We start from the raw sequence: 288,358 nt of genomic DNA, 5'->3' as shown, positions 1-288,358 counted from the left end.
CTTTCTTTTTCCTAAAACAGAAAATATATACATTTATTGCCTTTGTTTTTACACACTTCAACAAAAACTTAGAAATTTCTTACTTCCGTGTCCTCGCCTCTTCTACTTTTTTAGTGTTTCGCAGCAAGTAATAGTTAAAAATGAAAAAAAAATTTGGAGCATGAAATTCTTGCTAAAATGTCTTTTTTGGGGAAATGAAGGGTGTTTCGCTTTTCCAACCCTTAACGTAGAAATATTTTCGTCCGAAATCCCCAAAACATGCAGATTTTTAAATTAAGGGGCCGTAGGGATCCCTATAGTCAGAGAATATGGAATGCTAATACCTGTTTGAATTCAACGATGCAACTGAGAACTGTCCACTATGTTTTTATTTTTTCGCAAAGGATTTGAATGATTTCAATAAAATACTTTTTTGTTTGTTATCATATTAGTTTGTGATGTGTTTATTTATTTATTTATTTATTTATTTTTTATAAAGATTCTAATTATAAAAAGGGGGCAATACAGAAAACTCTTTTTTTTCCATATCTTCTCAAATAGAGTAAATATTCCAAAGCATTCAAAATGGGAGGGAATTTCCGTTAAAATAATTATTATTTTCGAAGAGTAGATAAAAATCATTGTAAATGAATTGTGTTCAAAACAGCTGCCAACTGAAATGGTACTTAAGAAGGGATATCGGATCATGTAAAAACCTTTCCTCACTGAATTATCTTGTTGTTGTCGTGGAAAATTATGACAAGTGCTGCGATTGTTCTTGTTTTCCGGTGGCGCCATCTAAGGTCAAGAATTAGACTTCACCCACAAACATACGTCACACGCTTTTATAGGGCGAATACATTCATCCATCCACGGATCGTAATTTTGACCTGAACCATAGAACGACCAATCTCCTATTCATTATCCCTCAAAGGTATAATTTGTTATGGGAACATGGAGGCCTTTGTGATCCGACAGATTTAACGTGCACCAGTCACCACTTACTACACGGGGAGTCTTCGGGAGCCTGGATTCCCAAAGTGCCCGATAAAATGTATATGCATAGTTTTCAAAAGTAAATAAAGGTTTGCCAAACAAAAACTGGACGCGTGTGTAAGCGCCAGAAATGCAGTAACCTCTGTGCAACCCGCAACATCCTTTCTTTAAGATCATGTATGGTGGTCGCCATGGCTATTGTCACGACACTATATCCATCGAATTCACTTTCCATTATGCAATAATACTTTGGATACAAATTTTAGCCAGCTCAAATAACATCCAAATATTACTTTGTTTGGTATTTACTTTTCTATAAGGACTAGTTTTAGGCATTATTATTTTATAACCTGTGTTGAACAGTCGGCTTACGTCTATCAATATTTATTTCGTAATTTTGAATCCAAACCAGAATATAAGGGAGCTCTTGGGTAGAACAATTGGGTCAGACTAGCCTTCGTGCAGAACTTTTTGATGGAAATTGCCCATATTTGGAAAGGAAGACCCCCAATTCTAATTCGTGATCCGACCAGTCATCGCAGGGATTTGACTTTGTGCCGTCGTATTAGAAAAATATTGCTCATTTTAGCTCAAAGGAAATGTGGGGATAGTACTTGAGAATTGTAATAGTATTTTTGTTGTGGTATATGCACTTTAGTGCTCCCCGACCAGAATTTTATCTATGATAGAATTCGATGAATGGGATATTACTTGTTGATTCATTGCTGTTTTGTGCGAAGCTGGGAGAGCTGTATTAAGATAACGGTCGGGGTCACTCCTGTGTTGCCATTAGCAGTCGAGTGTATACAGGCCGTAGTTGTGTGATCGAGACTGAGTAGCAACAGTGCGAGGAGGTGAATGTCTCAGTCACAAATAGCAACTCAACTGTTCAATGTGGACTATCCATCTAAGTAGGCGTGTTCAAATCGAAGTGGGAGTTTCTGTCAAGGAAGGCGTATTCACATCACGTCACGGCCAGGTCACCAATGAAAGTAGATATCAACAATGTCAAATATGAAAAGGTACCCCAACTTAGAATCGGATTAACATGTCACATATATACTAGTGAATTGGAATCGTATTTTTGTAGTGGTAGATACACTGCAGAAAAGACATTACAGAAAAAAGTTCTAAGACTGCGTTAATTTGGTCACAGAATGCAGTAAACGTACTTACAAAATATCTACTGGTAAATTTTTTCTTATATAATATTTTTTTTTCTTATAGATCTTTCTAAGAAATATTCTGCGCATTCTATCAAAGAGAAAAGGAAATGCTTACTCTTAAAAGGAAGGAGATTACTTTCTGATCCGTGAATTACGAAAAGTTTCCTGTCGATAATTTTAGCGTCGCTTCTTTCAATTTAGAAACATTCAACTATCCAATTATAGAGGCTCTTTACTTGAAGTCATTTCTTTCTTTTTTTTCGAGTAAAAAGAAGAAATCGTCTTATGCAATATATTTCTTTAATTTTCAAACATTTTACGCTCCATTTTCTTCTAAAACGTATCTATAATGACTCCATTCAAACTCGACGAACTTCTCTTTTATGAGAGACTTTTAAACATTGTGACTCTCTTTTAAAATTCTTAAGTTACTCACTTCATTAAATGTTTATTATTTAGCACATTTATTTCTTTTTTGCCTCCAATTTCAATTCATGCGTTTGGATTTTATCATAGACATTTACATAGTGTGAGTCATTCTTTTAGAAAAGAAAACCATAGCCAACACTTTTCATACTCACTGCAGTATTTAATATTTTAAGCGGCAAGTAGAGCACAATTTTTGAATTCCTATTATTAGTTCATACTCTCCCTATATCTTGTTCAAATTTTCAATCGTTAAATAAAATACTTTTAATTCATCCACTCAAAGTTCAAATACATTTTTTTTAAACTTGTAGTGGCTGACCACTTGATGTTAGCACAGTTTTGTTTCGAATATTAATTCATTCATTAAATTTAATTAATTTTAGTTTTACATGAAAGAATACAGTTCCACCGGCCGGTATTCCAAGACTGAAAGGGACTCATTGATTATCTGGAAAGAAAAATAACGGTCACTGGACTGATTTAAGTGACCATTTTAATGAAGGTCATATTAATCCAAGAAAGAAAAGTGCTTTTCATCAAGATAATGAACCAGCTCACTCGCCTGCAATCGCAACTGCTAATTAGATGAATTATGCTACGCCCGGTGGCTGAGCGGTAGCACTTCGCGCTGTCGTGCCACAGGTCCCTGGTTCGATCCTCGGGCCGGGCAAGGTTGACTCAGCCTTTCATCCCTTCAGTGGGTGGATAAATGAGTACCAAGCATGCTTGGGAACTAAACACTGGGGGTTCCGCGTTCGGCTGACCACCTGGCCGGAACATCTGCTCCTACATCCCAGAGCCCACGGTCAAGAAAACTGAGATGGGCACAGTAGGCCTTGACCCTCTCTGAGCTGTCGTGCCGATGAGTTTAGTTTTTATGCTACGAATCAACCCGACTATCCTGATTTGGCCCCCAATAATTTTTATTATTTTTCTATATTTCAAAAAAACATTTCTTAGGGGAAAGAGATTTTCTGCGAATTCTGAGAGTGCCATAAATGATAATTTTAATGCATCAAAATAATTGGGAAGCATTAAAAAAATATTTCAATATGAAAGGATATCATGTATTAAAAAAAAAGTTGTGATCGCATTATGACTATCACTGATTAACCATGGGTCAAATGTTTTTTCTTTCTCGATTGACTCCGTTAAACGCCACATCATTTCAAACCATGGGTTGCAAAAACTGTCTCCAATGATGTTTGTCGTCGGATTGGTTTTCGAATTCAGCCTTATGTACGTGTTTCAAGACTTTTCCTTCTTCAGCATTCATATTTATATTGAAATCACCGTCCAGCCAGTCATTATAAGTTAATAATAAAGAAGAATATAAAAATACTTTAAATTATTATGTAAACACATTAAAAATGCCTGCTAGTGAAAAGAAAAAGCAGCAGTGGTCGCCATAGCGATGCATGCAATGACGACGCATGCGCACTGCTTCCTATTACTTTTGAACACAGCTGAAAAGTGAGGGGACGCCATCAGTTCCAAACCAAGACCCATTTTGCCAATGAGTAAAATATGAAAGGTCAAAAAAATAATATGCCTTTCGGTATGTTTTCTCATTTCAGACACGTATGAAACAACTTGTGTTTGCATGCGTGTCATCAGAAAATGATTAAAAGACATCATTAAAAAAACAAATATTTTATTTCATTCCATTTCCTGAAATCCTAACTTTAACCGTAACAAATCGGCATCCAAAAGATGTCGGATAACTCGACGACTCTATCAAATTTTATAATTATGTTTTTTTTCTTTCTCTTAATTTATTCGAAAACTTTGAAAACTCTATCGCCCTTGTGATATATTATACTTTTTGAAAACAAAAGACTTAACAAATCCTTTATTACGGCCATTAATCTAAAAGAATCAAAACGCTCAGAAGAATTTTCGAAACACGCGAAGGAAACAAAAAGGGAAAAGTGAGAGATGTCACCCCCGGGAAAAGGATTGACGTTAATTTCTCTTTTTTAGTTGGCAACGGAGAAATTTACAATCAGAAAGATTAAGAATAAAACTAAAAATGAAGCGACATTAATATCAGTTCCGAAAATTGAGATAGTTGCCTCATTTTAAATTAAAATTCTTCGTCACTTGTTCGATGCTTCCAAGTTTTTGTCGTATGTGTTAAATATGTATTTTATTATCGCGTAAATTGTCTAAGGAGTTTGTAATTGGAGAATATTTAAGGGAGGTTTAGTTTTGGTATTCGAGTCAATTTTCATGGATTAAAAAAGGATGGATCTCAATTTTACCTCAATTTTTGATTTGAAAAGAAAATGTAAAGGTGCGTTTAAAATATAATTCGACTCTTACTACCTGAAATGATGTGCAATAAGACTTTCATTAAGGCTTAAATGAATGCCTCAATAAATCCCCAATATTTTTTTTATGTGTCAGAGTTTCTCTATCTCGGAGAGCTGAGCCTCGATGGCTCAGAGGATAAAGCGTTCGCCTTCCCATAAGGTGGACCGGGTTCGAATCCCAGCGATGGCAGATCGATACGAATCCGCATCCTGTTTGCACCGACCACAATGCTGACGTGAAATATCCTCAGTGGAAGACGTATCATGGGTTAGAGCCAATTTGCTGTCAGGCTAACCGTGGGAGGTCCTCGCCGTCTTCCTCTCCATGTAACGCAAATGCGGCTTAGTTCCATCAAAAAGTCCTCCACGAAGACAAATTTCTCCCAATACTCGATCCACGAGTTCCTTTGTCTTCTGCATTGGGTTACAAGATTACTAGGCTCTGACGTTGAACTTTAGTAGTCGTAAACCCGAAAATTGCGTGAGCTGTTCAACAACGGGTATAAAATAAAAAATTAAATCTCCGGAAACTGGTAAAATATTTCATTGTTTCATCGTGAACCGGTAAAATTTATAATTCGAACTATTGGAATATTTCTTACTTATCTAAAATTGTTACTCCTGATCAATTTTTTTTTACCAGTTTGTTCTTGATCATTTACTCTCTTCAAATGTTTGAGCTTAAATTTATTTAATGTAAATAATATTTATATTAATTCTTATAGAAATATTCATTTTGCTATTTAAATAACAAAATAGCAGATTATGTAAACATGTAACAAAAGAATACGAAATGAAAAAAAAACATTCGAAAAATGAATTTAATGTGACTGTTGTTTGATGCTCCCTCACATGTCAATAAACCAATTACAGCAACATATAAAGAAAGATGCTTTGTTCTAAAAACACCAGAGCTCGTGAAATGCGGACGCCATAGGCGATGTTGAATATATTCTTAGCTTTTTAATTACGATCTGACATTTTTTATTAATTGATTTAATGCCTCACGTTTCTAGCAGTTCTTTATTAATTGATTCAATACCGTAAATTTCAAGCAGTTCTTTGTTAATTGATTTAATGCCTCGGGTTTATTGCAGTCCTCTATTAAAGGATTTAATGCCTTAAGTTTCGAGCAGTTATTTACTAATTGATTCAATGCATTAAATTTCTATCAGATCTTTATTAATTGATTTAATGCCTCAAGTTTCTAGCAGTTCTTTATTAATTGATTCAATGCCTTAAATTTCAAGCAGTTCTTTGTAAATTGGTTTAAGACCTTAAGTTTCTAGCAGTCCTTTATTAATTGATTCAATACCTTAAATTTCCATCAGATATTTATTAATTGATTTAATGCCTTAAGTTTCTAGCAGTTCTTTATTAATGGATTCAATGCCTTAAGTCTCTAGCAGTTTTTTTTTATTGGATTAAAGACCTCAATGAAGAATTCCAGGGAAGTATTTCTATTCTTACTCAAGTTTTGATGAGAGTTTTCTTCACGATAGCGTAATACAAAAACTTAGACTGAAAGATAACTTTAAGGTAAACTGCAAAGAAACGAAGCAAAATACGAAATGTCAAACGACATTAGAAAAAGAAGAATGTTGCAGCATTGGAGTCTCTTCCAAATACAAAAAAAAATTGCATCGAATGCAGGTAGAATTTATTCTTGACTTTACAGAAGCATATTTAAATATCAAAAGAATGTTTTTTTCTACTGGAACAAATAAAATTTCTCTTCAGTTTTTGTTTCATGAAACAATACTAGAAAAAAATGTGTTCTTTGTTTAAATTGCTTGTTGAAAACTCGTAAGAAATTTTTTTAAAAAAACTATGAGTTGTATTTGTTGGATGTAAAAGAAGGAATAAAACTTCGCAATTCCATAAGCTTGTGTTAATATCAAAGAAAAACATGAGTTTGAGGCAAATATTTTAAAGGAAAAAAATCAAACAATGTATGTCTTAAAAATATGCGACGTTTTTTTTCTTCAAGCTTCTATCTTAAAACTAGTAGCTTGACATGTTCAGGACAGCAACTACAAAGACTTAATCACGCCATTCCTTCACGGTCGTTGGTATCATATATGAGACGAGCCTTTTTGACTCCAGCGGCCCAAAATCACACGGACGTAATGACAATTTATACGCAATTATCTGTGTACTCTTGTATTACATCTCGTATTAGTACATATATATAAAGTCTCTAGTCAAATTATTAGACTCTATGTAAAATCTTAATTATCAGGTGATACACTATACAGCTTTATTGTTTTTACGCGGCTGAAACCGGTTTGCACTTGTTTACATTTATGTATCAATTGGTTAACACTGTAACGCAATACGTTAAAAATAAATACAAATAGAAAGTGCATCAAAAATCTCCTGAATAAAAACCCATGTATGTTTAAATATAAAAGTATTGCATCTAAACTCGTGCAAAACATGCTAATTATTATAATATACTAATATTATAACTGATATAAGGAATATTTTATATTTATATAATATATCGTCTAATTTAACTGATTGATACACTAACGTAAACAAGTGCAATCCGTTTTCAGTCACGTGAAAACAATAAAGCTGTATAGTAGTATCACGTGATAATTAAGATTTCACATAGAATCTTATAGTGCGTCTAATAATTTGGACAGTGGACTGTATTCTATAAGTATACATACGAAAGAGTAATGGTACGTATGTTTATTAAAGAGTACGTAGGTAAATAGTACATGTACGTAATAGTATAATTAGTGCGTATCGGTGCTTGCTGAACGGTATAAGACAGCGCTACTCAGGTAAAAATTGCGATATTACATTATTTCCAACAAAACAATACGGTATTGCCGACACTCTCTTTTTAACCACGTTTTAGATTTATTTGCTAAATTGACAAATAGTATATGTATTTAATTTATTTTATATATTTATTTTTACTTTTACAATAATAAATAATGGAAGTTGATATGTCACCTAATTATAAATGCAATTCTCGAAAATAGCACTTAATCTTTAACAGCAACTTTTGACAAGCTCTATTTCGCAATATTAAAAAATTATCTTCATAGTATACATCTTCTATTCTTTTTTTCGTTATTTTTGCATTTTTTGTGCCTTTACCAGAATAAAAACGAACACAGTTTAAAATCTTAACTTTCCAAAGGAAAGGTTAAATAATCATATTATTTAACCTGTGATAGTAAAATCTTTCCTATATTTTCCAAATGAACTGGCATTGTAACTTCAATTCATTATTTATTTATTATTATTATTGATCAATTTCTTATAATTACTTATTATTGATCAATTTATTATAATTATTTATTATTATTGTTATTATTATTATTGATCAATTTTTTTTTTATCAGGAATTTCGTTTACATCATCATGATTTAAATTAATTTTAACTTGAACAAAATTATAGATGCCGGGAAAATCTTTGACATAATCAATAAATAATGGGGAGTTAACAATCACATTTTTATCCTGTAAGTATTTCCGTAGTTCATCAACTTTTAGATTTTCTTTTCATTCTATTAAAATGTAGGCCAAAGTAGTATTATTCCCGCGAACGTATGTTCCAGAAACCATTTTTTTCGGGAGCATCATCTCCAAATATAATAACATAGCTTCAAGTTTGGCCAAAAGGAAACACAATATAAAAAATTTGCCAGGCCTTTTGTTCATTCCCGAACGAAGAAAGCACCTGGCAAATCGAGGACAATCAATTTTTTGGTTAGGGGGGGACAAATTTAAATTCTGATTGGTATTTACCTCTGATCCGTGGTCGATAGATCTATCCAATTGAGTATCCATTTTGAAATAAAATAAAATTAAATCACAAAATAAAATAAGAAGTTTATATTTAAATGAACAGAATATATCAACCGGAGATCCAACTGAGTGCACAAAAAGTATAGAAATGGTGCAACGAAATTAAATATATAGGCAAAGTGAATAAATTAATCCGTTAAAATAAAAAAATAAAAAATGAAAGCTTTTCAAAGAATGAATTCATCCGTTCGAATAATCAGTGCTTTTCTATTTTCAAATTTTCCTCCCATCCGCAGCCCAATCAGAAAAAGCTGAGAATCGTGACGTCAAATTTGAATTTACTCTTACTTTTATAAAAATGTTTAACGACTGTCGTTGTTAAACTCGAAGAGAGAAAAAGAGCTTTTTTTCTCCGTTTGACGTCACTAGCCAAAAAATATTTCTGCAGTTGAGAGCAAAAAGTATTTTTGTTTTGTTTATTAGTCTCGGCGACGCCGAAGCATTCGGATGACTAGTAGAAGGAAGTGACACGTGATCAACTTCGAATCGAGAGAAATCTTCGAGAAATCGAAGATTATTATTATTATTTATTATTATTATTATTATTACTGATTTCTAGACTATTTAGGTTTAGAGAAATCATTTTTGAAAAATGTAAGTATTGCGTGGTTTCATGCAACTTTAAAAATACTAAATTGTTGACATCTTCCTCGCACGTCTTGAAATTAGCCATGTTAAATTTGCTCTTGTATACTTAACACTAAAGACGAAGATAAATAAATAAAACGACATGCAATAAATTCAAATCTGCTGTTGCCATTCTCCAGATTGTAGATCGTCTTGCAAATTTTTCTGAACCAAGTTTAACAATTCATAGTTTTCTAATTCAGTAGTTCCCAAATGGTGTTCCCGCGTAACATCAGGATTCCTAGGAAGAGTTTTAACTTTTTTATAATAAAATTGTATTATATAAATTATAAAAAGACATGCATTTATAAAAATCACTATCCTTAAAATCGAAACAAAGTAACTAAATTCATTAACCGAAAATAGCAAGTTGTAATACAGAATATTAACATAGCAAGATCGTTCCTATTAAAACTGAAGAAATGAACTGGATTTTAGGGAATGGTTAGTCAGAGTTTGAAAACATTTTATACTTTCGAATTGTCTGAAGATAAAAACCAAAATGCTTTGAAAAGATTGAGAAATGTTTATGTTTCTAATATACAGACCCGACAATATTATCGAAATGTTTGGGTACTTATTTGAATACCACTTCATTGAAATAGAATCGAAATCCTCGTGACCCGGGTTGATCAAATCGTTATATCATGAGTACACTGTAGTTTGTCTAAAGTAAGAGCTCCCCTAGCCATTCGTCTGGACACGTGGTGGTGACGAGGTATGGTAATGAGGTATAACTATTTCAAGTAGGGGTGTGGGGTCACTGTTCAGGGACAGGTGATTGTCTCTGGTCGGCGAGAGAAAGGGAATCTTTTTCTTCGGTCTATTGTGTTTGCCCTTGAATGAAGAGAAGCTACCCTCCCCGCAGACGGCCCCAGACTTAGTGGCGGGGAGTTTTTACCATAGACAAACCATAAAATACCGTATACCTAGCAAAAACACTTTACCAATTTGAACAAAACAATGATTTACTTTAATAAAAATTTGGTAAATAAATTAATTTTTCTCTAATTCTATTTTTTTTTCTAATTCTTTTTTCAAAGTACTCTTTAAAATAATACGTCATAGTCGAAAAACGCATTAAAAGTAATCTGCAAGCTGGTATTTTCATCAAGGTTACCTCTCGTGTTAACTCAGGGAGAAAAATAAACCGTTTAAAAAAAAAAGGTGAATACAATTTTCAATCAAAGTTTGATCCTTTGAAAAGAAAGTTTATGAAAAGGAAAGTATAAAAATAGTCCTGTAATGAGAATAAACTTCATTCATTACATAACTTGTCTAAATCAAGCGACCACTATTTCGGTTGCTATATTAGGACATTAAATCGGTTGTACTAACGAACATAAACAGTATAAATAGTTCGTTAATCTTTCTGAAAATTTTTGTGAATGGGTGAATGAAAGAATAATTTACTCTTTTCAAAATAAATAGTCACGTTTTAGAATATTCTTTTTAAATCAGAGTAATAAGAAAGGGTGGAACGAGGCTTAAATTGAACGAAATCGATTATCAAGAAGAAAGGACATTTTCAGGATCAGTTTAAAGACATTTCTTTTAAAGATATTTCTGAGAGGAAATTTCCCGATAAATTATTTTTTTAAAAAAAGTAACAACTGACCTTTTCACATAAATCTCCACAGAACATTTTCTTTTCCCTTTTAGTATTTCTTTCGTGATATCTTGGGATAAACTGGGCTACAATTCATAATTTTATGATGCTACATAAATTTGTAGCTCTTACTAGTAAATTCGAACTAAAAATTTACAAGAATTATGATACTAAATATTTAGATAGTAAATAGATACTAAAAAGATACTAAAAATTTAGAAGAATTATGTTAATTTTGATACATCATACACGTTTAAAGGAAAGTAGTATAAACAAATTATGCTAATAGTTTGTAGGAATTATACTGTTTTAGAGAAATTATACTATTTTAGAGAAATTATACTAGTTGTTTAGAAGTAAATAAAAAACTTCCAAATACCATGTTAGCTAATCTTCTGCTCTAATAAACTATTTTTTTTGTTCTAATAGAGCTGTAAGTTAGAAATGATCACTGACGTTATTTTTAAAATTTCTGAAGAGCTGAATCGCCTATAGTAAAATTTAAAACAATGACTATCGTTCAACTGATCAGGAAAATCCATTTCTTTTTCCGCTCATCCCGATTTAGTTAATGAATTACTATTTGAAAAAACTGTTTTAACATCAAGTTTTAAAAAAAGGTATTTTAGCTTGAGTAGATGAATAAAAAAAATAGTGCGTGGAGTCCATCCGCGCGGAAGAAGTTAAACTTCGTAACCTGTGACGTTAATTGTAGAAGAATCAGCAGTCATAGAAGGATCACTAGTTCTATTCAACGACTCTTTTTCCTGCTCCGCTCGCTTCCGTGCTCTGTAATAACGGTAATATTGTGCATTTTTCCCTCGTGGACCTCTTGAACCAGTGGAAGTGCTTGTGGTTGCCTCATCGTCTCGCCCTGGAAAATGTATTTGTATTAATAATGTATGTGAATGCGTCATAATGTAATTTCAGAAGAGAAAACCTAACAATCAATTGATATTCACAAGAGACGTACCTTGACATAACCTTATAAAGCCGTCGCATTCTCCGTGGGATTGTTTTCACTCATTTTTTACAATTGTTATCCAATAAATTTGAAAATAAAAAATACTATCCTATTAAATTGTATGTGTATCAAATCAAACTAAAAAAGTATTTATCGAAAAACAATACTTTTATTATTTTTATACTAGTGAGAACCAAAACAATATGGAAATGAATGAGGGAAAACTGGATCCTACCACGTGATTTGCCGGCCAATTGAAATGTAGCGTTAAACGTTTAACTCAACCTTGTTGGAAGTCGCTTAAGAAGTATAGCTTCAAAAAGTATTTTTTTAACGATTTAAAATGTGAACAAGATATAGGGAGACTGTGAACTAATAGAAGGAATTGAATAAGTAAATAATAAATGAGAAAAAGAGATTAGATCTTAATATCTAATTATGAATACTATGGGGGCAAATATGAATACTATGGGGATCGATTTTCTAGTAGCGAAGGAACAATTTACTTGTGCTTTTTTTTTTTTTAAATTTTGTCTCTAGTGAATTTCATTTTAATTTTTAAGGAATAATTTTTTTTTCTTTTAAATTCTGTTGGAGGCATGACGACAAAAATATATCTCGATAAATTGTTCTTTTTACTATTTTTTTTTAAGTTCAAAGCGGAAAAAAATAGGTAATTTAATTATATGCTCATATATATTTATTTATTTCAGAATTTGCGATGAAGTTATAAAGGTAAACAAACGCTCGTAAACTAGGAGTTTTTCGAAAGTAAAACTGCGAAGCTAATTAATTGAATAAAGCAGCAACTTTCAAGAAAAGGACGCATCAGTGAAGAATAAAGTTGGAAAAACAAACAAATATTCTTTATACATCATTTTATTTTGGAACATTTTTGCTTTAGAAGAGAATTCTCCTTAATTTCAGAATAAAACGATGTATTTTTTTCCTGCATTTAAAAAATGAATGAAATCGAACCTTTTGAGGAGAGGCGTCGCGTCGAGTGGTCACGTGCCCCTTCCATAAATTTTTAAAACTTTGGAATGTTAAGATGATTACTTTAAAAAAACACCGACAAACTATTTTTAATTTAATAAAAAATTTTAAAAAGTAGCATAGTTTTTTAGTAATTTAGAGAAAGAATCTATATTTATCACTTGTCGCCATTAGTGGTACTTTAAAAACAATTTAATAAATTGTTTAAAATTGTTTGAAATTATTTTTAATATTACTAAACAATTTTTATGTTGGAATCAAATACTAATAATTATTAATGCCTAATTATTAATTTATAATAACTATTAATTCCTGATTATTAATTACATATTAATAATAACTAGTGAGCTGCGCCCCCTGCTCGCTAACGCTCGCCAACCCCCGAAAATTGCTACGCAATCTTGTATGGTTTGCTTCGCAAACCAATCTCGCTTCGCTCGCTACTAATTTAGAAGCATTGCAAATGCACAAAATTCTAAGAATTCCAAACAATCAATCGTGAAAAAAGCGCTTTCGACAAAATACTAAAATAGAGATCTATCGACAAAGACTACTCACTTTTGCCTAGCTTAATAGTATGAGATTGCAGCAGCTGATACTCTCTGGTTATTTCAGTTTCCGTTTTTAAAAGCGCTATATGTTGAGCCACCTAAGCTAGATTTGGCATGTGACATTTTTAGCTGCAATCATTGGTCGATTCGCCGTGTAAGAGAAATAGTAACGTAAACAAAACAAAGCAAACGTTGCCAACGGCGGAAAAGAAATACAGCCAAAATTTGGGAGCCACGTAAGAGAATTATGCATATTAGATTATAAATATGAATATTATTAATAATAATTTTTAAAATCTATAATTATTAATATAGCTTATAATGGTGATTATTAGTGAATTAGTTTAATTTATGCACAATATAATTTGTTTTGATTACAATTATTTTCTTTTATTATGTGATAAGTTTTAAAGACATCATTTACTTTTCACGGCAGGCGAGAGAGATTTTAGTATCGTTTTAAGTTATTTTTATCCTATCCGTAAAAACAAATATCCTTTTCACAGATTAACTTTAAATGTAACGTAGGGGAGAGTTGGATAAAACGGGATAGTCGGACAAAACGGGATACGTCGCCTAGTGACCAGACTATTGCAGCTATCTAGTGGACAACGACAGAAACGTGTTATTCGACCGTGATTATATCATTCTCGGTGCGTCCCGCCTCGAGATCACTATTTGATAGAAAGTTATAAGTCTCAGAACTTTTTTACTCTATTTTTTTGCCATTTTCTACATTTACGTGCCTTGTTTTTTACGTTGTACTGCCTACATATAAGGGAATAAAATTCCGGTGAGTATTAAATTTAATTAACCATTTATTTACCAATATTTTTATGTGCAGTCTATCTAATTTTCTTTTCACATTTAGGCTGCAGCCATGTTTGCTTCAAAAAGTGTCGGAGTCGGACAAAACGGGACACTTGTGAGTTGGATAAAACGGGATAGAGTTTTTCATGTCCCGTTTTATCCACCTATTTATTTGTTGGATTATTACATTTTAAAATAACCATATATTAATGTAGGCCTTGGCTTTTTAAACAACTTATTTATATTAGCTATATATATTTTTGAAAAATTTAGTCTCTTTATATAGTAATGCAAAATTTGTTTATTAACGTTCATTATTAAGCATTTTATTTTCGACTCTAGAATTTCACATCTTTCTTTGGAACTAATTGTAATGTATTTGACGTTGTAATGATTGATGTTGTGATGAAGACTTTAGCTTTTTTATATATAAACAATATTATTTATATATTTGCATTATTTATTATTTTATATTTATATATTTGCAAAAAATTAAGCATTGTAAACCCTATCCCGTTTTATCCAACCCAGGTATGCTAAAACGGGATAGGTAAGAGTTTGGAAAGGAATTTTTTTTTCTATTTCACAGTCATTAAAATTAGTTTAAAATATGTTTTTTGCGTGCTTCAATAAATGTTGTAACTACAAAAAAAAATAATGTATGGTTTTCCTTAACAGATATTCCGTAGTAAATAAAAACAATAATGGTATCCCGTTTTATCCAACTCTCCCCTACCAATTTTCGATATGTTTCAGACGATAACTGCTTTTTAAACTATTTTATTTGCATATCACCTAACTATTAAGAACACCGGAACCCAACCTGTTCACCGGAACTGAAATACTGGTTTGCTCTAAATGCATAAAAATATAGAAAAGTGGCATATTATTGCATATAATAAAAACGTTATTCTTTTACAGCTAAAGGTAATTTCATAACAAGGAATTCAAATGTTAAATAATAAATAATGTACATTATGATGGATCTGATTTTCTCGTGATCTTCCGGGGTATAGTTAAAAATGAATTAAATCTGTAAAAACTTGTTCGCGCTTTGGGCACTGTGGGCAAAGCGATCATATCACTAATTACATGCCTAGACTAATTTTACTCCAGATACTCTTTTATTAAAGATATATTTCATGAAAGTTACACCATTAGTATTTGCATTATTTTTCTCGCTCGTAGGGCACTGGGCCCATGTTCATGAGGTCGAGAGTTCGATCCCCTCCGGCCGAAGACTCCCAGTGTAGTAAATGGTGACTGGTGCACGCTAAATCTGTCGAGTCACATAGTCCTTCAAATTCCCATAACAAATCAATACCTCCGGGGGTACTTATCCAGAAGTTTCCTTGTCTTCTGGATTGGGCTCAAAATTACAAGGCTGCGGAGTTGAACATTAGTAATCGTAAACCCAAAATTGGGTCGGCTGTTCGACGACGGATATAAAATAAAAATAAAATCACAACTTTAAGTTTTAATATAAAAGTGAAACATATTCCCACCAAAACAATTTCTTAACATTTACTTAAAGATGTAAATGTTAGTATATATTAGAAAAACATAGGAATAAAAAGTTTAAAAAATATCAATATCTCGAATTTTTTTTTATAATTTATTGTTTAAATATACACTCACAAACTGAGAAAAATCAAATTTTTATATTTACATTCCCTGAAATAGGATTGTAGAGTGAGCAAAAAATAAATGAGTAAACAAATAAATAAATAAATTCATAAATAAATAATAACGGACCACCCTGAATGACTTTGAAATTTTATCACAAAATTTTATCTTCATATTCTGGGACACATTCTTAATTGTTTGAAGACGTCACCCCAAATATGCTAATTAAATTAATTTATTAATTAATTTAATTTAATTTCTTTCAAAATTTCAATGAAAAAATTTCTTTTACTCTACGCCTATGCCTTTGAGCAATGCATGATTACATAACTATTTTTTGTGAGCTCCTTAAAATAAACGACACAGATGACAGACTAAATGTACTATGTTTATAATAAAGTAATTGTAATTCTTAATGAAGACCACTTTTGATTAAAATCAAGGACGGTTTTTTGCTCTCTTCAAGGAATAAGTTAAGAATTTATTTTAGGATTATTAAGTCAAGAATGTGTCGAAATGTTTTAAAGAGATCTTCAAAAGATGGCACCACTAACTAAGAACAAACATGAAACAATGGCAGTAGCAAATGAGGCAGTTGGAATGGTAACCAAATATTTGTTGTTGATATCCTTAAAAAAAGACACTTGTATCCATATAGACACTTGTATCTGGAAACTGCAATCGCCAAAAGGATTTTTAATTTGCAAAAATTTGCCCTGGAGGCACTTTTCTATATCAGATATTATGTAAATCTCTAATTTAATACAACGCGTACTTTTTTGACATCAGCAGACATATCTCGCCAAAAATGGAATCTGAATAAATTTAAAGTGAACGGATACTTTTTAATTGTCTACTTTGACGTCACAGTGGACAAATGTTTTTAATTAAGTGGTTGTTAAGTGGTCAATTAATGAAATCGAACACACAGAAAATCACACTGAAACGAACATAAACCATCAAAATGTTTTGATGTGACCATCAAAAATTTTGACTTGGGTATCGACATCTTTTTATTTGCCTCCACTACACAGTTTATGTTCGTTACGTCGGATTAATAAATTGATCCGTGCTGAGGCCTTCTCCCTTCAAGGAGAGGCTCTAACTAGCCGGAAAGGGGTCGAAATTTTGATTGCAGAGTTTCACACACACGAAAGATAATTAATTTAACTGTAAAAAATATTGAAGAGTAAATACTATTTTTATCAATAATATTTCAACAATCATTTATATTGTCATGCGATTGTCGGTAAATATTAATGCTCAAATTCATAAACTCTATATCGAATACTATGACTTTATATTTGCCCTTTTTATATTTCTCGTTAATGTTTCCTTGTTAACAAAAAATTGTTTTTGTGTTGTAACATGACATTGTAGGTTTATAGCGTGGTTCAAAAATTCTAAGAGGATTTATTTCTCCTTTCATCTGTCAAAGAAAACTTTTTTTACATCAGCGGAGGAAGAAAAAAAAGTCGAAGTATTAAAACGTTCTATTTACGAAAACTATTTCATCTTAAATTTATTTTACGTTACTCAAACAATAAGAACGTCATTTTTAATCCGATTTGTCAGTTTGTATTAAGACAGAATTCTTAGAAGGAATTTGGCGAAAAAGAATGATTTTTTTAATTTTTTTTTTTACTTTAAACGTGTCTTATACAATGACAGACTTTATTTGATATGCGTAAAAATGCGTTTCTTCTGTTATTTACTGCATTAAAGTTTTCTTCCACATTGTTTAGTAAAACACCGATGCCTTATTTAATTTGTGAAAAAGGCACTTTGAGTAGAACTTTCCATTTTAATTAAATGGCATGCATAAAAATATTTTTCAGATAGAAAAAAAAAGAATTTTATTCCTATATTCTTTAAAGTGAATTATATTTTAAGATATTTCCTTTGTGTATCAAATTAAGCAGAAGTAAGATTTGTGTCTGAATTTATTTGAATGGTAGAAAGAAGAGAAAAAAAAAGTAGATTCTAAATTATTATTCGAGTGTTATTAAAATAAGGTTTGTAAGAGTAAATTTTATGAAACAGACTGTAAAGAAAATTTTAACACAATAAAAATGGCGGCTTTACACAGAAGCAGTATTCTTAAGAATTCCTTTTTTACCAGCGTAACTATTTCGCTAAAAAGTGAATTGCATCAAATTTTGCAATTGTCAATTTGGCATAACACGAAAGTTTCGAAATCGGAGACCGAAATTCCGGAGGTATGATTTTATTTTATTTTTACAACCGTCATTGTACAGCCGACCCAATTTTTGGAAGGGGTTTACGACTACGAATGTTCAACTCCGTAGCCTCATAATTTTGAACCCAATCCAGAAGACAAGAGAACTCCTGGATTAAGTATTGGTAGAAATTTGCCTTCGTAGAGGACATTTTGATGGAACTAACGCAGAGGAAAACCCCGAAAACCTCCCACGGTTAGCTCGATGACAAGGGGACTGTAACCCATGATCCGTCTATCACTGAGGATATTTCACCAGGAGTTCCCTTGCACTGTCATTGGTTCAAGGCTGATGCCGAATTCGAAATCTCCCCCATGTCGGTAAATCTCCAAGCTAGATATCTTATAGTGAATCCGATTAGGGAGAATAAGCTATATGGTAATTTAACATAATATGTAATAAGAAAACACCTCCTAGAAACCATTAACTTTCTGAGTGATATAAGCAAAAAATTGAATTTATGGCTAGGCAGTATTACGCGAAGAAGGATCACTAAGTTGCAGGGCCGTCTTAATAGCATGCAGGGCCCCTGGTCACAAAAATGTTCTAGAACCCTATGACATGTCATATTGTTTAAAAAACTAAATAAAAGCACTTCACATACATGAAATAAATCAATTTTAAGATATGATGCAATAATTTTATCAAATTTAAATGCATCTTGATTGCCCCAAAAACTTAAAGCATTTTTAAACTATGCCTATTTTTTTTTTTTAAATTGTGATTCTAGCCAGTTGTAATTCTCAAATAATAAAAGAATTTTCAAAACCGTGGAAGTTAATTGAAATAATTAAATTAAATAAATGTCAAAAGTAAACAGTTATTAAAGCATCTTGCAATTCCCAAGTCCCTAAAATGTTCACTGGAACGAAGAAAAATAGATTTCGGTTGCCTTTTTAAGTTTTCTTGGTGATAAACTATTCAAATTATTGATGTTTGTATTAATAATCAGTCACTAGTTGTAATTGAATATACATCAGTTTTATGTGCACTTGATTTCATAAATTAGCCAGATATTTAAAAAAAGCGATGTTAGCTATAAAAAGTCATCAAACATCTGGAGAAAAAAAACAGCTTATACTTTTGTACTGAGCATCTTTTAAAAACTGTAAATTTTTCTTCAAATATTTAGCAGATTATTTCATGTTTATAAAATTTAAAATTTCTAGATTTACTCTAAGAGTTATTTGATGCGGAATATTGTATTCCAATGAAACTTGATCTATGAAACTAGAGAAACCATTTCAAGATCGTTGCTTGCTACAGGCAAATTAAAAACTTAAGGACTTTTTCCCCCTGATCAAGAAAAACTGTCTTTTGTGCTTATTTAAATGCACAACGAGTGACGCCGATAGAGGCATTTTAAAACTGGAGTAAATTTCAACTTTTTTTTAATGATTCTGATGGTCTTACGTATATACGTACATTACAATGGGTATGGTACAAGCCCAGATCTGACATTGATTTGTTCTGATATTACAGACAGGGCAATCAGAGAAATACACTAAGAAATTAAAAGAATTTGTAGACTCGGTCGATTATCTCTAAAACTACCGGACCGATTTTATTGAAATTTGATACATACATTGATACAATACAAAACAGATTCAACCATCCAACAATTTCAATACACACGCATGATCGTGCGTATCACTCGTTGGAGTCGGAAAGTATGAATTTAGCCACAGGACAATTCAGGTCAATTGCCACGGGAAAAAGATAAACTGCCTTATTTCAAGTATGAAATCACGCTGTAAGACCTGTATCTCTGTAAGAGGGGATCATACCCCCTATAAACTACTTTTTTTTGTTTATTCTACAACCGCTGTTTCATACCTTCCGACTCCAACGAGTGTTACACGCACGATCATGCGTGTGTATTGAAATTGTTGGATGGTTGAATCTGTTTTGTATTGTATCAATGTATGTATCAAATTTCAATAAAATCGGTCCGGTAGTTTTAGAGATAATCGACCGAGTCTACAAATTCTCTTAATCACCAGTGTACCTTATGATCCTAGATCTGGACATCGTCTCTAGGATCCCACTCAAAACATTTTAGATACTAAACTCAGATGGAATTTTAAAAAGGGAGAGCATTGACACAAGAACTAGAGCCTACTTTTAAATCTCCGAGTGTTTTTTTTTTTAATTTCAACCAAAAATATTGATTTTGCATTCTCCATATTTAAAACAATTAATTCTTCTAGTGCTAAGAAATGGATTTCCAGGGATCAGCTATTTAATTTTAAACCTTTCCGGAATGAAGCGCTTTTTGTGCAAGAGATCATTCGATCAAAATCGCCGACCAATCCACAAAACCTGAGAACATTCAAAATTGAAGAAAATCTGTTGCTCGGAAATGTTTCGATGAATTTATTGCGAAAATCGACTACAGGAAAGATGTTAACAATATCCATAGATTTGTAAAAAAAATTTAAAGAAACAAACCAAACGTGAATGAAAGTTTTTTAAAAAAAGGGCTCTTAACTGACGGTATCTGTAACGCCATTAATCGTTTTTATTCTAAAAGGCAGAAATCTGAGAGTTATCTTTAGAAGAGACAAAAAAAAATTGTGAGAAGGGATATCAGAAAATCTTGCTCCGACTCTTCGTCTACCAATTACGTCACAGAAATGTTTTACGGAAATTTTGACATGCTGGAACTTAAAAAGGCTGTCATTTAAATTAGGACTGGAAAGACCTCTGGCATCCATCATTTTTATCCCGAATCACTCCATTTTATAAAGACTGTTGCTGTTTACTGATCTTTAGTAGCTTTCTGTTTGCTGAGTCTTGCTGTTTTACTGATTTTATTCAAAAATAGCTAGGCCCTTGACGTGGTTCCCTCTATTTGGAAGAAAAATCTTCGTCGTACCAATACATAAAAGGAACAAACATGCGAGTGAGTTTCCTTGGCAAGCATAACCGCATAGGTCATGGAGAGCCTAAATTGGCTCATTGAATCAAACAGTTTACTTTTACCTGCCTTCAAAAAATTCCTCTGTAGTAGCCGACAGGTTGCCTTCCTGAGTCAGTTTATTAAAGATCGTCGATATTCTGTATTTTGTGGAAGCTGCTTTTGATAAACGCCCTGTTCAGAAGTTACAAAACATGGGTAGTGGATCAAAGAACTTCTTAGAGCGGCTGTTTGATACTACCAGATTTGAAAACTGTCTCTCGAATTTTATACGGAAACTGGGTTACCACTGTATTAAGCCTACTTTTATTTAATGATCTTAATAAAATTTTACTGTCTGATGGCTCAATTTTGCATTTTACGAATGCATTTTAATCCTTAAGTAACTTTATTATTATTAAGTAGTATTATCCTTAAGTAACTTTAATTAACTTTATGTTGTATCATAAAAACAACTGTACTGACTCTTTTGTGTATCACAACAGGTAGGTACTTTACGAACGTCACACTAGAGTTGCACAATGGGCTACTGGTGACGGTCTGGAAAACATCCTTGAGGATGATCTAAAGACCGTGTCATAGCAATTTTCATGCTATTCAGAGAGGTTGGCTCCCCTACTTTGGTAGTCCGACGACCTTGGAATTGGAACGAACTTGGCGAATTGGAGCACTTTACGGTAGAATAGTTTAACGAGGATCGATACCGCGCACCCTTGATTCCTACGCAGACTGGTCACCCACCCGCACACTGACAGCAGCCAGTGATGCTTGACTTCGGTGATCTGCTGGAAACCGTGTCTTTACGTTCAGTCCACTGCAGGACGTATCATAACAGACTGAAATGATAATTTTTAATACTACTTAATAACAAAAATGATTACACTAAAAGAACAATCCTTGGTGATACTTTGGTGCATATGAAAAGTATTACTATTGACAGTTCATAAAGCTACTTCTGAGAGTGAGATTTGTACATTTTCCGAATAAAATCACTTGGCATTATTAACTTTATTGAACGACAAAGAATAAAATGGGTAGGTCACGTTATCAGAATGTGGACTAGAAAAAGACCTTTTGGTCTTAAAAAACTAGAGCTGGAAAACACTAGCAGGAAGAAGGTTAACCTGGAAAAAACTTCTTACGACGGCCAGGGCTCACCCTGGGCTGTCGAACTTTCGATGATGATTACTACTTCCAACAAAAGAAATTACGCTAAGCAAAACTTTTCAGCTCCGTTGCCAATATCTTTGAACTTTGAAGCACTGTAGTAATAGGAAAGGGTTTTCTACAAGGGTTTTACTCCTTAGGTCACGGTATTGTCCCTCTATATTGTTGTGCATCAATATCTTTCAGTATTTATCGAGTTTCGATATCTTTCGTTAATGTATTGTGTGTCGATGTATTTTGATAAGTATCGTGTGCCAATATTTATCACATTCACTATATAAGTATGCATAACGAATGTATTTCAAATATCGTTATCAAGATATTTTAAAATTATCGACATTTTGCTATATGTCGATATATAGCCCTGCTCAGATATATGGCAAAGCACGTACAAAACCGCCTGTCAGATTGAATTGCTATTTTATCTGAGAGCAACAAAGCAATGGTAATATATTTTGCGCAAGAAAAAAAAACAATACAAATTTGATTAATAGATGGCGCTTTACTCGTTATAAGATGCTAATGAATGATTTATAAGACATTGCGGCGTTGTCCTGGCCCTGTAATCTCACCTTTACTTGGTGATGCAAAAAAAAGAACTTTTACTTCAACTTGCAGGAGTCACGTAAAACCAGTTTTTCTACAAGCAACCGAGGATATTCACATTTTAGCTCGTGGCACGGTCGGTGATGCATGGCTGTACAATAATCCTAATTTCATTTTTAACTTTCTGTATTTATTTGTAATTAATTATGTTTAAATTAAATTTATTCTTCAAACTTTAATTGGTAATTTGCTTTAATGCTTATAAAAACTCAATTTACCAAAACATCAAAACTTAAACAAGCAACATTACCTCTGAAACACTTCAAACTAAATTGTTTTGCGCCTTCATTTGTACGGGAAAACAAATAGACAACATTTTAAAAATTTATAAACTGAGTCATCAATATTACCGTTGTCACGCTGTCTTGTCGAGTGGATGAGCATAGAACAAAGACTTCCTCAATTACATGTCGTATCGTTTTCTTTGCATCTTATGTCACGTTTTTTCTTTTATTACGGTGCCCTCTATCGAATTAATGGTTTACTTTTCTGGACTCTGCAAAATGAATTCTTGCTGAACTAAGGTGAAATATCAAGTCATTCTGATCAGTGTTTTTGAAAGTTCAACTTTAATCATAGTCGCCCTGCAGATAAGTGGCAAAATATTGTTTTTAAGAAGTCACGTGAGCAACTTCCATAGCGGCGTTTCAGCACTGAAGAAGGTTTTCCATGAAAAGTAAATATTGCGTTTCGATAACATTTCCAAATTTCTTCCACGCCTGTTTTCATAAAATGCGTTATTAATTGTCGAGTCGATGCAGAAGTCTGAAAAAATTAAAACAAAAAATAAATAAAATGGAAACAAAATAAATAAAAATAATATGCAATATAATACAAAATACTTTTCCTTTTAAAAATAGGGATTCTGTTGCGAAATTTCTTCCGAAAATGAAATCAGTTGAACTAGATGATTTGTCAGGACGCAGTTATATCAGCTTCTTAGTATCTTGATGAGTTAGCGGCACTTCACGAATGATTTCCTCTTTTTTTTCTTTCTTTCCTTATTTCATCACATAAAATTTTGTATTTTGAAATAATCCGAACTTCATTTTGGCCACTGCCTCCAAATAGACACCAGTGCTGATTCCTGTATTGTTTCTAGCTCGCATTGTTTACATGTATAGTTGCAGACAGGGCACCTGAGTAAGAATCTTACTCTTCCATCAAAATAAAACTGATTTTTCACAAAAAAAAAACAAGTAATATTTAAAAAAATATTTAAGTCAATTCGAACTTAGGTCAGCAAATAAAAAAATTTTTTTAGTTACTTTTTATCAAATAATTACAATTTTTTTTCCCATCTGAAACTAAAATTAATTCATTACATTTAATGAATGAATTAATATTCGAATAAAACTGTATTAACATCAAGTGTCAGCCCCTACAAGTTTACAAAAATGTATTTGAACACGAGTGGATGAATAAAAAGTATTTTATTAAGGATTGAAATTTTGAACAAGACATATAAATATATAAGATATATAAAACTAATACAAGACATATAAAACTAATAGTAAGAATTGAGAAAAAAAAGTTTATCATTTTTCAATAAACCTAAATCTTATAATGGGTTTTTTGATAAAGAGGAAAGTAAGGAGTCTCTAACTAAGAACTGCATTATCACTTAAGCCCATTAAAATAATTGAAAACCAAAAGAAAGCATTTTTGTAAATTATTAAAGGAGTATTTATAAGTTTTAACTGTGCCATTAACGCTTTGCGAACAAAAAGACAGTTCAGAGTTACGAAAATGGATTGCTATACAACGCCTTTAATTTTTAAGAAATATTTTGAGTCATTCTCTGATCCAGTTCTGGAGAACATTTCTCTTTTTTGTAAAAGTTTGTTTTTGCTTGTCCATGATACCTTATTTTATTTTATTTTTATAACCGTCGTTGAACAGCCGACCCAATTTCATGGGTTTACGACTACTTACGTTCAACTCCGTAGCCTTGTAATTTTGAACCAATCCAGAAGACAAGGAAGCTCCTGGATCAGTACCCCCAGAGGTATTGATTTGTTGTGGGAACATGGAGGACTTTGAGACTCGACAGAATTAACGTGCATCAGTCACCATTTACTACACGGGGAGTCTTCGGCCGGCGAGGATCGAACCCACGACCTCTTGGATATGGGCCCAGCGCCCTACCGACCAGGCTATCCCGGCCCTGTGATATCTTATAGACAGATCGGGCTATATCGAGAGACAGAGCACTTCAAAAATAAAAAATAAGTTGCTGAAAGCAAAAGATTTGCTTAACGCCATTTAACCGCTATTATATAGCGCCATTAAAGTGTAGAGGGCAAAATAAGGAAATTTTGGAAAGCCCAGCACTTTTAAAAGTGGCCACACTTTTGCAGTGATGATTCTTTCAAAAAAGTAAAAATTGTAAACAATTTTAAAAAAAAATTGAAATTAATAATGTAAATCATTTCTAAAAATCGATAGTTGTGTAAAGTTCGATTTTCAAATGAAGAAATATTTTAAGAAACAAGTGTGAAATAAAGCAATTTACTGAATGCTAAAAAATATTTTCTTTTATTTTATAACCGTCTTTCGACATCCGACCTAATTTTTTGAGTTTACGACAGCTAATATTCAACAACGTAGCCTTGTCATTTTGAACCCAATCCGGAAGTCTAGGGAACTCCTGGATCTTGTATTGGGAGAAATTTGCCTTTGCCGAAGTCTTTTTGATGGAACTAACCCGCATTTGCGTTACGTTGAGAAGAAGACCACGAAAAACTCCCTCGATTAGCCTAACGGCAAATGGACTCTAACCCATGATTCGTCTACCACTGAGGATACTTCACGTCAGCACCGTGGTCGGTGCAAGCCGGATGCGGAATTCGTATCGACCAGCCTCTGCTGGGACTCGAACCGGGGACTCATTGGAAGGAGAACGCTCTATCCCCTGAGTCCTCAAGGCTCGCTATAAAATATTCATTATAATTACTTATTTATTGAGAATACAATAATAAAATGTTTAACTAAGTGAACGGATGGCACATAATTTGTTATATTTTGTCGTCCTGTGGCTAGTGATTTAGCCTACACTTTACGAACCAATTCGCTATTTTAATCGTGTTTTCTGTCAGGAGTGAGACTAAGAAAAGGTTTCTTTGAAGAAGGATTAATGTGCGTTCATGCATATGATATGAGAAGGATGCAGTCGAAATCCTGCTTTTCTACTCACAAATCCATCCTGAAAAGGATGGGATTTTATTCTTTCAATAGATTGCCCTAAATAACTATACTTAATTCCCTTTTTCTTCTTTACACTACAAATATTTGGAACTTTCTTTTTCCTAAAACAGAAAATATATACATTTATTACCTTTGTTTTTACACACTTCAACAAAAACTTAGAAATTTCTTACTTCCGTGTCCTCGCCTCTTCTAGTTTTTTAGTGTTTCACAGCAAGTAATAGTTAAAAATGGAACATGAAATTCTTGCTAAAATGTCTTTTTTTGGGAAATGGAGGGTGTTTCGCTTTTCCAACCCTTAACGTAGAAATATTTTCGTCCGAAATCCCCAAAACATACAGATTTTTAACCCAGAAAGGATAAAGAATCACTATAGTCAGACAATATGGAATACTAATACCTGTTTGAATTCAACGATGCAACTGAGAACTGTCCACTATGTTTTTATTTTTTCGCAAAGGATTTGAATGATTTCAATAAAATACTTTTTTGTTTGTTATCATATTAGTTTGTGATGCGCTTATTTATTTATTTTTTTTGATAAAGATTCTAATTATAAAAAGGGGGCAATACAGAAAACTCTTTTTTTTCCATATCTTCTCAAATAGAGTAAATATTCCAATGCATTCAAAATAGGAGGGAATTTCCGTTAAAATAATTATTATTTTCGAAGAGTAGATCAAAATCATTGTAATTGAATTGTGTTCAAAACAGCTGCAAACTGAAATGGTACTTAAGAAGGGATATCGGTTCATGCAAAAACCTTTCCTCACTGAATTATCTTGTTGTTGTCGTGGGAAATTATGACAAGTGCTGCGATTGCTCTTGTTTTCCGGTGGCGCCATCTATGGCCAAGAATTAGACTTCACCCACAAACATACGTCACACGCTTTTATAGGGCGGACCCATTGATCCATCCATTCATACATCCACAGATAGAAATATTGACCTGAACCAAAGAACGACCCATCTCCAATTCCTCCCAAAGGTATAATATGTTATGGGAACATGGACGACTTTGTGATCCGACAGATTTAACGTGCACCAGACAGGGGAGTCTTCGGGAGGCTGGATTCCCACAGTGTCCGATTAAATGCATATGCATACTTTTCAAAAGTAAAAAAGTAAAGTTGCCAAACAGAGACTGGACGCGTGTGTTAGCGCCAGAAATGCAGTAACCTCTGTGCAACCCACAACATCCTCTCCTTAAGATCATGTATGGTGGTCGCCATGGTTATTGTCACGACACTATATCCATCGAATTCACTTTCCATTATGCAATAATACTTTGGATACAAATTTTAGCCAGCTCAAATAACATCCAAATGTTACTTTGTTTGGTATTTACTTTTCTATAAGGACTAGTTTTAGGCATTATTATTTTATAACCTGTGTTGAACAGTCGGTTTACGTCTATCACTATTTATCTCGTGATTTTAAACCCAAACCAGAATATAAGGGAGCTCTTGGATAGAACAATTGGGTCAGACTAGCCTTCGTGAAAAACTTTTTGATGGAAATAGCCCACATTTGGAAAGGAAAACCCCCAATTCTAATTCGTGATTCGACCAGGGATTTGACTTTGTGGCGTCGCATTAGAAAATATTGCTCATTTTAGCTCAAAGGAAATGTGGGGATAGTACTTGAGAATTGTAATAGTATTTTTGTTGTGGTATATGCACTTTAGTACTCCCCGACCAGAATTTTATCTATGATAGAATTCGATGAATGGGATATTACTTGCTGATTCATTGCTGTTTTGTGCGAAACTGGGAGAGCTGTATTAAGATCACGGTCGGGGTCACTCCTGTGTTGCCATTAGCAGTCGAGTGTATACAGGCCAGCGTTGTGTGTGATCGAGACTGAGTAGCAACAGTGCGAGGAGGTGAATGTCTCAGTCACAAATAGCAACTCAACTGTTCAATGTGGACTATCCATCTAAGTAGGCGTGTTCAAATCGAAGTGGGAGTTTCTGTCAAGGAAGGCGTATTCACATCACGTCACGGCCAGGTCACCAATGAAAGTAGATATCAACAATGTCAAATATGAAAAGGTACCCCAACTTAGAATCGGGTTAACATGTCACATATATACTAGTGAATTGGAATCGTATTTTTGTAGTGGTAGATACACTGCAGCAAAGACATTACAGAAAAAAGTTCCAAGACCGCGTTAATTTGGTCACAGAATGCAGTAAACGTACTTACAAAATATCTACTGGTAAATTTTTTCTTATATAATATTTTTTTTTCTTCTTATAGATCTTTCTAAGAAATATTCTGCGCATTCCATCAAAGAGAAAAGGAAATGTTTACTCTTAAAAGGAAGGAGATTACTTTCTGATCCGTGAATTACGAAAAGTTTCCTGTCGATAATTTTAGCGTCGCTTCTTTCAATTTAGAAACATTCAACTATCCAATTATAGAGGCTCTTTACTTGAAGTAATTTCTTTCTTTTTTTTCGAGTAAAAAGAAGAAATCGTCTTATGCAATATATTTCCTTAATTTTCAAACATTTTACGCTCCATTTTCTTCTAAAACGTATCTATAATGACTCCATTCAAACTCGACGAACTTCTCTTTTATGAGAGACTTTTAAACATTGTGACTCTCTTTGAAAATTCTTAAGTTACTCACTTCATTAAATGTTTATTATTTAGCACATTTATTTTTTTTTGCCTCCAATTTCAATTCATGCGTTTGGATTTTATCATAGGCATTTACATAGTGTGAGTCATTCTTTTAGAAAAGAAAACCATAGTCAACACTTTTCATACTCACTGCAGTATTTAATATTTTTAGCGGCAAGTAGAGCACAATTTTTGAATTCCTATTATTAGTTCACACTCTCCCTATATCTTGTTCAAATTTTCAATCGTTAATAAAATACTTTTTATTCATTCTCTCAAGTTGTAATACATTTTTTTAAACTTGTAGTGGCTGACCACTTGATGTTAGCACAGTTTTGTTTCGAATATTAATTCATTCATTAAATTTACTTAATTTTAGTTTTATATGAGAGAAAACAGTTCCATCGGCCGGTATTCCGAGACTCAAAAGGCCTCATTGATTATCTGAAAAGAAACATAACGGTCACTGGTCTGATTTAAGTGACCATTTTAATGAAAGCCATATTAGTCCAAGAAAGAAAAGTGCTTTTTCATCACGATAATGAACCAGCTCACTCGTCTGCAATCGCAATTGCTAATTGGATGAATCATGCTACGCCCGGTGGCTGAGCGGTAGCGCTGTAGTGCCACGGGTACCTGGTTCGATCCTCGGGCCGGGCAAGGTTGACTCAGCCTTTCATCCCTCTACTGGATCGATAAATGAGTACCAAGCATGCTTGGGAACTAAACACTGGGGGTTCCGCGTTCGACTGACCACCAGACCGGAACATCTCCTGCATCCCAGAGCCCAAGGTCAAGAAAACTGAGATGGGCACAGTAGGCCTTGGCCCTCTCTGAGCTGTCGTGCCGATGAGTTTAGTTTTTATGCTACGAATCAACCCGACTATCCTGATTTGGCCCCCAATAATTTTTATTATTTTTCAAAAAACATTTCTTAGGGGAAAGAGATTTTCTGCGAATTCTGAGAGTGCCATAAATGATAATTTTAATGCATCAAAATAATTGGGAAGCATTAAAAAAATATTTCAATATGAAAGGATATCATGTATTAAAAAAAAATTTGTGATCCCATTATGACGATCACTGATTAACCATTGGTCAAATGTTTTTTCTTTCTCGATTGACTCCGTTAAACGCCACATCATTTCAAATCATGGGTTGCAAAAACTGCCTCCATTGATGTTTGTCGTCTGATTGGTTTTCAAATACTGCCTTATGTACGTGTTTCAAGACTTTTCCTTCTTCAGTATTCATATTTATATTGAAATCACCGTCAAGACAGTCATTATAAGTTAATAATAAAGAAGAATGTAAAAATACTTTAAATTATTATTATGTAAACACATTAAAAATGCCTGCTAGTGAAGATTAAAAGAAAAAGCAGCAGTGGTCGCCATAGCTACGCATGCAATGACGACGCATGCGCACTGCTTCCTATTACTCTTGAACACAGCTGAAAAGTGAGTGAACGCCATCAATTCCAAACCAAGGCCCATTTTGCCAATGAGTAAAATATGAAAGGTCAAAAAAATGATATGCATTTCGGTATGTTTTCTCATTTCAGACACGCATGAAACAACTTGTGTTTGCATGCATGTCATCAGAAAATGATCAAAAGACATCATAAAAAAAAATATATTTTATTTCATTCCATTTCCTGAAAACCTAACTTTAACCGTAACAAATCGGCACCCAAAAGATGTCGGATAACTCGACGACTCTATCAAATTTTATAATTATGTTTTTTTCTTTCTCTTAATTTATTCGAAAACTTTGAAAACTCTATCGCCCTTGTGATATATTATACTTTTTGAAAACAAAAGACTTAAATAACTTTAAGCTCAAAAATTTGAAGAGAGTAAATGATCAATAACAAACTGGTTAAAAAAAATTGATCAAGTGCAGCAATTTTAGATAAGTAAGAAATATTCCAATAGTTCGAATTATAAATTTTACTGGTTCACGATGAAACAATGAAATATTTTATCAGTTTCCGGAGATTTTTTTTAATAATTTATACCCATAGTTGAATAGCTCACGCAATTTTCGGGTTTACGACTACTGAAGTGCAACGCCATGGCTTAGTAATCTTGTAACCCAATCCAGAAGACAAAGGAACTCCTGGATCCGGTATTGGAAGAAATTTGTCTTCGTGGAGGACATATTGATGGAACTGAGCCGCATTTGCGTTACATGGAGAGGAAGATCACGAGGATCTCCCACGGTTAGCCTGACAGCAAAATGGCTCTAACCCAGTGGTTTCCAAACTTGATGTTACTACGCCTCCCTTAAAAATATTTAATAATTTGGCGCCCCCCCCCTGAAGATTTCATAAGACAAAAGCACAAACATTTTTACTCTTATAAAATTTATTCATACAAACTAATGGAAAAAGATATTTTATTATTGTTTTTAATGAGATGGATGTGCTTGTCTATTAGCGCAAAGTTTATCAAATCTTGGTGTTTGTGACGATATAGCTACTCGTAGCTCTTTTTCTACAACTAAACGAGCTCGATATTTGGATTTCATTGCAGCCAAGGTTGAAAATCCCGTTTCGCATAAATATGATATTGCGAACGGCAGCAGTACTTTCAAAGCTTCGTTTGACAAAGTGTTATATTCTGTATGAAGATTCAACCAGAATTGAACCAGAGATACAGTCTGAAATTTATGTTTTAATGTAGAATCACAAGATAATTCAATAAATTTTTCTTTTTCAATACTTGTCAAATTCATCATCTTCTTTGTCGATAAATGGATTTTGTATCCACGTAAACTTTGTAAAATCAAGATCACCAAAATAATTAGAAAATTGAAGCAACAAACCACTCAAGTGTTCCACAAAGAGATTTTTGTGTGCTTCTATGTTATCTCGGGCGCATAAATTTAAACGTGGAAACATGTCAATCTTATTTTTTTGCAAATTTGATTTCCATAGCTCCACTTTTTTAATAAATGCTTCCACTTTGTCTTTTTGTATAAGCAAATGCATTTGAGGTCCTTGCATTAATTTATTAAGAAAATCCAATTTTTCAGAAATGTCAACCAAATATGTAAGTTTAACGATAAAATTATCATCCCTAAACATATTGCCGTCTTCCTTATGATTTTCCTCGAGAAACATAACAATTTCTTCTTTGAGTTCAAGTACACTTTGAATCACTTTTGCACGAGATAGCCAGCGCACTTCACAATAGTACAGAAGTGACGTGTAATTAGCTCGCATATCTTCACACAGTTTTGCGAACAACCTTGCTTTTAATGGACTGTTTTTTATGTAATTTATAACTTTCGTTACTTTTGCAAAAACATTGTTAAGTTCCTCGCTTATAGTTTTTGATACGAGAGCTGCTCTGTGGAGCATGAAGTGCTTCCAAAGAACCTCAGGTGTTTTCATTTTAACTAGTGTTTGAAGACCAGTTTTGTGTCCCGCCATTGATTGTGCACCGTCAGTACAGAGCCCAATGCAATTATTCCACATTAAGTCGTTCTCATTAAAAAATCTGTCTATTATTTCGAAAATTTCATTGGATGTGGCTCTGTCAGGAATTGGTTCGCAAAATAAGATATCTTCAATTATATTAGTATCGTCAACATATCGAACATATGCAATTAAATGTGCGTCTTTAGCTACATCAGTAGCTTCATCAACTTGTATGGCGAATTTTGAAGTACGCATTCGAGAAACTAATTGGTCACAAAGATCTTCAGATATATCATCCATTCTTCTGTCAATTGTATTATCAGCAAGTGGCATTTGTCGCAGCTGATTCGCATAAGATTAGTATTTTATTTTGCAACCGTCGGTGAACAGCCGACCCAGTTTTTTTGGGTTTACGACTACTAATATTCACCTCCGTAGCCTCGTAATTTTGAAACGAATCCAGAAGACAAAGAAACTCCTGGTACAAGTATCGAGAGAAATTTTTCATTCATTTATTTTTTAAGTTTTTTAAAATATTAAAACGTTTAAGTTCTTAGTTTTTAAAAATTTTGATACAATGTTTTTTTGTTTCATTTTCGACTTTTTTTTAATTCATTTTCTGTATTATACTTTTCCTTCAAAAAGAGCACTTTCTTTCAAAAGTACAACTCAACTGAAAAAAATGAGTCACTTTACTGAAAATCAATGATAAAACTAGGAAATTTCTGAACGATTTTTCAAGAATTAATATTTTAAAAAATTTTCATTTAAATCTTCTACTGTTTAATGAAAATCAAGTAATAAATACTTCTTTTTAAATGTAGCAGTTTGTGTCGCGAATCCAATGTTTTGAACTATTTTTAAATGCGATACACGTATTGGAAACTCTCTCAATGGGAAGAATAACTGAAAAGAGAATAAAACTGTTTTAAAGATGTCTCTCACGTTTATTTGTCCTCTCAAAATGCAATTAATTCTAAAAAGAACAAACTTCAAACTAATTGTCCCCCGAAGTCTTCCATTCTCTAAGAAGCTTAGAATTGAATTTAAACTCTCTCCAGAATTTAAATCCTCTGAGATAAAGTCACATCCTGCTTGTCGATAAATCCGAATTCCACCCAAAGTTAAAATTTTTGATGGTTTTCCATTGATGAACCAACTTAATAATTTCACCATGAACCATAATTTCTTCATGAACCATATCTTCAATAATTTCCTCATGAGTCATTATTTAATTTGATGGTAACCAACATAAGTAACCATCGCCTCAATGTAGGAATTCTGACTGATTTATGATGTTCCAACATAAGAATAGCAACTTATTTGGATGGTTTGTTCAAGTTGAACCATCAGAATGTGCTTGTTCAAGTCCCATCACAGATTCTTAAAAATCAAATATTATAACGATCATGAACCACCATCACCCCAATGTGAGAGCTTGGACTGATTTATGATAGGCTAACATTAAAAAACGAAAATTGTTTTGATGGTTCATTCCTGCTGAACCAATTATTCTTAACCATAAGTAATTTCATCATGAACCATTAAATTTTCAGATGATAACCAGTATAAGTAACCCGCACCTCAATGTAGGAATTCGGACAGATTTATGATAAGCTAACATTAAAAAATATTGTTTTGATGGTATATTCCTGCACAAACAACAAGAATTATTTTTAAACCATAATGGAAATACATTGTTGTACCATAGTGGACCATCACGAATTTCAATCGTATTATTTTAGTTTCAATCATCTTCACGAATCCTATTCAATGAACTTAATCCTGTAAAACCAAAACATGATTTTATCCTCTGTCCTCAACTGAAATGGTTCCTGCCCAGGAATTAAATACTAACGAAATTTATCTGTATGTCTTTTTTGAAATGATTCTGTTAAAGACACGAAAAATTTTGGTTGAGTTTCTTTTTCTCACAAGTATTTCGTACTGTTTCTACTTTGTCAAAGACTGGAAAGAAAGGATTGCCTCTAACCATGTGTTTCCATGGAGATTTCTTTTTTTGTGAATTGTTGCTATGGATACGGAATGAAACAATACCATCAATTTAACCATAGGTGACGCGGTTGGTTTGAAGAGGGATCGTATTATCAGAATTTCAAGCTGTATTTATAAATAAAGATATGTTATCGCAAACAACGTGTTGAACAAAAAAAAGAAGATATTTAGACAAACTTGAAACGTTCCAAATCGCATTACGAACTTTTTTTCAAGTGCTGTTTTGTAATTTTTCTTATTCATTCATGCTAGACTACTTTTAATATTTTAGTACGTTTCTAATAGTCGAATTAAAAGATAAAAGGGTAAATGTAGAGAAATTTTCACGTTACATAAAAATGGAATAAAGCATTATTTCTGCAGTAATTCTTGAAAGAACAATACAAATTATTTTAGCTTGTAATTGAAAACAAATCTTTTAAAAATTAAAAATAAATATTCCACAGTTACATTGTTTCATGATTAATAATTGATTGTTTCATAATTACACTATATCCATAATTGATTGTTCCATAATTACACTATATCTTTCGCAAAAAATTTTTTCCTTACTTGTGTGTCAACTATACCAATTGTATGGTATGCGTATGATTTTGAAAATATAAAGGATAAAATGTTCCAAAAGTCTCTAAAAGTGGCCAAAATTAAGTTTTGTTTTATTTCCATATATATTTTTATTTTTGTTGCTAAAAATTATCTTAAACCTAAATCTGCAGCCCTTTTAAAACTATTACCTATTCAACCGATTTTCTCATTTAAAATAACATTGCTTTAGAAGTTGCATAATTTTATCAATTAATAATTTAGATCAAATTAGTTTTTAAATGAAGTGATGAAGAGAAGAAGAAAAAAGAAATTTCTTCTTTTTCCAGCTTTTGGTGTAGAATTGTTATCGGCATTTGCTTCATCAGCTCCACAGATTCGGCGAAATGTACGGAAAATTGATTAAAACATATTAAATCAATCAATTATCGTTCAGTTACTTTTATGACTAAATTATTGGAAACCGAATCTATTTTGAAACTTGAGAGAATCTACAGAAAAATTGAGAGAAATTTGAATTGAGAAAACAATGTATATTTATTTTACGAATTATTTTATGATTCGCAGCAACCTACCTGTTCACATACGTACATACATATATATATATATATATATATATATATATATATATATATATATATATATATATTCTCGTTCTACTCTCTTTATATAAATGATGTTAATTTTATTAATAAACGCAATACATTTGAGTGTTAAAATCTCATTTAAGTAACAAAACTTCTTTACATCATGTTCAATATTATGTATAAGAAAAATCAATATCTGTAAGATACTTCTATTCTGACGAAACCTTTTCCTACCCTCTGTCGTTATTATCAGCGTTTCATTATTCGAGAACTATTTCGAAGGAAAGTTTTGGAACGGGGTCGTTCTAAAATCGAACGTTAGAGAGAGAGAGAGATTGAGTGACGACATTTTAATATCAACTCTGTCAACACTGCTCGTTTTGACCAAACGAAACAAATTTAGAACTAAGAGTTCCCAAGAGTCACTCTCATGCTTTTGGATCGATCTGTTTTGGAAATAAGAGAAATAAGGTCAAATTTAATGCTTCTCCTTATCGAAGGTATTTTGCTTCCATGATAGACAAAAGTATTATTTTGATATCAGTATCGTAAGGTAAAATCTCTGCCAACTGTATTAAATAAGTTAACTGTGCATCTGATTTCGAAGATACTATGATACTATGTTCAAGAACAAACTGCCAAAACAAGTTGCTTTTCTTAAGCTGGACCCTCATAAATCAGTTCGAATTCCTACATAGGGGTGATGGTTAATTATGTCGGTTACCATTAAAAAATATAATGGTTCGTGATGAAATTATTGACGGTTACCATCAGGATTATGTTGGTCCATCGATGGAAAACCATCAAAAATGTTGACTTGGGGAGCAAAAGAAAGTGAAATTATAGAGCTTGCAGTCAAACCTGAGGATACTCGCTTAATCCTTTTCAGTTCTGAATCGGAAAAGAATCATTGCTTTGAGGAAAAGAGAGCATGAGAAGATATTTTTAAAATTGTGCAATCACCCATGTTTATAATTAAACTTAACACCAAAAAATCGAAACAACTTTTATGACATCACCACGAACATTGCAGCTGCAAAGAGGAAAGCTCTTTTCAAAGGTGTTCTTATGACCATTAATTTGCAAGCCTGTGAACAATTAGTTAAAAATATAGATCGATAAAACCCTACGGGTGAAGAGCAAGTTTCAAAATTTTAAGAAAACAAGCCAAATATTAACATACAGTTCCAAATCATTAGACGCACTATAAGATTCTATGTGAAATTTTAATTATCAGGTGATACTATACAGCTTTATCGTTTAGACGCGACTGAAACCGGTTAGCACTTGTTTACGTTCGAGTATCAGTTGGCTAAATTAGACAATATATAATACAAATTCCACGATTGGATAAATTAGACGATATATTATATAAATATAGAATATTTATTATATCAAGTATTATATTAGTATATTATGATAATTAGGCCAAATTATTAGACTCCCTATGTTTCTTTAATAATGACATGTTTTGCACGAGTTTATAGTCAATACTCTTATATTTAAACATACATGTAATGGGTTTTTATTAGGGAGATTTTTTATATACTTTCTATTTGTATTTATTTTTAACGTATTGCATTACAATATTAAACAATTGATACGCGAACGTTAACTAGTGCAAACCGGTTTCAGTCGCGTAAAAACAATAAAGCTGTATAGTATCACGTGATAATTAAGATTTTACATAGAATCTTATAGTGCGCTTAATAATTTAGCCATGGTCTGTATTAGTTACAAAAGCAGGAAAAGCATTCTGAAAACTTTAAATTCAATACCAAAGATTCTAACAATCGATTTTGATATTCTTTGATATAATTCGTTTTTTATTTATTTATTTTTTGAAATAAACATGTCATGCCAGAACACGAACTGGTAAATAATACAACCAAAAAAGAAATAGATCTAAATATATCAATGGTTTTATTTTTTTTTCCTCAATATAAAATTTTAAAGCTTATAATAAACTTGTATCTATTTGAGCCTAGATATTTTTCTACCCAAATATTTCACACCGGATGTCCATATATTAGATATTCGAAAGAAGTTTTTTGGTGCCAGAAAACGAACAATATTCGTATTTTCGGTCACGTTCTTTCTTTTATGGTGGGGGCACGGAAAACCTTTTTCACCTGAAACTAAAAATGGTAGCGAAATAAAGTTACGAAACGTGGCTACCTATAGAAGAAGATAAAAGTTCGAATAGGGTTACATTTTCTGAAAACGAAATTTTCATGAGAGTCGATCTGGAGAAAAAACATATTTTAATAAAAACGTGAGATATGCAAGGGTTAACGAAAATTCATTCGAAATTTCTACGAGACTTGATCCATTTTTTTTAAAAGACGTAATATTATGATACAAAAAGTACGGTACGTACAGTCTCTGGCCAAATTATTAGTCGTACTATAAGTTTTTATGTAAAATCTTAATTATCATGTGATACTCTATACAGCTTTATTGTTTTTACGTGACTGAAACCGGTTTGCACTTGTTTACGTTACTGTATCAATGGGTTAACATGGTGATGCAATACGTTAAAAATAAATACAAATAGGAAGTATATGAAAAATCTCTTGCATAAAAACCCATTACATGTATGTTTAAATATAAAAGTATTGCATAGAAACTCGTGCAAAACATGTCATTATTACAAAAACTACAGTGCGTCTAATCATTTGGTTTAACTATTATATAATAATATAATGCTTGATATAATAATTATTCTATATTTATGTAATATATCGTCTAATTTATCTAATCTTCGAATATATATTATATATCGTCTAATTTAACCCGTTGATATACGAACGTAAACAAGTGCAAACCACGTGAAAACAATAAAGCTGTATAGTATCACCTGATAGTTAAGATATTACATAGAATCTTATAGTTCGTCTAATAATTTGACCATGGACTGTATACTGTTATAAAAAGGTATGCATATATTTAGTTGTAAAATAAAGATAATCATAAGATGATTTTTATAAATCTTTCAACTATATTAAATAATTTAATGATTTCTCTCCACTTTGGTTTTGTTAAGCCTCTTTCGAAATCATATTATGGGTGCGTTTGATTAACGAACCAATTTCATTTTAAGAAATACTTCATGTGCGCATTTTAAAATAATGATTCTTTCTTTAACTTTGTTGACTGTTATTTTTACTGAATAACAGAAATGGTACAAAATAACATTCTAATAACAATACATATGTATCATTACACCATTTTGGTGCAAAATCGCAAGAAAATTGTTTCCAGTGCTGCTATGTTGTTCAAGTGGACGTATTCATGTAGTGTATATGGTCGACTTTGCATAATTTTAAAATAATTTTTAACTCGAATAGGCATTGTGTGAAATTTCAGAAACTAATTTTGACTCGACAAAAATATTACCGTAAATCTCAGAGAAGTTCATTTAATATCATGTTTTATGCCGATTCTGTTTCAGAGTGTAGCGTATCTACCACTACAACTTTTAAATTCCAATTTACAAGTCCATAGTTTGTCTAGAGTAAGAACTCCCCTAACCATTGGTCCATCCGTGGCGATAACTATGGTAACGAGGTATATCTATTCCAAGTAGGGGTGTGGGGTCGGTGATAGAAAAAGGTATCTTTTCCTTCTCCGATGTGAAGAGAAGCTACCCTCCCTGAAATGCGCTATTCTTGTTTCCATAGCAGCAGACAGCCTCAGATTTTGAGGCGAGGAGAGTTTTTATAGTAGACAAACTATACAATACGTTGTTAACTCAATTAGGTATTTTTTGATAGATGACTGTTGGCGCTGGTAGGTAGCCTAGCCCTGAAAGAGGTTCCTGAATTATCAAGAAACGCTCCAAAATATTGAGAGAGAAAATCCGAAACTGCGAGAGCTAATTCAAAATAATTCTAAAAACTGCAGAATGTCTCTGAATATTACAGAAAGAGGTTTTGGAAAACTGCATACACCGAAACAGCCCATATATCCAGAAAAATTTCATTTTATTTTTCACCCATTGTCAAAATGAGTGCTGTTTTGAGTTTAATGACGTGCGCACCTTATTTGGACGTCATCACACTTTCCAACTGAGTTCAAGAGTAATAGTAAATAAGGCGCGTGCGTTTGGCGATCGTTGCTGTTTTTGTTGTTTTGTTTGTTGACTTTTTTATTTTTTTAACAGTATATCATTGACATTTTTAACTTAGACTTAAGATTCAATTTTCTGCAATGCGGTGCATACTTGGCAAGAAATCATGGTCAATACCAAGACTCATGTCGAGTCATTGGTATTTTTTTTTTTTTTGTTTATATTATTCTCATTTTCAATTCTATATATTTTAATTCAAGTTGAAAAGTGGTCGAAATTGTTTTTTTTTTCTCTTTAATATTTGAAAATCTTTTAAGATATGATTGTGGCTTACTATCGGTTCGGCTCGTTTCATGACAAAATTGCTTTTTTTTTAAAAGATGCGTTAGAAATTTGTTTCTTTTAAAACAACTTCAAAAAATTTGGATTCAATAATACTTTTAGTTAAAGAATGTGCACTCTATTTCTACAAAGAGAATAATTGAACCAAAAACTATCGAATCATTCAACTCTAAGACTAAACTGGTTAAAAAAAAAAAAACATTTCTTCCAAATTTGTCTAGAACTCCCTTTTTCAAATAATATTTCACTTCCGACATTTTTTTGTATTCTGAGTATCTTTTATCGAAGTTCAGCTAATCTTTATGTATTAGGTTTGATCTCGAATCACATTTTTTTTTTATTGCAAAAGGAATTCAGTTTTGATTTACCAAAAGTCAACTTTTCTGAAATGGAAACACAGAAAAAAAAACAATATTTCGAAATGAATTTTTAAGCAGAGTTATTTGAAATAGAAGCACTTCAGGATTGGCGAAATGTTTTGAAGATATCTGTGAAAAGACGTATTTAAGCAATTTCTATAGTTCAGAGGAAGTTTACTTAAGTTCTGGGGGATTTTGGAATTGCAGTTAAACCCCGCTATAGCGAACCTTGAAGGGACCGAAATTTCGGTTCACTGTAACCGGGAGTTCACTATATCCGTGTTGCAAACAATTTCTTTAACTCATTTTTCTGAACTGCTCCCTTTTATGACACATTATTTAAATAAATGACCATTAAAAAGAAATACGAAAATGATTAAAAATAAGTATGTAGTCACAAAAAATGTGTTATCTTTTATTTTTTTATTACTCTTCGTCTTGCGTAGAAAAAATTTAGGGATGGTCTTCATTTATGGATGGGAAACTGAGATAGAAGAAGCAAAACAAGAAAAAATGCTTATGACTGCTGCACTCAAAATATGGTTTTAAAAATCGATATATGTATTTCACGTAGAAATTTCAAAATTACCAAAAAATAAAGGGAAAAAAATATGTAGAAGACAGAAAAAAGTTTTTAATATCCGATTTTCTCTTTTCTTTTGGTTCATTATATCCACAAAAAATATTATATGTGTATAGAAAGGCACGTTCACTATATCTGGGAGTTCACTATGAGCCATATTCACTACAGTGGGGTTCGACTGTATTAATATCACTATATATCACCAGAGACTATTCCGAAATATATTAAAATATTTTAAATATAACTGATTTACATATTTTTTTAACACTAAACAATGTAGTCTAGACTAAATGTAGAAAAATAAGTTTTTTTCCTAAAGCACTTTTAACAACCATAAACAACCGAGTGATTATAAAAATTTAACGATCGAGAGATGCATTTAGTATTGTATAAACATTTTCATCGACATTTTTTTTTTTAATAACCCGTACCGGATTCGAATCCCAGTCGATACGAATTCCGCATCCGGCTTCCACCGACCACAGTGCTGACGCGAAATATCCTCACTGGTGGACGGATCATGGGTTAGAGTCCCCTTGCCGTCAGGCTAACCTTGGGAGGTTCTCGTGATCTTGCTCTCCATGTAACGCAAATGAGGGTTAGCTCCATCAAAAAGTCCTCCACGAAAGCAAATTTCTCCCGATATTCGATCCAGGAGTTTCCTTGTCTTCTGGATTACGTTCAAAATGACAAGGCTACGGAGTTGAACAGCCCATAAAATTGGGTTGGCTGTTCAACGACGGTTTAAATATAAAATAAAATTAACTGTCGATAATAAGGTTTTCAACAACTCATATTCAAAGACAGATAATGAAACGAAACTTTTCTTTGTTTTTATTTTAATATTTTTAGAACAGAAGGTATGTAGTAAGATCGGCCAAACTATTTCTTTTATCACCACTTGCAATAAGTTCGAAAATACATACATAAAATCTAATGTAATTCATAGAAAAATAATAGTTTTATTATGTAGATCTCTTTTAAGATCAATTTTAACGTGCGCTTGTGAAACATGGACCCTATCTTGTACGGGTGAGGTTTACGTTGGGTACCTTTGAGAGAAAGGCTTTGAGAAAGTATTTTTGGAGAAATTTAAAAAAAATGGTGTGTGGCTGAGAAGAAAAAATCTAGAGCTTTATCAATCATGTAATGAATTTGGCATTATTAACTTTATTGAACGACAAAGAATAAAATGGGCAGATCACGTTATCAGAATGGACGAAGACCATATCACAAAAAAAAGTTTTCAAAGTCAGACCTGCTGGCACACGAAAAAGAGGCAGGCCGAATTTGGATAGATGGACTAGAAAAAGACCTTTTGATCTTAAAAACTAAAAACTGGAAAACACTAGCAGGAAGAAGGTTAACCTGGAAAAAACTTCTTACGAAGGCCAAGGCCCACCCTGGGTTGTCGAGCTTTTGATGATGATGATGACTACTTCCAGCAAAAGAAATTACCCTAAGCAAAACTCTGCAGCTCCGTTGCCAATATCTTTGAACTTTGAAGCACTGTAGTAATAGGAAAGGATTTTCTACAAGGGTTTTACTCCTTAGGTCACGATATTGTCCCTCGATATTGTTGTGCATCAATATCTTTCAGTATTTATCGAGTTTCGATATCTTTCGTTATTGTATTGTGTGTTGATGTATTTTGATAAGTATCGTGTGCCAATATTTATCGCATTCAGTATATAAGTATGCATAACGAATGTATTTCAAATATCGTAATCAAGATATTTTAAAATTATCAACATTTTTCTATATGTCAATATATAGCCCAGCTCAGATATATGGCATTCAAAACCACCTGTCAGATTGAATTGATATTTTATCTGAGAACAACGAAGCAATGGTAATATATTTTGCGTAAGAAAAAAAAATACAAATTTGATCAATAGATGGCGCTTGCCTCATTATAATATGCTAATGAATGATTTATGAGACATCAAAACTTAAACAAGCAACATTACCTCTGAAACACTTCAAACTAAATTGTTTTGCGCCTTCATTTGTACGGGAAAACAAATAGACAGCATTTTAAAAATTTATAAACTGAGTCATCAATATTACCGTTGTCACGCTGTCTTGTCGAGTGGATGAGCATAGCGCAAAGACTTCCTCAATTACATGTCGTATCGTTTTCTTTGCATCTTATGTCACGTTTTTTTTTTTATTACGATGCCCTCTATCGGATTAATTGTTTACTTTTCTGGACTTTTTTTTTTCTTTCCTCCAAGCCCTGGGCATGTACCTAGGTTATGAAAAACCCTTAACCATCTAGCCCAAGACTTGGCCACTAATCCAGCTCCACTCCAGCCTATATAACATGATATTTAAATTTTTTTTTTTTTTTTACTGAAAGTGTGGAATTTAAAAAGAAATAAGAGGAACAAAAAAAAATATTCATGTGAAATGGGAAATTATTGAAAAGAAATGAATCAAATACATTAATAAGAAAGAAAGAAAAAAAAATAGCGTTAAAAAAAACTAATAGAGATGAAAGTATTACTAGATATAGAGAAATCTTAATAAACAAATATATATATGTCCTTTTAGTAGGGATGTGTATATACTTGATTGGATTGACGTAGCTCTTTTAGTTCGTGCAAGTAAGTTGGGCAGGAAGGTGAGGAGGCTCTGTGATTACAGTCCAGATTTAAATTGGAGTCTTGGTTGGATGAGTGACAGTTTATGCAGAATTCTTCTTTTTCTGTGCAATTTTCGATATTATGACCTTTGTATCCGCACTTCTCACAATAACAGTATGACTCAGTACATGTGTTTTGGTGATGACCTATTGTCTGGCACTTTCTGCATCTTAATAAAACCAGTCTTTTTTTAATTGTGCAACGTTGTAGACCAGCGTAGAAATAATTAAGATTCAAAAGCTTGATGGAGAGTTTTCTGTTAACTCTTATGATGATGTGTCTCTTAGAATTATCTCTTTTATGTGGGATTTCTTTGGTTAGTTTGATGATATCATAGGTAGGGTCGAAATCGCCATTAATTTTTATCAAGTCAATAATCTCAGTTTCTGTGAATGTGACAGGTGTGCTAAGAAGAATTAGAGAGAACAACTTTACGTCTTTGTCGTGATATTGGATGCCTGTCTTTTGTAAGGTTGAGAGGACCGTTTCTTTATGTTGATTGTTATGAAACTTTAGTTCTAGCATCTTGCTGCTTCTATAGACTTTTTTCACGGGCAGTTTAGGTTCTTCATGAATCAGCCTTTCCACAATATCAGTTGTGGAGCAGTCTTCATGTGATTTTACTATTATTGGTTTTGGTGGAATTATTACTCGTGGAACATTAGCATTGATAGAGGTGGCATTTTCTAATTTTTCGAGTCTTGCGTTGATGGTCTTTAGATTCTCTTCAATTTGATTTAGTGGGTTTGAGGAGAATGAAAAGTCATCAAGCTTTATTCGTATGTAGTCAATTTTCTTGTCCAAAGATGTTTGGAAGTTTCTAGAGTTTATCAAGTCATGAGTTTCTTGTTCCGAAGTTATCTTCCTTATTTGTTGAATTGCGTTGATACAAGCAGATCGTGGTTCTTGCGGAAGGAATATTTTCTTATGATTGCTGTAGTTGATGTTTTTCTCTATTATTTGTAGAAGGCGTTCTATATCCGTTTTAGTCTGTGACATGATGGAGGTATTTTTGTTGGTAGAAGTAGGAGTATCACTGATGATGCAGTCGTTGGTTACCGGAGAAGTATGTTCATAGACAGAAGTGAGATCAACGATTACTGAAGGTGATGTATTAGTATCAGGACATTGTATGGTTTTATTATATTTTCGATGAGAATTTTTTGATCTGGAAGGAGTTTCTGTGAGTGAGATATTATAGTCAACTCTTTGAAAGTTTTGTGTAACTTTGCGTTGGGATCTTGTTGATCTTGCAGGATATTGAAAATTGTCTGTAACTTGTGAATTAGCCATGAAAGAAGGTAGTCAATATGTAAGCAGAAAGGGTAAATAGAGGGCTTTAAAAACGCTAGTTAATGTAAAAATACAAATTAAAAGGAGTGGCGATGGTGAGTCAAAACCTGGCCCCTGAGAAAACCTAGAGTAGAAGTTAATTGAGAACCGATGCTCCATTGATAAGGTATGTCACCGCCAGAGAAAAGAGGTGTGGGAGAATAAATGCGTATTAGATGTGCCGAAAACATGATAGAATGCAGGAAACAATGAAGGCAGCGCTAGGCAGAGTGAGGAAACTTGACTGGTTGAAGCAGAATGATCATTCATTAATGGATACACTGGTGATGGCATACAAGTACTAAAAGTTGCCTAATGAAAATTTAACTAGAAACATATATAATAATTTAAGACAGTTAACTAAATATCAAATTTAGTGCTAAATAGATAAGATGCAACAGTAGATAACAACTGGTACTACGCCGGGAAAAGTTATATCAATAAATGTACTAATAAAGAGAGGATAGGCCATTACTATGTTAACAAACAATTTCTAATGGTGAGAGTAAACAAACCGAAGTATTAATAAGTACTACTGTTGATGAGTTGACCTGGGTATTCCATTGGTTGTTAATATCCAAAATCTTCTGGTAGGCTGATGCAAAATATTGCTGGATGTCCTTAAGCTATATATGAGAATGTAAATCTAACTTGAGCTTTGTTATTTGAGAAAAAAACATTGCAAAAATGCAAAGAAAAATCAAAATAAAGCACTCGGAAACGATATTAACAATAATATAATGATACATAATTATTTAAAAAAAAAGAAAAAACACTTAGAGATAAATAAAATTGCCCTAATCTATGTAAAAAGAAATGAAAATGAACTAAGACAGCAAATGTATGATAGAATCAATATAATAATGGTTTGTAAACAATGACTCTGGTATTAACTTAAAAACAGCATGGAATAGGAAAATCTATTAAAATGAATAATGTCGATTATAAATTTAATTGATTAAAGAATTATGGATATGGCGTGATTTAAAGCTCTTAACTGTGTTTGCGATCATAAAGATTGTTTACATTTTGTTATGGAGAATAGAACACCATTAACATGGGAAAGTGATGTCTCTTTGAAATTTTATATAAAGTCAAAAGATGGGTGAAAAATTAAACACAGGGTGGCGGACAATTGAAAACATTTGGGGGAACAACATATAAAAAATTTAGATAGAAATAAAAACGCTAAGATAAAAATTTGAGTGTCCAAAGTCAGAGTTTTCAAAATAATGATTTAACATAGCGATAGCCTATACCTAGGAGCGTCAAAAAATTTAAAGATACTGATAATTAGAGTACCAGACCACAGGAAAATAAAAAGTTAATAAATTTGAAAAGAGAATCGCATGGAGGATTGAAATGAAATGCTTTAAATTTGAAAAAGAGTCGATAAGTTATTGAAAATTTAAGCCAACGATAGCAATGATTATCACTTGCAGTGGATGACATGTTAGAATGGCGATCTGACACTCTAAGCCTAAATCAATGGAACATCGAAAATCTAAAACTTGAAAACGGAAAAAGGGGTCTCCCAGAGGCCGGAAAAGACTCACCAGGGATGCCTTGGGGTGTTACATGCTGTTTTTATTAAGAATTGGATAGAACAAATAGATATTTAAAGCTTTTATTAGCGATTTTTTGGAGCTCCGAATGGAGATGTTGCTTGTGTAGGAACTAGATCAGCTCTTACTTTTCTGGACTGTGAAAAATGAATTCTTGCTGAAGTAAGGTGAAATATCAAGTCATTCTGATCAGTGTTTTTGAAAGTTCAACTTTAATCATAGCAGATCAGTGGCAAAATATTGTTCTTAAGATGTCACGTGAGCAACTTCCATATCGGCGTTTCAGCACTGAAGAAGGTTTTCCATGAAAAGTAAATATTGCATTTCGATAACATTTCCAAACTTCTTCCACGCCTGGTTTCATAAAATGCGTTATTAATTGTCGGGTCGATGCAGAATTCAGAAAAAATTAAAACAAAAAATAAATAAAATGGAAACAAAATAAATAAAAATAATATGCAATATAATACAAAATACTTTTCCTTTTAAAAATAGGGATTCTGTTGCGAAATTTCCTCCGAAAATAAAATGAGTTGGACTCGATGATTTGTCAGGACGCAGTTATATCAATTTCTTAGTATCTTGATGAGTTAGCAGCACTTCATGAATGATTTCCTCTTCTTTTTTCTTTCTTTCCTTATTTCATCGTATAAAATTTTGTATTTTGAAATAATCCGAACTTCATTTTGGTCACTGCCTCCAAATAGACACCAGTGCTGATTCTTGTATTGTTTCTAGCTCGCATTGTTTACATGTATAGTTGCAGACAGGGCACCTGAGTAAGAATCTTACTCTTCCATCAAAATAAAACTGATTTTTCACACAAAAAAAACAAGTAATATTTTTAAAAAAAATTTAAGTCAATTCTAATTTAGGTCAACAAATAAAAATTTTATTTTAGTTACTTTTTATCAAATAATTACAATTTTTTCTTCCATCTGAAACTAAAGTTAATTCATTACATTTAATGAATGAATTACTGTTTGAAAAAACCTGTATTAAAATCAAGTGTCATCCACTACAAGTTTAAAAACAATTTATTTTAACTTAAGAGGATGAATGAAAAGTATTTTATGAAAGATTGAATATTTGAATAAGATATATAAATATATATTCGGGCAGGCTGTGAACTAATAGTAGGCATTGAGAAAAAAAAAGTTTATAATTTTTCAATAAACCTAAATCTTATAATGGTTTTTTTGATAAAGGAAAGTAAGGAGTCTCTAACTAAGAACTGCATTATCACTTAAGCCCATTAAAATAATTGAAAACCAAAAGAAAGCATTTCTGTAAATTATAAAAAGAGTATTTATAAGTTTTAACTGTTCCATATACGCTTTGCGAACAAAAAGACAGTTCAGAGTTACGAAAATGGATTAAAAATGGATTGCTCCACAACGCCTTTAATTTTTAAGAAATATTTTGAGTCATTCTCTGATCCAGCTCTGGAGAGCATTTTTCTTTTTTGTAAAAGATAAGGTTTTTGCTTGTCCATGATACCTTATTTTATTTTATTTTATAACCGTCGTTGAACAGCCGACCCAATTTCATGGGTTTACGACTACTTACGTTCAACTCCGTAGCCTTGTAATTTTGAACCAATCCAGAAGACAAGGAAGCTCCTGGATCAGTACCCCCAGAGGTATTGATTTGTTGTGGGAACATGGAGGACTTTGAGACTCGACAGAATTAACGTGCATCAGTCACCATTTACTACACGGGGAGTCTTCGGCCGGCGAGGATCGAACCCACGACCTTTTGCATATGGGCCCAGCGCCCTACCGACCAGGCTATCCCGGCCTTTATGATACCTTATAGACAGATCGGGTTATATCGAGAGAAAATAATGGTTGCTGAAAGCAAAAGATTTGCTTAACGCCATTTAACCGTTATTATATAACGCCATTAAAGTGTAGAGGGCAAAATAAGGAAATTTTGGAAAGCCCAGCACTTTTAGTAGTGGCCACACTTCTGCCGTGATGATTCTTTCAAAAAAGTAAAAATTGTAAACAATTTTTTAAAAAAAATTTGAAATTAATAATGTAAATCATTTCTAAAAATCAATAGTTGTGAAGTTCGATTTTCAAATGAAGAAATATTTTAAGAAACAAGCGTGAAATAAAGCAATTTACTGAATGCTAAAAAATATTTTATTTTATTTTATAACCGTCTTTGAACAACCGACCTAATTTTTTGAATTTACGACAACTAATATTCAACCGCGTAGCCTTGTCATTTTAAACCCACTCCGGAAGACGAGGGAACTCCTGGATCTAGTATTGGGAGAAATTTGCTTTCGCGGAAGGCATTTTGGTGGAACTAATCCGCATTTGTGTTACATGGAGAAGAAGACCACGAGAAACTCCCTCGGTTAGCCTAATGGCAAAGGGACTCTAACCCATGATCCGTCTACCACTGAGGATATTTCACGTCAGCACCGTGGTCGGTGCAAGCCGGATGCGGAATTCGTATCGACCAGCCATTGCTGGGACTCGAACCGGGGACTCATTGGAAGGAGAACGCTTTATCCCCTGAGCCCTCACGGCTCGCTATAAAATATTCATTATAATTACTTATTTATTAAGAATACAATAATAAAATGTTTGACTAAGTGAACGGATGGCACATAATTTGTTATATTTTATCGTCCTGTGGCTAGTGATTTAGCCGACACTTTACGAACCAATTCGCTATTTTAATCGTGTTTTCTATCAGGATTGAGATTAAGAAAAGAATTCTTTGAAGAGGAATTAATGTGTGTTCATGCATATGATATGAGAAGGATGCAGTCGGAATCCTGCTTTTCTACTCACAAATCCATCTTGAAAAGGATGGGATTTTATTCTTTCAATAGGTTCCCCTAAATAACTATACTTAATTCCCTCTTTCTTCTTTACACTACAAATATTTGGAACTTTCTTTTTCCTAAAACAGAAAATATATACATTTATTGCCTTTGTTTTTACACACTTCAACAAAAACTTAGAAATTTCTTACTTCCGTGTCCTCGCCTCTTCTACTTTTTTAGTGTTTCGCAGCAAGTAATAGTTAAAAATGAAAAAAAAATTTGGAGCATGAAATTCTTGCTAAAATGTCTTTTTTGGGGAAATGAAGGGTGTTTCGCTTTTCCAACCCTTAACGTAGAAATATTTTCGTCCGAAATCCCCAAAACATGCAGATTTTTAAATTAAGGGGCCGTAGGGATCCCTATAGTCAGAGAATATGGAATGCTAATACCTGTTTGAATTCAACGATGCAACTGAGAACTGTCCACTATGTTTTTATTTTTTCGCAAAGGATTTGAATGATTTCAATAAAATACTTTTTTGTTTGTTATCATATTAGTTTGTGATGTGTTTATTTATTTATTTATTTATTTATTTTTTATAAAGATTCTAATTATAAAAAGGGGGCAATACAGAAAACTCTTTTTTTTCCATATCTTCTCAAATAGAGTAAATATTCCAAAGCATTCAAAATGGGAGGGAATTTCCGTTAAAATAATTATTATTTTCGAAGAGTAGATAAAAATCATTGTAAATGAATTGTGTTCAAAACAGCTGCCAACTGAAATGGTACTTAAGAAGGGATATCGGATCATGTAAAAACCTTTCCTCACTGAATTATCTTGTTGTTGTCGTGGAAAATTATGACAAGTGCTGCGATTGTTCTTGTTTTCCGGTGGCGCCATCTAAGGTCAAGAATTAGACTTCACCCACAAACATACGTCACACGCTTTTATAGGGCGAATACATTCATCCATCCACGGATCGTAATTTTGACCTGAACCATAGAACGACCAATCTCCTATTCATTATCCCTCAAAGGTATAATTTGTTATGGGAACATGGAGGCCTTTGTGATCCGACAGATTTAACGTGCACCAGTCACCACTTACTACACGGGGAGTCTTCGGGAGCCTGGATTCCCAAAGTGCCCGATAAAATGTATATGCATAGTTTTCAAAAGTAAATAAAGGTTTGCCAAACAAAAACTGGACGCGTGTGTAAGCGCCAGAAATGCAGTAACCTCTGTGCAACCCGCAACATCCTTTCTTTAAGATCATGTATGGTGGTCGCCATGGCTATTGTCACGACACTATATCCATCGAATTCACTTTCCATTATGCAATAATACTTTGGATACAAATTTTAGCCAGCTCAAATAACATCCAAATATTACTTTGTTTGGTATTTACTTTTCTATAAGGACTAGTTTTAGGCATTATTATTTTATAACCTGTGTTGAACAGTCGGCTTACGTCTATCAATATTTATTTCGTAATTTTGAATCCAAACCAGAATATAAGGGAGCTCTTGGGTAGAACAATTGGGTCAGACTAGCCTTCGTGCAGAACTTTTTGATGGAAATTGCCCATATTTGGAAAGGAAGACCCCCAATTCTAATTCGTGATCCGACCAGTCATCGCAGGGATTTGACTTTGTGCCGTCGTATTAGAAAAATATTGCTCATTTTAGCTCAAAGGAAATGTGGGGATAGTACTTGAGAATTGTAATAGTATTTTTGTTGTGGTATATGCACTTTAGTGCTCCCCGACCAGAATTTTATCTATGATAGAATTCGATGAATGGGATATTACTTGTTGATTCATTGCTGTTTTGTGCGAAGCTGGGAGAGCTGTATTAAGATAACGGTCGGGGTCACTCCTGTGTTGCCATTAGCAGTCGAGTGTATACAGGCCGTAGTTGTGTGATCGAGACTGAGTAGCAACAGTGCGAGGAGGTGAATGTCTCAGTCACAAATAGCAACTCAACTGTTCAATGTGGACTATCCATCTAAGTAGGCGTGTTCAAATCGAAGTGGGAGTTTCTGTCAAGGAAGGCGTATTCACATCACGTCACGGCCAGGTCACCAATGAAAGTAGATATCAACAATGTCAAATATGAAAAGGTACCCCAACTTAGAATCGGATTAACATGTCACATATATACTAGTGAATTGGAATCGTATTTTTGTAGTGGTAGATACACTGCAGAAAAGACATTACAGAAAAAAGTTCTAAGACTGCGTTAATTTGGTCACAGAATGCAGTAAACGTACTTACAAAATATCTACTGGTAAATTTTTTCTTATATAATATTTTTTTTTCTTATAGATCTTTCTAAGAAATATTCTGCGCATTCTATCAAAGAGAAAAGGAAATGCTTACTCTTAAAAGGAAGGAGATTACTTTCTGATCCGTGAATTACGAAAAGTTTCCTGTCGATAATTTTAGCGTCGCTTCTTTCAATTTAGAAACATTCAACTATCCAATTATAGAGGCTCTTTACTTGAAGTCATTTCTTTCTTTTTTTTCGAGTAAAAAGAAGAAATCGTCTTATGCAATATATTTCTTTAATTTTCAAACATTTTACGCTCCATTTTCTTCTAAAACGTATCTATAATGACTCCATTCAAACTCGACGAACTTCTCTTTTATGAGAGACTTTTAAACATTGTGACTCTCTTTTAAAATTCTTAAGTTACTCACTTCATTAAATGTTTATTATTTAGCACATTTATTTCTTTTTTGCCTCCAATTTCAATTCATGCGTTTGGATTTTATCATAGACATTTACATAGTGTGAGTCATTCTTTTAGAAAAGAAAACCATAGCCAACACTTTTCATACTCACTGCAGTATTTAATATTTTAAGCGGCAAGTAGAGCACAATTTTTGAATTCCTATTATTAGTTCATACTCTCCCTATATCTTGTTCAAATTTTCAATCGTTAAATAAAATACTTTTAATTCATCCACTCAAAGTTCAAATACATTTTTTTTAAACTTGTAGTGGCTGACCACTTGATGTTAGCACAGTTTTGTTTCGAATATTAATTCATTCATTAAATTTAATTAATTTTAGTTTTACATGAAAGAATACAGTTCCACCGGCCGGTATTCCAAGACTGAAAGGGACTCATTGATTATCTGGAAAGAAAAATAACGGTCACTGGACTGATTTAAGTGACCATTTTAATGAAGGTCATATTAATCCAAGAAAGAAAAGTGCTTTTCATCAAGATAATGAACCAGCTCACTCGCCTGCAATCGCAACTGCTAATTAGATGAATTATGCTACGCCCGGTGGCTGAGCGGTAGCACTTCGCGCTGTCGTGCCACAGGTCCCTGGTTCGATCCTCGGGCCGGGCAAGGTTGACTCAGCCTTTCATCCCTTCAGTGGGTGGATAAATGAGTACCAAGCATGCTTGGGAACTAAACACTGGGGGTTCCGCGTTCGGCTGACCACCTGGCCGGAACATCTGCTCCTACATCCCAGAGCCCACGGTCAAGAAAACTGAGATGGGCACAGTAGGCCTTGACCCTCTCTGAGCTGTCGTGCCGATGAGTTTAGTTTTTATGCTACGAATCAACCCGACTATCCTGATTTGGCCCCCAATAATTTTTATTATTTTTCTATATTTCAAAAAAACATTTCTTAGGGGAAAGAGATTTTCTGCGAATTCTGAGAGTGCCATAAATGATAATTTTAATGCATCAAAATAATTGGGAAGCATTAAAAAAATATTTCAATATGAAAGGATATCATGTATTAAAAAAAAAGTTGTGATCGCATTATGACTATCACTGATTAACCATGGGTCAAATGTTTTTTCTTTCTCGATTGACTCCGTTAAACGCCACATCATTTCAAACCATGGGTTGCAAAAACTGTCTCCAATGATGTTTGTCGTCGGATTGGTTTTCGAATTCAGCCTTATGTACGTGTTTCAAGACTTTTCCTTCTTCAGCATTCATATTTATATTGAAATCACCGTCCAGCCAGTCATTATAAGTTAATAATAAAGAAGAATATAAAAATACTTTAAATTATTATGTAAACACATTAAAAATGCCTGCTAGTGAAAAGAAAAAGCAGCAGTGGTCGCCATAGCGATGCATGCAATGACGACGCATGCGCACTGCTTCCTATTACTTTTGAACACAGCTGAAAAGTGAGGGGACGCCATCAGTTCCAAACCAAGACCCATTTTGCCAATGAGTAAAATATGAAAGGTCAAAAAAATAATATGCCTTTCGGTATGTTTTCTCATTTCAGACACGTATGAAACAACTTGTGTTTGCATGCGTGTCATCAGAAAATGATTAAAAGACATCATTAAAAAAACAAATATTTTATTTCATTCCATTTCCTGAAATCCTAACTTTAACCGTAACAAATCGGCATCCAAAAGATGTCGGATAACTCGACGACTCTATCAAATTTTATAATTATGTTTTTTTTCTTTCTCTTAATTTATTCGAAAACTTTGAAAACTCTATCGCCCTTGTGATATATTATACTTTTTGAAAACAAAAGACTTAACAAATCCTTTATTACGGCCATTAATCTAAAAGAATCAAAACGCTCAGAAGAATTTTCGAAACACGCGAAGGAAACAAAAAGGGAAAAGTGAGAGATGTCACCCCCGGGAAAAGGATTGACGTTAATTTCTCTTTTTTAGTTGGCAACGGAGAAATTTACAATCAGAAAGATTAAGAATAAAACTAAAAATGAAGCGACATTAATATCAGTTCCGAAAATTGAGATAGTTGCCTCATTTTAAATTAAAATTCTTCGTCACTTGTTCGATGCTTCCAAGTTTTTGTCGTATGTGTTAAATATGTATTTTATTATCGCGTAAATTGTCTAAGGAGTTTGTAATTGGAGAATATTTAAGGGAGGTTTAGTTTTGGTATTCGAGTCAATTTTCATGGATTAAAAAAGGATGGATCTCAATTTTACCTCAATTTTTGATTTGAAAAGAAAATGTAAAGGTGCGTTTAAAATATAATTCGACTCTTACTACCTGAAATGATGTGCAATAAGACTTTCATTAAGGCTTAAATGAATGCCTCAATAAATCCCCAATATTTTTTTTATGTGTCAGAGTTTCTCTATCTCGGAGAGCTGAGCCTCGATGGCTCAGAGGATAAAGCGTTCGCCTTCCCATAAGGTGGACCGGGTTCGAATCCCAGCGATGGCAGATCGATACGAATCCGCATCCTGTTTGCACCGACCACAATGCTGACGTGAAATATCCTCAGTGGAAGACGTATCATGGGTTAGAGCCAATTTGCTGTCAGGCTAACCGTGGGAGGTCCTCGCCGTCTTCCTCTCCATGTAACGCAAATGCGGCTTAGTTCCATCAAAAAGTCCTCCACGAAGACAAATTTCTCCCAATACTCGATCCACGAGTTCCTTTGTCTTCTGCATTGGGTTACAAGATTACTAGGCTCTGACGTTGAACTTTAGTAGTCGTAAACCCGAAAATTGCGTGAGCTGTTCAACAACGGGTATAAAATAAAAAATTAAATCTCCGGAAACTGGTAAAATATTTCATTGTTTCATCGTGAACCGGTAAAATTTATAATTCGAACTATTGGAATATTTCTTACTTATCTAAAATTGTTACTCCTGATCAATTTTTTTTTACCAGTTTGTTCTTGATCATTTACTCTCTTCAAATGTTTGAGCTTAAATTTATTTAATGTAAATAATATTTATATTAATTCTTATAGAAATATTCATTTTGCTATTTAAATAACAAAATAGCAGATTATGTAAACATGTAACAAAAGAATACGAAATGAAAAAAAAACATTCGAAAAATGAATTTAATGTGACTGTTGTTTGATGCTCCCTCACATGTCAATAAACCAATTACAGCAACATATAAAGAAAGATGCTTTGTTCTAAAAACACCAGAGCTCGTGAAATGCGGACGCCATAGGCGATGTTGAATATATTCTTAGCTTTTTAATTACGATCTGACATTTTTTATTAATTGATTTAATGCCTCACGTTTCTAGCAGTTCTTTATTAATTGATTCAATACCGTAAATTTCAAGCAGTTCTTTGTTAATTGATTTAATGCCTCGGGTTTATTGCAGTCCTCTATTAAAGGATTTAATGCCTTAAGTTTCGAGCAGTTATTTACTAATTGATTCAATGCATTAAATTTCTATCAGATCTTTATTAATTGATTTAATGCCTCAAGTTTCTAGCAGTTCTTTATTAATTGATTCAATGCCTTAAATTTCAAGCAGTTCTTTGTAAATTGGTTTAAGACCTTAAGTTTCTAGCAGTCCTTTATTAATTGATTCAATACCTTAAATTTCCATCAGATATTTATTAATTGATTTAATGCCTTAAGTTTCTAGCAGTTCTTTATTAATGGATTCAATGCCTTAAGTCTCTAGCAGTTTTTTTTTATTGGATTAAAGACCTCAATGAAGAATTCCAGGGAAGTATTTCTATTCTTACTCAAGTTTTGATGAGAGTTTTCTTCACGATAGCGTAATACAAAAACTTAGACTGAAAGATAACTTTAAGGTAAACTGCAAAGAAACGAAGCAAAATACGAAATGTCAAACGACATTAGAAAAAGAAGAATGTTGCAGCATTGGAGTCTCTTCCAAATACAAAAAAAAATTGCATCGAATGCAGGTAGAATTTATTCTTGACTTTACAGAAGCATATTTAAATATCAAAAGAATGTTTTTTTCTACTGGAACAAATAAAATTTCTCTTCAGTTTTTGTTTCATGAAACAATACTAGAAAAAAATGTGTTCTTTGTTTAAATTGCTTGTTGAAAACTCGTAAGAAATTTTTTTAAAAAAACTATGAGTTGTATTTGTTGGATGTAAAAGAAGGAATAAAACTTCGCAATTCCATAAGCTTGTGTTAATATCAAAGAAAAACATGAGTTTGAGGCAAATATTTTAAAGGAAAAAAATCAAACAATGTATGTCTTAAAAATATGCGACGTTTTTTTTCTTCAAGCTTCTATCTTAAAACTAGTAGCTTGACATGTTCAGGACAGCAACTACAAAGACTTAATCACGCCATTCCTTCACGGTCGTTGGTATCATATATGAGACGAGCCTTTTTGACTCCAGCGGCCCAAAATCACACGGACGTAATGACAATTTATACGCAATTATCTGTGTACTCTTGTATTACATCTCGTATTAGTACATATATATAAAGTCTCTAGTCAAATTATTAGACTCTATGTAAAATCTTAATTATCAGGTGATACACTATACAGCTTTATTGTTTTTACGCGGCTGAAACCGGTTTGCACTTGTTTACATTTATGTATCAATTGGTTAACACTGTAACGCAATACGTTAAAAATAAATACAAATAGAAAGTGCATCAAAAATCTCCTGAATAAAAACCCATGTATGTTTAAATATAAAAGTATTGCATCTAAACTCGTGCAAAACATGCTAATTATTATAATATACTAATATTATAACTGATATAAGGAATATTTTATATTTATATAATATATCGTCTAATTTAACTGATTGATACACTAACGTAAACAAGTGCAATCCGTTTTCAGTCACGTGAAAACAATAAAGCTGTATAGTAGTATCACGTGATAATTAAGATTTCACATAGAATCTTATAGTGCGTCTAATAATTTGGACAGTGGACTGTATTCTATAAGTATACATACGAAAGAGTAATGGTACGTATGTTTATTAAAGAGTACGTAGGTAAATAGTACATGTACGTAATAGTATAATTAGTGCGTATCGGTGCTTGCTGAACGGTATAAGACAGCGCTACTCAGGTAAAAATTGCGATATTACATTATTTCCAACAAAACAATACGGTATTGCCGACACTCTCTTTTTAACCACGTTTTAGATTTATTTGCTAAATTGACAAATAGTATATGTATTTAATTTATTTTATATATTTATTTTTACTTTTACAATAATAAATAATGGAAGTTGATATGTCACCTAATTATAAATGCAATTCTCGAAAATAGCACTTAATCTTTAACAGCAACTTTTGACAAGCTCTATTTCGCAATATTAAAAAATTATCTTCATAGTATACATCTTCTATTCTTTTTTTCGTTATTTTTGCATTTTTTGTGCCTTTACCAGAATAAAAACGAACACAGTTTAAAATCTTAACTTTCCAAAGGAAAGGTTAAATAATCATATTATTTAACCTGTGATAGTAAAATCTTTCCTATATTTTCCAAATGAACTGGCATTGTAACTTCAATTCATTATTTATTTATTATTATTATTGATCAATTTCTTATAATTACTTATTATTGATCAATTTATTATAATTATTTATTATTATTGTTATTATTATTATTGATCAATTTTTTTTTTATCAGGAATTTCGTTTACATCATCATGATTTAAATTAATTTTAACTTGAACAAAATTATAGATGCCGGGAAAATCTTTGACATAATCAATAAATAATGGGGAGTTAACAATCACATTTTTATCCTGTAAGTATTTCCGTAGTTCATCAACTTTTAGATTTTCTTTTCATTCTATTAAAATGTAGGCCAAAGTAGTATTATTCCCGCGAACGTATGTTCCAGAAACCATTTTTTTCGGGAGCATCATCTCCAAATATAATAACATAGCTTCAAGTTTGGCCAAAAGGAAACACAATATAAAAAATTTGCCAGGCCTTTTGTTCATTCCCGAACGAAGAAAGCACCTGGCAAATCGAGGACAATCAATTTTTTGGTTAGGGGGGGACAAATTTAAATTCTGATTGGTATTTACCTCTGATCCGTGGTCGATAGATCTATCCAATTGAGTATCCATTTTGAAATAAAATAAAATTAAATCACAAAATAAAATAAGAAGTTTATATTTAAATGAACAGAATATATCAACCGGAGATCCAACTGAGTGCACAAAAAGTATAGAAATGGTGCAACGAAATTAAATATATAGGCAAAGTGAATAAATTAATCCGTTAAAATAAAAAAATAAAAAATGAAAGCTTTTCAAAGAATGAATTCATCCGTTCGAATAATCAGTGCTTTTCTATTTTCAAATTTTCCTCCCATCCGCAGCCCAATCAGAAAAAGCTGAGAATCGTGACGTCAAATTTGAATTTACTCTTACTTTTATAAAAATGTTTAACGACTGTCGTTGTTAAACTCGAAGAGAGAAAAAGAGCTTTTTTTCTCCGTTTGACGTCACTAGCCAAAAAATATTTCTGCAGTTGAGAGCAAAAAGTATTTTTGTTTTGTTTATTAGTCTCGGCGACGCCGAAGCATTCGGATGACTAGTAGAAGGAAGTGACACGTGATCAACTTCGAATCGAGAGAAATCTTCGAGAAATCGAAGATTATTATTATTATTTATTATTATTATTATTATTACTGATTTCTAGACTATTTAGGTTTAGAGAAATCATTTTTGAAAAATGTAAGTATTGCGTGGTTTCATGCAACTTTAAAAATACTAAATTGTTGACATCTTCCTCGCACGTCTTGAAATTAGCCATGTTAAATTTGCTCTTGTATACTTAACACTAAAGACGAAGATAAATAAATAAAACGACATGCAATAAATTCAAATCTGCTGTTGCCATTCTCCAGATTGTAGATCGTCTTGCAAATTTTTCTGAACCAAGTTTAACAATTCATAGTTTTCTAATTCAGTAGTTCCCAAATGGTGTTCCCGCGTAACATCAGGATTCCTAGGAAGAGTTTTAACTTTTTTATAATAAAATTGTATTATATAAATTATAAAAAGACATGCATTTATAAAAATCACTATCCTTAAAATCGAAACAAAGTAACTAAATTCATTAACCGAAAATAGCAAGTTGTAATACAGAATATTAACATAGCAAGATCGTTCCTATTAAAACTGAAGAAATGAACTGGATTTTAGGGAATGGTTAGTCAGAGTTTGAAAACATTTTATACTTTCGAATTGTCTGAAGATAAAAACCAAAATGCTTTGAAAAGATTGAGAAATGTTTATGTTTCTAATATACAGACCCGACAATATTATCGAAATGTTTGGGTACTTATTTGAATACCACTTCATTGAAATAGAATCGAAATCCTCGTGACCCGGGTTGATCAAATCGTTATATCATGAGTACACTGTAGTTTGTCTAAAGTAAGAGCTCCCCTAGCCATTCGTCTGGACACGTGGTGGTGACGAGGTATGGTAATGAGGTATAACTATTTCAAGTAGGGGTGTGGGGTCACTGTTCAGGGACAGGTGATTGTCTCTGGTCGGCGAGAGAAAGGGAATCTTTTTCTTCGGTCTATTGTGTTTGCCCTTGAATGAAGAGAAGCTACCCTCCCCGCAGACGGCCCCAGACTTAGTGGCGGGGAGTTTTTACCATAGACAAACCATAAAATACCGTATACCTAGCAAAAACACTTTACCAATTTGAACAAAACAATGATTTACTTTAATAAAAATTTGGTAAATAAATTAATTTTTCTCTAATTCTATTTTTTTTTCTAATTCTTTTTTCAAAGTACTCTTTAAAATAATACGTCATAGTCGAAAAACGCATTAAAAGTAATCTGCAAGCTGGTATTTTCATCAAGGTTACCTCTCGTGTTAACTCAGGGAGAAAAATAAACCGTTTAAAAAAAAAAGGTGAATACAATTTTCAATCAAAGTTTGATCCTTTGAAAAGAAAGTTTATGAAAAGGAAAGTATAAAAATAGTCCTGTAATGAGAATAAACTTCATTCATTACATAACTTGTCTAAATCAAGCGACCACTATTTCGGTTGCTATATTAGGACATTAAATCGGTTGTACTAACGAACATAAACAGTATAAATAGTTCGTTAATCTTTCTGAAAATTTTTGTGAATGGGTGAATGAAAGAATAATTTACTCTTTTCAAAATAAATAGTCACGTTTTAGAATATTCTTTTTAAATCAGAGTAATAAGAAAGGGTGGAACGAGGCTTAAATTGAACGAAATCGATTATCAAGAAGAAAGGACATTTTCAGGATCAGTTTAAAGACATTTCTTTTAAAGATATTTCTGAGAGGAAATTTCCCGATAAATTATTTTTTTAAAAAAAGTAACAACTGACCTTTTCACATAAATCTCCACAGAACATTTTCTTTTCCCTTTTAGTATTTCTTTCGTGATATCTTGGGATAAACTGGGCTACAATTCATAATTTTATGATGCTACATAAATTTGTAGCTCTTACTAGTAAATTCGAACTAAAAATTTACAAGAATTATGATACTAAATATTTAGATAGTAAATAGATACTAAAAAGATACTAAAAATTTAGAAGAATTATGTTAATTTTGATACATCATACACGTTTAAAGGAAAGTAGTATAAACAAATTATGCTAATAGTTTGTAGGAATTATACTGTTTTAGAGAAATTATACTATTTTAGAGAAATTATACTAGTTGTTTAGAAGTAAATAAAAAACTTCCAAATACCATGTTAGCTAATCTTCTGCTCTAATAAACTATTTTTTTTGTTCTAATAGAGCTGTAAGTTAGAAATGATCACTGACGTTATTTTTAAAATTTCTGAAGAGCTGAATCGCCTATAGTAAAATTTAAAACAATGACTATCGTTCAACTGATCAGGAAAATCCATTTCTTTTTCCGCTCATCCCGATTTAGTTAATGAATTACTATTTGAAAAAACTGTTTTAACATCAAGTTTTAAAAAAAGGTATTTTAGCTTGAGTAGATGAATAAAAAAAATAGTGCGTGGAGTCCATCCGCGCGGAAGAAGTTAAACTTCGTAACCTGTGACGTTAATTGTAGAAGAATCAGCAGTCATAGAAGGATCACTAGTTCTATTCAACGACTCTTTTTCCTGCTCCGCTCGCTTCCGTGCTCTGTAATAACGGTAATATTGTGCATTTTTCCCTCGTGGACCTCTTGAACCAGTGGAAGTGCTTGTGGTTGCCTCATCGTCTCGCCCTGGAAAATGTATTTGTATTAATAATGTATGTGAATGCGTCATAATGTAATTTCAGAAGAGAAAACCTAACAATCAATTGATATTCACAAGAGACGTACCTTGACATAACCTTATAAAGCCGTCGCATTCTCCGTGGGATTGTTTTCACTCATTTTTTACAATTGTTATCCAATAAATTTGAAAATAAAAAATACTATCCTATTAAATTGTATGTGTATCAAATCAAACTAAAAAAGTATTTATCGAAAAACAATACTTTTATTATTTTTATACTAGTGAGAACCAAAACAATATGGAAATGAATGAGGGAAAACTGGATCCTACCACGTGATTTGCCGGCCAATTGAAATGTAGCGTTAAACGTTTAACTCAACCTTGTTGGAAGTCGCTTAAGAAGTATAGCTTCAAAAAGTATTTTTTTAACGATTTAAAATGTGAACAAGATATAGGGAGACTGTGAACTAATAGAAGGAATTGAATAAGTAAATAATAAATGAGAAAAAGAGATTAGATCTTAATATCTAATTATGAATACTATGGGGGCAAATATGAATACTATGGGGATCGATTTTCTAGTAGCGAAGGAACAATTTACTTGTGCTTTTTTTTTTTTTAAATTTTGTCTCTAGTGAATTTCATTTTAATTTTTAAGGAATAATTTTTTTTTCTTTTAAATTCTGTTGGAGGCATGACGACAAAAATATATCTCGATAAATTGTTCTTTTTACTATTTTTTTTTAAGTTCAAAGCGGAAAAAAATAGGTAATTTAATTATATGCTCATATATATTTATTTATTTCAGAATTTGCGATGAAGTTATAAAGGTAAACAAACGCTCGTAAACTAGGAGTTTTTCGAAAGTAAAACTGCGAAGCTAATTAATTGAATAAAGCAGCAACTTTCAAGAAAAGGACGCATCAGTGAAGAATAAAGTTGGAAAAACAAACAAATATTCTTTATACATCATTTTATTTTGGAACATTTTTGCTTTAGAAGAGAATTCTCCTTAATTTCAGAATAAAACGATGTATTTTTTTCCTGCATTTAAAAAATGAATGAAATCGAACCTTTTGAGGAGAGGCGTCGCGTCGAGTGGTCACGTGCCCCTTCCATAAATTTTTAAAACTTTGGAATGTTAAGATGATTACTTTAAAAAAACACCGACAAACTATTTTTAATTTAATAAAAAATTTTAAAAAGTAGCATAGTTTTTTAGTAATTTAGAGAAAGAATCTATATTTATCACTTGTCGCCATTAGTGGTACTTTAAAAACAATTTAATAAATTGTTTAAAATTGTTTGAAATTATTTTTAATATTACTAAACAATTTTTATGTTGGAATCAAATACTAATAATTATTAATGCCTAATTATTAATTTATAATAACTATTAATTCCTGATTATTAATTACATATTAATAATAACTAGTGAGCTGCGCCCCCTGCTCGCTAACGCTCGCCAACCCCCGAAAATTGCTACGCAATCTTGTATGGTTTGCTTCGCAAACCAATCTCGCTTCGCTCGCTACTAATTTAGAAGCATTGCAAATGCACAAAATTCTAAGAATTCCAAACAATCAATCGTGAAAAAAGCGCTTTCGACAAAATACTAAAATAGAGATCTATCGACAAAGACTACTCACTTTTGCCTAGCTTAATAGTATGAGATTGCAGCAGCTGATACTCTCTGGTTATTTCAGTTTCCGTTTTTAAAAGCGCTATATGTTGAGCCACCTAAGCTAGATTTGGCATGTGACATTTTTAGCTGCAATCATTGGTCGATTCGCCGTGTAAGAGAAATAGTAACGTAAACAAAACAAAGCAAACGTTGCCAACGGCGGAAAAGAAATACAGCCAAAATTTGGGAGCCACGTAAGAGAATTATGCATATTAGATTATAAATATGAATATTATTAATAATAATTTTTAAAATCTATAATTATTAATATAGCTTATAATGGTGATTATTAGTGAATTAGTTTAATTTATGCACAATATAATTTGTTTTGATTACAATTATTTTCTTTTATTATGTGATAAGTTTTAAAGACATCATTTACTTTTCACGGCAGGCGAGAGAGATTTTAGTATCGTTTTAAGTTATTTTTATCCTATCCGTAAAAACAAATATCCTTTTCACAGATTAACTTTAAATGTAACGTAGGGGAGAGTTGGATAAAACGGGATAGTCGGACAAAACGGGATACGTCGCCTAGTGACCAGACTATTGCAGCTATCTAGTGGACAACGACAGAAACGTGTTATTCGACCGTGATTATATCATTCTCGGTGCGTCCCGCCTCGAGATCACTATTTGATAGAAAGTTATAAGTCTCAGAACTTTTTTACTCTATTTTTTTGCCATTTTCTACATTTACGTGCCTTGTTTTTTACGTTGTACTGCCTACATATAAGGGAATAAAATTCCGGTGAGTATTAAATTTAATTAACCATTTATTTACCAATATTTTTATGTGCAGTCTATCTAATTTTCTTTTCACATTTAGGCTGCAGCCATGTTTGCTTCAAAAAGTGTCGGAGTCGGACAAAACGGGACACTTGTGAGTTGGATAAAACGGGATAGAGTTTTTCATGTCCCGTTTTATCCACCTATTTATTTGTTGGATTATTACATTTTAAAATAACCATATATTAATGTAGGCCTTGGCTTTTTAAACAACTTATTTATATTAGCTATATATATTTTTGAAAAATTTAGTCTCTTTATATAGTAATGCAAAATTTGTTTATTAACGTTCATTATTAAGCATTTTATTTTCGACTCTAGAATTTCACATCTTTCTTTGGAACTAATTGTAATGTATTTGACGTTGTAATGATTGATGTTGTGATGAAGACTTTAGCTTTTTTATATATAAACAATATTATTTATATATTTGCATTATTTATTATTTTATATTTATATATTTGCAAAAAATTAAGCATTGTAAACCCTATCCCGTTTTATCCAACCCAGGTATGCTAAAACGGGATAGGTAAGAGTTTGGAAAGGAATTTTTTTTTCTATTTCACAGTCATTAAAATTAGTTTAAAATATGTTTTTTGCGTGCTTCAATAAATGTTGTAACTACAAAAAAAAATAATGTATGGTTTTCCTTAACAGATATTCCGTAGTAAATAAAAACAATAATGGTATCCCGTTTTATCCAACTCTCCCCTACCAATTTTCGATATGTTTCAGACGATAACTGCTTTTTAAACTATTTTATTTGCATATCACCTAACTATTAAGAACACCGGAACCCAACCTGTTCACCGGAACTGAAATACTGGTTTGCTCTAAATGCATAAAAATATAGAAAAGTGGCATATTATTGCATATAATAAAAACGTTATTCTTTTACAGCTAAAGGTAATTTCATAACAAGGAATTCAAATGTTAAATAATAAATAATGTACATTATGATGGATCTGATTTTCTCGTGATCTTCCGGGGTATAGTTAAAAATGAATTAAATCTGTAAAAACTTGTTCGCGCTTTGGGCACTGTGGGCAAAGCGATCATATCACTAATTACATGCCTAGACTAATTTTACTCCAGATACTCTTTTATTAAAGATATATTTCATGAAAGTTACACCATTAGTATTTGCATTATTTTTCTCGCTCGTAGGGCACTGGGCCCATGTTCATGAGGTCGAGAGTTCGATCCCCTCCGGCCGAAGACTCCCAGTGTAGTAAATGGTGACTGGTGCACGCTAAATCTGTCGAGTCACATAGTCCTTCAAATTCCCATAACAAATCAATACCTCCGGGGGTACTTATCCAGAAGTTTCCTTGTCTTCTGGATTGGGCTCAAAATTACAAGGCTGCGGAGTTGAACATTAGTAATCGTAAACCCAAAATTGGGTCGGCTGTTCGACGACGGATATAAAATAAAAATAAAATCACAACTTTAAGTTTTAATATAAAAGTGAAACATATTCCCACCAAAACAATTTCTTAACATTTACTTAAAGATGTAAATGTTAGTATATATTAGAAAAACATAGGAATAAAAAGTTTAAAAAATATCAATATCTCGAATTTTTTTTTATAATTTATTGTTTAAATATACACTCACAAACTGAGAAAAATCAAATTTTTATATTTACATTCCCTGAAATAGGATTGTAGAGTGAGCAAAAAATAAATGAGTAAACAAATAAATAAATAAATTCATAAATAAATAATAACGGACCACCCTGAATGACTTTGAAATTTTATCACAAAATTTTATCTTCATATTCTGGGACACATTCTTAATTGTTTGAAGACGTCACCCCAAATATGCTAATTAAATTAATTTATTAATTAATTTAATTTAATTTCTTTCAAAATTTCAATGAAAAAATTTCTTTTACTCTACGCCTATGCCTTTGAGCAATGCATGATTACATAACTATTTTTTGTGAGCTCCTTAAAATAAACGACACAGATGACAGACTAAATGTACTATGTTTATAATAAAGTAATTGTAATTCTTAATGAAGACCACTTTTGATTAAAATCAAGGACGGTTTTTTGCTCTCTTCAAGGAATAAGTTAAGAATTTATTTTAGGATTATTAAGTCAAGAATGTGTCGAAATGTTTTAAAGAGATCTTCAAAAGATGGCACCACTAACTAAGAACAAACATGAAACAATGGCAGTAGCAAATGAGGCAGTTGGAATGGTAACCAAATATTTGTTGTTGATATCCTTAAAAAAAGACACTTGTATCCATATAGACACTTGTATCTGGAAACTGCAATCGCCAAAAGGATTTTTAATTTGCAAAAATTTGCCCTGGAGGCACTTTTCTATATCAGATATTATGTAAATCTCTAATTTAATACAACGCGTACTTTTTTGACATCAGCAGACATATCTCGCCAAAAATGGAATCTGAATAAATTTAAAGTGAACGGATACTTTTTAATTGTCTACTTTGACGTCACAGTGGACAAATGTTTTTAATTAAGTGGTTGTTAAGTGGTCAATTAATGAAATCGAACACACAGAAAATCACACTGAAACGAACATAAACCATCAAAATGTTTTGATGTGACCATCAAAAATTTTGACTTGGGTATCGACATCTTTTTATTTGCCTCCACTACACAGTTTATGTTCGTTACGTCGGATTAATAAATTGATCCGTGCTGAGGCCTTCTCCCTTCAAGGAGAGGCTCTAACTAGCCGGAAAGGGGTCGAAATTTTGATTGCAGAGTTTCACACACACGAAAGATAATTAATTTAACTGTAAAAAATATTGAAGAGTAAATACTATTTTTATCAATAATATTTCAACAATCATTTATATTGTCATGCGATTGTCGGTAAATATTAATGCTCAAATTCATAAACTCTATATCGAATACTATGACTTTATATTTGCCCTTTTTATATTTCTCGTTAATGTTTCCTTGTTAACAAAAAATTGTTTTTGTGTTGTAACATGACATTGTAGGTTTATAGCGTGGTTCAAAAATTCTAAGAGGATTTATTTCTCCTTTCATCTGTCAAAGAAAACTTTTTTTACATCAGCGGAGGAAGAAAAAAAAGTCGAAGTATTAAAACGTTCTATTTACGAAAACTATTTCATCTTAAATTTATTTTACGTTACTCAAACAATAAGAACGTCATTTTTAATCCGATTTGTCAGTTTGTATTAAGACAGAATTCTTAGAAGGAATTTGGCGAAAAAGAATGATTTTTTTAATTTTTTTTTTTACTTTAAACGTGTCTTATACAATGACAGACTTTATTTGATATGCGTAAAAATGCGTTTCTTCTGTTATTTACTGCATTAAAGTTTTCTTCCACATTGTTTAGTAAAACACCGATGCCTTATTTAATTTGTGAAAAAGGCACTTTGAGTAGAACTTTCCATTTTAATTAAATGGCATGCATAAAAATATTTTTCAGATAGAAAAAAAAAGAATTTTATTCCTATATTCTTTAAAGTGAATTATATTTTAAGATATTTCCTTTGTGTATCAAATTAAGCAGAAGTAAGATTTGTGTCTGAATTTATTTGAATGGTAGAAAGAAGAGAAAAAAAAAGTAGATTCTAAATTATTATTCGAGTGTTATTAAAATAAGGTTTGTAAGAGTAAATTTTATGAAACAGACTGTAAAGAAAATTTTAACACAATAAAAATGGCGGCTTTACACAGAAGCAGTATTCTTAAGAATTCCTTTTTTACCAGCGTAACTATTTCGCTAAAAAGTGAATTGCATCAAATTTTGCAATTGTCAATTTGGCATAACACGAAAGTTTCGAAATCGGAGACCGAAATTCCGGAGGTATGATTTTATTTTATTTTTACAACCGTCATTGTACAGCCGACCCAATTTTTGGAAGGGGTTTACGACTACGAATGTTCAACTCCGTAGCCTCATAATTTTGAACCCAATCCAGAAGACAAGAGAACTCCTGGATTAAGTATTGGTAGAAATTTGCCTTCGTAGAGGACATTTTGATGGAACTAACGCAGAGGAAAACCCCGAAAACCTCCCACGGTTAGCTCGATGACAAGGGGACTGTAACCCATGATCCGTCTATCACTGAGGATATTTCACCAGGAGTTCCCTTGCACTGTCATTGGTTCAAGGCTGATGCCGAATTCGAAATCTCCCCCATGTCGGTAAATCTCCAAGCTAGATATCTTATAGTGAATCCGATTAGGGAGAATAAGCTATATGGTAATTTAACATAATATGTAATAAGAAAACACCTCCTAGAAACCATTAACTTTCTGAGTGATATAAGCAAAAAATTGAATTTATGGCTAGGCAGTATTACGCGAAGAAGGATCACTAAGTTGCAGGGCCGTCTTAATAGCATGCAGGGCCCCTGGTCACAAAAATGTTCTAGAACCCTATGACATGTCATATTGTTTAAAAAACTAAATAAAAGCACTTCACATACATGAAATAAATCAATTTTAAGATATGATGCAATAATTTTATCAAATTTAAATGCATCTTGATTGCCCCAAAAACTTAAAGCATTTTTAAACTATGCCTATTTTTTTTTTTTAAATTGTGATTCTAGCCAGTTGTAATTCTCAAATAATAAAAGAATTTTCAAAACCGTGGAAGTTAATTGAAATAATTAAATTAAATAAATGTCAAAAGTAAACAGTTATTAAAGCATCTTGCAATTCCCAAGTCCCTAAAATGTTCACTGGAACGAAGAAAAATAGATTTCGGTTGCCTTTTTAAGTTTTCTTGGTGATAAACTATTCAAATTATTGATGTTTGTATTAATAATCAGTCACTAGTTGTAATTGAATATACATCAGTTTTATGTGCACTTGATTTCATAAATTAGCCAGATATTTAAAAAAAGCGATGTTAGCTATAAAAAGTCATCAAACATCTGGAGAAAAAAAACAGCTTATACTTTTGTACTGAGCATCTTTTAAAAACTGTAAATTTTTCTTCAAATATTTAGCAGATTATTTCATGTTTATAAAATTTAAAATTTCTAGATTTACTCTAAGAGTTATTTGATGCGGAATATTGTATTCCAATGAAACTTGATCTATGAAACTAGAGAAACCATTTCAAGATCGTTGCTTGCTACAGGCAAATTAAAAACTTAAGGACTTTTTCCCCCTGATCAAGAAAAACTGTCTTTTGTGCTTATTTAAATGCACAACGAGTGACGCCGATAGAGGCATTTTAAAACTGGAGTAAATTTCAACTTTTTTTTAATGATTCTGATGGTCTTACGTATATACGTACATTACAATGGGTATGGTACAAGCCCAGATCTGACATTGATTTGTTCTGATATTACAGACAGGGCAATCAGAGAAATACACTAAGAAATTAAAAGAATTTGTAGACTCGGTCGATTATCTCTAAAACTACCGGACCGATTTTATTGAAATTTGATACATACATTGATACAATACAAAACAGATTCAACCATCCAACAATTTCAATACACACGCATGATCGTGCGTATCACTCGTTGGAGTCGGAAAGTATGAATTTAGCCACAGGACAATTCAGGTCAATTGCCACGGGAAAAAGATAAACTGCCTTATTTCAAGTATGAAATCACGCTGTAAGACCTGTATCTCTGTAAGAGGGGATCATACCCCCTATAAACTACTTTTTTTTGTTTATTCTACAACCGCTGTTTCATACCTTCCGACTCCAACGAGTGTTACACGCACGATCATGCGTGTGTATTGAAATTGTTGGATGGTTGAATCTGTTTTGTATTGTATCAATGTATGTATCAAATTTCAATAAAATCGGTCCGGTAGTTTTAGAGATAATCGACCGAGTCTACAAATTCTCTTAATCACCAGTGTACCTTATGATCCTAGATCTGGACATCGTCTCTAGGATCCCACTCAAAACATTTTAGATACTAAACTCAGATGGAATTTTAAAAAGGGAGAGCATTGACACAAGAACTAGAGCCTACTTTTAAATCTCCGAGTGTTTTTTTTTTTAATTTCAACCAAAAATATTGATTTTGCATTCTCCATATTTAAAACAATTAATTCTTCTAGTGCTAAGAAATGGATTTCCAGGGATCAGCTATTTAATTTTAAACCTTTCCGGAATGAAGCGCTTTTTGTGCAAGAGATCATTCGATCAAAATCGCCGACCAATCCACAAAACCTGAGAACATTCAAAATTGAAGAAAATCTGTTGCTCGGAAATGTTTCGATGAATTTATTGCGAAAATCGACTACAGGAAAGATGTTAACAATATCCATAGATTTGTAAAAAAAATTTAAAGAAACAAACCAAACGTGAATGAAAGTTTTTTAAAAAAAGGGCTCTTAACTGACGGTATCTGTAACGCCATTAATCGTTTTTATTCTAAAAGGCAGAAATCTGAGAGTTATCTTTAGAAGAGACAAAAAAAAATTGTGAGAAGGGATATCAGAAAATCTTGCTCCGACTCTTCGTCTACCAATTACGTCACAGAAATGTTTTACGGAAATTTTGACATGCTGGAACTTAAAAAGGCTGTCATTTAAATTAGGACTGGAAAGACCTCTGGCATCCATCATTTTTATCCCGAATCACTCCATTTTATAAAGACTGTTGCTGTTTACTGATCTTTAGTAGCTTTCTGTTTGCTGAGTCTTGCTGTTTTACTGATTTTATTCAAAAATAGCTAGGCCCTTGACGTGGTTCCCTCTATTTGGAAGAAAAATCTTCGTCGTACCAATACATAAAAGGAACAAACATGCGAGTGAGTTTCCTTGGCAAGCATAACCGCATAGGTCATGGAGAGCCTAAATTGGCTCATTGAATCAAACAGTTTACTTTTACCTGCCTTCAAAAAATTCCTCTGTAGTAGCCGACAGGTTGCCTTCCTGAGTCAGTTTATTAAAGATCGTCGATATTCTGTATTTTGTGGAAGCTGCTTTTGATAAACGCCCTGTTCAGAAGTTACAAAACATGGGTAGTGGATCAAAGAACTTCTTAGAGCGGCTGTTTGATACTACCAGATTTGAAAACTGTCTCTCGAATTTTATACGGAAACTGGGTTACCACTGTATTAAGCCTACTTTTATTTAATGATCTTAATAAAATTTTACTGTCTGATGGCTCAATTTTGCATTTTACGAATGCATTTTAATCCTTAAGTAACTTTATTATTATTAAGTAGTATTATCCTTAAGTAACTTTAATTAACTTTATGTTGTATCATAAAAACAACTGTACTGACTCTTTTGTGTATCACAACAGGTAGGTACTTTACGAACGTCACACTAGAGTTGCACAATGGGCTACTGGTGACGGTCTGGAAAACATCCTTGAGGATGATCTAAAGACCGTGTCATAGCAATTTTCATGCTATTCAGAGAGGTTGGCTCCCCTACTTTGGTAGTCCGACGACCTTGGAATTGGAACGAACTTGGCGAATTGGAGCACTTTACGGTAGAATAGTTTAACGAGGATCGATACCGCGCACCCTTGATTCCTACGCAGACTGGTCACCCACCCGCACACTGACAGCAGCCAGTGATGCTTGACTTCGGTGATCTGCTGGAAACCGTGTCTTTACGTTCAGTCCACTGCAGGACGTATCATAACAGACTGAAATGATAATTTTTAATACTACTTAATAACAAAAATGATTACACTAAAAGAACAATCCTTGGTGATACTTTGGTGCATATGAAAAGTATTACTATTGACAGTTCATAAAGCTACTTCTGAGAGTGAGATTTGTACATTTTCCGAATAAAATCACTTGGCATTATTAACTTTATTGAACGACAAAGAATAAAATGGGTAGGTCACGTTATCAGAATGTGGACTAGAAAAAGACCTTTTGGTCTTAAAAAACTAGAGCTGGAAAACACTAGCAGGAAGAAGGTTAACCTGGAAAAAACTTCTTACGACGGCCAGGGCTCACCCTGGGCTGTCGAACTTTCGATGATGATTACTACTTCCAACAAAAGAAATTACGCTAAGCAAAACTTTTCAGCTCCGTTGCCAATATCTTTGAACTTTGAAGCACTGTAGTAATAGGAAAGGGTTTTCTACAAGGGTTTTACTCCTTAGGTCACGGTATTGTCCCTCTATATTGTTGTGCATCAATATCTTTCAGTATTTATCGAGTTTCGATATCTTTCGTTAATGTATTGTGTGTCGATGTATTTTGATAAGTATCGTGTGCCAATATTTATCACATTCACTATATAAGTATGCATAACGAATGTATTTCAAATATCGTTATCAAGATATTTTAAAATTATCGACATTTTGCTATATGTCGATATATAGCCCTGCTCAGATATATGGCAAAGCACGTACAAAACCGCCTGTCAGATTGAATTGCTATTTTATCTGAGAGCAACAAAGCAATGGTAATATATTTTGCGCAAGAAAAAAAAACAATACAAATTTGATTAATAGATGGCGCTTTACTCGTTATAAGATGCTAATGAATGATTTATAAGACATTGCGGCGTTGTCCTGGCCCTGTAATCTCACCTTTACTTGGTGATGCAAAAAAAAGAACTTTTACTTCAACTTGCAGGAGTCACGTAAAACCAGTTTTTCTACAAGCAACCGAGGATATTCACATTTTAGCTCGTGGCACGGTCGGTGATGCATGGCTGTACAATAATCCTAATTTCATTTTTAACTTTCTGTATTTATTTGTAATTAATTATGTTTAAATTAAATTTATTCTTCAAACTTTAATTGGTAATTTGCTTTAATGCTTATAAAAACTCAATTTACCAAAACATCAAAACTTAAACAAGCAACATTACCTCTGAAACACTTCAAACTAAATTGTTTTGCGCCTTCATTTGTACGGGAAAACAAATAGACAACATTTTAAAAATTTATAAACTGAGTCATCAATATTACCGTTGTCACGCTGTCTTGTCGAGTGGATGAGCATAGAACAAAGACTTCCTCAATTACATGTCGTATCGTTTTCTTTGCATCTTATGTCACGTTTTTTCTTTTATTACGGTGCCCTCTATCGAATTAATGGTTTACTTTTCTGGACTCTGCAAAATGAATTCTTGCTGAACTAAGGTGAAATATCAAGTCATTCTGATCAGTGTTTTTGAAAGTTCAACTTTAATCATAGTCGCCCTGCAGATAAGTGGCAAAATATTGTTTTTAAGAAGTCACGTGAGCAACTTCCATAGCGGCGTTTCAGCACTGAAGAAGGTTTTCCATGAAAAGTAAATATTGCGTTTCGATAACATTTCCAAATTTCTTCCACGCCTGTTTTCATAAAATGCGTTATTAATTGTCGAGTCGATGCAGAAGTCTGAAAAAATTAAAACAAAAAATAAATAAAATGGAAACAAAATAAATAAAAATAATATGCAATATAATACAAAATACTTTTCCTTTTAAAAATAGGGATTCTGTTGCGAAATTTCTTCCGAAAATGAAATCAGTTGAACTAGATGATTTGTCAGGACGCAGTTATATCAGCTTCTTAGTATCTTGATGAGTTAGCGGCACTTCACGAATGATTTCCTCTTTTTTTTCTTTCTTTCCTTATTTCATCACATAAAATTTTGTATTTTGAAATAATCCGAACTTCATTTTGGCCACTGCCTCCAAATAGACACCAGTGCTGATTCCTGTATTGTTTCTAGCTCGCATTGTTTACATGTATAGTTGCAGACAGGGCACCTGAGTAAGAATCTTACTCTTCCATCAAAATAAAACTGATTTTTCACAAAAAAAAAACAAGTAATATTTAAAAAAATATTTAAGTCAATTCGAACTTAGGTCAGCAAATAAAAAAATTTTTTTAGTTACTTTTTATCAAATAATTACAATTTTTTTTCCCATCTGAAACTAAAATTAATTCATTACATTTAATGAATGAATTAATATTCGAATAAAACTGTATTAACATCAAGTGTCAGCCCCTACAAGTTTACAAAAATGTATTTGAACACGAGTGGATGAATAAAAAGTATTTTATTAAGGATTGAAATTTTGAACAAGACATATAAATATATAAGATATATAAAACTAATACAAGACATATAAAACTAATAGTAAGAATTGAGAAAAAAAAGTTTATCATTTTTCAATAAACCTAAATCTTATAATGGGTTTTTTGATAAAGAGGAAAGTAAGGAGTCTCTAACTAAGAACTGCATTATCACTTAAGCCCATTAAAATAATTGAAAACCAAAAGAAAGCATTTTTGTAAATTATTAAAGGAGTATTTATAAGTTTTAACTGTGCCATTAACGCTTTGCGAACAAAAAGACAGTTCAGAGTTACGAAAATGGATTGCTATACAACGCCTTTAATTTTTAAGAAATATTTTGAGTCATTCTCTGATCCAGTTCTGGAGAACATTTCTCTTTTTTGTAAAAGTTTGTTTTTGCTTGTCCATGATACCTTATTTTATTTTATTTTTATAACCGTCGTTGAACAGCCGACCCAATTTCATGGGTTTACGACTACTTACGTTCAACTCCGTAGCCTTGTAATTTTGAACCAATCCAGAAGACAAGGAAGCTCCTGGATCAGTACCCCCAGAGGTATTGATTTGTTGTGGGAACATGGAGGACTTTGAGACTCGACAGAATTAACGTGCATCAGTCACCATTTACTACACGGGGAGTCTTCGGCCGGCGAGGATCGAACCCACGACCTCTTGGATATGGGCCCAGCGCCCTACCGACCAGGCTATCCCGGCCCTGTGATATCTTATAGACAGATCGGGCTATATCGAGAGACAGAGCACTTCAAAAATAAAAAATAAGTTGCTGAAAGCAAAAGATTTGCTTAACGCCATTTAACCGCTATTATATAGCGCCATTAAAGTGTAGAGGGCAAAATAAGGAAATTTTGGAAAGCCCAGCACTTTTAAAAGTGGCCACACTTTTGCAGTGATGATTCTTTCAAAAAAGTAAAAATTGTAAACAATTTTAAAAAAAAATTGAAATTAATAATGTAAATCATTTCTAAAAATCGATAGTTGTGTAAAGTTCGATTTTCAAATGAAGAAATATTTTAAGAAACAAGTGTGAAATAAAGCAATTTACTGAATGCTAAAAAATATTTTCTTTTATTTTATAACCGTCTTTCGACATCCGACCTAATTTTTTGAGTTTACGACAGCTAATATTCAACAACGTAGCCTTGTCATTTTGAACCCAATCCGGAAGTCTAGGGAACTCCTGGATCTTGTATTGGGAGAAATTTGCCTTTGCCGAAGTCTTTTTGATGGAACTAACCCGCATTTGCGTTACGTTGAGAAGAAGACCACGAAAAACTCCCTCGATTAGCCTAACGGCAAATGGACTCTAACCCATGATTCGTCTACCACTGAGGATACTTCACGTCAGCACCGTGGTCGGTGCAAGCCGGATGCGGAATTCGTATCGACCAGCCTCTGCTGGGACTCGAACCGGGGACTCATTGGAAGGAGAACGCTCTATCCCCTGAGTCCTCAAGGCTCGCTATAAAATATTCATTATAATTACTTATTTATTGAGAATACAATAATAAAATGTTTAACTAAGTGAACGGATGGCACATAATTTGTTATATTTTGTCGTCCTGTGGCTAGTGATTTAGCCTACACTTTACGAACCAATTCGCTATTTTAATCGTGTTTTCTGTCAGGAGTGAGACTAAGAAAAGGTTTCTTTGAAGAAGGATTAATGTGCGTTCATGCATATGATATGAGAAGGATGCAGTCGAAATCCTGCTTTTCTACTCACAAATCCATCCTGAAAAGGATGGGATTTTATTCTTTCAATAGATTGCCCTAAATAACTATACTTAATTCCCTTTTTCTTCTTTACACTACAAATATTTGGAACTTTCTTTTTCCTAAAACAGAAAATATATACATTTATTACCTTTGTTTTTACACACTTCAACAAAAACTTAGAAATTTCTTACTTCCGTGTCCTCGCCTCTTCTAGTTTTTTAGTGTTTCACAGCAAGTAATAGTTAAAAATGGAACATGAAATTCTTGCTAAAATGTCTTTTTTTGGGAAATGGAGGGTGTTTCGCTTTTCCAACCCTTAACGTAGAAATATTTTCGTCCGAAATCCCCAAAACATACAGATTTTTAACCCAGAAAGGATAAAGAATCACTATAGTCAGACAATATGGAATACTAATACCTGTTTGAATTCAACGATGCAACTGAGAACTGTCCACTATGTTTTTATTTTTTCGCAAAGGATTTGAATGATTTCAATAAAATACTTTTTTGTTTGTTATCATATTAGTTTGTGATGCGCTTATTTATTTATTTTTTTTGATAAAGATTCTAATTATAAAAAGGGGGCAATACAGAAAACTCTTTTTTTTCCATATCTTCTCAAATAGAGTAAATATTCCAATGCATTCAAAATAGGAGGGAATTTCCGTTAAAATAATTATTATTTTCGAAGAGTAGATCAAAATCATTGTAATTGAATTGTGTTCAAAACAGCTGCAAACTGAAATGGTACTTAAGAAGGGATATCGGTTCATGCAAAAACCTTTCCTCACTGAATTATCTTGTTGTTGTCGTGGGAAATTATGACAAGTGCTGCGATTGCTCTTGTTTTCCGGTGGCGCCATCTATGGCCAAGAATTAGACTTCACCCACAAACATACGTCACACGCTTTTATAGGGCGGACCCATTGATCCATCCATTCATACATCCACAGATAGAAATATTGACCTGAACCAAAGAACGACCCATCTCCAATTCCTCCCAAAGGTATAATATGTTATGGGAACATGGACGACTTTGTGATCCGACAGATTTAACGTGCACCAGACAGGGGAGTCTTCGGGAGGCTGGATTCCCACAGTGTCCGATTAAATGCATATGCATACTTTTCAAAAGTAAAAAAGTAAAGTTGCCAAACAGAGACTGGACGCGTGTGTTAGCGCCAGAAATGCAGTAACCTCTGTGCAACCCACAACATCCTCTCCTTAAGATCATGTATGGTGGTCGCCATGGTTATTGTCACGACACTATATCCATCGAATTCACTTTCCATTATGCAATAATACTTTGGATACAAATTTTAGCCAGCTCAAATAACATCCAAATGTTACTTTGTTTGGTATTTACTTTTCTATAAGGACTAGTTTTAGGCATTATTATTTTATAACCTGTGTTGAACAGTCGGTTTACGTCTATCACTATTTATCTCGTGATTTTAAACCCAAACCAGAATATAAGGGAGCTCTTGGATAGAACAATTGGGTCAGACTAGCCTTCGTGAAAAACTTTTTGATGGAAATAGCCCACATTTGGAAAGGAAAACCCCCAATTCTAATTCGTGATTCGACCAGGGATTTGACTTTGTGGCGTCGCATTAGAAAATATTGCTCATTTTAGCTCAAAGGAAATGTGGGGATAGTACTTGAGAATTGTAATAGTATTTTTGTTGTGGTATATGCACTTTAGTACTCCCCGACCAGAATTTTATCTATGATAGAATTCGATGAATGGGATATTACTTGCTGATTCATTGCTGTTTTGTGCGAAACTGGGAGAGCTGTATTAAGATCACGGTCGGGGTCACTCCTGTGTTGCCATTAGCAGTCGAGTGTATACAGGCCAGCGTTGTGTGTGATCGAGACTGAGTAGCAACAGTGCGAGGAGGTGAATGTCTCAGTCACAAATAGCAACTCAACTGTTCAATGTGGACTATCCATCTAAGTAGGCGTGTTCAAATCGAAGTGGGAGTTTCTGTCAAGGAAGGCGTATTCACATCACGTCACGGCCAGGTCACCAATGAAAGTAGATATCAACAATGTCAAATATGAAAAGGTACCCCAACTTAGAATCGGGTTAACATGTCACATATATACTAGTGAATTGGAATCGTATTTTTGTAGTGGTAGATACACTGCAGCAAAGACATTACAGAAAAAAGTTCCAAGACCGCGTTAATTTGGTCACAGAATGCAGTAAACGTACTTACAAAATATCTACTGGTAAATTTTTTCTTATATAATATTTTTTTTTCTTCTTATAGATCTTTCTAAGAAATATTCTGCGCATTCCATCAAAGAGAAAAGGAAATGTTTACTCTTAAAAGGAAGGAGATTACTTTCTGATCCGTGAATTACGAAAAGTTTCCTGTCGATAATTTTAGCGTCGCTTCTTTCAATTTAGAAACATTCAACTATCCAATTATAGAGGCTCTTTACTTGAAGTAATTTCTTTCTTTTTTTTCGAGTAAAAAGAAGAAATCGTCTTATGCAATATATTTCCTTAATTTTCAAACATTTTACGCTCCATTTTCTTCTAAAACGTATCTATAATGACTCCATTCAAACTCGACGAACTTCTCTTTTATGAGAGACTTTTAAACATTGTGACTCTCTTTGAAAATTCTTAAGTTACTCACTTCATTAAATGTTTATTATTTAGCACATTTATTTTTTTTTGCCTCCAATTTCAATTCATGCGTTTGGATTTTATCATAGGCATTTACATAGTGTGAGTCATTCTTTTAGAAAAGAAAACCATAGTCAACACTTTTCATACTCACTGCAGTATTTAATATTTTTAGCGGCAAGTAGAGCACAATTTTTGAATTCCTATTATTAGTTCACACTCTCCCTATATCTTGTTCAAATTTTCAATCGTTAATAAAATACTTTTTATTCATTCTCTCAAGTTGTAATACATTTTTTTAAACTTGTAGTGGCTGACCACTTGATGTTAGCACAGTTTTGTTTCGAATATTAATTCATTCATTAAATTTACTTAATTTTAGTTTTATATGAGAGAAAACAGTTCCATCGGCCGGTATTCCGAGACTCAAAAGGCCTCATTGATTATCTGAAAAGAAACATAACGGTCACTGGTCTGATTTAAGTGACCATTTTAATGAAAGCCATATTAGTCCAAGAAAGAAAAGTGCTTTTTCATCACGATAATGAACCAGCTCACTCGTCTGCAATCGCAATTGCTAATTGGATGAATCATGCTACGCCCGGTGGCTGAGCGGTAGCGCTGTAGTGCCACGGGTACCTGGTTCGATCCTCGGGCCGGGCAAGGTTGACTCAGCCTTTCATCCCTCTACTGGATCGATAAATGAGTACCAAGCATGCTTGGGAACTAAACACTGGGGGTTCCGCGTTCGACTGACCACCAGACCGGAACATCTCCTGCATCCCAGAGCCCAAGGTCAAGAAAACTGAGATGGGCACAGTAGGCCTTGGCCCTCTCTGAGCTGTCGTGCCGATGAGTTTAGTTTTTATGCTACGAATCAACCCGACTATCCTGATTTGGCCCCCAATAATTTTTATTATTTTTCAAAAAACATTTCTTAGGGGAAAGAGATTTTCTGCGAATTCTGAGAGTGCCATAAATGATAATTTTAATGCATCAAAATAATTGGGAAGCATTAAAAAAATATTTCAATATGAAAGGATATCATGTATTAAAAAAAAATTTGTGATCCCATTATGACGATCACTGATTAACCATTGGTCAAATGTTTTTTCTTTCTCGATTGACTCCGTTAAACGCCACATCATTTCAAATCATGGGTTGCAAAAACTGCCTCCATTGATGTTTGTCGTCTGATTGGTTTTCAAATACTGCCTTATGTACGTGTTTCAAGACTTTTCCTTCTTCAGTATTCATATTTATATTGAAATCACCGTCAAGACAGTCATTATAAGTTAATAATAAAGAAGAATGTAAAAATACTTTAAATTATTATTATGTAAACACATTAAAAATGCCTGCTAGTGAAGATTAAAAGAAAAAGCAGCAGTGGTCGCCATAGCTACGCATGCAATGACGACGCATGCGCACTGCTTCCTATTACTCTTGAACACAGCTGAAAAGTGAGTGAACGCCATCAATTCCAAACCAAGGCCCATTTTGCCAATGAGTAAAATATGAAAGGTCAAAAAAATGATATGCATTTCGGTATGTTTTCTCATTTCAGACACGCATGAAACAACTTGTGTTTGCATGCATGTCATCAGAAAATGATCAAAAGACATCATAAAAAAAAATATATTTTATTTCATTCCATTTCCTGAAAACCTAACTTTAACCGTAACAAATCGGCACCCAAAAGATGTCGGATAACTCGACGACTCTATCAAATTTTATAATTATGTTTTTTTCTTTCTCTTAATTTATTCGAAAACTTTGAAAACTCTATCGCCCTTGTGATATATTATACTTTTTGAAAACAAAAGACTTAAATAACTTTAAGCTCAAAAATTTGAAGAGAGTAAATGATCAATAACAAACTGGTTAAAAAAAATTGATCAAGTGCAGCAATTTTAGATAAGTAAGAAATATTCCAATAGTTCGAATTATAAATTTTACTGGTTCACGATGAAACAATGAAATATTTTATCAGTTTCCGGAGATTTTTTTTAATAATTTATACCCATAGTTGAATAGCTCACGCAATTTTCGGGTTTACGACTACTGAAGTGCAACGCCATGGCTTAGTAATCTTGTAACCCAATCCAGAAGACAAAGGAACTCCTGGATCCGGTATTGGAAGAAATTTGTCTTCGTGGAGGACATATTGATGGAACTGAGCCGCATTTGCGTTACATGGAGAGGAAGATCACGAGGATCTCCCACGGTTAGCCTGACAGCAAAATGGCTCTAACCCAGTGGTTTCCAAACTTGATGTTACTACGCCTCCCTTAAAAATATTTAATAATTTGGCGCCCCCCCCCTGAAGATTTCATAAGACAAAAGCACAAACATTTTTACTCTTATAAAATTTATTCATACAAACTAATGGAAAAAGATATTTTATTATTGTTTTTAATGAGATGGATGTGCTTGTCTATTAGCGCAAAGTTTATCAAATCTTGGTGTTTGTGACGATATAGCTACTCGTAGCTCTTTTTCTACAACTAAACGAGCTCGATATTTGGATTTCATTGCAGCCAAGGTTGAAAATCCCGTTTCGCATAAATATGATATTGCGAACGGCAGCAGTACTTTCAAAGCTTCGTTTGACAAAGTGTTATATTCTGTATGAAGATTCAACCAGAATTGAACCAGAGATACAGTCTGAAATTTATGTTTTAATGTAGAATCACAAGATAATTCAATAAATTTTTCTTTTTCAATACTTGTCAAATTCATCATCTTCTTTGTCGATAAATGGATTTTGTATCCACGTAAACTTTGTAAAATCAAGATCACCAAAATAATTAGAAAATTGAAGCAACAAACCACTCAAGTGTTCCACAAAGAGATTTTTGTGTGCTTCTATGTTATCTCGGGCGCATAAATTTAAACGTGGAAACATGTCAATCTTATTTTTTTGCAAATTTGATTTCCATAGCTCCACTTTTTTAATAAATGCTTCCACTTTGTCTTTTTGTATAAGCAAATGCATTTGAGGTCCTTGCATTAATTTATTAAGAAAATCCAATTTTTCAGAAATGTCAACCAAATATGTAAGTTTAACGATAAAATTATCATCCCTAAACATATTGCCGTCTTCCTTATGATTTTCCTCGAGAAACATAACAATTTCTTCTTTGAGTTCAAGTACACTTTGAATCACTTTTGCACGAGATAGCCAGCGCACTTCACAATAGTACAGAAGTGACGTGTAATTAGCTCGCATATCTTCACACAGTTTTGCGAACAACCTTGCTTTTAATGGACTGTTTTTTATGTAATTTATAACTTTCGTTACTTTTGCAAAAACATTGTTAAGTTCCTCGCTTATAGTTTTTGATACGAGAGCTGCTCTGTGGAGCATGAAGTGCTTCCAAAGAACCTCAGGTGTTTTCATTTTAACTAGTGTTTGAAGACCAGTTTTGTGTCCCGCCATTGATTGTGCACCGTCAGTACAGAGCCCAATGCAATTATTCCACATTAAGTCGTTCTCATTAAAAAATCTGTCTATTATTTCGAAAATTTCATTGGATGTGGCTCTGTCAGGAATTGGTTCGCAAAATAAGATATCTTCAATTATATTAGTATCGTCAACATATCGAACATATGCAATTAAATGTGCGTCTTTAGCTACATCAGTAGCTTCATCAACTTGTATGGCGAATTTTGAAGTACGCATTCGAGAAACTAATTGGTCACAAAGATCTTCAGATATATCATCCATTCTTCTGTCAATTGTATTATCAGCAAGTGGCATTTGTCGCAGCTGATTCGCATAAGATTGGCCAAACATTACTTTGACCATATCAATAGCTGCTGGCAAAACTAAGATTTCTGCTATTGTGGGGTTTTTTACATTGCGCGATTCTGTACGACACTAGGTATGATGCTAGTAATGCATTTGATAGAATATGAACAATTTTTGTGAAATTTTGCTTGTTTTTAGATAACTCATCCAATTTTCCTTAAAAAAATTCTTGGGGCTTACCAACGTATTCAGAATGAATAGTTTCAAGGTGTCGTTTCAATTTGCCGGGTCTCATACTATCAGCAGCCAAAACTTTTGAACACAGCAAACACATTGGTTTTTCCACATTATCGTTAATAATATTAGTAAATTCCGAACGATAAATAGGATAAGTCATATTTCCTTGTCTTGGGAGTTCTTCCTTCCTGTTCCTTGTGACTTGTATTCCCACTACTTGTGCCAACATCAGAATCTTCATTATTAGTGGATTTTCGCTTATATCCTATCAAAAACTTAACCATTTGTCTGGAAATATTAGGAATAATATTATATTGCTTTAAAAAAATAAAACTATTAAATTACTTACTATTATGATCAGAGGGCAATCACGTCAATAACAACAGAAACACAACCTAACACTGTTGAACCAATTAAATATTAGCTGTGACACGAAACAAATTGGTGAGCTAAACGTGCGTCGATCTTTTCTGGATGTGTGTCAGTGGCGTTAGTGCGCGCGCATCTGGCTTTTGCTAAGTTGCGTCGGTCGAGTGACGCTAGTGTCGCCAAATTAACGACGGTCTTGGTTCAAAAGATTTGCCGGGGTCTAGGACGTCTAGGTATATGGATGCTAAGTTACGAAATGTTTAGTTGAATTATGCGCGATAAAGCACGATGGTATTTTTCCATTTATTCTCTCATTTTTTACATAAAAAACTTTAGCAGTAATTTGGAAAATTGTTCACTGTGACTAATTTTCGCGGCTCCCTTTAGACTAGTTCGCGCCTCCCTAGGGAGGCGCGCCTCCCAGTTTGGAAAACACTGCTCTAACCCATGATACGTCTACCACTGAGGATATTTCACGTCAGCATTGTGGTCGGTGCAAACAGGATGCGGATTCGTATCGATCTGCCATCGCTGGGATTCGAACCCGGTCTACTACATGGGAAGGCGAACGCTCTATCCTCTGAGCCATCGCGGCTCAGTTCTCCGAGATAGAGAAACTCTGACATAAAAAAAAAATATTGGAAATTTATTGAGGCATTTATTTAAGCCTTAATGAAAGTCTTATTGCACATCATTTCAGGTAAATAGGAGTCGAATAAATTTTTAAACGCACCTTTACATTTTCTTTTCGAATGAAAAGTCGAGGTAAAATTGAGATCCATCCTTTTTTAATCCATGAAAATTTACTCGAATACCAAAACTAAACCTCCCTTAAATATTCTCCAATTACGAACTCCTTAGACAATTTACGCGATAATAAAATACATATTTAACACATACGACAAAAACTTGGAAGCATCGAACAAGTGACGAAGAATTTTAATTTAAAATGAAGCAACTATCTCAATTTTCGGAACTGATATTAATGTCACTTCATTTTTAGTTTTATTCTTAATCTTTCTGATTGTAAATTTCTCCGTTGCCAACTAAAAAAGAGAAATTAACGTCAATCCTTTTCCCGGGGGTGACATCTCTCACTTTTCCCTTTTTGTTTCCTTCGCGTGTTTCGAAAATTCTTCTTAGCGTTTTGATTCTTTTAGATTAATGGCCGTAATAAAGGATTTGTTAATGTAAATAATATTTATATTAATTCTTATGCAAATATTCATTTCGCTATTTAAATAACAAAATAGCGGATTATGTAAACATGTAACAAAAGAATACGAAATGAAAAAAAAATAAACATTCGAAAAAGGAATTTAATGTGATTGTTGTTTGATGCCCCCTCACATGTCAATAAACCAATTACAGCAGCAAGATGCTTTGTTCTAAAAACACCAGAGCTCGTGAAATACGGACGCCACTGGAGATGCTGAATATATTCTTAGCTTTTTAATTACGATCTGACATTTTTTATTAATTGATTTAATGCCTCAAATTTCTATCTGTTCTTTATTAATTGATTCTATGCCTTAATTTTCTATCAGATCTTTATTAATTAATTTAATGCCTCAAGTTTCTAGAAGTTCTTTATTAATTGATTCAATACCGTAAATTTCAAGCAGTTCTTTGATAATTGATTTAATACCTTATGTTTCTAGCAGTCCTTTATTAATTGATTCATGCCTTAAATTTCTATCAGATCTTTATTAATTGATTTAATGCCTTAAGTTTCTAGCAGTTCTTTCAATGACTTAAGTTTATAGCAGTTCTTTATTAATTCATTCAATGTCTTAAATTTCTATCAGTTCCTTATTAATGGATTTAATGCCTCAAGTTTCTAGCAGTTTTTTTTATTGGATTAAAGACCTCAACGAAGAATTCCAGGAAAGTATTTCTATTCTAACTCAAATTTTGATGAGAGTTTTCTTAACTATAGCGTAATACAAAAACTTAGACTGAAAGATAACTTTAAGGCAAACTGCAAAGAAACGAAGCAAAATACGAAATCTCAAACGACATTAGAAAAAGAAGAATGTTGCAGCATTGGAGTCTCTGCCAAATACAAAAAATTGCATCGAATGCAGGTAGAATTTATTCTTGACTTTACAGAAGCATATTTAAATATCAAAAGAATGTTTTTTTTACTGGAACAAATAAAATTTCTCTTCAGTGTTTGTTTCATGAAAAAATACTAGAAAAAAATTTGTTCTTTGTTTAAATTGCTTGTTGAAAACTCGTAAGAAATTTTTTTTTAAAAAAACTATGAGTTGTATTTGTTGGATGTAAAAGAAGGAATAAAACTTCGCAATTCCATAAGCTTGAATTAATATCAAAGAAAAACATAAGTTTGAGGCAAATATTTTAAAGGAAAAAAATCAAACAATGTATGTCTTTTTTTAAGCTGCGATGTTTCTTTTAAGCTTTTATCTTAAAACTAGTAGCTTGACCTGTTCAGGACAGCAACTACAAAGACTTAATCACTCCATTCCTTCACGGTCTTTGGTATCATATATGAGACGAGCCTTTTTTGACTCCAGCGGCCCAAGATCACACGGACGTAATGGCAATTTATACGCAATTATCTGTGTACTCTTGTATTACATCTCGTATTAGTACATATATATATACAGTCTCTAGTCAAATTATTAGACTCTATGTAAAATCTTAATTATCAGGTGATACACTATACAGCTTTATTGTTTTTACGCGGCTGAAACCGGTTTGCACTTGTTTACATTAATGTATCAATTGGTTAACACTGTAATGCAATACGTTAAAAATAAATACAAATAGAAAGTGCATCAAAAATCTCCTGAATAAAAACCCATGTATGTTTAAATATAAAAGTATTGCATCTAAACTCGTGCAAAACATGCTAATTATTATAATATACTAATATAATAACTGATATAAGGAGTATTCTATATTTATATAATATATCGTCTAATTTAACTGATTGATACACTAACGTAAACAAGTGCAATCCGTTTTCAGTCACGTGAAAATAATAAAGCTGTATAGTATCACCTGATAATTAAGATTTTACATAGAATCTTATAGTGCGTCTAATAATTTAGCCAGGAACTGTATTCTATAAGTATACATACGAAAGAGTAATGGTACGTATGTTTATTAAACAGTACGTAGGTAAATAGTACATGTACGTAATAGTATAATTAGTGCGTATCGGTGCTTGCTGAACGGTATAAGACAGCGCTACTCAAGTTGAAATTGCGATATTATATTATTTCAAACAAAACAATACGGTATTGTTGACACTCTCCTTTTAACCACGTTTCAGATTTACCTGCGAAATTGGCAAATAGTGTATGTATTTAATTTATTTTATTTATTTACTTTTGCTATAATAATTAATGAAAGTTGATATTTCACCTAATTATAAATGCATTTCTGGAAAATAGCACTCAATCTTTAACAACTTTTGACAAGCTCTATTTCGCAATATTAAAAAATTATCTTCATAGTATACATCTTCTTTTCTTTTTGTCGTTGTTTATGCATTTTTGTGGACTTTTACCATAATAGAGTCTTCAAAACACAGTTTAATATCTTAACTTTCCAAAGGAAAGGTTAAATATTCATATTATTTAACCTGTGATAGTAAAATCTTACCACTATTTTCCAAATAAACTGGCATTGTAACTTCAATTTATTATTTATTTATTTATTTATTGATCAATTTATTATAATTATTTATTATTATTACTATTATTGATCAATTTATTATAAATATTTATTATTATTGATCAACTTAATATTATTAATATTATTATTATTGATCAATTTATTACAATTATTTATTATTATTATTGATCCATTTATTATAATTTATCATTATTATTGATCAATTTATTATAATTATTTATTACTATTATTATTGATCAATTTATTATTATTTATTACTATTATTATTGATCAATTTATTATAATTATTTATTATTATTACTATTATTATTGATCAATTTATTATAATAATTTATAATTATTATTATTATTATTGATCAATTCTTTATAATTATTATTATTTTTATTACTATAATTACTGATTTCTAGACTATTTAGGTATAGAGAAATCATTTTTAAAAAATGTAAGTATTGCGTGGTTTCATGCAACTTTAAAAATACTAAATTGTTGACATCTTCCTCGCACGTCTTGAAATTATCCATGTTAAATTTGCTCTTGTATACTTAACACAGTAAGACGAAGATAAATAAATAAAACGACATGCAATAAATTCAAATCTGTTGTTGCCATTGTAGATCGTCTTGCAAATTTTTCTGAACCAAGTTTAACTATTCATAGTTTTCTAACTCAGTGGTTCCCAAATGGTGTTTCACGGTTATTTAATACATTTTGTAATGTAATTGTATTAAATAAGTTATGAAAAAGACATGCATTTATAAAAAAAAACACTATCCTAAAAATCAAAATAAAACAACTAAATTCATTAACCAAAAATAGCAGTCATTTTTAACATAGTACATGGACTGCCACTCCGCATTTTACTAATCTCGCGGAATAAACAAGTCTGAGTTATAAGTTCCATTTCAACGTAGAACTAATTTATGTGAAGTGAGTAATTATTAATTCTTGTAAAATACACTAGTACCCAGTAATATAATACGAGGTCAAATTTGAATATTATGGGGTCAATATTAAGGGGAGATATAGGACCATGTTGTAATACAGAATAATGACTTCGAATTTCCTCGTTTTAACGCTATTGTATATAAACATACACAGTAGCCTATAAGGCCGCATCGTGGGCCCCCTATTATTTCTATAATTATTTCCTCTGGTATGGCACACTAGTACCCGGTAATATATTACGCGGTCCAGTTTGAATATTATGGGTCAATATTAAGGGAGGATATAGGGCCATGTTGTAATACAGAATATTGACTTAGCAAGATCCTTCTTATTAAAACTAAAAAAATAAACCGGATTTTAGTGAATGTTTGGTCAGAGTTTGAAAACATTTTATACTTTCGAATTGTCTAAAGATAAAAACCAAAATGCTTTGAAAAGATTGAGAAATGTTTATGTTTCTAATATACAGACCCGACAATATTATCGAAATGTTTGGGTACCTATTTGAATACCACTTCATTGAAATAGAATCGAAATCCTCGTGACCCGGGTTAATCAAATCGTTATATCATGAGTACACTATAGTTTGTCTAAAGTAAGAGCTCCCCTAGCCATTCGTCTGGACACGTGGTGGTGACGAGGTATGGTAATGAGGTATAATTCTTTCAATTAGGGGTGTGGGGTCACTGTTCAGAATAGGTGATGCCTCGGGTCGGGGAGAGAAATGGAATCTTTTTCTTCGATCTACTGTGCTTGCCCTTGAGGGTAGAGAAGCTAATCTCCCCGCAGACGGCCCCAGACTTAGTGGTGGGGAGTTTTTACCATAGACAAACCATAAAATACCGTATACCTAGCAAAAATACTTTACCAATTTGAACAAAGCAATGATTTACTTTAATAAAAATTAGGTAGATAAATTAATTTTTCTCTAATTCTCATTTTTTTTCTAATTCTTTTTTCAAAGTACTCTGTAAAATGATACGTCATAGTCGAAAAATGCATTAAAAGTAATCTGCAAGCTGGTATTTTCATCAAGGTTACCTCTTGTGTTTACTCTGAGAGAAAAATAAACCGTACGAGGGACGAAAAATAAACCGTTTAAAAAAAAAGGTTAATACAATTCTCAATCAAAGTTTGATCCTTAGAAAAGAAAGTTTATGAAAAGGAAAGTATAAAAATAGTCCTGTAATGAGAATAAACTTCATTCACTACATAACTTGTCTAAATCAAATAACCTCGGTTGCTATATTAGAGCATTAAATCGGTTGTACTAACGAACGTAAACAGTATAAATGGCTCATTAATCTTTCTGAAAATCTTTGTGAATGGATGAATGAAAGAATAATTTACTCTTTTCAAAATAAATAGTCACATTTTAAAATATTCTTTTTAAATCAGAGTAAGAAGAAAGGGTAGAACGAGGCTTAAATTGAACGAAATCGATTATCACTAAGAAAGGACATTTTCAGGATTGGTTAAGAGAAATTTCTTTTAAAGATATTTCTGAGAGGAAATTTCCCGATAAATTATTTTAAAAAAAAGTAACAACTGACCTTTTCACATAAATCTCCACAAAAAATTTTCTTTTTCCTTTTAGTATTTCTTTCATGATATCTTGGGAGGAACTGGGCTACAATTCATAATTTTATGATGGTACATAAGTTTGCAGCTCTTACTAGTAAATTCGAACTAAAAATTTAGAAGAATTATGATACTAAATATTTAGATAGTAAATAGATACTAAAAAGATACTAAAAATTTAGAAGAATTATGCTAATTTCGATATATTATACACGTTTAAAGGAAAGTAGCATAAACAAATTATGCTAATAGTTTGTAGGAATTATGCTATTTTAGAGAAATTATACTATTTTAGAGAAATTATACTAGTTGTTTAGAAGTAAATAAAAAACTTCTAAATACCATGTTAGCTAATCTTCTGCTCTAATAAACTATTTTTTTTTGTTCTAATAGAGCTGTAAGTTAGAAATGATCACTGATGTTATTTTTAAAATTTCTGAAAAGATGAATCGCCTATAGTAAAATATAAAACAATGACTAACGCTCAACTAATCAGGAAAATCCATTTCTTTTTCCGCTCATCCCGATTTAGTTAATGAATTAATATTTGAAAAAACTGTTTTAACATCAAGTTTCAAAAAAATGTATTTTAGCTTGAATAAAAAAAATATAATGAATAAAAAAAATAGTGCGTGGAGTCCCTCCGCGCGGAAGAAGTTAAACTTCGTAACCTGCGACGTTAATTGTAGAAGAATCAGCAGTCGTAGAAGGATCACTAGTTCTATTCAACGACTCTTTTTCCTGCTCCGCTCGCTTCCGTGCTCTGTAATAACGGTAATATTGTGCATTTTTCCCTCGTGGACCTCTTGAACCAGTGGAAGTGCTTGATGTTGCCTCATCGTCTCGCCCTGGAAAATGTATTTGGATTAATAATGTATGTGAATGCGTCATAATGTAATTTCAGAAGAGAAAACCTAACAATCAATTGATATTCACAAGAGACGTACCTTGACATAACCTTAAATCCGTCGCATTGTCCGTGGGATTGTTTTCACTCATTTTTTACAATTGTTATCCACTAAGTTTGAAAATAAAAAATACTATCCTATTCGCGATCGCAACGAACTATAGGGGGCGTTGTTGTATGAGACGCTTACCTGCGATTTCCATATGAACCGTCATTCAGTTACTCTGGAGACGTCGTTAATGTAGCGTGTAGCATTGCAACGTTCCTTCTTTAATGTGGCTTATTAAATTTAAAAAAGAAAAATGCTTGATCTTCTTTCTTGTACAACCGAAAACAAAATGGTATCTCTTTTTATTAGAGAAGGAATATCCAAAACACATCGGAAAAATATTTGTACATTAACAGAAAAAAATATGTATATTCTTATAAGAGTTAAAACCTAATGCCCGAGAAATAGTATTACTAAATTTAATGATATAACATGAAAGGCCCATTTAAACTTTACATTCTATAGTTTTAAGAATCATGTTAGTTCAAAAATTAAAATGAACAAAAAGTATACATAAGCCTCATAATTTTATGAAATTTAATTTTGTAAACAACGTTTTTTGACAACAATTTTTATCAAAAAATTTCAAGTTTCAATAAAAATCATTATTTAGAAACTAAGAAACGTAAAATAAAGAATGCTGACGAAACAAAAACAAAAAAAAAAAAAAAAAAAAAAAAAAATTATTTTTTGTCGCCATTTTTAGTGCTGCGAATATTCGTCTTTGGGATTTGCCAAAAACAAAACAAGATGCAATTTTATTTTTTCAGGAGGGAAATATTTTACCGAAAAAACGAAAATGTACCAATTCCCACAACATAAAACTTTATCTTGGCAAACGTACGTTTTGGAAATGTTATTTCATTTGGAATCTTATTCATCAGAGTTCATATGGCGATATGATTGTTTTGAATCTATGCTAAACTCTATATCGGCTCATTTTCCACCGAAATCCAACTAACTATTTTGATTTTAAATAAAGTGTTTTATTTTATGAACTGTCGCAAAAATTTTAAGTGTAGATTGGCGGCACTTAAAAACCGCCAAATCTGTAGCGGCGGTGGCGTTAATACGTCGTAAGTACGGAATTTTTATTCCATACTTTTCTGAATCATATTATTTCAAACATTGGAATATACAAGAAGTATTCATAAACACATAATGTTATACCATTTAATTTTTCAAAAGTATTTTGAGAACAATTTTTATCAAAAAATTATAAACTAAAAAACGGAAAATAAAGAATTCTTAGGATAAAAAAAACGATTTTAAGAATTCTTAACATTGAAATAAAAACTTTCATATTGTTTCTTTTTTTATTATTCTTATAGTTCTTAATCAGACGTAAAAAACCATTCTGTAGAGAACCATCATCAAATGAAAAAAATAATATTTACAAGCAAATTTTTTATTGTAAAAATCATTGCACTTACCTGATTTATGATTCCCGGAGAATTCCAAAATGATAAGTTCCTTGTTTGAAAACTTTATTCTCAAATAATAGATACATAGTTTATACCTTCATTACTTTTAGATAACATACTACACAGCAAAATTTTATAATTGATATGAATTTGAATATGTAGCTAAAAACAGAATAGCTGAATTCTAGTTGAACTTATTCTTACAAAATTAAAAAAAACTTACCAAGAAAACGATTTAAATTAATTAAGAATCAGCACAAATGGCACTATTTCAAGTAACTTGGATAATTTTTTATTGTTGTTTTCCGAATTATATGGATACAGAAATATATACTATTCTATAACGAAGAAGAATATGCTATAACTATTACAATTCTGTATGTTCTGAATTCATATTTATTCACTGGAATGACGAAAGCAATGTTGACTTCACTTTAATTCGTAATGAATTGAAGACAGAAGAAATGCATTTTACCTTAATACACACATCTGTAACAGTATCCGAAATCGGAAGTCATCAGTTGCAAGTTTGTTGATAATAGAAATTAAATATTATTGAGGAATTTTTCTTCAAATGTTTGACGTGTTCTGTTCCTGAAAGATTTACTAATATTCTGGAGATTTTTTTCAAGTTCTTCGGCCCTTTCCTTAGGGAAATTTTGTTTCTTATTTGCTGCTAAAAAATGGCGTCTGATTCAGTCAATGACTTTGATGGAACTAAATGAAAACGTGATAAATTAATGTCCGATATTTACAGGCTCCCGCTAGACGGCGTACTCGAGCGCTGCGATCGCGAATTAAATTGTATGTGTATCAAATCAAACTAAAAAAGTATTTATCGAAAAACAATACTTTTATGCTAGTGAGAACCAAAACAATATGGAAATGAATGAGGGAAAACTGGATCCTACCACGTGATTTGCCGGCCAATTGAAATGTAGCGTTAAACGTTTAACGCAACCTTGTTGGAAGTCGCATAAGAAGTATAACTTCAAAAAGTATTTTATTAACGATTTAAAATTTGAACAAGATATAGGGAGAGTGTGAACTAATAGTAGGAATTGAATAAGTAAATGAAAAATAAGAAAAAGAGATTAGATCTTAATATCTAATTAGCAATATTTTTTTAAAAACTCGAGGTAAAAAATCGCTTGCAATTTGAACTGCTTCACAATATAAGGTTATTTCACATACTGTTAAAAAGTAAAATTATTTCGCCCTGTATTATTTATTTCCTATTGCGTCGAACATTTTGTAGTCCTAGTTTTAAATATTTTTATAGTCGAATATTTTTCAAATCAAAATTATCGTTCATTTTGCTGCGATTAATATATTCATGAAATATTCGTACATAAAATTAAAATAATTATATATTTTATGAGCAAAATGTTACGTTTTTGAAAAATATTGACTTTTTATGGGGGGCACGGGGGGAAACAAATATGAATTCAAAGCAACTATAGGAATCGGTTTTCTAGTAGCGAAGGAACAATTTACTTGTGTTTTTTTTTTTTTTTTTAATTTTGTCTCCAGTGAATGTCATTTTAATTTTTAAGTAATAAATTTTTTTCCTTTTAAATTTTGTTGGAGGCATGACGACAAAAATATATCTTGATAAATTGTTCTTTTTACTATTTTTTTTTTAAGTTCAAAGCGGAAAAAATAGGTAATTTAATTATATGCTCATATATATTTATTTATTTCAGTCTTTGCAATGAAGTTATAAAGGTAAACAAACGCTCGTAAACTAGGAGTTTTTCGAAAGTAAAACTGCGAAGCTAATTAATTGAATAAAGCAGCAACTTTCAAGAAAAGGACGCATCAGTGAAGAATAAAGTTGGAAAAACAAACAAATATTCTTCATACATCATTTTATTTTGGAACATTTTTGTTTTAGAAGAGAATTCTCCTTAATTTCAGAATAAAACGATGTATTTTTTTCCTGCATTTAAAAAATGAATGAAATCGAACCTTTTGAGGAGAGACGTCGCGTCGAGTGGTCACGTGCCCCTTCCATAAATTTTTAAAACTTTGGAATGTTAAGGTGATTACTTTAAAAAAACACCGAAAAACTATTTTTAATTTAATAAAAAATTTAAAAAAGTAGCATAGTTTTTTAGTAATTTAACGAAATAATCTATATTTATCACTTGTCGCCATTAGTGGAACTTTAAAAACTATTTAATAAATTGTTTAAAATTATTTTTAATATTTTAAACAATTTTTATGTTGGAATTTTTATGTTGGAATCAATTACTAATAATCATTAATGCCTAATTATTAATTTATAATAATTATTAATTCCTGATTATTAATTATATATTAATAATAATTATAAATATTAATATTATTAATAATAATTATAAATATTAATATTATTAATAATAATTATAAATATTAATATTTTTAATAATAATTATAAATATTAATATTATTAATAATAATTATGAATATTAATATTATTAATAATAGTTATAAATATTAATATTATTAATAATAATTATAAATATTAATATTATTAGTAATAATTATAAGTATTAATATTATTAGTAATAATTGTAAATATTAATATTATTAATAGTATTTATAAATATTAATATTATTAGTAATAATTATGAATAATATTATTAGTAATAATTATAAATATTAATATTATTAATAATAGTCATAAATATTAATATTATTAATAATAATTATAAATATTAATATTATTAGTAGTAATTATGAATATTAATATTATTAGTAGTAATTATAAATATTAATATTAATATTATTAGTAATAATTATAAATATTAATATTATTAATAATAATTATAAATATTAATATTATTAATAATAATTATAAATATTAATATTATGAATAATAATTATAAATATTAATATTATTAATAATAATTATAAATATTAATATTATTAATAATAATTTTTAAAATCTATAATTATTAATATAGCTTATAATGGTGATTATTAGTTGATTAGTTTAATTTATGCGCAATATAATTTGTTTTGATTACAATTATTTTCTTTTATTATGTGATAAGTTTTAAAGACACTATTTACGTTTCATAGCAGAGATTTTAGTATCGTTTTAAGTTATTTTTATCCTATCCGTAAAAACAAATATCCTTTTTACAATCCAGATTAACTTCAAATGTAACATACCAATTTTCGATATATTTCAGAAGACAACTGCTTTTCAAAATATTTTATTTGCAATATCACCTAACTTTTAAGAACACCGGAACCCAATCTGTTCACCGGAACTGAATTACTGGTTTTGCTCTAAATACATAAAAATATCGAAAAGTTGCATATTATTGCATGTAGTAAAAACGTTATTCTTTTAGATTTAAAGGGTAATTTCATAGCAAAGAATTAAAATGCTAAATAATAAATAAAGTACATTATGATGGATTTGATTTTCTCGTAATCTTCCGGGGTATAGTTAAAAATGAATTAAATCTGTAAAAACTTGTTCACGCTTTGGGCACTGTGGGCAAAGCGATCATATCACTAATCACATGCCTAGACTAATTTTACTCCAGATATTTTTTTATTAGAGATATATTTCATGACAGTTACACCATTAGTATTTGCATTATTTTTCTCGTTCGTAGGGCACTGGGCGCATGTCCATGAGGTCGTGAGTTCGATCCCCTCCGGCCGAAGACTCCCAGTGTAGTAAATGGTGACTGATGCACGTTAAATCTGTCGAGTCACATAGTCCTCCATCTTCCCATAACAAATCAATACCTCCGGGGGTACTTATCCAGAAGTTTCCTGGTCTTCTGGATTGTGCTCAAAATTACAAAGCTGCGGAGTTGAACATTAGTAATCGTAAACCCAAAATCGGGTCGGCTGTTCGACGACGGATATAAAATAAAAATAAAAATCACAACTTTATGTTTTAATATAAAAGTGAAACATGTTCCCGCCAAAACGATTTCTTAACATTTACTTAAAGATGTAAATGTTAGTAAATATTAGAAAACATAGGAATAAAAAGTTTAAAAAATATCAATATCTCGAAATTTTTTTATAATTGATTGTTTAAATATATACTTACAAACTGAGAAAAATCGGATTTTTATACTTACTTTCCATGAAATGGGATTGTAGAGTGAGCAAAAAATAAATGAATAAGCAAATAAATAAATTCATAAATAAATAATAACGGACCGCCCTGAATGACTTTGAAATTTTACCATAAAATTTTATCTTCATATTCTTGGATACATTCTTAATTGTTTGAAGAGCTTCACCCAAATACGCTTATTAAATTAATTTAATTTAATTTAATTTCTTTCAAAATTTTAATTAAAAATTTCTTTTACTCTATGCCTTTGAGCAATGCATGATCACATAACTATTTTTGTGAGCTCCTTAAAATAAACGACACAGATGACAGACTAAATATACTATGTTTATAATAAAGTAATTGTAATTCTCAATGAAGACCACACTTTTGATTAAAATCAAGGACGGTTTTTTGCTCTCTACAAAGAATAAGTTAAGAATTTATTTTAGGATTATTAAATCAAGAATGTGTTGAAATGTTTTAAAGAGTTCGTCAAAAGATGGCACCACTAACTAAGAACAAACATGAAACAATGGCAGTAGCAAATAAGGCAGTTGGAATGGTAACCAAATATTTGTTGCTGATATCCTTAAAAAAAGACACTTGTATCCATATAGACACTTGTATCTGGAAACTGCAATCGCCGAAAGGATTTTTAATTTGCAAAAATTTGCCCTGGAGGCACTTTTCTATATCAGATATTATGTAAATCTCTAATTTAATACAACGCGTACTTTTTTGACAACAGCAGACATATCTCGCCAAAAATGGAATTTGAATAAATTTAAAGTGTACGGATATTTTTTAATTGTCTACTTTGACGTCACAGTGGACAAATGTTTTTAATTAAGTGGTTGTTAAGTGGTCAATTAATGAAATCGAACACACAGAAAATCACACTGAAGCCAACATAAACCATCAAAATGTTTTGATGTGACCATCAAGAATTTTGACTTGGGTAGCGACATCTTTTTATTTGCCTCCACTACACAGTTTATGTTCGTTACGTCGAAATAAAAAATTGATCCGTGCTGAGGCCTTCTCCCTTCGAGGATAGGCTCTAGCTAGCCGGAAAGGGGTCGAAATTTTGATTGCAGAATTTCACACACACGAAAGATAATTAATTTAACTGTAAAAAATATTGCAGAATAAATACTAGTTTTATCAATAATATTTCAACAATGATTAATATTGTCATGCGATTGTCGGTAAATATTAATACTCAATTTCATAAACTCTATATCGAATATTATGACTTTATATTTGCCCCTTTTATATTTCTCGTTAATGTTTCCTTGTTAACAAAAAATTGTTTTTGTATTATAACATAACATTGTAGGTTTGTTGCAGGGTTCAAAAATTCTAAGAGGATTTATTTCTCCTTCCATCTGTCAAAGAAAACTTTTTTTACATCAACGGAGGAAGAAAAAAAAAAGTTCCAAGTATTAAAACGTTCTATTTACGAAAACTATTTCATCTTAAATTTATTTTACGTTACTCAAACAATAAGAACGTCATTTTTAATCCGATTTGTCAGTTTGTATTAAGACAGAATTCTTAGAAGGAATTTGGCGAAAAAGAATGATTTTTTTAATTTTTTTTTTTACTTTAAACGTGTCTTATACAATGACAGACTTTATTTGATATGCGTAAAAATGCGTTTCTTCTGTTATTTACTGCATTAAAGTTTTCTTCCACATTGTTTAGTAAAACACCGATGCCTTATTTAATTTGTGAAAAAGGCACTTTGAGTAGAACTTTCCATTTTAATTAAATGGCATGCATAAAAATATTTTTCAGATAGAAAAAAAAAGAATTTTATTCCTATATTCTTTAAAGTGAATTATATTTTAAGATATTTCCTTTGTGTATCAAATTAAGCAGAAGTAAGATTTGTGTCTGAATTTATTTGAATGGTAGAAAGAAAAAAAAAACGAGTCGATTCAAAATTATTATTCGAGTGTTATTAAAATAAAGTTTGTAAGAGTAAATTTTATGAAACAGACTGTAAAAAAAAATTTAACACAATAAAAATGGCGGCTTTACACCAAAGCAGTATTCCTAAGAATTCCTTTTTTACCAGCGTAATTATTTCGCTAAAAAGTGAATTACATAAAATTTTGCAATTGCCAATTTGGCATAACACGCAAGTTTCGAAATCGGAGACCGAAATTCCGGAGGTGTGATTTTATTTTATTTTTACAACCGTCATTGTACAGCCGACCCAAAAAAAACTTTTTTTTTTTTTGGGGGGGGGGGGGTTACGACTACGAATGTTCAACTCCGTAGCTTCATAATTATGAACCCAATCCAGAAGACAAGAGAACTCCTGGATCAAGTATTGGTAGAAATTTGCCTTCGTAGAGGACATTTTGATGGAACTAACTCACATTTACGTTACAAGGAGGGGAAAACCACGAAAACCTCCCACGGTTAGCTCGATGCCAAGGGGACTGTAACCCATGATCCGTCTATCACTGAGGATATTTCACCAGGAGTTCCCTTGCACTGTCGTTGGTTCAAGGCTGATGCAGAATTCGAAATCTCCCCCATGTCGGTAAATCTCCAAGCTAGATATCTTATAGTGACTCCAATTAAGGAGAATAAGCTATGTGGAAATTTAACATAATATGTAATAAGAAAACACCTCCTAGGAACCATTAACTTTCTGAGTGATATAAGCAAAAAATGGAATTTATGGCTAGACAGTATTACGCGAAGAAGGATCACTAAGTTGCAGGGCCGTCTTAATAGCATGCAGGGCCCCTGGTCACAAAAATGTTCTAGAACCCTATGACGTGTCATAATGTTTAAAAACTAAATAAAAACACTTCACATACATGAAATAAATCAATTTTAAAATATGATGCAATAATTTTATCAAATTTAAGTGCATCTTGATTGCCCCAAAAAATTAAAGCATTTTTAAACTACGCATAATTTTTTTAAAAATTGAGATTCTGGCCAGTTGTTATCCTCAAATAATAAAATATTTTTCAAAACCATGAAGTTAATTAAAATAATTAAATTAAATAAAGATAAAGGTACAAAAAATCAAACAAAGTTAGAAGGTATGAATTATTTTGTCAAAAGTAAACAGTTATTACAGCATCTTTGCAATGCCCAAATACCTAAAATATTCTCTGGAAAGAAGAAAAATAGATTTCGGTTGCCTTTTTAAGTTTTCTTGGTGATAAACTATTCAAATTATTGATGTTTGTATTAACAATCAGTCACTAATAGTAACTGAAAATATATCAGTTTTATGTGCACTTGATTTCATAAATTGGCCAGATATTTAAAAAAAGCGATGTTAGCTATAAAAAGTCATCAAACATCTGGGAAAAAAAACAGCTTATACTTTTGTACTGAGCATCTTTTAAAAACTGTAATTTTTTCTTCAAATATTTAGCAGATTATTTTATATTTATAAAATTTAAAATTTCTAGATTTACTCTAAAAGTTATTTTAATGCGGAATATTGTATTCAAATGAAACTTGATGTATGGAAATAGAGAAACTATTTCAAGATCGTTGCTTGGTACAGGCAAATGAAAAACTTAGTTAAGGACTTTTTCCCCCTGATCAAGAAAAACTGTCTTTTGTGCTTATGCACGACGAGATACGCCGATAGAGGCATTTTAAAACTGGAGTAAATTTCAACTTTTATTTTAATGATTCTGATGGTCTTACGTATATACGGACATTACAAAGGGTATGGTACATGCCCAGATCTGACATTGATTTATTCTGATATTACAGACAGAGCAATCGGAGAAATACACTAAGAAATTTAGAGAATTTGTAGACTCGGTCGATTATCTCTTGAACTACTGGACCGATTTTAATAAAATTTGATATGTACATACATTGATACAATACAAAACAGATTCAACCCAGGGCTAAAGAGAATAGAAGGGCTAGTTCACTCCGCTCTTAGAGCTGAAGCTACGATTTCCCTCCTCATGACGTCACTGTGTCCACACATCTCGGAGATCACAAGCAAAGATATTATGATAATTTTGCATCTTTCTCTTTGTAAAAATAAGTTAGACTTTTTCTGGTTAATAGCCTTCAAACTTTGCGTAATTAACACATTATTTCCGCTCATAAACATAGTTCAAAAAAAGCTTTCTTTGTTATTATATTAAAAAAAATACCATTTTAAACTTATAAAAATGTTTTGCTAGTTGGTGAAAATGACGCGATAAATACTTTATTTTAAGAAGTTCAGTTTTAACTTTAACTATTAAAAAAAATGAAGGCATATATCGACACTTTTTTTATCTACATATTCTTTTATAACGATAAGTTAATTTAAATTTAGAATCCCTGATTTTAAAATATGTCGTTAATAGCAATTTGTTCATACTTAATCATTAGGAAACATCAACCTTAAACGCTAATTACTGAAACAAAATAATAATTTTTGTTCATAATGACATTAGAAATTTTACAATTGCTTATAGACGTTTAAATTTACGATGATATAATTTATAGATATTTAAATTGAAGAGAATATAATTTTTAAAAAAAATCATAAATATTTATAATAACTACATTAAAAAATATGTTATGAAATTAGGAGAATTTCAACTATATACTATATATTTTATTTATACTTTTTATTTACATTGTAATTTTCTTTGACTTTATCCATTTTTTAATTCTTTTCTCCTGCCTTTCTTTATGAAGTAACGAGGCGGTTTCTATTTAGATAATGAATTTTTATAAAAGTTCTTTACGACAGAATAAACGTATTGCTGTTTTATATTAACTGTGTCATTTCGGAATCCATTCTTTACATAGTTGTTCATTTACTTTAGGGAACACGCGAAAAATTATACTTTTTCCTTTTGTTTTTGTATCAGAATTTTTGCAAGTTGCAATCGCGCAAACTGGCATTTCGATAATAGTTTTAAATTCTTGTAAATTCACTACAAAAACTGAGGAAAGTCATTATAGAAAATAACAAATGTCTTAGAATATCTCGCAAAAAGAAATGATCCAATATTAGTTAGAGCTAGTAAGGCCAAACGCTCCGTTCTTGAAGTAAAAGTGCGAGCCTTGCGCCAAAGTGACGTCACTAGAGTGACGTCGGAGGATCGGCGAGGCGAGAGATACTTCAAAGGAGTGAACCAGCCCTTCTATTCTCTTTAGCCCTGGATTCAACCAGTCAACAATTTCAATACACACGCGTGATTGTGCGTAACACTTGTTGGAGTCGGAACGAGTGTTACGCACTATCATGTGTGTGTATTACAATTGTTGGAATGGTTATTTGTTTTGTATTGTATCAATGCATGTACAAATCAAATTTCATTAAAATCGGTCCGATAATTCTAGAGATAAACAACCGAATCTGCAAATTCTCCCAATTTCTTACACCAGTGTACTTTATGATCCTAGATCTGGACATCGTCTCTAGGATCTCACTCAAAGCATTTTAGATACTAAAATCAGATGGGATTTTATAAAGGGAAAGCATTTACACAAGAACTAGAGGCTACTTTTAAATTTCTGAATTCTTTTTTTTTTCTAGTTTCAACCAAAAATATTGATTTTGCATTCTCCATATTTAAAACAATCAATTCTTCTAGTGCTGAGAAATGGATTCCCAAAGGATCCACAATTTAATTCTAAACATTTGTGGAATGAAACGTTTTTTGTGCAAGAAATCATTCGAGCAAAATCGTCAAGCGATCCACAAAACCTGAAAATCTTCAAAATTGAAGAAAATCTGTTGCTCGGATTACAAAAGCGAAAATGTTTCGATGAATTTATTGCGAAAATTGACTACAGGAAAGATGTTAACAAGATCCATAGATTTGTAAAAAAAAATCTAAAGAAACAAACCAAACGTGAATGAAAGTTTTTAAAAAAAGGGCTCTTAACTGACGGTATCTGTAACGCCATTAATCGCTTTTATTCTAAAAGGCAGAAATCTGGGAGTAATCTTAAGAAGAGACAAAAAAAAATTGTGAGAGGGGATATCAGAAAATCTTGCTCCGACTCTTCGTCTACCAATTACGTCACAGAAATTTTTTACGGAAATTCCGACATGCTGGAACTTAAAAAGGCTGTCATTTAAATTAGGACTGGAAAGACCTCTGGCGTCGATCATTTTTATCCCGAATCACTCCATTTTATGAAGACTGTTGCTGTTTACTGATCTTTAGTAGCTTTCTGTTTGCTGAGTCTTGCTGTTTTACTGATTTTATTCAAAAATAGCTAGGCCCTTGATGTGGTTCCCTCTATTTGGAAGAAAACTCTTCGTCGTACCAATACATAAAAGGAACAAACATGCGAGTGAGTTTCCTTGGCAAGCATAATCTCATAGGTCATGGAGAGCCTAAATTGGCACATTGAATCAAACAGTTTACTTTTACCTGCCTACAAAAAATTCCTCTGTAGTAGCCGACAGGTTGCCTTCCTGAGTCAGATTATTAAAGATCGTCGATATTCTGTATTTTGTGGAAGCTGCTTTTGATAAACGCCCTGTTCAGAAGTTACAAGACATGGGTAGTGGATCAAAAAACTTCTTAGCTCGACTGTTTGGTGCTACCAGATTTGAAAACTGTCTCTCGAATTTTATACGGAAACTGGGTTACCACTGTATTGAGCCTACTTTTATTTAATGATCTTATTAAAATTTTACTGTCTGATGGCTCAATTTTGCATTTTACGAATGCATTTTAATCCTTAAGTAACTTTATTTTAACTTTATGTTGTACCATAAAAACAACTGTACTGACTCTTTTGTGTATCACAACAGGTAGGTACTTTATGAACGTCGCACTAGAGCTGCACAATGGGCTACTGGTGACGGTCTGGGAAACATCCTTGAGGATGATCTAAAGACCATCCTAAAGACCGTGCCATAGCAATTTTCATCCTATTCAGAGAGGATGGCTCCCCTACTTTGGTAGTCCCACGACCTATGCGCGAATTGGAGCACTTTACGGTAGAATAGTTTAACGAGGATCGATACCGCGCACCCTTGATTCCTACGCAGACTGGTCACCCTCCCGCACACTGACAGCGGCCAGTGGTGCTTGACTACGGTGATCTGCTGGGAACCGTGTCTTTACGTTCAGTCCACTGCGGGACGTATCAACAGACTGCAATGATACTTTTTAATACTACTTAATAACAAAAGTGATTGCACTAAAAAAACAATCCTTGGTGATACTTTGGTGCATATGAAAAGTATTACTATTGACAGTTCATAAAGCTACTTCCGAGAGTGAGATTTGTACATTTTCCGAATAAAATAGAATTATTTTGATTCACTTCTGATTCAAAGAAGTTTGCATTGTCAATACAAAAACATGACATATATTACAATTTAAAGTTAAATTATAAATTCTTTTCCTCTAATAACTTTCAAATTAAACTTCAATTGTCCATGAGTTGATAATCTCTAAAGATACAAACTTCTTCTCATAAAAATAATAGCCCTGAGACAAGAGATACATTAAGACATTCTCTAACATTCCATCTTTCGCCAAAAGTATGTCAAGAAAATGGAAAAGCTTTTAAGAATTCGCCTCGAGCTGATAAATTATTTGGAAATTTGAATGAAATCGAATTTCTAGTGTACTCGAAAGCATACCGGCGGCCATGTTTGTTCTTCAAGCAGGTTGTTTTAAATTTAAAAAGAATACGTCTTCTTTTAAAGTTTCTAAAACACATTATTTTATTAGGATAACAATATTTATGCACCTTTTTAGGGGAGAAATTGGAAACCAGTGTCCCAGGAAAGCGTAAAATCTTACTTAAAAGAGTCTTCTTTTTAGATTCTTTAAACTAGATTTAAAAGAAAACACTGGACTGAAATAAGGGAGAAGGAAGGAAAAAAACTTTCAAATTTTGGGTATAAAGTTCGTAATCTTTCAATTATTGCTTACAAAGTGTTCGGTACTGACCACCTTTAATGCGTATTTTTATAATCTATGTAGCAAAATGAAGTGCACATTTGGAGTCGTTTTTAGCATTTCAAATGAGCCTATCGAAGCCGGTGTCTTAGTATAAAACAGTGTTAACCTTAGAAAAATACAGCTTTTTTTCCTTATTTTAACGGACTTTCGTTCTTTTTAAATATTTAAAAATAGTTACTTTATAAAAATGTATATTCTAAATTTACATTTTTTCAAAGAAGCCTGTATTTTTAATTTTTAAAAAAAATGCAGGTCTTCTCTGTAAAATTGCAGTACGTTTCCGTTAGAAAGCAGCTGATTTCTATAAATGTAACAGTCTTTCACTGGTAAAAAACAGAATAAATGGTTTTATGCTGGCAAATTGGCTGGCAGTTTTTTTTTCTTCCTTTTTTGTAAATTTAACACTATAAAAACGGAACATTGCTGTATGCCTAGAAAGACTGAAGGGACAATTAATCCCTTTTCCCAGATTGTTTGTATATAGATCAATTAGACACTCAAAATCTTAATAATAATAATTAATTTAATAAAAACATATCATAGACTTTACGATTAAGAGTCGTGGTGGCTCAGGGGATAGAGCATTCGCTTTCCAATGAGGTAAACTGGGTTCGAATCCCAGCGATGACTGGTAGATACGAATCCTTATCCGGTTTACACTGACCACAGTGCTGACGTGAAATATCCTCAGTGGTAGACGGATCATGGGTTAGAGTCCCCTTACCGTCAGGCTAACTGTGGGAGGTTTTCCTCTCTCGTGGTTTTCCTCTCCATATAACGCAAATGCAGGTTAGTTCCTTCAAAAAGTCCTCCACGAAGGCGAATTTCTCCCAATACTTGATCCAGAAGTTCCGTTGTCTTCAATTGGATTTAAAATTACAACTCTACGCAATTGATCATCAATAGTTGTAAACCCAACATTGAGTCAGCTGTTAAACAACGGTTATCAGACTTGATGATTGAAATTCTATGGTATTTTATTCGCATTGGTCAACGAAAATATTTGATTAAAAGGAACACCAAGTTTCCAATTATATGTATACATTAGTTTATTGGATAAATTAGTTTCCTTTTCTCTATAAATAATAATTATTGTATATGCTGAGATACTCTTGCTTTTTTTATGAAACTGGGGTACCTTATTTGTACCAAAGGGTACCTTGTACCCAAAACTATCTGGGTTTATGGTATACCAACGAAAATACCTAAGAGACCACTCTAACCCTTCTCGTCATTCTTGGTTTAAGGTACAATATATACGTTTCTATAAGGATAGCACATGAATGATAAAATAAGCACTTGGGTAACCAAATCAGCCTTAATCTTTTCTTTTTTTTTTAATGCTAAATAGTTTTTCATTTTTTCTGTTTTTTTCCCCTCTAGATTACAAAAATATTTTTTTAGATTTTTTATAAATGCTTATTATTATTATTAATTATATGTTAATTATTGTATGTTATTCTTATTAATTATTAGATATATGTTGTTAGTGCTAATTATAAGTTTATGAATATTAATTATGAATGTTATGTTATGTTGTGAATGTCACGATTCAATATTTCAGTTCGATAAAAATGCTGGACACTCAGACTTAGTCTAGCTTCCCACTACTTGGGTACAACCGAATTAAAGGCTGTCGTCCATGTTTTGTCAAATATGCTTGTTATTCATAAATTGAATACAGATATGAGTGTTCCTAAAACCAATTATAAAAAGAGCATTCATACAATCATGCACATTATTTTTCCCTGCTGCAGGTTCCCCCACGCACATGGCCACGTTTGAAGGAAGAGTTCTTTTTAGAAGCCACTAGCTAACTATCCCCTTGGTCTGACAAATCCCCTTTCAAGTGTCGGATTGAGCTTCAATTGATAAGATGGTTTCTTCCTCCTGGCTTCTATTTTCTGCTAATAGCTAAAAAGAACGTCTTCCCGGTGAGTCACCGGATGGGAAACTATAACTAAAACAAATTGCTCACTCAGCTTCCAAGGTATTATGTGTCCTGGTATTTAAAAAGAAACTTTTTTTGAAGAATTAAAAAAATTATTGATTGTTCATTAAAGTGGCACTAGCTATACTTTATGAACGTCGTATAATAGACAATTGTGCGCTGAACTCCACATAGCGGAACATCTATAGACATGCCATCACATCCGTAGACATGCCCAGGGCTAAAGAGAATAGAAGGGCTGGTTCACTCCTTTGAAGAAACTCTCGCCGCGCCAATCCTCCGATTTTCTCTAGTGGCGTCACTTTGGCGCAAAGCTTGCACTTATACTTCAAGAACGCAGCGTTCGGCCTTACTAGCTCTAACTAATATTGGAGCATTTCTTTTTGCGAGATATTCTAAGACATTTGTTATTTTCTATAATGACTTTCCTCAGTTTTTGCCGTGAATTTACAATTGATTAAGTATGAACAAATTGCTATTAACGGCATATTTTAAAATCGGGGATTCTAAATTTAACTCAACTTATTGTTATAAAGGAATATGTAGATAAAAAAATGTCGATAAAAGCTTTCATTTTTCTTAATAATTAAAGTTAAAACTGAACTTTTTAAAATAAAGTATTTATAGTGTCATTTTCGCCAACTAGTAGAATATTTTTATAAGTTTAAAATGGTATTTTTTTAATATAATGGCCAAGAAAGTTTTTTTTAAACTATGTTTATGAATGGAAATAATGTGTTAATTACGTAAAGTTTGAAAGCTAATAACCAGAAAAAGTCTAACTTATTTTTACAAAGAGAAAGATCCAAAGTTATCATAATATCTTTGCGTGCGATCTTCCGAGATCTGTGGACACCGTGACGTCATGAGGAGGGAAATCGTAGCTTTAGCTCAAGAGCGGAGTGAACTAGCCCTTCTATTCTCTTTAGTCCTGAGACATGCCATCACAATTCTGACTCACGGCAGAGGGAATAATACTTCGACGACACAAAATCAAGAATATTACAGTAGAACAATTTGACGAGAACTGATTAGGCGCACTCGCGGTCTTTTCGTAAGACTGATCACAATGGTCACCCACCCACTTACTGACCACTCCCACTCACTGATGCTTAACTTCGATGATCTACTGGGAGTAGAGTCTTACGATCTGTGATACGATAGTTCATTCAAATCCATATCGCCTTAGTCACGCAGCGGACTGATCGTTAAGACACGGCTCCCAGTAGAGTACCGAAGTCAAGGCTCACTGTCTGCGGTCAGTGTGCGGATGGGTGACCACTTGGATCCGTCTGCGAAGGGTCCGAGGGTGTGCGGTATTAGTCCTCGTTAAACTTTTCTACCGTAAAGTGTTATAGTTCGCTCGTAGGTCGTCGGACTACCGAAGCGGGGGTGCCATCCCCTCTGCGGAGGATCAAAATTGTGATGGCATGTCTTCGGAACATCCTTAGGGATGTGTTCCAGACCGTCGCCAATAGCCCATTGAGTAGCTACAACAACAACAACAATTACATCAAATCGTCTTAAGATAATTCTTTAAAAAAAAAGAAATAAAAGAATCATACTATATTTAGACGTTGCTATTCAATACAATTCCTGAATGTATCATTGCATCAAGGAATATTTCAATCATTTTTTTTAAAGTTCTTTTGGCACAAAATAAAAAATTTCATTTATTACTTACGACAGAAATAGTTATCCAATAAATAAGACACTATTTATATTTTTAGCAGAATTCATTGTAAATGATATTCTCAAATGTCCTGGGAAACGCCAGGATCATTCCAAGAATCAAAGAGGGGACAATTTACTGTAAATCGAATTTCGGGCCTATCCCTTGAGAATTCATAACTGATGTTCTTACGCAGAAGAAGAAAAAAAAATCGTTCGCGTTTATTTTCATTCTTTGCAAGGACAGAGCTTTGTCGCAATTTACATAGAAATACTTTTTTTCGGCAACGTAGAATGTAAATTACTTTTCTGACCGAGTTGCCTACAAGTTTTCGGGAAAAAAATACCTAAAATTTACATAATAAGTGGCCTTGACCTTTGCCATCTTAGACTTGAGGTAAAAAATTTTATTTGCGTTTTCTTAATATTTTTTTTATGTATTTATAAACTTTTAATGGTGTAGCATTTATTCAATAGCACAATGCCTTTTCAAATGGTAGAAAATAAAAGGGTCACTTCATTGGATAAGAAGAAATAGCGTTTGATTTTATTTAACACTAAACATACCATAACAGATCAAATGACCGAACTTTTGCACTGCAAATGTGCGCATAATCTTATCGTTTTTGCACATTTGACTTCATGACTTTTTCTAATAATTCTATACAGTTAATATTCTATCAGTATTATTTTTTTTTTTGTATTTTGCTTGTTTCGAATAATACTTGTCGTATACCTATTTTGACCACAACCGGTCATTTGACCGGGAGAACAATTTATTGCTTTATAAGGTTATTAAATCAGAAATGATGATGTAATGCGTATTCAACTTATTGCATTCGATGAGTTGCACATTTCTGCAAAAACTGTTGCGTAGTGAGTTCCATCAAAATAACTGTGAATTCAAATTTCGAGAAAGTACCTAAAATTTTTAGACTGGCATTTTTGTGTCAGAAAAAGTGACAAAAACTAAATGTTTCGGTAAGTAGCTTATATTTTATGTTGATAGCTTTGCTTCATTTCTAACTAACTGTTAGTTTACCCAGAAAAATGACGGAACAATCAAGACAGCACAAGTTCTTAGAAGAAATAATATTAATTATAATAATAATTATAATTCTTATGTATTCTTATAATTATAAGAATTATAGAAATAATAATAGTTAGACAAAAGATGTTTGCGGAAAGTGTACAAAGGAAATACCCTGTACATGTAAAAAATGCGTTGAGCAAAGAATTAAAAATTCTTATTCTTAGTGCTTGTAATACATAAAAATTGGCAATATACAATTTTGTTTAATTATAAGCAAGGGTTTCTAGCTTATTTCCTTCCTAACATCCATAATTCATAGATTCAATCAAGAAACATTAAGTTCAACCATTTGACCGGTTATCATAGAAATAGGTATATATTAAGTGTTGGTATGGTTAGTGTTAAGAACTTCTATGGGTTTTTTCTCAAAGCTTTAAAGCAATAAAGTTATGTGGTTTTGAGCCAGTCGTTTAAAACTACAAATTTGCGATTTTTCAGATTTTCAAAATTTAATTTTATTACTGTTCTGATAAAACCCTTTTAGAGTATGAAAAAAAAATTGCTTTAACAGTAATCGCGTAAGAAAAAGACTTATCAGAAATCTAAAAACTGACACTTTTAAACTTATTATAACCTTCCAAAAATTGCTGATTGCTGAAGAGTTGCTGTTTGAATTGATGAATCGACGATTGTTGAATTGTCACTCATATTTTTGACAATTCGACAATCGTCGAATTGCCTCTTATTATTTTTGACAGTCGCTTCGTCATGAAATCACGCGATTTTGATTATTTTGATTTGGTTATTTTTCACAAGGTTTTGAATATTTTACCAAATTGTTTCTTCATGTCTTATCACATTGAATTCATATCTTTTAACAGATTGTTGTTGTTTATTTACTTAGCACTAGAGTTGCACAACGGGCTACTGGCGACTGTCTGGGAAACATCCCTGAGGGTTATCCGAAGACATGCCATCACAATTTTGATCCTCCACGGAGAAGATGGCTCCCACGCTTTGATAGCATGAGCGCAAAGTCGAGCACTTTAAGGTAGAACAGTTTAACGAGGACCAGTGCGGCACGCCCTTGGTCTCTTCGTATTCAGATCCAAGTGGTCATCCACCCGCACATTGACCGCAGTCAGTGATGCTTGACTTCGGTGATCTGCTGGGAACCGTGTCTTAACGATCAGTCCACTAAGGGGCTTAAACAAATTCATAAAAACCGTTACCATAGTATGATGCCCTCATTTGTCAAGAGCAATTCCCTTTATCTCAATGTTGCATCAATATGTTGCATTAAGCTTAATGTTTTTGACGAAATGCTTACCCTTTACCAGGTTATGATAGTGATTTCCTTCATGGAGGCGGAGTTATATAAACTATTTTTGTTCAAACAGAGCTATAAGTTAGAAACTATGGCTGATGTAATTTTTTAAATATGTGATAAAACTGAATCGCTTCTAGTAAAATTTAAAACAATGACTAACGCTTAACCCATCCGAAAATTCCATTGCGCGTTTTTTGCTCATCCCTATTTAACTAATAAATTAATATTTGTAAAAAACTGCTATTAACACCAAGTGTCATACAAGTTTTAAAAAAATGTATTTGAACTTAAGTGGGTGAGTAAAAAGTATTTTATTAACGATTGAAGATTCGAACAAGATATAGGGAGAGCGTGAACTAATTGTAGGAATTGGCAGAAAAAATGAGCTTCAATTCTCAGTAAAATACCGAAATTTCTTTCCTGCTAACTTTATAATATTAGTTGATTTTATCAAAGTCTTATTCATTGCAAACGCAACTAATTAGAATGTCAAATAATCCTGACGTTTTTACCGACCAACTTTCAATAAAAATTCTCTTATTGTAATGCTTGGATGCAACAAACGATTCATTGCAATTGAAAACTTTTGCAAAATCTTAAATTAAATATTTATTCATCTTACGCTGTTTATGGGACTAACATTTCTGTTCGAAATATATTCATATGTATCTGCTTTTCTTAATCTTTAGAGAATTTTTGATTTTAAACTCTTACCCCCTCCCCCACTCACCAACTCGCGACGTATGGATGGAGGATGGAATTCTTTGACTAATGAGAATAATTATTTTGAGTTGAGTTGTTTCAGAAATGTATTTGAAACATTTCATTTAAATAGAATGGTTATCTTACTGCATTTAACTTAGGCAGCCATTTCAACGTTTTGTATTCACGGTCATAATTGATTTTTCCCGGAAGACTCGTAACCTTTAAACTGTTTGTTTCTTTTTCATCCCAAGTTTTTATTAGAAATCCCGGAAAGCATGTAACCTTACGAAAACTTGTGTCGGAATTTTCTTTTTTTTTTCTCACGAAAATGTTTGTACTAAAACCCTTTTATCAATAAAGCAAAAATATTGCAGTTTTGCCAGTGATGCTTGACTTCGGTGATCTGCTGGGAACCGTGACTTTGTGATCAGTCCACTGCGGGACAATTCAGAAGACATGGAAACTACTGCATAAGGGCAAACTAGCCGTTGTGGTATAACTAGCTCGCATTTGTGTTACATGGAGAGGAAAACTACGACATTATCCGAGGGTTAACCCAACAGAATTCTAACTCATGATTCGTTCCCCATTGTGGGTAGTGCAAGCCGGAAGCAGAACTTGTATTGATCAGTCAGTGTTGGAATTCGAACCTCGGTCACCTTATTAGGCGAGCGCTCTATCCCTGCTCCAGAATGGCATCTATTTTACTAGTTTTATTTCATTTAATTACCGGCCTTGGACGGATGACCCATTTCTTAGTGCACGATTATCAATGTTTTACTCCATAACTAGTCAATTTATATCAAGCCCAGAAAGCAAGGTAACTCCAGTATTGGGATAAACTAGCTCTCGTGAGGGGCTTTTCGGATGGAATTAACTCACATTTGTGCAACAAAGAATGGAAAACCATTAAACTTTACGCGATTAGCCCGACAGCAAAGGGGATTCTAAGCCGTCTACCGTTGAGGATATATTTCATGTCAGCACTGTGGTCGGCCATGAGCGAAACTCCTATAGACCAGCCATTGCTGGAATTCGAATCAAAGTCAAATAATTTGGAAGAAAGCGCTCTATACTTTCTTTGCTTTTCATGGAAGAACATCTTTTGATTTTGAGTAGCGAATTTAAGGATGGAACTTAATGTTTAAAACAATTAATAAGATAATGGGAAAAACGTACTCTTATCTTGCAAAGTAGGCTGACCTTTTTCCCTCATCATAAATTCACAGTTTTAAGAAAGAAGCAAGTTGTAAATTCAAGGTGATAGTATATGCAGAGTCACTAAGTCGACTGTTGCGCCACATGTTTGGAAATACTTTCTTGAGTCATTCTCTACATTTTAAAACTGCTGTTATTGGAAGTAAAGTTTCAACCTGGCCATATAATTAGACGTACAATAAGATTCTATGTAAAATTATAGTTATCAGGTGATACTGCACGGCTGTATTGTTTTTACGCGACTGAAACCGGTTTGCACTTGTTTACGTTCGTGTATCAATGGGGTTAACATTGTAATGCAATGCGTTAAAAATAAATACAAGTGGGAAGTATATAAAAAAAATCTCCTGAATAAAAACCCATTACGTGTATGTTTAAATATAAAAGTATTGCATATAAACTCGTGCAAAGCATGCCATTATTAAAACACAACAGTGAGCCTAATAATTTGGTTTAATTATTGGAATACACTAATATAATGCTCCATTTAACTCAAATGTGGGTTAGTTCCATCAAAAAGTCCTCCACGAAGGTAAATTTGTCCCAATATTAGATCCAGGAGTTCCCTTGTCTTCTGGATCAGGGTTCAAAATGACAAGGCTACGGAGTTGAACATTAGTCGTCGTATACCCAAAAATTCGGTCGGCTGTTCAACGACGATTATAATTATATGTTATGTTGCTTTTAAAAAATTATAAAAGAAACTAAAATTAAAAATAATCTACCAATGCAGTAATAACCTGCCACGCTTTCTACCGCATTGGAAAGTTTCTTCCACTGGAGGGGAGGAGGGGGATTAACATTTAAGGGGTCAAAGTACCCTTGCAACATTTTCTTAAATTAAGGTATAATCATTCATTTTGTGGATGCTTTAAGTGCTCATTTAACTTTTAATCAATAATTTATCCTCAAAAAATAATTAAACTGTTTAATTTTATTTTAAATTTGGAAAAAAATTGTAAAAATTCAAAGTTGTTAAATTCTTAAAACCATTTTATTTTAACATATTTTCAAAATTTTTTTTTCTCTTTACAATAGTCATCTTAAAAATTTTGTGCATTCATTTGTTGATAGATCAATTAGAACATTTTTTGTAGATTATTTTGTAAAAAAGTAGAAAAAAAGGGTAAAAATTCCTGTTAGGTATATGTAACAGGCTGTAAAAATTTGTAATACCTCATAAAAGGCTTATTCCATGCACAGTTTGAATAAGTGTTAAGATGAAAAAGTTTACTTCAAAGCTTTATCTTAAATAGAAAAAATTCCTCAGGGATTTAATAAAGATTAAAACACAAAATTATCATCTATGAAAAAAAGCACGTAAAAGTCTGTCTGCTGATCATGTTTCTGTTTTAGGGCAATCTAAAATCATTCATAACTTTCTTAAAAATGTAGATAGAGAGATGATTTCTTTTTCAGCGTATTTGAAATAGTTTGAAGTTTCATTATAAGCAATAAAAAAATATCGATTTATAAATATTCATTTCCATACTGCGAAATTTCGTTTGTATTTTGATATTTTGAGGAAGAAAAAAAAACAGCATTTGAAATTTTCTTATTTTATTCTAGGTATATCTGAAATATACTTTTCCAATTTTTGAAATTTTAAATAACTTACGCTGGTGAAGGAGAATTTGCCATGCAGGGTTTTTCTCTAGACATAGCGTCCCCTTAAGTCGGGAAACACATTGTTAAGGCATTAATATTATTGGAATGAAGACAGTTCTAAATTAACAGTAACTTATTTGGTTTTAAGAACAAAACAAAAAACCCGCCACAATTTAAAAAAAAAAAAAAAAAAAAAAAAAAAAAAAACATCATCGACCTCCGCAAACGATTATTTCTGTTTTATTTATTTTAAATCATGACTGAAACAGATTTTTAACATTTTCTTATCAGATAAAGAGCTGCAGATAATCATGATATGGCTTTCAAACTTTCTCTTTTGTTTTATCAGCTTCCATTCGTGCTCTGTTATTTACGATTCTTGTTGACGCTGCTAACCTTTTCACGCGGACGCATTTTTCTCTCTATAGGAAACCTACAAAGTGATGCAAAAGGTATTTTATTTATCAAACATTTGATTTTGTTCAAAAGTTGCGTAATATATGTAATAAAAAAGCAGATGCAAGCGTTGTCGTCATCTAATTTTACTTTCGTTTAGAATGGTAGTATGATTCTAAATTAAAATACATGCAGTCTCTGGCTGGACTATTAGCCACACTGTAAGATTCTGTGAGACATTTTAACTATCAGGTGATACTATACAGCTTTATTGTTTTTATGTGACTGCACTTGTTTACGTAAGTGTATTAATCAGTTGAATTAGACGATATAAAATATAAATTCGACAATTTAATAAATTAGACGATATATTATATAAATATAGAATATTTATTATATCAAGTATTATATTTGTATATTATGATAATTAGATCAAATTATTACACGCACTGTAGTTTTTTAATAATGACATGTTTTGCACGAGTCTGTATGCAATACTTTTATGTTTAAACATACATGTAATGGGTTTTTATTCAGGAGATTTTTTATCTACTTTCTATTTGTATTTATTTTTAACGTATTGCATTGAAATGTTAACCAATTGCTACACGAACGTAAAAAAGTGCAAACCGGTTTCAGCCACGTGAAAACAATAATACTGTATAGTATCAGCTGATGATTTAAATATTGTCAAAAATCTTATAGCGCGTCTAATAATTTGGCCCGGTTTCGTTTTCTTTTTCTTTTATTTTTTTTTCTTTTTTTTTTTTATGGGACACAACCGCATATTAATTTAAATCTGCTGTAGAAACCAGTTTGTATTTATTTCCGTTCGCGCATCAAATGGTTAACTTTGTAATGCAATACGTTACAAACAGAGCCGGATTATACCTTTCGTAGGCCGTAGGCACAGAGCCGGATTATACCTTTCGTAGGCCCTTGGCATAGCCGTTTTTGGGCCCTCCCATCCTTTCCCCACTCCTCCCCTCTTTTCAAAATATATGCTAAAATTTTCTTGCATATTTTTTTTAAACATTTTTATTAATATGGATTTTAATTTACGAATTTGTTTATCGAACTTTATCTGCAATACCGACAAGTGTAATGCATAAAGTAAGAGAAAAAAAGAAAGGTACTCCTAACTTTAAAGAGAAAAAAAAATGGTAGAAATATAGCATTTAAAGGAATAAAAAAATTTACAAGTTTAGACAAGAAAAACAAGTTCAAAAAATACAAAATTCTCATATTTATTTTTTAAAAATAATTACAATTCCTAAATTAACTTATATAAACAAAACCAATGATTAAATAACGCAATATATTTCATACCTAATTAAACGGGGGGGAAACAATAAAATAAAAGGAAAACTTATTAATCTAAATAAAAACACTTGAAAATTATCGAACCGAAACGATAGTTAAAAAAGGCACTAGCATAAATATTAAAACCCGGAACAAGGCAAGATCAACGGAATTTTAAAAAAAAAACCTAATGATAAAATTTATGAATAAAAAGAATTTATTGAGTGCGAAATTTATCGTGAAAAGAAAAAAAAATCAAACGTAGTGGAATCAGAAAAACAAAACTGTTTTTCTGATTCCACTACGTTTGATTTTTTTTTTTTTTTTCTCCCAAGTTTTTTGTAGGCCCCTGAATTTCGTAGGCCCTAGGCACGTGCCTAGTGTGCCTATACGTTAATCCGGCCCTGGTTACAAATAGATACAAGCAGGAAGTATAAAAAAAATCTCCTGAATGAAAACCCATTACATGTATGTTTAAACATTAAAGTACTGCCTATAAGCTCGTGCAAAACATGAAATTATTAAAAATCTGCAGCGCGTCTTATAATTTGGCCTCATTATTATTATAAACCAATAGAATACGTGATATAATAAATATTCTATATTTATATGATATATGGGTCCGGGGCTAATTTATCCGATGAGGATAATTAATCCGGATCCCCTGGGAGGGCTAATTTATCCGATCATCGAATTTATATTATGCATCGTCCAATTTGACCCATGATACACTAACGTAAACAAGTACAAACCGTATAAAAACAATAAAGCTATGTAATATTAAAGAATAATTAAGATTTTACATAGAATCTTATAGTATATATAAAGGCATTCTACTTATCTAAAACTTGAGGAACGACTACATGCCTTAACTACCTTATTTGACTTGTAATAATGATCTTAATAGATATGGCAATTTCAATTTTGATAGGAGATTTATTTTTTTCTCCATAAAGCTTCATGTGAGACTATTCTTGGGACGAAAGAAACTTTTTATTTTTTCTTAAAAAGGGAGAATTAAGACGATGCAGGTGCTTGAAGTCAGAATTTATTGGTCCATAATGTTTTTTATATTTTATATTTTAAAAAAAAAAAGGTAGAATGAAACGACACATTTTTATAAACAGTATTTCGTTTCTTCTTATCTTGCTAAAATGTTTTAAAGTAAAAGACAAATTTTTTATGCTTTTAAATTTTGGTTTCAGGTATTTAGAATCATCGTGTCTTGACTCTCGAATTTCATTCGAAAAGGTAATAGAACGAAAATCAAGGACGATTTATGTAAAACACGTAGGTCAAAGAAAAGAACGAAGTCGCTCCGTCGACCGGGTAGGCAGCTTTTGTAACCTAGACAGAAAATAATTGTAATAAAAGAAAAATGGCGAATTTTTGCAGAATAAATCTTCACCTTCTTCCCATAAAACTGCATTTCTTTTTCTTCTACGGGGGTAAGTACCTTGGATTTTGTTTATTTTGGTGATTATGTTTATTTTGCCTGACTATTATAAATTGACTGCGAATTTTAACGCTGTTTGAAATCAGCAGGAACGCTAACGAGTATCTAGATAGGGTGAACGCGCTCCAAATGATTGAAACCGTTAACGTCTTTAAAGGTTTCAAAAGTTTGATTTTTTTTCAGAAAAGAGGTCATATTTCCTTCATCTCTGTTTATTTTTCTTTATTTATTTTATAAAAACAATTTTGTATTAAATGTAATATTTCAAATTAAAACCCTTATGTGTAATGGAAAATTCTTCTGCAGTCCGTGGTCAAATTATTAAACGCACTGTAAAAATAACGTCACGTAAAAATAAAAAACCTGTATAGTATTACCTGATAATTAAGATTTTACTTAGAATCTCGTAGTGCGTGTAATAATTTGTACAGAGACTGTATATATTTTTGTTTCTTATCTTTATTAACATGTTCACAACTAATCCTGCAAACATTATGAAAGAATCACGTAAGAAAGTTAAAGTAAGTCATTTTTGTTTCAGCAAGTTTTATTTTAGCATTACTAAGTAATTCTTGAAATTCAACGACTAAATTCGTTTACATAAGAAGAGGGTAATAAATTGCATTTATTTCATAGGATCGATAATATAACTGTTTAATTTAATACTTATTTACAGTTATTTAAATTTATTTGACACGAAAAAGTATTGCGTGTTTTTTATTTTATTTATTTATTTTTGATTTATTTATTTTTATTTGTTTTATATTTATTTATTTATTTTTCTTCATGAAACCTCTTAATATGGAGCCGCGATGGCTCAGGGGATAGAGTGTTCGCCTTCCAATGAGGCCTTCCGACGGCTGGTCTATACGAATTCCGCATCCGGCTTGCGCCAACCACAGTACTGACGTGAAATATCCACATTGGTTGACGTATCACAGGTTAGAGTCCCCTTGCCGTCAGGCTAACCGTGAGTAACTTCCTCCCATAAAATGTTACGCAAATGCGGGTAATATCCATCAAAAAGTTCCCCAAGAAGGCACATTTCTCCCAATACTTGATCCAGCAGTTCCTTTGTCTTCTGGATTGGTTTCAAAATGACAAGGCCGCGGAGTAGAACATTAGCAATCGTAAACCCAAAAGATTGGGTCGGCTGCTCAACGACGCTTATAAAATATAAAATAATCCTCTAAAAATTATTTTAATCCTCTAAAAATTGGAGCGCGCTGGACTATTGGTATAATTGAGAGAAACTTAAACTATAAGTATTATTCTAATTAGCACTAAAACTTTAGTTAAAATTATTTACACAAACTTTTATTATAATTTTTATTCTAATTAGTAGAGTTTTTGTATACTTAAAGAAAGTTGTTTATGCTTTTAAGAAGCTATTTATAATTTTTTTCTTCAAAAATTTAAGATATACCAGCCTGAAATGAAGAATAAAAAAATTTCATTAAATAAAAGCTAATAACATTGATAAAAAATTTTGAATTTAATTCATCTTATCTAAGAAATGCTTTTTATAAATTTTATTTATAAATTTTAAAATAAACTAGTTTTACTCTTACATGATAAAAAAAAAGATATGCTATTTACCTTTAGGAGATATGCTATTACAGGGAGAAAATCTATTCAAACTAAAGATAACTGGATCGAAATTTTAAATTTAATTTCAAACTCAAGATACTCAACAGATTACAATTACTCAACTACATAAGAAATTTTATGTGAATTTACTATATATTTAGAGAAATTTTAAAATTTTATCAAGCATTCTATTCTTTTCAAGGAATTATGACTAAAAACAAGGCATAACATTTTGCTATTGTTTTTGAGTGTTTTTTAATGTCTTAATATTGTATAGTGAATTAAATTTGAGTGATGCAATAGCAATAAAAATATTCTAAACATCTAGATGAAGCAATAGCGTATAAAGATTATACAGTCAAACCCCACTATAGTGAACTCCCGGATATAGTGAACGAAATGTTTGCTCCCGTGCCTTGCTATACACATATAGTGTTATTTTTTGTGCATATAGTGAATCAAAAAATGAGAGGAAGTTTGTCTTTTTTCTGTTTTCGACTGATCTATTTTCTTCATTTTTTAAGTAATAATTTTGAAATTTCTACTTCAAAATAAATACGATTTTTAAGACAATATATGGCATGGAAAGTAGCAATTAAGCATTTTTTTTTGTTTGCTTCATTATTGAATGGGTTCAGCATTCAAAAAAGCCGCAATCTTCCACTATCTGGACAAATGCTTCTGGTCAAAGCAGATGAATTAGCTGAGCGATTTGATGAGACTACTTTTATGCTCACAAGTTTTAAAAGCGGAATAATTATCGGAGGAAAAATTCAGGAAAAATTTTTGGAGAGTCTGGAAATGTTTCCATATCTGATGTGGAGGATTGCTCAACAGCTAAAGAATACTATTTTTTTTGTACGCAAGAGGAAGAGTAATAAAAAATAAAAGTTAACACATTTTTGTTACTTCGTATTATTTTTCTGTCATTTTTGTATTTCATTTTATGGGTCATTTATTTAAATAATATGTAATAAAAAAGGGGGAATTTGAAACCATTAGTTAAAATTGCTTGCAGAACGATTATAGTGAAGTCCCGGTTATTGTGAACTGAAATTTGGGTCCCTTGAAGGTTAACTATAACAAGGTTTGACTGTATATAATCCTTATTTTTTCTGAAACCCTATCAAGATAAAGCAGGTTTTATAGCTCAGCTATAGCATAGTTATCGTTTGATCTATCCTTTGATAAATTTTAATTTGCTACAAATTATTTTTAACTATCGCCATATTTTATTTTGAGAAACCGACAAGTGCCAAAAATTTGCTTATTTTAATAAAATTCAATAAATAATTGTGTGTAGGATATATCTTATTTTTTACAACAGGTGACTTATTTTATGAATCGATAGATTTTTTAAAAAAAAGCATTTTTCATTTTAAATGCTGCTAAATTTGATAACATTTATTGCTCGATATTGTTTCTAAATGTTACATTGTCCAACGTTCCCTGGTGGGGGCACTCCAACTTAAGGTTAAGATTGAACTGAAATTGTCGCAAATTATTTTTAACCCGAAAAAAAAATTCTAAACCTTCGAATCATAACGGGGAAAGAGGGATTAAAAACATTAAAACTTATTTGATTGTAAAAGCAATCTGAAAGAAAATTGCTGGTATTAGTGATTCGTCAAATTTTTATAACGTTTTTTACCCTTTCCTCAAAAAAAAAAAGAAAACAAAAAAGAAAAAAATAGTTCCGCAGTGAACTGATCGTTAAGACACAGTTTCCAGCAGATCGCCGAAGACAAGCATCACTGGCTGTTGTCCGTGTGCGGGTGGGTGACCACTTGGATTAGTCTGCCTAGGGACCGAGGGTGCGCGGTATGGGTCCTCGTTAAACTGTTCCCTCGTAAAGTGCTCGACTTCGCGCACTGGTCACCGGGCTACCAAAGCAGGAAAGCCATCCTCCTGCAGAGAGTCAAAACTGCAATGGCATGTCTTTGGATCATCCTCAGGGATGTTTTCTAGGCCATCGCCAATAGCCCATTGTGCAGTACGATGTAAATGAACTACAACCTAAAAAAAATAATTTGCAACTCCAGATGTAGATGCTTTTCTTTAATTTATATTTTACAAGAATTCTAAGAAGATGTATTAAGGGTAGCTGAACACTAAAACAAATGTAGGCCGTTTTCATTTCATGCGATCCACGCACTCACGATCGCCGTCGGGAGAAAAGAACTTGGTAGGCGAGTTTGTCGTGGGAGAAGGTGATTTGAGATGCTTAAATTGCATGCAATAATAATGGCCTTTGATTTTTTTTTCTTCTTGTCTTTTACAGCTATGGCCGGTGTGAGTCCATTTATGCCAGTAATAGCCAAAGGATTGGGCATCAACGCTGCAGCTTTTGGCCTCGTTTACACTGTGATACCATTCTGTGTCTTCCTGTCGAAACCATTCTTCGGTTACTTGACGGACTATTTTCAGAACATAAAAGCCATTGTGTTCCTCCTCGTATTCTTCACCGCCTCCTCATTTGTGTCCATTTTAATCATCCCTCAAGTGGCAACAACACCAAGTGATCCTTTCTCAGCAGACTACAACCTATCTTGCTCGGAAGAAGAGGCGTTGTCTCGTTATAAGGAATGCTACGGTGGCAACGATTTCCTCAAAACACAAAGCTGTCCTTTCAACGCATCAAGCAGAGTAACAGTAAGCGATAACTGCACAGTAACAAAGCTCAACAACATTGAATCTCGCCTTTGCGATGAGGGTCCGTCTCTGCCAAATATTTACAGCACCTACCAGTTTTGGGTCTTCTCGGTGTTGGCCGTCGTCTCGGGTACGGGTTCTGCCACGGTGTACTGCCTGACAGACACGGCTTGCTACGAAGTATTGAAGGATCACCCTGAGCTGTACGGGCGACAGAGGGTGTGGGCCACCATAAGTTGGGGAGTCATCACGTCGCTGGCTGGTTTTCTAAACGATCTCGCAACCCCGCCGAATGCCGAAACGAACTACTCACCCGGATTCTACATCATGCTTACTCTAGTCATAATAGATCTGCTCCTGTTGCTGAAAATACGATTGGCAAAACCCGAGTTTTCGCTTAGCATTTGCCGGGACGTTGGCAAAATCTTTGCCTCGCCCGAAACTGTTATTTTTGCAGTAGGGGTGTATATCGTCGGTGCTCTCACTAGTCTTATATGGAGTTATGAATTTTGGTATTTAGAAGATTTGGGTGCGTCGTCAACCCTACTGGGCTTAGCTGTCGGAGTTCAGTGTCTGGTGGCAGAAATTCCAATGTTCTTCTTCTCCGGGTGGTTCATAAAACACCTCGGTTACTTTTACTGTTTGATTGCTTCGTTTGCAGCATTCACCGTGCGCTTTCTTCTTTACTCGTTTCTGAAGAATCCCTGGCTTGCATTGCCAGTTGAAGTGACCCAGGGTTTTTCTTACGCCCTCTTCTACGCGTCCATGACGGGATATGCCTCGACTCATGCTCCTCCAGGTACGGAAGCAACGATGATGGGGATTCTGGGAGGACTTTTCGAAGGCCTCGGTAAGAATTAGTCTTCTGAAATACAGTCGGACCTCTATTTAACGAAGTCACTAAATTCTGATATGGAAAATTCGTTAAATAGAAAAATCACCTTTTGTAAAACTACAGCACAAAACAGGTTTAAAACTCATAAACACTAGACATAATTAAAACAGCAATGGATACACCGTTATCTCGTAAACTAGTATCTACTGTTTATTTTATAAATCTTAATCATAAAAGAAATCTGCATGGAAAGCAAGAATAGGGCAAAACATTATCCAGTACATGCTACATACATTTTCAACTAAAAAAAAAGCTAACTTTATGTATAAAATTATAGCTGCATTTATTATAAAAGTAATTTTAAACATACATTAACACATGCGTTCTTAAGTTTAATTGCTGCTGATAAAATCCGCAAATTTTGTCTGAGTTTTTCGTTTGATATGCAGATAAGAAAAGAAAGGTATTTTACTGCTTTCTCTAAAAATTAAGTGGCTTCGCAAATCAATTCAAGGTTATTTCTACCATAAAATGAGTTAACAAGTTTGAAACAATCTGAAATATTTGGAGAAATAGGAAAAGTGGATCTCAGAGAAAAATTCGTTAAATAGAAAATTCACATCGCTATTTGGAAGTTATTTTGCGAAGAAATTTCCAAAATGTTCTTGGTTCCTCGAAAAAAAAATCGCAAAATAGAGAAATTCGCAAAATGGAAGTTCGCTAAATAGAAGTCCGACTGTATTTTTATATTATTCTCTTTTTTTCTTGTGAAGAAATTTGACTCATGTTCTTTGAACAAAATAAATTAAACTAAAGTCAACACATCTTTTTAAAAACCTTAATTTGTTGCATACTTATAGGTTTTCGATACATGAAGTACGCATGATAACGTTTGTATCGGGCAAAAGTATAGCCTCTTTTATATCTCTGAGCTATTAAGATCTACAATAAACAAAATCTCACCGCAAGAAATATAATATTCTAAAATATTTAGTAAGCTTTTTTTAATATATTGAGTAAAAAATGATATAATTGCGTTAAAACTTTGCGTTAAATATTTGAACTGTGGTAGTGAGCATTAAATTTGTAAATGACTTATGATCATTTAACAACCCCTGCTTAAGTCAATAACTTTGGTCAAATTTTCAACAATTTGCTTATCTGGGCTGCTTTCTATAGCCTAGCCTAGCCTGCCTCCTATTTGACTCTGTTTTTCTCAATAATAGATTACTTTAGAGAAGCAACAGATCTCTTCAGCTGTTTCTTACGAATTCAGCATCCGGCTTGCACTGACCACAGTGCTGACGTGAAATATCCTCTGTGATAGACGGAACATGGGTTAGAATCTCCTTGCCGTCAGGCTGACCGTGGGAGTCTCTCGTGGTCTTCCTCTCTATGTAACGCAAAAACGGGATTAGTTCCATCAAAAAAGTCCTCTACGAAGGCAAATTTCTCCCAATATTCGATCCGGGAGTTCCCTTTTCTTCAGGATCGGGCTCAAAATGACAAGGCTACGGAGTTGAACATTAGTAGTCGTAAACCCATAAAATTGGGTCGGCTGTTCAACGACGGTTATAATCTATACATAATAATAAAAGCGGCTGTGTGTGTGTCTGTCTGTCTGTAATCACAATATATCGCCCCAGAAGCCTCGCCAAGGCACGAAACTCGGCACATAATTGTGTTTTGACATAATGAAGAAGTATTTTTTTTCTTTTTCAAAAATTTTGATTAGTTATTTAGTTATCAGTCATTTTGTAAGTCTATGCTTTTCGTCTGCTTTTTCGTCTTCAAAGAGCCATATTCAAAAAACTATTAAAAAATGCATATACTTTTCCCCACTCTTATAAATGCATGCTAATGCGAACCTTACAATTGAAATATTAATTTTCGACAACTTAAACCAATGATATACGAAGGAATTAATAATTTAATTGTAAAGTTCGCATTAGTTTACATTTATTAAAGTGGAGAAAAGTTTAACTTTTGTATTAAAAATGTGGCAACATATTCGATACGTAAATAGAACGCTTCGCTTTGATATATTTGTCGCTGTTCATAATTGTTATAATAAGTTTTTCTTCTTCTTTCCACTCTCTATTTTTTTTTTTCTTAAGCGAAGACGATAATTTTTGTAGCGATATTGTAGTACTTTGTACAACTAAAAATTCTTTTCACAACACTTTAAAAATATTTACTTTATTTTCTTTATATATACAGAGAACAGTCGGCAAAGAATTCGATTAGGTTGAAAAACATTTTGCTAAAAAGGAACGAATTCCAAAAGAAAAAATAAGCAACTTAAAGAATAAAAATGCTGATGCCAGCCAATTTTTTGAAAGTTAACTTAGAAATAACAAACCAAACGATGTTAAATAACAAACCAAACGATGTTAACAAAATGACGTAGAAAGCGCAACTAGATCAAAATTATACAAGCACAACTAGATCAAATTATAATACCTGAGTGCTTGACGTAACAGATATAGAAATAGAATTTGATACCATAAAAAATTATATAGAAATAGAAATTGATACCATAAAAAATTTATTCGTTTTCGTGTTCTTTTCATGTATTTAGCATTTTAGTTTTTTATTTCTTAAGCGTTGTAGCTATATAATTTCAAACATCCTCAAGAGCTATAACACATCTGCAGCAGAACTGGATATGAAGACAAAATTGCAGGACAGGAACACTTTATACATAATAATAAAAGCGGCTGTGTGTCTGTCTGTAATCACAATATATCGCCCCAGAAGCCTCGCCCAGGCACGAAACTTGACACAAAATTGTGTTTTGACATAATGAAGAAGTATTTTTTTTCTTTTTCAAAAATTTGGATTAGTTTTTTAGTTATCAGTCATTTTGTAAGAAAATCTATGCTTTTTCGTCTTCAAATAAGAGCCATATTAAAAAAACTATTAAAAAATGCATATCTCTTATAAATGTATGCTAATGCGAGCCTTACAATTGAAATATTACATTTCGACAACTTAAACCAATAATATACGAAGGAATTAATAATTTAATTGTAAGGTTCGCATTTGTTTACATTTATCAAAGTGGAGAAAAGTTTAACTTTTGTATTAAAAATGTGGCAACACATTCCATACGTAAATAGAACGCTTTGCTTTGATTTATTTGTCGATGTTCATAATTGTTATTATAAGTTTTTCTTCTTCTTTCCACGCTCTATTTTTTTTTCTTAAGCGAAGACGATAATTTTTGTAGCAATGTAGAAATAGAAATTGATACCATAAAAAATTATATAGAAATAGAAATTGATATCATAAAAAATTAATTCGTTTTTGGGGTAGACTATATTTGAGGGTGCCCCCGCCAAGTTGTGATCGAGGTTGATCGCCAAGCTGGGCGATGTTGAAAACCAATCGTTATTCTGATTGGTTTAGATTTTAATCGTGATTCTGATTGGTTAAGAATTTAGCGTTGTTTTTAAATGTAATTTCAGAGATCCGTTAGTTCTACTTTGGATACTGGCTGGTAAGGTTACTTTTGCTTCTGGTACTAAAAATGAATACTGTCAATAAGACAAATCTTAAGTTTCTGTACGATTTGAATAACAAAGGAAAAAAAGTAGTGATTGACTGGTGTATGAATGAAGGTTTAATTAGTAATAGATATAAATGTCCTGTTTGTGGGAAAGATGTCTCTGGTTGAACGTAAAGATTGATCAGATGGATTTGAATGGGTCGTGTGAAAGGTTCAAATGCTCCCAACATAAAAAGATCTATTAGAAAGGGATCGTAGTTTAGACAGTACCTAACTGCAATTAGAGAATTCTGTGCACCAAAATCTGAAGATATTCAAGCTTAATGAAGAAGTGAGTTATTTTTCTCTTTTTCTTTCTGTGCTTACTCCATTAATTTTTGTTTCGATTCAAAATGCATTATAGTGGGTTTATTAATTTTGATTCTATTCTGTTCACTGCAATTTTAAAAAGCTTTGCTTGAATTTTCAATTGTTTCATTGAAATATCACTATGTTTTGGCCGCTATTCCTGTTACCACGGAGTTCTGGCAACCAAGTAAGACGCCAAACATAAGTCGCCGATTTCGCCAAGGGGCACCCTCAAGTATATTTTCCCCCGTTTTTGTGTTCTTTTCATGTATTTAGCATTTTAGTTTTTTTTCTTGAGCGTTGTAGCCATATAATATATAAAATAGGAATTTAATTGTTTTTGAAGGAACGATCACACTTACCTTGGATCTCTTTGGTTTTTCTATTCTTTATTTTAACAGTTTTTATTAAATGTAATTAGTTATTTCAGAAAGTTTCAGTTTGCAGGTAAGCACTTAGATTTTAATACTGAAGTTTCATGATTTGCTTTCATAGTATGTTCTAAAGTATTCGTTGACTTCTTAAAAACCCGATTACTGACATGACATGGCAGAATCGCCTTCCAAAAAACTTTGTATTTTGTCAAAGAAAAGGATATTAAGAGATTCTCAAAGAAGAAGAAGGGCCCAAGAAACATCTGTGGAACGTCGAAGAAGGATGGAACATGACCGAATTTCGACAAGCAATTCTAGAGCCCAAGAAGTATCAGAGAAACGTCAAAGATTAGAAGAGGTTTTCACCTAATGATGATTTCGAAAGCAACTTTTGTATTATGCTTTTACAATTTCTGAGGCCTTTTTAAAAAAAAATTTTAAAAAATCAAGTCTCCACCTGATATTTATATTATAGGTTAGATTACCATAGGCCTTAGGTTACCATAGGCCTTATGTTACCATACCAAAGTTACATCTTCAAACATCCTCAAGAGCTATAACACATCTGCAACAGAACTGGATATGAAATTGCAGGACAGGAACACTTTAATTGTCCACTAATTTTCAGATTTCCTGCTATGTTTTAAAAAGCTTTATTTGTGAAAACCGTTAGCATGGCGGACAGCTGGCCGCCTTTAGCGGCTAGTATAAAATAAAACACTAAGATATATCTTCTTCATACAATCTAGAAGAACACGTGATTGTTCATGGAATCGAAAAGAATATATGACTGTGTAAATGTTAGATTTCGTATTTTGATAAACTAAAAAAAATCACATACTATTCGTGTAAGGGGATGTAGTTCTCGGCTATGTTAACCTTCATATAGAAGAAGATACCTCACGCTAGAATCAAGTTAACATGTTTTATATACTAGTGAATTGGTATTTAATATTTGTAGTGGTAGTCACGTCACTCGTGTCTACTTGATTTGAACGAGAAATTCTCTGTTGCAGGTGTAGCGACAGGAAGCTTTCTTGGTGGTATAGGATTTAACAAGCTGGGAGGACGCCACACGTTCCTGGCTGCTGCTGTTGTTAGTTTTGTGTGCGTCCCTGTCCTTTTGACTGCTCGTTTCCTTCTACGAAAATGTACAATATCATCCACCGAAGATGAAAAACGTAACATCGACGCCACAACTCAGAAGAGATACGACGTCGAACCTCCTCACACCTAAATCATCTTGTCTGCCTTTCGTATCTTAGCACATTGCATCGATATCTGAATACATCATATCATTCCCAGAAAGCATGTATTTCTTTTTATTGTCGCAAAAATGTCTGCACTAAAAACCTGTTTTCAATAAAGCAAAAATAGTGTTTCAAACCTTTCATCCTAAAAGGATTAAAAATTATTTTTTTAAACCTTTTTTTAAAAAGTATTGTCACTTATGTCCATAATGACGTTTTTGCTGACGTCACACTAGCGATAGGATCAAATGGCATTGTCCATTAAAATTTCATGACAAGGTGGATTTTAGCTGAGCATACAAGACGTTGAGGTAAAAAATAAAAACTTATAATTACCTAGATTTAAGATTACTTTCACCTTGAGACTAGCTTTATCAAAAGATTTTTTCACGCTTGAAAACCCTAAGTCAAACTCGATGTAAGGTTTTTATATAGAAGGTTGTTTTCCAAGGTTTTGGATGACGGTAAATGTGCGTAGTATAAAGCAGATGGTCACATATCTCGTTTTAAGGTTAGAAGGTTTACACGTAAACCGTATGACAAACCTTTTTATGTTCACATTAAAAGGTTTTTGTTGGTTGAAAATATATCTTATTTTGCTATCTGGAATTAAAGTTTCATTTTAATCCATTGTTCGTTCCATATACGTTGTATTTATTTTTAACCTTCCAACAAGCATCATAGATCGTTGGATCATTTTATATATAAAGTGTTCCGTAATAACTACCCTTAATATAGAGTGGTTATAATTAAAGTTAATTAACAAAGATGAACAGAGGTTGACGGATGTTGATAAAACTTGGTATATGCGTTTTATGAAACATAGAAAAACACAACTGCACCTGAAAATAAATACCAGCCACATAGCGATTCAACGAGGAAAAGTGACGACTTAAATAAATAAACAATCGATCACTTTTTTCCATCATTTTTTTTTTTTTAAAAAGTCGTTTGATTGCTCATCGAATTTTCTTGCGCAGCGAAGTCAAGTCAGTGTGCTTAAATAAATTTTGTCATATATATTTATGTTATTATTTTTATTTCTGAATTAACTTTTTATAGCCGTAGATTATTTCTAATATATGATTTCTTTTTCAAAAAATATAATTCAATTAAGTGGCTATTAAATGAATAGGATCTATCTGTATTGGTGCCCAACTTATTAGATTTGAGGGGAAGGTGACTAATAAGTTATTAGAGTTTGCCGGCCACTGACGACTGAACGAAAATTTAAATTTTCAGGTCCAGAAAACCTGCAATAAAAAGAAAACTAAATTTGACTTGCATATTTCTTCTTTTAACCTATATCGATTTCAATATGAACCTAGAACTAAATCTTATGTTACAATAATTAGACGAACTCATCAGACGTACTGTAGTGTTTTAATAATTGCATGTTTTGCACGAGTTAATATGCAATACTCTTATATTTAAACATACATGTAATGTGTTTTTATTCAGGAGATTTTTTAGATACTTCCTATTTGTATTTATTCTTAACGTATTGCATTACAATGTTAACCCATTGATACAAGAACGCAAGCAAGTGCAAACCGGTTTCAGCCGCGCAAAAACAATAATACTGTATAGTATTACCCGATAATTTAGGTATTACATGGAATTTTATAGTGCGTCTAATAATTTGGCGATGGACTGTAACTTTTTTTTTCCTTTTATGGGACTCAACCACGTATTAATTAATCGTGCTCGTCATATTGATGGGCAAAAGTATTCTAGAACGTCATTTATGTCTTTTTTCTTTGATGTCTCCAGCATTATAGTTGACGTTGGAAAAATAAAAAGAAATGGCGAAGAAGAGAAAGATGATAAGAAATCGTCTGCCACAGAATAACAAGGATAGACATCTAGATGTATTTGTTCTTCGATTCAATCTTTTCTTATTTTATATTTTTTTGTGGGCATTGTTTTACACGACATGCTTTTTATTCCACTTTTTCCATTTCGTTTATTTATTTTTATTTTTTTCGCTACGTAGCATTCTGCAACTGTTAGAATCCATGACAAATGCGTTCTATTTTATATAAATAAGCAAATTTTTTTGCGTACTAGGAAAATTGAAATTATTATTCTAGTTGAAATACTATCAGGTCATTGTTGCTTTATTTTTACTTTCAGTTGTTGGTAAATAAAATATTAAAAAGTATTAAAAATTAAAATATTAAAGCAACATTTCCACTTTAATAACTTCAAATAAAAAGGAAATGAAGAGAAAAGGTTGACGGAAGGTAATGCAAATATTGTGTGCCTAGTTTTAAAAAGAGAGCTGCTTTATTTATAATATTCTCGAAAGCTGTGTGTCGAATAAATAGCTAAACTGAAAAAATTTATTTTGATAGATTAAAAATAATTCCTTCTACAGTCCCTGACCAAATTATTAAAGGCACTATAAGATTCTATACAATATCTAAATTATCAGGTGATAACTATACAGCATTGAAGAAATTAAATTTCTTTAATGTCCAAGTTCTACGTTTTTAAATAATTCAGAAAATCTGGCTTATACGTTTTTTATGCTTATAAGCAATGTAACAACAACTGTAGTACTTTTTTTTAGAAAGGATACTAGGAATTATGTCTGATATCCGAAGTTATATATTGTCTAAAGTGGAAAAGTAAAATAATTTGAGTTAGTAACAGTTAATAATTCAACAATGGGTTTTTTTTTAATTCTGTCTTAAAATAAGTTTTACCGCATTAATAAATAGCATTAGAATAATTTAATTATGTTAATTCTATTTCAAAGACTGATTGCTTAATGATTACAAAATGATTGTTTAGAAAAAAATATTACCAAGAAAAAATTTATTAATTAAAAAAATGATTACTTAAAAAATAATCACATGAAAAGGTTTTTTTAATTATTCAGTTTTTAAGAAATCATTATTAATTTTTTCTCGGTAATCACTTTTTTTAAGTAATCATTTTTTCTAAGCAATCATTTTGTAATGTTTTTTTTTCTAAGCAATCATTTTTTATACGTAATCATTTTTAACCCTTTTTTCTATGTAATCATTTTTTAGTTACTTATTTTTTCTTGTTAGTCATTAATTGCATTAATAAGCATTTTACGTAAGTATTTTTACGTAAGCATTTTACTTAAGTAATTTTACTTAATCACTTTTACGTGATAAATTTTTACGTAATCATTATTACGTAATCTTTTTTACGTAATTATTTTTCACGTAATCATTTTGCGCAATCATTGTTTGCGTAATCACTTTACGTTATCATTTTTTAAGTAATCATTTTTTCTAATTAATCATTTATTCGAAGCAATCATTTTTTAAGTAATCATTTTTTCAGTAATCATTTTTTCAGTAATCATTTTTTTAAGTAATCATTTTTAATTAATTATTTTTTGTTGGTAGTCATTTTTTCTAAATAATCATTTCTACGCATTTAATTTGTAATCATTATTTCTAAGCAATCATTTTGTAATCATTTTTTCTAAGCAATCATTTTATGTTAGCTTTATGTAAGAATTTTATGTAAGCCTTTTTACTTAATCATTTTAAAACGATCATTTTTACGTGATCATTTTTACGGGAAAACGGGAACATTTGAACGGGAAAATTTTTAAGTATGATTTAAAATATTTTCGTGATGAAATTGCCAGATTACAAAATAGGAAAACAGGAAGAGCAAATTGAGGTAAAAGCATAAAAAGAGGAATTTTGTTTTATAGCGAGTTCTTACTGTAGTACTGAAGCGAGTTTGATTTGTTAGTTTCCAGAAATGGACCCGAGAATATTTTCTCTACATTTTCAACTTATTTTATGAGTTCTATTGGGAGTACAAATTAGATCGGTCCGTTTTTTGTGGTCAAAAATGCATTTATTTCAGAACAAAATGAATGAACAGATTTATCAAAGTATTGTCCATCGCTGGCTACTACTTTTTCCCACCTCTCAGGCCATTTTCGAATTCCATCTCGAAAAAATATCTCGTCTTTTGAGGCGATCGAAGTTACGATTTCTGCGAAACAAGTGAACCGGTGACCTGCCCAATCGTGCAGCGTTCATCGGAACGACCCGTAATCAGAAGAAGCTATGTCCAGCGAATACGGTGGGTGCGTTAAAATATTCCACTTAAGCGCTTCCAAATAATTTTTGCGACAATTATCAAGCAGAATAATAACTTAGTCATGTCTTTGCTCGTATTCCGGCAGCTTTTCTCGTCATGTACGACTCAAACGAATCAATTGTAGCCTGCACCGATCGCCTGTAATAGAATTGCTAAGTTGTAGCAGCTCATGTATACAACACCATTCACCATTCTTGAAACGTCGAAACCGTTCCCTACATGATTTATCAGATGGAGCATTGTCACCATAAACTTCTACAAGCATTCGATGCGCTTCAGCTGCACTTCGCTTGCAATTAAGGCAGAAACATAAAACCTCCCACAAATGCTGCTTAGCTACCACAAAATTTGACATATTCAACAAAGTAAGAAACAAGGTTTTTGTATGAAACTCAAAGCGATATAAACCGAATATTATTGACAGATGTCTAACCTCTCTGAAAGCACCGAAACCAGCTGTCACTGTGTATTCACAACAGCCAGAGCCATCTTCTGAAAACAAACCGAAATAAGTTGTACTCCCAATATATGTTTGCAGCTTATGCACAGTAAATAAAACTTATTGATTTTCTGAATTTTCTTCGTTTTTCTTTTTGTCTAATTTGTTTTTATTTATTGAGCTATATATATATATATATTATATATATAATCTACAATGCTCCATTCAAGTTGATCTCCCTTTGCTCAAATTAATCATACATTTCATTAATTTGATCATTTATTATTCCCCTCACAACTTTTTAACTTCAGTATTTACATTCAAAAGATAAGTTTCAATTTTAACTCCCTGGGACTTCACTCTGTCCCATTCTCTCATAATTATCACCAAAATTCCCCTTTTTTTACCGACATCTCTCTACCTATTATTCAAATTCCTTACCTACTTAATTTACATCATTGTTTATCCATTCTTTCATTTTCAATTTCTCAATCAAAAATTTAAACTGTGTCCGCTGGCGCCATCTATCCATCAATATTGATTAATTTCTAAATCGAACCAGTTGCTATTCATCTACAGATTTAATTCTTTTTATTCATTCTATCTATTTACCCATTTTGTTTTATTTTTATTCTACTTCCAAAGAATAAAAACATTTCACTATTTCATTATTTTTCTTCGTATCACAAAATATTTTTTCATTGATTATAACTTTTATATATATCATCTTACTATGAACATTCGTATGCCCACAATGTTACTCAAAATATTACTGAATGATCTTTTACATTTTTTAAATTAATGCTTACTGCTATAAGAATTTTTTTGTAACTTTTGTCTTATTCGATATCATATTTTCCTATTTTATAGTTAAACTCAAAAGTGCTTATTTTTTGATCGCGTATATTTTTCACATAAATAATTTAACGTCTCCTGGCGCCATCTATATATATTAATCCATATTAATTCATTTTAATGTTTAGAATCGTAACTTATTATTTATGTTTTTTTTTTTTTTTTTTTATAATGCTTTGAATCTTGAACATTTTTAAACTTACATTTTAAAATTTTTTATATTTTTGTATTAATCATCATTTTTCTTAAATTTCTTTCTTACTTTCATTTTTAATTTATTTTATTTAATTTTTAAATTTATTTAATTCTTTATGTGTATTATTTTATTCTTTGCCTTTTACTTATTATTAATATTTTATAGTATAAATATTTCCTAACTACTCATCATATTTCCTACGTATTTTTTGATTTGCATTTTTGTCTATTAATTTTTGTTTTTATATTAGGTTAGGCCTTGTTTTTAACCAGTGCCATCTATGCTTATTTTGAAAATGGCACAATATGGGGAAAAGTCGCAGTTATGAGAGAATGAAAAGTGTTTACGGTTTAATTTTTTAAAATTTGAGAACTTTTTCCAACGCTGCACTATCTGGGCTCACTAAAGTTTGCAAAAATATGACGTTAATTTTGATAATTTTTATCTAGGGGGATTTTTAGCAATATTTAAGGAATTTTTTTAAAAAATTTTAACAATATTTAAAGAATATTTTTGAAATATTAAATTATTTACCTTTGTTGCATACGTACTTTAAAATTATAGTTGAGCTTTTATTTTTATTAAAGAAAGAAATTTAAAAAAGTATGCAAACTATATAATGATTTAAATTTAGTACATTATGGAATGATGAAGAAAACAGAGTATACAGTCCCTGGCAAAATTATTAGACGCACTATAAAATTCTATGTAGAGTCTTAATAATCAGGTGATACTATGTATCTTTATTGTTTTTACGCTACTTAAACTGGTTTGCACTTGTTTACGTTCGTGTTTCAATAGGTTAAATTTGACGATTTACAGGGTGTTTATAAATTCCCGGACCCATTTCGATGTTTAATAACTCATAAAATGATGAAGATATAAACAAACTTATGGCATTTATTGATGGAATAAATGCCATATTCCTCTTATATTTTCCTTTTCAGGTATGAATATCTTTACTTTGGTAAATATCGTCTGCGCGTGTGGTTAATTTCATATAATTTCTTTTTTCAGTCTAAATATCTGTACTTCTCTAAATATCGTCTGCTTATAAATTGCATTTTTCTCTCTTTTGTTTTTGGCAACTATTCCAATATTATGTTTACTTTTGATGTGTTTGTTCTATGTAATACTTTTCCATGTGATGTTTTATTCGAGCAGATATTAAGGAGAATGCATACACCACAAGAGAAAGCACAGATTTTATGGTGGTTCATAGAAACGAAATCGATGGTGCAACAAGCACAAAGAAATTGCAGAAGAATTTACTAAAAAGATCCTCCATCCAAAAGCAGCATCTTGCGGTGGAAAAAGAATTTTCTAGAGACTGGAAGTATCGCAGATAAGAAACGTTCCGGATGTACCTGCACAAGTGATTTTGACGTTGAGCGAGTCAGAGAGACATTTTTAGACAATCCTAGAAGATCTGTGAGATCAGCGGTAAGAGAATTGGATATGACAATTTCGACGGTGTACAAGGTTATTAAGAAACAATTAAGACTGCATGCATACAAAGTTCAAATTGTTCTAGGTTTGGAACCGGACGATAGGCCTAGGAGGATGGCGTTTGCAACAGATATGGTAGGAAGGATAGAAGATGCTGCTGATTTTCTGAAGCGCATAATGTTCTCCGACGAAGCATCCTTTCATGTTTCTGGCATTGTTAATCGCCATAATGTGCGCATATTGGGTTCTGAAAACCCCCGTGAATACCGTGAGACACAAAGGGATTCCCCAAAGATTAATATGTGGTGTGGACTGATGCGCGACTTAGACATGTTAGAAAACTTCGTATTTCCACAACTAGAAGAGCTTCAGCCACATGCCTTTTTGCAACAAGATGGTGCACCACCTCATTGGAGTATCATCGTTCGTAGTTCTTTGAATGACCATTTTCCAGAAGATGGATTAGGCAAGGAGGTCCAATTCCTTGGCCACCCAGATCACCTGATATAAAGCCACTGGACATTTTTCTTTGGGGATTTATAAAGGACAATGTTTACAGGAGGATCGTGTCGAACATTGATGACCTAAAACCCAGAATTACAACCGCAATAGCCTCTGTGGATGCCGACATGCTTGCCGCTACCTGGCGTGAAATTGACTATCGATTTGATATTCTCCGTGCGACGAAGGGGGCACACGTGGAAGTTCATTGACAGGGGTCATGAAACTTTTTGAGTCTATCTAACCATTTATGTTATTAATTTTAATCTATCTTTATTATTTTATAAGTTATTAAACATCAAAATGAGGACTTTATAAACACCCTGTATAATATAAATTCGACAATTGGATAAATAAGATGACATATTATGTAAACATAGAATATTTGTTATATCAGGTAATATATTATTATACTGTAATAATTAGATCAAATGATTAGACGCACTGTAATTTTTACTAATTCCATCTTTTGCCCGAGTTTATATGTAATACTTTATTTAAATATGCATATAATGGGCTTTTATTCAGGAGATTTTTTTTATATACTTCCTTACAGTATTTATTTTTAAAAGATTGCATTACAATGTTAACCACTTGATACACGAACGTAAGCAAGTGCAAACAGTCACGTCAAAACAATAAAGTTGAACCTGATAATTAAGATTTTATAAAGAATCTTATAGAGCTTCTAATAATTTGGCCAGGGAGTGTACAGAAGCGGCTTTACATAATTGATAGAAAAACAATTCTTTATTTCGATGCGTTTTTCATTTGTTCGAATAACACAATCAAATCAACTATTTTTCAATGATTGTATTCCGGAAGCTCGCAACTTCGGTGATCTTACAACCCGTGGGTTCATACAAATTTTAACACCTCTTGTTTACGGATTATGTTTCGAAATATTTTGGAGTCTCTTGATTGTTCCTTTAAAAAAAAAATTTTTTTTTTACTACAGTCAGACCCCGATATAAAAAACCCCTATTTAACGAATTTCGCGATTTAGCGAAGTTTTTTTCAACCCCAGCAAAAACAGAGTCAAAAACCCCTAATTAACGAATAATTAACCCCGAATTAACGAATTATTTCGGCATCCGGAAAAAATATTTTTCATTAATTTTGATCAGAAAAATATTGCATTTTTTTGTAATTGGCAGATTCTAAAGGGAAAAAAATCTTTCCTGGGAGGAATAAAATAGAAAAAGTGCATATTCGTCTCAAACAAAAGAATAGCCCGCAACGGGGAAAAACAAAATTCGTCGTGGGTAGGTGGGCAGAGTCAATAAGACATTACACTTGCAAGGTCATTTTTCCGGGGGTTTGTCACGTGGACTATGAGTCAAACAGGAAATTCTTTTCTTATCTTAGATAGTCGTTTATAACTAGTAATTTTTAATAATACATACGTACAAAAAACAATTTTTTTTAACCCCGATTTTACGAATGACCCCGATTTAACGAATAAAATTTCCGGTCCCGATGAATTCGTTAAATCGGGGTCCGACTGTATCTATTTTTTCCCCTTTTAACTAATTATTCATTATATACCTTTATTTTTCTCTTTCCACCCATTGACAGATGGTCTTGAAACATTCGCTTAATTTTTTCTCTTATAAAATGGTTCAAAAATAGTTAGCGATATAAAAAATTAAAAATATAACCCAAATTTTTTGTTTCGATTAATAAATATATCATGGTGCGTAGCGTTCTTAAAAAGTGCTTAGTGGTGCTTATTTTCACTTTTCGTTTTTGAAAAAGCCCTTAAAAGTGCTTTTTTTTATTGGGTGTTTTTAAGAAGTGCTTAATTTTCCCTTATCAAAAATGAGATTTTCGTCACGTATTTTGCAAAAGCGTGGTTTTTACATTGTTCTGTTCTACGTTTTCACAACTCTGCTGTATTTTGCAAGATATTTTCAGCTTCAGGCTTCATTTTCCACTCTCTGAAATAAACCAAAAAATCTCTTTTTATGGTGGCTAAATTTATCAAGAAAAGAGTTCTTTGTCAGAAACTAGTTATTTTATCATGATCATGTAAAGTCGTTGAAAATTATTTTGCATTGTGTTAATGTATATAGTGCTTAAAAATATTCTTAGGAGCTTAAAAAGTACTTAAAAGGTGCTTATTTTTTATTGAAAGATTTGGCAACTCACCCTGTTTATTGATTTTGTAATCGATTGTTTTTAGATTTCGTTTTTGTTTTGCGCAAGGAAATCCGAAATAAGGCCAGTTAATTGCCAAGCTAAGTGGTTAAAATACAAGTCTTTAATAAATAGTCGAAAAAAATTTGAATTTTAAAGTATAAAATTATTTTAAGGAATGTAATTTTAAAAGGAAAAATGAAAAATTTTAATAAAATTCGTCTAATAGTTCCGTAGCAAATGAATTTTAAATAAAAAAAAATTTCTAGGAAACTATTCTACCTATTTCTTTCAAACTGTTTGCTCTTTAAAACGACAAATATCAGAAATCGTATTTCCCTCAAAGGTATGTAGTTTGTTCATACGTAAGCGTTCATTAATTCGCTTAATTTAAGGCTAGCATCTCGGACGATTGAGTCCAATTATTAAATCAGAAGTTATTTACGGTGTTCCGTTACAATCTTACTCTTGTGCGCATGTGTCTGCGCACTTCTTTCGTATGCTCAAGGACGATTGAATATGGCGGTTCACTGCAATGGGAAGATATTCAAAGGAATTATCAAAAAAATTCAAAGATTGAGAGTAAAACATTACTTTACCTTAACGACTAATAGAAAAGCAGAGAGGGCCGGGATAGCCTGGTTGGGACCATGACCGAGAGGTAATGGGTTCGATACCCGCCGACCGAAGACTCCCCTTGTAATAAATGGTGACTGATGCACGTTAAATCTCTCGAGTTACAAAGTCCCCCATGTTCCCATAACAAATCAAACCTCTGGGGGTACTGATCCAGGAGTTTCCTTGTCTTCTGGATTGGGTTCAAAATTGCAAGGCTACGGAGCTGAACATTAGTAGTCGTAAATCCAATATAGGGTCGGCTGTACTACCACGGTAATAAAATAAATATAAAATAGAAAGGTAGAGCCATGATGGCTGACGGGATAGAGCGCTCACCTTCCACTGAGGTGAACCAGGTTCGAATCCCGGCGATGACTGGTCGATAGGAATTCCGCATCCGGCTTGCACCAACCACAGTGCTGACGTGAATATTCTCAGTGGTAGACGGATCATGGGTTTGACTCCTCTGGTCGTCAGGCTAACCGTGGGAAGTTCTCGTGGTCTTCCTCTCCATGTCACGTAAATGCGGGATTGTTCCATCAAAAAGTCCTCCACGAATTTCGCCCAATACTTGATCCAGGAGTTCCCTTGTCTTCTGGATTGGGGTACAAGGCTACGTAGGTGAACATTAGCAGTCTTAAATCCAAAAACTGGGTAGGCTGTTCAACAACTGTTATAAGAAATAAAATAAAATAGAAAAACAATCGGATAAAGATAAAATTCATTAAAACAATTCAAATAAGAAAAAAAAATTAAGTTAATTCCTGTTTAGCTCAACAAAAAAATTTCTATTTTAGTTACTTTTTATAAACTAATTGCAATTTTGCAACTATAGGTAATTAATTTATTTTAATGAATGAATTAATATTTGTAAAAAAAACTGTATTAAAATCAAGTTACAAGTTTTAAAAAAATTGTAATTGAGCTTGAGTGGATGACTAAAAAGTATTTTATTAACTATTGAAGATTCGAACAAGATATATAGGAAGAGTGTGAACTAATAGTAAGAATTGAAAGAGAAAAAATAGCATTTGCAGGAAAATATGACAATAAATTCAGATGAAAGTATTAAAAGACTTCGGGGAAAAAGTTTAGTAAGCAATTTTTAACGTTAGAACATCTGAAGAAGACGAAACAATAACAGTTTCATAGGCTGTTATTCCAATGAAACTCATAACTCCTCCCTCCTCCTCCCCCTCCGACACTGCAATTACTTGTCTTTTTGGAGAGAACTTTACCTCCCTAAGTAGATCGTAAATTGTTTATTTTTTTTCTTTTGTCTATGTGAGAGACGAAACAACTCAGCTGTAAAAGAAACATGGAATAAGCACTAATTGCGGGTTGCTTGAAAAAGAAAGAATAATAATCCCGCCAAGGAAGGTGGAATCGAAACCTAAAATGAACGCCAAATTCGCCAGTCATCCTTTTTTTTTTTTTTTTTTCTTCTGGGAGAAGACGAGCGTAGAAGCTGTCTGGAGGAAAAAAAGACCATTTTAAAATTAGCCTGGTATTTGTTAGATATTCATGAGCTCACACACATTAAAGCTGATTAAATAACGTACAGTATGCAAAAAGAAGAAGGAAAATGAATAACTTTTGATCTAGTTATCGGATCTTCATGTACTTCATGTACTTTTTGAAGATGCAACCTGGGGTTATCGGATCTTCATGTACTTCATGTACTTTTTCAAGATGCAATCTGGGATTCGCTAATTAGAGCGATAGATAATTTAAGTTAATTACTTTCTCTCAAATAAACATAATTTTTTTTTTCCACCGGATTCCTGACATCCAAAATGCCGAGCCGTGATAAGGATAGAACGTTCGCTTTCCAATGAGGAGAACCAGGTTCGAGTCCCTGCGTTGGGTCATTGATATAAATTCCGCATCCGGCTCGCACCGACCGCATGAAATATCCTCAGTGGTAAACGGTTAGAATTCCTTTGCCGTCAGGCTAACCGTGGGAGGTTTTCGTGGTCTTACTCTCCATGTAACGCGAATATGCGGGCTATTTCCACCAAAAAGTCCTCCACAAAGGCAAATTACTTCCAATCCAAGAGTTCCCTTGTCTTCTGAATTGGGTTCAAAATGACAAAGTGACGGCGATGAACCCAACCGTAAACCCAAAAATTGGGTCGGATATTCAATAACGGTTATTAAAAAAAAAAAAAAAAAATTTTAAGAAATACCGTAATTTGGAAAATATTTGGGTAAAGGTTGAAAGTTTAGACCCTTTAATGTTACATATTTCGTCCTATCTAGATAGTTTTTCAAGCGTATGTGTACACAAGTATAAAATACTTTTACCCAAAGGAAATTCCATGCAAACAATACTAAGTATACACTACATATTTATTTATATTTTCTTTTTTCAATTCCTTCTATTAGTTAACACTCTCCCTATATACCTTGTTCAAATTTTCAATCCTTCATAAAATACTTTTTTATTCATCCACACAAATTCAAATATACATTTTTTTAAAACTTGCAGTAAATCACTCTTGAAGTTAATACAGTTTTTTTTCTTCAAACATTAATTCATTCATTAAATTTGATTAATTAATTTTAATTTTATCTGTAAGAAAATTTTTTAATTATTTAATGAAAAGTAACTAAAAAAAAATTCTTTGTTGATCTAAGTAAGAATTGACTTTTAAAAAAAAAAATTTATATTACTTGTTTCATTAAATAATAGACGAAAATATTTTGAGGTTCACATTTATATATTTTGAGGGTCAGAAATCCACGTTTTTGTGACTGCAATTATAATCCCCCCCCCCCCGAATCCTTAAGACTGAGTTTTATATTTTTTAACCGTCGTTGAACAGCCGACCCAATTTTTGGATTTACGACTACTAATGTTCAACTCCGTAGCCTTGTCATTTTGAACACAATCCAGAAGACAAGGGAACTCTTGGATGAAGTATTGGGAGAAATTTGCCTTCGTGGAGGACTTCTTTATGGAACTATTTGCATTTGCGTTACATGGAGAGGAAGACCGCGAGAACCTCCCACGGTTTGCCTGCCCGCAAGGGTACTCTAACCCATGATCCGTCTTCCACTGAGGATATTTCTCGTCAGCACTGTGATCGGTGCAAGTCGGATGCGGAATTCGCATCGACTAGTCATCGCCGGGATCGAACCCCAGTTCACCTCATTGGAAGGCGAACGCTCTATCCCCTGAGCCATCGCGACTCGTTAAGATTGAGTTGTGAAAATCGAACCAAAACTAATTTAAGTTACTGCTTTTCTCTGTGCAAGTGTTAGCAGCTATGTATGTCTTATGCTTTAACGTGGCAACTGGAAATTTCAATTTTGATGTAAATTTTTTTTCAAATGAAAATGAATATAATTTTTTTTTTTATCAAAAAGTAATATTAAAACAAATCGACAGTGTGAAATCACGGGACAACCTTGGTCTCGAAATTGGTCCCGCAGTGGACTAATCGTTAAGACACGGTTCCCACCAGATAAACGAAGTCAAGCGTCACTGGTTGCGGTCAGTGTGCGAGTGGGTGACCACTTGGGTCAGTCTGCGTAAGGATTGAGGGTGTGCGGTATGGGTCCTCGTTAAACTGTGCTACCGTAAAGTGCTCGACTTCGCGCGTAGGTCGTCGGGCTACCGAAGCGGGGGTGCCATCCCCTCCGCAGAGGTTCAAAATTGTGATGGCATGTCTTCGGATCATCCTCCGGGATGTTTCCCAGACCGTCGCCAATAGCCCATTGTGCATCTCTAGTGCGACGTAAATTAACAACGACAACATCGTCTCGAAATTGTGAAGCTTTTACCCCCTGTGGCTCACAGCAGGCAGTAGCGGAAATTTTTTCGCTTTCATATGCATGCAAAAAAAAAAAAAAAAATCAACATAAATGCATTTTTAAAAACGTGTCAAATTAGGTCTGAGAAATTCGGTAGAGCATTATTTTTAATCAAGTTAATAATTGACATCCTCATTTCTTTAAAACTTACTTTTAATGAAGAAATCAATTAAAATAGAAGCTAATGATAACTATTTATGACGAGCAAATTTATATTGATATTATTATTTGTTTTTATTGAATTATTTAATTAAAGTTAACATTATTCTTAATTATTAATATTATTATTAATAATAATTATTTAATGATTGTTATTAATATATATAACTAATAATAATTATTAAATTAATAATTTAAATAATGTTAATAATCATTATTAATATTATTATTATTAATATTTATTACTTAATTAATAATATTTATATATAAATAATATATAATTAATAATTATTTAATTAATAATTCAAACAATATTTAAAATTATTATTAATATTATCATTGAAATTACTGCTAATTATTTTTATTGAAATGGTTTTAAAAGAAAGTGATGACAACTAAATTGTCACCAACACAAAGAATTCCGATCTTTTGAGAAAAAGGAGCCAAAAGTTGCGCCAAGTGTCTGTGCCGTCAGAGAGTGAGAGCGCAAGAAAGTGTGACGGAGGTTGTGTGATGAGAAAGGGATGAATGTAAAAAACGTCGTAGTAATTGTGATGCCTTTGGATTAACACTCTCGATTTTTATGTGTAGCCATGCCGTTCATATTCCTTCTACTTTTAGAACATTTCGTGACAACATGTAGCAGAGGTAAGGCATATATGTCATTATATGGCACATTATAAAATCCCGCATTATTATGAATATTTTGTATTTCTCTTCTTTTTTCTAAAACTTTTTCTTCATTTTAGAAATAAACCTTGTGATGTTTACCCTATTTTGAGAAATGCTTCAAAAAATGACTTACATTTTTATTCATAAGTTTTTTTTTTTTTTAATGCAATCAAACCCCGTTATAGTGAAACTTCAAGGGACCGAAATTTCAGTTCACTATATCCGTAGTACAAAACAGTTTTAACTAATTTTTCCGAACTGCTCCCTCTTATTGAACATTATATAAGTAAATGCCCAATAAACTGAAATACAAAAATGATTAAAAAATAATATCTAGTAATGCGTGAACTTTTATGTTTTATTACTTTTCCTCTTGTTTACAAAATATTTAAGGATGAGAAACTGAGATAGAAGAAGCAAAACAAGAAAAAACATTTTATGGCTACATTCCTCTCAATAGATGATTTTAAAAATTGGTAAATGTATTTTATTTAGAAATTTCAAAATAACCAAAAAATGAAGAAAGGAAATTAGTTGAAGACAGAAAAAAGTTCATAATATAAAATTTCCTCTCTTTCTTTTGGTTCCACTATATCCGCAAAAAAATATTATATGTATATAGCAAGGCACGGGAGCGAACATTTCGTTCACTATATCTGGGAGTTTACTATAAAAAATGTTCACTATAACTTCAGAATAAAATATCGAATTGAATTAATTTTGAACAAGAAACATATAAAATTATACAATTAGGAAACATACAGAGTTTTTTTTAATTTGTGATTTGATTCTAATCATTCGGTACACTCTAAATTATGGTGATTTCTTTTTTAAGGAAAAAAATAAATAATTTAATTTGGAAATTCGAGAGGAACATTTATTCAGACGATACTTTTTTTTTTTTTTTTTTTGAGAAATTAATATTTGAGACATGTTTGTAATCATTCCATGTGCCCTCACGTTAGTGATTTTTATGAAAATAAATTTCTTATCAAAAGTTTCGAGGGACTGAAATATTTTTTTTTATACTTTTTGGATCAAGATGAGAGGACTATTTTGAAATTCGTCTCAGTTTAACAGAATGACGCAACAAGAGAAGATGGTTTTCTTAACTTCTTTTTGTTTAGGAGACAGTTTTTTCTAATTTTGGTGTCATGAGGGAAAAAAAACTATGAAATTAAAATTCTAAAATGAAAAAATTTTATTAAAATAATTTTTTAAGGAATTTTTTTTTTTTTTTTTTTTTTTGCAAAGTTTAGGAATTTTTTTATAGCGAAATCAGAACTTTTACAACCTTAATTTTTTCGCGCAATTTTAAATATTACAAAAAAAAAATCAAGACAGTGTTTTTATTAAAAGTTGTTTTTAGTCAAATTATTTGGAGATTTTTTATATAATAAAAACAAAGCTACTTAAACTCAATTTTTTTTTCTCATGATGTTAATTTCCATAATTCTCATTACAAAAAAAAGTAAGATGTATTTTTTCGGTCATTGAAAAAGTACAAGTGATTTTCAGTCAAAATATTCTTTATTGTAGTGGAACAACAAAGTTCCTCAATTATTTTTATTCTCATCATAATGTTAAATATCCTACTTTTTAACATTAAACAAATTTGATTTTCTTCTTATTTTCTTAATTGTTCTCAACCGAAATACTAATGTTGACAATATATAAATTACGGTAAATGTGATTCATCCAGTGATTATGTATAATAACCGGTAATTATGCATAATCACCACTAAATTTGATAAATATGATGCATTTTTGAAAATTTATCAAATTAACCGGTTTGTTCGCATAATTCCCAACTCATAATGGTAAATGTGATAAAGGTCCCTAACTTTATGAAAATTCGATTAGGATATTGAAAATAGGCTAAGTTCTTGGTTGGAAAGTTTTATTTTGCTTGACGATATTCCAGATCCGTTCGAAACTGCGTTAGAAAGACATCTCTTTCTGGAGATCAGGGATATCAGCGATGATTTTTGTAAGGAACAGTGCGAGTCTGATAAGTGCAAATGTAAAAAACTCTGGCAAAATTTGTATATCTAAAGTGTCATAACAGTCTAATATGCTTCAATAAGTAAACTTAAAATATTTAGCAATTTGTAGTTATGGCATTTAACGTTATTTGAAAGAAATGTTTTTTTTCTCTCTCTAGAATATGGGCTTAGTTTGTTTTTTTATATGTAACTGTAGTTTGTTTTTTTATGTGCAACTGTTTTGTACAATTTCACGTAAATTGTATTCTTTTCATTTCACAACACCTGTCAGTCCCTTATTCAAATTTCGTTCTGGCTACGTAAATGTATGTGACTTAAAATTACCATTTATAAACTTTTTAATTGTAAACTATAAAATATTGTAATTCGTGGTCTCTTACACCATAGTATCCAACAAAAAAATATCTTTTTGAGGGGTAACTATTTAAAAAAAAAAAACTGCACTCTGTTATACTGGCCCAATCAATCATGATATTTATCACATTTACCATTACGGATTGGGAATTATGCAAACAAACCGGTTCATTTGACACATTTTCAAAAATGTATCCTATTTACCAAATTTAGGGGTGATTTTGCATAATTACCGGTTATTATACATAATCACCGGATAAATCACATTTACCGTAACACACACACAGAAAAAAATAAACATTTTACTATTATTTATGTAATAAGAAAGATTTAACTAAATACTTTTGATTTATTGTTACTTGTAAAGTAAAATACTTAACATTATCTGGAAAAAAAAAATTCGTGAAACTTTGTTATTGTAAGATTTTAAAAGAAATCGTGATTTTTTTTTTTCGCTGAAAACACCTTTTTGATTGCTTTTAAAGCTGAAAGTGTAACATTCAATGAAAAATTTGAGATTAAGAAGCCTTGTTATGTGTTATAACGAACAGACGAACATCGTGACATGATGACAACGACATTTTTTTATTTAATTATGCCTGTTTTAAAGAGAATGGTCCTTTATTTTTCTTGGTGTGTTTTTAAATATTTTTTTTCGAGAACTATTTTCGAGAGTTCACTTTTGTAGATTGGAAACATTTTAATCCGAACCCTCCCCCATTGGAATAATTTTATAATCCACCTGACGTCTTTTTTCTGTGTGAGGATAACTAATATTTAAAAATATAAATGAAAATTACATAATTATAAATTATGTGATATTAAATGAAAAAAAGAAGTGTTTTATCCTACTTGTATTTGCGCGTTATCTATTATGAGAATTAGCTTACCTATTACTTGTTATAATTTGTTCACTGTTGTATTTATTCAAGTTGAAGTATTTTTATGGTCAGAACTCACAGTTATACACTTGTGTAGGAATTAAGAGAATTATCAGACTGTGGGTCGATTATCTCTAGAAATACTGGCCCGATTTTAATGAAATTTGATATGTGCATACATTGATACAGTACAAAACAGATTCAACAATTGTAATACACACGCATGATCTTGCGTAACATTCGTTGGAATCGGAAGGTATGAAACAGCGATTTCAGAATAAACAACAACAACAAATGGGTTAATAGGCGGTATGGTCCCCTCTTGCAGATATACAGGCCTTGCAGCGTGATTTCATACTTGAAATAATACAGTATATCATTTCCTATGGCAATTGTCCTGAAGTGTCCTGTGGCAATTTCATACCTTCCGACTCCAACGAGTGTTTCGCACGATCATGCGCGTGTATTACAATTGTTGAATCTGTTTCGTATTGTATCAATGTATGCACATATCAAATGTCATTAAGACCGCGCCAGTATTTCTAGAGATAATCGATCCACAGTCTGCAGGTTCTCTTAATTTCTTCCACCAGTGTAGTTCAGTCATGCATTTAGATAAAGTATTAGATTAAATGACTTCTGCTCTTCTATCTTTGATTTCCCATAATGTCTTTAAAAAAATACAGAAGTCACAGATCTACATCTTAAAAAAAAAATAGTAAAACAATAAAAATAAATGACTTAGAGTGTTTATCAACATCTAAATTTACCACTACGGTCATAAACATATGAATAAATTACATTTAATAAATACCGCTTCTGTCTCACCTACGATTTTACAAACTCCACCTACGCTCGCACTTCGTCGACAGGGCCAACGTATCGACGGAAACTCCCAAATGACCCAAAAAAAAAAAAATCATAAACTAAGCATCTTAATTTTGGGCCTCACAAAAGCAAAGCAGATCTCGAATTTTTTTTACTTTTTCAAATTCCTACTATTAGTTCACCCTCTCCCTAGATCTTGTTTAAATTTTAAATCATTCTCAAAATACTTTTTTAGTCATCCACTCAAATTGAAATACATTTTTCTTTAAACTTATAGTGAATGACACTTGATGTGAATACAGTTTTTTCGAATATTAATTCATTCATTAAATTTAATTAATCAGTTTTCGTTTTATATTTTAGAAAAAACTGTAATAATTTAATAAAAAGCAACTAAAAAAAATTTTTTTTTGCTTACCTAAGTAAGAATTGACTAAGAAGGAATTTTTTTTTAATTACAGTACAGAACCCGTTATCCGGAAATCAGAAAATCGGAAAACCAAAAAACCGGAACGAAATTCGATAAATTTTCCCGCATTTTTTTTTAAAAAAAATTTCTTTTCCTCATAAGATTTTAGGATTTTTCTTTCTTTTTTGAAAGATGTTCACCTTGCCATCATTTTGGAAATAATCACTAGTGTATTACTTCATCGTTTTTTCTTCTTTTTAAGATTATTTCAATTTTTTTTTCTTCAGTTGGGTTTAACAGTAAAAAAACGGCTTTTTGTAGCGATTCAGAAAACCGGAAAAATCAGTTATCCGGAATAGCGATGGTCCCGATCGTTCCGGATAATCGGTTCCCTGTTTACACTTATAGCTGAAATCCGAAATCTTTATGAAACGAGTAAGAGTTAGGACCGGGCAATCTGTTTAAATGTTATTTGAGGATTAATTTAAATTTTACAGAAAGGATTTTTTCTTCCATTATTTAACAAAATAATTTGGATTCATAAATTGTACTAAATTTCAATACATACAATCCTACGTTACCTATCAATGACGGGCGAGACATTTCATCGAATTCCTCAATACATACTCAGAAAATTATTTCATAACTTTAGAGATATTTCAGTCATTTAATTTCTCATACGAATTAATAAAATTTAAAGCTTTCAGAGATGCCAGGAACCAGCAATATAATTTGAGCGAAAAATCGTGATTTTGAATACCCCGTGCCATAAAAGGCAGCAATAAGCTTCTAACTTGTAATAACTATTTTAGTAATATTCAATACTTAATAAAATTTCGTAAACCTAGAGTTACTAGCCATATTCAGGGGTCTGTTTAGAAGAAATTTGGGTCCGTTAACGGACCCTTCACAAAATATCTTTTCATAAAAACGGACCCTTCACAAAACATTAACTTAAAAACGGACCCTTCACAAAATATTTTAACTTAAAAACGGACCCTTCACAAAATGATTTTTCTTTTAATCGGACCCTTCACATATTTGTTTATCTTCATTATTATTTTGTTAATCGAATAAACCCTTTCCAGAGCAGAAAACAAGAAAGATGGATGTAAACGAATTGAGTTTTGTCTTCGGAAGACGATTCTTCCATTATTCGTCCGAAATTAATATTTTGCGTTCAGCAGTATAGGCTAAATACCAAATATTTGTATGTTGCATCTTTAATTTAGAAGGAGCAATTGTTGTTTATTTTTTAAAATTTAATTTTTTTTAATTACAATTTTACAGTGCATAATCATGTATTTCTAAACAATTTAAAAATCCTTGAAAAAAATTTTTTTTGCAATAACGGACCCTATTTGCACAAATTAATAAAAGCGGACCCTGGTTGAAAGAATGTGAGTAATTTTTTCACAATTTCACGAAAAACGGACCTTTCACAAAATGTCTGGACAGACCCCTGATATTGTTAGACGCACTATGAGATTCTTTGTAAAATCTTAATTATCAGGTGATACTATACAATCTTATTGCTTTTGCGTGGCTGAAACCGGTTTACACTTCTTTATGTTCTTGTATCAATGAGTTAACATAGTAATGAAATACGTTAAAAATAAACACAAATGGGAAATATATAAAAAATCTCTTCTATAAAAACCCATTACATGGATGTTTAAAGATAAAAGTATTACGTATAAACTCGTGCAAAACATGTCATTATTGAAACGCTACAGTGAGTCTCATAATGTGGTCTAATTATTATAATATACTAATATAATACCTAATATAATAAATATTCTATATTTATATAATATATCGTCTAATTTATCCAATTGTCGAATTTATATTATATATAGTCTAATTTCACCCATTGATACACGAACGTAAACAAGTACAAACCGGTTTCGGTCGTGTTAAGACAATAAAGCTGTATAGTATCACCTGATAGTTAAGATTTTACATAGAATCCTGCAGTGCGTCGAATTAATTTTTGTCCAGGGGTTGTAATTTAAATATTCATGGAGTTATAGACATTTTTATAAAAGCTAATTTTTATTTTACTTTCGTTTTGTCTGTAGAAAAAAAAACAATTTGCAATTTTTCATTAACTACAAAAATATCATTTTTAAATTTAAAAAAAAGAAAGAAAAAGAAACAATTTGCAATTTTTCATTAGCTACAAAAATATCATTTTTAAATTTAAAAAAAGAAAGAAAAAGAAACAATTTACAATTTTTCATTAAATACAAAAATATAATTTTTAAATTTAAAAAAAGAAAGAAAAAGAAACAATTTGCAATTTTTCATTAGCTGTAAAAATATAATTTTTAAATTTAAAAAAAGAAAGAAAAAGAAACAATTTACAATTTTGCATTAACTACAAAAATAGAATTTTTAAATTTAAAAAAAAGAAAGAAAAAGAAACAATTTGCAATTTTTCATTAGCTACAAAAATATAATTTTTAAATTTAAAAAAAGAAAGAAAAAGAAACAATTTACAATTTTTCATTAACTACAAAAATATAATTTTTAAATTTAAAAAAAAGAAAGAAAAAGAAACAATTTGCAATTTTTCATTAGCTACAAAAATATCATTTTTAAATTTAAAAAAAGAAAGAAAAAGAAACAATTTACAATTTTTCATTAACTACAAAAATATAATTTTTAAATTTAAAAAAAGAAAGAAAAAGAAACAATTTACAATTTTTCATTAACTACAAAAATATAATTTTTAAATTTAAAAAAAAGAAAGAAAAAGAAACAATTTGCAATTTTTCATTAGCTACAAAAATATCATTTTTAAATTTAAAAAAAGAAAGAAAAAGAAACAATTTGCAATTTTTCATTAGCTACAAAAATATCATTTTTAAATTTAAAAAAAGAAAGAAAAAGAAACAATTTACAAGTTTTCATTAACTACAAAAATATAATTTTTAAATTTAAAAAAAGAAAGAAAAAGAAACAATTTACAATTTTTCATTAGCTACAAAAATATAATTTTTAAATTTAAAAAAAGAAAGAAAAAGAAACAATTTGCAATTTTTCATTAACTACAAAAATATCATTTTTAAATTTAAAAAAAGAAAGAAAGAAAAAACTCAGTTAAAATTGCTCACGATTTCCTTACTTAATTACAGGTCCAAAATTTTATAAAATTCCTATAAAATTTAGAAGAATCACATATGTGTATATTACTTACCTAACTTAACCTGACTCTATTTTCTCTACTTAAATAAAATTATTAACAATATTATTATTGGAGGTTTTTATTGGATTATCGCTAATAATTAACCGATTTTAGAATTTATTAAACAAAATAAAAATAATTCTATTGCGACTTTTGATTTCCAGGATCTTTTCAATAGCGTTGTCCTTTCTAAATTTAAAGATATTCTTTTGAGTTATTACTACGATTTTAAAATTATCCTTAATTGCGATTTTGATTATTGAAAAATTATAATTAATTTTTGTGTTTTAAAAAATTATCTCTACAATGGAAAATATTTTTTTATTCAAATTCACGAAATACTACAAGGATCTAATTTTTCATTTCTCTTAGCTAATTTATTTTTACACTATTATGAGAAAATTATTCTCTTAATTTTAAATTTGTTTTTAGATTTATCGATGATTTAATTTTCAAGATTATGCAATTTTCTTAAATAATATTTACCCCGAGGAATTAATATTGCTTCGTAATCATGATGATTATTAATTTTAATTTTCTGGATTTGGATATTAAAAAAGAAGAAAATATCTGCTCTGTTGATTTATACGATAAAAGAAATAATTTTGATATAAATAAACTAATTACTTGGAATTCTAATGTTCCGAAAAACATTTATTTTCATACCATTTTTAATCAAATGAATAGAATTAAAAGAATATGTAACAACGTTTATTTATCCAAAAAAAAAATAGACCAACTCTTTCAAAATTTGAAGAAAAAGGATGGATACCATGCTAATGTAATTAAGCTCTGTATAAAATCATTGAATTAAATGTATGTTATTATTAATAAATTTAATGAAAGCTTTTTTGTTAATATATATTTTTACCATGTGCAAATCCAATGCGGGCAAATCCGTGGAAAAAACTTTGTGCAAAATGGACAAATTTTGCTTCTTTCTTTTTTTTAATAAATGTTAATTTTCTAAAATCATTAAAATTGTATAATTAAATATCAACCTTATAAATTCATCATCATCATAGTTGACTAGACAGCCCAATGTGAGCCAATGCCTTCCTCTGAAGATTTCTCCATAACGACTTCCGATTTATCTTTGATCTCCAATTCTTTTCATTAATTGCGAGAAAATCAGACTCCACAGAGACAGCTCATCTCAACCGCGGCCTTCCCCGCTTTCTTTTTCCCAATCTTATAAATTATAAACTTTAATTAATCCAGAGATCCCTCTATTTACGTTTTTAACCTCTATTTGAGCTTCTGTTTTCATATTTTGCAATCTGGCAATCCTATTACGAAATTATTTTATATCTTTCTTAAAAGATTCCGGTACGTCTAAGTTCATTTGAATTCGCTACTTGCTTTATAGATTTCGCTTTGTGTTTTGTTTTGTATTTTCTTTACATTTTATTTTCTGTTTTTACTTGATATGTTTAATTTCGTATATATTTTTTACTTAATGTGTTCTTTTTTCGTTTCATTTTTTTAGAGCTCCTCTCACTATTGTATTGATACATTTTGCTTTGGCTATATTGATACAATATTAGAAAGCACTCCTTTTTGCGGATATAATTGTGTAAGCTGATGAAGAGATTATATCTTTTCATTAGTTTGTATTTCTGCTTTTTAATATTTTTTTTAATTACTTTTATAAATATTTTATTTTAATTTTTCTTTTTCTCTTTTCATTACTCTTTATTATTTTCCATGTTTTTTCTAAATTTTTAATTTATTTTATGAGCCCTATATATATATATGCAGTGACGCCCAGTGACTGACCGGTAGCACGTCGCGCTGTCGTGACACAGGTTCCTGGTTCAATCCTGGGGCCGGGCAAGATTGACTCACTGGTCGATAAATGAGTACCAAACATGCTTGGGAACTAAACACTGGGGGTTCCGCGTTCGGCTGACCACCTGACCGGAACATCTGCACCCCAGAGCCCAAGGTCAAGAAAACTGAGATGGGCACAGTAGGCCTTGGCCCTCTATGGGCTGTCGTGCCATTGAGTTTAGTTATATATATGCAGCTTATGCGCAGCAAATAAAACTTATAAATTTTCTTAATTAATTTTGTTCGTTTTTCTCTTTTTTTTAAAATCTTTTTTGTGCTATATACATACATCGCTGGTCCATTTACCCTTTATGCGTACAGTTATACGCATACATTTTTCATACCTAATCAATAACTATGTGAATTGATAATTGATTTAAGTTTTTGTAGTTATTTATTTGATCATTTTATTGCTTTACAGTTAGAAAAATTCGAAAATTCAAATTTCTTAACTTAAATGAACATTTATTCGAATGATGATTAATTTTTTTGATTTTTAATTCTTCTTCTTCAAAAAAAAAATAATAAATAAATAAAATAATAAGAAAGTAAAAAGTCGCTGTTTCAATTTTATCCTAATCAATTCACCCCATCTCCGAAGAAGTTAAGACAAATTTTCAACTTAACCGAATCTAAAATCTTGAAAATCAATTATTTTTTTTCAACATGAAAGTTTTCTTGATCATTTTATTGCTTTACAATAAAATAAAAAATGGAAATTCCCAAGCATCCCGGGTAGTTCAAGTTTTTCTTTACCAAAATAGTCTTTTGTGTACCGATTTACAAATGCCGACTACAATCTCTTGAAATATCGAAGAAGGAAACATCATTTTTATCCCATTTGCAGATGTAACACGAAAGAGGTTTGACATGAAAAAATTTTAGCCACTTACCGAATCAAAAAAACTTGTAAATGCGGGCAGAACTAATAATAATAATTCCAAAAAAAAAATAATAAAAACCTTTTAGAAAATTTGTGAGAGGCGTGCTTTTGTATTGAGCGAAGAGGTGAAACCTTACGCCAATTTGGCGTTATGTTCCTGTTAAGCAAATAAAAGATCCCTTCAAGCTTCGATGAGAGAAAACATATGATGACCTCCATACAGGCGTGAAAATTGGGGGCAGGAGACCACCCCCTGCTTTCCCTTTCAATTTAGACCCCCCAGTTGTCACCCCCTGGACACGTCAAGGAAAACAGAAAAGGAAACACGCATTTTTGAATGTGCCGCCTTGTTTGCTCAGTCTTTTGTAGTGAATAACACTGATGATGTCCATGTGGCTGGCATTCCTGCAAAAAGAACTTTTTTATTACTGTAGTCTCTTTTTAATTCGAACTGAAGAGGGAAGGGGAAAACGATCGAATAAACCAAAATTTAAATTATATTAAAAAATAAGCTATGAAATATATGTATTAATAGATAATATTACATAGAATCAAATTCAATACAATATTTAAGAAAAAATAAACTTACTGTAAAATCTTATTAAATTTTAATCATGACCTACTATTTCGTAAGTTTATAATAAATTTAATTAACTAAAATTTGAATTATATAAAAAAAAAATTAAAAAATAAGCTATAAAATATATGTATGAATAAATAGTGTTATATAGAATCAAATTCAATACAATATTTAAGAAAAAATAAATAAACTTACTGTAAACTCTTATTAAATTTTAATCATGACCTACTATTTCGTAAGTTTATAATAAATTTAATTAACTAAAATTTGAATTATATAAAAAAAAATTAAAAAATAAGCTATAAAATATATGTATGAATAAATAGTGTTATATAGAATCAAATTCAATACAATATTTAAGAAAAAATAAATAAACTTACTGTAAACTCTTATTACATTTTAATCACGACCTACTATTTCGTAAGTTTATAATAAATTTAATTAACCAAAATTTGAATTACATAAAAAAATATATAAAATAAGCTATAAAATATATGTATGAATAAATAGTGTTATATAGAATCAAATTCAATACAATATTTAAGAAAAAATAAATAAACTTACTGTAAACTCTTATTACATTTTAATCACGACCTACTATTTCGTAAGTTTATAATAAATTTACTTAGCCAAAATTTGAATTATGTAAAAAAAAAAATTAAAATAAGCTATAAAATATATGTATGAATAAATAGTGTTATATAGAATCAAATTCAATACAATATTTAAGAAAAAATAAATAAACTTACTGTAAACTCTTATTAAATTTTAATCACGACCTACTATTCCGCAAGTTTATAATAAATTTAATTGCAAATTGAACTTTCATAAATGCCCACACGCATATTCATGTGAATAATCCTTATATGAATTCACTTAAATTATTTTGTGATTTTAGTGGTTCTCAATTTTATATTACACTCAAAATCTTCATGAATAGCATGAAATGAGTTATTTTTAAGATTAATTAGAGATTTCACAAATTATGGATCACTTTTTAGCTTTCAAGAAGGTGCACACATACTATTTTCATCGAATCTTGCATGACCTAAAGGAATGGGCAATTACCATTCCAAGTTCAAAGTTTGTTGACTCTCGTGTTGCTGTCATATTGACAACATTCTCAAATGAATAACTCAAATAAAAGCCCTGTCTGCGCACTACTCATTTTACACACATTTGCAATCCCAAAATTTTGATCATCTCAGTGTAGTTTAAGTGCTGAAGTGAAGCTGACATCGAAGAAATAGCACCGTCAGTGGCTTTGTTAATCATAAATATGGTGCTTAATCGTATAAACGGCATTTCAATTTCAACTTTATTAAATTCTAACACTAAATTCAATGAAAACTCTTTCATTTATATAACCAACTATTAATAATGATAATAAATTATTTAGATCTTTTCAGTCGCCAATTTTAAATTTTCAAACTTTATATTATTATCAATAAAATAAAAATATCGCAAACCTTAAAAAAAAAAAATCAGTACTTATTAATCATTGTTATTATTAAAGCTAACAAGAAGAAAAACGCCATGTTTTGACCTTCACGCAGGTCACCGCGGCTATCGATAATACCCAAAAAATGCATCAAATATCGGGAATAAGCGATAATTATTGAATACGATATTTTGAATATTGCTACATTTTATTTTGGTAGTAAAATTATTTATAATAATATAAATTTGAGATTGTTGACTATTTCATTTACTTGGGCTCTGTAATCAACAACAGCAACACTATTACAATAGAAATATAGGGGAATTACTAGAGCCAATAGATGTTTTAATGGAATTCGAAAATACATAAAATCTAATGTAATTCATAGAAAAGCAAGGGAAGAAAGCTTTTTAGCATGTGCTTGTGAAACCTGGACCCTATCTTGTACAGATGAGGTTATGTTGAGTACCTTTGAGAGAAAGATCTTGAGAAGTATTTTTGAAGGAAATGTATTTTGGCTTAGAAGAACAAATTTAGAGCTTTATCACTCATATAATGAATCTGTCGTTATTAACTTCATTAAACAACAAAGAATAAAATGGGCAGGCCACATTATCAGAAAAAGAGTTTTCAATGCCAGACCAATTGGCACACGAAAAAGAGGCAGGCCGAATTTGAGATGGATAAATGGCCTAGAAAAAGACCTTATGGTCTTAAGAGAACTAAAACCTGGAAAGCGCGAGCAGGAAAGGTTAGCCCAGTTGTTGTTGTTGTAGTTCATTTACGTCGCACTAGAGCTGCACAATGGACTATTGGTGACGGTCTGGGATGCATCCCTGGGGATGATCCAAAGACGTGCCATCACAGAGGTGATGGCAACCCCGCTTCGGTAGCCCGACGACCTGCACGCGAAGTCGAGCACTTTACGGTAAAACAGTTTAACGAGGACCAATACCGCACACCCTCGGTCCCTACGCAGACTGATCCAAGTGGTCACCCACCCGCACACTGACCGCAGCCAGTGATGCTTGACTTCGGTGATCTGCTGGGAACCGTGTCTTAACGATCAATCCACTGCGGGACAAGGTTAGCCTGGAAAAAAACTTCTTGAGAAGGCCAATGCCCACACTAGGCTGTCGAGCCATTGATGATGATGATGAATAAAATTATTGACACTAATGTAGAAATTACATTAATAGGAGAGCGATTTATTTTTAAAACTTCATTAAAATTTGTACTCAAGGGTGTTTTGTTGGAAAAACAACACACGGCTCTTATAACCGAAGATGAGACCAACAGCTAATCGATGCCGTATATAAATTATGTTGTTAAGTACACTCATTTAAAATTCAGTTCAGTCTTGCTTCTGTTTCCAATACTAAGAAAAGTTTTTACTGGCAAAAACCTTGGCTCAGAAAAGTTAAATAAAACCGGTGGACAAAGTCCATTTTAATGGTCCATTAAACGTGTCAAATAATTGTAAAAACTGATTTTAACCTTTTAACTATCAATATATATTTCCTTGGTTATGGTTAGTTTCCTTGGCTATAATTAGTTTTCTTGGTTAGTTTTTAAACAACGTCATAAAGCTAAATTATTATTATTATTACTATTTATTATTATTTTTTTTTTTTTTGCTTAAAAATGTACTGACCTGCGTATTCTTTTAACTTATAAAGTTTATATCAGTTAAAGTTTGAAACAAAAGCTCCGTAATAATGAAATTCAATAGCTCGCATAATTAATATGAACAAGTAAGTGCACAGAATGTAGGTAGTTGCTAATTTGAATGAAAAATAATAATAGAATTTAAGATAATAGAATTAATAAGAATAATAGAATTTAAGATAATAGAATTAATAAGAATAATAGAATTTGAAAGGAATAAAAAATTTAGAGTTCTGCTATTTTTGTGAGGAGCAAAATTAAGATGCTTAGTTTAATTTTTTTTTTTTTTTAGTCACTTGGGAGTTTTAATGAGAAAAAGACGCATTACATAACAAATACAAAAAGAGCTATTGGGATTCATCTATGTAAAATAAACAAAGTGCTATAGCGCCACTTGGTATTTCTCGACATTAAATAAAACAAGCGCTATAGCGTTGCTTGGGTCTTTTCGTACTCATATAAAGAAAGCGCGGATGCGTTGTTTGGGATTCTGGGACTCAAACGGTTAATTGAGTGAAACATAATCAGAATGTGTAAACAAAATGAAGATATCTTCATGTTGTAACATGTAGTATTGTTATTAGATCCATTATATAGATTTGTACATTATTAAAAACAGGAATTTTGCCTGAAAATAATCTTTTTCTTTTTCTTTTCAGGTACAATGGTATTAACATCTAGCTGTTGCACACTAGCGACAGGATCGTGCAGAGCGACATGTGAGGAGGCAAGTCAAATTTTAACTAACTAATTAATTAACTTTAATGAGCAAGTCTATTCACTAGAATCTTGTCCCAGATATTTTTTATTGTTATTTATAAATGTGTGTCAAAACTGAAAAGGTCAAAATTTCCTGATATCAAAGTAAAGTAGAATATTCTAAAACTTCGAAATTCTTGAAGATATAATCCCAATCCTGAGCACGTCAAGGCTGCAGTGGACACCCAAAATCGTAAAAATCACTCGAAAAATCGATTTTGAAATGTTGACTATTTTATATTAATTAAATGATGCTTTATCACATGCAAAAAGAATTTTTCGTAATTGAGCAATTACGAGCGAACTATAAGCTATAGTTTGTCTAAAACAAGAACTCCTCCAGACATTCGTCTGGGCCTGTGGCGGTGACTATGGTAACGAGGTATGACCATTTCAAGTAGGGGTGCGGGGTCACTGTTTTGGAGTGGTTTCGACTCGGGTCGGCGGAAGAAAGGGAATCTTTTTCTTCCGTTTATTTTGTTGTCCTAGAGTGAAGCTACCCTCCCTAAAATGCGCCATTCTTGTTTCCATAGCACCAGACGGCCTCAGACTTTAGTTTGTTTTTTCACCTTCTTGCCACGCCCCTTTATTTACAATTCTACTGTCACTTGAAGCCTCAGAATGTTAAGTATTTGTACTCATTATTACTTATAATTTAGTATTTGTACTGATTATTACTCATAATTTAGTAATTATTACTCTTATTTTTTTAATTCCTTTTGATTAGTTATATAAGTTCTGTTTATATGTTATCAAAGTTCATCATTTTAATGAGCAAATTTAAGAAAAATGAAACAATTGCGAATTTTATGGTAGTTTTTCTGATTCTTTTTATTGTAATACCGTATTCTCTTCCACTTCTGATATCTGCAACCATAGTTGGGTCAATTTATATATAATGAGTTGGTTCTGATTTTAAAAAAAAGCATATTAATTATAAAAACCATAAGAATTTGTAAAACATTTGAAAATATTAGCGTTGTTTTGCTTTTTTATTACAAAAACTAGTTTCCTCGAAGCAAAAAATTTTGCATCGAACTGGAAATTTAAATAGTTCCATGCGTTGTAATTTTGATGACTATCTCATGAAACTTTTTTGACACTCTCTGGATCAATAAAAAAAAAAAAAACTTGTAGGGAGAAAATTTCAAAATAATATGTCACAACACATTCATTTCAATGTTTCAAAATGTTCATTGAGGAACGATTTTTCATGTTTACTTCTGTCGAAACTTACTTTTTCTATTCTGTATTGAAATTAGTTGTAAAATGTGTACATTTTTCTCCTACAATTTGAAGAGAAATGTAAATAGAGTTGAAATTAACAAATAATCTTTGAATTCAAGGAAAAATGTAGCGCAAGGAGCTTCTTTAAACTTCAAAGTAAATTGACAATTTTCTTTTTAAATTCAATTTTTCAAGTTATACCTTGAATTATGCATAAAATTATTTTTTTTTAATGTTCTCTATTTAAATATGAACAAGTTACAGCAATGTGACATTAATTTTTAAGAAAAACCTGTTAAGAGTCTACTGCAGGGTGCGTAGAGTTTTTAAAAAGTGCTTAAAGGTGCTTATTTTTGATTTACGTTTTTTAAAAGCCCTTAAAGGTACTTTTTTTATTCCAGGTTTGTAAACGTGCTTGATTTTATATTTTTAAAAAAAATTTTTTTTTCTTAGATGTGTCGATTGTCGTTCTAAATTACAAAAAAAAAAAAAAAAAAAAAAAAAAAATGCTTGCTTTTCACAATTTTCTCTGCAATATTTATCAGAAACTAATTATTTTATCATGATTATGTAAAGTTTTTGAAAATGTTTTGGAACTTCATTTATTTCGTGTTTATAAATTAAGAATTTTAAACGATAGAAAAAAATTATTTTTATTACTGCACAGATCCTAATAATGAATTTTTTCGGAAAGTGATTAAAAAAAATTTTCGAGTGCTTAAAAAGTACTTAAAAGGTGTTTATTTTTTGTTGAAAAATCTGGCTACGCACTCTGCTACTGTAGCCTATCCACTGTGCTTGTGCTGGGGGAAAAAAAACTCAACTTTACTAAATAGCATTCATTTGTTTGAAGGCTGCTTTCTTAAACTATGTTTAATTTTGCTGGCGTATGCACGGTACAATAATGCTTTGAAATCACACTTCATTTATTTACTTCCTGCAAGTATTTTGTGTGAGTTCTGTCATCTTTCAAATTTTTTCGTCGATTTCAACAATGTATAATTTTGAATCACGTTCATTCATCGCGAGTCCGGTTCTTGGCGTTGCGTGTCTTAATTTTTGATACACATCACGTGTTTTATACTCTCTCATGCACATAACAATTTGTTTCTCTGTTCAATTTGTGTACCAAGTGAACGAGAGAGAAAGAACATTTTAAAAATGAACTGAAGGTTACAAGAGACGTTGAAACATCTCAGTTTACTAAACAAAAAAAGAATCATTTATAGTATTTTAACCGCTTCCCTGCTCATCCCGAATTAACTCGGGTATGTATATATTGCAAATATTTACTATCCCGAGTAAACTCGGGCATAGCAGAATTCGTTTTGTGTTATCACGTTTTTTTTCGACTTGAAGCAAAACAAAAAATAATTATAATAATCTGCTGAGATTTAAAGTTTTGTCAATTTTCGTTTGGGACACGTGTTTTGTACAATCGTATATACGGTGGTTGATGTATTTGCGTAGAAAAAAAAAGAGCAAAAAAATGGTGCTCGAGAGCGAAAGCGAAAGTAATACAGATGATTTTTCAGATTATGAAGATGTGAGCATATACATATTTAACTTTTTTAATTTCCCCCGAGATAATTTCGGATAATAAACTGATACTAAATTAAATACTTTTTTCCTCATTAAAAAATTTAAATTTCAACTTAGAACTTATTATGTTTAGTTTTAGTTCCTTGTATTTATTAACGAAATAAAAAAATAAGTTGATATTTTTGCTTTTTTTTTTCCTTCAAAAAAATGGGTAAGGCAAACGGTTAAGACACCCCACACTTGGCTTGAAGTTACACTTTTTCTTTTTTCTGCAATGACATTTGATATTTTTCGAACACAGGCAATCTTATATTCTGATTTCTTTAATTAGTGGTAGGAAATTAAATTTAAAGCTAGTTTTTATCATCATTTTGTTTTTTTGTTTTTTGTTTTTTTAACTGTCGTTGAACAAGTAGACTCAATTTTTGGGTCTCCTTTTGGGTTAAACTCCGTAACCTTGTAATTTTAAACCCAATCCAGAAAACAAGGAAACTCCCGGATCAATCAAGTATTGTTCGAAATTTGCCGTCGAGAAGGACTTTTTGATGGAACTGACCCGCATTTGCGTTACATGGAGAGGAAAACCACGAGAGTCTCCCATGTTTAGCTTGACGCCATAGGGTCACCCATACCCCGTCTATGACTAAGGATATTTCACGTTAGACCTGTGATTGGGGCAACCGGATGCGGAATTCATATCGACCAGTCATCGCTGGGATTCGAACCCGGGTCACCTCATTGGAAAGCGAACGTTCTATTCCCTGAGCCATCGCTGCTTTTATCAAATTGTTGAATACGAAAAAAATAGGTAAAGTTGGAAATTTTTTTGAAAGCCGTGGTTAAGACCCAATAATAGATATTTGAAGTTTGTTAGCCGCCATCTTGAATTTACGGAGGTGGGGGGTGTGTGCAGGAGAAAAAATTTAAGCAGAGAAGTGAAGTAATACTTTTTTTCATAGATGAAATGAATAAGTACGAAGCTAAACTGATAGGACAAATATTTTAGAAGTAACCAATGTTTGAGACATTCAAGTATTTAATTTCCATTTATACAAACGGACCTCTATTTAACGAAGTCATTAAATCCCGACAAAAAGCTCTCTATATTGAAAATTCGTTAAATACAAAATCACCATTTGAAGTACTTAAGCAACACAAAACAGGTTTTAAATTCTTAAACACTGGACGTAATTAAAATAACCATCTTCATAATTTCCGCCTTCATCTTCTACGTCTCTTCCTCACAATTTATTGTTGTATTGTTTTTTTTTTTTTTTTCACACTTTCCAAATTAACCAATTCAGTTAATGTTTCTGTGAATCAATAAAGAAGAAAATCAGAATCAATAAAATGAAAATCATTAATCGAGTACATCATCATTAATCTCTTATCTGTACCCATATTTTTTTAAGTTCTTCTAAAGAAATTTCATCCTCGTCCTCCTCACTTTCCAAATTCTCCGAGCTGACTAAGAATCCAGCTTCAGCATAACTGTTACGAATAGTACGATCTGTAACATCATAGTTCCATGCTTTTGAAATTTCTGTTACGCTTTCTCGTAAATTGATTTTTGGAAATGGATTCCTGTTATGAAATGCAAACAAAAAGGGATTTTACCGCTTTCTCTAAAAGTTAAGTGGACAGCGAAAATCAATTCAAGGTCATTCCCCCCCCCCCCATCAAATACATTAACAAGTTTGAAATGTAACGAAATATTTTAGGAAACACGGAAAGTGGATTTCAAAGAAAATTTCGTTAAATAGAAAATCCACTTCGCTGTTTGGAAGTTATTTTAGGAAGAAATTTCTTAAGTGAGCTCGGTTTCCCCAAACGAAATCGCAAAATAGAGAAATTCACAAAATAGAAGTTCGTTAAGTAGAAGTCCGACTGATTAACCAGTTTTAATCATAATAATCATTAAAATAAGCCGCAAAACACAGCACTTCGTAAAAGCATTTAATGCCTTATACATTTGTCTGGAGAGCATTAGCATTTTCATATTTTCATAAAAGTTGTAACTACAGAGTATCTGCGCACCTGGAAATTCATGAATTTCAGGTAATTCACGAGTCATTAATGTCATGACTTTAAATATATATATATTTTTTTTTTAAATCATGGAAAGTCATGGATTTAGGTCGCCGAAAAATCTAATTTTCAAAATGGAATTTACTCCTCCCCCCAATTTCATGGTGTTCTGAATATCCGAATTTGAACCAAAATCCCCACTGAGAGTCACATTTTATTAAAATATAAAAAACAAAAATTTTCCTGTTATTTAAAAGTTACGATGTTCTTTCAAGAAATGAAAGAAAGAACATCATTTCTAGAGCGAATTATCTTTTCAACTTCTGTGATTTCAGAATTTTTGTTATTTTTTATTTTTATTTTATCAATTTAAAATTCTTGTGAAGCAAGCCAGTCGCTTGCGAATTATTTTTATTCCGAAATGAGAACAGAAAAAATCACTAGTATTTTTTTACTTTCTGATGAACAAGAAAAATATCTTTAGAATATAATTCTGCAGAAAAAAAGAAGAAGAAAAAATTTTTTGCTTTAGTATTTTTTCAGCTATTTTATTGCATTAACTCTTTCTTTACTTTAATTTTAAAATTTAAAATCTATAAATATGAAGATGCAGAGTATAACAGTTTTGGTTATACGTAGTATTTCAATTGATATTATTATAATGCTTTTTTAAACTTATTGTTGTGTTTTTTTTTTCGAAGAAAATAGTAGCTCCGTTAAGTCATGAAAAATTCTTGGAATTAGTCATGAAAAGTCATGAATTTGAAAATCTAAAATGTAGCAGATCACCTGTAACTAGTAAGACGAAAAGCTCATTTAAAGTATTATAAAACGAATTAATTTCTTACAATAGTTCTTAATTTCCTATAAACTCATATTTTTTGGCCTCATCAAGGTTGCATTTATTATAAACTAAAAAAAAAATTTTCTAAAGGAAATAAAATTCTTTTGTATAAAGGTCATTTTTAAACATTTCAATCACCGTAAGTGTTGCTACTGTTATCAACGACATTGAATAATCATTTTTACGAATTTGTGATATTTCTATTATATTAATAAACAATACAGTAATAATGCTCTGCTCTTTGAAAACAATATTCGGTTTGTTTATTGTTACGTACAAAGATAACTTAACCATTTTTTTTCTCTTACTTTTCTAAAGTTTAGCAATCTCTCATATATGCAATGAAAATTTCAATATCTTACTATATATAAAATTCTAATGATGGTGTCGCAGTTTTCCATTGTTGTCAGTGCATTTTTATTGGCCAGAAAATCACGTGGTGTGATCCAGTTTTTCCTCATTCGTCTCCTTATTGTTTTGGTTGTAGTCAGCATAAAATTAATAAAAGTCATGCTTTTCTTTAAATATTTTTGAATCCCTAACTTAAAGTTATTTTCCTGTACTGCTATTATTACGCTTTTAAATCAAGAGTTTAAAACTAAGAGAATTGCTGTTTTCTTATTAGTATTGTAATGTAAATCTGCCTTACATTTTAAGATAAAGTTATTTAGAAAGGTGGTCTAACAATTATTATTTTTGAGCAAATAACATTAATATACTGTTATAAATTAATTACAGTTAAAGAGATCTGTTAAATGATTTAGAACTTAACGATCAGCTACATGCACAATGAGATGCAGGCAACAACAAAAAAGTTGTTAATCTATCCTTCCGTTTGGTAAGCGAAAATATTAAACTCATCAAATTTGTTTCAACAATATAATGTTATAACAATATAAATGTTATTTTAAAAAAATGATTACTTAGAAAAATCACTTCTTTTTACCAATAGATCTAAATATCTAATATATATAATTCTCTTACGTGGCTCACAAATTTTGGCTGTATTTTTTTTCCGCCGGTGGCAACGTTTGCTTTGTTTTGTTTACGTTACTATTTCTGTTACACGGCGAATCGACCCATGATTGCCGCTAAAATGTCACATGCCAAATTTATCTGAGGTGACTCAACATATAGCGCTTTTAAAAACAGAAACTGAAATAACCAGAGAGCATCAGCTGCGGCAATCTCATACTATTAAGCTAGGCAGAAGTGAGTAGTCTTTGTCGATAGATCTCTATTTTAGTATTTTGTCGGAAGCCCTTTTTTTCGCGAATTTATATATGACGAATTTTGATTTATATCACGAATTATACTATAGCACATTTCTAATAGGTTTAACGAATTACATGTCATTTATTTGAATTCAAATTTATTTTAATGACTTGGTATTTACTAAAAAGATGTAATTTTTTTACATGGATTTGAATGATTGTTTTGAATTCTTAGAATTTTGTGCATTTGCAATGTACCTAAGTTTGTAGCGAGCGAAGCGATCTTGGTACGCGAAGCAAACCATATAAGATTGCATAGCAATTTTCGAGGGTTGGCGAGCGTTAGCGAGCAGGGGGCGCAGCCCACTAGTAATACATAATGATTGATTATTACACATTTTGAGAAGGGATTATCAATTTTTTCAATACTCTTTTATATGTGAGTAGCAGAAACAGAACTAAAAAAAGGAAGCAATTAAAAAATTGAAAATTCTCGACAATTATTTTTAAAAAAAAACAATTTTTAAAAAAAATTTCAATCTCCGAAAGGCGAATCACAAGTTACCCATTTGCAAAATGGTTGTTGTCTAATTTTTTTCTCCTTTTTACACTCTTAATTTGTGATATTTTCCTGTATTAGTATTGAAAACGATCCAGTTTGAAATGTAGGTTAGAATTTCTGATTCTTAATTAAAACAATAAAAACAAAAATATGGTTCAAATGATAAAGTTCTCTTTTATTCACAACTCAAGAAGTATTTAAGGGATCTCTCTATTCCCATATCTCAAAAATAAACTCACCCACTTAATGCGTAACAAAATTAAAAGTGAAAAAAAGAATTCTAAATAAAATTATCAAACAGCAGCGGTCGCCATAGAAACGCATGCAATGACGACGCATGCGCACTGTTTACCATTACTCTAGAACAGGGGTTTCCAACTTGCATGAGGCCGGGGGCCACAATTAAAAACACAAATCAAATGGCGGGCTGCAACTTTATCAAAACTTAATGTAGGACTATTTTATGTTTAAAGGAACATTAAATATTACTGTCAGATTTTTAATAAGTTGTACAAAGCAAAAGTATTGAATTACAAATTAGAATAAGAAGTAGATTTCTTAAAATAATTAATTGTTACTAAAAAAATTTTAAAAAATATTAAATAAATAATGAAAATCGGGCTACAATAACTTTAATGTGCACCTGTGTATTAGATAATTAATGTACAACCGATATCTAATTGTTAAGGTATAAAACTTTAAAAAGGTTGGTATTAAAACTTACATAGTACCACACAAAATGTATAATGAAAAAATTGAGGTTTGTCTGCTGCAATCACCAGAGAATAGATAGTTACATTTTAAATTTAAAATTTACAAATGTGTGTGTAAATAGTTTCGTCCAAAATGAGTGGTTTCAAAAAGTTAAATTAGAGAATTTCTTCGAGAAAATTTCTGATGCACACATGCTGAATTATATTCACAAAATACAAAAAAATGAAATAAAAAAGAGCAACATACACGATTATTTTTGTATCTGAATAAATATTTTCTTAAATGCAAAACCCCCAAAAAATAAATTTTTTTGCACCGTTGGTATGTTAAATTTCACAGAAACGAAGAAATTAAGTTTCTATTAACGAGAAAAGTATTTTAAACCCATCTGGATCTTTTACGAAAATTGTCCACAAAAAAATGACTGCTAATATATTTTAGTTCGCGGGCCACAAAAAAGGGCTTCGCGGGCCGAATGCGGCCCCCGGGCCGCCAGTTGGAAACCCCTGCTCTAGAACACAGTTAAAAAGTGTGACGACAACCAAATAAAGTGAAAAAACCAAACCTCCATGAAACCCAAAACAACACCGTTTTTTGCCAATGGGTAATAAAATAAAATAAAACTCATACTTTTATCAAGTAGCTAAGCTGATGTAATTCTTTGCTTTTCATTTTAAATATGACAAGAAAAAAATTTTTTTTTCTCCATATTAGTCTGTTTAAAAACGTCGCTTTTAAGATTTTTAATTCCAGTTTATTCTATAAAGTTAGAACATGTCTTTCTTTCACCTCCTTGATGACTTTTTTTTATCATCATAGTTTAAAAAATGTGTTCCTCATTATAATAATAATGCGATTGTATAGACACTCATTCATGTAAAAATAACCATATCGTTGCTTTGCATGGGTCTCCGATACTTTCATCAATAAGTGAAACTTATAAATTATTCATTATTACCTCTATCTGTTTCACTACCACTACAATTAGAAAGTACAGTCCCAGGACATATTATTAGAACCACTCTAAGATTCTATGTAAAATCTTAATTATCAGGTGATAACTATACAGCTTTATTGTTTTTACCCGACTGAAACCGGTTTGCACTTGTTTACGTTCATGTATCAATTGGTTAAATTACACGATATATAATATTAATTCGACGATTGAATATTTTAGACGATATATCATATAAATATAGAATATTTATTACATCAAATATTATATTAGTATATTATAATAATTAGACCAAATTATTAGACGCCCTGTAGTGTTTTAATAATGACATGTTTTGCACGAGTTTCATGCAATACTTTTATATTTAAACATACATGTAATGGGTTTTTATTTACGAGATTTTTTATATGCTTCCTATTTGTATTTATTTTTAACGTATTGCATTACAATGTTAACCCATTGATACAAGAACGTAAACAAGTGCAGACAGGTTTCAGTGGCCTAAGAACAATAAAGCTGTACAGAATCACCTGATAATTAATATTTTACACAGAATCTTACAGTGCGTCGAATGATTTGGTCAGGGACTGGACGATTCCAGAGCATTTTCGGTCATCACCCCTGTTTCACTTATTTGTTTAAACAAACTGAGATGAGGGCCGGGATAGCCTGGTTGGTAGGGCACTGGACCAATGTCCAACAGGTCTAGGGTTCGATCCCCACCGGCAGAAGACTCCCGTGTAGTAAATGGTAGTGGTGGTGAACGTTAAATCTGTCGGGGTCACAAAGTCTTCCAAGTTCCCACAACAAAATAAAACCTCTGGAGGTACTGATCCAGGAGTTCCCTAGTTTTCTGGATTGAGTAAAAAATTACAAAGCTACGGAGTTGAACATTGGTAGTCGTCAATGCAGAAATTGGTCGGCTGTTCAACGACGGTTATAAAATAAAATGTTTTTTAAAAAAACTGAGATAGATGATAAAAGATTTTAATAGGAGTTGGAGAATGAGGTAAAAACATTGAATCAAAAAAATTTTCCGCAAATCAACACTCAGATATCTTCCTCGCTCCTAATCGTGAGAAATTGATAAAATATGTATACAGTCGGATCTCTATTTAGCGAAGACGCTAAATCCCGATAATAAGTTCGTTATATGGAAAATTCGTTAAAATGGAAAATCACCTTTTGAAATACTTAAACGACAGAAAACAGGTTTTAAATTCATAAACACTAGACATAATTAAAATAGCAATGGATACACCGTTATCTTGTAAATTATAGTATCTACTATTTATTTTATAAATCTTAATCATAAAAGAAATCTGCATGGAAAGCAAGGATAGAGCAAAATATTATCCAGTACATGCTACATACATTTTCAACTAAAAAAAGATAAATTTACGTATAAAATTATAGCTGCATTCATTATAAAAGTAATTTTAAGCATGCATTACCACATACATTCATATGTTTAATTGCTACTCATAAAATCCGTTGACTTTGTCTGAGTTTTTCCGTTTGAAAAGCAAACAAAAATCGAAAGGGATTTTACCGCTTTCTCTAAAAGTTAAGAGGCTTCGATATCAGTTAGTGGTCATTAAGCCCATAAAATGTGTTAACAAGTTTGAAATGTTCTAAAATATCTCGGAGAAATGGATCTCAAAGAGTTATTTTAGGAAGAAATTTCCAAAATGTTCCTCGAAAAAAATAAATCTCAAAATAGAGAAATTCGCAACATGGAAGTTCGTTAAATAGAAGTCTGGACTGTATATCTTAATTCCGTTTTAATTTGTGAGATAACAGACGGTGATGAGCCCATTGAAAACAATAAGTTGAAAGGCCTTTGAAACTTTAACTCGACATGAGAATGACAATTAAGGTTTTTTGACAGTCGCCCAAACTCAGTAATTGCTCGGCCAGTTGAAGAAACTCTTTTTCCGCGGAAGGAACTTTTTTTTTTATTATTATTTTGAGACATGTCCTAATTAAATAATGAGTCATTAAACGGAAGGCTTCTCTCTTTTTGTTTTTCTACGAATATGGGGAAAGTTATTTAAACTGTAACTTCATATACATTTGCAGATTCATTTTTTTTCCTTCCGAGATTTCTATCTAGAACGAATGAATGCTCATTCATAGTTTCACATACTACATTTAACATTTTTATGATCCAATCTCAAGATTGTATCGAAAATGACACCCGCAAAAGCTGCCGATGATATATATATATATATATATATATATATATATATATATATATATATATATATGTTACCGTTAAAGTGCAAAACTCTCTTGTATTTCATGGTTTAACTAGTTATTTCATAGAATAACGATCTGCAGTCCGTTAAAGTGTAAAATAATCTATATGCTAGAGCTCAAAGTTTAGGTACTGGTCAGGGATTTAAAAATGTTCGTGTAAAGCCCTGTGTGTCAACAAAAAATGTTTTTGCTTCAGAAATAATGTTCTTTGTAATTCCAAGTGTCATTTTAGTAATCCTTGTTGTAACAAATGATTTCATGGTACGTTTCCATAAATACCATTTATACGCTGCATAAATTAGATAAATTGCTTCTTTTTCATTTTAATTGTCTATCATTAGTTTATTTATAGAATACCTAGTTATTTCATTTTAGATAAATTGTTTATTTCACACTTTAACTGTCTCTCATTAGTTAATTTATAGAATACCTAGTTATTTCATAGAATAACTAGGTATTCTATGAAATAACTGCATTATATACTTTAACGATAACATATATATATATATATATATATATATATATATATATATATATATATATATATATATATATATATATATATAGTAGTGTATAACTTCGGCTGGGGTTTTGCCCCACAAATCCTCCCCAAAACTACGCCACTGTATATCGGATTCACTGTCGTTTTAAAGGGTAGACTTCGATCTTTTAAGGTGACACCTCTGTATTTTGATTCACTTCGTTTGTTTTTTTTTTACTTTAGTCTAGGTAGCACAAAGTCTTTTTTGAATAAATAAGTCACTCATCATTTATGATGATGGACTTATGTTTTGTTTAACGTGTTCATTATAGAAAAGAAGATTGAACAAAGTGATATTCCTCGAATATTAACACGCAACATGGGAAAAGGAAACTGCGATTGCACGCTATCGGACGTGCCCCTCTTGTGTGTGCTCTCTCAAAAGGTTGACACATTACAACGAACCTTTGTCTCATGTTTGTAACATATTTCCAAAACTTGTTTTTTCATGCTCGACCACGGCTCGCACCGATTTTCTTCAACTGTCGAAGAATATTGTGAGCCATTGAACAAAAAAATGCGACACCCTAAAAAAATTTCATTTTTAGTGGAGCGTTTTTTGTGAATTCTTTGAAAACAAGTGTTTGGCAGTTGTCTTTCACTAAAAAAGTTTATAAATTATGCGAAATATCAGTCTAAGATGAATGGTATGTAAGAATACAGTAGAAGATTGCGTTTTGGCAACAAAGAAAAATGTTTTTATTACATTTTGACTCCCGTTTGTGCTCAAAAAAAATAATTCAGAAATTTTCATTAGTTTGTTTTAATTTGATGTATCACTAATTAATTGTTTTTTTTTCTTTTATTGGACTAGGATTTAAGCATTGTTACAGATGATTCCGATTTCGCAAATATTTAAAAGGCTGAAAGGTTCCGCTTGCAAATTCCCGTAATTGCTTCTCAATTATAATTGTTTGTTTGTTTTTTCCTCACTTAAACATCAATGTTTTTCTAAAAGACACAAAATATTGCGCCAAATCTCTTTTTTTTTTCTTTCTTAAAAAAAATCAGATAAACAATAATATTGAACTTGATTTTAAAGAAAAGCCTTTTCCGAACTAATTTGTAAAAATTTATTCCCTCAATATTTATGTTTATTATTCATTACTGTGATTTTTTTTTTTTAATGTTTGAGAAAAAATCTTGAACTTACTTTTCATCATCAGTTTTTTTTTTTTTTCGCGGAACTTTTTAAAAGAAAAGAAAATAACATTCAATTTGTTTTGGAAAAAAAGAAGCTGTTGGGAGAATTATTTTGATTTTTATGTCATGTTAACATTTTTTTTAAAAGTGAAAAATCAGAATTAAATTTTTCTTTTCCAAAAAAAGAAAGTGTGTATATATATGTGTCTACATATATATGTGTGTATATATATAACATAAGTTCCTAACACAAATTGTTACACAAGTTACTTTTTTTGCACCAAATCATTTTTTAAACAAGATAAAGAATATTGAATTTGATTTTAAGGAAAAGCATTTTCCGTACTAATTTGAATAAATTTGTTCCCTCAATATTTTTGTTTATTATTTGTTTCTGCGAGATTCTTTTTTTTTTTAAAAATGTCTCTTTTTAATGTTAGAGAAAAAATCTAGAACTTGCTTGAAGTTTTTCATCAGTATTTATGTTTATTTTTTCGCGAATCTATTTTTTAAAAAAAAAAAATAGAATATTCAATTTGTTTCGAAAAAAAAGACATTTAGGAGAATTATTTTAGCTTTCATGTAATGTTAGCCTTTTTTTTTTTTAAGTGAAAAATCGGAATTGAAATTGTTGTTTTCCAGAAAGAAAAAAAATAATTTTTGCTTTTTTTTTTTTTTTAAGGGAAGCCATCTTATATATATATATATATATATATATATATATATATATATATATATATATATATATATATATATATATATATATATATATATATATATATATATATATATATAATTAAAGCAAAAAGAATATTCGGAAAAGAATTAGGAGAATTGTTTTAATTTTTAAGTCACTTTGTTAACCTTGTTATGTAGGAAAAAAATTGAGTTAAAAATTTTTTTTTCTAAAAAAGATTTTATATATGTATGATTAATTTTCTTACATTTGAGTTCATATTTGATTGACAGAAGTTGATTAAAAAGAAAAATTTTTCTTTTCTTCTTCTTCTTTTTTTTTTAAGATCTTCTACTAAATTACAAGTTCGGAAATGTGCATAAGAAGAAGTAGTTTTGAAACACAATGAATGGAAAACCGAACCATATTGTTGGATGATTGTGTTGATAAAAAAGATATGAAACATGCAAATAAGGTGTTGGAACAAACGGGCCAGCATCACGAGATGGCGACAATAATTTGTCATCTTCCAGATTCTCATGTGTCCGCTGCAGGTTCACTCAAGCATGGCACATGAAGATACTTAAAAACAGGAAAAGGGTGATTTGCTCTCTCTTTGCGACTTCATTTCAGAATGTTTCGCCATTTTGTTTGCTCTTTTAAGACATTAATGTCGAGGAGTTCTGTAATTTTAAGTTTTGGAGGTGATGTATTTTGAAAGCTAGTTTTAAATTTATATCTTAAATACCATGCCTTACAATATATATCGATTATACTATATTAATTTTCAGTAATGAATATCGCGATTATTTTCGATAACCCTTTAATGGTCAGACGAATTATCGTTCTCTCCATTTTACTGATTTTCTGACAATTCTATGTCAATGCAGTTTTCAGATTGTTAACTTAGTCACTTAGCTGCGAAAGATTCATGTCCTTGCTGACATTAGGGAGGAAATTCAGCTAAATTTTCGCACTTGCGATGACTTACTTAAGCCAATCAGATGCCTGTATTTTTAAAAAACATATCGCTTTTTGCCATCTGTAAAAACACAGGCTTTCGATAGGCCAAATTTGTCCATCTTGGTAGCAAAAATTTAGCTGAATACCGCCCCTAGAAAGCCATGGATTTATGAAATATAGATTAATGAAGAAGCAAACATAAAACTGACAGATTTTTCACTGTACTGATATTTTGTTTAAAAAACGTTTATTAAGGAAGGAAACGTAAAATAAATTTTCTATTCCATTTGGGACCCCCACCCCCACAAATGTGGAAGCCCGGGGCAACTGCCCCGCATGCCCTTACCTTAGTCAGGCTCTGATGATAGATTACCAATATGATACTATCACAATTACTACAGATAACGATAACCATATTGATATTTCCTAATGATAGATGGCGCTATTTAGATTGCCATGTAGTTCAACGCTAAAGTTGTTGTTTTTGCTAAAAATAAAAATATTAATTTTCTGATCATTTTATTATATTATTTTATGTATTTTATTTTTGCTGAAAGTAAAATTATCATTTTCTATTCATTTTGTTTCATTATTTTAGAAAACCTAACTTTGAAAGCTTTTACAGGATTATTTTGGTGTCGCGTCACTCAAAAAAAAAAAAAAACTTCTAGACATTTTTAAGAAATTCTATTACAATTCCATACTTTAAATATTTATTTATCAATAACATTATAAAGTATCCTATCATCTTTTCCTTTTAAAACTGGATTCGTAAAACATTTTGTCTTTCTAACCCCCCTTTTTTTATTAAAAAATTTTTATTAATTATTAGGCCTTAGAATTCATTGAAATGAACATTTTTAAGATTATTTATTCGAAATTAGATTCAATTTTGATTTTACTTGCCAGTAATCATGGACTAAATAATCGATTGTCTCCACTATCCCGAAAAGAAAAAAATTATGAGACATAAACTTATAACACAGAAAGAAAAAAATATAAAGACACTGCACAAAATTAGATTAACACTAAACATATCATAACCGGTCAATTGACCGTTTAAGAACTTTAGTATCGAAATTGAGCTTATCATCTTATCGTTTTTGCACATATGACTTCATGACTTTTTCTAACAATTATATACAGTTAATATTCCATTACTATTTTCTTGTATTTTGTTTCTTTCGAATAATATTTGTCGTATACCTATTTCTACCACAACCGGTCATTTGACCGGGAGAAAAATTTATTGCTTTAGAAGGTTATCGGATCAGAAATTGTGATGTAATGCGTGTTCAACGTACTGAATTCGATTATAGTTGCACATTTCTGCAAAGACTGTTGCGTAGTGAGTTCCATCAGAATAACTGTGAATTCAAATTTCAAGAAATTACCTAAAATTTTTAGACTTGCATTTTTGTGTCAGAAAAAGTGACCAAAACTAAATGTTTTGGTTAGTAGCTTATATTTTATTTTGATACTTTTACTTTATTTCTAACTAACTGTTAGTTTTTACCCAGAAAAATGTCGAAACAATCAAGACAGCACAAGTTCTTAGAGGAAATAATATTAATTATAAGAATAATTAAAAGAATTATGGTAGAAATAGTTATATATTAAGTGTTGATTTGTTTAGTATTAATTTTAGACAATATAGCAAGCACATTTGTACGATGGCAAAGTTAAAAAAAATTAATAAAATTGTGCAGAATAAAGATTTTTCCTGAGAACAAAATAAATTTTAAAAAATAGACCTTGAAAGAATGAGAGGAACAAACTTGTTAAAGGTGAGTTAATAAAAAATAAAAAAATAGAGGAAGTAGAAGCGAAAAAAGGAAGGGAAAAAAACGCCTAAATGCTTACAAAGCATTATTCTTGTTAGGGGGTGTTACTTGCTAATTTCGGAACGCTTTCTTGAAGGAGCTTGAGAAATGTTGTTCCTTGTCAACACAACAAAATGCAAATAGAGATCGTTTTCAGTTGTTAACTCATTCAAAAATGTTCTTTCTTTTTCACTTCGAAAGAAAGCATTGAGTGAGTAAAGGTTTAGAATTGTGGGGTTTTTTATTCTTTCAGACGATACCGAAATTAGAACTTGAATTAGGCCTAAGGATTCTGGTTGTGCGAAATAACGATGAGTAATGTTAGCTGCTCAAATGTCGCTCCAGTTTCAACTTTCTCTTAATTTAACTTTTGATCACAGTTCTTGTCGTCACATTCATAATTGAGTTTATAAAATATTACATTTTTAATGAGCTATCGTCTCTGATTGCGACAGTAGATAGGAGGTCAACCATATGTCTGAAAAATAATTTAATCAATTACGAAAGAACGTAGAGATTAATATTAATTACTTTAACTAGGAGCTCGTTCGTGGTAACCCGATTTTTTTTTCTCCTTAAAATTTGATATTTATTTTTAATTTTGCTACTTGTTTTTTTTATTATTATTATTTGTTTTTACTTATAAAATATATAATTATTATAATTTTATGTAAGAACGTTTAGTTAGTATGTTAGTCGTTGCAAAATTAATAATTATAAATGAACATGCAAAATAAAAATTTGAAAAAAAATTATTTAAACTTAGAAACATAGAATGTTTGTCACAATAAGAGCTAATAAATTTGAACTTAACAATTTATAAACGCAGCCTTCTATCTATTGTATAACAGTTAAAATTGCAAACGCTTTTTCATCTGTTCTGGAACATTTTTTTATGCATATAACCGGTTTGAACAGCCGTTCAACTCCATACCATTGTAATTTTGAACCCAATCCAGAAGACAAGGCAACTACTGTATCAAGTATTTTACTTTATAATCGTCGTTGAACAGAAGACCCAATTTTTGGGTTTACGACTACTAATGTTCAACTCAGTAGCTTTCTAATTTTGAACCCAATCCAGAAGAAAGGGAACTCCTGGATTAAGTATTGGGAGAAATTTGCCTTCGTGGAGGACTTTCTGATGGAACCAGAGCCGGATTATACCTTTCGTAGGCCCTAGGCACAGAGCCGGATAATACCCTTCGTAGGCCCTAGGCATAACCGTTTTTGGGCCCTCCCCTCCTTCCCCTCTTTTCAAAATATATGCTAAAATTTTCTTGCATATTTTTTTTTTTTTTTACATTTTTATTAATATGGATTTTAGTTTACGAATTTGTTTATCGAACTTTATCTGCAATACCGACATACTGCCGATATTGCAGTTGATATCGATAATACCATTATGATTAGTTCGATCGATAACTATGTAAACACTTCACGTCAAAAATACAACAACAAACCAGCAAAGAAAACAGTGAAATTGATAGTGAGATTAATTACAAGAAATATTTATACAGTAGAGAACCGATTACCCGGGATGCTCGAGACCATCGCTATCCCGGATGTCTGAATTTCCCAGTTTTCTGGATCGACCAAAAAGTGTCGTTAATCGATGTTTTATCGAATCCGAATTACAAGGAAAAAGTGTAATGCATAAAGTAAGAGAAAAAAGAAAGGTACTCCTAACTTTAAAGAGAAAAAAAAAGGTAGAAATATAACATTTAAAAGATAAACTTGTGAATACTTTTCCTCACATTGCATTAAGAATATATTTGTCGATTCTTGGATCAAATGCAGAAGGATAAAGATCTTTCTCCAGATTAAAATTGATAAAAAATTATTTGCGTTCAACAATGAATCAAGATCGTTTGGCATTGCTCGCACTTATGTCTATTGAATACGACATTTTGCGTAGTTTGGAATTCAACAGCATAATACAAGATTTCGTTGAATCCAAAAATCGCAAAAAAAAGTAATATATTAGATCATAAGATTCTGCAAAATAATTTATTACCAAAAAATATTATATTTTTATTTGTATCTTCATAATTTTGTGCAAAATACACTTATTGTTTTTAAAGCTAAATTATTTTTGTCAGCAAATTTTTTTCTCCCAAGTTTTTCGTAGGCCCCTGAATTTCGTAGGCCCTAGGCACGTGCCTAGTGTGCCTATAGGTTAATCCGGCCCTGGATGGAACTAACCCGCATTTGCGTTATATAGAGACCACTAGAGCATCCCACGGTTAGCCTGACTGCAAAGGGTCTCTTTGATCCGTCTACCACTGAGGATATTTCACGTCAGCACTGTAATCGATGCAAGCCGGATGTGGAATTCGTATCCACCAGCCATCGCTGGGATTCGAACCTTGTTCACATCATTGGTGAGGTGAGCGCTCTATCCCCTGAGCCATCACGGCTCTTGCATGGAGCCACTATTAGATATCTAGCTTGAAATTTACCGACATGGGAGCTAATAAAAGGGTGATCTCGAGAGAGAGAGATAAATGCTGCGACGATCGTTATTTAAATCAACAATCTTTATAACAATTGTTATTTAAGGCAAAAAATCTGAACGTGAAAATGAACAAAAAATGTAATAACTTTCGAACCCACTTGAAACTCGCTGTTTTAAATACCTAAAACAGCAACAGCCTTTAAGATTTTTAATGTAGAGAAAAATAAAGGATAAATCATGCTATTAACAATCGAAGTCATGCGTAGAAAAGGAATTAAATTTATTTTTTATGACACATTTGTACTTAAAGAAAGTTAGATATTTTTGATTTTTTTTACACAGAAACTAAAACAAAAATTTTTAAAAAATAAATAAATTAAAAAAGCTCATTTAAATGATTTTATTTCTGATTATTATTTTGTAATGTATGTTAATTTGATTAAAATGTTCTTTTAGATATCTGTGGTGGATCTTGCTACAAACAGTGACGATAGATGGAGACACATTACAAAGTTAACATCATTCTGCTCGGAACAATTAGTAAGTCTCTCTAGAAAATTATCTTTCGATATTCTAGGTATTTTCGATTCTAGGTATTTTCAGCAAATACGAAAAGTGAGTAATTGCCAAAGAATTAAGACAGTAAAATGATTTTTAATAATTGATATAATAATTTAATAATAATTTTAATAATAATTCAATAATTTAATACTATGAGGGTTAACCATCAAGAAAAGTTTGATTCTCATGGACCAACAATCCATGATGATCCTTGATGGTTCCAACGTTTCCATGATGGTTTAATGAAAATTCTTGTTGGTTCTCAGGAATAGACCATCAAAACAATTTGGTTTTTATTACGTCAGACCATCATAAATCAGTCCGAATTCCTACATTGAGAGGATGGTTACTTATGTTGGTTACCATCAAAAGTATAATGGTTCATGATGGAATTATTGATGGTTTCCATCAAGATTATTGTTGGTCCATCCATGTAAAACCATCAAAATTTTTGACTTACGTTTTTTCAAATACTTCGACTGCCCGCCTCTGCTTTTAAAACGTATATATTTTTCTCTGCCTAATATTTTGCTTCTAAACTTTTAAAATGCTTTTTTGTACTGATCTCCAAAATATTTTGGTAAAAATATAGCGTATGCCACACGAAAGTGTATGTTTGTCCTTATTTTCATTTCTCTATAACCTACAAAAATAACGTTTATTTTCATTTCTCTATAACCTACAAAAATGACGTTTATTTTCATTTCTCTATAACCTACAAAAATGACGTTTATTTTCATTTCTCTATAACCTACAAAAATGACGTTTATTTTCATTTCTCTATAACCTACAAAAATGACGTTTATTTTCATTTCTCTATAACCTACAAAAATGACGTTTATTTTCATTTCTCTATAACCAACAAAAATGACGTTTATTTTCATTTCTCTATAACCTACAAAAATGACGTTTATTTTCATTTCTCTATAATCTACAAAAATGACGTTTATTTTCATTTCTCTATAACCAACAAAAATGACGTTTATTTTCATTTCTCTATAACCAACAAAAATGACGTTTATTTTCATTTCTCTATAACCTACAAAAATGACGTTTATTATTTCTGTATTCTGTTACATTACGAAGGGAGAAGACACTTTCAGAGAAATCTAAAAAGACTTTAAGAAGGAAATATTTTTTTCCTGCTTTCACTGAATCATTAATGACCTAAACTACATTATTCAGCTCTTTTAAAAAGCTTTGTTGTTATTACAGAGATGCCAACTTGCTCCGGACAGCAAATATATATTTTAAAGTGGTAGATTATCAATTGTTATTCTTGGTTTCATAAATTCGATTTAGTAGATTTTTGTCTACCACTATTTCTAAATAATTCGTAGGATTGTATAATTCACTACTTTGCAGTTTTTATGTCGTGCTTACCTTTTTAAAAAGCAAGCAAAAATAGTGAAATATTTGTAAAATTTACTTTGAAGTTATTTACCGTTTTTGGCGTGTCCGAGGCAGTTGGCATCTCTGTTATTAATGACGCTAAGTGTCCAGGCAGACCTAAAAGTAGAAGAACATAGAAGTAAATAACTATAAAATCATAAAATGTCACTTTCCACGCACTGAAATACCAAGAAATAAGGTTCAATAACAATGTAAACTGCATAATGTTTGTAAACTACGCTACTCTCTAATTAGAGTTACTTAATGAATATTTAAAATAGAAAAAAAACTAATCAGAAAATTATACTTTTTTTCTCGAAATCGTCGTAGAATCCCCAATAAATAATACGTCATTATGTGGGGTCATAGTAACAGGTAGCAGAAAATATTCTCAAAATGCTGACAAGAACAGATCTTCTAAAAATCAAAAATTTTCATTTTTATTAATTCATTTTAGTTTCATGGGGGAGAAAAAATGGTAATTATTTAATAAAAAGTAACCAAAAATTATATTATACTTGTTTTTGTAACTAACTCAACAATTACAGTTGCTAAGGAGTACGAATAATATGAGATCTAATACGAGACGACTGAATTGAGTGATCATATTATGATGCCTTGAAGTTCTGAAGTAACCACCCAGTGGCGTACGCAAGGGAGGGGTTTAGGTGTTTGAACACCCCCCTTGAGCTCAGACAAAATGGCAAAAATAAACATTTTAGTAGAAATTATGCGGGTATTATTTTTTAAGACTATATATATTTATTTGCCTTATGCCTACATTTTTATCTCACGGCATTTCTCAGAATACTGAAAAAAACATTTACTATAATAGGGTTGTACTTTTGAAACCAAATTCACGTGATACTGTTATGGACTGGTTCCTTTCTGTTCTGCCAGTCGCGATAGTTTTCGAGACTGGCTGTCATTCGCGAGGTCTTTACGCGATGATTCTGGAATCTTAGACGTTCTGTCGTCTTTGAGACAATTCGAGAATTTTGGAGATGCGGGGGAAAATTATACAAAAGGGGGAACGGAGTACAATGTAAGTTTTTCTGTTGTACAGAAATGTAATACTTCCGTTGAGGAAAACGTTTCTAGCATAACGAAATCTGATGAATGTGAAGGTGGCCCTCAAAATGTTACTTCCCACCCATATGACATTGGACTTTTTTCAGAAGATATTACATTCGAGAAGATATTACACTATGTTCTTAAATTTAAAAAATCAAATCAAAATTTAACTAAACAATGCTGTTTAAATAAAAAGTCAAAATTGTCTAGCTGTCTAAATTAGGGAAATAATAGTGCTTTATTACATACTCGAATTTCTTTTAGTAGCTTCAGAAAATTATGAACACCCCCCTTGAAAAAATTCTGCGTACGCCACTGTAACCACCTCTCCTCCTCTTGTAAAAATGTCTTCCAATCAAATTTGTAGACAGCTGAATAAAGGAGACAGATAAATTGTATTAATTTTTCTGAAGAAACACCTGTTTTGTGCAGTTAATGGACTATTCAGTTGAAACAGTAAATTGTTTCTTTAATAACTAAATATCACCAATTACTCCAACGCAAGTAGTTTTAGTATTTATTTTTTCCTCCGAAGGACCATATATATTTTTTTTTTCATCTGAAATTCGCAGAGCGCATCCCCTCTTTTAAGTGTTCAGTTAACCTTGACTACAGCGGTCAAAAGAAGCCAACGTTCCCACCTATGAAAAGCCATTGTATTGAATATGGCGACAATTCTCGGTAGCCCATCCGTAATTTTTCCGATAAGGATCTGCCTTCACACGATGTCTGAATATCAATATAAATTCAAAACAGAAATTTCCCCTCCGCGCCAACAATGCCATTGAATCTGTCAGTTCCATCGCCAAGTCATTGCGTTTCAAAAACGCTTGTGTTTCGATATCGAAAGAAATAATGGAATAATTATTTCAAATACTAATGCTGATTTCAGAGATTGCAAAGTTCTTGAAAAGATTGATATAGAATTTTTGAACAATAATTATTTCTAGAACACATTGACCCCCCCCCTCAAAAAGAAATATTATATAAAAAAAATATATAGGGGTAGCCGCAATCTGGGAAATTGGGTCCCCATAATAGGTTGGTCAGGAGAACGATTCAAAGTTTGGACCCTTTAATGTTGATTTTATTTTTTGCGCATTTCGCCTTATCACGAGACCTTACGTAGCGAATTAGAACATTTTTGCACACAGCTATAAAATTCGTTTATCCAAAGATGTTAATTTTAGTATTATATATTATTTATTACATATTATTTATTATATATTACTTATTATATATCATTTATTATATATTATTTATTATATATTATTTATTATATATTACTTATTATATATCATTTATTATATATTATTTATTATATATTATTTATTACATATTATTTATTATATATTACTTATTATATATCATTTATTATATATTATTTATTATATATTATTTATTATATATTACTTATTATATATCATTTATTATATATTATTTATTATATATTATTTATTATATATTACTTATTATATATCATTTATTATATATTATTTATTACATATTATTATATTATATTTATTATTTTTTATTATTTAATCTAAAAATGGTCGAAAAAATTTTGAGTTGTAAGTTATATAATTTTTTCGATCATTTTAAAGAATATAATCTTACATATCAAAATCTGAAATCTGGGCAAAATCGGTTGAAAAGTTCTCTGAGAAATCGAATTTTACATATCTGACTTTTTTTGAAAATTCAATTTCTCAGGAACTTTTCAACCGATTTTGCCCAGATTTCAGATTTTGATATGTAAGATTATATTCTTTAAAATGATCGAAAAAATTATATAACTTACAATTCAAAATTTTTTCGACCATTCTTAGATTAAATAATAAAAAATAATAAATATTTACTATAAGTTATTTTTTTTACATGGAATTATCTTTGGATAAACGAATTTATAATTGTTTAATCCTAATTGTAGTAGTAATCCTAATTGTAGCAACATGTTGATTTTTGCTGGCAGTTCAGTCTTAATTGTAGGAACATGTTGATTTTTGCTGGCAGTTTAATCCTATTTGTAGCGACATGTTGAATTTTGCTGGCAGTTCAGTCTTAATTGTAGGAACATGTTGATTTTTGCTGGCAGTTCAGTCTTAATTGTAGGAACATGTTGATTTTTGCTGGCAGTTCAGTCTTAATTGTAGCAACATGTTGATTTTTGCTGGCAGTTCAGTCTTAATTGTAGCAACATGTTGATTTTTGCTGGCAATTTAATCCTATTTGTAGCGACATGTTGAATTTTGCTGGCAGTTCAGTCTTAATTGTAGCGACATGTTGAATTTTGCTGGCAGTTCAGTCTTAATTGTAGGAACATGTTGATTTTTGCTGGCAGTTCAGTCTTTATTGTAGGAACATGTTGATTTTTGCTGGCAGTTCAGTCTTAATTGTAGGAACATGTTGATTTTTGCTGGCAGTTCAGTTTTAATTGTAGGAACATGTTGATTTTTGCTGGCAGTTTAATCCTATTTGTAGCGACATGTTGAATTTTGCTGGCAGTTCAGTCTTAATTGTAGGAACATGTTGATTTTTGCTGGCAGTTCAGTCTTAATTGTAGCAACATGTTGATTTTTGCTGGCAGTTCAGTCTTAATTGTAGCAACATGTTGATTTTTGCTGGCAGTTCAGTTTTAATTGTAGGAACATGTTGATTTTTGCTAGCAGTTCAGTCTTAATTGTAGCAACGTGTTGATTTTTGCTGGCAGTTCAGTCTTAATTGTAGCAACATGCTGATTTTTGCTGGCAGTTCAGTCTTAATTGTTGCAACATGCTGATTTTTGCTAGCAGTTCAGTCTTAATTGTAGCAACGTGTTGATTTTTGCTGGCAGTTCAGTCTTAATTGTAGCAACATGTTGATTTTTGCTGGCAGTTCAGTCTTAATTGTAGCAACATGTTAATTTTTGCTGGCAGTTCAGTCTTAATTGTAGCAATATGCTGATTTTTGCTGGCAATTCAGTCTTAATTGTAGCAACATGGTGATTTTTTCTGGCAATTCATTGGAAACCAGAGTAAGAATAATTGAAAACATTTTGTGTATTAAATATATCGCATGTGGGATACATTTGCCACTACTTTTTTACTTGTTCCTTCTCCTTTAGATCTTTTTCTAAGTAAATGTAATGAAGTAAATTTGAAACCAAATTTTAAAACTGTTTTCATGCAAAATATATTATTATTATTTATTTTTTGATCATTCCGCTTACCTTAACACAGATTTATTCTAGATTACTCTAGAACAAATTCTAATAGAACGACTACAAGTTAAAGAAGTAAAGCATAATTTCATATAAAACTTTCACAATACTAATTTTATTCAAAAGATTCTTTTTTTAAAAAATAACAAACTTTATTTTAATCTGATTTGCATAAACTAAAGAATAAAGAACGAAGTTACAAACTGGTAAAGATTGGCAAATCAGCGTTTATTCATATGGTTTATGAATATTCTTTATAATAGCCTCATTCTTTATAATAGTTAATGAGTTCAATATAGGTAATAATCCTTTTTTTTTTCTTCCACAGGTGCCTTTCTGGTCATGCATTAATGAAACTTTGACAGGTATTTATTTTTAATCCAACATTTTAATGAGTCATTTAACGATATTCATTTCAAACGACGGAATTCATTATTATTATTTAAAAATAAAAATCAGCAAAAAAGTTTTGATCACCTTATTACAATCACTGGATACCCATTGGTCAAATGCTTTTTCCTTCTGGATTGACTCCGATAAACGCCACAACATTTCAAATCATGGGTTGCATAAACTATCTCCATTGATGTTTGTCGCCGGATTGTTTATCATATCCTGCCTATGTATACGTGTTTCAAGACGTCACAAAATACTTTTCCTTCTTCACTATTCATATTTATATTGAAATCACCGTCAAGACAGTCATTATATGATAATGATAAAAAAGAGTATAAAAATACTTTAAATGATTATTATGTAATTACATTAAAAATGCCTACTAGTGAAAATAAAAAGAAAAACAGCAGTGGTCGCCATAGCAACGCGCATGCGCACTGTTTAGTGTTGCTCTTGAACACAGTTGAAAAGTGTGTTGATGCCATTAAATCCAAAACAAGACCTTTTTTGCCAATGGGTAATGAGTTCGAACACGCTTTGAAACCGCAAATTTTTACAAAAATCCTCTTGTTCATCATTATCTGTAAATGTAAATCTCAATATTTTACGTTTTTTTTTAAATTTTTTCTTTTTATTTATTTATTATTTTTTTTTTTATTATTATTATTATATCTAAACTTACTTCTAGAAACCCATTTACATCTAACGATCTCCGGAAAGTCAATACTTTAGATGTGCTTTCAGATCAGATCTCGTTCATTTCAACTCATTCAATATCCCATCCTATATGCTTTTAAAAAAAAAAAAATATTATTAAATAGTCTATATCATTTTTCAACCATGAGTGTTCAACTGTGAGTGACGAAAAAGAAAAAGTTTACACTTTAGTTAAAAAATCTAGAGAAAATATGGAAAATAGTAAAAACTAATGAAATGTTTAAAATAATAAAATACTTTTAAAAAATATTTAAAGAAAAATTATTTTAAAAAAATATTAAAAAGCAAAACAAAATAATGAAAAGATATAATATCTTCATCAGCTCACACGATTATATCCACAAGAAAAGTGCTTCCTAATATTACATCAATATAGCGAAAGCAAAATATATCAATACAATAGTGTGAGGAGCACTCAAAAAAATTGAAACGAAAATAGAAGACATTAAGTAAAAATTATACTCAATACTCATAATAACATATCAAGCCGAAAACAGAAAATGCAGAACAAAACACAAAACGAAATCTATAAAGCGACTTGCGAATTCAAACGAAGTTACACGTACCGGAATCTTACATGAATGATTTAAAATATTTTCGTAGATATTAAGATTGCCAGATTACAAAATATGAAAACAGAAGAGCAAATTGAGTTAGGAATGCAAATAGAGGATTCTTTTATGCCGCGTGCCTACTGCAGTACTGATGCTCGTTTGATTTGTTAGTTACCTTCGATTGGCCAGAAAATGGTTGTGCGTAAGGTAATAATATTAAACTGGAAAATTCAAAGTTTATAATTATTAAAGTTGATATTTAATTATACAATTTTAATGATTTAAAAAAAAAATTATTTAAAAGAAAGAGTGAGAGAAACATAATTTGTACTTTTTTCATAGATTTTTAGCCGTGGATTTGCCGGAATTGGATTTGCGCATGGTAAAAATATAAATTAACAAAGAAGTTTTAAGTAAATTTATTAATAATAACATACAACTAATTTTATGAAGTTTTGATTTAAAAAAAAGAGTTTGTCTATCTGTTTTATGGATAAATAATTATTCTTTTAATTCTATTCATTTGGTTAAAAATGGTATTTAGATAAATGTTTTTGGAAACATTAGTATTTCAAATAATTAATTTATTTATATGAAAATTAATGTAATTTCTTTATCGTATAAAAGAACAAAGCAGATATTTTCCTCTTTTTAATACCCAAATCCAGAAAATTAAAATTAATGTTATTATCATGATAACGAAGAAAGATTAATTCCTCGGGGTAAATATTATTTAACAAAACTGTAAAATCTTGAAAATTAAAATTCATAAATGTGAAAACAAATTTAATATTAAGAGTACATTTTTTTTCAAGCATATTAAGAGTATAATTTTTTTTATTTTTTCAATGAAACAAGCTTACAAACAAAACAAAAAACAAATTAAAAAACGTTAAGAATAGTTTGACTAATCAATTAATTAACAAATTTGCAAGAAAGAAGATACGGTCAGTTTATAGCTTGCAGGTAAAATTAATAAAATTGGTAAAAAATATATAGGAATTTAAAAATTAGTGCTGCCATCTATATTTGAGCGAACGTACAAATTATTTATTCAACATAAGAAATTTAACTAAATAAATAATATAAAGGATTTAAATTATAATAAAGTAAAAATATTATTTGCTTGAACCATTAAAAAAACTGGAAAATATTTAATTTAAAAGAATCAAAATTTTATTTAATACCTAAAATAAAATAAAACATAAATTTTTGTAATTTGTTGGACTTACATACAAACAAAGAAAAATCCATGTTGGTGTTTTCTCTAAGAAAGTAAACTTTTATTTAGAAAAAAAAAGAGAGAGAGAGAAAGAAACATGAATTGCCTGTTTTGTACATTTTATCTAGCTTCGTAATCATGATGATAATATTAATACTATTTTTTTAGATTTGGGTATTATAAAAGAAGAAAATATCTGCTCTGTTGATTTATACGATAAAAGAAATGATTTTAATTTTAATAAAAGTAAACTTATTACTTGGAATTCTAATGTTTCTAAAAACATTTATTTAAATACCATTTTTAATCAAATGAAAAGAATTAAAGGAATATGTAATAATGTTTATTTATCCAAAAAACAATTAGACTAACTCTTTCAAAATTTGATTAAAAAAAACCATTAGATTCCCAAGTTAAGTAATTATAAAAATATTCTATATAAAATCAGTTAATTGTATGTTATTAAAAATAAATTTATTGAAAACTTCTTTGTTAATTTATATTATTTTTACCTTGCGTTAATCCATTTCGCACAATTCCGTGGCTAAAAATATGTGCGAAACTGGGAATTTATATTTCTTTCTCTTTCTTTCTCTCTCTCTCTCTCTCTCTCTTTTTTTTAAATAAAAGTTAATTTTCTAAAGTCATTAAAATTGTATAATTAAATATCAAAATTGTTATTTATTAACTTCTTTAAATTATCCAGTATAATATTACCTTGCTCACACCCATTTTCGGGCCAATCTTTGGTAACTAACAAATCAAACTCTCTTCAGTACTGCAGTAAGAACACGATATAAAACAAAATCCCTTTATTTACACTTTTACCTCAATTTGAAATTCTGTTTTTATATTTTGTAATTTAATTTTAACTCTGAACAGAAACAAGAAATTAAAAAAAATAAAAGAAAAAATTTTATTAGCACTGTTGATCAGGCTAGTAGTAATTTTGCTATTATTTGAAAACTTTTTTTGACAAACAACTTCTTTCTAATGAACTTAACAGCAGTATCACTTATAAAAGAAGCTCAACACCAGCAGTGATATTATTATTAATAAAATTAATGCTATCTGTAAAAGACTTAAAACTAAACCTAATAATATTAACAATTTTCCTTTTCTTTTTGATAAACTGATATTCCATTACCTTTCTGCCCCCCCCCCCCAACTAAATTCAGCTTTATTGCTAGTGCCGTAAATAGTAACATGAAAAAAATGGGCATTTACTTTGAAAATATTCTTAAAAAAGTACACAATAAAATTAGTAAGTATGCAAAAAATAATAACTACCTAAGTTGATGGAAACTTAAAAATAGTATACAGTTTTTAAGAAGACTAACATTTTTAATTAATCTCGATTCTCTGTTTTATACTGTTTTAATTTTAATAACTTATAGACTTCCCTCAAAACTAATAAAATTCTTGATAACCAATATATGCAATATATTTCTCCAAGGACATACATGGATTGGTTAAATAACCTGTTCATCTTCCTGCAAATTCCTTCTTCCTCAGGTTTATGAATGATCTTTTCATTATTAATTTTTGACGATTTTGAAATTTTAGTTATCCAAGTAACAAATTTATCCAAGTGAACTAATTCTTAAGAAAACTAATATTTGCAAATTTTCTAGATTTAACTCTTATTATTGTAAATGAAGATGGGAAAATTGCATTTAAACTTTATGATGAAAGAAATGATTTTAACTTTCCAATTAAAAAAAGCATAGATTTTATCCTTAGCCAGTAAGGTTTTTTTTTTTCAATATTATTTCAGGTTTTGCTGGAATATATATATATATATATATATATATATATATATATATATATATATATATATATATATATATATATATATATATATATATATATATATATATATATATATATATATATATATATATATATATAATCTATTTTTATATTGTAAATTTTATTACACAATTATTAAGTAAAGAATTATAATCTTAAAAGCCTATATCCCTTCATTTATATAATGTGAGGGGCTTAAGCCCTCATCCCCCGATCCTGCTGCCCGTGCCCCTCCGATGAATGCAGGTAATACATGTAAACCTCACTGTGATGAAAAAATATATGAATGAAGGTTAAAGTTTATAAACGGTTTTCTATTCATATTTGTAGGCTCTGAAGTGACTTCAAAATAGTCATCATGTGAGAAAAGGAAAATCAATAAAAGATTTTATTCCTAATTTACGTTTGCAAATTAAGCTCTACAAATATTACCTGTCTGAATAGGTTTTTTTTTATATTTTTGCTTTTTAAATGCATTTTATATTGTTATTACTAACTTTTCTTCTTATTATGGGTTTTGTTGCTTAAATTTTCCAGTTATTATTATTTAACAGTTTGCTCCATAGATGGGAGCACTGAAATACAATTTACTTCATATATTTTTTACCATATATATTTTTTTAACAATCATTTTACACGATATAAGCTATAACCACATTTATACATTTTTTTCTTCTCAGCGAATTTGTGATAACTGTTTGATTAATATATCTATTTTTAAGGCATTTTTATTTTTAACTCCATACCGGTAAGTTTGTTTTCTGTTTTTTTTCTTCTTTCATCTCAAACTCATTTTTGTTGCATTTTTATTTTTTAGTGCTGTAGAACACATTATAAAGGGTAATTTTTATCTTACGATAATTATCCTTTATTTCGAAATATCGCTACGTAAAAAAAAGGGTCTTGAAGATAGTTTTTACGTTTTCCTATAAAAAAATTTCTTTCATTTTATTTTATAATTATTAGTTTATTGATTAGTTTTATTAGTTTTTGCAATTAAAACATTTCTTTTCCCCCACTCTAGAAATAGATAAAGGTCAGGGGTTTTTTGGCCGCCCTTGCTGCACCCTTCCTCAGTCACAAGCTTGCATTATGGTCTGCTTACAGGTAAGACTAAACTATTTATAAATCTGATTTTATTCTATTAAAACTGGTCTATTAAATAGATGTGTTTTAAGAGCAGTAATTTAATATGTAATTAAATTCCGATTTATGCACGAAAATATATATTATAAATCGTTACAAAAAGTTTAATTTAATAATGCTTTGTTAAAAATTGCATCTTTCAAGAATGCGATTAATCATCTATTGCACCAACATTCTTTAAATCTTATGTGTAAATTCAATTTCAATAATGCCTAAGTTCTAATCACCCCTGTCACATCAGCTCATCTTGATACCCGGGAATCTTGTTTTATTCATATGAATGTCGATTCAATTGTTAACGACATTAGTTTCTCACCATCTCTAAATAGCACCTGGAAGTGGATTTTTTTCGGATTTGTGGTTTTTTTTTAATTTACTTACCTTTATTTAATTTTTTTCGATAAGAATTCTACAACAGGTTTTCCGTAGTTTCAAGAAAATATTTATTCCAGTGGTAGCAAAGACATGTTATTAATATTTAGAATTCAAAGAAGTTTTATTCACCAAGTATATTAAATGTCAGATAGAGAAATGATCCTTCCCAAAGTCTTTTAAAATTTCGGATTTAGTTTGCTACCACTATAATTCTTATGTTATGCAATTGGTAATACATATACTAATATAAGTATTATATTGACATATTTGGTTATTATTATTGACATAATTATCAAAAACAATGCTTAACAGTTTTAATACCGATACTCTATTGTCCTTCGAAAGGAACGTGTACTGGAAAAAATTAGTGGTAAATGTTGATTATCGTAAGTCTGCCAAATGTTACTGATGATTATGGTAAATGTAGCTTATCTCTATTCTGATGGGATGAACAACAAAAACATGTTTTTCTTAATTTATTACCGTAAAGGGCAACAAATAATAATAAATAAAAATTAAATTAAATTAGCTGTATTGTGTCAGTACATGCCTCACAGTTTTGGACATGTTTTAGTAGAATTGTTCAGTGCTGATTTATGGATTCTTGTACGAAGACTGGGTATTCAACTAGTATATAAATACAGAATTTCGAACAGTATAAATATTTCAGAAGATAAATGATTTATAATTTTTGATAGTGTAATATAAAAAAAATATATCACACTTTTTTAAGGACTCTCTTTATAGTTTCTTACATCTCGTTGTTCTCTTAAGGGTAATGAACCACAAATTGTTCAGGGGGGAAACAGAACCGTGTATAGTATGTCTAAAGTAAGAACTCCCCTAGTGATTCGTTTGGAGTGACTATGGTAACGAGGTATAACTATTTCACATAGGGGTGTGGGGTCACTGTTTAGGACAGGTTTTGGCTCGGGTGGGTGAGAGAAAGGGAACCTTTTTCTTTGTGTTGCCCTAGAGTGAAGAGAAGCTACCCTCCCTGAAATGCGCTATTCTTGTTTCCATAGCAGCAGACGGCCTCACACTTTGTGGCTGGGGGAATTCTTACAGCAGACAAACTGTAGGCGTCTTTGTGTATTGTTTTGTTGTCGAGTAGTAGGTGAAAACTATACTAAGGAGCACACAGAAGTTCCACCTGTGTTGTTAAAAAAATGCAGCAAACTTTTAAGACTACGAGTTAACTTTTAAGACTAGTCCAAAGTTCATCCGATCTGTACTGCTTCGCTAGAAAGTCATTATTTACAGGATTTGTGATAATTTTTTATGTTCTAGGCTAAGGATAGAGAAGAATTGATGTCGGCATGCCGTCCAAGTAACGAAATAACATTTTATTCCTGCCTGGAAAAACAAGAAGGTGTGTATTTCTTTAATTATCCAATGAATTAAGAGTCTAAAATTTGGAGGGAAAAAAATTATATTTGGTTATATTCAGGAGCGCCGCAAACTTATATTTTTGGGAAGTGCCAAGTGAAACACCCCATTTCAACCGTATCATTAATCAGTATGTACAGTCAAACCCCGGTTTAACGAACCTCAGTTTATCGAACCCTGGTTTAACGAATTCCATTTTACCAAATTTCTCGATTTAACGAATTTTGTGAAGTGAATGAAGTAGATTTATAAGAAACAATTAATAGCGACACAGAAGTCGATGATAATGAATCTCCAGTAAAAACTGTTACTTTTTTTGATGCTTTGGAAACAGTAAAAACTTACCGAATGCAGCAAGATGTCAATTTCTTCTCTTCATGACGTCGAAAAAGAACTATTTTAAAAAGTAAGAAATCCAAGCAAATAAACAAACTTTTAAGCTTCTGAATTTCAAATTAATCAGAGCGTCATCATTCGTTGTATTTTAAAATCCTAAATAAAAACTGTAAGATTTCTATTTATTTTGTGTATTTGCTTATTAGAGATGTTCGGATATTCCCTGAGGTTAGTCAATTTTTCCCCCCAATATTACGCATTATCCTCGATTTAGCGAATAATATTTTCATTCCCCATGAATTCGTTAAATCGGGGTCCGACTGTAGTTACAAAATGGAGCTAATTATAACCATAACCTTAAAATGGAGCTTTTAGGGGGGATTGCCCTAGAATTGCTTTTCGAAGCCACTTAACTTTTAGAGAAAGCAATAAAATTCATTTACCTTTTTGTTTACATTTCAAACGAAAAACTCAGACAAAATGAACAGACTTTATCAGTAGCAATTAAACTTAAAAACTATATTATTTTAATGTATGTTTAAAATTACTTTTATAATAAATGGGGTAAGAGAACAATTTATAGTTTGTGTAAAGCAAGAACTCCCCATGCCATTCGTCTGAACCCTTGACGGTAGCTATGGTAACTAGATATAACTATTTTAAGTAGGGATGTGTAATCGGCGAAAAAAGGTAATCTTTTTCTTCGGTCTAGTGTGTTATCCCTAGAAATGAGAGAAGCTACCCTTCCTGAAATGCGCTATTCCTGCTTCTACAGCAGCAGACGGCCTCAGACTTTTCTGGCGAGGGGAGTTCTTACCGTAGACAAACTATAGACATTTGTCGTGCTCTCTCAATAGAAAAGGTTTCGGGTTTTTATGACTTCCGGGGCTGGTACACCCTGAAGACGTCAACTTCGGTTGTTATTTTTATATTTTAAATTTTTTCATTGTTTACTTCTTTAAATTTTCTATTGGTTTCATGAATAACACCTTATTTCAGTGGGACAACAGTGCTGCAACAAAGCGATTCAGTCAGAGTGTGCCGGTGCCTGTAAAGAGCTTTTCTCCAGTACTACAGAGCCATCAGTACAGCTAAGAACATATGTCACCAATACTTGCCTTCATGACAATCCCGACGTCACAAAATGTGTCAAAAATTATACTCTCATCACCCCGGCTGAAAACCCATCAAGAAGTATTTAGTTTCTATATACTCTTTATATATGGTACAAATTATTAAACGCACTCTAAGATTCTATGTAAAATCTTAATATTATCTGGTGATACTATGCAGAGCTTTATTGTTTTTACGCGACTGAAACCGGTTTGTACTTGTTTACGTTACTGTATCAATGGGTTAACATTGTAATGCAATACGTTAAAAATAAATACAAATGGGAAGCATATAAAAAATATCCTGAATAAAAACCCATTACATGTATGTTTAAATATAAAAGTATTGTATACAAACTCCTGCTAAACATGTAGTTATTAAAACACTACAGTGTGTCGAATAATTTGGTCTAATTATTATGATATACTAATACATTATTTGATATAATTACTATTCTATATTTATATAATATATTGTCTTATTTATCCTATCATCGAATTTATGTTATATATCGTCTAATTTAACCAATTGATACATTAAAGTAAGCAAGTGCAAACCGGTTTCAGTCACATAAAAACACTAAACCTGTATAGTATTACCTGATAATTAAGATTTTATAAAAAATTTTACAGTGCGTCTAATAATTTGCCACGGACTGTAGATTAGAGGCTTTATTGTTCTGAAAAAGGCATCCGTTTTTTTGACAGTTATTATTAATAGCAATTAATAGTAGTTAGCCTGGTCGGTAGGGCGCTGGGCCCATATCCAAGAGGTCGTGGGTTCGATCCTCGCCGGCCGAAGACTCCCCGTGTAGTAAATGGTGACTGATGCACGTTAAATCTGTCGAGTCTCAAAGTCCTCCATGTTCCCACAACAAATCAATACCTCTGGGGGTACTGATCCAGGAGTTTCCTTGTCTTCTGGATTGGTTCAAAATTACAAGGCTACGGAGTTGAACGTAAGTAGTCGTAAACCCATGAAAATTGGGTCGGCTGTTCAACGACGGTTATAAAATAAAATAAAATTAATAGTAGTATATAACTATTATATTATAGTAATAATAATTGATTATTAATTACATAATTTCAATAGAAAAAGCACCAGACATTTCTAATTTTTATGACAATTTAAGGAATTATGCCTGTAATTTACCTGTAATGTGTTCAAAGCAGTACTCAAAAAGCAGATTTATACTGCTGCACCTTGCAAGAAATAAAGTGCTTATTAATTAACTTTTTTCAAGATAATTGCAAATGAATTCTGTGTAAAATACTATAATTTTGTATAAAAGGTCAACAAAGTATGAAGCACTGCGAAGAAAAGGTTCAAGCTTTGATTGCCTTCTTCCTCTATAGCGCTGCAGCGTAGACGCACATCAAGGGGTTTAACCACAAGAACAGACAACAGAACAATTCGACTCAATCCCTATTATTTGCTGGGTTAAAATAAACGTTTAAAAAACTGGACTTAAATTGTTAGTTATAACTGTAAAGAGCAATAAATGTAAGAGTAACTGTAAGAGTAACTGTAAGATAACTGTAAGAGTAACTTAAAATACGTCGTAAATTACAACACGCCAATATGGTATAGTTTGTCTATAGTAAAAACTCCCCTAACCATTCGTCTGAACCCGTGGTGGTGACTATGGTAACGAGGTATAACTATTTCAAGTAGGGGTGTGGGATCACTGTTAAGGAGAGGTTTTTACTAGGGTCAGCGAAAAAAATTGAATCTTTTTCTTCGATCTATTGTGTTAAACCTAGAGGGAAGAGAAACAACCCTCTAAGAAAGACGCTATTTTTGTTTCCATAGTAGCAGACAGCCGTGACTTTGTGGTGGGGGGAGTTCTTACCGTAGACAAACTATAGGTCCTTCTTGACCAGTAATGTGTAATTGTCCTCTAGAAAACAGAACTAATTTCGCGGATATACACCACTCTCTCCCCACTCGTTTTATGTTTTTTTTTTTTTTTTTTTTCATTTTATTTTCTGTTTTTTAAGTGATATTTATTATTTTATGTGTACTATTCTATTTCGTTTCAAAAAATTTTTCAGTGATCCTCACACTATTGTATTTATATATTTTGCTTTGACTACATTGATGCAATATTAGAAAGCACTCCTTTTTATAGATATAATTGTGTGAGCTGATGAAAAGATTATATATTTTTATTTTTATTCGGATTTTATAAACTTTTTTTTTATTATTCAATAATTTTCCATACTTTCTCCATATTTTGAACTTAATTTATGAATTATATATACTTGCAGCTTATGCGCAGTAAATAAAATTTATTGATTTTCTTCGTTTTCTCTTTTTTCTTTTTGTCCTTTATGTAATTGTTTGTTTGTTACTGTGCAAAAGACTGAAGTGTCCTGAGATATATTGTGTTTTATGGGTTAGATCTCCACTGCTGTGATAAATCGTCAAGTGCTGAGTGCCGTCTTTCTTGCCGAAATATTCTGAGGACTCAAACGATTGGTCAAGAAATAGTAGATAATCTAATTGATGGAGGATGTGGGGAACCTCTACCCCATGTATGTGTTTCTTTTGTTTTATTTATTTTATGTTTCCTTTGTCGAGAAAAAATAATGTTTCGTCAAGCTTATCATAAACAAAAAAGAAAAATACAACTCGATACACGAGTCCCAAATCATTTTATAGAAGTTAATAACAGCAAAAGAATTTACTTTAAAATAGTTTTGGTGATCTTAGCGAATGAATTGTTTCGCATTATCGTTTGGAGTTCCGTTTGTCAAATAAAGCACTTCAGTCGGATACGGTTGTTCTCCTCAAAATATTTTTTTTTTTAGAGAATAAATAGAATTTTGAATAAATAGGAACAGTATAACATACACCTGAAAATCTACCGATGTTTTCCTCTCCTTGTTAGCCATTTTCTTTTGCTCTGTTAGTGATCGTCTGAAGTTGAGAGGAATTTCTGCGGTACAGCGAAATGATTCGAAAAATAATTCTTAAATTGTTCCGGTATATGGAGAGATATGGCGAGAAGGGACTATAAAAAGGTTATAGTTATAAAAAGTTCACGTTTTTAAAACGGACATGAAAGTAAAATAAGAAAAGGGAAAAGGAGAAGTTGGAGCAATGTTAAATAAATTTTCAAAAAAAAAATTTCCATTTCTTTGAAACACAATGTTTTGCACAGGTGCTCGTTCGACTTAACCTTAAATTTCAGGTGATTCGCAGTTTGCAAAATTATTAGAATAAATTTGCTCTCGCATTCCAAGTTTCCATTCGGTAACAAATATATAATGAGTCACGAATGCATAAATGTTGCGACACACTTCTAAAGAAGTTAGGGCATTTCATCAGGATTAAAACTGCATAGGAATTCGATCGTGGAAATGTCATCACACGCCGCTAGGGGTGTTTCTCTCTTATGAACTCTAACTTCGCGTACTTCTGAACAAGTCTTTATAAGGAAGCGTAAGAGGGACATTTCCGGTGTGCAGATTTAATCTTGATTATGTACCCTAACTACTTTAGAAGTGAGTCGCAATATTTATACAACCCCTTTTATGAATCACGTTTTTGATGCTCAAACGACAAAAACTAAACTGAAAATGACATTTGAAGAAAGGAGTAAAACTAATTTCAGATTTGAAATCTAAACACCCGAATTAGACGAATTCAAATGAAGTTCCCCTATGTGTTATTTTAACCGTTTGAGTCCCGAGCAGCGCGATCGCGCTGTAGAGATTTTATGCCGATGAAATCCAGTACATTTCGAACATCGTGGATAATTGACGGTGTGTTACAGATTGTTGAAGTTGCACTCTCAGATTTACTGGAGCAAGTACATCACACAGCACCTTTTTAATGTAAATAGTACATTTTACGATAGGTAGAATAATACTATAATAACGCAATAATACATTACAAAATAAAAAATATTATTTAATTGTTATCACTATCCTCTGAAGTACTCAAAATGCGTTGTCTTTAGCACTTTACAGGAACAATGCAATCTGCATCGTCGTCAATAGAAAACAAATAACCATCCAACAATTTTCATACACACGCATTATCGTGCGTTGCACTTGTTTTAGTCGGAAGGTATGGAAAGGACTATTCAGGCTAATTGCCACGGGAAATGATAAACTTCCTTATTTCAAGTATGAAATCACGCTGCAACGCCTGAATATCTGTAAGAGGGGACCACACCCCCTATATAACCCTTTTTTTCCCTTTTTTTTTATTCTGCAACCGCTGTTTCATACCTTCCGACTCCAACGGGTGTTTCGCACGATCATGCACGTGTATAATTGTTGCTATAATTGTTGAGTAGTTATTTGTTTTGTATTTTATCAATGTATGTACCTGACAAATTTCATTAAAATCGGTCCAGTAGTTCTAGAGATAATCGACTATATATATATATATATATATATATATATATATATATATATATATATATTCATAAAACATTATTCATTGTTTCAGGATAAGTTGTGGCAATGTTTTCTAAGGAATGCAGATTCTGAGAAATCGGAACCCGTTTCCAGAATTCATAACGTCGGTATGGATAGTGCTAAACTGCAGTGTTGTTTTAGAGCTACAACTATGACATGTCAAAGGTTATGCATAAAGGTAACTCTCTTCTTGTGACTATATACATGTAATATAAAGAATTTTATTTTTTTTCAAAAAGTGAAACGTAGTACTTCTATTATAGACATTCGCACTGTACACAACTAAACTTTCTTAGTTAAATCTATCGTCAGGGAACACTACCCAATCTCTGTGAATGATTAAAATAATTTCTGTTTGTATTTTCAGACTTATAGTAGTGAATGGGAAGAAAGTTGGATTGAATTTGAGCAACAGTGTCAGTACCAATTGGCTGAATCACCCATGTTGAGGTGTCTCTCTGAAGGTTAGTCTCATAAAATGGTCTCAAACGAAACTATTAAATTGATGCAGTTTAAACAGACGTAAGAGACTGGCAAATAAAAAAGAAAATAACGCAATTAAAGTAACTCATTAAAACTACGATACAAACAGATTTCCATTGATGAATAAAATATTGTTTATTTTGAAATGGACTATTTTTGGAGTGATTTTCTTAGAATTAAAAACTATATAGGAAGAAAAACTATATAGGTCACTATATAGGAAAAATTATACAGGGTGGTCCTAAAATATGTGTCAAAAATGTGAAGGTAGGTAGAGGGGATATAAATAAGCATATTTCGGATATGAATGTGTGTGCGGTAATGGCACATTAAAGCACTAGATTGTAAAGCAGTATGAATCAGAGGAAACTGAAAAGACGAAAGAAAACTCGATTCCCTACCGGCTGAAGGCGGCATTACCGCACATACAATCCTACATGAAATATGCTTATTTAGGCCCCCTCTACATTTTTGACATATATTTTAGGACCACCCTGTATAGGACCACACTATATTAGGAAGGAACTTTTCTACCCGGATGTTCTAATGAATAGTTTACTGAATAGAAAACTTTATGCCTCGGTCGTTATGGTGCTCTTATAATGGGGGATAAGAGTAAAATTAATATTCGTCACCGGCAACAAGGCGATTTAATAAATATCGATTAAAGAACTGAGTAGGGGAGAGTGGGGTCAATTGTAACAGGGTACGATTGTAACAGAGCAAAAATTTCGAGTGCCGGGTTCTAGATTTGGTTCCTAGGTGGCGCAAAAGGTGTATTTAATAAATCTACATGTACACCCCTGCTGGCAACCATTTTTATGTACTTTTGAAAGAGTTACATCACGAAAGATATTTTCACGCTACGTAAGTACTTTTTTTGGTATTAGAATATTATATCGTAACAAAATAATATTGTTTAAGCAACTAAAAATTATTAACCGAATATGTAAGTGGACACCTTAATTAACTTTTCAAAAAAAAAGATTAGTTTTGTTAATTAACTAGCATTGTTTTTAACAAATGAAGCTGAAATGGCGTCTTGGGGACGATTGTAACAATAAGTAAAGGGACGACTGTAACAGCTGAAAATAAATAATCTTATGTTTACAAACCATTACTTAACTCTTCAAGAACCACCAATAGTTTCCTATATCATTTATATTATGTTGCATGTGCATTATTTTATTTGTCACCTTTCACAGAATAAATTAAAATTTTTAACCCCTTAAAATTAAAAGTTTAATCCTTTAGGATTAACTCTGCTCATTATTATTTTTACTCCTAAAATATCACTACTATTTTGATCAATAAAAAAATATATCACAACTATGATAATATGTATAATTAACTATGTTTTAGTTGAATTTATGAACTGTTACAATTGACCCCGTAAGTGGGAACAATTGTAACAAGTGCACGACTGTCAAAAATTGTTAATAACTAATATAATAACATTTTAAATAACGTATTTATTTCTTTTTCTAGTAGAGGATAGTCTACTTTACTCGTCTGTCAATTGATACTAATAATATATTGGATTTTTTGTTAGTTAAAAATAGTTAAGTAAAAAATGTTACAATTGATCCCACTCTCCCCTAACACATTTCTTGTTAAAAATGCATTCAATATGCATTTTATTATTATTTTTTTAATAAATTATTTTATAACATTCTAAAGTTTACTTTATAACGCATTATTCTTCATTTTTAATGAAAATGTTTCACTTATCAACAGTTTCTTCAACCTCTTTGCAATTTTTAAAGAAGAAGTCACTGTTAAAAATGAGATAATTGGCCACCGGCGAGTTACAACATTTTCTAATTTTGACCCGTAGTTCGTGATCTGCATAATAGAGCGCCTATTTAAAAAAGAAGACACAGATTTCAATCAAAATCTGTTAGTCTTTGTGAAATAAGTCTATAAAAACTCTTATTTCAACAATATAAAATTAAATTAATTTGTTAATACACTGAGAAAATTCGAATAAGAAATGAGATATTATTTAATACAGATTTATATGAATCATATTAAGAGAATATCAAAACACTTCTGTTTCTGTGGAATGCTGCGAAACTATGTCAGTTTCCGAGCAAGAATAATTCATTAACAACGATTAAACTTTCTTATTTATAACTATTTAAAGTAATGCTAGATTCGGTATTAACACACACTTTTCATAGTGTATGAATTGGTAAGCGAGTTTATTGTTTTTCGAAGTAACAATACAGCTGCAAAGAATAATCCGACATTTTTATGTGCTGTATTGCGTTATGATGAGATATTAAAATATTCGCTTTATTTCACGCTTTTAGAATAATTAAGAGTTAGATTCAATCCCAGAAAGCATGTAACCTTACAGCAACCTTGTGTCGAAACTTTCTTTTTATTCTCACGAAAATGTTTGTACTAAAAACCTCTTTTCAATGAAGGAAAAATATTGCAGTTTCAAACCTTTCATCCTAAAAGGATTAGAAATTATTTTTAAAGCTATTTTAAAAAAGTATTTTCACTTAGGTAAAATGGTCACTTAGGTCCTTAATGACGTTTTAACTGACGTCACACTAGAGATAGGATCAAATTGCATTGTCCATTAAAATTTCATGACAAGGTGGATTTTAGCTGAGCATACAAGACGCTTGCAAGAAGAAACCTTATAATGACCTAGATTTAAGATTATTTTCACCTTGTGACAAGCTTCATGAAAGAATTTTTTCACGCTTGAAGACCCTAAGTCAACCTCGATGTAAGGTTTTTATATTGAAGATTGTTTTCCAAGGTTTTGGATATTAGGGTTATAAGCGTCAAAGATCTCGTTTTAAGGTTAGAAGGTTTACAGGTAAACCGTATTACAAACCTTTTTAGGTTTTAATAAATCTTATTTTGCTCTCTGGGATTAATATGAAACTTGTTATCTAAAATAAATGATGTCTTCGTTACTTGAACAACTGTTTCAGAAAAGTTACTGAACATTCCCGAATAGCAAAATAAGGTTTATTTTCTCTCAGCAAAAGCTTTTTAATGTAAACCTAAAAAGGTTTGTTATGCGGTCTACGTGTAAACCTTCTAAACTTAAAACGATATCTTTGAGAATCTGCTCTATTCTACCAACACCTCCTAGAAGTAGAAAGGCCTCAGCACGGATCAATTTAGTAGTCCGATGTGACGAAGTTAACTGCGCAGTAGACGAAAAATAAGAAAGATGTCATTACGTTAGGGGTACTAAGCTGCGCAGAGGTTGAAAATACAAAATATGTCATTACGTTTGAACTACTAAGGGATATTTATGGTAACTCGTGCTGAGGCCTGTTCTTTCTAGGAGGTGTTGATTCTACACACATTACTCTAATCCAAAATCTAGGAAAACAACCTTCCATATAAAAACCTTGAATCGAGGTTGACTTAGGGTTTTCAAGCGTGAAAAATCCTTTCATAAAGCTAGTCTCAAGGTGAAAATAATCTTAAATCTAAGGTCATTATAAGGTTTCTTTTCGCAACGTCTTGTATGCTCAGCTAAAATCCACCTTGTTATGAAATTTTAAGGGACAATGCAATTTGATCCTATCGCTAGTGTGACGTCAGCTAAAACGTCATGATGGACCTAAGTGACGATACTTTTTAAAAAAAAGCTTTAAAAAATAATTTTTAATCCTTTTAGGATGAAAAGTTTGAAACTGCAACATTATTGCTTTATTGACAAAAAGGTTTTTAGTACAAACATTTTCGTGACGCTATATAAAAAGAAAATTCCAACACAAGGTTACCGTCAGGTTACATGCTTTCTGGGATTTGAACTTGCAAAAGTTGTAATACCAAATATGAAATTATTGTTCCAGTTGAAGAACCGTGCGAGCTGGGTTGCGAGGGTCTGAGCTATTGCACCCACTTCAACCACCGACCCACCGAGCTATTTCGTAATTGCGACGCTCGGACGGACCAGGCTGCTAAAATGGACGTGGAGATCTGGGAGCACGGATTGATCCGGATGCCCACAGTGGACATCCCAGTGCTGGACATAGTCAACTGTTATGCAGATACATGGAAAGCGATTGCATGCGCTTTGCAAATCAAGCCATGTCAGACAAAAGCCCATTCTCGCATGATATGCAGGTCAGTTGTGTATATTTTATTCGAAAACTTATTCAAGTGTATACTATTTAACAAGGGTGTCTCAATACTCCTTTCTCCAAAACAAAATTCAAATTGATCAAATTATTATTAAAGCAAAGAAAAGAGAGTGTTATCGTTACCTAATGAATCACTGATGAAAAAAGAAAACACTCTATGTTCGAAATAGAGTTACATTATACAGTCAAACCTCGCTATAGTGAACACGATTTATCGTGAATTCCCGGATATAGTGAACGAAATGTTAGCTCCCGTGCCCTGCTACGCACGTATAATGTTATTTTTTGTGGATATAGTGAAACAAAACAAGAGAGGAAGCTGGATAAGATGAACTTTTTTCTGTCTTCGACTGATTTATTTTCTTCTTTTTTGTGAAATATTTTTTAATTTCTACTTCAAAATAAATACATACACCGATTTTTAAAACCATCTATAGCATGGAATCAATAAGCATTTTTCTTGTTTGCTTCTTTACTGAATAACGTTATTGAATGGGTTCAGCATTCAAAGAAGCCGCAATCTTCCAGTATCTGGACAAATGCTTCAAGTCAAAGCCGATGAATTTGCTAAGCGAGAGATTATTTTTATGTGCTCGAATGGCTGATTAAACACGTTTAAAAACCGGAATAACATAAATGTCGGGAAGTGATTCCATATTTGACTTTAAGAATTGAGCATCAACTAAAAATTACTACTTTATTTTTTTTTGTACGCAAGGCGAAGAGTAATAAAAATGAAAGTTTGACATTTTGTTACTACGTATTATTTCTCAGTCACTTTTGTGTTTCATTTCTTTGATCATTTATTTAAATAGTGTCTAATAAAAGGGGGGGAATATGGAAAGATTAATTAAAATTGTTTGAGGAACAGATATGGTGACGTCCCAGATATAGTGAACCGAAATTCCCCAACCATTGTGATAGGGACATGGGGGCCACATGATCCTCTTGACTTAAATTCGTATCTAACGGCATGATGGCAATGTGCTCAGCATTGCGCACCGAACGCCTTTATCCTTAGACGAGCTGGTACCCATCGATCTGGGAAGACTTCATGTTGAGGGTCAAATTCTTCACAACGACAATCAAGAGCCATCACTACTCACACTGTCAAATATACTCTTCCAATTTGTTACCTCCACTTTATTTTTTATTTTATATCAGTAGTTCATAAGCCAACCCCATTTTGAGTTTAGGACCCATGTTCAGCTCCGTAGCCTTGTCATTTTGAACCTAATTCAGAATACAATGGAAATCTTGGATCAAGTATGGGGAAAACTTTGCCTTCGAGGAGGACTTTTTGATGAAACTAACCAGCATTTGCGTTACATCGAGGAGAAAAATCACGAAAACCCCCCTCTCTAACCCATGATTCGTCTGCCACTGAGGATATTTCCCATCAGCACTGTGGTCGGTGCAAGCCGGATGCGGAATTCGTATCGACCAGACATCGATGGGATTTGAACCCGGTTCACCTCATTGGAAGGCGAACGCTCTATCCCCTGAGCCATCGCGCCTCTATGAGATCGCTAAGTGAAAGTCCAAGCCTTCAATCAAAAGTTATTATTTTGCTCTCTACGTTAAGTAGATCCTCTATAGACGAAACGAAACGTCCACGAGAACCTCCCATTGTTAGCCTCACGGCAAAGGGACTCTGACCTATGATCCGTCTACCACTGAGGGTACTTTACACCAGCACTGTGGTCGGTGCGAGACGCGTTCGAAATTATGAGACGAGAGTTCTATCCTCTGAACCACCACACCTCTCTTAGGACAGAATTAGGATTAATTCACTTTGTTATAACCCCTCTATTGGGACTGAATTTGCGCACACATGAATATTTTATTTAAAAAAAACTTAATTAAAACATGAATATTGTCATAGCCTTTGAGTGACATAGTCTGAAAAAAATTATAATTTTAAAGTGTTAAAGAATAAAATAAGTTGTATTTTTAGGAATGATTGCATGAATCTCCTGAGTCATTGTGTTGATCGTAGCAGATTGATGGAAGGTCAGACACCCGATACTCTCTGTGATGTTTTGTCACCACCAGAAATCAATTCTCCCTGCATCTCACTCACACCTTTCTTAGGTATGTCTCCTTGCCTTTATTTACTTGATGACAAAGACAGCTATAGTTTGTCTACGGTAAGAACTCCCCCCTCCACAAAGTCTCAGGCATGCTGCTGCTATGGAAACAAGAATAGCGCATTTCAGGGAGGGTAGTTTCTCTTTATTCTAGGGCTAACACAATACAGTGAGGAAAAAGATTCCCTTTCTCTCGCCTATCCTAAACAGTGACCCCACACCCATACTTAAAATGGTTATACCTCGTTTTGTCAAAGTTACCGCCACGGGTCCAGAAGAATTGCTGGAGTTTTACTTTAGACAAATTATATATTTAACTTCTCAGATCGCCACAGTATCTGATCACAGTTTAAATCGCTCCCATATCACCCCCCTAAAAGACCGACCCACTAAGTTGTTGACTAGTTATAGAATGTTACTGACGAGCCAACAGCACCTGATATGAGATAGGATAAAAAAAATGAATAAACAATAAAAAGAAGAAAGATTATTTTGATCATTTTTGGGGAAAATTTCATTTGGAGCACCCTCCGTTCACTATAACTCTCCAACTTCACTTCACCCACTCCAAAATTTTGTTTAATATATACCTTACTTTGCAATTCATTTTACTTGTATTTTAATCATTTGACACTTTACGTCAGCACTATGGTCGGTGCAAGCAGTGTGCGGAATTCGTTTTGATGTGCCGTTGCCGGGTTTCGAACTCTGTTCACCTCATTGGAAGGTGAACGCTCTATCTCCTGCGCCACCATGGCTCTCTACACACCTTTGTAATCTCACGTTTTTAATTCTTAAACCTTAAGCTTCAAAACAAAATGGAATGACTTGTTTGGCCAATTCTGATGCAAACTTCTTATACTACACGATCAAAGACTCAACATTGCTGAAAATATTGCTCAACAAATAAAATCTGTTCCATAAATCTAAAACGTCTGCTGTATTTTTTTATCTAAACATTTCATCTCAAAAATAGCTCAACATTTAAATATTGCGTGAATTTTGAATGATCCTTTCATAGCATACTTTTTCTCAGAGATTTTTACATAAAATATCCAGTGTTTAAAAAAGCTAATAAATCAATCAATTACTAAGTAAAATTCAAAAGTAATTTCAATCAATATTTAAGATTAAAAAATATACTAATGATCGGATTCTTACGTGTATAAGCGTCTCAAAAAAACATCCAAACAATCTTTGTGTCCATGGAATATTGGGTGTTTTATCTTCGCGATGCGTTCCCAAAATTATATATAGTTCGTTCACCTGGAGTTGGCACTTGGCTCCGCCTTCAGCACTTGGTATCCGACGTTACTATTTCGCTATTTTTGGGAGAAGGATGTGAACAAAGATGATATTCGGCGATCGTATGACATAAATATTTATTTCGCAATCTTTATGTGCATTTTTTTAACATTAAATATTTCATAAATTTGATGATATTTCTCTCTTATGAGTGAATAGTTTGTCCTTTTTTTGAGACATTTTGATGAGAAAACAGCAGTTTTTAAATTTAAAATATATTTAACTAGCTAGAGTAACGATAATCTATGATAAAGCGAAGTGACAGAAAACGAATTCACTGTTTGAGTTTGACGCGCATTAAGGGTTGTTTCATTTTCAAGAGCGGAGATGTTTCTCCTGTTACTCTCCAAATAAACTCTCGGTCCGAGGAGGCGGAGCCAAGTGCCAACTTCTGGTGAACGAACTATAGTGAGGTTGGACATCGGGGAGTTCCCACGAATATACAAACTTATACTTAATTGGGTTATTTACACGTATTACACCAATTAACACGCGAAAAACATACATTAATTGGACATTTTTTAGGAGTATAAATCTTTAAGATAGGGACTTAGTGGAGAAGTAATGAAACTTTCCGTCTGAAACTGTAAAGAAGTTGCAATATTTTTCACTTTCTTTAAAAAAAAAATGATGTTTTAATGATTATTGATTAAATGATTATTTCAGAATAAATGATGAATGATTAAATGATTATTTCAGAGAGAAGTCAATACAGCCATACAGCCCCAGATGTGACCCACCCTTGCAAAGCTAACAATTCTTGTGGAAAAAATGAAGTGTGCCTCGTCAACAGAAGCTGCCAATCAGGAGAATCATGTTCGCCATTCATCTGCCTTCCAGGTATCCCATCCATTAAACACTTTGAGACGCAGCTCGAAATGCGACCTCTTTCATCCAACGACGTGTTTTCCTTTCCTCCCAAGTCGAAATTTTTGATGGTTTTCCATTGATGGATCAACGTAATCTTGATGGTTTACCATCAACGATTCCATCATGAACCATTATATTTTTTGATGGTATCCAACATAAGCAACCATCACCCCAATGTAGGAATTCGGACTCGTTTATGATGCTAAAACATAAGAATAGCAACTTGTTTTGATGGTTTATTCATGCTGAACCATCAGAAATTTCCATCATAGTTTCTTAGAAATCAAATGTTGCAACGATGATAAGCAACCATCATCCCAATGTAGGAATTCGAACTGATTTATGATGATGCAACATGGAGAAAAAAAATGTTTTGATGGTATATTTCTGAGAACCATCAAGAATTCCCGTTAAACCATCATGGAAATGTATAGTTTGAACCATCATGGACCATTACGAATCATCATGATTTGTTGGCCCATGAGATGGAAAATTCTCTTGATGGTTAATGATCATAGCATTAAGGTAGCATTTTCCATCATGGAAAGATGGAAGTTTGTTGGATGATGGTGACCATCAAATGACGTTGAACCGTCATGAATGTTTTGATGGGACCATCACGAATTTTGTCTTGGGATTAATTTAACGATTAGAGGGTAAATTCGGCTAGGTATAATATAAGTTTTCAAGCGATACAAAACTCTCAACAATAAAACGAGTTCACTTTTTTTAACCAAATTTAACTACAAAATTATTATATTTTATAGAGAAACATGTTTTTATATAAAAAAAGCTTAATAAGGTTTGTTAAGAGTCGATAAGGGGCCCAAAAAAGTGACTCAGCAGTTTATTGACTACCCAAGTCAAAATTATTTTTGATGGTTTTCCATTGATGGACCAACATAATCTTGATGGTTTACCTTCAATAATTCTATCATGAAACATTATATTTTCTGATGGTAACCAACATGAGTAGCCTTTACCTTAATGTAGGAATTCGGACTGATTTATGATGGTCCAGCATAAGAATAGCAATTTGTTTTGATGGTATATACCTGAGAACCAATAAGAATTTCCGTTAAAAAATCATGGAAATATATAGTTGGGACCATCACGGATTGTTGGTCCATGAGAATTAAACTTCTCTTGATGGTTATCCATCATAGAGTAGATTCATGGAATGATGGAAGTTTGTTGGCATATCATGACGTATTGGCATAACACCATGAACGCTTATTGGAAAATGTTGGATGAAAGTAACCATCAAATGATGTTGGACCATCGTGAATCGCACTGAAAACAACAGGAACCATCAAAACATTTTGATGGGACCATCAAGAATTTTGACTTGTGTTAGCAACAGCAATAAGAAACAAATAATTTCTTTCAGGTTGCAGGATGGGTGCAGTCTCTCAGTTGATAGTACCGGGCGGTACTTATACAGTAATACCGAGGATTTCGAAAGGCAAGCACTGCAATTCCATTTGCTACTGTAACAAGCAGGGGTCGATAGATAACTGCCTCCCTGTATCCTGCCTAAACAAGGGGAATTGCTCCTTTCTCGGAAAACAAATACGTAAGCATTCTTTTTTTTCCTATTCGTTTTAGGGTTAAAATAATCCAATCAGAAATAAATGCGAGTTATAGTATTCTTATCCAGGAGCAATATTGGAGAAACTCAAAATAAAAATTTGTTTTTACATGAACGCGGAAACACTTTTTTTTAAACATCACATAAAAGCATTCTTTTTGCAATCATGGACAACGTATAGTTCGTTCACCAGGAGTTGGCGCTTGGCACCACCTACTCGGACGAAGAGTTCGTTTCAGCGAGGGAGTAAGAGGAGAAACGTCTCTGCGCTTGAAATTGAGACAGCCCTTCATGCGTGCGAAACGCAAACAGCGAATTCTTTTTCAGTCACTTCGCTTTATCATCTGCTATTAAACCTTTCGTTATTCTAGCTAATTAAATATATTGCAGCGAAATGTCTCAAAAAGGGCAAACTATACACTCAAAAGAGAGAAATATCATCAAATTTATGAAATGTTTAATGTTTAAAAAATTGCACATAAAGATTGCGAAATAAATATTTTTGTCAGACGATAGCTAAATAAGCAACCTTGTTCAGGATTGTTCACATCATTCTCCCAAAAATAGATAAATAGTATTGTCGGATACCATTTGATGAAGGCGGAACCAAGTGCCAACTCCTGGAGAACGAACTATATCTGTGCGTTATTGTCTTTGAATGGTCACCTTATCATTATACCACAAATCTCAACAAGTCGGCGAGGAATTTATCGATTAGGACACTGACTAGGAGGACAAGTAGACGAAGGACCGTATTAAAATTAACCATTTTGTAAATGGCTTCGATGATGGACAGGCAATCAACGAGACAGCTTCTATCCAAAATAAATTTCTATTAATTCCATGTGGAATCTGGAAGCTTTTCATAACCACCGGAGTTGTCGCCTGAATGGATTATCAAATAAAAGGAAACAGTTTCATGACAGCTCTCACGTTTTAAATGAAGTACTATGCTGCAAATTTGCATAATTTATAACTACCCAAGGAAATCTATGGTTCCTGTTCACAGTTAATCGTATTTTATTCACGTCACTATGAGCTATTTTATAACCGGCATAGAACAGCCGATGCACTTCTGATTTCACGACTATCAATGCTCAACTCCGTAGCCTTGCAATTTTGAAACCAACCCTAAAGGGATCCAGCATTGGGACAAACTAGCCTTCATGGAGAAATTTTTGGTGAAATTTACACACATTTGCGTTACATGGCGAGGAAATTTTCCACGCTTAGTTTGGCGACAAGGTGATTCAACAAATTTATAGCTGATTATTTTTTTTTTTTATAAGGTACGAATTTTATAACCGTCATTAAACAGCGGATCCAATTTGTGGGTTTGCAACTACTAATGTTCAACTACGTAGCCTTGTCATTTTGAACCCAATCCATAAGACAAGGGAACTCCTGGTTTAAGTATTGGGAGAAATTTGCATTTGTGGAAGACTTTTTGATGGAACTAACCCTCAATTGCGTTACATGAAACGGAAAACCTCCCATGTTCAGTCTGACGGCAAGGGGACTCTATCAATGTAGCCGATGGACAATCCCCTATCAATGGCCCTATCAATAGCCCTATCAATGTAGGACTCTATCAATATGGCTCGAAAAACCACCCGTCCGCCCGTCCTCGGCGGTCAAAAATTCCGGCTATTTTCCCGTTAATGTTGGTGACACATTTTTAATTTTTGTTATCTTACAAGAGTCTAGCGCCTCGCTTCTAAAATGACCTCTAATCTGGAAATACAGCAACATACTGCGCATGGTGGAATTGATGTTTTCTCTGTCTCCCGTACTGCAGCGGTAGAAAGGAACTTTTCAGCAATAAACTTACAAAAAAAAAAAAAAAAAAAACATTACGTACTGGTCTTAAACAAGAAGCGTTAAACGCAATTATGAACATCTACCTAAATGGAAAACCCCTTTCAGATTTTTGTGCAGAAACCTCTGTAAATCATTAGCTTGATTGTGGAACTGGCAAACGTCATATTTGATTCATTTAAAAAACGCGGTACCCTCGGATAAATTGACATTCCAGAGAACTTGACATTTGTCATTTAAATTATTTCATAAAAGAAATAAATTATTTTATAAAAGAAATACTGGGTTCCTATTAGTAACCTAGTATTCCTTTTATTACTGTATAATGCAATCCTAGTATTTGTAATCCTAGTAAGTACTAATTCATTGTGCGATTTATATAAATGTTTGTAATAAATAAGAGAAAATAATATTTTGATTTATTTAGAAGCGACGGGTTAGTTTCAAAGGAGGACGGGTTCATTGTTGGACAAACCGTCCTCGGGGACGGGTAAAAGTTTTGAGTTTTTTCGAGCCCTGTATATATATATATATATATATATATCCTTTGAAGTGAAATAATGGAATGTTATTGTTGTCAAATAGGGCACCAAAGTCAGTATGTGAGTAATTGTACAGTTTGTTTCTGCTTCAGTGGTGAATTGAGATGTATCAGAACATGTGATGGATTGAGTAATTTAGTATCAGGTAAGCAATATTTCTTCATTATCGTCTTTCCAACTAGCTAGAGTACTCAAGTGGGTCCCTACGCTGTGTGACAATACATTTTAAAGCAAAAAATAATTTCGATTCAATGTTCAAGCTAAAAGCACAAATGGGTATTTACTTTTATAAGTTAAGTCTTTACGTTTATTAAAATAGCATTACCAAACAGTTTTAATTAATTTCTTTTAAACCTAGATTAAAAAATTTTGCCAATTTATATTATTCTTAATAGTGTGACCCAATTATATATTTGAGTACAACGTGTGTACTCAAATATATAAATTTAAGTAAATAAATATATTTAAATAAATTTAAACAATTTAAATTATTACAAATAAATTGGTAATAATTTAAATTTGTAATTTCTTTATATTCAAAAATCAACGTTTAAAGTAATAATCGCCAACTTGGCGAGATTTCAAAAAGTCGCCAAGAGGTGGGCTAGTCTAGAATTTTACCATATAATTTATGTACGTTTGGAATACACAGTTATAAGGATCATGTTTTTTCACCCATAAACCCGCGACTAATGAGTACGCACTTCAATAATATATTGCTCCCTATTAATCGCATTTATGCACTGGTGTCAATATTTTTTTTTACACAAATAAAATTCACAATAATATCTTATTCAATAATTCGTACAGAAGTTGCTCTACTTGATGGCGAACTTTACTTTATAGTGCCAAAAACTGATAAGAACTGACTTTTTTTTAATAAAGTTTATGATATTTTCAATTAATAAAAAATTAAAGGAAATATAAAAGAGGATAACTATTGTGGAGGAATACTTTTTGTGAGAAATATGCAGACGCACTTCTTGTTATAACATATAATATATTAAACAGCCTTGAATAATAATAATAAAGTACATATTAAAAGTAGGAGAATTATCAAAAAGCAAAAATAAAACATTAGTTTTTTTTTGTGTGTGTGTTCTTCCTTGCTATGGAATACCAGGCTGGCAGCGTAGAGTTGTAGTAGGCAGGTCACCACACTATTATTTAATAATTAATTGTTATTAATGATTATTATTATGACTAAGCATTAAAATGTTCTAGTATTTGAATTTAATAAATTTAAAAGACTTGAAAATGAAATGCAATTAGGAGGAATAAGCATATTTATGTTTGACAAAAAATAGAAAAAGAGTCATCTTCGAGAAAAGTGATGTTTACTCCAAGAAGATACGCTTTCCGTGTCTTATTCTTTTAACTTTAAATATTGTCTGAGAGGTTAGTCTGCGAAGATAGCAAGTTAGTACTTGAATAAGTAGATCAAAAAGATTTTTTATTTTGCATATTGTGCATAATAATATGTTTCGTTCTTTCTTTTCTTAAAATATATTTATATTTCAGATGCATTTTGTTCCTGTCTAAATTATTATTCCCCTGTTTGCGGACAAAATGGCAAAACGTATACAAATCCTTGTATAGCTGGGTAAATATTCACTATTTATTCGTTAATGATTTCAAGTACGCGTAAAATTTTATGACCCATTGGCAAAGTGGGTGTTGTTTTGGATTTGATGGCGTGTGCACCTTATTTGGACGTCATCACACTTTTCAACTGTGTTCGAGAGTAATAGTAAACAGCGCGCATGCGTCGTCATTGCACGTGATGCCATTAAGACCGCTCCTGTTTGATAATTTTTTTTTTCACTTTTAATTTTGTTATGCATTAAGTGGGTGAGTTTATTTTTGAGATAGGGGACCGGAGAGATCACATAAATGTTTCTTGAGTTGTGAATAAAAGAGAATTTTATCATTTGAACGATATTTTTGTTTTAATTGTTTTAATTAAGAAGCAGAAATTCTAACCTACAGTTCACACTGGATCGTTTTCGACACTAATTCAGGTGAATATCAGAAATAAAAAGGGTATAAAAAATAGACAACCATTTTGCCAATGTGTAACCTGGGATCGCCAAAAGGCGATCACAATTTATTTTTTTTTATTTATTTATTCATTTTTGAATTTGATATTTCTGCCGTGCAATTAATATTTCCGCCTTTGATTTATTTATTTTTTTAAATTATCTCAATTTCATGTTATTTTTTCCATAATTTATTGTCGAAAATAGCATTCTCTGCTTTATAGTAATTTAATAATTTAGCGATCTTGTCACATTTGCCCCAAAATCATTAAATTACAATTAAATATTTTAAACTGAACCCATTTAAATGCAATTTTTGACAATAATTACTAGAAAAGATAATTTTAGATAAATAAAAGGCACAAACACAATAGGGAAGCCATTTCCGTTCAATTCTTATGATCCCTCCAAGATTTTGTAGACAACAAGTATAAGCTTTGTGATTTAATCTACTAATGGATTTTTTCACATACAATTTTACAAACATGTGCAGTTGCTGAAAAAAATATAATTTTTGTTATAAAATTATAAAAAAAGTTTACTAAGAAATTTTTTAATTTTGTTATTAAGCACTTTCTTAAACATTTCATTGATGATCTGAAAAGTTTAAAAAAAGATCTCTTAAAAATCATCAGAAATGATCTTAAAATGAAAAATAATGTCCTTTCAAATTTTCGAATGCAGATTTTATGTTTTTTCTTTAAAAAAATTATAAAACTATAAGAAAATAAGGTAATAATTAAAGTAACTGTTTTGTAATTTATGTATAAAACAAGTAATATTAAAAATAAAAAAAAATTAAAGTAGATTCCTTCTTAGGTCAACAAAGAAAAAATTTTACTTTAGTTACTTTTAATTAAATAATTAAAAAAAATTTCTCACCTATAAAACTAAAATGAATGAATTAAATTTAATGAATGAATTAATATTTGAAATAAAACTGTATTAACATCAAATGTCATCCACTAGAAGTTTTAAAAACAATGTATTTGAGTGAATGAATAAAAAGTATTTTGTGAAGGATTGAAAATTTGAACGAGATAATAGGGAGAGTGTGAACTAGTAGCAGGAATTGAAAGAAAAAAAAAGGACAACTATTAGACAACTATAAAAGTATAAATTTGGTGACGTGGACCACACGTCATGTTCCTTATTGAATTTATCTGACACAACGAATATAAAATAATTAAATATTTTAATGTGCGCAATAAACTATTTTTTTGTTCAAATAGAGCTATAAGTTAAAAATGATCACTGATGTTATTTTTAAAATATGTGAAAAACTGAATAGCTTATAGTAAAATTTAAAACAATGACTAACGCTTAACCCATCAGAAAATTCCATTTCATTTTTCGCTCATCTCAATTTAATGGAGTGTATAAATAAAAAGTATTTAATGAAGGATTGAAAATTTGAACAAGATGTAGGGAGAGTGTGAACTAATTAGAAGGAATTGAAAAAATGACAAAAAAAAGGTGTTTGAACTCAACTGGTTAAATGACAAATAATTTCTCAATTCTAGATGTGCTGGATTAAAAGAGAATCATTTCAAGGCAGGTCCATGTGGATCTGATCCGTGTGTAAATAACACGTGTGGGAGCAAAAAAAAGTGAGTATGACTCTTTCTTCTTTCTTAACAAGTTACTTCCTTTATTCTACATTAATAAAATAATAGTTATATTTGTTTTTTAACTAACATAACTTTTTTAACTAACTGTGTTCTAATATTTAACTAACAGAAAATTTATGTCTCAAAACATACATGTGTGTGATCTTGTGGAAGATCATTAGCATTATTTTTTATATTTCATTTTATTTCCGTCTTTCAACGGAAGACCCGGGGCCGGGATAGCCTGGTCGGTAGGGCGCTGGGCCTATGTTCGAGAGTTCGTGGGTTCGAACCCCGCCGACCGAAGACTGTAGTAAAGTGACTGATGCGCGTTAAATCTGTCGAGTGGCAAAAGTCCTCCATGTTCCCATAACAAATCAATACCTCTGGGGGTACTGGATTGGAGATCGATCGTTCTCTGATTCCGGTCAAAATTGCGATCTGTGGCTGAAGGAATGGATGTATAAATGGGTCCGCCCTATAAACGGGTGCGACGTATGGTTTGGCAGAAGTCGTCTTGCCCATAGATGGCGCCACTGGAAAACAAGAACAATCGCACCCCCTCTGCCTAAGCAGGCATACGTCAACAACAACAGAAGACCCAATTTTGGGTTTACGTCTACGAATGTTCAACCTCGTAGCCTCGTAATTTTGAATCAATCCAGAAGACAAGGAAACTCCTGGATCGGTACCCCCAGTTATAGGAACATGGAGGACTTTGTGACTCAACAGATATAATGTGCATCTGTCACCATTTACTACACGGAGACTGTTCGGCCAGTGCGCATTTGCGTTACATTGAGAAGAAAACCACGAAAACATCCCATAGTTATCCTGATGGCAAGGGGACTCTAACCCGTGATCCGTCTACCAGTGAGGATATTTTACGTCAGCACTGTAGTTGGTGTAATTCATATCGACCAGGCATGGCCAGGATTCGAACCCGGTTAACATTATTGGAAGGTGAATGCTCTCTACCCACCTTTATATATATATATATATATATATATATATATATATATATATATATATATATATATATATATATATATATATATATATATATATATATATATATATATATAGATAGATAGATAGATAGATAGATAGATCTATCGTTGGACCGACGACCCAATTTTGGGTTTACGACTACTAATGTTCAACTCCGTAGCCTTGTAATCTTAAACCAATCCAGAAAACAAGGAAACTGCTGAATCAGTACCCCCAGAGGTATTGATTTGTTATAGGAACATGGAGGACTTTGCGACTCGACAGATTTAACGCGCACCAGTCACCATTTACTACACGGGGAGTTTTCGGCTTGCGGGGATCGAACCCACGACCACTTGGACATGAGCCAAGTCCCCTACCAACCAGGCAATCCCGGGCCTCTTCATTAGCAGTTGTGAATATACAAAACAAAAGAATGACAAATTAATTTGGATATACTTAATGTGAAGAATCAGATTTTTTTCTTTAAATTATTTTTGGCATAAGTTGAAAATCGTAATAAAATAAGCTGTTTTCGAAAAAGTAACTTCTGTGTATCAGAGATTCTTGAATTCAGTTATGTAGAGAATTTTGCTCTGAAATGCAAGTGCATTTTTTGTTAATGCCTTTTGTAATTTATTGGAAAATTTATTTTTAATTTTGCTACATTTTTAGTTGATATTTTACTTCACTAGTTTTATAAAATATTTAAAATCATGGATTAGTTGTCCCATAAAAGCATGTAACCTTACAGCAACCTTGTGTCGGAATTTTCTTTCTATTGTCACGAAAATGTTTGTACTGAAAACCTTTTTTCAATAAAGCAAAAATATTGCAGTTTCAAACTTTTCATCCTAAAAGGATTAAAAAATATTTTTTAAAGCTTTTTTTAAAAAGTATTGTCATATAAGTAAAATGGTCACTTAGGTCCATAATGACGTTTTAGCTGACGTCACACTAGCGATAAAATCAAATGGCATTGTCCATTAAAATTTCATGACAAGGTAGTTTTTTAGCTGAGCACACAAGACTTTGCGAAAAGAAACCTTATAATGACCTAGATTTAAGATTATTTTAAGCTTGAGACTAGCTTTATTCAAGGATTTTTTTCACGATTCAAAACCCTCACTCAACCTCGATTTAAGGTTTTTATATAAAAGGTTGTTTTTCTCCAGAGTTTTGGATTAGAGTAATGTGCGTAAAATAGAGAAAATAGTCACAGATCTCGTTTTAATTTTAGAAGGTTCACGCATAAACCAGTAGTTCTAGAGATAATCGAGCCAATGTAGTTATTCAATTCAGTATAGCCAAAACTCACTTGTATTTGTGATTTCGCGACAACCTTTTAAAACCTATTTGCTATTTTAAAAAAGTTATTTTGAAGAGTTAAATTTTCATCAAAGTTAAGTGTTAGACAGTTGAATTCATGGGTCAAGAGCTGTGTATAAACTGAAAATGAATTACAATTTTCGATAAAAGACGTTTATTTTTTTTTATTTTTTAGATTGAAAAGAACCTTTGCATAAAACTGTCATCATTTTATTATAAACGCGATTCAGATAATCGACAGAATCAAATCATTGTTTTCGTTGTGTTCCTTTTCAGAATTTTCTCAAGTTACGAAATTTAGGGTGAGAAACGAGAGAAAAGTTTATGGATTCGATGGTAAAGAGCTTTCCAATAAAGAACAAACTTTTTTTTCAAACCACGTTGAATCTTTGTTAATCTTTGCTAATATTTTAAAATCTTACTGTGAAATAAAAATTGAAGACCATTCGTTCACCAGGAGTTGGCTCCGCCTTCACCACGTGGTATCCGACAATACTATTCCCATTATTTCTCTATTTCTCCAACAATCCTGAACAAGGTTGCTATTTGGCGATTGAGTGAAAAAAATATTTATTTCGCAATCGTTATGTGCATTTTTTTTAACAATAAATATTTCATAATTTGATATTCCTCTCGTTTGAGTGAATAGTTTGTCGTTTCTGAGCCATTTCGCTGGGAAAACAGCAGTTTTTTAATTTAAAATATATTTAATTAGCTAAACAAAAGGTATAATAGCAGATGATAAAGCAAAGTAAGTGTCTGAAAAAGAATTCACTGTTTGCATTTGGCGCGCATTAAGGGTTGTTTCGTTTTAAAGTGAGGAGATGTTTCTGCTCTTACTGAAATGAACTCTGCGTCCGACGAGGTGGAGCTAAGTGCCAACTCCTGGTGAACGAACTATTAGGTGTAAAAAGGAGATGTAAAAAATTTAGTGTGTTCAAAAAGAATCAACTGTAGATTGTAAAAAATCACATGGCCATTCTTTGTTTGTAGGTGTGTACCAAAAAGACAAGTGTGCTTGACTCTAAAGAAAAAATGTCCCCAATACATTTGCGGTAAGTATTTAATGAGTATGAAAGTTTCTGTTATATGACGGTTTCGATCGCATTAAACTGAGTAAAATGGTTTCAGACTATTTAGGAAGTGTCTTCTCATGGCAAATACTTAGTGACTGAAAATGATTTATCGGGACCCCCCTGAAATTTAAATGTATTCAGTAAAATGAAATCTATTTCCTTGTTAATTGAATGGCCAACGAAAAGCAGCACAATAGCTGTCATGCCATAACAATGATAGTTTCGTGATTTATTTATACCAGGGATACCCATTAAATGTGTGAAAAAGAAGAAAAAATGTTTATTAAAGTTTCAATCATAAAAGGGTTTCATAATTTCATAACCGTCGTTGAACAGCTAACACGATCTTGGGTTTACGACTACTAATAACTAGTTTAACCCCCGCCTCTGCATAGGGGCATCCAGGGACATACCGGTAACTCGAAGTGCGCGCAAAAGTTTAATAACATAAGCAAACATATTCAAAAAGTTCCAAATTAGAGTTTTAACAAATAGGGAGAATATTAAATATGAAATCCAAAAAATAGCGTTACATAGAAATTTACGACTACTAATGTTACGACTCCGTAGCCTTGTAATTTTGTGAATCTAAGGCAGAAAAGAAGGAAACTCCTGGATCAAGTATTAGGAGAAATTTGCTTTCGTTACGAACCTTTTGATGTATCAAACCCACATTTGTGTTAGATGGAGAGGAAGACCGAGAGAACCTCCCACCTTTAGCTTGACGGCAGAGGGACTCTAACCCATGATCCGTTTACCAGTGAGGATATTTCACGTCAGCACTGTGGTCGGTGCAAGCCAGATGCAGATTCCTTTCGACCTGCCATCGGTTTACCTCACTGTAAGGCTAACTCTCTACCCCATGAGCCTCCAAGGCTCTCTACACACCCTTCTAATCTCACGTTTTTAATTCTTATAGTTTTTGTGCATTACTGCACAAAAACTATATGGCTGGTTGATGCGAATCCCGCATCCGTCTTGCACCGACCACAGTGCTGGCGTGAAATATCCTCAGTGGTAGACGGCTCATGGGTTAGAGACCCTTTGCAGTCAGGCTAACCATGGAAGGTTCTCTTGGTCTTCCTCTCCATGTAACGCAAGCGGGTGAGTTCCAACAAAAAGTCCTCCACGGAGGCAACTTTCATCCAATACTTGATCCAGGAGTTCCCTTGTCTTCTGGATTTTGTTCAAAATGACAAAGCTACGTGGTTGAATACTAGTAGTCGTAAACCCAAAAATTGGGTCGGCTTTTCAACGACGGTTATAAAATAAAATGATTTTAAATGAATCGCGCATTGTAATTTTTTTTCTGGTTCTTTCAAGCGTTTGTCCAGGTTTGCCTAGTGGAAGGTCCAGGCCTGAATAAAGTTGAACCCTGGTTTAATGAACTCCTATTTATCGAATTTTGCTATTTAACGAATTTTATGAAGTGAATGAAGTAGATTTACAATGAATATCGACTCTGACACAGAAGTCGATGATAATGAATCAATCTTAAGTGAAAACTGTTACTTTTTCTGATGCTCTGGAAACAGTGAAAACTTAACCTAATGTAACAAATTTCTTCTCTTCATGACGTCGGAAAAGAACTTTTATAAAAGTATGAAATCAATGAAATAAGCAAACTTTTAACCTTTAAAATTTCAAACTAATCAGAGCGTCATCATTCGCTGTATTTTAAATTCCTGAAGAAAAAAAATTCAAGATTTCTATTTATTTTGTGTATTTACTTATTAGAGATGTTCAGATATTCCATAGGGTTCGTAGATTTTTTTTTTAATTTTTCCCCCGATATTACTTGTAAAATGGAGCTAATTATAACCATGACTTTAAAATGGAGCTAATGACCTTATGAAACTAAAAATCTTAAATGGAAGAATTAAAAATGGAACTAATAACCTTACGGAATATCCAAACATCTCTAATATTTACTTTTTAGAGTGTTCGGGTATTCCATAATGTTATTCAATTTATTTTTTGTATCCGATATTACGAATTATCCTCGATTTAGCGAATAATATTTTCGCTCTCCATGAATTCGTTAGATCGGGGTCCGACTGTACTCACAAAATGGAGCTAATTATAACCATAACCTTAAAATGAAGGTAATGACTTTATGGAGCTAAAAACCTTAAATGGAAGAATTAAAAATGGAGCTAATAACCTTATGGAACATCTCTAATATATGCTTATTTGAGATGTTCGGATATTGCATAAGGTTAGTCATATTTTTTCTTATTTTGCCCCGAAATTACGAATTATCCTCGATATAGCGAATGATATTATCAGTCCCCATGAATTCGTTAGATCGGGGTCCGACTGTACTCACAAAATGGAGCTAATTACAACCATTACCTTAAAATGGAGCTAAAAACCTTAAATAGAAGAATTAAAAATGGAGCTAATAACCTTACGGGATATCCAAACATCTCGAATACTTGCTTATTAGAGATGTTCGGATATCCCATAGGGTTCGCCAATTTTTTTTAAGCCCCCGATATTACGAATTATCTTCGATTTAGTGAATAATATTTTCAGCCCCCATGAATTCGTTAAATTGGGGTTCGACTATACTTACAAAATGGAGCTAAACAAAACTATGAAATGAGGAACAGTGTGTGAGAATAAAACTAATTGCGAATCTTCTTTTTTTTTCTTTTAATCATAGTGGGTAAGAACAATTGTGAAGATAAGCCAGCAGTGTGTGACACCCAAAATGATGAATACGTGAACGTGTGTGAGCTGCTGGAGAAGAAAAGGAACATCGCTTACTTTGGAAAGTGTCTGGTAAGTGTCTTTCTATCACAAGTCAAAATTCTGGATGGTCCCATCAAAGAATTTTGACGGTTTATGTTGCTTTCAGTGCGATTCATAATGGTCCAACATCGTTTGATGGTCATCCAACATTTTCCATTACGTGTTCATGGTTTTTGATATGCCAACAAACTTCCATCATTCCATGATGGAAAAAGCTACTTTAATACTATGATGGTTAACCATCAAGAGAAGTTTGATTCTCATGGACCAACAATCCATGATGATCAGTGATGGTTTAATTGGAATTCTTGTTGGTTCTTAGGAATACATCATCAAAACAATTTGGTTTTTTTTTTATGTTGGACCATCATAAATCAGTCCGAATTCCTACATTGGGAAGATGGTTGTTCATGATGGTTCTAACATTTAATTTCTAAGAAATTATGATGGAAATTTCTGATGGTTTAACACGAACAAACCATCAAAATAAGTTGCTATTTTTATGTTGGACCATCAGTCCGAATTCCTACTTTGGGGTGATAGTTACTTAGGTTGGTTACCATTAAAAAATATAATGGTTCAGGATAGAATTATTGATGGTTACCATCAAGATTATGTTGGTCCATCAATAGAAAACCATCAAAAATTTTGACTTGGATAACATTGACTAAAAATTCTGTTACGTTTGTTTAAATACCTGGTTATGTTCCGGGGTTATGTTCATTATATCAGGGTCAAATAGTATTTCGTTCTAATTTTCGATATTACTTCCTAAATTTGTGTACACAGTGAGTCCCAAAATGAAAGCAAAAAAAAAAAAGCAACTTTAAAAAGACCACATTGTTGTTCTCTCTAGGATTATGTATGAATCGCAAATAAATGTGACTGGATATTTTATCCTTAAAGAAGCCGATTGTTGGATTCAAAAAAACAAAACAAAACAAAAACAAATGAAAAGAAAAGAAAAAAAGTCCAGCAGCGTTTGATCACATGATTAGTTCTGAAAAAATGAAATAAGAAAGACGCACTCCCGATCAGCACAAAAGGAACGAATTTTTTTTACAAGAAAATCCACCAAATTCCGTGGCAATCAATGATACAAAAACGATCAAAAGAATATCGTATTATTATTCTTTTGTCCGTTTTTGAATAATTCGTTCACCAGGAGTTGGCGCTTGGCTCCACCTACTCGGACGAAGAGTTCATTTCAGCGAGGTAGTAACAGGAGAAACGTCTCCGCTCTTGAAATTGAGACAACCCTAAATGCAAACAGAGAATTATTTTTCAATCACTTACTTCGCTTTATCATCTGCTATTATACCTTTCGTTACTTTACCTAATTAAATGTATTTTGATTTTAAGAACTGCTGTCTTCCCAGCAAAGAGTCTCAAAAGGGACAAACTATTCACTCAAAAGAGAGATAAATCCATGACATATTTAATGTTAAAAAATGCACATAAAGATTGCGAAGTAAATATTTTTGTCAGACGATCGCCAAATAGCAACCTTGTTCAGGATTGTTCACATCCTTCTCTCAAAAATAAGGATATAGTATCGTCGGATACCACGTGATGAAAGCGGAGACAAGTGCCAACTCCTGGTGAACGAACTATACAAAAGCGGTCAAAAGTATATCGTATAGAGAGGATTTTAAATAAATATACGCGTTATCGATAAATAAGGGAATTCTCACTATTGAGATTAAATCAGTATCAAAACCAATCTAATGAAAAGTGTTTTCTATTTCTCTCATTTCTTCCTACAATCAAACTAGTTTTGATAGTTTAAACCCCGTTTTCTTTGGGAGTGATTCATAAGACTTAGATTATTTATTAGTTTTTGTTCGTTTTCGTTGTTCGCCACTGTTTTCTCATCAGTTAAATATTAATTTATGACAACTAAAGTTTATCCAAATAAAGATAGTTTATACTTTGTGCAACGTGGGAATAAAGCACAAAAATGGGCGTACTATAGTTTCGGTTCGATAAGCAAGAACTTTGTACCGTGTCTATGCACAAAATCACCGAATAAAACACGAGATAAACAAGTTGCAATAAGAAAAAATTTCGTTAAATTCATTTTACTCCCTATTGTGGCGTATTTGTCTCGTGTTTTCTTCTGTCGTTTTGTGTTCCAGCACTGATAGAGAATTTTGTTTGTAGAACCGAAATTCCATTTTTGTGCTATTTTCAACGATGGATATGGATAAACACTCCATATGCTTCTTTGTAACAGAACTTTTTATTTATATTTACGGGTATTTATTTTATTCATATTTAGTCTGTGTAAAAAATAATGGTGCGAATATCTGATGATTGTTTCTTTTTCTGTAAAGGTGAGATGTCAAAAAAAGGGAAAAGTATGTGGACATAATGGACAGGAATACAGCAGCGAATGTGCTGCTCTTGCCGACAAAATGTCCATTGATTACAGAGGAGCTTGCGCAATTCCTCCACACGGTATTATTCTTTTATATTATTCTTCAAAAGCACTCCGTTATTTTTGAACATATAAACTGCCTAGAATCTTTGAAATTTGAATTATTAATTGAATCTGTTTTCAGGAGAAGGAACAAAATGTTCTCAAATCACGTGTCCACCTTTGGCGTCCAACCACTGCATTTCAATTGTGCCTCCAAATGCTTGTTGTCCGATTTGTGGTAAGAAACTTTTATAACCAATTTTACCGTTAAGTGTTTGCCCTCTTGTAAAGGTATTGAACTAATGATTGAAACATTTATCACATTGAGATCTTTATAAAACTGTTTTAATCTATTCAAGATAAAAGAAAATTAACTGACTTATGCACGAAAACAAAATGGTCAACATCTTTAGTTGAAGTCATAAAATTATTCTTATCGCGATTTATGAAATATTATAACTTTAAATCAGCAATTACAAAAAAAAAAAATTACCATTAAAAATACAATTATATGCTCCAAAACCCAATTTTTACATATAAAAATAAATATAACTTTAAACGCGATAATTACTGGAATTAATACGGATAAAGAAAATAATTAACACTATTTCTCTCTTTCCTTTCACATTGAAGAAAATAAGCAATCTTTTGAAAGCTGAGCTGAAAAAGACCATTGTTCATATTAATAAACAGTTAAAAATGAAGACAAATCCTTTTATTTCTCTAAGAAAATGCATCAATGCTTTATATAATAAATTAAATGTAATTTTTGTGTTATCCAGCTCAATATGTTATTAACTTGAACAAACCTATTTCTTGGACAAGCAAGGTAACGAACCAATTAGAATGCTTGACTTCAGTTCTAAATTTCAATATGAACAACGCCTTCACTTAGAACCTGGCGATCAATAAAGATCTAAGAAACAAGAATAATGATAAATGTAGGCAATGTTGATGTTATTCAGTAATTTTACCCATAAACGATATTGCATATGCTTTTCAAAGCAAATGTTTACAGATTTCATTTTTGTCTAACGTATGCATAGTAATATCATAATGTATCTTATTCAACGTCATTCATTCAATGACTAATCAGAGTGCTTATAGCCAGGTTTTTCGACAAAAAAATAAGCACCTTTTAAGTACTTTTTAAGCACTCAAAGAACATTTTTAATCACTTTCTAAAAAAAAAAAATTCATCATTAGGATCTGAGCAGTAATAAAAATGATTTTTTTCTATCATTTAAAATTCTTTATTTTTAAACATGAAATCAGTGAAATTCTAAAACTTTACGTAATCATGATAAAATAACTAATTTCTGATAAATATTGCAGAGAAAATTGTGAAAAGTATGCTTTTTTTTTTGTAATTTAGAACGACAATCGACACAACAAAGAAAAAAAATCTCTTTTTGAAAGAAAGAAAATTGAGCACTTTTAATAAATCCCGAATAAATAAAAGCGCCTTTAATGGCTTTTGAAAAACGTAAATCATAAATAAGCACCCTTAAGCACTTTCAATAAACGCTATGCACCCTGCAAATGTCTGTCGCTGAATACCTATGCAGATATTTTTCAAGAGCTGTTTTCTTGATTATATTTTCCATTAAAAAATTATCAAGATTCTTCGGTTCGATTTCAGAGGGTGGAAAATGAAGCCTGAAATTGAGAATATCTTGCAAAATGCAGCAAGGTTGCACATGAGTGTGGAATAAACTCACCGAACCCAGCTCAGTAGACGCACATGCGGACTCGCAAGTATTTCTCCAAACCTGTAAAATGATTGGATCTTTCATACGCTATGGACCCGATGTAAGCGAAAATGGATTGGGGTGGAATGAATTGTGAAAACGTTGAGTAGAACAATGTGAAAAGCACGCTTTTGCATAATACGTGGCGAAAATCGACATGGTAAAGAATGAAGAATCCCATCTTTGAAAAGGAAAAATTAAGCACTTTTTAAACACACTCAATGAAAAAATAACTTTAAGGGCTTTTATATAACAAAAATCCAAAATAAGCATTTTTTAAAAACGCTACGCACCATGCTTATACATTAACATCTTTTCTTTTTTTTCAGGCGTCGCTTTAAAAATTGTGTACAGTCAACGCTTACTGGACCAAATGGTGGAGGCGATAAATTCTGTAGAGCATGCCGTGGTCTCAAAATTAGCTGCAAAACTGCAAGAGCACATCAAGACAGCAGAGTGTGAGGTCACTGCTTACCTGGACGAAGATTCTTCTGTTGTTGTCATCGTGTCTCCGCCAAGCATCCCCTCCTATCTTCAAGTTCAAGTCTGTCTCCAGGAGGCAGTACATTTAAATTCTCTGATCGAACAGCGGAGCCCAACTCTAGTCACAGAATTCCCGCTTTCTTCTCTCATTGGCAGCTACATTTTGCACACCGCTACGAGCAACTCCGTTTCCATCCTATCCGTTAACTTCGTCATTATGTTCATATGCACATTGTTGGATTTTTATATGATAAGTAATGGGTGAGTTCCACTCCAAATTTCTTAAATTTTTAAAAAGTTGACACTTTTCGAACAATACAGTCCCATATAGCAAAATAAGGTTTATTTTCACTCAGGAAAAACCTTTTAATGTAAACCTAAAAATTTTTTTTAATATGGTTTACGTGTAAACCTTCTAACGAGATCTTTTACAATCTGCTTTATTCTACCCACATTACCCTAATACAAAACCTTGGAAAACCTTCTATATAAAACCCTTAAATTGAGGTTGACTCAGGGTTTTCTAGCGTGAAAAATCCTTTCACGAAGCTTGTCTTAAGGTGAAAATAATCTTAAATCTGGGTCATAATAAGGTTTCTTTTCGCAACGTCTTGTATGCTCAGCTAAAATCCACCTTGTCATGAAATTTTAATGCACATTGCAATTTGATCCTACCGCTCGTGTGACGTCAGCTAAAACGTCTTTATGGATCTAGGTGGCAATAGTTTTTTAAAACAGCTTTAAAAAAATAATTTTAAATCCTTTTAGGATAAAAGGTTTATAACTGCAATATATTTGCTTTATTGAAAAAAGATTTTTCGTACAAACATTTTCGTGAGAAAAATAAAATTCCGACACAAGGTTGCAAGCTTTCTGGGAAGTATAATATTGACAACATGGGGAGATTTTTCCCACGGTTTTGCATGTACAATTAAAAACTATAATGGCTATATTCATTTTGAATTACCTTGTATAACTACATGCTTCATAAATCATCACTGTTTATTAGAAGCCCCGATTCTCAGAACTCCTGCACCCCGGAACCCTACCTTTTGCTTTAGAGAACATGTTGTGCACAAAATGAGTTATTTGAGGTTTTGCAGCAACAGCGCTTGTTATAAAGTGTTATGTATGTATGTATATATATATATATTTATGTACTTGTAAATAGTTGTAATTTTTATACAATAATATTGTATATAGTTGATTGTGACGTGATGAGTACTTATGTAAATGAATATATTTTTTCCCCACTGTTTTTCCATTCTTTTCTATGTTTTGTTCTTTATCTTACTGTAACATTTGACAGGGTGCATAGCCAAATCTTTCAACAAAAAATTCGCACTGTTTAAGTCATTTTTAAGCACCATATACATTAATAAAATGCAAAATAATTTTCAAATAATAATGATAAAATAACTAATTTTTGACAAAAAATAACTAATTTCTGTCAAAATAAGAGCACCATATACATTAACAAAATGAAAAATAATTTTCAAAGACTTTACATGATAAAATAACTAGTTTCTAAAAAAATAACTCTTTTTCTTGATTATATTAGCCATTCTTAAAAGATCGGTAGATTTTTCGTTTCGATAAACGAGAGTGGAAATTGAAGCTTGAAATTGAGAGCATCTTGCATAATGCAACAGAGTTGCACATGACCGTGCAATTATCTCAACGAATCCAGCTTAGTAGATGCACATGTAAACTCGCAAGTATTTCATCAAACATGTAAAATGATTGGCGCTTTCATACGCTATGGACCAACGGTACGCCGAAATAGATTATTGAATAGCACAATGTGAAGAGCACGCCTCTGCATAATCATGATGGAAATCTACATTCCTTTTTTGAAAATCTCGAAATTTTTGGAAAAGGAAAATTAAGCACTGTTTTAAAACACCCAATGAAAAAAGCAGCAGAAGTTTTTAAAAACGCTACGCACGATACCATATATAGAGGAAGACGTCAAAATAAGATAAATTTTTTTCACACCTCAGAAAGCACCAAATAAAATAGTTTTAAAAAAAAATTTACAAATTTTTTATGTGATACATCATTACCTCAGCTTGAAATTTATGCACACATACTGGATATACTAGTTCTTCATTTTGAAAAGTTTTCTTCAACCCACTTAAAGAACAAATCAATGACATAAAAAAGCTTAACAAGTTTTATTGTATAAGTACACTCTATTACAAAATATATATAATGATAAACATAAAAAAATGGCAACAAAATTTAAGAGCTTTTATAACAAATTATAGAACAAAAATACTTTTTATTTTAAATATTGTAAAATAAAGTGGAATATTTAAAGACTTATTTGAGCATAAAAGTCAACAGGATGGCCAATATTTGCCAAATCTGCTGGTTTGTTTGAATTGAGAACAGACCAGCTCTTTCCATCAATGCAAGACGACCAAGATGCGTTATCTATTACACCTTTTTCTATCAATGAACCTAAAATAACATAATATGCCACTAAACAATTTGCATATGGGTAAAACTATTTTTTGATCATGAATACTACATATATATTTCTGCTATTAAGATAATCTTGTTTCTTACAAATATATCAATTAAAATATAGTTACAAGAACATAACATCAATTATCTATATAAATTTTTTTCAAAAGGTCAAAATCGAGTCAGGGGATAGAGCGTTCGCCTTCAAATGAGGTGAGCCAGGTTCAAATCCCAGCGATGAGTGGTCGATACGAATTACGCATCCGGATAGCACCAACCACAGTGCTTACGTGAAATATCCTCAATGGTTGACGAATCATGGGTTAGAGTCCCCTTGCCGTATGGCTAATCGTTGGAGGTTCTCGTGGTCTTCCTCTGCATGTAACGCAAATGCGGGTTAGTTCCATCAAAAAGTCCTCCGTGAAAGCAAATTTCTCTCAATACTTGATCCAGAAGTTTCCCGGTCGTCTTGATTCGGTTCAAAATTACACGGCTACGGAGTTGAACATTAGTAGTCGTAAGCTCGAAAAATAGGGTCTGCTGTTCAACGACGATTAAAAAAAAAAAGATTAAAATCAGATGATATTCAAAAAAGATAAGAGAAACTATGTTCCATACAGTATGCAGCAGAGTTGCACATGAGAAGTGCAAGAATCTCACCGAACCAAGATCAGATAGACACACACGTGGACTCCCAAGCATTTCCTATTACAGTGAACTATTGCTACTACCATATCCAATACAACAATAACTACCTTTATTATGATAATGTTTTGTGGTCCCGAAGAACTTGTATATGAATTAATGTCATGCTCCTCTCAATATTATGATTTTTTCTGAAGCAATAAGCCCCTCCTGTAAAACGATTTTTTCCAAATTTCAACCTTACTTGCGAGGTCGCATATTTCATCAAACCTGTAAAATGGTTGGCGCTACGGACCGACGGTACGACAAAATGAATTCTGAAAACGTAGAATAGAACAATGTAAAAACTAAGCTCATAAATCATTTCGATTTTTTTTTCCTTTACCATTTCAAATGGTAAAGAAGAAAAAAATTTTGAAATGGGAAAATTAAGCACTTTTTTTTTTAAAATGCTACACCCGACGTTCTCCCTCTTTCAGTATTTTGTAGAACTTGAGTGTTTCAACTCTCTGCTCTTCTTACTTGAACCTTGTTCCTTGAAATTCGTAGTTTGGACCTCAATGCGCAATCGAAAAATCACATTTACAAATGTTACATTATACAGGATGTGATGACTTAGTGGAATGAGTAAATACAGGCCATTCCACTGAATATTCTTTCCGAAACATCCGTGAATGTCTTTTGGAATACATGATCCGACCACAATCACCACCTAAGACTAGCGTCAGCCAAATGAAAAGGTAAAACTCCGCAGGCATCGGAGAAACTATTCTACGACAAGAGGTAAGAAACATTTCTCACTCTCACCACAGCTATAAAGGTGATGTCACGCAACCAGTTCTAGCTGTGCAGGTTAAGCAGGGTTGCCACTCAACTCAGGGGAAAAAAAATTCCTGTGCTTTCCCTGTACATATTTTAATATACACAATATAATAAGAGGAAACACAACAATTACTGTGCACTTGTGTGAGTTATATTGAGCTATCTATACTTGTTTTAATTGCTGGAAAAACTTAGAGAACAAACAGCTTAGAAAAACGAACCGCTGAACATCCTTAATAATGCTATAATAAATTAAATAGTTCAGTATAGCTGAAATATCGTCCTTAAATGAGTCGCTCAGAAGCCAATGCTGTTAAGTCCAAACCACAAAAATTGAGAAAATTAATGTTTTTTGATACATTAGTTTTTAAAATTCTTGGTTTATTAATTTAATTAGAAAAGTGTATAAAGTCTTTTTAAGAGGTGTAAACTCTGCAAAAAAACAAGATATGTACAGGATGTGTAAATAAAAACGCAAGTATTTATTGAAATAATGACAGCATTTTAAAAATTTTAGGACTTATACCTTTTGGCAGCTGAAAAAGATAAGAAATTTATATAAAATCTAGGAGGCTTCGCCCCCTGCTCACTAGCGCTCACCAACCCCCGGAACTGCTTTCACAGTTCATTTCGGATTGCTTCGCAATCCAATGCTCGCTTTGCTCGCTCATTGGATACGTTCTTAACGTCTAGTTTTTGTATACTTTTTTGACTGCTGAAGTTCCAAAAACTTTTCATTGTAGAAAATTCTAAACCTGTACATTTCAATATTAATTTGAAATTGCAAACAGTTCACATATTTTTCTTAATCACACTATTCTAAATTTCAGTTGTTGAGAAAAGTAACTGTTCTAAGTTTTGTTTTAAAGTCTTTCCCACCAGAGGGCTAAAGCCATGTGTTGTAAAACAATATGAAATAGTAGTCTGCCACTGAACGCCGGATGTAAAGCATCGGCTTTGATGAAGATAATTTTGTATTTTTAATTATCTGAAGTGCGCCACCTTAATATGGAATTTGTAAAATAAATGTATATATTTTTGATTGTTGATGAAGCCCATCATTTTGTGTTTTCATCAGTGTTCAGAAGCAGAACAACTGTAAGTTTTTTATTTTATCACAAAAAAATAAAATGTATAAAAAACAAAGAAAAGAGTAAGAAAATGAGTATAGTCATAGAAAAAGTTAAAATTATAATATAGTATTTGTCAGTTAAAATAAAACTTTTTGTTTAAGTCATTGCTAACAATTCAAATTTCTCCGAGGCAATTCTAAAGTTTAAATTAAGGAAGCATTATTAAGTTGAAACACAATATTTTTAGTTTTGATGTCAACAATACAATACAATTTTTCACAAAAACGATTGTTTCCATTGTTAAGTTCAATGTCAACAATTCAAATTTTTCTGAGGCAACTCTTAACCTCTAAACATTATTTTTTTTATGTACACATTTCTAAATGTCAGTATTCAACCACAAAACAACTTAAAGTCCTCAAATTTAGTATGATGTTGTAAAATGTAATGAAAGAGGGTCATAGCAATAATGAAAGTAGAAATAAAGTTAGTACTGCAAAATTAAAACAATATTTTTAATCAATGAGCCAAGTTATTCAGCAGTTGTAGAAGTAGGTTGTTTATTTAAAACTTTTTATAGAATTTCTTTAAGAACACAATTGCTAATTTGGGCATTTGGCGATACAACACTTTTAGAATTGAAGGATTTGTTATGTCAAGCGCTCAGGTATCATGATTTTGATCTAGTTGTGCTCTTACGTCATTTTGATTTATGTTGCTAAGTTAACTTTCAAAAAATTCTATGGCTAGCAACAGCATTTTTATTTTTTAAGTTGTTTATTTAGAATTCGTTATTTTTTTAGCGAAATGTTTTTTAACCTAACAGAATTCTTTGCCGACTGTTTTCTCTATGAATGAAGAAAATAAAGTAAATATTTAACTGTTGTGAAAAGAATCTTATTTAGTTGTACAAAGTACTTCAGCCAAAATTTGGGAGCCACGTAAGAGAATTATATATATTAGATCAGAAACACATCAGTAAAAGGCAGAATGCTTTGGTGTTTTCAAAACAAAGCAAACGTTGCCACCGGCGGAAAAGAAATACAGCCAAAATTTGGGAGCCACGTAAGAGAATTATATATAATAGATAATAAAATAACATTTATTGTCATAAGTTTTATGTTTATTCATCATAACAAACATCATCTTCTTCCGAGTTATTTAAATGTAAATCTTGATCTCCACGTGTTGTCCTTAATGTCCGGTAAAAGTCTTGTTTAATTGGAGATATATACTTTAATAAACACATGATGTCTTTTTTTTTGGTGAAAAAATACTACCGTAGTATTAAAAATACTACGTCTGGCAACCCTGAGTTACTATGAATTTCTTGTTTTTTAGTGTTACCAACAAATATTGAAAGAAGAAGAATTAAATTTTTTTTTCAAAGTTTATGTAAAAATATATTGATATAAGGTGGATTTATTCACAATGGCTTCTGAAATTATTATACAATATATTCAGAAGCTATTAAAAAAAGGGCTGTCTAACCTAGAAAAAAGTAACCAACGAGTAAATCCTTTAATAACTAAGAAGATTATTATTTATTTCATCAAAATTTCCAAAAATCAGAAAATATCAAAAAATGGACTTATCCGCATTGGCTTCTGAGCGGCTCAAATATCTCACAGATTACGCTTTGAGTGGCCACCAAAACGTGAAAATTCCCTGCCTTTTCCCAGTTATTTAAAGTGATTTTTAAATTTCCTGTATTTTCCAGGATTTCCCTACTCTCCCTATAGAATGGCAACCCTGTTAAGAGACAAGAGCGTCGAACTGAGAAACACCATCCACCATTGGGAGGACAAAGCAGTTTTCGTGAAAGGGGGTGGGAATATGATTATGTGATGTCATTGGCGGAAAAGGGTGAAAATAAGCTGATGGGTTTATTTCATGGGTAAAATTGATATTGCAGTGATCAGGATAGTCACCGGCTATACAGTACTGGCAATAGTATTCATACAAATCGAGAGTATCAAAAAGTGCTCAATCAGATGCATGATTCTAATTTTCGGCGTCACGTTAATATCGGAGATTTAAAAACCATGAGAAAATCGATTGCATTCACAGAAAAGGAAGAAAACATGAATCCAGGATGATATCAAGCATGTTGATTACTGAAATGAGCAATTTGAAATTTCCATGTCGTACGATTGCATTAAAAATATATTCAATCTAATTGTAGGCAACTAAAAAAAGGGAGCAAATATATCATTAAATAACTATTGTTGCAAATTGGAATTTGCAACAAAATTGCTACTATTTGTTTTTAAATATGAGGGGGAAAAATTTTCCTAGCGAACAATCTCTTAAATGTTTGCCATTTAAAAATTACTCTTTAAATGATCACTTTTATACTTCTGTGTTTGCCACAGTGGTTTAATTTTATCCAAAGTTATACAGGGTGTGAAACCAAATCTTTCAACAAAAATAAGCACCTTTTAATTACTTCAAATTTAATTACTAGTCAAAAAATATTTTTTAGCACTAATATACATTAAAAAAATGCAAAATAATTTTCAAAGACTTCACATGATAATGATAAAATAACTAGTTTCTGACAAAGAACTCTTTTTCTTGATTATATTAGCCATTGTAAAATGCTTGAGAGATTTTTCGGTTCGATATCAGAGGGTAGAAAATGAAGTCTGAAATTGAGGATATCTTGCAAAATGCAACAGAATTGCACTTGAGACTGCAAGGATCTCACCAAACTCAGCTCATTATATGCACATGCGAACCCACAAGTATTTTTGTCTGACCTGTAAAATGATTGGCGCTTTCATACACTACAGACCGACAGTAAGTCAAATTGCACTAAGATTAAATGAATTGTAAAAACATTGAATAAAACAATGTGAAAACCACACTTTTGCATGATACTTGAGGATAATCGACATGGTAAAGAAAAATATCTATTTTCGAAAAGGGAAAATTAAGCACTTTTTAAAAACACTCAATGAAAAAAGCATGTTTAAGGACTTCCAAAAAACGAAATTCGAAAATAAACACTTTTTAAAAACGCTACGCACCACGTTATAAATTGTAGAGGGTAAGAAAAATTTAATTGCGCAAAACTTACCACAAAGTGTTAGAGCACTGGAGAGAGAACTTTTCAGAAGTATTAAATGTCCAGCTAGAAGAGGATGAACTTTGAATGAGTGACCATCTATAGCACACAATACAGGATCATTACTTCCCTTCAAGGTGACCAATGCGGAATGTTTCTGATTAGCAGACGAAGCAACTACTTCAACAGACAAATTGTGTCCTTTTGGTGGACCAGTGCTCACTTTTTCAACCTAAAATATAACATCATTTGCTTCAAAATATTGAATTATACACACTGATTAAAAGTTTATTCATTCATAATGTATCAGTTTTTTATTATCAACAATGCTTTCACCTAAGTCTTGCTGCAGCATCTGCAGATTCCTCGCAAATTTAAAAAATAAATTAAAAAAAAGTTATTGAGAGAGGAAAGATTATAAAAAGGGCAGAATAATTTCCTTTTTAAAGTGCATATTTATCAAAGAAAAAAAAATTTCAATTATAAACATTTTATGTTCTTTTAACCCTACATTCCTTAATGTATGGATATTGTTTGCCATGGGAGTGACTTTCCTTTGAAAAAACAGACTACTTTATTTCAAGCTGACTATATCATACTTTTAATAAATAGAATTTTATCCTTATACTTCTTAAAACATAGATATTTTTATAACATTATTTTTATAACACTATTTTTATAACAAATTTAAATTTATTTCATATCAGGGGTCTGTCTAGTTTTTTTTTTTTTTTTAAATGTACCTTTTCCGTGAAAATTTAGAAATAATTTGTAAAAATCCCAAATACAGTGGAGCATCGTTTATATGACGATCACTTATACGACGTTTACATTTATACGACGTTTTAGTGTGGTCCCAAATCATTCCTATTCATTTTAATGTAAAAATATATCGTTTATACGACGCACAGAATCGGTTATACGTCGGTTTTTAGATTTTGTTCACGTTTATTTAATTTTTTCTTTTTTCTTGTGTATTTTAAAAAAGGGCGGCATTTGTCAACATGAATGATACAGAAAAGGGTGCCAACAAGAATGCTTGGATGACGACCGTAATTTTTACTAGATGACTGAAAAAACTTGACAATGTTATGAAGAGGAAAAAACGAAAAATTGCTCTATTCATCGACCAATGTCCAGCGCACCCATCGATACTAATTATTTTGGAAAATGTAAAAGCTCTCTTTTTTCCTGCAAATTGCACAAGTGCGCTTCAGCCATTAGATTTGGCCGAGATTAGAAATTTAAAATTGCATCATAGTAAGCAGTAACTTCAACTCGCTATTCAAAGCATTGTAGAGAATAATAGCAAGAAAATATAATTAAAGGTATCATACATTCAAATGGCTCACTGCAATTTTTCTCCTTTGGTTATTTGTTTGTTTTGCTTTGTATAATTTAGAAATTTATGTAAATTAACACGTTAAACATTAAAATTAATTGAAAACAGAGTTAGTTTCAGTTTTAGAAGTAAAAATCGATTATACGACGTTATCGTTTATACGACGTTTTTCGGTGGTCCCTTCGGCGTCGTATAAACGATGCTCCACTGTAGTTGTAAAAATGAAATATTTATAAGTATAAATGAAGACAAACATTTTTATTAAACAAAGTGCGTAGCCAGATTTAGCAACTAAAAATAAGCACTCAAAAAACATTTTTAATCCCTTTCCAAAAAAAATTTCTATCATTTAAAGTTCTTAATTTATAAACATAAAATCAATAAAATTCAAAAACTTCACATAATCATGACAGAATAACTAGTTTTTGATAAATATTGCAGAAAAAATTGTGAAAATCATGCATTTTTTGTAATTTTAAACGACAATCAACACGACAAAGAAAAAATCTCTCTTTAAAGAATAAAAAATTAAGCACTTTTTACAAACCATGAATAAAAAAAGCACCTTTGAGGGTATTTAAAAAACATAAATCAAAAATAAGCACCTTTAAGAACTTTTTAAAAAAGCTATTGTTAAAGAAAAAAAATAGAATTCTAATATAAATTTATAGTATGCAATTATTTACAACTCCTTAACTAGTAAATAATTACTAATGTACTAATAATTCTATACAGATTATTAATAATAACAAATTTAAATGAACCTTAGTTTTTTTTTTAATTCTATAGTATGCCTGCAGGAGTAAGGAAATCTACCAAGTGCCTATTTTCAGATAAAAATAAAAAAAGAAAGAAAATTATAATTAGCAAAATTTAAGTTAAAAGAAAATATGATAAAGTAAGAAAATATTTATCTAAGCGTCACTACAAATGAACATCATTTTTGACTAGTATAAATTACTACATATATTATAACAGTATTCAAAAACAATTTTGTTATTGTAAAATTTAAGGCTCAAAACCCTTAAAAGTTCCACAGTTAAATTCAACTTGAATGTAATTAATTAAGCTCTATATTTATACCTATGCACTAGATTTGTAACTATATTCTAATCAATGCAAAATTCTTTAAGTGCATGTCAATGATCCTTATTCCAACAAGATTGATACTAGGTACTTTTTTAAAGAGAAAACTGAGATTGAGTTTGAATGACTTAATAATTGCACAATTAAGGAATATAGCCTATATTTTTAAAAGTATATTCATTTTGGGATGCATTTAACAATTCTACTATCAGTTTGTTGGATTCATTTGAGAATAAGATTAGTACATGAAAATGTGAAGATTACATCAAAAGTTACTTAGATGGGGTTTTGCAGAATGATTCCTAAATATGAAAAAAGACTCACCGTAAATCCTAGATCTTTAGCTAGAGTAGGAGCATTCACAAAATTAGCTGCCTTTTTCCTTTGTTGAAGCATTCCTATTAAAACTGCTGTGCTGAACATGATTTCTTTTCTGTGCAAATCAGTACCTACAACACAAGAATTTAAAAAAAAAAAAAAAATGAATTCCATTTTGAAGAAAACCTTATACAACACTTTTAATATTCATAGCTTCCAACATGGATAAGGAAAAAAAAATCCAGTAGATTTTACGAAATATAAATTTCACGATAATTTTGCATAATGCAATAAATATTTTACTCGTAGAGAACTTTAGGGATTTTTATAGCTATCAAAATAGAAAATTTGCAATATTTTTCAGTTATGATGGACATTATACATGCTTGAAATGTTATGTACAGTCGGACACATTTATCTCGAATCTCACTGGAAAATGTGAAAAATTAGAGATAAAGGAGCTTCGAGTTACACAGGTGCTTTTAATAGAATTTCTTAATTACATTTAATTCTCTAAAGTACTATGATTGTTTTTAGTAGAAAAATACAGGCATTTCTGTAAATTGATTGTGCCACATATATCTATTAAATTTTTAAAAAAATTTGCCATACCTTAAACACTGAAAATAATTTTTAAATATTTTTGGCGACTTACCTTTCCTTATAGTGTTGTTAGGTCATTTGTGCTCAATAATTAGAAATTCAGAAAACATAGGTTTTGAAAGAAAAAAATTTATGTAAGGGATTTTAGAAATTTTGAGAAGAAGAGTACTCATAATTCCGAATATTAAAAGTAATTTCCTTGATCAAAGGTAGTTTAAGATTTTTTTACTTAATTTTAAAAGAGAGTTCTGAATAAAAATAGACTGAAATTTTTATAACAAAAAAGTTTTCCACTGATTTACATAAATGAGGTTCGTTTCGTTATGTATTAGTAATACTTATTTAAATATTCAAACAATAATCTGTACAAAAATTTTATTTCAATAGGGAATGTTTTAGGAAGCTTATTCAATTTAAAGGAATTTTCTAAAATGTACAAAAACTAGGAGAATTTTAACTAAAACAGTAGACGAGGAGAAACTGGAAAAACACAACTAATGAATGATACTACATCAAATTTGATCCTACATTAACAAAAAATTCATCAAATATCAGAGTTGGCAAGGTAACCAAAAGGTTTTTTTGGAAAATAAAAGAAAGACTTCCCAGACAAAGTACACATAAAAAATGGAAATATATCTGTAAAGAAACTTTTTACAAAGCTACAATGTTTAAAGAACTTATTTTTAGAAATGCTTAATCTTCATAAGTTTTTCTGCATTCTCAGCACCATTTTGTAATTTTGCCCATATATTGCAAAATGTAGAAAACTCACTCTCAAGAACTTTGGAGACAACATAGTGGCTGGGCAACAAAAAAATGACAACTTTCCATACTTTTAAGTACTTTGTCTAAAAATAAATTTTTTTCGCTATCTATACAACAACACATAGATTTGGTATAAATATTAAAGATAAGATTATTTTGAATCACACAGTCGATATCCAATTTATATAAACATATTCTAAAACTAAAAATATGTAAACATTTAAGCTTTAAAGTGCCTCTGTATAATTCTAAAAATAAAGCATTTGAGGTGTTTTCCCCTGGAAAGAAATCCAATATTTTCCTTGGAAAAAAATTCAATAAAAAAAAAAATGAATAGAAATGAAAACTTGATTTTGCCAACCTTGTCAAGTAGATTACTGACATTCATATTTGTTTTGGGAAGACATAATGTAACTATTTTAACACCTTCTAAGATTGCAAACATTAAAACTTTTCTATATTTTTAAAAATATTCCCTTAAACTTTCTTAATTTGTTTGACAAAAACAAATATAAATACCCTTTTAATTCGCAGGCTCTTTATTTTTGTTTTATCTAATTTCTTCTCTTTCTTTTTTTTTAAAGAGATAAAAATAAAAATTTTATATTTCAGAATGTAGCAGGGTCAGCTTAGTTTACAAAATTGCTCGCTAACATAGCAAACAAAAACACTTCACCCTTTGTCTAGCATTAGTAGTAGATCACTAAATATTGTAATAGGGCACATACGAAACATGTAAAATAAATAAAATTACATTTGAAAATTTGACACCTAAAAATAATAATTGAAAATAAAGAAGGTATGAAAATAACAATAAGAAAAGAATATTTATTTTATGGGATTTTTCTCTTAAACCCCCTTTTTTTTCTTCATTAGCAAATGATTACAACAGCCTTATGTTTCTCCAAGTTGATATCAATTCATACCTGCCAGACTCCATGTTTTAAAATGCAGAAGATTCACTATAAAATTCAAAAGTGCTTCCAATTTTTAGTTATAGGAATAGTGTCTTTACACAACCTGTTTAAATAAACATAAAATAGCGTCCCTTTTTTTCAATATATCTAATATTTTGTACTGATCTACAACAGGGTTTGCCACTCAAATCTGGAGAGAAAAAATCCCCAGTGTTTTCCCTGTGCATATTATATGCAATATATTAAGAGGAAACACACAATCACTGTGCTCTTGTATAAGGTATATTGGACTAACTATACTTGTTTTAATTGCTGGAAAAACTTAAGAGAAAAAAAATCAACAGCAAAACATAGTTAAAACAAATAGTGCTATAGTAAATCAACTAGTTTAGTATAGCTGAAATATCATCCTTAAATATACTATAGATTACGCATTGAGTGGTCACTATTTTTTAAAAGACAAAAATAAGTAACAAAATTCCCTGCATTTCCCCCGTCATTTTAGGTAATTTTAAAATTCCCTGTATTTTCAAGGTTTTCCCTGTTCCCCTTGTGGAGTGGCAAAACCCTGCTTTGGAAAAAATTTTGAAGAAAAAGCATATTCTCAATTTATACACAATTTTTTCGGAAACATACAATATAGTTAAATAATCGAAAAGTATAACAGAATAATAAACTAAGATTAAAAGAATGAAGAACTACATACCATGCACATTTACTGAAACAGTAATTTCAGACTCTGTATTAGCAAATAATGAAGCTATTAAATGGCCGACAGTTTTGCTAAGAACCACACCATCTCTATTGGCACTAGACATTGACAGAGAGAAAGCTGGGGAATTTACCTATAAGAACACATGATTGATATTAGGAAACTGTTTTTGACTCAAATATCCCTATTATTTATACATATCATACAGAATTGCAGTTTTGGAGGGGAAAAAGAAGCTATGCAATCATAAAAAGTGAGAAATATGTTGTCGAATTTACAAATTGAACTCAGATAAATAAAAAAAATTATGATTTAAAGGAATTAGATTAAATACTTATATTAAATATCACGCTATAATATAAAAAGTTAACAAAATTATATTAAATATTACGATATAATATAACGATTAAACGGAATTCTATTAAGTATTAATACTACTCTTTAAAATGTCAAGTGGAATGCCTTTTTGCTAAGGGATAAGCTGAAAATTAATTTTCAAGAAAATTACAACATATTACATATTTTAAATTAAATTGTTCCATTAGTTTTGAATGCTACTAAACATCGTTTTTTTTTTTTTCTTCCTCAAATCAATTTGTGAACAATTTTTTTCACAACATCATTCCATGTTGGAACATCATTACATTAGTATATATCATGAGTAAAATAGATTTCGTAATAAGAGTCAGGAAAATATTTACAATTCCATGAGCTGATTGTCCTTGATTGAGAGCGACCATTTGCTCAGAAATTTCAACAGCGACTCTACTTTGGGCTTCATGAGTACTGGCTCCTAAATGGGGTGTGCAGATCACTTTTGGATGTTGGATGAGTTTTGTGTTCTTTGGAGGTTCCTAAAATGGAATATGGTTTAAAAGAATTTTAGAAAAGACACACAATTATACAAGAATATCCCTCTCATCTCACTTAACAGACAGGAAATAAATTATTTACTAGTGTTTGACTTTCAATAGGATATATAAAATTACATTAACACTAAACATACCAACACTTAACATATACCCATTTCTACCATAGTCGGTCAAATGACCGTACTTTATGTTTCTTGATTGAATGTTTGAAATATGGATGTTAGGAAGGAAATAAACTGAAATAACTTTAATTAAACATAATTGCTAATTTTCATGCATTACAAACACAAAGTATAAGAATTTTTAATTCATTGCTCAAAGCATTTTTTACATCTACAGGGTGTTTCCGTTGTACATTTTCCGCCAACACATTTCTTCTAATCATTATTTCCATAATTCTTATAATTATAAGAATATATAAGTATTAAAATTCTCATAATTATTCTTATATTTAATATTATTTCTTCTGAGAACGTGTGCTGTCTTCATTGTTTTGACATTTTTATGGGTAAAAACTAACAATTAGTTAGAAATGAAGTAAAGCTATCAAAATAAAATATAAGCTACTTAGTTTTTGCCACTTTTTAATAAATTGTTCTCCCGGTCAAATGACCGGTCGTCGTAGAAATAGGTATGCGACAAGTATTATAAATAATAATTTCAGAATATTAACCGTATATAATTGTTAGAAAAAATCATGAAGTGAAATGTGCAAAAACGACAAGATGATAAGCGTGTTTTTGATGCAAAAGTTCTTAACGGTCATTTGTCCGGTTATGGCATGTTTAGTGCTAAGTGCCAATTTTTGTAATTATATAAATAAACTGCCCGACAATAATGAGAGAGACACTTTCAGCTTTTGACATTTTTTTTTTAATTTCTCAAAAAATACTTAAGGGATTATTTTGTAAATTTTAGAGAGGTTTAGTTCGTGTGATTTTTTATACTTAGCCATAAAATGTAAAGTTTTCACAGTCTTAAAAGACCAGTCTTTGCGAAAGAAAACAAGTATTTGTGAACACCCTATGCCAGAACATCAAGCAACAAGCTTGTATTGATTACTTTAGTTACTATTTTTAATAACTGCATGAAATTTTGAAACCTAGAGAAAATATTTATGGAGATTTGGACATTTTATTAAAAAATAATTTTTTCGCCTTACATTTTCTTTTTACAACTTTATAGCTACTCAATAAAAGTAAACAAAATTTTAGGAGCAATTTAAGATTATATACAAAATTGTCAATTTAGAATTTTCAAAAAGCTCGTTAAAAACTGTGCAAGTTATAAGCATTTAAGCAAGTTCTTTTACACTATACATGTACTGAAAAAATTTCAAAGTTTTCTCATAATTTTGTAAAGTATTTGGTAACTAATAAAAAAATTTGATTTGAACAACTTGAAAATTTAAAAAGTTTCAAGCAATTTTCTAAAAAGTTTCTGTACTTTTCAAAAAAGCTAAAAGTGATCAGGGGTTTTTCACAAATTTTATTTTGTATCATTAGACAAAATTTAATAACAAATGATGATAATCGTTCACAACTAAACTTATATAGTAGGGGTGCTCAACCTGCGGCCCGTGGGCCAAATGCGGCCCGCCAACCCTCGATGTGCGGCCCGCGGCCGCAATCTGAACAAAATGAAAAAAAATTTAATATTTGTTTTTGAAAAATAATAAAAAAAATTCGGTAATTTAAATTTACACTTTTAAGTTTTTGACGCACCCAATCACAATCAATGTAGTTTTTCGATGGTTAACGCTACGGATTTCGGCATAGTTTTAAAAATCACAATATTTTTAATACATAATTATTACGATTTACGAATTTTAATTACCACTTTTGACGCTTTTCGTATGTGCCGATTCCAATGACTTTTCGGTAGTTATTGCTACCCATTTTCAAGTAGTTTCTGAAATAGCGATTTTAAAAAGTTATGAAACGCTTTATTTGTGCAAACTTCATGGAAAATCTAAATGACTTTAGATCCTTTCTTCAACAGTTATTGCTGCACATTTACGCCCGGATTTTAAAACTTCGATATTTTAGCCAGATATTATTACGAATCGCGAGTAAAGAATCGCTCATTTAGCTAACCATTTTTTGACATGGCTTATTTGTAACGATTTTATCGCAAATCAAATTATTTTTCAATCGTTATTTTAGAAATTATTGCTACACATTTCTACAAGGTTTTGAAAGTATCGATATTTTTTATACGCTATTGCGACATTTTAATTTCAAATCTCGCATTTAAATTACATAAAATTTTGATGGACTTTATTTACTCCAATTTCATCTAAAATATTAAAGTATTTTGGTTATTGTTTTAGTAGTTATTACGTTTTCCCCGTGATTTAAAAAGATTATGATATTTTTAATACTTTGCCAGCAAGCGAGTTTTGAATCGCGCATTAAAATAATTATTTATTATTTTTTACGTGCTCTGTTTGTGCCGATTTTATCATTTGCGTTGTACCGATTTTAACACGAATTTTTTAAGAGGTTTTTCGAAAGTGTTTTTTCTTCTTTCCCGTTATTGCTGCATTTTTATTTGTGATTTGGAATATACCTGATTTTTTCACACAATATTACAACTCGTGAAATTCGATTCAGTTTTAATTTTTTTTCGTAACTTAAAAAGTAATTACGTATCTTAGCCAAATCAACACATTCCCAGGGGAAAAAAAACGAGATGTGTTTATATTAAACACGGTCCGTTTTGCAAAAAAAAAAATTCAAAACACGGCATAATTTTTTAGTCCCATGAACACGTGCAAGTTTAACAACACACATCGAACCTATTCTTTTTGTTGCCACATGTAATTTAAAAGTCATATATCGTAATTTGTATTTACGCGATCTGAAAATTGCGCATCGCATTTCGTATTAACATTAATGAGATTTTAAAAAAAATCCATCGCGCTTCGTATTTCGGGATTTAAAATCACATATCGCGATTCGTGTTCTGGCATTTAAAATATCATCTGTTGCTACTTTTCTTGCACACGTTTTAAAATCCATATATTGCGATTCATATTAATGCATTTTAAAAATCAAGTGTTGTGAGTAGTCCTTTCGCAATTTAAAAGCCACACGATTCGTATTCACGCGATTTGAAAAACAAGCATCGAGTTTATTATTTAAGCAATTTAAAAATCACACATGGCAATTCGTATTCAAGCAATTAAAAAATAACACATAGCAATTCGTATTCAAGCAATTAAAAAATAACACATCGCTATTTGTATTTCCTCGATTTAAAAACCCAGAAAGGAAGAACACCATCTTGGACAAATTCCAAAACTGATTATGTTATTTGCTCTAAGTTTAATACTACTCACAACAACAGCTTCTGTGGAAAGACTGTTTTCCAGAATGAATTTGGCCTGTTCAAAATTACAGAGTAGTCTTTAAATACAATCATTACATTTTCATTTAATGGCTCAAAAAATATCACATGATCAAGTATATAAAATTATCACAATATTCCAAAATTTTGCAAATTACAGTGTAACCATTAAGAAATTTTTTAAACCATTTTCTATCTTCTTGGAGCATTTTATATCATTTATGATTATATGCTGGGAAATGATTTGTATATCATTAAATTTTAACTGTATAAAAAATTTAATCAAGATAAGTTTCGAAAAGTAATGTAAATTTTATTGATTGTGCATTAATTGTAAATAGTAAGTGTCTTGTTAAAAATATATTCGTCATAAAAAGTTGTAAACAAGTATGTTAATAGTTTTTTATTATTAAGGAATATAGTTCCTTAAAATTTAATGTGTTTTCTTTCTTTCTTTTTCTTCCCTCTCTTAGCCTCTTATTATTAATTTAAAATAAAAATGTCTGAAAGATAAAGTACATTCCCTAATAAATGCTAAATCTTATTTTCCACTTAAGGGGTTTTGTTTTAGTTTTAATCATTTTTAACCCTATAAACTTTCTTTAAATCAAAGTATTTAACTTGAATTTATATTAATGACTAGAATATTTATTTATTTGAAATTTAATTCCATAAAAAAAAATTTAACGCTAAAATTTATGTTTAAATGGACTTTTGTATTTTGTAATGTGATAAAAAAAATTTCAATTTTTCCATAGTTTTTTAATTATTTCAATTTATCTAAATTTTTTCCGATAAATTGATTCTGATTTTCGAATTCTGTTTTCCTTCTTAAGTAATCAGTTTTGCATTTTCTAATTTAAAACGTTTTAAAGTATTGTATTTTCTGCAAAGAGATTACAAGGTTAACCGACAAAAGGATTTTAGTGTTATATAAACAATGATATTTATATAACAATCACCACCAACAATTGCTTTCAATATGTCGGTCTAAACACTTAGGTATGCGGCCCTTCATTGGTCAATCTACTGTGCATGTGGCCCTCCACTGAAAAAGGTTGTGCACCCCTATTATATAGGGTATATAGGATATTTATATAAGGTATATAGGATATTTATATAGGGTAATATAATGATATAGAGAAAGAAAACATGCAAAAAACCAGACTTTTATGGGTGGTGATCGCCCATAATGTCGGCTTCATTTTTGGTAAATCTTGTTCAATAGTACAAGATGAAATTTGTGGATGACCCCTTATTGTTTCAAAATTTTTGTCAGAAAGTACAAAAACTACTTAAGAGATTGCTTGAAAGTTAAATTTTTAAGATATTCAAATAAAGCTGTAATCATTAGTAGCCAAATAGGATTCCCGACAAAATTTTGAATAAAATTTCTTCAATATTTTCCCAGAAATGCGTAGTATAAAAGAATTAGCTTAAATACTTGCATTGTGCAGTTTTTAAAACTTTTTTTTTGGACTTTAAATCAACAATTTTGTAATTAATCTTAAATTTCTTCAAATTTTTTTTTATTTCCATTGGATTGAATATTTATGAAGTTATAGTAAAAAGAAAAAAAAATATAAATTTTTTATAAAAAAAAATATCCATATCTCCATAAATATTTACTCTAGGTTTATGAAACTTAATGCAATTGTTAAAAATAGCAACTAAAGTAATCAATACAAGTTACAAGTTTTTTGCTTGATTTTCTGGCATAGGGTGTTCAAAAATACTTGTTTTCTTTCGTTATTTATTTTAGGTCTCTCAAACCTCTGAAAGCTTTAAATCTTATTGCTAAGTATGATCGCACAAACTAAGCACTTCTAAAGTTTCAAAATAATCCTTTCCGTATTTTTTTGCGAAATTTTTAAAAAATATCAAAATTTTAAAGTGTTTCTTCCATTATTGTAGGGTAGTGTAGCTGTAATTGGAAGTGGCAACTTAATCAAAGAATATTTCTCCTAAATAAATAGAATTTAGTATATTATAATAAAAATAAATAATAAAAATCAAAACATTATTCACTTTTCATATTTTTAAAAAAAAACTTTCTGATGCAAATCACAATTTACGCCAATAATATTTTAAATCCATAGTGTTTCCATTGTATTTTCGACAGTTATTGATATGGATTTTCAGGTGGTTTTTAAAATCATACATATTTTTATTATTATTAAGTAACATAAATATTTTTTATTATTAAAAATATCTTTCAGAAAGATAATAATGCTGAAGAGGTTTGCCGCAATAAGCCCAAAAAAATTTTGCCACAAAATCAGGAAACAGCAGCTTATAAGAATATTACAAAAAAAATACTTACTAGCTAATCTTTACTAAATTAAGTAAAAGCAGAAGCAAAAATAAAAAATTTTAATTGGGAAACTTAAAACGGCTAAAATACAGTGTTTTTTATGTTAAATAATAATGTAGGAGTAATGTTATGCTGTATTAAATAGTTTCAAAAAATAATCTGTCTTACAGAAGTAGAAAAAAAAACTGTTTTAAGCACAATCATGGTATAAAAGACTCGAATAGAAGACAATGTTTGGAAAACACAGAAAAAATACCTCCAAATAGACATCTAATCCTGCACCACCACACTGACCAGATTCTAAGGCATCAAATAAGGCATCTTCATCAATAATTCCTCCTCTGGCACAGTTCACTACTTTCACACCCTTACGGCATTTTGCAAACGTTTCCTTGTTTAGCATATCTGCAAAAAACAGTCTGCTTCAATTTATATTCACAAATGTTTCACAATTTACATAACTTTTAATTTGTGATGGGCGATGTTAAAATTTTGGTATCACGACATATCGCCACTCTAACATCGCAATATTTTGACTCGCCACAATGTTTCGTTACACTAATATTTCACATTTAGTATTGGGTAATTTTGAATTCTTGCACTTTTTGATTGATAAATTGAGGAAACTATATTCTTGTAATAAACACATTCCGTAGTTACCTTACAAAAAAACTATATAAATTCATCTAGTTATCAACAATTGCATTTTTAAAAATTAAAATCAATAAATCACAACAGCGACATGATGCATTAAATAAAAAAACTGAATAACTTATGTAATTAAAGGGTCTGCAACTGCCTATGTTAATTAAGTAATTATGAATATAAAAATCAAAATTAAAATTCACATTGAGATCATTTATAAAAATCGTCATAAACAGAAAAATATAAACTTTACTGATGAATTGAGAAAGACTGAAAACGTAGGAACAGCTGAAGCTAAAATGCACGCAACTACCCACTCAATCACCCCCCCCCCCATTCTTAAATTTAGTTCATTACTATCAATAATAAAAGGAAAAAGTACTTCATGCGAGCTTGCGGTCATCGATTTTGTCGGGAGAAAAGCTCATTGCACGGACTTGAAACCATGGTAGTACAGTCGGAAATAATGCTCACCATCGCACGTGTAGACAACAACAAGGGTGATTGATTGTGAGCCCAACTCAAAAATCCTGAAAATTTCTTGAGTAAAATCATTAATGATGCATTTCAAAAAATTAATGTCCCTAGAAATTTAAATCATTGATATTTCCAAAACATGAAATTGTACATAAGTTATATGCAATACAATTTAAATGAATAATTATGTATAAGTTTAGTTTGATCTCTAATCACATTTACTATCCTACCAGAAAAAGTATTTACAAATGAAACTGATCGCATTAAATAAAAACATACAAGAATTTTTATACATAAATGTGATTGATGATTTCTTGAAACTTGAGGACTTTGGATTTCCGAAAACTTCTGCATCGCAGTTAGTGGAAAAAGTGGAAATCCAGATTTTTTCCAGAAAACAATCATCTCTGCAACGATAAGAACGAGGCATCGCGAAACATCGCACATATATCAGTAAATCGCAATTTTCGATGCTTCGAAACACTTCCAATCCGAACTATGGCTCAGCGATGATTACCAATGCATCGCCCAGCCCTAATTAATTTACAAATTAACACTAAAAATGTAAGCAAAGTGTAGGTAGAAATTAATGCATACTTTTGGTTTGTGGAATCAAAGGTGTATGAACTGTAATGTAATCCGCAAGAGGCCAGATTTCACTCAGTTCAATAGTCTCAACACCAAACTTAATGGATTCTTCAGCTGGAACAAGAGGATCAAAACCAATAGTCTGAAATAACACAAAAATTTGTTAATTATGCAATTACAGCGAAACCTCTGCCATGAATACATTTTTTAATACTTTCCTTCTCTTAATTGGACGGTAGATTTAAAAAGCTCTCTAAATACCTTCAACATTTTTATAAATTTATTACTTTTTTAATTTCAGAATCATGCAACACCTAAGCAAAGGTGGCAGGTTAAAAAATATGGTTAAAACTGGATAAAAAAGTCAATTGTCACAAACTTACCAACCCTGTACAACAATACTTTCCTCTAATAAAATTATCTTTCGCATGCATATGAATAACTTTTAAGAATAGAAAATTTATTTTAACTTGATTAATGTGTATATTAATTCAAATTAATTAACAAAGCTGATATACCTTCATTCCGAAAGCTTGCATTCTAAAAGCAACTTCTCGTCCAATGCGTCCCAGTCCAATAATGGCAAGTGTTTTGCCATTAAGTTCATTTGCCATGAATCTCTTGCGATCCCACTTGCCATTTTTTAATGTAGCACAAGCTTCTGGAATACTCCTAAAATACATAATTTAGAATTTAAAGTATAATTATGTACTAGTTTATGTCAATAAAACACAGTTAAATCTATGGAAAGTAAGGATTAAAAAAACTTGATGAGAGAGAAAAAGACTCTTCACGACAGGTTTAATCAATTTAAACAAAACTTGAAAGAAAAACTATTGGTTTTTGGAATAATTCAAAGGTTTACAATAATTCTAAGGTTTCTATATGTTCTTTTATTTTTTAAAAAGTAACCTAAGGTTTTTTAAAGAAAAAAATCATTTTAATACTTTAATTTTCCATTATTTACATACATACTTTTAGTTTAAATAAGACTAAGTTAAAATATAGTACATTTTTCCTTACAAATGATTTCAATTTTGAGATATCAATATCAACTATCTGTCTCTTTTTTAAAAAAATTAATAAAATAAATATTAATATTAATATGTACATATCAACGTAAATGTTTCGATTGTACTCACAGCAATCGAAAAATGTACTATATTATCTCGGCAGCTATTAGTATTAATTTTCACATGGATTTTAAATATACCGATATATTTCAAAACAAAAAGAAAAATTTCAATCGTGTATTAGAGTATTCACTTTTTAAGGTAATAATTCTATCGAATTTTGGCAGTAATTGCTATTGATTTCACCATAGTTTTTAAATCCATTATTTTTTATATATCATTTATTACAACAACCTAATCTCGAATCGAAACAAGCATTTGAGTAGTCCGATTAGCTAATTTCGTCATTGGATCTTTTTTTCGGCAATTACTACTACAGATTTAAAACAAAATATCCAACAAAATACAAGAATATCACCCATAATATTAAAGCCCATACCCATAGAATAAAAAATACCCTTAGAATAAAAAGTTATTACATGCCCTGTGGCAGAATTTTTTCAGGCTTTCTGCAACATGCCTCTCTAATACAAATATATTTCTACAAGATATTTTTAAAAATAACAAACATACATGTTACTAATTTAAAGTAACAGAAGCATCAACTTGAAAAAAAAATCAATTAAATAATTAATAATCTTTCGGTTAAAATAAAATAATATAACTTCATTTAAATGTAATTTTTTTTTAATTCTAAAACTATGGTCATTATTCTTGCATCTTGTAGGGGGAAAACACACTATTTCCTTCTTTGCATTTTGTAAATCATTTTCAAATTAAAATAAATAATAAAAAAATTGTGAAACCCGTAGCAGTAACTATTAAAAAAAAGATTGAGCGAGTCGAACTTAAAAAGGGTTACTAAATGCGTGTTCTCATTTCGAGCTTCAATAGTTCTAGTAAACAATATTGTATTAACAATTTAGGATTTTAAAACTATGTGGAAATCAATAGTCGTAACTTCATTAAAAAATAGAACGAAAATTTCTGCAGAAAAGGAAACCAAAATTTTTTACTTCCCAAGGGAAAAATCTTGCAAGAACTCCGTAACGTTCTGCGAACAATGGCGCAGAGACATCACGATTCTGCCTTGGGGATTACATGTTCAATTAAAAAAATTATATGGTAAAGGAAAAATCTCATTTTGAAAGAGGAAAAATTAAGTACTTTTTAAAAACGCTACACACCCTGTTTAAAAGATTACAAATAAAAAAAAATTGTCCGACAATCGGTAAAAAAACTAGTTTAATTAGAGAAAAGGTTGAAGCAATTTTTATAAGTGTGAATTACCATAACAATACATATATAGATCAGAGAAAGAGATAATGAAATATAACAAAAAACATCTGTCTATAAATAATAAAATTTCAAAAAATATTTTAAGTTAATTTCAAGAATCTCACCTAGATAATGATGTGATCATACAGCATGTAAGTTCAGCAGCACTTAGAGTATTTCCACCAGGAGCACTGCAAAATTTAAGTAACAAATTAACACTGTAGAATCAAATAACAAAATTTATAGTAACTAACTATAAATTAAGCAATTGCTTCAAATTATATATTCAGTCATAATCAGTTTTTAATCTTTTTTTCCAAAACTTATATTTTATTCTCAATCCCTTAACAGTGACATATATTTCAAAAATATGGAGTAAAAATGGAAAATATTTTTGACTGTTTAATTTTGTTCTTTGTATTATTATAAAAGATAGAAAATGGTTTTCACTACAAAAAATTTTTTTTTAATGTACAGTACAGAACCAGTTATCCGGAAATCAGAAAACCAAAAAACCGGAACGAAATACGATACATTTTCCCGCTATTTTTTTTTAAAAAATTTTTTTTTCCTCATAAGATTTTAGGATTTTTCTTTCTTTTTTGAAAGATGTTCACCATGCCATCATTTTGGAAATAATCATTAGTGTATTACTTCATCGTTTTTTCTTCTTTTTAAGATTATTTCCAAATTTTTTTTTTAGTTGGGTTTAACAATAAAAAAACGGCTTTTTGTAGCGATTCTGAAAACCAGAAAAATCAGTTATCCGGAATGGCGATGGTCCCGATCGTTCCGGATAATCGGTTCCCTACTGTATTTATAATTTTTACATACACATAAAAAAATAATGGATTACACACACATCTTATTCCATTAGAGCAAATGAAACAAAATTTTGAAGCTAAATATAATATACTAGTATAATATAATATAAAAAAATAACAATATGATTTTCAATACATAAATGTTACAAATCTTTTACAATATGGTATATCCAAAACCAGGGTTGGCAGGTTTTTGACATGTGACAGTTTTTGACAGTTTAAACCATGGTTTAAACCGTCACGTCAAAAACCTCACTGTCAAAAATGTCGAAAATGTCAAAAACCTATATTCATATGTGAAATTTAATTAATACATAAAATTTATATATTTTTTATAAAGGATAGTGTTTCTAAATATGTTCTAGGAAAAATAAATTTAAAATTTTGAAGAAACACATATATTTTGAATAGTAACCAAAATCTTGTACTTTTGAAAGCTCACATCTTTTGTAATATTATGTATTCATTTTCATGTGTTATTGAAAATCTGCAGTGATATTATTAAGAAATTTATTTATAACCAAATTTAGTGTATAGTATAGATTATACTAAAAATTAGACATTTTTAAAGATAAACATTAGCAGTTTTGTACATTAGACATCTTTTAAAGAAAAATCTTTTTAATATTCTTTTAAATCTTCTTAATAATCTTTTTAACATAAGACAATACAAATTTAAGTGCTTTCTGTTAAATACACAGAGTAATTAGTGTCGATTTACAGTATATTCAGCCTATTCATTTACTATGCTGAAAATTTAGTTTATCCAAATACTTGTGAATTTCATTTTGCTGAATACTATATACATAGTTTTGTTGAATATCTAAATATTCAGCTGTTGAATAATTACTTCTTGCTTTCAAGATATGCATTATTTGTATTCTTAATACAAGTGGGGGAAAAAATTAAGAGGTAAAAATTGTTTTAAAATGATAAGTGTAATAATTATAAATAAATATAATAAACAATATGAATTATATTTATCATTATTCCCAAATATAACTACTTTTAAATTCAAATTAACATACTGGATAATAAAGATATTCGGTATAACATTAAATTTTTTTTCATACACTTGTATCAAGTTTGTATTTATACAACATAACTTGTAAGTTCCTTATAAATATTAGTTATATGTTCTTTATGTGTCAAAAATGCATAGTAATAAACTTTTAATTTTCTTAAGTATCAAAAAAAAATTTTTTTTTTCAAAATATAAATATTTAAAAAAATTTTGTGCAAAATTTTTCTGCACATGCATTTGAATATAAATTTCTGAGATTTTAAATCTGTTATTTTACCTTAATTTTATATAAAAAATATTTTAAAACCTGCTGATTACCTATAGTATAATTAAATTTCAATTTAATGCATGGCAACTGTTGGTAGTTTTGAAGTTTATATATTTTCTTGGCAAACTTTAGTTTTTGACATTTTTGACGGGTTTTTGACGGTTTAAACCAGTATTATACCCTTGTCATGTCAAAAACCACTTTTTGACGTCAAAAACCCAACCCTGTCCAAAACCCCTACCCACACTTTTCCTCCCTCGACTGAAGTCATAATCGGTGAAAATCTAGGACCACTAATGCCATCTATTAGGAAAATAGTGAATAAAGTAGAAACGAACACAGCTCGAGCTTCACAAAATAGAAACATTAATTTTTCTCCTGCCCGATGTCAGTTAGGGCATCATGAATACTGTAAGTAATAGTTGCCCGAACTGGATTCGGGCAACACTGGCAAGGGGTTAATAACAGTGTTCCCAACCACCGTAATATACATCAGTGGAGATTAGAGAATTAGCATAATTTTTACATGTACAAAATAGCCCTGTGACAGAATATTTCAGGGTTTTCTACGACTAACTTCCCTAGCATTATTATATTTCTTTAAGACTATAAAACATAAATATGAAACATAATACATCTCTTCATCAGCTCACACGGCTATATCCGCAAAAAAGAGCGCTTTCTAATATTGCATCAATACAGCCAAAGTAAAATATATCAATACAATAGTGTGAGGAGAACTAAAAAAATTTTTACTTTATATATATATGACCTTGCAGAGTGGAAGGATATAAACTGGTCTTAGACAGGGAAATACGGCATAAAATTTATTTAATAATTATTACAGCGAAAACAGTTATCAAAGTTAGGGAAAATCTTGCAAAGTAAATCAGTAAAATACTTCGTTTTAGGGAATAAGGGAAATCTTAGTAATTGTTATTGGTCTGTTAAATGGTTCCAGGGAAAAAGTCTTTCCCACGAATTAGGCAGAGGGATAATCGTCGGAGGGATAATCGTATTTAATGTATACTTGAAGTAAAAATAGATAAAAGATAGGAATTGTAAGTTTTAAAGTGTAAGAAAGAGAGTTTCAATTTGAATATTAAATTAAGAAAAGGATTTACAGAAAAGGAATAACATAAAAAGATTAATTTAAGCTTTTTATGTTACATCCTATATCCTATATATGTCAGACAAAAAAATTTTTTTGTATACTTAATAACAAGAACGCCATGTTTGGTGGCAGCATCACAGTCAATGTTATCAACTCCAACACCTGCTCTACCAATAATCTTCAAATTCTTTCCAGCAGCAATTATATCTGAGGTAACTTTAGTAGCAGAACGGACTATCAGGCCATGATAATTCTTTAAAGAAAATAAAAAACATGTTTTAAAAAATACTTTTGATTTGTAATGGACTTGTACAGAACAAAAAATGAATAAATAAAATTAAAAAATTTACAGAGTTGCAATTTACAAAATTCCCTGTGTTTCCCCTGTAAATATTATACACACTATATTAAGAGGAAACACACAATCAGTGCACGCTTGAGTGACCTATATTAGTCTAACTATACCAGTTTTAATTGCTGGAAAAACAAACAAAGAACAGCTTAAAATATTTAAAACAAATAGTGCTATAGTCCTGTGGCAGAATATTTTCGGGCTTTCTGCGACATGCCTCTCTAATACTGATATTTTTTTGCAAGATATTTAAAAATAACAAATACAGTAGACTGGTCCAAAAAAACTTTTTTTTAAAATTTGCGGATCTTAACCCTAAATACTTGTACACATGACTAAAGAAGCCCCCATGCAAAATTTCAGCTGATTTCAAGTACATTTAGAGGTAGCTCAAAGGCTTTGAAGTTTTTACTTTGAAACCTTAAAAAAGTAATTTCCATATTATCACTATTTATTATTTTTTTACTTATTTTCATAAACAATGGTCATATATTATGATGTTGTTGTTAATTTACGTCGCACTAGAGCTGCACAATTTGCTATTGGCGACAGTCTGGGAAAGTGGTCACCCACCCGCACACTGATCGTAGCCAGTGATGCTTGACTTCGGTGATCTGCTGGGAACCATGTCTTAAGGATCAGTCCACTGCGGGACCATATATTATGATAAATATAATAATTATAAATATAATTATTATATAGTTAACATTTTGCTTCTTGTTTTGGCAACACCAAATTACTTTATTTGGGTTTGGCAACACCACATTGTTTGTTTACATCTGTGACCTGGTGAGATTTTATTGAAACAATGTCAACAAACAAAATTAGAAAAAGAAAAGACTCTTAAATTTGGTTACTTGGTTTTCCCAAAAGTGAAATAAAAGGATGTAAACTACCTTCCATTAATGCAGTACTAAGAAACTTCTTCTTTCACCATGAGACAAAAACAATACATGAAAGTGCAAGTCACACTGTTGATAGTGTGTTGACCTTCTGGAATAAGGCTAGAATTCCTACAACCGAAAAGCAGAATGCAGTAAGAAAGTTAGAAAAATTAGTTGAGCGGTACCAAAAATTGAAAAAGAACAGAAATCGGCGTACAAATACTCAAGAAGACAATGAACAGAATTTTTCAAAGAATGCAAGATGTTGTGGGATATTGCTCATGTCGGTGCTTTACAGATCATAAAAATTGAAGAAGATAAGAAGTTTTTGCTTAAACAGCGGGAAGGATTTGAAGGCTGTATGTTGTCAGTCGACAGAAAACTTGAGAAGAAAAAGAAACGCTCATCTAAAAGGAGGCTATATGAGACACTACCATCTATAGTGTGGGCATGAATAAAAACAAAACTGTATGTTATCCTTCATCAAGTGCTGAAATTAAAGAAGACTGTGGTTCAACTAGTCCTCAGAAAGTGATACTGATGATGATACTTTTCAATATCCTAGTACTTCAGAAAAGACAGCAAAGGGGAAAAAAAACAAGCTTCTTTCACCTAATTTGATGTCTGCATTGGATCAAACAAAAACCTCGGATCGCAGTGCTACATTTTTAATTGCAGCAACAGCCCAAACAGTTGGAATAAATGTAAGTGAAAGTACTGTTTCACGAAGTACACTTCGCAGACACAGAACAAAGTTTCGAGCCCAGTTAGCGAAGGATTTGAAGCATAACTTCAAACCTGATGGTCTGCTTGTCGTCCACTGGGATGGAAAACTCAGGGCTAGTATTTCTGGAGAAATGGAGGAAGTTGACCGCCTTCCTATTCTTGTCACAGGAAATGATGTGGAGAAATTACTTGGTGTGCCAAAACTGCCAGTTGGTACAGGCAAGGCAATTGGAGCATTCCATCATGCACGGTGGATGGCCAAAGTTATTTACTGTTTAAAAATATACATGTTTCGTGAACAGTTCAAGCTCACGCCAAAAGAAGCTAAAGGGTTGAAACGATTTAATGATTTTAGCACACACTTGTACATGAAAGCCTGGTTTCGCTGCTCTAAAGCAGCTAATGCACCTTTCATAGACTTAGAATTTTTTAAACATTTAAATTTGGTGAAAAATGAATGCCAAGAAATCTCAAAAGCTGCACGCAATGGGTTGAAGAGGCATCTGTGGTAATTAAACAGTGACTTATTCATGCTCAGCCTATTCAGCTGTCATGTAAGCACAGAAGATAATGTTTTAATTGTTGAGAAGTTGTTTAAAATAGATGAACATATTGAAGATGTAACCAATGCTTCTAAACGATTAAAGGAAAAAGAAATCGGAAATGTTAATGAAAAATCATTGCATGATTTTGTTAATGAAAAATCTTGGATGATATTTAAGTCATTGAATATACAAGGCGATTTCTTACATTCGTCCCCATCGGAATGGAAGAAATTTTATTCTTACCATGATGGTGAAAAGAAAGTGAAATGTTTAAAGACAGTAAATGATTGCGCAGAAAGTGGCGCAGCGCTCATTACAGACTACAATGAACTGATAACTAAATATGAAGAACAAAAACAATTCTTACTTCAAGTTGTGGAATCTCACAGAAAGAAATTTAAGGATACTAAAAAAACCACACTTGTTCAAAATGTATGATTTTTTATTAGGATTTTCTTCATATATGCTTAATAATAGATATTGTGTTGGCTCGCTCCCTTGTATTTTATGATATAAATAAGAAATATGTACATATGAGTGTACAATTCATGGTTTTTGATGGGAAAATACAAATAAAGGTATAGTGTCAATGTTTGTTTTTGTCATTTATTTATATGAAATGCAAAATCCCAAACTTCAAAGTCTTTGAGCTACCTCTAAATGTACTTCAAATGAGTTGAAATTTTGCATGGGGGCTTCTTTTGTCACATGTACAAGTATTCAAGGTTAAGACCTGCACATTTTAAAAAAAAGTTTTTTTTGGACCAGTCTAAAATACAGTTGAACATTGATTTAACAAATTGATTAGGACCGACAAATCCGTTTGTTAAATCATATTCAATTTTTGTAAAGAATATGGTATAAAAACATCAATGCAAAATACCCTTAGATATACAGTAAATAAAAAAAAGTGATTGTTTACAATGAGCTTACAAATTATAAGTTAGGGTGTAAACTTTAAAATTATCTGAATTGTTTAATGCTACTTGCTTTTAAAACTTAATACATAATGCATACATATAATTACACACACACTTGGATTAGGGTATGAAATATTCAAAATTTTAAGTGCAAACATTTTTTTATGTACAATACCTCTTTTGCTACAACATATTCCTTCTCATTTTTTTTTAATTACCTGCTTTAAAATTAACTTTAACTGCCTGTTATTACATTCACTTACCACCAAATATAAATAATCAAATGTATACTACCAGACAAGAGGCTTAGGATCCAGTAAGAATAAGTATTGTAGCAGTGGCCCATTAAGTACAATCATAAATAAAATCTATTAATTTAAGCAGCCCCTCAAATTATAGGGCAATTTAATGAGAACTTTAGGAAGAAAGAAAAAACAGAGCAGACAAAAAAAAGATTGGATTTGTTTGGTTTTCAATTCTACATTTTTAATTTGCTTTTAAAAAAAGAAATTTAATAGTCCAGGTCAGGTTGGCAAGATTTTGCCGCAGGTGGAAAAAACCATGGTAAATACCGGTAAAAACCGTCCTGGCAAAAACAGGTTTTTGCCAAGCAAATTGGCAAAAAGTGGCAAAAACCTATATTTTCTAAGATGAGAGGAAAAAAACACATTTTTGATGCAAAATTATTCCCAAAATTGAAACATATCCTATAAATATATATATAATTACAAAAAAATTAACAAAATTATTATTCCATAATTAAATCATAATGTAATAATATATCATTTTAGTAGTTTAAAACATTATTGATTGGAAAATTTGTGATTATTCTCTTTTTTTCCAGTGAAATGAACTTATTTTAAATTAATATAACTATAATTTAAAGCACAAAATATCTATCAACACGTGTAGTTAATTGTTGTACAAATAATAATTTTTTATAATAAATAATAATAATAATATTATACAAATAATATTTTTTTATTTGTAAAAAAACATTTACTTAAGGATTCTAAAATGAAAAGAGGTCAAAAACTTTTAATCTTTTAAAAATTATTACCCTTATATGTCAAAAAATGATGCGGTAATGATCAAAATTATTATTCCCTATGGTTGATTTAAATTTGTTTCAAGTATTTTGTTATAATATTTAATCAGCAATTTAGATAATTTGGTTTTTGCCGGTTTTTACCAGTTTTTGCCGGTTTTTACCAGGTTTTTGCCACTGTCCTGGCAAAAAACCCTTTTTGCCAGCAAAAACTCCAACCCTGGTCCAGGTCAAATTTACTACCGTTTATTGGTACCTTCACAAATTCAACTTTAGGAAAAACGGTAGTTACACAAAATACTTTTTCTTAAAATTTTATTTTTGTATCCCATCAGAAACGATAAATCCATATTTTTACCACATTTTTGTGTTATTTTTTTAATATTATTTTTAATTTTTACAAATTATGTCTAAATTTTCACAAAATAGGTACCTCACAAAAAAAAAAGACAGACCCCTGCTAGTTGAATTAGAAAAAAAGATCAATTTTAATTAACTACATGCTTTTCACGGACATATGATTGCTGGTAGAGAAAATTATGTGAAATATTTTTCTAAACATGTAGTTTTTTTTTTTTTTTTTTTTTTTAAGTACTTATAGTTTCTTTTAGTGCATAAAAAAATCAATTTTAAATGAAAAGATAAACAAAACAAAAAAATTTTATCGAATAAAAAATTTTTTTAATCAACACACAAAATATATATAAATCCAATAAAATCACACAAATCGGACGTGTCAAAAAGGGGTAAATTAAATGTACATTTCGAGATTCATCTGTTGCAATAAAATAATTGGTATGTAAAAATAGCAAATATTAAAAAATATACGAAAATCAGTAGTTATAACTGCCGACTAATAGATTTTTTTAAAAAAACAATAGAATATCATAGAAAACAGAACAATATCATGACAAATAGTGAATACTCAGGTATCAGGTAGAAAGCAAAATACAAAATTTGAGCAAATTTAGAATTTTGCTATTAAAAATCACATTCTTTAAAATGACACAAAAAACTGTATACCTTACAATTCAAAATTTTTTTGACTATTATTAAATAAAATAATTAAAAAAAATATTTCATAAAGGTTATTTTTTCCATGGAATTATCTTTGGATAAACGAATTTCATAATTGTGTGCAAAATGTTTTTAATTCACTTAAAAAGTTCTCAAGATATAACGAAATATGTAAAAAGTGAAATTCACTTTAAGGGATTCAAACTATGGAGCACTCTTTTAACCAAACTATTACAGGGTTCCCACTCTTTTAACAAAGCAAAAATTAAGTACTTTTTTGAAAATTTTTTGAAATTTTTTAAAATCCTTTTCCCTTTTTTTTTGCATTTCAAACAAAAAATCAGTCCAAGTTAATGGATTTAATTAATAGCAATTTAACTTAAGAACGCATGTGGTAATGTATGTTTAAAATTACTTTTGCTGGATTCTTGCTTTCCATGCAAATTTCTTTTATGATTAAGATTTTTTAAAATAAATAGTAGATACAAGTTTACAAGATAACGGTGCATCAATTAATGCCTAGTGTTTATGAATTTAAAACCTGTTTTGTGTTGTTTAAGTATTTCAAAAGGTGATTTTTCTACTTACCAAATTTAACAAAATTATTATTGGGATTTAGAGACTTTGTTGAATAGAGGTTCAACTGTACTTATTTTTTAAGGCAATAATTCTATTGAAATTTTAGCATTTATTACTACTGATTTCTCCATAGTTTTTAAATCTGATATTTTTTATTTGATATTATTTATTACAACAACCTTATCTAAACGAAACACACATTTTAGGAGTCCAATCATTTTTCCTGCAATTACTACTACGGATTTCATGATTTTTAATTATTTTTTGTCGTGATGATTATTTACAGAATGCAAGGAAGGAAATAGTTTGTGCGCCCCCCTCTAATAAAATGAGAGAGCATAGCCCATAATATTAGAGCAAAAAATTGTTAAATGTCCAGTTAAAAAAATATTATATATATTTTTTTGAAAACACAGTACTGTTGTTATTTCAAATTAGTAGCATATATGTTTGTTATTATTAAAAGCAGGGTTGGAGTTTTTGCCGGCAAAAAGGGGTTTTTGCCAGGACAGTGGCAAAAACCTGGTAAAAACCGGCAAAAACTGGTAAAAACCGGCAAAAACCAAATTATCTAAATTGTTGATTAAATATTATTACAAAATAATTGAAACAAATTTAAATCAATCATAAGGAAGAATAATTTTGAAACATTACATGAAAAAATTATTTTTAACATATTAATAATTAATATAAGGGTAATAATTTTTAAGAGATTGAAAGTTTTTGATCTCCTTTCATTTTAGAATCCTAAAATATGTTTTTTTACAAATAAATATTATTATTTGTATAATATTATTATTAATTATAAAAAAATATTATTTGTACAATAATTAACTACACATGTTGATAAGATATTTTATGCTTTAAATTATAGTTACATTACTTTAAAATAAGTTCATTTCACTGGAAAAAGAGAATAATCACAAATTTTCCAATCAATAATGTTTTAAACTACTAAAATGATATATTATTACATTATCATTTAATTATGGATAAATAATTTTGTTAATTTTTTTGTAACTATTTATATTCATAAAATATATTTCAATTTTAGGAATTTTGTATCAAAAATGTGTTTTTGTCCTCTCATCGTGGAAATATAGGTTTTTGCCACTTTTTGCCAATTTGCCTGGCAAAAACCTGTTTTTGCCAGGACGGTTTTTACCGGTATTTACCATGGTTTTTTCCACCTGCGGCAAAATCTTGCCAACCCTGATTAAAAGTATCTTGCAGAAAGATATTAGTGCTAGAGTCTTGTTGCAGATAGCTCGAAAAAAATCAGCCTTAATGGCTAACATATTTGCTATGGTGGCTGAGAGTAGACATAAAAGAAGAATGGTAAAAAAGCATTGGTGGATGAAAGATGAAAGTAGACATACAACAACAAAGGGTCAAACAACCACTCATTAATTAATCCGGAGGAGATTTCCGTATCGTGATCTGTGGCAGAATAATTGCCAAGTCTTGGAAATTTCAAGGCAGTGGGCCGCAAGAAACTAAATACATATCACAGAAAGGGACCAACTCAAAAGGTATAACTCAATGCAAACATCTACATGCTTTGTTTTTTCTTAAACTTGCAAATTTAAAATCTATTTGGCACCTTGGAGATTGTAGTTGGCACAACAGATCATGATACAGAAATATACCCATTAATCTAATATACCCCTTAAATCTATTTCACAGTTTAAAATCAACAAAAAATATGCAAATTAATTTTTAAAAAGTATGCCCCCCCCCCGGAAATGTCTATGCCTTTTAGATTTTAGAGAAATAGGGGGGGGGGACAGTTCCTTGCTCCAAATCACATTTTTTTTTAAATTACTCAAAAATCATTAAATTGAAAAAGTAAACAATAAGTTCATAATTATCGAAAATGTGTGATTGATGACAATTAGGTTTACAAAAAAAACACTCAGAAATTGATGAAAATGAACATGGTTAACTTTAAACAATTTTTAACGAGCCTTTCCATTTTAAAAAAATTCCGAATTTAAAAGAGACAACGGAATGTAAGCACAGAATGCAGTTGTAAGCATTACTAGTCATTTTTCAAAATACGATTTATAAGCATTAAATATGTAACGTAATGCATAACATTAAATCAATCAAAACATATACCTGTATTTCAGATTTCAATTGTTCAGCAGTTAATCCAACTTTAGTTGTCGTAGAAATACCATTTTGTGAAAGAATAGACTCGCAACTGGGATCGACTGATTCGGATATTAAAACAGATTCAATTGCAAGAGACATGATTAAATGAAAGCTTGTGAAATAAAATTAATGCCGCGTACTTAATTCCAATACAACCACCGCCCTTGCTTCTAAAGTGAGAAAAAGACAGATTACTGATAAGTCAACATTTAAATCGAAAAGAAAGATCATTTGTTTGTGTTAACCTTTTTACCGGCAAGATTAGGTTTACTTTTCTGCGCCAAAGATCTCCAAAAAATTATCAGCTTGGCAATTGTTTCTTCTAGCCAAAAATATTATTTACAAAATTTATCTTATTGGCGATCGCAACGCTCGAATGCGCCATCTAGGGAGAAGATGGGTTCCATGTCTTGACCCTTTCCCTCTCTCCTCATAAGCAAAGAAACCTATTTCGATCGCCAATTGAATTCATTAAGTTCCAAAAGAAGTGTAATTGAAAGAATTCTAGCCATATTTTCGATTTGTCCCCGGCAGAATCGATCTCTTTTAATCATGTATGAAATTTCAGGATAAAGTCAAGGCCGAATTTAAGTTCGGTAGTGTCCTAAGCTACTGCAAATGATGGGACCCTTATAAGTTAAATTCTATTTCTATACACGTAAAATAAACTGTCATTATTTTTCATTTGCTGAGCATTAACATTATATTATTAAAAGTTCCGCAGTGGACTGATCGTTAAGACACGGCTCCCAGCAGATCACCGAAGTCAAGCATCAGTTGCTGCGGTCGTGCGGCGCTGTCAAGTATCACTGATGCGATGCATTTATATGTCAGTGTGCGGGTGGGTGACCACTTGGATTAATCTGCGTAGGGACTGAAGGTGTGCGGTATGGGTCCTCGTTAAACTGTTCTACCGTAAAGTGCTCGACTTCGCGTCCAGGTCATCGGGCTACCGAAGATGGGGTGCCATCCCCTCTGCAGAGGATCAAATTTGTGACGGAATTTGTTCGGATCATCCTTAGAGATGTTTCCCAGACCATCGCCAATAGCCCATTGTGCAGCTCTAGTGCGATGAAAATGAACAACAACTTATTATTTAAAAATTTTATAATATTACTTGATTGTTAAAAATATTGATTGTGATGAGACTGTAATGTAGAACTTACTTTAATTGCACATATTTTTGAACGGGGAAAAAAAAGTTACAATAGAAGCACATTTTAAGATCATCATAAGTACATTTTAAGCACAGAGTAAAAATTTGGCATGTATATTGAACAGAGTCTTTTTTTTTTTTTTTTTTTTCAAAATTCTGAATCTATGTTATTTGCAATTTTAAATGATTTGAATAAATTTTTTTTCTAAATTGTTTTCTCTTTAAGTTACATTTTGCTTTGCTGCTCAAAATCTATAAGACTTGAAACATGAAATTATGAAGGTGTGTAAAAAATATGCAAGGAGTGAGAAATAATTCAAGAAAATACAATTTGATCATTAGTTTTACTTTTTTTATAACCACCGTTGAACAACCGACTCAATTTTGAGTTTACGACTACCAATGTTTAACTCCGTAGCCTTGTAATTTTGAACTCAATCCAGAAGACAAGGGAACTCCCTGGATCAGTACCCATAGGTATTGATTTGTTATGAGAACTTGGCGGAATTTGTGACCCAACATGAGTCCAATGCCCTAGCAAACTAGGCCAAATTAATTGTTTATTTTATAACAGTCGGTGAACAGTTGACCCAATTTCGGGTTAACGATTACTAACATTCAACTCCGTAGCCTTGTAATTTTAACCCAATCCATAAGACAAGGGAACTCCAGGATCAAGTATTGGAAGAAATTTTTGCCTTCGTGGAAGACGTTTCGATGGAACTAACCCGCATTTGACTTACATGGAGATGAAAACAAAGAAAGCCTCCCATGGTTAATCTGACAGCAGGCGGATTCTAGCCCATGATCCGCCTACCACTGAGAATATTTTATGTCATTCACCTCATACTGAGGCGAATGCTCTATCCGTTGAGCCCATTTTCACTGATTAATAACTCTGCGGGAGGTTCTTATTTTATTGATTTGCCTAAATTTAATCATTTTCAAAGTGTAAATGGCAATTTAATCGTAATTTTTGTAAAAAAATTAATGGAAATAAACCGTTCTTCCTTTTAATTTGCGATGATTCATGAAAATCAACCACAAGGGTTGCTGAGCAAAGTGAACAAGGGGAAGAGTCTTCTAGTTTTTTTTAAATAATTGTTAAATTATTAGTTTTTTTATCATGCATATCTTAAAAAAATAAGAAAAACATTTTTCAGTGTTAAAAAATAAAAAATTAAGAACTGTCATCAGCTGGAAAGTAAAGACACATACACTGATGGGGAAAAATTCCCAACACCAAGAATAAACTTTTGTAGAGTACTGAAATTTCGGCAAAGCGTTTGTCTGAGTAACACATTTAAATGATTAAAGTTTGAAGATCACAGGCTAACGCAATTGAAAGAAAAACCATTTGAAATGTGAAATACTGGCACATTAATAATCGCGGTGTTACCACCAGAATTTTGAATGCAAGCATGCAAATGGGCACGAATTGTCGTATAGATGAATGTCTTCTTGCGGGATGGAGCCCAATAGCCCATTGTGCAGATCTAGTGCGACGTAAACTAATAACAACAGGACATCTTTTCTAGATTTTGAAGATTGGAGTTAACGTTTTTATTTTTTGAGCTTATACTGCATTGTGCTTGAGTTTTGCTAATCTGACCTAGCCTAGTGATCTTTACCGGTCACACATGTATGTACAGTGCTCAATAAAAGAAGGGGGGAAAACAGACAACCCTGAATAACTTTTGATCTAATGATCGGACCTTTACGTTCTATGACTTACTCTTAATACCTCGAGGGGATAACCTTAAAGATGCTAATTAATAAGCGCTGATGATATTTTAAGTTGCGAAATTAGGGGACCATACTTCCCGAATTGCGGATAACTCTTATGTTTTGGAGATCAGAAATACGAACCCATAAAAAAAAATGGTATGTTTGCTCAGAGAAAGCACGTTTTTGTGTCGGATTTCATAACTTAAAATATCATTTGCATTTATCAATTTTATTTTATTTCATATTCGTCATGGAACGCAGACTCAATTTTGGGTTTACGACTACTAATGTTCAAAACTCCGTAGCGTTGTCATTTTGAACCCAAGCCATGAGATAAGGGAACTCCTGAATCTAGTATTGGGAGAAATTTGTCTTCGTAGAAGACTTTTTGAAGGGACTAACCCGCATTTGCGTCACATGGAGACGAAGAAAACCACGAAAACCTCCCACGGTTAGCCTGACGTCAAGGGGACTCTAACCCGTGATCCGTCTACCACTGACGATATTTTACGTCAACACTGTAATCGGCGCGAGCCGGGGGCGAACTTCGTATCAACCAGCCATCGCTGAGATTCGAACCCGGTTCACAAAATGGAAAACAGATTTACCAAATTTTCCAGCAACTGAAAGCAATTATCCCAATCTTGACTGCAAAAGATGTTGGCGAGGTCTGGAATAAACCAGAATAAGATCTGAAAAGGGTGAACGACGATAAAACAAATTTTTATTACAAATCATTCATATTTAAGTTTTTTTTTCTTTTTTAAAGGAGAATCAAAACCAAATATATGTCAATTTTTATATATATATATATATATATATGTATGTACTTTTTTTTTCCAACTGAAAGTAATTACGTCGGAGGCGTTGAGGCAGCTTGCCCCTCCAAATTCGGAGAAATACTCTAACCGGCCTATCGACAGATAAGACTATTGATTTTTTTAAATCCAGTTGTCTTTTGATAATCTTTTTTTAAATTAGTAAGAAGGCCGACAGAAACAGTATTTTGCTTACGGACGAAATTCTCTGTCAAAGCTACATTAAAAGACAAAAGTCCACCTATTAATAGGTAAATCGATAATTCTTTTTTTTCCGATAGCATCTAATAACTGTTTTTTTCTTTCAAGCTAGCAGGCTGACTGATAAAAATACACTCTATAACAAAAAAAACGACGCACGAAGAAGCAATCATCCGATTGCTTTGAAATTTCGTATGCATGAATGTTTTGAACAGATATGGCTGGAATGATGCCGACTGAGGACGTATAGTCTTTAGCAACGAATCCCGCTTCCAACTGTGTCCTGACGATCATCGAAGACGTGTTTGGAGACGCACAGGGCAGATCCTGCCTTCACTATCGCACGCCACACCGGCCCTCAACAAGACATTATGGTCTGGGGTGCCATGTCCTTTGACAGTCGGACCCCTTTGGTCGTCATTAGAGGTACACTTTTTGCACAGCGGTACGTCGACGACATCCTAAGACCCGTTTTGCTACCGTTCCTTTTGCAGCGCCCTGGGCTGGTTTTTCAGCAGGACAATGCCAGATCACATACGGCACGTGTTGCTATGAACTGTCTGCAAGCTTGTCAAACTTTTCCATGGCCTGCCAGATCACCAGATCTCTCTCCCATCGAGTATGTCTGGGATATGATGGGAAGGCGATTGCATCTGGCACGGAATGTTGATGACCTCGCTCGACAATTGGATCGAATTTGGCAGGAAATACCGCAATAGACCATCCGGGAGCTTTATCGGTCTATGTCACGCCGTGTGGCAGCTTGTATCCAGAGTAGAGGCGGGTCAACACCTTATTGAACTTGTTACTGTAACTCTGCAATAAATTATTCAATTGTTCTGAAATTTTAATCATTTACTATTCTGTACATTGTCTTCCTATCCACCAATTTTCGTTTCAATCGGACAACTCCGTCTTGGTGAGTCGATTTTTTTGTTATAGAGTGTATTTTACCATTATTATTTTTTCTGCTACCCAGTTCTATATTGTAATTTGTAATGAACATTTTTTTTACTGTGGAAAATTAGACTTCATAATCTTTTTTTTTTTTTTTTTTTTTGCTTCCGCGTTTATTGAATTGATGTACGTGAGCAGAACTGCTGTATAAATTTGATTTTTTCGGAAGGTTTTTCATCACCATAACCAAAAACAGCCCCCCCCCAACCCGTTTAACTTTAATTCATCAAACCACATTTATTTTTTATTTAGAATTTTTTAACCAAAAAATATTTTAAGGTGAAAGCTCAAAAGTTTTAAACCAGAAGTTTTTTTATTATCAATAGAAATATATTGTTTAAAATAAATTATAAAAAATACTAACTAAACATAAAATATGAAGAAGAAAAAATTTCGGAGGCATTTTAAATTAAACATTAGTTGGGTTTTAATCGAATTTGTGTCAGGTCGTTTTGTATTTAGCCTACCCGACCCCCCCCCCCTCAAAAAAATATATCTTATTTTTATTTTATAACCGTCGTTGAACAGCCGACCCAAGTTCATGGGTTTATGACTACTAACGTTCAACTCCGTAGCCTTGTAATTTTGAACCAATCCAGAAGACAAGGAAACTCCTGGATCAGTACCCCCAGAGGTATTGATTTGTTGTGGGAACATGGAGGACTTTGAGACTCGACAGATTTAACGTGCATCAGTCACCATTTACTACACGGGGAGTCTTCGGCCGGCGAGGATCGAATCCACTACCTCTTGGATATGGGCCCAGCGCCCTACCGACCAGGCTATCGTTCGATACGGCCCTGGACGGAGTGTGCTCATCCCTGCTAAAGGATCACACTCAGAACATAGCTGCTGTAGGCAACATATAATACGCATTTAAATTTTTTTTTTCTTTTTTGCTTTAGTCACAATTGCCCTTTCTTGATTTTCAGAGCATTGAAACCTCTTTATGATCTTTTGTTTTATTTGAAATGCTGCATATGCCTCCTGTGATGCCAGGCCACGACGGTTTACAGAATACCATTGAAATATGATGAATATTTTTTTAGCGCATCTTTATCACTATTAAATTTGATTTAATAAAAGTATGACAAGTTATTATACTACCAACCGTCCAATAAAGATATGTGAATCCCCATGATTTGATTTCCTACATCTGCAATTTAGTAAACGTACAAGATTTACCAACGTTTTCGGTGTGTTGTTTGAGTTGAATAATTATAGTGTGATGCTTGTTTGGATTATTATTCATATAGAAGAAAAAAATCATTGTGAATTCTTAACGACACACGAAGTAAGGACATAAATCACGTGATTTCTCTTATTAAAAAACAGCAAATTCTGGACTGCAAACTCATTAATGGAATATTATTCCAATTATTTGGATGATGACATATTAAAAGGAAAGATTTTATTACTTACAAAACTCCACAGAGGGTTAACGAAACTGGGGTCAATATATAAAGACATATCTGGTAAAATGTCTATTTCGGTTTATTAATTGGGAAATTCTTGTTTTTAACGAATAATTTTTCAATTCCTACAATTAGTTTACATTTTCCCAATATATCTTGTTCACATTTTCAATCGTTAATAAAATACTGTTTTATTCACCCACTCAAGTTCAAATACATTTTTTTTTTAAACTTGTAGTGGATGACGCTAGATCAGGGGTGTCAAACTCGCGGCCCGAGATGAACAAATTTGTGGCCCAGTCAATATATCCGACGCAAAGTAAAAATAAATTAGAAATGTGAATTAGAAAGGAAACTAGCATATGAAATTATAATATACTTTATTTATAAACTATAGGGGAGAGTGGGGACAATTGTAACAGGGTACGATTGTAACAGAGCAAAAATTTCGAGTGTCGGGTTCTAGATTTGGTTCCTGGTGGCGCACAAGATGTATTTAATAAATCTACATGCACACTCCTGCTGGCAACCATTTTTATGTACTTTTGAAAGAGTTACATCACAAAAGATATTTTCAGGCTACGTAAGTACTTTTTTTGGTATTAGAATATTATATTGTAGCATAGTAATTTTGTTTAAACAAATAAAAATTATTAACCAAATATGTAAGTGGACACCTTAATTAACATTTCAATAAAAAAAATTGTTTTGCTAATTAACTAGCATTGTTTTTAACAAATGAAGCTGAAATGGCGTCTTGGGGACGATTGTAACAATAAGTAAAGGGACGATTGTAACAGCTGAAAATAAATAATCTTGTGCTTACAAACCATTACTTAACTCTTTAAGAACCACCAATAGTTTCTTATATCATTTATATTATGTTGCATGAGCATTATTTTATTTGTCACCTTTCACAACATAAATTAAAATTTTTAACCCCTTGAAGTTAAAAGTTTAACCCTTTAGGTCTCTGCTCATTATTATTTTTACTCCTAAAATAACACTACTATTTTGATTAATAAAAAAATATATCACAACTATGATAATATGTGTAATTAACTATGTTTTAGTGGAATTTATGAACTGTTACACTTGACCCCGTAAGTGGGAACAATTGTAACAAGTGCACGACTTTCAAAAACTTTGAATAACTAATATAATAACATTTAAAATAAGGTATTTATTTTTTTTTTCTAGTAGAGGATAGTCTACTTTACTCGTCTGTCAATTAATACTAATAATATATTGGATTTTTTGTTAGTTAAAATTAATTAAGTAAAAAATGTTTCAATTGACCCCACTCTCCCCTACGGATCATTTTAAATTCTACGCGCGAAAATGTAAAATTCTAATTGGCTTGCGGCACCTGCCATTCCAGGGATACTGCATCGTATCAAAAATACGCAGAAAAAATTTCAAATCTTAGAACGAAATTTGAAACAAGGTTTAAAGATTTTAATTCCTCGGAATACAAATTTTGTTTGTTTTCGTCGATTTTCTCAATAAATATAGACTCAGTACCCAGTAGTATGCAAATGGAAGTGATTGAGATTCAGTTCGACTCAAATCTGATGCCGGAATTTGATGAGTGGTTATGCCTGAATTTCACAAATATTTACCGGCAAGGTTCGAAAATACTCGAAAATTCGCATATGAAATTATTTCCATGTTTAAAGTACTTATCAGTGCAAGCAATTATTATATTAACAATCAATTATTATACTAACATTGATTTTTTTTTTTTTTTGCGGCCCACCTAAAGTTAAGCATTGTTTATTTGGCCCAAGTTAGCTTTTGAATTTGACACCCCAGCGCTAGATGTTAATACAGTTTTCTCATAAATATTAATTCAATTATTAAATATAATTAATTAATTTTAGTTTTATATGAGAGCAAAATTGTAATTACTTAATAAAAAGTAACTGGAATAAAATATTTTTTTATTGATCTAAGCAAGAATTGACTTTCATTTTCTTTTAATATAGATTACTTGTTTCTCTATAATTTATGTAATAATCATTCATTCTTAAAACGACAATTTTATCTGAAAAAGAGGCAGCGTAGTTTTTTGTCGACTGTGTGACTCATTTAAGGAGTCAAGACTTTGGAACTTTAAAAAAAAAAAAAAAAAAAAAAAAAAAATCCAATAGACAGAAGAGATATTCAAATGAGAATGTGCTACGTATTAATAAAACAAAACAGCATGAATAAATTGGTTCTTTAAACAATTTTAGAAATAATCCTTATCTCAAGTGTTACAAATCACGAATATTATCTTCCGACCTTGCTCACATATATAGATTAGATTAAAAAAATATTAATCGGCGAAAAATTATTATGAAGATAGTTCAATTCTTTTCTACAATTTGCTCTATCAATTCAAAGTGAATTTATTATCTTTTTAGTTGAATTAACTTTTTAAATTAATATTTACACTTTTACTTTCTGAGAAGAGCTTCAAAAGTATAAAACTGTAATGAGAAATTCTAACAAAGTACTATAAATTACTAAATTATAATGTTTGGCCTAATCACGTAGTTGTGCTTGGCGTGTTAACGTCGCTGTTAGACTATTAGGCTTGATTATTGATTTATTATCCGGCTGAACCAATTTTCGGACAAAATTTAATTGGATACCTGTAAGATACGTGACGTTAGTGTGTCGAACCTGATTTTCTGAAACAAATGCCATGATTCCCCTCAGTGGCGTACGCAAGGGAGGGGTTTAGGGGTTTAAACACCCCCCTTGAGCTCAGACAAAATGGTAAAAATAAAAAGTTTAGTAGAAATTATGCGAGCTATTATTTTTTAAGACTCTATATTTTTATTAACCTTATGCCTACTTTTTTTTTCTCACGGTATTTCTCAGAATACTGAAAAAACATTTACTATAATAGGGTTGTACTTCTGAAACCAAATTCACGTGATACTGTTATGGACTGGTTCCTTTCTGTCCTGCCAGTATAGTTTTCGAGACTGGCTGTCATTCGCGAGGTCTTTACGCGATGATTCTGGAATCCTAGACGTTCTGTCGTCTTTGAGACAATTCGAGAATTTTGGAGACGCGGTGAAAAATTATATAAAAGGGGGAACGGAGTACAGTGGAGTTAGTTAGTCAGACTAAGAGTTATCTCTGCCGCTTGCCTTTCGGAGCTTGTCGCTAAATCTGTTTTGTTTTGTCTTATCAAAAAGTTCATTCAATCGCCAAACCCGTCTTTGCCAGTATTTCGACCAGTGAAGAAATCAGTAACAATATCAGAGATACTGTGCTCGTTGAAGTTATTCATTCCAGCTCGAAACTTTGAGATCGTAGCATAGCGGATATTTCTGTGCCAATATATACATATATTTGCTGTTCTTGGATCCTTAGGATTTAACAATTTTTAACGCAAGAATTTAGCAATTTTTAATTATTTTGAGAAAAAATCACGATCTGAAATTAATGAGATGACAGCATCTAGTACCAATGTACGTTTTTCTGTCGTACAGAAATGTGACACTTTCGTTGAAGAAAACGTTTGTAGCATAACAAAATCTGATGAATGTGAAAGTGGCCCTCAAAGTGTTACTTTCCACCCATGTGACATTAAACTTTTTTCGGAAAATATTACATTATGTTCTTAAACTTAAAAAATCAAATCAAAATTTAACTAAACAATGTTGTCTAAATAAAAAGTCAAAATTTTCTAGCTGTCTAAATTAGGGAAATAATAGTGCTTTATAACAGATTCGAATTTCTTTTAGTAGTTTCAGAAAATTATGAACACTCCCCTTGAAAAAATTCTGCGTACGCCACTGATTCCCCTACGCGTGAGTACTGATCGTTAAGACACGGTTCCCAGCAGATCACCTAAGTTAAGCATCATTGGCTGCTGTCAATGTGCGAGTGGGTGACCACTTGGATTAGTTTGCGCAGGGACCGAGGGTGTGCGGTATGGGTCCTCGTTAAACTGTTCTACCGTAAAGTGCTCGACTTCGCGTACAGGTCGTCGTGCTACCGAAGTGGGGGTGCCATCCCCTCTGCAGGGGATCAAAATTGTGATAGCATGTCTTCGGATCATCCTCAGGGATGTTTCCCAGACCGTCGCCAATAGCCCATTGTGTAGCTTTAGTGTGACGTAAATTAACTACGACAGCTTCACCCACGAGTGACTCCGCTAACAGATGGCGATTGGTTGAATTTTATAATTATAAATGAAATAATATTGAGTTAAACAAAAAAAAAAAACAAAAAAGCTCTCTGACAGTTGCCAGTGACGGAGAATAGTGTCTTCTTACAATCAGCGGAACAAAATTTTTTCAAAAGTTATAAAGAGATGAAGGATATGGCCCAACTATATTATTTTCTATAAGAGTTTTTGTAACTATATGAGCAATTAATGAGCCTGAAAATTCTTGTAATTATAAAATCTTTTCTAAAATAACACGAAATATAAATATAATCAATATTTTAATGCTAACCAGAACATTATTTTTTAAGAACTCTTTCTTCCAATAAAGTTTCACCGACGTAGCTTGGTGTCAAAGACGCCCTCCAGAGGAGGTACAATTGCTTAAAATCCATAATAAAAGAAGAAGAAAGCCATATTATTTTCAATGCTTTTTTATATGGGCCGAGATATTCTGGTTGGTAGGGCACTGGGCCCATGTCCAAGAGGTCGAGGGTTCGATCCCCGCCGACCGAAGACTCCCCGTGCAGTAAATGGTGACTGATGCACGTTAAATCTGTCGGGTCACAAAGTCCTCCATGTTCCCTTAACAAATCATACCTCTAGGGGTACTCATCCATGAGTTACTTTATCTTCTGGATTAGGTTCACTATTACAAGGTTACGGAGTTGAACATTAGTAGTCGTAAACCCAAAATTGGATCGGCTGTTCAACGACGGTTATAAAATAAAATAAAATGGGACTTTAGGAAACGGATAATAATACAAATAATATAAAGTTTTATTTTTTATATTTTTTTAAGAGCCGTGGTGGCTCAGGGAATAGAGGTTTCGCCCTCCAATGAGGTGGACCAGGTTCGAATCCCAGCGATGGTTGGTCGATACAAATTCTCGAACCGACCGCAGTGCTGACGTAAAATATCCTCAGTGGTGGACAGATCATTATTCCGTCAAGCGCTTGCCATCAGGCTAACCATGGGAGGTGTTAGTGGTTTTCCTTTCCATGCAACGCAAATGTGGGTTGGTTCCATCCAAAAGTCCTCCACGAAGGCGAATTTCGCCCAATACTTGATATAGGAGTTCACTTGTCTTTTGAATTGGGTGCAAAATTGGGGTAGGGTTGAGCATTAGGGAGTTAAACATTAGTAGTCGCAAATCCAAAATTTTGAGTCGGCTGGTCAACAACGGTTATGAAATAAAATAAAATAAAATAAATAAATTCTGACGATATTTTAAGTTATGAAATCGGCCACAAAAATTTACTTTCTCTGAACAAACAAACCATTTTTTTACGGATTCGTTTTTCTCATCCCCAAAATATAAGGGTTATCAGCAATTCGGAAAATATGGTCCCCTAATTTCGTAACTTAAAACATATTTTTTTAAAGTTGCTTTTTGCTATTAAAAAACTTTAAAAACGCTTGCAACATCAAAACTGAACTTAATTTAAAAATAATAATAATAAAATTTTTAACCTTTTTGTAGTGGAGAATAATAATTGAAAAACAAAAATTTGAAAAACGAAAAACGTGGGGCGCATGAAATACATAACAGTAACAGTATGTGTGCTCATGAGAATATGTGTATGTATATCTGTAATTGTATTTGAATGTGTAGGTGGTTGTGCATGTGCATGAGTAAGTAAATGTGTATGTGTATATGTACTGTTATGTATTTCATGCGCCCCACGTTTTTCGTTTTTCAAATTTTTGTTTTTTAATTATTATTCTCCACTACAAAAACGTGGTTTTTAAAAATATTATTATTTTTTTTTGTCCTCACTTCCAAAATCTCAATTTTTTCTCTCATTGTACACAAAACTTTTCAACTGACATGTGACACTAATTTGAAATAATCGAATCGACAACAAGACAATCACGAAAATATAAATTTTTCTTTAATTTTAATTTACTTTGTATGCCTTTTTTCTCTTCATTTTCATGCATTGTCATCCAATTCTGAACTATGTGTCAAATTTGAAGTCTGTAGCTAGTCGGGAAGTTAGTTTAAAATCGATTACGAAATTCCACCCGAAAAGACATACACGAAGGGAAGTTAATATAAACGTGGTGTTCGGTCTTAAGGGAAACGCCATCTGTTGTAATTGTTTCGAACTAGTTAGTTGCTCTTGAACTCTTGTTTGAGTCAGTGATTTTGGTTTGATTATTTACAATTGTTAAATAAAGTATTGTTTGTTAAACTTCTAGTATTCAATGAACCAGCTCACTGAGTACAATCGTGTACACGTGGTAAAAAATGGTTTGCTAGTGATGATCCCTCGACTAGTCGCTACTACACAAGGGGCGAAAAATAAAATTTAAACTGAAAAAAAAAAAAAATTTAAATTCCATTTTCAATGTAATGTAAGTAGTAGAAATTATTGCAAAGTAAAAAACATAGTAGAATTTTTATTGTAAAACTATAGCCATTTATGTTTAAAGCTGTTTGCAAAGAATATTCTATTCTTCATTAAATATTCTGCCAAATATTTACACATTAAAAAATTTAATTGCCTAATAAAAATTTGGCTAAGATTCTAAGGCGTCGAACTCAAAAAGTAGGGAAGATAGCCTCAATAGAAAGGAAGAACTGCGGACAAATATTGAAATGCTATATGTCCTTGATCTGATTTTTTCGAAATATGGCAAGATTCCATGATGCATATGCGTCAAATCGAATTCTACAGCTGATTAAAGTTGGGTCGTCGCCAAATGTCGCAATGGATCTTACAACTGGATAAAAAAAAATATGCTGAACTGTTCTTTAAAATTGATTGTTATTTTTAAATTCTTGATAATGGGCTATCTTATAACCAGTTAAGGGTGGAATTTTAGAAATCTTTCCTTAATCATAAAATTGGAAGAAGAAAAAGGAGCGTGATATCAGACAATTATAAAAGTATAAATTCGGTGACGTGGACCACACGTGATACCACGTCATGTTCTTCATTGACTTTATCTGACACAGCATATAAAATAATTAAATATTTAAACGTGCGCAATAAACTATTTTTTTATTCAACGCGGTTGAAACCGGTTTAAACATTGTTTGCGTTCGTGTATCATATGGTTAAATTAGACGATATATTATATAAATATATAACATTTACCATATCAGGTATTATATTAGAATATTATAATAATTAGACCAAATTATTAGACGCATTGTAGTGTTTTAATAACTACATGTTTTGCACGAGTTTATAGGCAATACTTTTATATTTAAACATACATGTAGTGGGGTTTTATACAGGAGATTTTTTATACACTTCCTATTTGTATTTATTTTTAACGTATTGCATTACAATGTCAACCAATTGATACACTAAAGTAAATATGTGTAAACCGGTTTAGTTACGTAAAAACAATAAAGATGCATAGTATCACCTAATAATTAAGATTTTACATAGAATCTTTTTAGTGCATTTAATAATATGGCCAGGACTGTATAAGCAACAATTTCACCATTTTAACGCGATTATAAATGTAAATAAAATTATAACATACTTCCACGCTATGCCACATTTTGGGCACCCTAATTTGTCTACGATTTTTCCCTTTTGGTGTGACTATAGTATGTTTTAATACATAACCTGACGGAGTTTGAATTTTACAGGACAGCTAGCTGAATGCCCGTTCTTCGCACGGGGTGAATAAATAAATAAAATAAAAAAGAATCAATAAATCAGTACAGAAAAACACAAAACTGAAAGGCATATACCGACACAATTAAAGAGCTTGATGGAATAACCAGGTGAATGACATTTTTAGGGGAATTAATGAATTAAGAGAAAATAAAACTTTGCGGGTTGCGTCAATACGAGTATGTTTAATGTAACACAGCTGTTTTATCTTTCACTTTTATTTTAACATAACTAATCCATATTACTTTTTAGTATGCTTGCGTGCTTTTTATTTCAATTAGGCAGTGGTAAATAAAATAAAGCAAAGAATTGTTAGTCCCACCTTCTAATAAATTGGTAATAAAATAGTTCGGATACAGCTTTTTTTTTCGTTATGAAAATGTCACTTACCTGGCTCTTCCACTAAATTTTTCAATTAATATAGCTAAAATAATTTTGATTTTTTTTTTAAAATTTAATATTATATGTTGCAATCTTCGGTGGCTTTACGTTATTGAAGTAAACAAAGCTCGTTGCTTGTCATTCATACCATCAACTAATACATATTACCAACAATATTTAAGCATAATAGTATGACGATTTCTTACTGTTTTTCGATTCAAATAAATACATTTACTCCATTACTTTTGCTTCCTAGTACATAGCTTATTTCTTTTATTTCAATATGCATATAATTACCTTTATTTATAAAGCATCATTGGCGTCGATTTTTTTGTTTCTCCTGAACGAATTAATACCACATTCCCATTAATTTTGCTTTAGAATACATAACTATTTCTTTTTTTTTTTCCAATTCCATTACCGTTGGTTTTAAAGGTGGTTTTTTCAGAAACACATTCAAAAGAATTAATATAAATAAAATAAAAAAGCGTACTATCAATAAGTATACATTTAATGACGTAAATCAAGCGTGCTACCAAGTAATTTTCATTGAATTTAACTGACGTAGCGAATATAAAACAATTAAATACGTGCAATAAACTATTTTTTGATCAAATAGAGCTATGAGCTAGCAATTATCACTGATGCTAACTTTAAAATATGTGAAAAATTTAATCGTTAAATTTAAAACAATGGCTAACGCTTAACCAATCAGAAATTTCTCTTTAGTTTTTCGCCTATCCTGCTCGAACGGTTTTTCGTCGACTGTTCTAATGTCGACAGAGACCATCTTCGTGCTTTGAGCTATCTGTTTGCTAAGTTTCATAGCTTTCGGAGTCTATAAAGAATACACACAGACATTAATTTATTTATATATAGTATATAGATATTAAGGGGAGATAAGGGGCCACATATATACGGGGTATGAGTAACAATTTCACTATTTTAACGCGATTACGTAAATACTTACTTCCACGCTATGGCACACTTTTCCCTTCGGTGTGACTATAGTATGTTTTAATATATAACTTGGATGAGTTTGAGTTTTATAGGATAATATTAACCGCAGAAACATGTTAATACGTACTTCCATACTATATCACACAGTGGGCCCCCTAATTTGTCTATTATTGAATATATATTATACATCCTAACTTTTGTTTCTTCTTATTCACACCTGGCATTGTCTTGAAAATGGGCTCCTATTTTTAAGAGCTCGAAACATGTCCACTGCTTATCTACAATTTGTACATTTTTGAAGCAAATGAAGTTTTAAATCAAATACTATCTAATCACTTCAGTTTCATGGGATATTTATTTAATAGCAATACTTATTTGAAACTGAGAATGCAATGAGAAATAAATTACCTCTTACGAAATAAAACTCCTTATAAGTCAGATAAATTTATTAACGTTGTATAGGAAAATAAGAAATCAGAATTTAAAAGCTACATTTATGAAAAAGCTCTAAAAACATGTTTTTTCTTCTTTCTTTTTTGGAATAAGCATTACAGTTATTGCAGGAGTAAATACCAAAAAATTTACATCCATTCAAGATGAGTTATTATAATAATAATAATAATAAAAAAAAAAGAAAGTCACATTTAAAGACAGACTATAAAAAATTTAATTTAGCTGAGACACAAAATGAAACAATGCATTAGGGCTATTCCACGGTAACTTACGTTACATTCACATAAACTTTATAGCATTGAGAACTTAGAAGCAAGCAAATAATATGAATACACATATTAAAATAAAGTGATTTCTTGGAATTACAATCAAAACCAAAAGGAATCTAATTAAAATAATTATTATTTTTCAATTTAAACAGTGTAAAAGCCAAATATTAGTGTGGTAACTTACGTTACCGAAAAAGGAATGGCATAAATTCGCAATATACTTGAAGGCAAAATTCTGTTCTTATACAAAAGTTTCATGATTAAGATTATATGTATCATTTTTCCGACATGTTTAAATATTTCTTATGCCTAGATTTAAGATTTTATTTCAAAAGTTAAATTAAATATAATTTTTTAAGTGGGTAACTTACGTTACAGTAACTTACGTTACGAAATTCCCTTTGTTTCAAACTTTTATCAAATAATGTACAAATGCAAATTAGGTTATTTAAACAGTATAGTGCAAGGGAGAAAAAGTGTACATGAAGTAAATTCAGATACTTTTGATTCACACATAACTGCAAACTTATTAAGTCCTCTGTTATGAACTAGTACAGGGGGCTCAATTCTTTTCACCATGCTTTCATTCTGGTAGAATATTTCATCTCTCTTTTCTGGCCATTTACAATAGATTTCCACAGCAGCCATTACATTGACTTTAAATTCTTTCTCTGCGACAGACATTACCACACCAGGATATAACATGTCCTCCTATCTAATCATATATCAACCCCCAGCATTTATCTTGGATTCATCATTTTCTTTTTCAACATCCTCCTCTGGTATGCCTTCTTGTACTCTTAAATGGTGGATCTGCTTAATGTTTTTAATCTGTGGAGATTTTGAGAATAGACTAGACACTCCACTCATCGGTTCTAGAGACTCGCACTCAGCTGTTTTTTCTAAACATAAAATAAATTTATAAAGAATTTCGTAAGATGGAACATTATAAATTTTGCTGAAGGCTTCCTTAGTCAATCTGAACTTTTCATGATGCTTACAAACACAAACATTGCCTGGAAGTTTGCTACTAAGCAAGACATGCTTTGGACGGAGCTCAAAGAATTTAGTTTTTCCAATTTTGCATTCTGGATTTTCTTCCATAAACATTTGGTGCATTTCTCGGACTGAATGATGAAGATGCCATGCTTGTACTTTCTTTTTGCTACCATTAGCATCTCTAATTATAACTACATCCTTAACTCCCGGTGCCTGTTGAAAGATTTCGTTCAACTTTGAAAACATATGAATGCCAACACCCAAATTAATAACTTAAAGCAAAGAGTTTAATTAAAATTAATATCTTAAGGCAGTGATAATTTATTTAAAGTTTGGTATTGTAACTGGATACATCTTATTTAGTTTGTATGCCAATTTTCAAGAGGAATAAACTCATTTCACATTGGTAACTTACATTGCATTCATGTCAGTAACTTACGTTACACATATTGAATGGGGCACAAAACAATAAATAAGTAATATTTGAAAATAAAACTAGTGCTGCTTTTTTAGTGTTAGCCTCTAAGGAAGAAAAAATATTATTCTTACTTTTGTATCACTTGTTCTTTTTTACACACAAAAACTTTTTCTAGTTTTCGGTAACTTACGTTACATGCATTAATGTTTAGTTGAAATTTATATAATTAAGTGAATTTAACAACAAAAACTTATTTTAACACTGCACAATATTTCTATTAAGTGTAATAAACAATATTTATTCTTTGGGACATTTTGAAATTAAAATAATGTTAACTTACTGATTTTCAAAAACTGACCATGTTCTTCACCCAAATCAGAACAAGTAAATGCCAATGTTCAATGGGTTACCAACACTAAAAAACTAAATTCTCAAAAAAAATAATTATAAATTATCAAACTTTAAACCTTTCTAATTCAGAAAACATCTAAAATTATAACATTATTCTTATTTGAATTTTCCAATGCTTTTCCCCTTTTTCATGGAATTGCCCATATAATAAAATAGCTATAAAAAAATACTTTTTTAGATGACATGAAAAGAATGAGAAAAATATCCTGCATACTCTCTGACATCCTGCACTTTGTTTGAGAACAAGTGTAAACAAATAATTGGGTATTTTCTCTCTGCGAGTCAATTTCTGAAATTTTAGGCCAGCAGTCTTCATTTAGTGTAGTTTGTTTTTGGATGTTTTATTATCTCAATAAATTCTAAGATTTAAAGTAGTTTTATAATCTGCCTTGGAGTTAGGTTTTAGTTTTATAGATTCTAAGATGTATTTAACTTTTTGTATAAATAGAGTATCTGCTACATTTTATATTTTCAAATTCATGACTAATTCCAAGAATTTTTTTCATGACTTAACGAAGTTACTATTTTCTCCCGACAAAAACAAAACAATAAATTTAAAAAAGCATTATAATAACATTCATTGAAATGATAGGTATAATCAAATCTGTTATACTCTGCATCTTCATATTTAAAGATTTTAAATTTAAAAAAAATGGAGTAAAGAAAGAGTTGAAGCAATAAAATAGCTGGAAAGAAGAAAAAAATCAAATATTCTCGTTCATAGGAAAGGAAAGAAATAATCCGGATTTATCTGTTCTCATTTCGTAATAAAAAAAATTTCGCCAATCACTGGCTTGCTTCAAATAGAATTTTAAATTGATAAAATTAAAAAAAACAATAACAAAAATTCTGAAATCACAGAAGTTTGAAAGGTAGTTTGCTCTAGAAATTATGTTTCTTCTGTCATTTTTTGAAAGAATACCATAATTTTTAAAGAACATGATAAAAACATTTTATATTTTAATAAAATATGACTCTGAATGGGGATTTTGTTATAAATTCAGATATTCGGAACATCGAAACAGCTTGAAATTGAGGAGGGGGGGGGGGGTAAATTACATAATAAAATTAGATTTTTCGATGACCTAAACCCATGACTTTCCATAATTTTTTTTTTTTTTTTAATAATTAAAATCATGACATTTCGTGACAAATTTTGTTCAATACTGAAATCCATGACTTTCCAGATGCGCAGATACCCTGTTCATAGATTCTAAGATGTATTTAACTTTCTGTATAGAGATTTTAAACTTTTAATAGTTTGAAAGACTTAACAGTAGAACAGGACCGACAATCAATGACCAAAGCTTGTGATCTATTGGGAACTGTGTCCAGTGTGAGACCTAAATATTTTAGAAGATGGTCGCGAATTTAAATTCTGCACTCAAGAAGGGTTCCTTCCATACCTGCCAACATTGGGAGAAATAAAATAACGAAGATTTTACTAGAGATATATTTTAGGCTGCGAGCAAAGTGTTTTAATACATCCTGCAAGTCAAAAAGAGAAATTCAAAATTGGAAATAATTTAAGAACTTACATTTAGAGAAGTAAAAAAATAATGTACAAATCTTAATCTAAAGAAGATTTTTTTACTATTTTATTTTATAACCGTCGTTGAACAGTCAACCCAATTTCGAGTTGACGGCTACTTATGTGCAACTCCGTAGCCTTGTCATTTTGTACTCAATCCAGAAGACAAGGGAACTCCTGGATTGAGTAATTTGCCTTCGTAGAAGACTTTCGGTTGGAATCAACCCTAATTTGCGTTACATGGTGAGGAAAATCACAAAAACCTTCCACGGTCACCCTGACTGCAAGGGGTACTTAAACTATTATCACTCAACACACTGTAGTACCGGTAATGGCTCTATCGATTGAGGATGAAGAGAAGCATTTTTGACATCAGCGGATATTTTATGGACAAAAATTTCGCGTTACATGGAGAGGAAAAACACAATTACGATAGACTATTTTATTTTATAACCGTCGTTGAACAGCCGACCCAATTTTGGGTTTACGACTACTAATGCTCAAAACCTCGTAGCCTTGTCATTTTGTACTCAATCCAGAAGACAAAGAAACTCCTGGATCGAGTATTGGGAGAAATTTGTCTTCGTGGAAGACTTTTTGATGGAACTAACTCGAATTTGGGTTGCATGGAGAGGAAAACCACAAAAACCTCCCACGGTCAGCCTGATGGCAAGGGGCACTTAAACTATTAACATTCAACATACTGCAGTACTGGCAAAAGAACTATCTATTGAGGAAGAAGGGAAGTATTTTTGACATCAGCGGATATTTTATGGACAAAAGTTTTTTTTAAAACTTTCTTCAAATACGGAAAAATTTGAGAATATACAGGTAAACTGGAGATAGTCGTATAATACAGGTCGTTAAAAAACAGGAAACTTGACAAGTATGGCTTTCCACATTTCATTAGAGGCTTCTATTTAAGCATACGAGATTATTATTTCCAAGGCAGAACATTTTGTGGTCTGTTTGCAGCTTTGAAGGGTGGTTACTTTGAAAATGTTACTGGTAGTAGCAAAATTTTCACCTGCATTTCAAGTTGGGTAAAATAGTGTATTATATGTTTCCAAGTTATTTTTCGTCATCCAGTACGGCATTAGACTTGAAATAAAATTTATTCTCTTGGCTTATCGACCTAAACAGATAAATCTATAATTTTATCTATTGTTTTAAACAGAGTTGTAGTCCTTAAATTAACACCCTTCAAGTCAAAATATTGATCGTAAAAAACGCAGAGCTTGTGAAAGAAAATTTTATAACCATTTTTAAAACTATTCCTTTAAATATATTTTTGAACAAACATTGAACACTAAATTTTCAAAATAAAAATTTAAAATGTCAGGGTTTCCCCCCCCCGCCCCATCTTTTCTTTAAAAAAAAACTTTTTATTTAACCAGAACATATTTTAAACAAATGTATTTATTTAACCAGAACATGTTTTAAACAAATGTAATTAATACTACTGTAAAAAATAATACAATTCGTTTTTTTTAAAGAGAAAATTTAAGCATGAGCTTTTTTTTTTCATTATTTAGAACATATTGAACCTCGTATATATTGTACTTTGTAAGACACATAAAGAAATTGTATTAATTTTTAAAAAAATTCTAATAATCTAATAAGGAATAATTAAAATTAGTAGAAACAAGAGAATATTTTGTGCTTTACAGATGTTTGCAAGAATAGTGAATTCTTTTTTACACTCTCTTTCTGTTTGAAAGATCAGAAAAGAATAATTAATACTTACATAAACATAATGGAGACAAAATCATTTTTTAAAATGCATATTGAATAGAACTGAATATTAGTTACCCCTGTGGCAGAATTTTTTCGGGCTTTTCGCGACATACCTGTCTAAAACTAATATCTTTCTGCAAGATACTTTTAAAAATAACAAATATACTTGTTACTAAATTAAAGTGACAGAATCGTCAACTTTAACTGAGGATATTTCCTGCCAGCACTGTGGTCCGTGAAAGTGGGATTTAAACCTGGGTTTACCCAACTGGAAAACGAACGCTCTATCACCTAGGCATCACGGCTCGACTTAAACAATCAACACTCAATATGCTTCAGTATTGGTATTAACAAAATACGTTGAGGAATAAGAGAAGTATTTTTGGCAGCAGTGGATATTTCATCACCAATTTTTTCAACTAATACGAAGAAATTTGAGAATATACAGGGTAACTGGAGATAGTTGCAAAATACAGGAGTCTTCGTTAAAAAAACAGGACACTTGGCAAGAATGCATAAGGCAACAACCCTTTAGTCTAGATCAGGGGTTTCCAACTTACATGAGGCAGGGGGCCGCAATTAAAAACACCAGTCAAATGGCGGGCCTCAACTTTATCAAAATTTTATATAGAACTCTTTTATGTTTGAAATATAATTAAATATTACTGTCAGATTTTTATCAAGTCAAAACAAAAGTATTGAATTACAAATAAAAATAAGAAGTTGATTTTAAAAATATTTAATTGCATATTAAAATTTTTTTGGCTACAATAACTTTAATGTGCACCCATGTATTAAACAATTAATGTGCAACATATATCAAATTGTTAAGATATAAAACTTAAAAGTATTTAAAACCCATATATATTTTTTACAATGACAACTACTATATTTTAGTTCGCGGGCCACAAAAAAGGGCTTCGATGGCCGGATGCGGCCCACGGGCAACCAGTTGGTAATCACTGATCTAGATCAATTATCGTACAACTCCCCCATCTTTGGAGAGCTAAAAATAGTACAGAAGGTACTGTTTTTAAACAGTACAGACTACAGTCATTATGGGGTCTAAGCATCTTTTGAGTTTCAGACGTCAGAATAAAAAGTGAGTAAAGTAGCCTTGTTGCTACATGTATGTATAACGCCCGTGGCAGAATGCTTCCTAGCATTAATATTTCGCTTTCAGATACTTTTAATTATAACAATAACTAATTTAAATTAACAGAAACGACGTGTTTAATTGTTAAAGAAATATTTTTTTAAATTCTAATGCATTAATTATTTCTTCTTTCGAATTTTGTTAATCATAATTGAACAAATTAAAATTCGTAAATAAATTAAAAATCGTAAAATCCGTGCAACGACTCTCAAAATAAAGATAGACGATGAAATCAAGCGAATAGGACTCTTTTAAAAAAAAAAAAGAGATACTCTAAGCGTATGTAAAATATGGTGTTCTTTAAAGAAAAACAAAATGAAAGAAAGAACATCATTTCTGGTGCAAACTATTTTATAAACTTTCGTGATTTATGAATTTTTTATTTTACATTATTAATTTGAAATTTTAACTGAAGTCAGTCATTACTGATTCTTTTTTTTATATATAAATCTCAAACGAGAATAAAAAAAATCATGATTATTTCTTTCCTCTCTGATGCTCAAGAAAAAACATATTTGAAAAAAAATTCTGCAGAAAAAAAAAACAACTTTTTTTTGAAAATTTATGCAGAAAGGAAAATTAAAATTTTTCCCTTCCCAAATTAAAAATCTTTCCGCGAAAACTATGTAACGTTCTGCGACAATGTCGCCGCAATTCTGCCATGTATAACTAGTAGTATTCCGATGTAATCTTGGATTCTGTGGCAGTATTTAAATTAGCATTAACTATTTAAGTACATAAGTTTTTAATATTTTTTATTCTAATGACCGAAGTATAAATATTTATTTTAATAATTAATATTCTTAAAATATTTCACAATTAAAACAACAATTCTTTCATTTGATGCTCTTTACAATGATAAAAATGGATGAGATTTCTGTTTTTAAAACTCAGATCATTTAATAGCTTTTTTTTTTCCCAACAGTAATCAAACATGTTCTATACAAACATATTTCAGGAAGGTGTGTATAGACAGAGGGAGTGTCTGAACAAGACTTTATTAGAACAAGGCATTACTGGGTGAAGGAACAAATTTACACCAGCAATATTCATTACAGAATGTATGATCGAACACAAATGTTTTTTTTTTTTTTTTTTTTAAATGGTGGGCACTCATAAATACCAGAATTGCTACTCTCTTATCATTACCCAGTGGGCGCTTGTGGGTAAGCTACGACGGAGTCGCGTCGCCCACGTCATACAAACACAAATCCGTTTGTAGGGTGGGTTACATTCACACAGAAGAAAGGACATAGAACAGAGAGAGAGAGATAAAGTTACATCCATGCCAATGGTGGGATTCGAGCCTACGACCACTGGCCCCGTAGTCCAGTACAGTAACCACTAAGCGAGTGATCGGTAAATAGTGGTAGAAGGTAGCTTACCCCTGTCACTTTTTAAACATTTACAGAATTGAAGAACAAAAACTGTTCATAAGATATTCTGCAATGCAAGCTTCACGCATGCGGGGTAGGGAGACAGAAATTTCCTTCAGCATTTCTTTGTACATCAATCGCATATTTTTCTTTCGAACAATTTCCTTATACATCAATGGTATATTTTTTTTCGACCAATTTCTTTGAACATCAATCGCATATTTTTCTTTGGAGCAATTTCTTTGTACATCAATCATATTCCTGAGAATAAAAAGTTTTTTAAAGCATCTTTTTCCCATTCTTGTATACCAATTAGATGCGTAGTCAAATCTTTCAACAAAAATAAGTACTTTTTAAGCCCTAAATACATTAACAAAATGCAAAATAGTTTTCAAAGACTTCGCATGATCATGACAAAATAACTAATTTCTGTTAAAGAACTCTTTTTTTTTTAAATTTTATTTTATTAGCTATTGTAAAATGATTTTTGGTTCGATATCAGAGGGTGGAAAATGAAGTCCGAAATGGAGAATATCTTGCAAAATGCAGAAGAGTTTCACACGAGAGTGCAAGAATCTCACAGAACCCAGCTCAGTAGTCAGACATGCGAACTTTCAAGTATCCATCGAACATTTAAAATGATTGGCGTTTTCATATGTTACCGACCGACGGTAGACCGAAATGCATTTTGGTTGAATGAATTGTGAAAACGTTAAATAGAACAATGCGAAAACCACGCTTTTACATAATACGTTACCTTTTCAAATGGAGAAAATTAAGCACTTTTTAAAATCACCCAATAAAAAACGCACCTTTAAGGGCTTTTAAAACATGAAAATCGAAAATAAGCACCTTTAAGAACTTTTTAAAAACGCTACACACCACGTCCAATCATACATTCCTTGATTAACATTACTTGTATACATATGTTGTAGCACCCAGTTAAGTTTTGCCGTCTTGACTGACCCTGTATAGATATTCTTAATTTATAAACCAAATATACAAAATGTTTAAACACCTGCTTCCGTTCACTCTAGGGATTGACAGCATTCCTCAAGATAGACTAATAACTTTATGTTTACTCAAAATTCATTGGTTATGTTTACTCGAAAAGCAATCAGATACAATATGATAGACTACTATTTAACCACATGGTCTATTTTTTTTTTTTAAATAGTCTAGTATTTGCAGACCTAATTGAAAATCCCTTTATACAATACACACTTTTGACGCACTGCAGGTGATGCGACCTGTCTGAAGATTCCAGTGTGCGCAATACATGTATTAAAATGATGGAATTGAAATGCAGAATATTATAGGTATAGTACAGTCAAACCCTGCTATAGTGAGCTTTAAGGCCGGGATAGCCTGTTTGGTAGGGCACTGGGCCCATTTCCAAGAGTTTGATCCCAGGCTAGCCGAAGACTCCCCGTGTAGTAAATGGTGACTGATGCACGTTAAATCTGTCGAGTCACAAAGTCCCCTATGTTCCCATAACAAATCAATACCTCTGGGGGTACTATTGCAAGAGTTTCCTTGTCTGCTGGATTAGTTCAAAAATACGAAGCTTCGGCGTTGAACATTAGTAATCGTCAACCCAAAATTGGGTCGGCTGTTCAACGACGGTCATAAATATACTGAACTTTTGGATGTAGTGAACGAAATGTTCGCTTCCGTGCCTTCTACACACTTGTAATGCTATTTTTTGTGGGTGTAGTGAACCAAAATAAGAGAGGAAATTTGATATAATGAACTATTTTTTGTCTCAGACTGATTTATTTTCATCATTTTTTTGTAATAATTTTAAATTTCTACATCAAAATAAATACTACATACACCGATTTTTTAAAACCATCTATAGCATGGACTGTAGCAATAGGCATTTTTTCTTGTTTGCTTCATTATTGAATTGGTCCAGTATCTGGACAAATGCTTCAAGTCAAAGCCGATGAATTTACTAAGCGATTAGGTGCGACTACTTTTATGCGATCGAATGGCAGGTTAGACAGGTTTAAAAAGCGGAATAACATAAATTAAGGAAAATTTTTTGGAGAGCTGGGAAGAGTGTTTCCGTATTTGATGTTGAGGATAGTACATCAGATAAAGATTAAAAAGTTTTTTTTTTTACGCAAGTCGAAGAGAAATAAAAAAGAAAAGTTAACAGATTTTTGTTACAACGCATTATTTTTCAGTCATTTCTGTATTTTATTTTATTTGTCATTTATTTAAATAATGCCGTATAATAATAGGGAAGTTTGGAACCATGATTTAAAATTGCTTGCGGAACAGATATAGTGAAATTCCGGTTATAGTGAGCCGAAACTTCGGTCCCTTGAAGGTTCACTATACGGTTTGACTGTATAACATTAGCAATAAGCATGGCTGAACAACGGTCATAGTGTCAAGCATTTCTTACTGGAGGAAGATCTACAATGAACTTTCATTATAAAACATACATTTTAAAGCTATTTACAGAAAACAATGCAGGCACAATAGGACTGCTTTTAATTAAAAGTAGACAAACATATTTTAATTAATAACGTAGAAATATAAAATCTCAAGTAGTAATGTTAAGCATAAGCATGTACAGTGCGGAAAAAAAAAACACACAGAAAAACTTTTTATCAAATGATCGGATCTTCACAGTCTAGGACTCAATCATAAAGGTTCGAAAGTATGAATAAACATACACTTTTTCGCCCTTAAAATATAGCTGCAATCTGGAACATAGGGTCCCACTAATTTAGTCCGGAGTTTGGAACGCTTAATGTTTATTTAACTTTTTGCACTTTTCGCATCAACTCGAGAACTCTTAAGGAATTTAAACATTTTTGCACACAATTATGAAATTTATTTAGCCAAAGATCATTCCATGAAAATAATTTGTAATAATCATCCCTGTAGCAGAATTTTTTTGAACTATCTGCGACAAAATCCTCTATCACTAATATCTTTCTGCAAGATACTTTCAATAATAACAAATATATATGCTATTCATTCAAAATAACAAAAGCGCTATGCTTACAAAAGAAAAATTACAAAATTTTTTTTAATTGAACAATGTAATAATTTTTTATTCCAATATTATGGGTGATATTCTCGCATTTTGTTGAGGGAATTGAATTGAATGTAGGGTTTAGTGGCACAAAGTCCAAAAGAGGACATGCGCCGCCACACAGTATGGTAAAAAAGCAAAGTACATGCACCACTTTATTTGTCGTACAATTATAACTGATAAAATGGTATAGGTTTGCAAATAGAATCAGATAAAAGGTATGAATAAAATCAGGTAAAAGGCATGAATAAAATCAGGCAAAAGGCATGAATTAAATCAGATAAAAGGTGTGAATACGATATAAAATACATGCAATAAAAAAAAATAAAAAAATGAAATGTATAGTAGTCATTGCCGAAAAAAAGATCAACTCCTCAAACGTGTGTTTCGTTTCGAGATTAGGTTGTTGTAATAAATAATATGATATAAAAAATAACAGATTTAAAAACTAATAGTAAATAACTGCCAAGAAATTCTATAGAATTAGTGCATTAAAAAGTAAATACTGAAATTCAGGATTCAAAATGTCCACATTGTTTGAAATATATTAAAAAATATAATCCACGCGAAAATCACTATCAATAACTGCCAAAAGTACTATTGAAACATTACATCGATTTACGATACTATCGGGGTAAATTGAGCGTGTCAAAAAGTAATTCTCTAAATGCATGATTCAAATATTACATGTGAATTTCCGTAGAATTTGTTTCTTTTTTTACTTTTCAAAGGAAAAATCTTTTCTGCAAGAACTCCGTAATGTTCTGTGACAATGTCGCCGTGATTCTGCCATGGGGATAATTCATTTAATAATAATCCAAAATAAAATTTTAATTGCAAGGCAAATAATTTTTTCATTAATTTAAAGAATGTAACTTTAAATAGCTGAATACAAAATTTGAGCAAAATTATTCGAATAGTTTCTGAGAAATCAAATTTCGAAAAAGTCATTCATTTAAATTCGATTGTGGGTACATCCCTTGAAAAAAAGTATGTTTATTCAAAGAAAGTAGATGCCAGATTTTGTAACTTAAAATATCGTTTGCACAAATTAATTAGCTAATTTGAGAACTATTAAGTTTGAGTCCTGGTACAGGAAAATGTATCATTAAAACGAAAAAGTTTTTTAACGTGATTTTCTTTTTTTTTTGCACTTTGTTCACTAATTCATCTCTTCTCCATTATTATATGCGAATTTAAACTACATAATTATTGTTAAGTATAGTAAATATTTAAGGAAAAATAGTAATACTTTCTGTTTTAAATTTAAATGTTTGTTCATATGAAATGCAAATGAATAAAATATATATCTACGTAAGATTTTAACTTATCCAGTTTTACACAATAAATGCTTAAAGTTGTTTGAAAATGAAAAAACTTTTGTTTTTATGTCATTTTTTACTAATTTTTTTTCTCCAATTTTTCACTGTTGTTTATCCATTAAGAAAACGGAATATTTTCATTCTATGGTACAAAAAGTACAGTTACTTTGACAGTTCCATGTTAAACTAAAATTCCATAGTCATCATTTCATTTCAGTAAAACCTGCAATACACTGTCAGGGTGCGTAGCCAAATCATAAGCACCTTTAGCACAAAAAATAAGCACCTTTTAAGCACTCAAAAAACATTTTTAAACACTATATACAATAACAAAATGCAAAATAATATTAAAAGACTTTACATGGTCATGATAAAATAACTAGTTTCTGACAAAAAACTCTTTTCCCGATTATATTAGCCATTATAAAATAAACAAGAGATTTTTCGTTTGGATATCAGAAGGTGGAAAATGAAGCCTGAAATGGAGAATATCTTGCAAAATGCAGCAAAGTTGCACATAAGAGAGCAATAATCTCACAGAACCCAACTAAGTAGACGCACATGTAAACTCCCATGTACTTCATCAAACTCAGAAAATGTTTGGCACTTTCATACACTATGGACCATATACGCCGAAGTAGATTGTGGTCGAATGAATTGTGAAAACATTGAATAGAACAACGTGAAAAGCATGCTTTTGCATAATACGTGGCGAAAATTGACACGGTAACGAAAAAAATCTCAAAAAATTTTTGAAAAGAGAAAATTAAGCACTTTTTAAAACATTTAACGAAAAAAAGCACCTTTAAGGGCTTTTAAAAAAAGAAAATTAACACCTTTCAGCACTTTTTAAAAACGCTACGCACCATGACTTTACAACACCTGTTTCGATCATTTGAATAAAAAAGAATTGCTATTAATTTAAGATAGGCACAATGAATTCGTTGATATAACAATTTGGCACTCTTTTTTTTTAAAGAATGTGTGTTAAGTCACTTGTTTATGCTCAATAGAAACATGTCACCATCAAAAATTAGTTTTATAAAAATATGAACTCTAATAAATGAACAGCACCTCAAAAAATACATATGAATGTTTCGTTCATAATGAAAATCAGAAGAGATGTATACAGCGAATGCATTCTTTTCTCTTTCTGTGATTTTATATACAGTCAAACCCCGCTATAGTGAACACGGTTTATAGTGATCTCCCGGATATAGTGAACGAAATGTTTGCTCCCGTGCCTTGCTATACACAAATATTATTTCTTGTGGATATTTAGTGAACCAAAAGAGAGGATATTGGTGATTTTTACATAAAATAAATATATCAACTTTTAAAACCATCTATTGGGTGGAATGTAGCCATAAGCATTTTTCTTGTTTGCTTCTTTTATCTAAATTTCACATCCCTAAATTTCTTGTATGCAAGAGGAATAAAATAAAAAAATAAAAGTTAACACATTTTTTGTTACTATATATTGTTTTATCATTTTTGTATTTTTTTTAATTGGTCATTTATTTTAATAATGTGAACTAAAAGGGAGCAGTACGGTTACAGTGAACCAACCTTTCGGTCCCTTGAAGGTTCATTATATGGGGTTTGACTGTACCTCCAATTGATATTATTCATCAATTAATTGTTTCATCGTTAAAATATATTTATTACGAGATTTAGAATAATAATTGTAATTGCATAGTTCAGTTGCAGTTTAATTTTAATTGCATACTAAGAAAAATTAAAGAGCTTTTTAACTGATCTTCTAATGGATAGCTTTTTTAATTAATAGGAAAAAAATATTGACAACAGTGAGCAATTGTTCTCGGAGTCGAAGAGTGACTCAATATCGCCAAAGAAGGCTGAACAATTGTTATTTTTTGCATCATAACTATCCAATCAGGAAAATTGCTTAATTTTGTTATTCTAAGATGATAGAAATATCTGAGAAATACAAATTTAACACTAAACATACCATAACTGGTCAAATGACCGTTAAAGAACTTTTGCATCAAAAATGCAGTTATATCGTTTTTGCACATTTGACATCATGATTTTTTCTAACAATTATATACAGTTAGTGTTCTACTATTATATTTTTTTGTATTTTGTTTGCTTCGAATAATACTTGCCGTATACCTATTCCTACCGTATACCTATTCATTTACCTGGCGAACAATTTATTGCCTTATAAGGTTATCAGATCAGAAATGACGATGAAATACGTGTTCAACGCACTCCATTCGATGAGTTGCATATTTCTGCAAAGACTGTTGCATAGTAAGTTCAATCAGAATAACTGCGAATTCAAATTTCAAGAAAGTACCTAAAATTTTAGATTGACATTTTTGTTGCAGAAAAGTGACAAAAACTAAATGTTTTGGTAAGTAGCTTATATTTTATTTTGATAACTTTACTTCATTTCTAATTAACTGTTAGTTTTTACCCATAAAAATGTCAAAACAATCAAGACAGTACACGTTCTTAGAAGAAATACTATTAATTATAAGAATTATAATTTTTACATATTCTTATAGTTATAAGAATTATAGAAATAATAATAAATAGAAGAAATATGCTTGCGAAAAATGCACAATGGTAACACCCTGTATATGCAAAAAATGCGTTGAGCAATGATATAAAAAAGTTCCTCTTGTTCGTGTTTGTAATACATAAAAA

General features: G+C 31.5%; 5 protein-coding genes across 6 annotated transcripts; 2 read left to right on the top strand and 3 right to left on the bottom strand.

Moving 5' to 3' along the window:
• Window positions 1-31,387: 31,387 nt before the first annotated feature.
• LOC147806578 (zinc finger BED domain-containing protein 5-like) lies at window positions 31,388-32,428 on the bottom strand. The gene has a single exon (XM_087149684.1). The coding sequence runs from the start codon at window positions 32,426-32,428 to the stop codon at window positions 31,388-31,390; it is 1,041 nt and encodes a 346-aa protein (XP_087005810.1).
• Window positions 32,429-80,443: 48,015 nt separating this feature from the next.
• LOC147806577 (SCAN domain-containing protein 3-like) lies at window positions 80,444-81,532 on the bottom strand. Its single transcript, XM_087149683.1, has one exon. The coding sequence runs from the start codon at window positions 81,530-81,532 to the stop codon at window positions 80,444-80,446; it is 1,089 nt and encodes a 362-aa protein (XP_087005809.1).
• A 30,968-nt stretch (window positions 81,533-112,500) lies between these two features.
• LOC107448252 (major facilitator superfamily domain-containing protein 6) lies at window positions 112,501-126,041 on the top strand. Of its 2 annotated transcripts, none has more exons than XM_016063384.4 (4): window positions 112,501-112,643; window positions 115,095-115,337; window positions 119,217-120,437; window positions 125,672-126,041. In XM_016063384.4, the coding sequence occupies exons 2-4, from the start codon at window positions 115,268-115,270 to the stop codon at window positions 125,890-125,892; spliced, it is 1,512 nt and encodes a 503-aa protein (XP_015918870.3). In that variant the 5' UTR covers window positions 112,501-112,643; window positions 115,095-115,267; the 3' UTR covers window positions 125,893-126,041. The 2 variants fall into 2 exon arrangements, with proteins under 2 accessions (XP_015918870.3, XP_042904775.2); XM_043048841.3 differs by lacking the exon at window positions 112,501-112,643 and adding an exon at window positions 112,755-112,839.
• A 14,595-nt stretch (window positions 126,042-140,636) lies between these two features.
• Window positions 140,637-222,903, top strand: LOC107440939 (reversion-inducing cysteine-rich protein with Kazal motifs). The gene is made up of 22 exons (XM_087169501.1): window positions 140,637-140,832; window positions 155,589-155,656; window positions 175,097-175,180; window positions 181,195-181,231; window positions 186,592-186,674; window positions 188,379-188,460; window positions 189,813-190,007; window positions 192,330-192,463; window positions 194,391-194,537; window positions 194,727-194,823; window positions 198,679-198,952; window positions 200,927-201,063; window positions 203,064-203,204; window positions 204,625-204,810; window positions 207,229-207,330; window positions 208,707-208,788; window positions 210,748-210,834; window positions 214,147-214,208; window positions 216,898-217,016; window positions 219,323-219,446; window positions 219,551-219,646; window positions 221,489-222,903. The coding sequence occupies exons 1-22, from the start codon at window positions 140,778-140,780 to the stop codon at window positions 221,905-221,907; spliced, it is 2,811 nt and encodes a 936-aa protein (XP_087025627.1). The 5' UTR covers window positions 140,637-140,777; the 3' UTR covers window positions 221,908-222,903.
• Window positions 222,904-223,804: 901 nt separating this feature from the next.
• On the bottom strand, window positions 223,805-257,712 carry LOC107440966 (D-3-phosphoglycerate dehydrogenase). The gene is made up of 11 exons (XM_043048840.3): window positions 257,491-257,712; window positions 249,400-249,551; window positions 246,194-246,259; window positions 244,236-244,389; window positions 243,727-243,859; window positions 242,264-242,412; window positions 236,172-236,324; window positions 235,465-235,603; window positions 232,477-232,601; window positions 229,737-229,956; window positions 223,805-224,108 (listed from the first exon to the last, which is right to left on the bottom strand). Exons 1-11 carry the CDS (start codon window positions 257,623-257,625, stop codon window positions 223,960-223,962), a joined length of 1,575 nt encoding a protein of 524 aa, XP_042904774.1. The 5' UTR covers window positions 257,626-257,712; the 3' UTR covers window positions 223,805-223,959.
• Window positions 257,713-288,358: the final 30,646 nt, after the last annotated feature.

This window comes from Parasteatoda tepidariorum, chromosome 8 (assembly GCF_982258835.1).
Source record: "Parasteatoda tepidariorum strain Cologne lab strain chromosome 8, Ptep-v5.0, whole genome shotgun sequence".
NCBI lineage: Eukaryota > Metazoa > Arthropoda > Arachnida > Araneae > Theridiidae > Parasteatoda > Parasteatoda tepidariorum.
This window is presented reverse-complemented; position numbering and strand designations above follow the sequence as displayed.

Bases quoted from the DNA above. Each gene is read 5' to 3' on its own strand.
- LOC147806577 (XM_087149683.1), bottom strand. From the start codon at position 81,532: ATGGTCAAAGTAATGTTTGGCCAATCTTATGCGAATCAGCTGCGACAA.
- LOC107440939 (XM_087169501.1), top strand. From the start codon at position 140,778: ATGCCGTTCATATTCCTTCTACTTTTAGAACATTTCGTGACAACATGT. The intron at 186,675-188,378 runs GTAAGACTAAAC...TTTATGTTCTAG, and splicing joins GCATTATGGTCTGCTTACAG to GCTAAGGATAGAGAAGAATT. The intron at 214,209-216,897 runs GTAAGTATTTAA...TTTTAATCATAG, and splicing joins ATGTCCCCAATACATTTGCG to TGGGTAAGAACAATTGTGAA.
- LOC107448252 (XM_016063384.4), top strand. From the start codon at position 115,268: ATGGCGAATTTTTGCAGAATAAATCTTCACCTTCTTCCCATAAAACTG. The intron at 115,338-119,216 runs GTAAGTACCTTG...TGTCTTTTACAG, and splicing joins TTTCTTTTTCTTCTACGGGG to CTATGGCCGGTGTGAGTCCA. The intron at 120,438-125,671 runs GTAAGAATTAGT...TCTCTGTTGCAG, and splicing joins AGGACTTTTCGAAGGCCTCG to GTGTAGCGACAGGAAGCTTT.
- LOC147806578 (XM_087149684.1), bottom strand. From the start codon at position 32,428: ATGCCACTTGCTGATAATACAATTGACAGAAGAATGGATGATATATCT.
- LOC107440966 (XM_043048840.3), bottom strand. From the start codon at position 257,625: ATGTCTCTTGCAATTGAATCTGTTTTAATATCCGAATCAGTCGATCCC. The intron at 249,552-257,490 runs GTATATGTTTTG...TTTTCTTTAAAG, and splicing joins AATTGAAATCTGAAATACAG to AATTATCATGGCCTGATAGT. The intron at 246,260-249,399 runs GTATACAAAAAA...TAAATTTTGCAG, and splicing joins CATGGCGTTCTTGTTATTAA to TGCTCCTGGTGGAAATACTC.